The sequence below is a fragment of the Mauremys reevesii genome, linkage group 1, assembly GCF_016161935.1.
Source record: "Mauremys reevesii isolate NIE-2019 linkage group 1, ASM1616193v1, whole genome shotgun sequence".
In the NCBI taxonomy this organism is placed as follows: Eukaryota; Metazoa; Chordata; order Testudines; family Geoemydidae; genus Mauremys; species Mauremys reevesii.
The window spans coordinates 29,982,559-30,270,916 of record NC_052623.1 but is presented as its reverse complement, the minus strand read 5'-3'; the positions used below and the strand labels follow the sequence as shown (position 1 = coordinate 30,270,916).

The 288,358-nt window shown below is 43.4% G+C and overlaps 3 protein-coding genes and 1 long non-coding RNA gene across 11 annotated transcripts; 2 read left to right on the top strand and 2 right to left on the bottom strand.

Annotated features, from left to right (window-relative positions):
* The first annotated feature begins 92,041 nt into the window (after window positions 1-92,041).
* LOC120405196 lies at window positions 92,042-96,066 on the top strand. 2 transcript variants are annotated; one of them, XR_005598430.1, is made up of 3 exons: window positions 92,042-92,152; window positions 92,491-92,579; window positions 95,819-96,066. It is a non-coding gene; the product is annotated as an uncharacterized LOC120405196 (long non-coding RNA). The 2 variants fall into 2 exon arrangements; XR_005598427.1 differs by having other exon boundaries at window positions 92,047-92,277.
* Window positions 96,067-117,018: 20,952 nt separating this feature from the next.
* Window positions 117,019-137,977, top strand: CHORDC1 (cysteine and histidine rich domain containing 1). 2 transcript variants are annotated; one of them, XR_005598416.1, is made up of 12 exons: window positions 117,019-117,368; window positions 121,646-121,695; window positions 124,399-124,455; window positions 125,711-125,871; window positions 128,003-128,106; window positions 129,463-129,521; window positions 131,037-131,107; window positions 131,575-131,680; window positions 134,435-134,554; window positions 135,617-135,679; window positions 136,438-136,690; window positions 136,761-137,977. XR_005598416.1 is itself a non-coding variant. In XM_039538514.1 (11 exons), the coding sequence occupies exons 1-11, from the start codon at window positions 117,305-117,307 to the stop codon at window positions 136,588-136,590; spliced, it is 1,008 nt and encodes a 335-aa protein (XP_039394448.1). In that variant the 5' UTR covers window positions 117,019-117,304; the 3' UTR covers window positions 136,591-137,977. The 2 variants fall into 2 exon arrangements, 1 of the variants encoding a protein (XP_039394448.1); XM_039538514.1 differs by having other exon boundaries at window positions 136,438-137,977.
* Window positions 137,978-166,930: 28,953 nt separating this feature from the next.
* On the bottom strand, window positions 166,931-211,998 carry LOC120383355 (N-acetylated-alpha-linked acidic dipeptidase 2-like). 4 transcript variants are annotated; one of them, XM_039501395.1, is made up of 20 exons: window positions 211,673-211,998; window positions 209,971-210,082; window positions 206,131-206,317; window positions 203,174-203,275; window positions 202,176-202,301; window positions 201,215-201,401; window positions 200,454-200,547; window positions 199,774-199,872; window positions 195,691-195,776; window positions 194,741-194,860; window positions 194,165-194,247; window positions 191,277-191,340; window positions 186,044-186,111; window positions 179,773-179,864; window positions 178,020-178,110; window positions 176,745-177,009; window positions 171,907-171,988; window positions 170,655-170,747; window positions 169,517-169,634; window positions 166,931-167,347 (listed from the first exon to the last, which is right to left on the bottom strand). In XM_039501395.1, the coding sequence occupies exons 1-20, from the start codon at window positions 211,752-211,754 to the stop codon at window positions 167,342-167,344; spliced, it is 2,157 nt and encodes a 718-aa protein (XP_039357329.1). In that variant the 5' UTR covers window positions 211,755-211,998; the 3' UTR covers window positions 166,931-167,341. The 4 variants fall into 4 exon arrangements, with proteins under 4 accessions (XP_039357329.1, XP_039357319.1, XP_039357339.1 ...); XM_039501385.1 differs by lacking the exon at window positions 166,931-167,347 and having other exon boundaries at window positions 169,208-169,634; XM_039501405.1 differs by lacking the exons at window positions 166,931-167,347; window positions 199,774-199,872 and having other exon boundaries at window positions 169,208-169,634.
* Window positions 211,999-217,622: 5,624 nt separating this feature from the next.
* FOLH1B (folate hydrolase 1B) lies at window positions 217,623-275,539 on the bottom strand. Of its 3 annotated transcripts, none has more exons than XM_039511340.1 (19): window positions 275,393-275,538; window positions 272,704-272,812; window positions 267,906-268,092; window positions 266,465-266,566; window positions 247,658-247,783; window positions 245,454-245,640; window positions 244,247-244,340; window positions 239,350-239,448; window positions 237,971-238,056; window positions 236,505-236,624; window positions 234,501-234,583; window positions 232,151-232,214; window positions 231,498-231,565; window positions 225,275-225,366; window positions 223,743-223,833; window positions 222,909-223,173; window positions 221,283-221,364; window positions 219,384-219,476; window positions 217,623-218,276 (listed from the first exon to the last, which is right to left on the bottom strand). In XM_039511340.1, exons 1-19 carry the CDS (start codon window positions 275,508-275,510, stop codon window positions 218,087-218,089), a joined length of 2,256 nt encoding a protein of 751 aa, XP_039367274.1. In that variant the 5' UTR covers window positions 275,511-275,538; the 3' UTR covers window positions 217,623-218,086. The 3 variants fall into 3 exon arrangements, 2 of the variants coding, with proteins under 2 accessions (XP_039367274.1, XP_039367279.1); XM_039511345.1 differs by lacking the exon at window positions 275,393-275,538 and adding an exon at window positions 273,798-274,245; XR_005590771.1 differs by lacking the exon at window positions 222,909-223,173 and having other exon boundaries at window positions 218,143-218,276; window positions 275,393-275,539.
* Window positions 275,540-288,358: the final 12,819 nt, after the last annotated feature.

Genomic DNA, 288,358 nt, shown 5'->3' with positions numbered 1-288,358 from the left:
GTGCTGCCTCCTCAGCAATCCTCAATCTTGTTGGAGCCAGGAGTAAAAGCTTGGGACTGGAGAGTTTAACTGAGAGATCGCTTGCATTAGTGGACAGCACTATCATGAGGCCAATGAGTCTGCTAATGTAGGGCAGCTGTTGGGGAAAATATATGCACAAAGACCTAACTGATAGAGGTGCAGGCAAGGTTTATTATATTACACATGAACAGTCCTAACAGGAATCCACACTGGAAGAAAAATGAACTGAGCTAGAGTCTGAGGCAGTATCAATCTTCCCCATTCCTACTGCATTACTGGAAATTACAAAGAACTCACACTAGAAATCACTTCCAGAGACAGAAATGGATATAAACCTGCTGAAGTGGATGTTTTATCCCAACAGTCTGTTTTAATCATAGTGTAAACTGCTGCCTCTGTGAAATTTTCAGTGTAAACCTTAGGGGTATCCTCATTACTGGCTAATATGAGTTACGGCTCTGCCTGGCCACCTTCTGAGAATAGTGAGTCTGAAAATACAATACCACGGTCCCTTTGAATTTAAGAGCAGGTAACTTTGTTTACTGAAGGAGAATAATGACATGTTATATTTCTCCCTAGGGTTGTATACTTACATATGATTAATCACTTGTAATTTGGCTGATCAAATACTATGGCACAGCCACGCTAATGTATGAAGACTAGAGGGCCACACGCTTTGTGACTTCAGTTGGCTGCGCTGTATGCCCAATGAGAGAACAGCATGTGGAGCTGCTGCCTGAAATATGTGTAGGCAGCAGCAGGGGATGCCAGACCATTTCCTCTCCCTGTAGCAATGGGGGAGGAGGAGGAAATGTGGAGTGAATAGGGAAAGGGTAATGAGAACTCTGTGTAGCAAAAGTGATGGGATCCATCACAGACCTGCCCCAGGCCCTGCACTCACATTTGGACGGGCTTTGGATGAGTCCTGCAAACTACTACCCAACTAAAACCTCTCCAGTGCATCATCAAAGATCTACAACCTATCCTGAAGAACAATCCCTAACTCTCACAGATCTTGGGAGACAGTCCCCCAATCTGAAGCAAATACTCATCAGCAACCACACACTACACAACAAAAACACTAACTCTGGAACCTATCCTTGCAACAAAGCCCGTTGCCAACTCTGTCCACATATCTATTCAAGGGACACTGTCATAGGACCTAATATCAGCCATATCATCAGAGGCTCGTTCACCTGAACATCTACCAATGTGATATATGCCATCATTTGCCAGCAATGCCCTCTGCCATGTACATTGGCTAAACTGGGCAGTCTCTACGCAAAAGAATAAATAGACACAAATCAGACATCTAGAATTATAACATTCAAAAACCAATCGGAGAACACTTCAACCTCCCTGGACACTCAATTACAGACTTAAAGTTGCAATTCTCCAACAAAAAAACTTCAGAAACAGACTCCAACAAGAAATTGCAGGATTGGAATTAATTTGCAAACTGGACATCATTAAATTAGGCTTGAATAAAGACTGGGGGTGGATGGGTCATTATACAAAGTAAAAACTATTTCCCCATGCTAATTTTTCCCCTACTGTTACTCACACCTTCTTGTCAACTGTTGGAACTGGGCCATCCTGATTATCACTACAAATGTTTTTTCCTCCTGCTGATAATAGCCCACCTTAATTGATTAGTCTTGTTATAGTTGGTATGGAAACACCCATTTTTTAAATGTTCTCTGTGTATATATATCTTCCTACTGTATTTTCCACTGCATGCATCCAGTGAAGTGGGTTTTAGCCCATGAAAGCTTATGCCCAAATAAATTTGTTAGTCTCTAAGGTCCCACAAGTACTTCTCGTTCTTTTTGCTGATACAGACTAACACAGCTACCACTCTGAAACCTGTACCCATATGAGGAATCTGTACAAATACAACAATAATAATCACCCCGGGGGTCAGGAAAAAGGGTTTTCTCTCTCCCCTCACCCCAGGTACAGCATTGCAGAATGGGGCAGGTGAATGCCGGAGTTGTTAGCATTCTATGAACATTAGGATGTCCATTTCTAAAGATATGCAGATGTGAGAGCTCAAAGAAAAATAAAACATGGTGTTTGAATCAAACAAAGCATTTTTAACCTCGGTAGGCCAATTTTCCCAAAATGATATTTATTTACAGGGTATGTCTACACTGGAGGGGGGACACACAACAATTGCAGAAGTGAATCTTAGAACTGGGTCCACAGAATTGGTGGTCCCTGGAGGGTCCTTGCAGATCTTGATCCCAGGTGTCCTTCACCACCACCATGCTTTATTATATTCTTTCATCAGGTCACAGCCTGTAATGTTATATACATATCTTTATATTCCATAGCCAGCTTCCCTACCTGCTTCTAGGGAAGGGAGCAGTACTCACAGCCACCGGTGCTGCCTAGCTCCACCTTCCTTCACTCTCTCCACGCAAATCCCAAAGCTTCCTTCCTTTCAATGTATATACTCCCAACGCTGGGGTTGCTTCCCTCCTCAAATTAGCCCCTCAGCTGTAGCTCCACTCTGTTAATTGATCTTCCAGGTAGGTTCCAATTGACCTATATTGGTGGTGATCTGAGTGACAGGGTGCTGAGTCAGCTCCTGACTCAGCATACCAGTTACCCTCAGGCTTGCACTATGGCACTAAAAATAGCAGTGTAGGCATTACCAAGAGGGCTGGGTCTCAGCGTCCAAGCTCCAGCCTGCATGGGAATGTCTCCATTGCTGTTTTTAGTTCTGTACAACAAGCCCTGTGAGCCCCAAGTCTGGAAACCTGGGCTGAGGTTCACTGCTGCAGGATTGTTGTTTTTTTGCAGTGTAGATGTGCTCATAATCTTTCATCATCTGCAAGCCTAGACATGCCTCCCTACTTCACCTTTCTCTGGACCTGTTTTTTGTCAGTAGATAAGAAGAAATTCTGCTATAGAGAGTTCCTATTTAAGTCAATAGGAGCTGCACACACAGAGACTTGACCCAAAATATTTGAGTGGCAAAAACATTCCTGAAAATGTTTCGCAAGATCCCGGAGTTTATCATAAAATATTATTCAACGTCCACTGCTAATGGCAGGCACAGCTGGAGATCGAGGGTCTGACTCTCCTCTCATTTACATCAATTTAACTCTGTTGACTTGAGGGTAGTCACTCCTGATTTAGACCAGCTTAGGTGAGATCAGAATCAGGTCCTGAATGCCTTGATGCCGTGGCTCAAACAACAAAAATATTAAGAGCCAGGTTCTTCTCTTTTACTACCATGAGAAAGTACTGTACTCTACTGATTTCAGTGGGGCTATCTGTGGAGATAGACAATATTTCACATGAATAAAAGTGGCAAGGTTTGTCCCCAAGTGATTTTTCACAATTTTACTAAGCTAGTGCCACTGCCATCAATCGGTCTATTCATAGGAGTAAAGCCTACTCCCATGAGCAGGTAAGGGCCTGGAGTCATCCACTCTAATTGCACTATGAGTGAGAGAACAATCAGCTGTTCACTGAACTTGCAAGGCACCACATGCTCTTGCAAGGCACTGAACCACCCTCAACTCCAGATGAAGCCAGCTGCAGTTGTGGGAGCTCAGTACCCTGCAGAACTGGGCCCCTGGCAAAATAAAATAAAATTATCACAATTAAACATGGTGTAACACCTGAGGAAGAAACTCACCTGTCTAGAAACAGCCAGCAGGGAAACAGTATCATGACAGACAACTGTGGCATTTCTCCTAGCGCCCGTCAAGATGGCAACATCCTAAAAAGAAGATAAACAACAGATCTGAATTATTAAAAAGAGTGCCTATAAAAATGCCTTTTAAAAATATAAGATAAAATAAAAGAATATTTCTATGTATATATTAGTGGGATAAATCATGGCTAACAAGCCAGTCAGAGCTGCAGGGTGCCGGCAAACTGAAATCTATAGACTATCAGAAGCAAACAGCCCAGAACGTTGTGAGAAATAATAGCGTAATACACGTGCTGAACCCAGAGGGGTTTTCTTCGACAGTGAAGATTGCTCTTCTGAGGTCAAATCACAGTTTCTTCAGGTCTCTGGTAGGACGATTTGAGTTTAAATGGTTTACGTCTATGAGCTACCCCTAGCAGGATCCTCTTTAGCATAGTGTGGTGAAGTAGTAGCAGCACCATACTTAAGGTCACATCAGACTTCTCATTTTGAGGGAATAATTCAAAAAGAAACGTTTCCTGAGCTGCAGCCCATGAAGGGTGAACCCTCAGCTGTTACCGGTGATACTCAGGGTTCAAAGTTATTGCCCTGCAAAGGAATGCATAACCCCCACAAATGAGCAGAATATGATACAAAAGGACCCCAGGCACTGACGCTATGTATACTGGTAAGCACCCTACTGACTCTACCTGATTTTAGGCCTAAATCTCACTAGTCCTTTGAATAACCTTTCTTTGAGGGGAATTAACCATTGGAACAGATTGCCAAGGGGTATGGTAAATTCTCTACCTCTTGAGGTCTTTTCATCAAGATTGGGTGTCTTTCTAAAGGGTATGCTTCAGTTCAACCACACATTGTTAGGCTGGTGACATTCTATAGCCTGTGTTATGCATGAGGTCAGACAAGATAATTTGAATGCAGGGCTTGAGGCATGCCAGAGCGCTCTGGAATGCCGTTCAGGAGAGCTAGAAGGGCTTTCTGGGACTTCCAGTAATATCGCTTCTGAGTAGTCAGAAGTAATGGAGATGAAATTAGGGACCTCTGTTTTTAGAACTCACACACTCTTATAATTGTCACTTCTGATCTTAAAATCTCTGCATCTAGAAAGTTCGGTAGCATTGCGCCTCTAGACCTTTTCTTTCCCCTTGAATACAAGGGAGCATTTTTCTTGTTAATTATTTACAGAGTCCTAAAGAGAGGAAAAGGGATAGCTCAGTGGTTTCAGCATTGGCCTGGTAAACCCAGGGTTGTGAGCTCAATCCTTGAGGAGACCACTTAGGAATCTGGGACAAAAAAGTGGTCCTGCTAGTGAAGGCAGGGGGCTGGACTCAATGACCTTTCAAGGTCCCTTCCAGTTCTAGGAGATTGGTATATCTCCAATTATTACCTTTAAGATTACAGTGTTGCACACAATGCTAAGCCCTCCACAATAAAAGTAGGAATGAGGCACAGAAAAAGATGATTTTCTGGTCCCCTAAACACTGGAGAGAAGGAAAAAAGGATCCTACTATTGAATACTTCTGTTTGTGACAGGTCCCACATGAAAATTCTCCTGAATTTCAAAAATCTATACACTTCCTTAAAAATTGCCATAAGAACAGAAAATAAGTACAGAATTTATTTCTTTTTTGAAAATTTTCAATCTCTAGATGAAACTCGGGGCCACTGAGGGTCCAGGTGTAACATTAATTTTATATTTCTTTTGCATACTAATGTAAAAGTTTTAAAAGTTTTTTCTGGATGACATTAGACCAGATTCTGCTCTTAATTATATTTGTGTAATCTCTTCTAAATCAACAGCTTAATAGGGGTATAAATGACAGCAGAACGATCAATAATAATTTGTTATATTGTATGTATCCAACAGAGGTACAACTGGCAAAGGGAAATCAAAACATTCAGATTTCAATACTACAGCCAGTCAGAAAATGGGTTCTTTTTTCCTGCAGAAAATTTTGATGAAAACAAACAACCTGAAAACCAACATTTTTTTTGGTTTTCCAGAACCATCACTGAACATTTTTGGTTAAAAACAAAAATAAATTGGGTTTTCACATTCTGACCAAAAAGTCAAACATTGGCAAGGAAAGCAGACACTTTCCTCAAAAAATTTTCATTTTGTTTTGGCAGAAAAATTTCAACCATCTCGACTCAATACATTGAATGGCTCTCTGGGTTCAGCACAGTGAATGTACCTCTGAAAAAAATCTGGAGATTTCCGTTTTCTCATTGTGGGCATTGCCTTCAACAGGCTTTGGAAGAGAACCCTAATGTGGCATACTATAATGAAGTAAATGCAGGTAGGGGATGTCTGGAGCAATGTGAGAGGTTCATCGATTCTAAGGCCAGAAGGGTCCACTGTGATCATCAAGGCTGAGTTCCTGTACAACACAGGGAATAGGACTTCCCTGATTTAATTCCTGTTTGAACTAGAGAACACCTTTTAGGAAAACATCTAAGCTCAATTTAAAAGGTACCAGTAATGGAGACTCCATTGCAACCCTTGGTAAATTGTTCTAATGCCTAATTCCCCTCATCATTCAAAAATATATGCATTCCAGCCTGAATTTATCTAACTTCAACGTCTAGCCATTAGATCTTGGCCAAGGCAAATACACTCTCCTCTTTCATCCATTCCAGGGGTGGCCAACCTGAGCCTGAGAAGGAGCCAGAATTTACCAATGTACATTGCCAAAGAGCCACAGTAATATGTCACCAGCCCCCCATCAGCTCCCCACCCCACTCCCAGTGCCTCCAACGCACCGGCAGCCCCGCTGATCAGCACCTCCCTTACATCCCCACACCTCCCGATCAGCTGTTTCATGGCATGCAGGAGGCTCTGGGGGGAGTGGGGAGGAGCAAGGGCACAGCAGGCTCAGGGGAGGGGGCGGGAAGGGGTGGAGTGAGGGCAGGACCTGTGGCAGAGCCAGGGGTTGAGCAGCGAGCACCCCCTGACACATTGGAAAGTTGGAGCCTGTAGCTCCAGCCCCGGAGTCGGTGCCTATACAAGGAGAAGCATATTAACTTCTGAAGAGCCGCATGTGGCTCCAGAGCCACAGGTTGGCCACCTCTGATCTATTCTATGCACCAGCCCCAGATCTGGAGCTTCCAGTAAGATCTAAGATCATAGTACCATACTGAAGTTATTCTTGAAAAAATAACTTCCTTTTCAGTCTGATCCAAAGCCATCTTGAGTCAGTGGGATTCTTTCCACTGGTTTCAGTGGGCTTTAGATCAGACTTTGCACATGTGAAAGGTTCTTCTGTATACGCTTGTAACATTGGGCAAAAACAAACAAGCAAGAAAGTACTGATGTACCCCAAAATATTTCCCTTTCTTCAGAAAGGCAACCGTCTTGGCGTAAAGCTCTCCTGTCTGTTTGTTGACAGCCACCTTGGTGACCACAGCTGTGCCTGAGAGAATCAAATAGAAATTCTGTGGGATATGGCCTTGCCTGATGACCACTCTTCCAGGCCCGAAACTGAGCAATTGAAAAAACAAAACAAACAAACAAACAAACAATATATCTGTATCCAAGCAAATGTATTTCTTTTTTTTTGTTTGTTTTTTTTGTTAAGCACTTGGGTTGAGGCCCAAAGGGTGATTGTGGTTATTACTGTTATGGTGGCATTTATGGGGCACCTTGGGATGCCTATCATACCATTACATTATTATTATGACAATAGAAATTCTATTGTTTATACATTAAGTATGGGATTTTCAAAGGAGACTAAGGGAGTTAGGTACCCAAATCTCATTGAAATTCAGTGGGATTTGAGCATCCTAGGATAAAATTTTCAAAATCTTCTAAGTGACTTAGGCCCCTAAGTCCAATTTCCTAAGGAATTGAGGCACCTAGGGCCCAGATCCTCACAGGTGTTTAGGTATCTAATTCCATGGGAGTTAGACACGAAAAGATCTTTGAGGATCTGGACTTAGGATCCTAAGTCTCATTAAACGTCAAGCGGAATTAGGCTCCTAAGTCAGTTGGGACCTTTGAAAATCTTACCCCAAATAACTCCTTTAGATTCCTTTGAAAATTCCAACCTATGCTTGTTAAAGCCTAGAGCATGGAATAAACAGCTAGTTTTCTGTATTAATGTGTTTCTTTTAACTCTTCCTTTACCCCTGATATGCCTCCTGATTTGTTGTATATGAAACATGCAGTGCAAAATACAACTCTAGTTCCTCATCACATTCCATTTTTCTCCAAGTTTGGCAGTTATAAAATTAATATGGTTTAAATGGCAGTCAAACCTTTATGCTTCTTTTTAAAAACAGACCTGTTTGAAATACAAACGGAGCTATTACAGTACTGATCTGCAATACACCTTACACCCCCATAATGGCTCAGAAAAGGCAGAGAGTTGTGATTTTAAGGTCTTCAGCAGAGTTTATTTGTATTTGGTTATAATATACTCATTTATGAATTTTCATCTGGGGTACAGGTGTTCTGCTCTAAATTCATCTTCTCAGTTACAAGGGATCAAAAGCCCATTCTTTGCTGTGAAAGGAAATATTTAGAATGCAGTTAAACGTACAATATGCTGTCAGGTGAGGTGTCTTTGTAAATACTTAATTCTAAATCCTAGATCCATTTGCGTGAGACAGTTCTCACTAGAAGTGGAATTTAGGTCATCTCCATCACACCAGTCAGAGGGTTATTTTCTTTGATCATGAGGAAAAGCTGATAAGAACGACTGTCACATACTGCTTTATCATCCTGGCAAACCTTGCAGGCTCTGTAACAGGTATTGTCACAGTTAAATGCCTTGTTTTATGCTGGTTGAGGATAAATCCATAAAACTGTGTGTGTGTGTATGTGAATATATATATATACTAACATCTGCAAGTTTCTATACATACATAGACTGAATTCAAATGGGAGTTTTGCCATAAACTTAATGGAACCAGGACTTGATTCAGCGGTGAATATACTGGTTAAATGTATCTACAATAAGCAGAGAATTGCAACAACAGAACTTTTTAGTACAAGAATAGACACCAATTCTGAAAAGACTTACCCTCATGCTTAACTTTAAGCACGTGAATAGTCCCATTGATTTAAAACAGGCCCTAGTAAAGGGGACAGGGATTAGAACTTCTGGGTTCTCTAGTCCCTTCTCTGCAGCCAACTAGTCACATGGCAATAAGCAAGTCAAGTGACTTCTCTGGACCTCAGTTTACCCCTTTGTAAAATGGGGATAAAATTACCTACTTTATACTTCACTTGTGGGATTTCATTAAGGTTTGTAGAGCGCCTTGCCTGTAAATTAGTGTATAACAAAATATTAGTATCATGATGGGAGTATTAGAAATTAAATGGCCTGATTTTCAGAGCTGATGAGCACCACAACTGTTGCTGATGTCACTGGGAGCTCATTTCCTCTGAAAATCAGGTCAAAAACTTTTGGGGCTTGATTCTACTCGATAGCATGTGGGCTTGTATTTCCACATACCTAGAAAAATCTATTATGCTTGTTCATGCACACGCTCGAGTGGATTTTCTGAGACTTATGGAGATGTGTCTCTGAATATTGGAGAGCAAAATTGAGTCTTTTGATATCAAACTTGTAGATATAGAGCTTAATTTCCTCCTTTTTTCATTTTTTCTCATCTTCCTTTAAAGGCATTCATCCCCAGCCTTATTGTAGTTATCTCTTGTGGCCAGTTAATGCAAGTCTTTGGTACCAATGGAAGTAAACTTTCCTAGTGTGGGACTCTGTTACTGCAAGTTATAAAGTTATATACTGTACTTGTGTCAGCATCTCCAATCTAACGTTTTCAAAAGCAAGCATACCTAAGTGATTTAGGAGCATAAGTCCCATTTTCAAAAGTGATTTAATACTTCAGGCCAGATTTTTTTAAAGGCATTTAGGTGCCTTAACTCCTATGGGAGTTAGGAGTCTAGGCGCTTTTGAAAATCCCATTAGAGGCTGGATCTTCAAAGGGAACGGGGCCTGCTCAGGGGACAGGGTGGGAGAGGAAGGGCAGGGATGGGGCCTGGGGCAGAGCAGGGGTCGAGCACACCCCAGCACATTGTAAAGTCAGTGCCTCTGTTAGGCATTGTGATGCTGAGCCTAACTTTTAGGCACCCTGCCTCCTAGTGGAATTCATCACCTTGAGTTTGGTGCCCTGGCTCCCTATACAATGCCTGGGGAGAGTCAAGCACCTAAGAAAGAGTTTCACAAAAGCCAGTAAGCTGAGCAGGGAGCCACATAGGCTAGCCAAGAGGAAATGCTGAGAAGAGGGTTGAGGCCTAGGCTCCATTCCTCAGAGGGAGTAAAGCACCTAACTGCACTCGGGATTCACAGCTGTGAACCTTGTCATGAAGTTAGGATGCCTAAGCCAGGTCAATCCTTTCTCACAAAAAGTGTGGAGGAGGATGTGTCCTGCCTTATACTTTATAGCCCCGTAGTCAGAGCACTCACCCAGGAGGTTAGAGAGACAGGCTCAAATACACACTCTCCCTGATTTGGAGCAGGGACTCGAACCAAGGTCTCTCACCTCCTCTGTGAGCACCCCTAGCCACTGGCCTATAGGCTATTCTGGGGTGAGGCTTGGTCTCTCCTGTTGAAGTTGTTACACCACCAAGCTGAAAAAAAATATTGGGTGCTCAGCACCAACTGGCAGCCCTCCTGATCAGCTCCTCCTCCTCCCCCTGGCACCTCCCGCCTGCTGGCAGCCCTACCGATCAGCTCCTCCCACTCCATCCCAGCACCTCCAGCATGCTGTGGATCAGCTGTTCAGCATCGTGCAGGAGGTGCTGGGGTGGGAGGGGGAGGATTGAGGGCAGAATGCGCTTGCAGGAGGAGCGGAATGGGGTGAGTTGGGGGATTTGGAGGAAGGGGTGGAATGGGGACGGGACCCAGGGCAGAGCAGGGGTTGAGCATCCCCCCACAACTGAGAAAGACCGTGCCTCTGGCCCACTGGCATACATTTAGGTGCCCAGGAGGATTTATCAACGGAAATTTAGGAATCTAGGAACTTTAGACACCTACAGAGTTAGGTGACACCTGAACAAGGGTTTTGAGGATCTAAATTTTGGACTTAAGTTCTTGAAGTGGTAACTGGGCACCTACATTCTTTTGTGGCTCTAGACCTAAGTCCCCATCTGCATCTTTAGGCACCTAAAATATCTTTGAAAATGTCACCCTGAATGTCCAATTTTGAGCTTAGCTTTCATCACACTGGATCGAATTCTCCCCTCACTTATACCAGTTTTGTGCTATATTGACTTACATGGTGTTAACCCCTGATTTATACCAGGGTAAGTGAGAGGAGCTTCATACCCAGCTGATGTTTCCTTGGCTACTTGGCAAGATTCTGAATCCAATTTCACTGGTGTAATTCATCACCCTGAGTTAGGTGTAATTCCAGTGTCCTCAGTGGATCTGCCTGGATGGTGGCGCAATTGAGATTAGAACCTGGTTTGCTATATGAAAAATCACAGCTTGAGTTTAATTTTAAAATCTCGATTTAAACAACAGCACCAGGTAGTAAATAGGCAGACTACATATGAATCAAGGAAATGGACTACCAAGCATCTCAGCATCTGTGCAGTCCCTCTATTATTAAAAATACCAAGGCATGTAGTTACGTGTTCATCCATTTGTAAGCTTATAGGAGCTAAGATATATAGATCCAATATTTCACTTTGCAGAAACGGTTTATTTCCAGCAGTAAATATGATGTTTGTGAAATGAGAATAGGCTATTTTGAACTGTTATAAGCCCACTGAATAATTGAATTATTATTCACTGGGGGGGCAGGGTAATTTGTTACCTGTAAGATTCCAGTGCTCTGAATCAAAGCAATTATATTCACAGTGTCATTTTGTGAAATAATAGCGCAAAGCTCTCCAAAAGAGAAAGCAATCACTGAATGGATTTTGTTGAAATAATAGCACCAGCTCAGCACTCCTCTTGCCTCATTCATTGTTACTTTATTATATGGCTAAATAGCTCATTCCACTCTGCTTCACTGGAGTGACAAATAAGAAGGAAAGAAACAATATCGATGGAGGAAAGATGGCACAACATTTAATGACAAAATATTAAGTAGTCACCTTTAGGCCCATAAATGAGCAAATGACAAAGGCCTGACACATTTTATAATGAAATAAATATAATGAAATAAAAAAGAGGATATTCTCCACAGGAGGCGGTTTGTGCTAGGACTATAACAATGTTTAAAAGGGGACTGGATAAATTCATGGTGGCTAAGTCCATAAATGGCTATTAGCCAGGATGGGTAAGAATGGTGTCCCTAGCCTCTGTTCGTCAGAGGATGGAGATGGATGGCAGGAGAGAGATCACTTGATCATTGCCTGTTAGGTTCACTCCCTCTGGGGCACCTGGCATTGGCCACTGTCGGTAGACAGATACTGGGCTAGATGGACCTTTGGTCTGACCCGGTATGGCCGTTCTTATGTTCTTATGTTCTTATGCTGTGGGTCTTTTAGAAAGACAGATACTGACTGGAAGTGGGTTCCAAACTGCAGTATTATTAGTCCTGACTATTCAAAAATCATGAGCCAGGCCCCAGAAAAATCATGAGATTGGCTTGAAAATTGTGAGATCCTAAAAATTAATAATTAGGGACTTATTGCTGATTCTATCCAAGAGACATAGATGCCCCCCCACCCCAATCACCATAGTATGTGAGCACCTCACAAGCTAAAATGTTTTGTACTCACAACGCCCGGGGCCATGCTAACATCCCCATTACAGATGGGAAACTAAGATACAGAGACTCAGTGACTTGCCCAAGGTGACATAGCCAGCCTGTGGTGGTGGAGGAAATTAAACCTGGGTCTCAAGTTCCAGTTTAGCGCTTTAACCACTACACCATCCTGCCTCTCATCCAGCCTTTCCTCCTTCTCAGTCTGTAGGGTGCACTTGAGTCATATTTATAGGCTTAACTCCACAACAATGAGAGCTAGAAACTTTGGGTTCTTTATGAGGCTGTCAATTAATCGCAGTTAACTCAAAAAAATTAATTGTGATTTAAGAAATTAATTGTGATTAATCACAGTTTTAATTGCACTGTGAAACAAGAGACTACCAATTTAAATTTATTAAATATTTTGGATCTTTTTCTACATTTTCATATATATATTGTATTTTGTGTTGCAATTGAAATCAAAGTGTATATTTTGATTACAAATATTTGCACTGTAAAAATCATAAACAGAAGAAATAGTATTTTTCAATTAATCTCATACAAGTACTGTAGTGCAATCTCTTTGTCCTGAGAGTGCAACCTACAAATGTAGATTTTTTTTTGTTACATAACTGTACTCAAAAACAAAATAATGTAAAACTTCAGAGACTACAAGTCTATTCAGTCCTACTTCTTGTTCAGCCAATCGCTAAGACAAACAAGTTTGTTTACATTTACAGGAGATAATGCTGCCCTCTTCTTATTTACAATGTCACCAGAAAGTGAGAACAGGCATTTGCATGGCACTTTTGTAGCCAGCATTGCAAGGTATTTACATGTCAGATATGCTAAACATTCGTATGACCCTTCATGCTTCGGCCACCATTACAGAGGACATGTGTCCATGCTGATGACACTTGTTAAAAAAATAATGCATTAATTAAATTAGTGACTGAACTCCTTGGGGGTGAATTGTATATCCCTTGCTCTGTTTTACCCACATTCTGCCATATTCATGTTATAGCACTCTGGGACGACGTTGTTCATTTTAAGAACATTTCACCTCAGATTTCACAAAATGTTAAGAAGGTACCAATGTGAGATTTCTAAACAGGGCTTTGGAGCTGTGCTCTGGCTCCGCTCCAGCTCCAGGCAAAAACTTTATAATGAAATCTGGGGCCTGAGCTTTAAGAAAATACCAAATAACATGAGACTTGTGACAAAATCATGAAATCATTGAAAAAGAATACACTGAAAGCTAGGGAGAAGGGTTTAAGTTTGAGCTAAATGTTATGGTTTACAACCATCTTCAATCAGTCTTAAGGTTTGGTAGACACATTATTGCTAGATTATTGATGATGATGATGATGATGATGATGGTGGTGTTATTTGTGTTGAGGTAGTGCCCAAAGACCCCAGTCAGAATCAGGATCCAGTTGTTTTGGGTCTCCGTGAACACACAGGAAGACACACAGGAACCCTGGCCTGAAGAGGTTATGATCTTAGGCCCAAATCTTGCAATCGGGTCTGCTTGGGCAACCTGTAGCACCCATTCGGAAACCCGCTGACTGGAAAAAAATGTCCACCTTTGCAGATCCAGTTGCAGAATTGGGGCCTAATTTAAGAGGAGATGTGACAAGACATATCAGATAATAGGAAGGAAAGAACAAAAGTAACAGTAATGAGAGCACATTGTTACATAGTTAGAACTAGCTCATGTGCAGACCTTGAGGGTTCAGAGTCATTCAATTAATTATTTTAACTCGTGTCTACTTCGTTAATTTCACAGCACTTGCCTCCTTTGTTTTAATCTCCATCAATTTTCAATGACTGCCTATTCCTTTATATACTACTGCTCCTTGATTCCTGTTTTCTGCGTCTCTGCCTGTTTTCCCTTAATCTTTGCCTATTCGAGATGAAATTCTGCCATCAATTATGTTTCCTCAGCACCCACTGAAGTCAATGGGAATTGCCATACATTTACCTTCATCTCCATTGGCATCACAGCAAACTTACCATTCATACCAACCCATCTGAGCCAGTTTTTCCTGGATGTGGACTGGGTATTCAGAGAAAGTACTGACTGTTGCCTTCAAAGACAGCATGGCCTACAATTGGGGAAAGAAATAGAGCGAGTGGGATTCAACAAATTGCACTGTTCAGATAAACTAGCCCTGAGGTTGTGGGAGAAGGCAAAGAGCAATGGTGAGCGTGATTGTTCTTCTGGGAGTCAACAAGGAACTGATGTGTGCAAACAGATGCAGTTTTGCCTGTGTGAACCAATATCACCTGAAGGTTTGATCCTGCAAGATGCACTCAGATGGAGTCAAGAGTATTCAGCGCCTCATCGGAGGTGCTCAGCACTTCACAAGATCAGGCCTTAAAGAGGAGAAATTACAAGGCTTTAAGGCACAGAAATTAATCTGGCCAGCACTAGTGCTAGTTCAGGGACCAAGTGGAAGGTGGGTTATAGCTATTTGGGAGTTGTGGGGGCTGGTGCAGCCTTGGTGGAAGCAAGGGCAGCCTATAATCAGTGGGGCATGGGAAAATTCCAGCCTTGCTTCCTCCTGTCTATGATCTAAACTCTCCCTCTTATGCTCCATCCCACCTTCACCCTGCCCAGGAACCCCCCATGCACTGAGGCTGCTTCAAAGTCAGTGCAGAATTGGCCACCCTAACTCTAAACCTGGCATGGAGGCCCCGTGTTCCAGGGTTATAGCTCAGAAGATGCTTCTTTCTGACCTACAGTCCCCTTTCCCCAGCCTAGTTGTTAGAAAGAGGGATACAGGGCAACGATGGTCCTTAAAGCCAGTTCCTACAAGGTGTTGAACAGTTCCTGTGGGGTTCTAGGAAGCTTCATTTCCATGAGAGGGATGAAAAGCCTTCTGCCGATGGTTGTGGATATTACTGGACTCACAATCATATTTACAGTACTTACAACCATTATTAAAACAAAACAAAAACACAGTATTCTATAGTCAGTTGTAAATGCTGACCTTACAGTGACGTTAATACAGGGTTGTGGACCATGACTGTCCAATTCTATAGAATCTTTTATAACGGAAGAAGGCATTAGGTACAATACAGTAGGATACAATACAGTGGGTAACATTAACACAGAAATATAAATGTAACAGGTAGCTAACAATTTCTATGTAAAGGGTGTGTGTTACAGCAGCATATAACACTAACAGTTATGGATAAAATATGTTAAAAGTAAGCAACATCCTAGGTAAAAAAATGTACAGTGGTGTAAAATGAATGAGTGAGGTGTATCAGAGAAAGTAAAAGTAACCAATTTTTATGCTAGACTTTAATACAACAAGGTTTGAGGAAGGAATTAAAAGAGAGAGAGCAGGAGGGAGCAGAGAGCAAAGGCAGAGGTGCTGTGGAGAGAGATACTCTCAGAGAGAGAGAGAGAACAAACAGGCTGTAAAAGTTTAGCAAGCAAGACAGAAACAAGTCAGGGGGGCTGACAGTGAGAAGACAGACTTAATCACAATTATACAGACACAGCAAAAAATTTATCTATGATCTACTTAAACCAAGACTACACAAATGCAAGTAACAAAAAACAACAATGCACAATTTCTGCTAAAACTTTACACAGAGTACAAAACAATTTTTCCTAACTTAACCACACAGCTATGCAAAAATGAAAATTACAATTTATCTAGACTAGACTAAAACTAAAACTAATGGACACACTTATACTAGGGGTAGTTCAGAGGGCAAGAGTGTGTGTGATACAGCGCTGCAGCAGTGGGCGGCTGCAAAAGCAGGCTTTTTTCTAGCAGCAAAGGCGCTGCAGAGCTAGAGACAGAGATTACCAGCCCAAAGCAGCAGCAGGAACAGCAGTTTCAGCAGGGACGCTGATCAGAAAATGTCTGGTTATAAAGGCAACTCAGGCAGCTGAGACTTCAGGTGAGCACAGACATGCCTGGGCAAGTTTCTGAGCCACAGGCATGACTCATATGCTAGCTATTTGGGCCACTTTAGGTCTTGCACAAAACAAACAGAAAGGAGAGGGGGAAAAAGGGAATGCAGCAGGGGGACAGCTGTAACAGACAGGCATGAAAACAAAAAATGACCATTTTAAGTTTTCAGTAACAATAATATAATTTTTTGTTCACAAATTCTGACTTTTCACATTTCATCTCTGGATTTTGATATAGTAGTAAGAGACATAAAACCATGATTGTGGTTTTTAAGAAGCATGGCCAAGCTTTTCAAACATGACTAGTGATTTTGGGTGTGTCAGTCTTCGGATAACCAACTTGAAACACTGAAAATGGGCCTAAATTTTCAGAGGACAGGTGCTCTGAACTTTATGAAAATTCAAGCCTCTCTATTGGATCTCAAGCTAGGCTTCCAAAAATTGAGGCAATTAAAATCATCAGTCATATTTGGAAATCTTGGCCTAGATCAATAGTTCTTAACCTTTTCCATACCAAGATCTTCTTTTCTATACTGGGATAACTACCACCCTTCCTGGGACCCCTGCTACCATCTACTCAGCCTCTCTCTGACACTCCTTCCCATTTAGCAATAAGGGAAGTATAGAGTGGTCATGTCCTCCAGGTTGAGACCCCATGGATGACGCCATGCAAAGTGCTGAAGTCGCTGGAAGTTGAGGATGCCAAATACGTCCTTAATATTGACAAGCGCCTTGGAGGGTGAGGCCCAAAGTGCCCCGCCTGTCAGGAGTTAGTGCTAAGATCCAAAGATATTCTTCACAAGAGTTCAAGTGCTAGCACAGTGTCTTGGCCAAATTCCAACTCGAATGGTTATAGTCTATCATCTTATATCCCCACTGCTGTCAGGCACTGGCTCCTGGTCTGCAGTTCTGACACAGTGGGGAAATACCTGAGCCCTTGGAGGAGGGATAGCTCAGTGGTTTGAGCATTGGCCCACTAAACCCAGAGTTGTAAGTTCATTCCTTGAGGGGGCCATTCAGGGATCTGGAGAGAGAAAAAAAACTGGGGATTGGTCCTGCTTTGAGAAGGGGGTTGGTCTAGCTGACCTTCTGAGGTCCCTTCCAACTCTAATATTCTATGATCTGACCCAGGCTCAGCTCCAGGATAGGCTGCTACCATATGCCTGAAGGCTGAGTCACTGTGGGAAGAGTTAGTTCAACTGGAGTGTTGCTGCATGCCTGAGTGGTGACTCATTGCAGCTCTGTTGGAAGGGCAGCTGAGTGAGCAGCTCTGGTATAGCTGTGGGCTTGCCTCACAACTGCAATTGATCTTACTAGCTATGGTGGGACATGAGGCCATAGATAGCCCAACAGGTGCACTACTACATTATTTAGAGAGTTAAATGCTAGAAATAAAACCTGGATGTGCATTTGCTTGAAAATAAGCAGTCAGTTAAGGAGGAATAAAAAAGAAAAGAACAAGTAGGTTAGAAGGAAATGTGAAGATGGTAGGGCAAAAATTACACCCTTTTGTGTTTCTCTTATTGAGTATAGAAGATCTCTATAGACTATTTAGGAGAAGGAAGGCTCCAAATCTCAGAACAGAACTGCTCTCCTGGAGATTGTATGTGGCAGACATCAGAGTCCATTATGGCAAGTGCAACTCAGAAGTATCCTGTAGTGTAACAGTTACCACACCCCATAGTTTAAAGGCTACCACACACAGTACTGTGGCTTGTTTTCAACTTTTTTCTCTGTGAACACATTTAGGTTCATAAAGGGAGCTGCATTCTGAAAACAACTCCATTTACATCCAGGCATGTCTGCCATCCTGACAGTTCAATAGTGGTGCCTCATGAATATTGTGCTTCATGAATAAAAACTGTGTGAGAATAGCTTTGTTTGAGCACAAATCTCTGATTGCCTCCAAACAAATGGAAAGCTTGAAGTTAAATATACAGTAAAGTGAGTTATTTCCAAACATCCACAGCTCTGTGTTTGATCTGAACGGAATAAGTCTGCCTGAGACAGCTGCTTCTAGTCTGCTCTCTGCCAATGATATTTTCAATCTCCCTCTCTCTCTCTTTTTATTTGCAGGGTTTTCACCAAATCAAAGCCCCTCAGAGCTGAACCACCCCAAAACTGGGGAGAAATTCAAAGCCAGATCAGTGCCTTGAGCCAAGTGGTATAAACTGAAGTAACTCCATGGAAGTCAATGGCGCTATGGCAATTTACAGCATCTGAGGAACCGACTCTTTCTATTTTGGCCTGGATCCAAACAACCCCGGTACTTTGGGAAATCATATCAATAGTTAGAAGCACAGGGTCCCACATCACTTGCATCAACAGCTCAGCTTTCTCAAACCTTACCAGCTTGATGCCTTCAGAGGTTCGGTTTTCTGGTGGCCCTGAGAGGATGGCCTGCGCCTCATGACTGATAGTTGTCTGATAGAAGAGAGGGGGAAGAGCAAACCCTAGTCAATTTGTTATGGATACTAATCACCCTGTGCAATCCATTGTGTCTGGGAGACCAGTGAGGTACATAATTTAAGTTTACATATGTGCGAGCTAGGTCAGAAATCAGCCCTTGTTCTTTAAGGCATGAGCTAGTTGCTTCTTAGGGCTGAGAAGGGAATTTTCTTCTTATGATAAAGCATAGCACCGGTGGCCTGGTGCAGCATATTTACCTGCTAATAGGGTGGGGTGTGGAATGTGCCTTCCTCAGAAGCATCAGGTATTGGTCACTAATCAAAGTTAGGTATCAGTCTAGGTGCTCAGTTCTTCATGGAATTTTAGTGCCTAACGCTCTTAGGTTCTTTGAAATATCTCAACCTCAAAGGGTAGCAATTCTGCCGGGAAGAATGAATCCCATCCCAATGGCTGTTGATGGAACTACTCCATGCTTAAAGTTAAGCATATACTTACATGCTTTGGTGAATCAGGGCCTGCATGAATGGCCACTATCCACCCACTGACAGTGGTTGGTAGAAACATTTGATACATATTAGTGAGGTCAGTGTAATGAATTACTTTTTTCTGCAGGTCACCTTTAATTTTTAGAGGCTTTACACTGAACAGAATAGAGGTTTTTCAGAAACAGAAGTATCATCTAGTCAAGTTGAGGTAGTTTGGAAGACTCTCATTCTACATTTATTCTTCAGTCTCTAGGGTGTTGGGGGTTTATTTTCAGTAAGGAGCACAGACTCGACTAATCTCACAGATTTGGAGAGCTTTCCCAAAGGCTCCTCAAGCCTGGAAATTATAATGCTCACAAAGCTGTGCTTCTAACATCATTGATTTTATTAGTGCATCCCTTAAATGCATTGTTTTAAGACCTGTTTCTCAAGAGACCTCTGCACGTGAATCACTTGAGTAGTTCCTATTGAACTGTCTGCACAGCAGGAACTGCTCAAATAAGCAAAATGACTCACGTGTGCAAGTCTTTGCAGGATCAGGCCTTTCAAATGCAAGCTCCAGTTATCCACCCCTTATTTACACATGGTTGCATACAGTACCTCTACTTTAGCTTTAAAATAAGAACAGTCAAAAAGGAGGTTTTCAGTCTCTGTCCTGGATCCAGTGAACTGTAGCCGAGAGAAGGATAACAGTTCAGCTCTAGATTCTGCATAGTCCCTGCAATTAAAACAACAGCAACATAAACATCCATACAAAATTATCTGCATGAAACATAATGAACATTCTAGTAATCTCAAAACCTTGCTTTAAAACTTATATTCAGCAACATCCAAAGAAAGGGGTAACCTTATTCCCTGCACCCTCCTCTTTACGCAAATAATTGACATTTAGCATAGGATATAGCCTTTCTTTGTCAATTATTGTTAGATTTAATCTATACAGACATGGCTTAGAAAATACTAAATCCCAAAATAGAGACTTCCAGATTTACTGGGGAGAAAAAAAGCAAGAAAGCAAGATTTAACTAAACAAACAGAAGGTTCTGAATGTGTCTGTGAAGTTTTTAATATAGAACTGGTAGTGTTTGCCTGAAAACCACACTGTGATAGCATATGATGATTCTGCTGGGAAGAGTTAAATGGATTTTGATCATTCAGGGGTGCAGCTGGCTTGTCACCCCACTGGGGTAATGAGAGAAATGGGAGTAGCATTGGACAGGGAGAGGCTAGGATTTGGGATAAGGAATCTGAGGAATGAAACTTGGGCCAAATTTTTGAAATTTGAGTGCCTAAAGTTAGGCCCCCCAAGTCCATATTTAATCGGAAGGGTCTAAAATTTCCCATCAAAACATTATTTCAACTGGAAGTTTGGTTTTCAATTAAACAAACATCTTTGTGGAAAGGGTCTGCTTTCCTCAAAAATTCTCGTTTTTTTTCCCACCAGAAAACGAAAGTCTCAAACCAAAAAAAACAAAAACAAAACTTTTTTCAGTGAAAATTTGAAATTTTCAACCAAAGTTTCAACTAAAAATTATTTTTTTCATTTAAATTTTCCATGGAAAACAAAACCCATTTTCCAACCAGCCCTAATATTTAGACAACTACATATAAGTGGACTAATTGTCAGAGGTGCTCTGCAGCCCTTCCTTTTACAAAGCCAATGGGGCCTGCAGGAGCTCAGCATTTTTGTTCAAATATGGACGTAGGTGCCTAATTGTAGGTTCTAAAGTTTGAAAATATTGGCCCGTAAGTGCAGCCAAAATGGATGAAGAAGCCTTAAGTTGGATAGAGTAACCATGGGGCAAGCTAAACCTGATGAAAGGGCTTAGGGTAGAGTTTTATGTCAAATTATTTGAAATTGCCATTTTTTTTGTTAATAATCCATACCTCAGAAGCGGTGATTTTATTTTGTATCTATAAGACCATAGTTTTGTATGGAGTTGGGAAGTCACTGGTTTACATATACAAATAAATGTGGATCCATTGATTTAATTGGAAAGAAAGGCTTGTTGGGTGGGGAGGGGAGGAATAACTCAGTGGTTTGAGCATTGGCCTGCTAAACCCAGGCTTGTGAGTTCAATCCTTGAGGGGGCCACTTAGGGATCTGGGACAAAAAAAAATTGGTCCTGCTCATGTAGGTAGGGGGCTGGACTCAATGACCTTTCAAGGTCCCTTCCAGTTCTAGGAGATTGGTACATCTCCCATTATTACTAAATAGACTGGGGATGACTTTATGTTTCCTTTGGTTTACAACTTTTACAGAAAAGTGCCCAGTTATAGAGAGAGAAGGAAAGTTATAGTTCTTGGGGCCTGATTTGCAGAAGTATTGCACAACCACATCTCCAGCTGAAGTCAATGGAATTTCAGGTTCTTCGCACCTTTGGAAATCAGGCCTCTAAATCCTGCTATTGTTCTGTTGACAGTGATAACTACCTATTCAGTTGATGGTTGAAATGTTCTCTCTGAGCTCTTCTTCCTGCACCTGCTCTTTATTAAAGTGATGAACCTGAGTTTGCTAACACCATTAAGAAAAAAATTTCAGTAGTTGCAGAGGACCTGAGCCTTTGAAAAGTACATTCATTCTGTTTGCTGCTCCATTCCTAGATATTTAAAACTGGGCATTTTTCCAGTCCAATTTTTTTTCATTCCCATTTTGCAAAAATTGGGGCAGGGTCATGGGCCAGCTCAGAGAACAAAGGGAGGAAGCTTATACCTCCCCTATTCAGAAGTTGCAAAGAGGCAGTTCTGCCCTGGGTACAAGCTAGAGCAGCCCTGCTGGCTGGCCTATCCAGCGCCCCCTGCTGGCCATTCTAGGGACTCAGAATCAGCAGAGTGCAAGTCTGCCCAAGCCAGGCTTCCTCCACAAGCCTCTTCCCTCTAGTCCACTATGCTCTGCCCCGTCTCAAATGCCCCCTGCAACCAGAGATGGTGATGAGGTCACTCTGTGCCGGGCACAGATCCTCACACCTGGGAGCCCTCACACCTTCCCTTCAGCCTCTTTGTACCAATGTTGCTGCTCAAAAGAGCCATGGCACAACAATGAATCTGGCCCGTTGTGCTGTGTCTCCCCCCTGCCCTTGAGTAAATGGGGGCGATGGTCACATAGCCATTTTTGGTTAACAACTTTCGAATATTCGCAAATGGGTTTGTTTATTGCAGAAATGTATTTAGTTTGTGCCCTGGGATCACCAATAACATCAGCTCAGCTCAAGAAAGAGGGGGTTGCTGCTGTAGATAGCAGAAGTGTTTCAATACACTGAACTAGGCTCTGGCCCCAGTTCAAGCGGTGTCATCCCAGGGTGACTCACCCGCTGTATTTCTATGAGCCCCATTAATACAAGACTAGGTTCCTCTTTCATCAGGGGAAGTTCTTTTCCCAGTTCCCAGCTCAGGTAACTCAGGCTATGTCTACACTAGAGAGCTTACAGTGGTGCAGCTGCACTCTCGAGCGTAGCTGCTCTAAGCCGACCAGAGAGAGCTCTTCCATCGAGTTAATTAATCCACCCACGACAAGCGGCAATAGCTCCGACATAGCGCTGTCCATGCCGGTGCTTCTGTCAATGTAACTTATGTCACTCGGGGAGGGGAGGGTATTCACACCCCTGAGCAACAGAAGTTATACCGGTGTAAGTGGTAGTGTAGACATAGCCTCAGTTTTACATTCATGCAGGGGTGATCCAGGAAACAATCCTTTCTCCCCACTCTTCCCCTATTCTCCACCTGCCGTGGAGCTGTTACATGGAAGCTTGTCCAGCCTAATCCTTACTTTTGTAAGCCCAGTAACTCAGTCATCCTCTGTAAGATCCAATGCCCAGAGGACCCCTGGTGCACCAGTTCTTAGGGCCCCATCACACTCTCACCACTGCCACACAGGAAATCCCATAGAAATGGGCTACACATCATGCAATGTGTGTGTATGCACGGTGGGGGGTGGGGTCTCACCAAATCCCACCCCCCAACACACTCACACACACATTGTACAGGTCCATATCTGTTCCTATTGTGTCTTTTGCTCCTTACACAACAAAAACAATGGAATGAAACCACATGGGCACAACTGGGTCTCAGATAACTGTATTTACTAAGTATACCCAAATGTGCTAGGCCTAGCTATGTACAAACTGCTGCTCTGACTGATTTCTGGTGGCTTCTAAGCTAAAAACATGATGAGCCCCACTACAGGGTTCACAAACTATTTAAAGTTCCACTGCTAGAATAGCTAGTTCCATTGCTACAAAAGAGGGGTCTAGATCTGTTCTATGAAGGCCCTGATTCAGCAAGGGATTTACGCACAGGTCTAACTTTAAGAACTGGTGTCTAAGCATGCAACACTGTCATCAGTGTGAATGAAGGTCTTTATGGCTATTTTAAAAACTCTGTTGGTGATGGACTGGTACTTTAAAAGATGATACTAGTAATGTAGAAAACTTTCCCCCCATCTGGTTAGATCATTCGTCAGGAAAATCAGATTTTTGAGTCCACTCATCCTGGACTCTGTCTAGTCTTTCAGTGCTTAGAGTCCTTGGAGAGGTTTCATATTTAGGTTTTCCAGTTAGCTTTTTCTTTGGATTAATACCTGGCTCTGACTAGCACAAGATCTCAGTAGAGTTTAGCAGGTAATCTCTCAAGACTCAGTCAAAAAGAACTGAACAGGGTAATCCTAATAAACTTTCTTCTGAACTTTTGTAGGTGATGAGAAGAGATAGAGAGAGAGAGAGAAATAGCTCTATAAATGTGTATGTGTGTGGGTAGATAGATACATGATAGAAAGAGAGAGAGCAAACATGATGATATTGTGTAAAAGTTATTGTGTATAAACTTATTAATAGTGTTTATGATTTGTATTGTCCTAATACCTGGACGTCCTAGTCACGGACTGGGGCCTACCCACACTTAATGAAAAGATGGCCACTGCCCAAAAGAGTAATACAGTTTGACAATTTGTGAGGTACACAGTCATCCCAAACTCACGTCTATAAAACCTATATGTCATGATGTAATAAATACAATTAAAGCTAGAGGCAGCTGGGTGAAAAAAGTATAAACATGTTATTGTTAAAACTGACTGAAATTTGGAATATCCATCCTGTGGGAAATTCCAACATTGCAACATTTGTTTTCATTGCAAATAGAATGAAAAACTGAAATTTCACATTTTTTGCATAACAGAAATTCCAAAAAATTTCTATTCAGCAATGTTAAAAAATTTTATTTCAACATTTGTGATCAAAATGAAACATTTTCACATTCCTGAAATCAAAATGTTTCATTGTGGCTTATTGAGCTGAACTGAAATGCTTTGTTCTGAGTCAGTTCAATATAGGGTGACCAGACAGCAAGTGTGAAAAATTGGGATGGGGGTGGGAGGTAATAGGAGCCTGTATAAGAAAAAGCCCCAAATATTGGGACTGTCTCTATAAAATCGGGACATCTGGTCACCCTAGTTCAATATTAAACTGCATTTTCCCATAACTGCCCAGTGCTTCATGGGAGCTGTAGTTCAGGAACCTGATGCCCCCATTCTCTCCTAAGGGATTGGTTCCCTGGCTGGTCTACGTCTCCCAAAAGGCAATGTGTTGATAGGGAAATGCAGTTTAATGTTTTTTTAACTAATTCAAAACTAAACATTTCAGGTCAGTACAACAAAATACCATATTCAGATTCAGGTCAAACTAGCCAGAAATGAGGTATTTCATGTTGATTTTTCTAAAGGAAAATCAATATTTTTGGAAAAATTCTTTTTTGTGGAAACTTCATTTTCCACCAGAAAATCATTCCAATGGAAAATTCTCAGCCAGCTCTAGTCATTGCAAATTCTGAACCATATATGAATGTAACCTTGTTTAACATCTTTTTATGCTCACTTTTCACAAGCAACCCTGAGAACAATTAATGCATATTGTTGTGATGGATGGTGTTAATGGCTGCATCAATCACAAACCTCATTAAAGCTGATGGGTGTGCTAAGCACCTTTTTTCAGGCTAAACAGAAGGAGTAATTAAGCCTCTTTATGGAGTGAGATAGCTAGAGACAACAGAAACTACTGTCCAAGGTAACTGGCTGCATGGCAAAGTCTGAACAAGTCTAAACTGTTTAGTCTGAGGGTATGGCTACACTGGCGATTTGCAGCGCTGGAAAGCCTCCACCAGCGCTGCAATTAGTAAGTGGCCACACCTGCAGGGCACTTCCAGCGCTGCAACTCCCTGGCTGCAGCTGGCCTCACTCGGCATCGGCGGCAATATGGGGATTCTGGCGCTGCTGCTGCTGCAGCTGGTCAAGTGTGGCCACACACACACACTGATTGATTGGCAAATAGTGTGGTGTATCCCAGCTTGCTTTAATAATTCTTACTGTTTTGTTGTGCAGCTCTTCTCTGTTTTTTGTTTTACGAGCTCAAAGCTCCAATCAGAGATCGAGTCTGTACCTGGCTGTAAATAAAAAATCAGGCAGGCAGGCAGGAGGGGCAGAGCAGAAATGAGAAACGGAGCGAACGTTTGAACTCTATAAAATCAAAAAAAATAAAACTGAACACAGCAAACAGGCAGCAAACAGGAGCTCTCAGCTGAGCTGTGAGAGCAGAGAGGGGGAATTAGGCTTGAGAGCAGGCTGTAGGGGTTTAGCAAACATTTTGTGATTTTCCCTTTTTGTGTCTCCCCACACCCCTCACCCTGTCACAGTACAGTGAGTGAAGTGGGTGAGGCAGGTTGTGGCAGCAGGTTGGAGGCAGGCTATTTTGTTTTAAAATTAAGACCACATTTGCATTTTTTTTCCAGGAGCTAACACCTCAGCTGGCTCTCACACTCTCTCTTCCTATCCACTTCCTCTCCTATCTCCTTCCCCCCACGCCACCACTCCCCTCACCCCACTGCCTGGCACTTGACAGCCAGCATGCAGCCCCATAATGCAGCACTCCCAACAGCGCTGCAAATGCAATGCCAAAAATGGTTGCACACCTCACACACGCGCTGCTGTCAGCAGCTGTGCTGAGAGGTTTCCCTGGGACTTATGACAAACACATGGGCTACAGAATTATTTTGCAAAGGGTGGGTGTGGGAGAGGGAAGGAGGAAAAGGCTGGAAGAATATTACTCTTGCCATCCGCAGAGTATCAGGACGGTTGACCTGAGAGGGAGCAAAGAGACAGAACTCCTTGGACACATGACTCTCTGGAGAGGCAGGCTTGGAAATTGTTAGCAAGGAAATTGCTGTTGTTTGTTCCCACTGTTTCTGGGAAACAGGACTTTGCATACTTTTTTTTGTAAATAAACAGGATTGCACCAAAGAAATATCTGACTAATATAATCAATTTCTCCTCCTAACAAATACAACCCACAAGACCCCAATTATTGGCTGGTCGCTTCTTGGGACAAAGAGGCAATAATATGAATGTTTTCAGAAAGGGAATTTTTGGCTCAGAACACATTTATTTAATCAAAAAGCTAAACCTGCTTCGTGACAAAACAAAAACATTGTTCTGGCAAAAGCTAAATTAGTTCTTGAAGATTACAGCAAGTGATCCAGGTCCTTATTCAGCACATGCTTAAGTCCCGATGATTTATACCAGGGGTCGGCAACCTATGGCATGCGTGCCAAAGATGGCACGGGAGCCAATTTTTAATGGCACGCTGCTGCCTGCCGGAGTCCCGAGAACACACAGCCAGTGAGGGGCAGAGCCCGCACCTCCCCAAGAGAGGAGCCACTTCAGCAGCCTGCATGGGGTGTGTGCAGGGCACTGGGCTCAGGGCACGGGCCTGGGGTGTGTGCAGGGCTCAGGGCAGAGGGCTGGGGGGGGGGTCAGTGCAGAGCCTCCCCCCGACTCCTGCAGCCCCCAGCCGGCTCATCCACTTGGGGCCCCGCGATGTATTGCACCACACGAGCACAACTAGTGCCCCCCGGTGAGAAAGTAGCCACCTCAGCAGCCGCCTGTGGGCTCCTGTGTCCCCTCACCTGGCGAGGAGCCCTGCCCAGGGGCGCGGAAGGGCCTGCTCACCTGGGCCGCCTTTGTATAGCTGCACATGGTGGATTGGTGGCGCGCCGGGGGAGCGGGTTCACTGTGGGACCCGGTCCCAACTCCCAGCGGCAGGAAGTGGAAGTGGGGGCGGCGGCAGCGCTGGCTGCTGAGCATCCCCGGGAGGAGGCGCCCAGCCTTGGCCATGGATCGATACCTGCTGTTCATGAGCTGGAAGGAGCGGAGAGCCCCACGGCCCAGCAGTGCTGAGTACGTAGCAGGTGTGGGCAAGTGGGAATTGGTGGTGGCCAGAGAGCCCTGGGGCAAGGAGCTCGCATATTGCAGGGTCATGTGTTGCCCGGAGCAGCTCCTCCAGACACAGACAGAGGGGACTCTCTCACCGGGGGGCGCTAGTAGTGCTCGTGTGGTGCGGTGCACCGCGGGGCCCCGAGTGGGTGAGCTGGCTGGGGGCCGCAGGAGTGGGAGGGAGGCTCTGCACTGACTCCCCGCCCCCCCCGACAGCCCTCTGCCCTGAGCCCTACACACACCCCAGGCCCATGCCCTGAGCCCAGTGCCCTGCACACACTACATGCCCCTGCCCTGAACACTGTACCCCCTTCATACACACCCAGCCCTCTGCTTGACTCCTTCACTCACACACCCACGACCCCAGCCCTGACACTGGCACCCCCACACATACCCAGCCCCCCCGCCCCGCCCTGACACTTGCACCCCCCTCACATGCCCCCAGCCCTCTGCCCTGACTCTTGCAGCTCCCCACATACCCACCCCCAATGCACCCCTCACATCCTGATTCTTGCACCCCCACATACCCACCCTGAGCACCAAATGGGAGCTCCTGCACCCCCCCCCACACCCATTCCCATCTGCACCCCTCACACCAAATGGGAGCTGCCCAGGTAAGTGCCCCACACCCAAACCTCCTGCCCCAACCCTGAGCCCCCTCCCTCATTCTAGCTCCTGGGCAGACCCTTCACCCCCAGCCCTGTGCTCAGTGCACTCCCACCCTCAGCTCAGTGCAGAGAGAGGAAGAGAATGGGCCAGAACCAGGGAGAAGGTAGGTACTCACTGTATGTGGGCAGGGCTTGGCCCCAGACCAGCAGCGGGCTGACCGGGTCTGGCAGCCAGGATCCCGGCTGACAGGAGCCGGCGGATGGAACCCCTGAGTGGCAGTGGGCTGAGCAGCTCAGTCCACTGCCGGTCTGCCGGCCCTGCACAGCCCGCTGCTGGTCTGGGGTTCTGGCTGCCGGACGCTTGCCAGCCGGGGTACTGGCTGCAGGCCCCGCTCAGCCCACTGCTGGCCTAGGTGAACAGCACCCCAGACCAGCAGTGGGCTGAGCGGGCTGGCGTTGTAAGATCAACATTTTAATTTAATTTTAAATGAAGCTTCTTAAACATTCTGAAAACCTTTTTTATTTTACAATACAACAATAGTTTAGTTATATAATATATAGACTTATAGAGAGAGACCTTCTTAAAAACATTAAAATGTATTACCGGCATGCGAAACCTTAAATTAAAATGAATAAATGAAGACTCGGCACACCAGTTCTGAAAGGTTGCCAACCCCTGATTTATACCCTATTATCTTCAATGGGCCCTATGCAAGTGCTTAAAATTAAGTGCATACTTAAGTGCTTTGCTGAGGACCCACTTAAGAAAACTGAAACATTACCATGTGACTCAGATGACCAGTCATACAGCACAAATGGAGGATACTCACACAAATACTCACTGTGAATAATTCACAAACAATGATAGCTTGAGATTTGTTTACACAAACAATTTATGGAACAATTATAAATAATGGCTACATTTATAAAAAGCAAGGTAATACCCAAACACAAAAAGAAACCAAATTCTCTGCATAAATTACTTTTTGCAAATTGTCAGCCTGGCTCTAAATTATGGATAGAAATATATGAAATATAAAATGTTCTCTGACAGATGTGAATAGGGAACTCTTTATTGTGTGAATGTTAATCACATCATTATTTTGCTTCACCATACTTACACTGCTTTCTGCTCATCTTTTCAGGAGTGGCTAAGTGTAATTCAAATATTTAAAAAACCTGTTCAGTTTGATCTCTGTTAATGTTAACTGCAGGGTTTCATTTCCATCTGCCACAGAGAAAGTCTTACCTGTACATTTTAATGAGATTGCGAATGACCTGGATGACCAAAACTGCTCTGCGGAATTTACGGAGACACTATAACACAAAAGGAAACATGTTTTTGTAAACAACTAATAAGCATGTTTGTTCCTGTGAATGTTCCAGACAGCTTGTAAGTAATGGACTATAATTCAGCAAGGTATGCAAGATCATGTGACCAGACCACGTCTCTGGACTCCATCTTGGGATGTCATTGTTTTTCCACAAACTGGTATGGGAACCAAGTTTTGAAACAAAGGGTTCCCGCAATATGCTAAAGCTATATAAGTCAGTGAGTAACATCATTCATGGATCTTCAGTCCCACACAAGAAGATTCCTGGAAACACCTGAGAAAAAAGACTGAACTGGGGAAACTAAAGGGATTTCTAGCCTGTATATGAAGACCTGAGAAACCCAAGCTGTAAAGCTAAGGCAGCTTGTGCCTTAAGGGTCTGCCTGTACCATCAGTTAGGGTGAGAATCTGCTATTCAAATTCCATCTTTTTAGTATCTTAGACTTAGAGTATGTCTATACTACCCGCCGGATCGGCAGGCAGTGATTGATCCAGCAGGTAATATAGATTGATCTAGTCTAGATGCGATAAATTGACCCCCAAGCGCTCTCCCATCAACTCCTGTACTCCACCAGGCAGAGAGGCGCAGGCAGAATCGATGGGGGAGCGTCAGCTGTCAACTCACCACAGCGAAGACACCGCGGTGAGTAGATCTAAGTACATCGATGTCAGCTATGTTATTCACGTAGCTGAAGTTGCGTAACTTAGATCGATCCCTCCCCCACCCAGTGTAGACCAGGGCTTAGTTTGTGTTTTGTTTATCTGCTAGGCAATCTGCTTTGATCTGTTTGTTATCACTTAAAAGCTATATTTTGTAGTTAATAAACTTTTTGCTTTATCAAGCCACTGAGTTGGAGTGAAGCACTTGGGAATCTTAGCTCAGAGGGGCTGTTGCATATTCCTCTCCACATTGAGCGGGAGGCAAACTGGATAATTAATTCATACTGGCTGAGGTTTGGACCAAGGCAGGGCCAGTAGTGCTCTGGGGTCCTAGGCTGGGAAGCGATTTTGGCTGTAGCCTCTCTATTGTAGCTGGTCAGAGAGCCTGCATGTAACTGCAGCTGGGTGCGTCCCTACCGATCTCATAGAGCTGGAAGGGACCCCAAAAGGTCATCAAGTCCGGCCCCCTGCCTTCACTACCAGGAGCAAGTACTGATTTTGCCCCAGATCCCTAAGTGGCTCCCTCAAGGATTGAATTCATAACCCTGGGTTTAGCAAGCCAATGCTCAAACCACAGAGTTATCCTTCCTGTATGTATGCTAATGGAAGTGTAAGACCAGGAGCAGGTCTGACACTTGTCACAGCAGTGCTGTGTGAGAGGGAGCCCAGGCTGGTGGGTCAGAGGGCTCAATGGAACCCCTGTTCCAGGTGGCACCCCTGGGGGAACCTCTCACATCTGCACTCCCAGCCAGAGCCCTCACACTGTCCCGTATTACAACCCTGTGCCTCAGCCCTGTGAAAATGAGCAAGTGAGCGAGGGTGAGAGAGAGCAAGTGACGGAGGAAGGGGAGATGGAGTGAGCAGGGAAGGTGCTTTGGTGAAGTGGCAGGGCAGGGATAGGGATGGGGATGGGATGGGGCGGGGCAGGGCAGGGTGTTTGGTTTTCTGAAAATAGAAAGTTGGCAACCCTAACAAAGGTATGTAGAAAAAGTAGATTGCAGAATCAAGGCTGAAGTGTAAATGTGTGGTGCTATAAATTATTGTCTTATTAATAATAATTAATGCTGATTAATGATAATTGATTATTATAGTCATTCCAGTGGGAGCTCTGCTGAGGCTGGAAGTCACTCTTACATAATTTACCATCCTGTTTTCCTTTCCTTTGCAGAGGGATACTTGCCCTTGTCAGTAATTTTTTTGCCTGCCAAGTAGTGGCCTAACAGCTAGAGCTGAAATAACTAACAATGGTGCCATGACTGGATTCACAGCATATGTGTGATACATAGGGCCAGTATAATAACGGATAAACAAAATAAAATTCTATAGCAGGTGGTATCCAGTTTTTCTAATGTGAACTGTATCTGCTGCAAAAATATACATGATTTTAATAATTGGTGGTCTGGATTTAAAATGCCTTTCAAAACCATGCCCTCTCCAAACTGAAAAGGGACTTGGTGTGAATTCATAATTATTATGGTAACGAGACTAGGCTTATCCAAGGTGTCAAAGGTAATCGTTGGGCTAATGAGATTTTATATGAGACATTTTTACTGGTAAAAAAACAAGCTGGTCTCAGCTCTTGGAGGTGACCAAGGGACACATTTGAAATGTGCATATCACAATGTGACCTGATGACAGGGAATGTGAGAAAATTGGGCTTTTTATGTAATGGAGACACAAACAGCTTAATCAATCTCTTAATTGTGGGAAGAAGTGATTGCATTTTTCTGGGGTGATTTAATACATTTTGTAACCTGTTGTAGGAGGGTTATTTGAAGAAACCAAAATATATATATATACATATATTTAACTATAAATAAGGGGCTTTTCTGGCATAAATAAATAATGGCAGGCCAGTCACATTCTTATAATAGTATAGAGACACAATCATTTCATTACTCTGCACCTGCTGGTTTAGAGGCAGCCCAAACATCGCTTTTGTAATATTTGTTAAGGCATATGTGAATTGATAGTCCCATCAATTTGTATGCTTGCTTTTTACCTATAATGAGACAACCTGTGCTGAACAAATAGGGAGAAAACAAGACGTGTATGCTTTTTTCTAATTTGCGAATTCTGAAGTGTCGTTTTGTTCAGCCATGTTTTTTAACTTTTTTGTTTACTAGTATTTATGGTCAGGAATTATCTATCAAAATGATTTTTCAGTTGAAAATACAGTTTCCACAGGAAAATTTCCATTTTGCTGATTTTTTTTTTACAGGAAGATTTAAACAACATATTTTGTATCAAGTCAGTTAGACCCAAATTGAAACATTTTGGTTTGCCTAAACTGAACAAAAATATTTTGTGTTGAGTCAATCTGACATTAAACTACATTTGCCTAAAGTGTTGCGGATGGAGCCTTATGGGAGTTGTAGTTTGGGTACATCACTCCCTTATGCTCTCTTACAGTCTTGCCAAGGAGCTCAGATTGTGTCTCCCATCATGCACTTTAGTCTCTCCTCTGACTGAGTCATGTGATGCATCATAGGAGATGTACTTTAGAGAGCCCAGTCCGTGGCAAAGAATGGGGACAAGAGGCACCCAAACTACAACTCCCATGAGGCACTATGGGGCAGATGCAATTTATTGTCAAATTGACAAAAAAAAATCCGATTCAGTTCAACACACTGAAATGAAATGTTTTGATTTGGGAATATTGAGATATTTCATTTTGATCGAAAAAGTGTCAGACTGAAATGTTTTGACATTTCTAAATCAAAATTTTTCTGAACTCTTCCTTCTGTGAAAAATTTTGATATTTTGACATTTTGTGTGATTTGGTATGAAAACAAAAGTTGAAATACTGGAATTTCCTGTGAGATGAAAACTATGATTTTCCACCCAACTCTAATGGGGACATTTCGTTTGTTATTCTCAAACGTATCTTCAAAATGTTTGTGAATTCCAAATGTTTCACAAATCATAGCACAAATTATTGTAGATCTGAACATTCAAACCACAGGTTTGTTCTTCCTTATTCTTTCCTTTTTAAAAAAATGTCACCCAATCATAGAGCGGAAATGATACAACATGACCAATCACATAACATGGATAATAACAAAAATACTAAATAGTCAAAGTGAACTATTTGCAAACAACATATAATCTGAACATTATTCATCATAACTATTTGGCCAATACTTATGTCAAATGAGTGCATTAGCAGAATTCAGCATTAATTCACAAATGATTTGCTAGCTAGAATATTTGCTTGCTAGCAGTTTGACAATCTCTCCTCATCAATGTTCTTTTACATCCAATTCATACCTGACTTATTGTATTTTTGATCATATATTGTTTTTTTCACTCATATTAAACCCTAAATTACTGCTATGCAATCTCATGAGATTTTTAAAACCAATTATTTAAAAGCAAAATAAAATCCAGTCATAGAAAACTTAGGGAGACTAATTATTTTCACTTTCAGACTTTTTCATTTCCATGCATTCTCATTATTGTTATTAACATTAATATTGCTTATAGGGCCCCAATTGCGATTGGGGGAGTTATTGTACTAGGTGCTGTACAAATACTTGAAATATAGCCCCTCGCCTGAACAGTTTATAATCAAACAAACATGACAGACCAAGGGTGAGAGAGATGAAGTGCTCAGTCAAGGTGTGATGGAATGGGAATATTCTGTAATATTTATATGAATATTGTGTGCACCTCAGTTTCTCCTATATGCTGCATTGTTAACTAGGTGGTGGTCGTTTACTCTCTGCAGAGACCCAGAGACCCAGGTGTGACTGATGCCTACCTGTCTGGGGTCTGGGCCCCATGTCTATGGAGAGTCGAAAAAGACAATGGTCACTCCAGTTGCCCAGACATTTGATACCACAGAACTAACAGCCATGGATGGCCACCCCTCTGTAGGAAACCAGCTGTGTTTGCCCGGGAACAAGAAGAAAGGACTGAGGAGGGACCAGGATGGGGGAAAGTTGTTAAGCGTGGGCTGTGGGAAGCTGGAACTCTCCTGAACTGGAACAAAAGAGGGGGCAGAGGGCTCTGGGCTGACCAAGAGGTACCATGCTGTAACTGTCTGTTCTCTATTGTAATCTGTCATGGGATAAGAAGGAAGGTGCTCTCATGGATTGGTAACTGGTTAAAAGATAGGAAACAAAGGGTAGGAATAAATGGTCAGTGTTCAGAATGGAGAGAGATAAATAGTGTTGTCCCCCAGGGGTCTGTACTAGGACCAGTTCTATCAACATATTCATTAATGATCTGGAAAAAGGGTAAACAGTGAAGTGGCAACATTTGCAGATAATACAAAACTACTCAAGATGTTTAAGGCCCAGGCAGATGGTGAAGAGGTAAAAAAGGATCTCTCAAAACTGGGTGACTGGGCAACAAAATGGTGGATGAAATTCAATGTTCATAAATGCAAAGTAATGCACATTAGAAAACATAATCCCAACTATAGATATAAAATGTTGGGATCTAAATTAGCTGTTACCACTCAAGAAAGCGATCTTGGAGTCATTGTGGATAATTATCTGAAAGGGATAGATAATAAGATAGAAAATATCATATTGCCTCTATATAAATCCATGGTATGCCCACATCTTGAATATTTTGAGATAATATATTATCTCAAAAAATATATATTGGAATCAGAAAAGTTTCAGAAAAGGGCAACAAAAATGATTACGGGTATGGAATGGCTTCTGTATGAGGAGAGATTAATAAGACTGGGACTTTTCAGCTTGGAAAAGAGATGACTAATGGGGGGGATATGATAGAGGTCTATAAGGAGGGAGCAGGGGGCCGCAGACCAGGCCTGTGTGGTGTCCTGTTTTCCCTTTCAGAAAATATGGTCACCCTATGAAGGTGGAGTGCATTGCTTTCTTTGGGGATACAAGTCTCTCTCAGGTGTCCAACTCAAGTGGACTCACTGACGGGATCTCACAGAATAAACCAGAGGTGCCACAGGCTCCAAAATTTGGTTCAAGGAGGTGGTGAAGCCAAGTGACTTACCTTTACAGTGTGACCCTAAGGGGGCTGGCACACTGAAGGGGTCCTCCCAGGAATTGTTCAAGAGCATCAGACCTGTGGATCTGTGACCCAAGGTCACAGAGAAGATCAGTGGCAAAACAAGCAACACTACTCAGGCTTCCTGGGTGCCTGTCCAGCATGCTCTTCATTGGACCATGCTTATGTTCTCGTACCCAACTTTTTCATGATAACTTAAATAACTGCTCTTCAAATGCCAGCCTTCCACATCCCCTCCCCAAACCCCCCGACCCCAAGCATAAATTACAGCAAAATAGCATAGCCTCTAATGCCTATAGTCAACTGCAAACTCTGTCCACGCTTGTAGGATATGGTTTACCCAGCCACTTATTAAGGGATTCACATTCCCACATGCAGCTGTTGACTTCTATGCAGTAAGAGAACTCTCCAAAGCAGAATGGCTGATTACCTATGGCAGCTAGATTGTAGGACTACCATATTTGTGGGAATCTCAAGGTCTCAAAAAATTCTGGCCAGAAAATTCAGGATGGGCTGAGACCAATATAAAGTCCACAAGGGATCTCGCTATTGTGACCTAATTAACCAAGGTAGTGCTTACATATTCAAATCAAAGGCATAGAGAAGATCCATAGATTGTACACCAACCAGATTTGCAATCAGCAATTTTTCTGCATAAAGTGAAAAACAAGTCTCCCATTGGATGAGCCAGCAGTGCCCTGGTAAATTCTTTTCATCACCCCAATAAACGTCACAAGTCATACATCTGAATGTTTTCAAACAGTAACTTCAACCTGGGCCCAGTGAGATTATTACTCATAGCAGGAGTGGGTTGGTCCAGGCGTCCCAGAATGCTGTGAACATCTTGCCTTGCCTGTACGTTTGTCTTTATAGCCAACAATAGTATCGACCACTTATCAGCTAGGCCTTGTCTGTGCCCGCCACTTGCTCCACTACCTTGTCCCTCCCTTGGTGACAGCTGTTCTGGTGCCATGAAGGGAAGAAGGAAGGAAACCATACCACAGAGAATCCAGGATGGACTTAGAAAGTAAATTGTGGCAGAAAATGATAGCTCTATTTAGTAGGGGGAAGGATGATCCAGTGATTAGAATATTAACCTGGCATTTAAGAATCCTGGGTTCAGCCCCCTGTCCAGCCACAGACTTCCTGGACAAATCACTTCTGCCAGGCTTCTCAATGGATATTGTTAGGCATCTAAATACTTTTGAAGCTCTGTACCTCATTTCCCCCCTTGTTAAGTGGGGATAATAGCATTTCCCTACATCACAGGGGTGTTGTGAGGATAAATATATTTAAGATTGTGAGATGCTCAGAAGTGGGTACCATATAAATACCCAAGATAAATGGGAAGGAGAGTTTTTTTCTAAGGTGGGAGATACAGTAGCATGCTTGAAGGCAGAGTGAACAGAGCTCTGAGAGAGGTGTTCATGAGGAGCTGATGCACTGCTGAGTCCAATTCATCCCTTGATGCACATCTGTCTTTCACTATAACTGGGGGAGGGGATGGAAGAAACCAGAGGAGGGAATGAATAGGCAAATTTTCTTTTTTGCCTGGGTGCCAAGAAAGTAAAGTGAAAGGACATCAAAGAAACAAGTAAGAAGCTTGTCTGAGGGGAGAGAGTTTCAAGTGGTGAAAGCAATTTAGTTTGACATCTGCATTCTGCATTTTATGGGGCCTTACTGGAGAGAAATGCACAGAGCTTTTACTGGGTTTCATTAAGTATGTACTGTGTAGGCAGTTTAGAATACATAGGCCAATTATGGGAGAACACCTGGTGTATACGTGAAGAACAATTTAGATTGCGACTAGCTGAGTATCAAGTTAGGAAATTGGATAAGGTGGATACACTGTGTTAATCTGTTATTAGAAATGATGACTTCATACAGTCTGTTGCCATTTCAGCATATAGCTTGGAGGGAGACTTTTCCAATCCTTTCCAATGAAGCTGGAGTAAGGATGTTTGGACTGTCAATTTACCAAATGCCACTGCGGATGACATACAGACTCAGATGTGGCCATTCCTATGCTGCAGCAGTAAACACACACCATTGGTTGATGTGACAGGGCCGGCTCCTCTCCCACCCCGGGGTCCTTCACAAACAGTTTTTGACACTTCTTGCTTATCAGTATCTCTGAGTCTTATTAATGTCACAATCCCCATGCAGCACTTTTAACTACACTGTCCTTCAACCCTCAGTCTTTTCTCCAAAAAAGGAGGGAGCAATCTCACCAGTCAGAAACCTCCCTTCCTATGGACTCTACCAACTCCTCCTCTTTCCTTTGCACTTCCTTCTTGTGCTTTTAACTAGCCTCCCCAGCTGGTGAGATAATTAGCTCCTTAGTTCATCACTGCCCCCCCCCCCCCCGCCATCTGCTTAGGCAATTAAGTACTGTCCTCCTCCATCAGGCCTTTCCTGGTGGAGCTAATTAATGTTTAAGTGATGAGCATGCTGGGTCAGCTACTGGCTCTCAGCATTTCTCTCACACTTGGTTCTTCAGACAGGTGGCAAATTTGAGAAAAGCTTGGCTATTGACTTGCAGCATGCACTCAACTGAAAGAGTTCCTGAGGTTCTTCCTCCTTTTCAGTAGGCTCAGCTGTCTCTCCAGTGGCAGCCTTCAGCTCTGTATCAAGGTCTGCTCCAGGCACTGTGGGACTTCTGCTGTATCCAGGCCGACCCTACCAGTGCAGGTCTGGTCCCTTGCACTAGCCTCCCCGGAGCGAGCTGTGCTGCACCCTTTTAAGCTTCACCTCCATTGCTAGTATGCTCAGTAGATGTGGCTACCCAGAGCCTCGTGGGCTCAGAGCTGCTCCTTAACTCTCTGTTCCCTAGTGTGGGGTTTGTATACCCCATCACAGGGGGTTACATCTGGGTCTAAAAACATAAACCTCTATTTGCTTGAAATAAAGGACCAGGTCTATTAGCTTGGAGGCACTAGCAGACTTATAAACCTCTCTATGGTTCAGCCAGCTGTGTGGGTTACACACATTATGAGCTAGCTAAGAATGCTGAATTCTCAGTGGCCAAAAACAACAGAAAACTCCTCCCTTTTAAGCGCACATATGCTGGCCATCTTGGAGACAGTGGAGCCCACTCCTGCCACTGGAAGGGCAGGTGGAGGGAGGGTCAAAGCTGTGATAGGGTGGTGATTTCCCTGGGAACCAGATGGGGAAGGTGTGGAGCCTATTGTAAATCATGAGAGGTGATTATCCAGATCAACTCACACTTCCCATCCCCCTGGCTTGGTTTAGGAACCCTGGTGCTGCTGAGGTGGGAAGATCTGATAAGGGCTGCTTAATCTGATAGCTATCCCTGGGGTCAGCAGCAGGGACTGGGTGTAATGGGATCCCTGGAATGCAACCTGAACTATGACTATGCGACTGCTAAGCCATCTGTCTCACCAGCCTGGGCTCCCTCTCACACTGTGATGCTGTAACAAGCTGCAAACCTCTAGCAGGTACTGCACTTACACAGACATCCACTGGCAGGGACACACTCAACTGATCTCCCAGCCACCCAAGAACTAACAGAGATGCTCCAGCCAATTCCCCCCACCTCCTCAGCCTTGCACCCTTGGACTATATCATCTTGCCCTGGTCAGAAACCTGATCAGTACACGTTTATTACCCGGTCTGTCTCTCCCTCAATGTGGAGAGCCATGCACCAGCCTTGTCAACTGAGCTGAGGTTTCCCAAGCACTTCAAGCTAAATACACTATTTTAAGTAAAGTATAAAACAGATTTATTAACTACAGAAAGAGAGATTTTAAGTGATGATAAGTGGTAGGCATAAAAGGTCAAAGATAGTTACCAAAGAAAATAAAAGATAAATGCACAATCTAAATCTTAAACCTTATTACACTAAGCAGTATTTAGATCACCAATTTTATCACCCCACTGGATGTTACAGTTCATAATACTCAGGTTTCCCTCTTAAACCTGGAACAGTCTTCTTAGATGAAGTTTTCGTCTCCTCAGCGTTCTTGTCACTTCCAGCATAGGTGAGGGAGGAGAAAGGCAAAAACATGATACCAAAGTCTCATATTTTGTATCCTCAGTCCATGTGCCTAGAAGACACTTGCCCAGATACATCCTGGTGTACGTTGCTGAGTCACTGACCTGGGCAATCCCCCTGGTGTGGTCTTGTGCAACTGAGTCATGGAGTTGAGCAGTCCCCATTGTGAGGTGGTAGGGCATGGTCTTTGAATTATAAATCCCTAGATTACAACTCCCCTGCTGATTAAGGGGCATTGAACACCCTCCTGGGTGGGGATCCTTTGTGTGGTCACTCACAAATTTACAGCATATTTCAGTAACAACTATACAGCAAAATCTCATCACTTCATACACACTAATGAGACACATATTTGGACAGAACAACGAGTTTCATCAGATCATGACCTTTCATATGCTATAGTACACGGCATGCTTTGTGTGAAATATCACAACCATATATAAATGATGAATATGGGGAATCCAGAGTGCTGCTTTGAGGCATAGAGTGTCACACTGGGTTTCTTTAGGATAAACTGAGAGTTCTGGCTGAGCCCTCCATTTTCTCCAGAGCTTCTGTCTCATTAGAATGCTGTCTCTCCTCAGCCTTTAACTCCACTCCTTCTCACTTTAGGAAAATGTCCCTGGCTTCTAATACATTCAGAAGTTCTGTGGTGACCTTTTCCAGTCTCCACTGGATACTTTCCTGGAATAGGGTGGCTTTTGTTGCTATGGCAATTGAAGCCAATTTCCAGAAAACTTAAGATGCAATCACTATCGCACATAGGACTGTATGCACGTGAGCCTCCCCTGGCTTAGCAGGGAGATATCAGCACAGTTCATAAGCAAACCTGAGCGGTAAGTTATATCTGTGTGTTCCAGAAAGAGGGAGAAAACATATCAATAATGGAGGACTGGAACTACACCAGTATTATATCTGAACAACAATCCATTGGCAAATGTACACAGAGTCATCACAAACTGAGAAATAAGAGGTACCATTTAGGGCATGTATTTTATTTTATTAAGGTTGCCTGACATTTCCCATTATAAGATCTTCTTTTCAGTTGTTTATAACTTTGCTCAAATTTAACCTTTGAAATGAAATTTCCCATGCTGTGTGTCTGCCTCGGGCTAAATTATTTTTGGAAAATTTCAGCCAAAATGGTTTAGTCATGTCCAAGAATGAGGCTAAGGAAAAATACATTATTTTGCCCATGTTAAAAAATTCTGGTAATCTTTTCTCTGAAATTTTTTAACACTCCACATCCCCTGGAGCAGAGACTAGAAATTTGGCAGGGAAGTGGCTCTTGTGTCAGGGATCTGACTTTTGCCATTCCAATACAAATCTAATCAAATTTGTTCAAGCGTTTGAAAAAGTGGTGTCCGTATATGTGTACAGACTTGCTAAAGCTTCACAAATACATTCCCCAAAGATTCCATCTGCACTGGGCATCCGCCAGCCTGGGGCTGAGCAGGACTTTCCCATCTTTGGGCTGCCGTGGGCTGGAGTGGGGCCAGGCACTGGATCTGAGAACAGGGAAGCTGTTGCTCTTGTTCTCACAATGACCCTCCTGCTGGGCACAGACAGGATGGAAGAAGAATCTGCCTGATTTGACTGCTGAGGGGACAAGAACTGGACTGGGAAGGGGAGGGGAATGCGATGGGGGGGGATAGTTTGGGACAAGCAGCCCGGGTGGAGGAGGGGAGGCTGGTGGGGAAGGACAGTGAGAGGGAAAATGGGACTTGGAGATGGGATAGTGCGGAGACGGGGAGCCAAGGAGCAGAGACTGGAACTGGGAGCCAGGGAGAGACTGTGACTCGCTGGACAAGGAGACTGGATCTGAGAACGAGGGGGAAACTGGGTTCGGCTGGGCAAGCAGACTGGGACTGGGAGCCAAGGGGGCAGAAACTGGCAATAAGAACCAGGGAGAAAAATGGGAGAGGGACTGGAAGCTAGTGGGGTGGGGGGGGGAGACTGAGGTAAGCTGAGGAGCCAGGGAAACTGGTACTAGCTGTGCAAGGAGACTGGGTCTAGGGGGAAAAGAGATGGGGGGAGAACGAGACAGATTTGATGAGGAACTGGGATGTGTAGGGAGGAGAACAGGGACTAGCAGGGACAAAAGATCAGCGACAAGGGAGCTGGCAGGAGGGGAAGAGACACTGAGATTGGACAAGGAGCCCAAGGAGAAAAACTAGGATTGGCAGCAAGTGCGGATGGACAATGTGAGCCGGGGTGGGAGGGCATCACTGGAGGTTGGGGGAGGAAAGAGTCAGATCCGACAAGGAGGGGAAACCACAGATTGGCTGGGGACAAGGAGCAAGAGGAGGGAGGGGAACTGGAAATGACTAGGCAAGGTGACTGGGACTGGCAGGGCTGTCCCTAGGAGGTGCGGGGACAACCCCAACCCCCACTTTGGCCCAGGCCCCGTCCCCACTCCACCCCTCCCCCCAAGCCCCCACCCCACCTCTTTCCGGCTTCCGCCCCCTCCCCCGAGTGATCCCGGGAGCTAGCGGAGTGGGGTGGGCTGGGGCTGGGTCAGTCACTGCTGCCGATGCCAGGCCCCACGGTAACCTCCCAGGCTGCCCTGGACCCCACTTTCCAAAGCATGGGGCCCCCCAAAGTGCGGGTCCTGGGGCAGTTGCACTGGTCCCTCCTGTGAACGGGACAGCTCTGGGGACTGGGATGAGATGCCTCAGGGGTGAACACTGGGCCTGGCTACATGAGGAGAATTATACTGGGACAAGGAGCTGGGCTGGGGAACACACAGGGACAGGTTGAAGTGGTTGGGGCACAAGGGGTCCAAGCTGGGGGGAATGGGCAGAAGTGTCTGTGCCCACAAAAAAAAAATAGTATGTGATTATGTAAGGACTGTATCATAATGATATACAGAAAGGGGGCAAATAAAGGTTGCCCAGGCAACCTTAACCTGTGAATGTGCCTTACAGTATAATGGATGGTCCTGTAGTTAAGACATGGGCCACAAGAGATCTAGGTTCTGCTCCCAGCTCTTCCATAGCCTTCCTGCATGACCTGCAGAAGTCCTTTAGGACCTGGTTTTCAGAGATGCTCTTCACCCCATAGCTCCCACAGACTTGAACTGGAAGTGCTCAGCATTTTTGAAAAATCAGACCCGAGATCTTTTTTGTGTCTTAGCTCCCCTCTATAAAGTAGAGATACTACTACTTCTCTCCCTCCCAGGCGTTTTGTGGATATACCCTTTAATGCGAGGAGACTATGGCCATGTGCATCCCAGAAAAGCCTAAATATACAGAGAATAAAAATTAACTTAAAACTTAGCAAAAAAAAAACCAAACTTTTTATGGGCACTGGTAACAATAAAAAAAAATCATGCCGGCATCCTCCATTAGAATATGCCCCCATGACCTAGCAGCCTCAATTGCTTGGCCCACAGAACCATAAGGCTCTGGGCAGAACTGCAGATCAATGAAATCATTCACTGACTTGTCTCTGGGTATGACAACTGACAAATCAGCTTAAACTCACAAGTGCTTATTTTGGAACAACACTCAGCGGAGAAACCCTAATGCATTTGTGCAATCCCCAATCACGTGGACTGGCCATTCTGCTCACCTGTATCTCCCTTTTTAGATTCTTGTTGACCACTTAATGGCTCAACTCAGGGTTTGAGTAGCTGTTTGTATCCAGAGATCTGAAAACAGGATGGAAAATCCTGCAAGTAAAACTTCTGGGATGGGTCAAGCTGGTGGAGTTTGCAGGTTCACAAAACCCTTGAGTTATTTTTTAGGTTTGAAGAGTTTGCAAAAACTAGTTTTCATTTGTGAACCGCTCTCAACTTTTTCAAGGGTGATTCCTTAAAAAACTGTATTTTCCTAGCTGAAAGGAAGTCTCCAATACATGTGTTGCATTAGGGGTGGAACTCCTTCACCTCTTGTCCTCCACCAGCAAAATTAGGCTGCCGCAAATGGATACCCTATATTTGGTGTCATTCATTAAAACTGTTCTCTTCTCCCACTCTGTTGTTTTATTCACTGTCTCACTAAGAGCAAGAACTCAACAACTTTTAACCTGAGCTTTCAGATTTATAATCTGAGTAAGTTTGATATTGATCCAAATGAGTTTTACTGATCCATAATAATAGAGATTTCTCAAGTCTATAATACCTGTAACAATGGTTCACTGGTATCAAACTCTTTTATAGCACTGGGCTTCTGGAGAGGCAGGAGGTGCAGTAGGAAGTAACCCAGGCAGCAGGGTTGGTGATACCCTTGCCCATGCTGAACCTAATGGAGTGGGAGGGCCTGGGTTCCCTTACCACAGAATTGAGTCACTAAGTGCTTCTGCCAATTGTGGACTTGCACCACTAGGTGCCATTGCCTACCCATAGACTCTGAGCCACTAGGTACTACTGCCAAACCATGGACATGAGCCACAAGGGGATATAGGGAGCAAGTGCTCTAGGGACTTGCATCACATCCCCACAGAAAACCCTGCCAAAGGTATCCATTGGATATGTGTGTGCATGCTCACACACAAACACACACACACACACACACACAAATACATTAGATAGATAGATAGATAGATAGATAGATAGATAGATAGATAGATAGATAGATAGATAGATAGATAGATAGATGTAATATAATCACCAAGACAAAAAGCTTACACTAAAAGGGAGTTAAAATTGAGAGTACACATCAGTAGTTTATGGGTAAAAGATTTTAAGAGGATGTTGTAATTATCCCAAAACTGAGTAGTATTATAAACCCAGGAAACTCATAGTTAAAATGACAAATAAAAGAAATCAGAAGGGTCTGTTAAGCTATGAAAACACCAAAACAATCCTGAATACCCTATGGTAATGTCATAGAATAGCTATTGAGGAATTAAGTCTGTGGTCCCAGATTCAGTTAAGCAGGAAAACAATATGAGTATGCTCCATTCCTGCCCTATTCCCATGCTGTTTGCAGGCACCAAAACCCAGTCCCCATTGGGGATTCGTAGATTCTAAGCCCAGAAGGGATCACTGTGGTCATCTAGTCTGATCTCCTGTATAGCACAGGCTGTAGAACTTCCCCAAATAATTCCTAGAGCATCTCTTTTAGAAAAACATCTAACCTTGATTTGAAAATGGTCAGTGATGGAGAATCCACTATGTCCTGGGTAAATTGTTCCAATGGTTAATTATCCTCACCTAAAAATATGCGCCTTATTTCCAGTCTGAATTTGTCTAACTTCAACTTCCAGCCATTGGATTGTGTTATACCTTTCTCTTCTAGATAGAATTCATTAGGATGCTGGCAGACCAGGTGCCAGCTCATGCCAACGCCCTAGGCGTCACCGAACACTGATGAATGCATAGCTGGAAACCAGTCTGGCTCACCTCTGTGTTCGTATTGTAAAACAGCTGTTAAGTTTATAAGAAGGTGTTTAGTGTTTGGACTTTATGAAGTGCTTGAGAGTTGCTGCATACATTAATCTCACTTACAATATCTGTATCCCAGGTTAAGTGTTTGCTTTGCAACTATAAAAGTGTTTGCTATGCAAATGGAAACCCACCACCACCAATCAGGAGAGAAGCATTACCAAGTATGAAATGCTACTTTACTACAAGAGACGTCATCTCCTGCCCAACAAAAGAAGGCCTATAGACACTAGATGAAATATTGTGGAATGTCAGTAGACAAAAAACTTTGTTGATTTGCTCCCCCCCACCTCCAAAAAGAGGGGATGTGCACAGACCCTCATCCCATCACAGTTTGAACTCTGGGTGAAGGGAATAAAAATCCCCAACCAGAAGGCACTGTAGCACTGTGCGGCTTTGAGTTTGGAGAAGGCAATATTTCTAAGCATAAGCAAGGGATCCCCAAGCTGCCTAACTTGGGGTTAGCCATAAAAGGACAGATAGAGCTTGCACATTACAGCCGTTCCTAGTACCTTTTGAAACCTAAGACTGTAACTCATTTGTGAGAGTGTATTTACCTGCTTTAACTTTGTAAAGAACTCTCTAATTTATTTTTCCTAGTTAATAAATCTTTAGCTGTTTATTACAGAATGGGCTACAAGTGTTGTCTTTGGTGAAAGATCTAAGGTACAATTGACCTGGGGAAAGTGAATGGTTTTTTTAGGACTGTAAGTAACCTGACTATGATTGTGATTTTTGGCGTAAAGGATCGTCTATCACAAAGGCAGGCCTGGCTGGATGGCCAGATAGGCCGGAGTGCCTAAGAGGACTGTCGGTGACTCCATGGCAAGGTCACTGCAGTGCTTGAGGAGTTCACTCTGGATACTTGGTTGGTGGAATCTAATTCTAGAACACACAAACCGTTTGGGGTTTGTACCAGTCTGCCCTGAAGCTGGCACCCACATTGATGAGCCACTCCAGACAGCTTGACACCCATCACCAAATATTTGTTCCCCATGCAGGTACTTGCAGATTGTAATCAAGTTACCACTTAACCTGAATGTAGGCGCTCGATCCCCAGTGGGACCTATCATGTTGTTGTCACCTGTTTGTGGCAGGTGTAGTGTGCATTGGATAGTAGCTTGCTCAAAAGCGATACCGGGGCAGTTCCATTCCTCTGTTATTAAAATGTTGGGGGAGGCAGGCCTCTCTTTTTGGAATCATAGAATCATAGAATCTCAGGGTTGGAAGGGACCTCAGGAGGTCATCTAGTCCAACCCCCTGCTCAAAGCAGGACCAAACCCAACTAAATCATCCCAGCCAGGGCTTTGTCAAGCCTGACCTTAAAAACCTCTAAGGAAGGAGATTCCACTACCTCCCTAGGTAACCCATTCCAGTTCTTCACCACCCTACTAGTGAAAAAGTTTTTCCTAATGTCCAACCTAAACCTCCCCCTCTGCAACTTGAGACCATTACTCCTTGTTCTGTCATCTTCTACCACTGAGAACAGTCTAGATCCATCCTCTTTGGAACCCCCTTTCAGGTAGTTGAAAGCAGCTATCAAATCCCCCCTCATTCTTCTCTTCTGCAGACTAAACAATCCCAGTTCCCTCAGCCTCTCCTCATAAGTCATGTGCTCCAGCCCCCTAATCATTTTTGTTGCCCTCCGCTGGACTCTCTCCAATTTATCCACATCCTTCTTGTAGTGTGGGGCCCAAAACTGGACACAGTACTCCAAATGAGGCCTCACCAGTGCTGAGTAGAGGGGAATGATCACATCCCTCGATCTGCTGGAAATGCCCCTACTTATACAACCCAAAATGCCATTAGCCTTCCCCTAGGTCCTTTTCTGCAGAACTGCTGCCCAGCCATTCAGTCCCTAGTCTGTAACAGTGCATGGGATTCTTCCGTCCTAAGTGCAGGACTCTGCACTTGTCCTTGTTGAACCTCATCATATTTCTTTTGGCCCAATCCTCTAATTTGTCTAGATCCCTCTGTATCCTATCCCTACCCTCCAGCGTATATATAAGTGTAACTCCTATGGGTTTCCTTGTGAGCCCTGCTGGGTTTTCCCTGCAAACCTAGAGGAGGAGCATGCAAATACCTCCTACCTATGCAATAGTGATTCCAGGACATCTTAAGCTTTTTATCTGGAACTCGGGGCTGTAGTGCAATTGCCAGACCCTTGATATGGGCCAAGATGATGATGCTGTCTATCAAACTCCCACAATGTGGGCAGTAAAAAAGTAACAGTGGAGTAACATTACCTGGACTGCATGTCCTGTGTGCTGCATCTTCCACTCCAGCTTTTCTTTGTGAAAAGATAGCTTATACTCGAATGTTTGTGTTGTTAAATGTACCTGGGCACCCATAAAGAAACAGGACAGGCAATGTGGCTGAGTTAGCATTGCACCGAGAACTTTAAGCCTTTCATACTGTAAACGTAACGTTACATGAAAGGGCCTTTTTGTACGGTTTTTAAACTCTTTGTGTGCGGTGCAAGTAATAGGTAGGCATTTGCCCCAGTTTGACAGTCCTGCTCAGAAAGGGCCTAGGATTGAAAAAGTCGGGATGTCAAAGGTCCATAGTAGGTCAGGGAAAGCTTGCATAGTGCTTTGCCTTACCATAGCTAGCTTCTTTGCATAGCTTCTTTGCATTACACTGTTGTGTCTAGAGGCTCCAAGCAAGGTCAGGGCTCCATTATGCTGGACACCATACAAACACATAGTGAGAGATGGTCCCTGCCTTGAACAGTTTACAATCGAACTAGAGAAGACAGAGATTGGGAAGGGAAACTGAGGCCAAGGCCACACAGCAGGTCAATAATAGAACCAGGTCTCCTAACTCCCAGTCCAGTGTCCTATCCACTAGACCACCACAATGCTTCTCTCTTTCACGCACTACGTTCATTACAGCTAGATCAAAAGCTCACTGAAGTTAATGAAAAGACTCCCACTGGCTTCAGTGGTATTTAAATCAGGCCCGTTGTCCCTCTCATCCCATGTCTGAGCACTGAATTCCTGCACCAATATTTATCAAAGAGAATGCAAAACACCTTATTAATTTTATGCCCATTAGTCTGATGTAAGATGCCTGATTAATTCTGGCGTATTTGGATAATTGTATGCCATTAATAAAGCTGTAGCCTTTCCATTCTGAGCACAGTGCTATGGGATTACTGGGGAGCTGACTTGGGAAGGCACGGATGCAGTGGTAGTTTTAATATATACATCATTAACTGCATTGTGAACTACATCTTTAAAAGCAGGAACATATTTTCAGTCTGGTTTTTCATTTCCCCACCAGTTTATTTCAAGAATAAATAAATAAAAATGCAATGTTCATAGGCTGTGGTGCCATTAATTTCAGAGATGGCATAAATCCTCTGGGATCAGCAACTAAGGTGAAGCAATGAAAACAAGCTCAATGATTTCTTCTCAGTTCTTCTAAGCAAGGAACAGTTCATGCCGACAGTTTAGCAGCAAAGAAGCTCAGCAAATTTATTAATGCTCCAGAAACTGGCAATGAATCCCTTCAGGTCAAAGATGAGAGGTACTGGCAGGCATCAGGGCTTAAACAGAAACCCTTCAGTAGGTCACTTGGTATTGGCTTTGGATTATAGGGATTCATCTCCTAAAGCTAAAGGTTCTAGTTTCTCTCTCCTGCTCTTTCCAAGACCCAAACTACCACTTCTTTTTAAAGGGAAAGACTTTATAAAATGAGAAGTGGATTCTCTCCCCATCCCCGCCACCCTTGGATATAACTGACCTGTCTCATTGCAAAAGGAACATCGAATCTATGACACAAAAGAACCTATAAAAGTATCTGTATTGAAACAAAGTACCCTTAAAAGCTCACATCTTGGGAAGGTAAAGAACAACGCAAAACACTCGACACTGTATTCTGTACCTGGTAGCTGCCATTCATTTGATTCCCAGGCAGTCTAACGTGTTCACACTCAGAAGCCTGTAGAACAGGGAATTGCAGAAGAAACATCTCTTGCTTTGTGCTTTCTGTTCTTTCAGAGTTATTGCCATTGCATTCCTTGTCAGTATCAGCTCTGTCATTTCCAGACTCTGTTTTATTCATCAGACAACTAAGAGCAGCCCAAAGAAAAAAATAAAGCTGATTGCAACTTAAAACAGATAACTGTTTCTTATATTTTAGAGGGGGGTGGGTGATCACATAAGAAATCTTTGCTTTCATGCTGGGACCTTCTAGCAGATGCAATTTATTTTCTACACTACCTGCATTCTCTAGTTAACAATTGCTGTAGATTAAAGCCTATTTACAGGCTTGGTATATTTCAGTTGCTAGTGAAAGGAAGGACAGAATAAATTACAGGATGCTAAGAATTCAATGGAAATCAGTATATTGTATTTAAGATCATGATTTCTTTCTGAACAGCCTGGGCAAGTTGGATGGCACAGGTCTAACAATAGACACCTCCTTAATAGGCCTGGAAACATAAGGAAACATGGCACAAGGGAGTCAGACTATACAGGGGATTGCTGCAGGCCACTCTGTGTTGTGCAGTGGAGCTCTGTGCTCCGAAGGTGCATTGAAGGGAAGGGGATTGTGGGCGAACCAGGGCGTGACAGGTGTGTAGCCAGTGGGTCTGCTAATAGCAAGGATCCACTGAATGATAGCCCTTTATATGGCAGTGTGCGGCAGGCCTTGACACTCCTATAGCCCAAGGGTGATACTAATTGCTGAGGACAGCATGAATAGGTTCTCTGTGCCTTCTGATTGACAGGGGGGGATTCTACCCCTGTACCCAAACAGATCCCTCCACACAAAGTGCTTTTACTCAAGCTTTGGGATCCATTATGCAACTCTTACTCAAATGGGTCGTCCTACTGGTGTCTTACACAGGTAGGGTCACCAGACAGCAAGTGTGAAAAATCAGGACTGGGGTGGGGGGTAATAGGAGCCTATATAAGAAAAAGACCCAAAAATCGGGACTGTCCCTATAAAATCAGGACATCTGGTCATCCTACACATAGGTGCTCCCCAGCACGAGTAAAGGCTGCACAGCTCTTTTTGTTTGGGACCAATATTTGGTCCCATGTGAATTACACTGGGACCTGAGGATTTGGGGTTGAAATAAATATGCCTTTCCAACTGAAATGTATTTGATGGTTTTGTCTCACTCCCCCCGGGCAGAACAGCAGCTTCAATTTGAGTGTGTCATTTTGTTTTGTAATTTAGCAAATTCAGTGGAAATGTATGAAGCTCCTTTTGGGAACAGAGGAATGGACATACTGGGTCAGACCAATGGTCCATCTTCCGATGGCAGCCAGTGCCAGATGCTTCAGAGGGAATGAACAGAACAGGGAGATTTATTGAGTGATCCATCCTGTTGTTCAGTCTCAGCTTCTGGCAACTGGAGGATTAGGGTCACAATTTTGCATGGGGTTGCATTCCTGACCATCTTTCCTAATAGCCATCGATGGACTTATCCTCTATGAATTTATCTAATTCTTTTTTGATCCCAGTTATACTTTTGGCCTTCACAACATCCCCTGGCAACAAGTTCTGCAGGCTGACTCTGCACTGGGTGAAGAAGTACTTTCTTTTGGTTGTTTATTATATTCATTGGGTGACCCCCTAGTTCTTGTGTTATGTGAAGGGGTAAATAACACTTCCTTATTCCATTTCTCCACAACATTCATGATTCCATAGTCCTTCATCATATCCCCCCTTAGTAGTCTCTTTTCTAAGCTGAATAGTCCCCGTTTTTAAAATTTGTCCTCATATAGAAGCTGTTCCTTATCCCTAATCGTTTTCATTACTCTTCTCTGTACTTTTTACAATTCTAATATATGTTTTTAGAGATGGGGAAACCAGAACTGCATGGAGTATTCAAGATACGGGTGTACCGTGGATTTATATAGTGGCATTGGATATTTTCTGTTTTATTATTTATCCCTTTCCTAATGGTTCCTAACATTCTGTTAGCATTTTTGACCCCTGCTGCACATTGAACAGATGTTTTCAGAGAACTATCAACCATGATTTCAATATCTCTTTCCAGAGTGGTAACAGCTAATTTACACCCCATCATTTTGTATATACAGTGGGCTTACGATCTCTAATGTGCATTACTTTGCATTTGTCAACATTGAATTTCATCTGCCATTTTCTTGCCCAGTAACAGTCTTCTGACATTCCTTTGTAACTCTTCTCAGTCTGCTTTGGATTGAATTATTTTCAATAATTTACTATCATCTGGAATCTTGGCCACCTCACTGTTTATCGCCTTTTCCAGATTATTAATGAATATATTGAACAGCACAGGTCCCAGTACAGATCCTTGAGAGACCCAGCTATATTCCACTTTCCATTTATTCCTACCCTTTGCTTCCTGTCTTTTAACCAGTTACTGACCCATGAGAGGACCTTCCCTCTTATCCCATGACTGCTTGATTTGCTTAAGTGTCTTTGGTGTGAGAGCCTCTTCATAGGCTTTCTGAAAGTCCAAGTACACTATATCAGCTGGAACACGCTTGTCCACGTGCTTGTTGACACCCTCAAAGAATTCTAAGAGATTGGTGAGCCATGATTACCCTTTACAAAAGCTGTGTTGACTCTTCCCTAACAAATTATGTTCATCTTTGTGCCTGATAATTCTGTTCTTTATACTATAGTTTCAACCAGTTTGCCTGGTACTGAAGTTAGGCTTACCAGCCTGTAATTGCCAGGATTGACTCTGGAGCCTTTTTAAAAAACTGATGTGTTACATTTACTATCCTCCAGTCATGTGATACAGAGGCTGATTTAAGTTATGGGTTACACATCACAGTTAGTAGTTCTGCAGTTTCGTATTTAAGTTTCTTCAGAACTCTTGTGTGAATACCATCTGGTCCTGGGGACTTATTACTACAATTTAATTAATCAATTTGTTCCAAAAACACCTCTATTGTCCCCCCTCAGTCTGGGACAGTTCCTTAGATTTGTTACCTAAAAAGAATGTCTCAGTGTGGGAATCTCCCTCACATCCTCTGCAGTGAAGACCAATGCAAAGAATTCACTTAGCTTCTCTGCCGGGGCCTTGTCTTCCTTGAGTGCTGCTTTAGCACTCAATAGTCCAGTGGCCCCACTGATTTTTTGGCAGAATTCCTGCTTCTGATGTACTTATAAAAATTGCTGTTCATTTTTGTGTCTTCTGCTAGTTACTCTTCAAATTCTCTTTTGGCCTTCCTGATTCTGCTTTACACTTCACTTGCCAGAGCTAACGTTCCTTTCCACTAGGATTTTACTTCCAATTTTTAAAGGATGCCTCTGTGCTTCTAACCACCTCTTTTGCTTTGCCATTTAGCCCTGGTGGACTTTTACTGGTTCTTTTACTGTACAGTTTTTATGTCGTGTGTGTGTGTGTGTGTGTGTGTGTGTGTGTGTGTGTGCGCGTGTGTGTGTGTGAGTAAGTAACATCCTGGTGTGGTAAAGAAAGTAAAACAATTTCAGCAACCTGACATGCTGAGCAAAGGTTAAGCCATTCAATGAAAAAAATACTTTTAACTCCCTAAGCTATCTTGCAGGCCCTGAACTGTAATCAAGCAAGACACAAAGGATCTGATTCTGCTGTCTCTTGTACTAGTGTTACACTGGTGAGATTTCACTGGAGTTACTCCTGATTTACACTGGTGCACACTATAGCAGAAACAGATCCCAAACCTTGCAAGCAAATCAGGACTATTTTACATGAATCAAATAATTTGTTAATGTGATGACTTTTTATTTATTTATTTTTTTAACCTTCTGATATCTGCTCAGGATTCACAATGCACCAGTCAGTCAAGAAACTAATTCGCAGATTAGACAAACAGTATCACTGAGCACATTGCTAATCTCAGTTTACTAGCTAGTATGGTAACCAAATCCCCTATCATCCCTTACAAAAATGATTCAGGCAGATTAAATCTGACAGGACAGCATGGGGTAATTTGTGCTGTGGTTGCATGCAGTAGACTAGTTTTTAGATAAATTCTCATTTCCAGGGCTTTTGAACACTTAGCTTTCAAACTCTGACATATAAAAGGAAAAAAACCATTTGAGAAAAAATGCTTTCTGCCTTTCTTCTTCTTCTTTTTTTTTTCTTTTTTTATTTTTTTTTTTTTTTGTTGATTCCCATCTGAAGCAGGAAAAGGAAATGTAGATGGACTGCCATCTATTGGCATGTACATTAAATTTTCCCTTATAAAAACACTGGGATTTTTTAGTCAGCAGCTTATGGCTAAACATTATTTATACAGATTCAAATGCAGTTAACCCAACATCTGGATTTGTCCATATGCGGTATTATTATTTATATAACCCTGCCAATTTATGTAAATATGAAAAGGAATTCAGTGGCTGGGGACAGTGATAGCTTTGGTATCTAAGGGCCAGGGATTCCACTGGTTTAAATTGTCATAGCTCCATTGAAGTCAATGGACCTTATGTAGTCTTATACGAGCTGAGGATCTGGCCTTTCCACAGAACAGATCTATCACAGGCAGCAAACAATGCAATCTTCCCTAAAAACCTACTTCTTTCTCCAAACTTTCCTCTATTGAACACCTAATCGACTATGTCTCCAAGCCTTCGTGTAATGGAACTGTTGTCCTGCATCATCCCAAAGTATCCAAATTGCCCGAGTTAGACTGTAAACCGTTTAGGGCATGGGCTTCCAAAAAATATTTTTAAAAGCTGAATAGATGGCCCTTAGATTCCAGAGCTCTCATTGTGCCCAGCCACTGAATTCCTTTTCATAACAAACCCAGAAGAAAATACAACATACCTGCTTTCAGGAGAGAAACCTTCCATGACTTACTTCTTCTGGCACTAAAATTGGCAGGTGTTACTACATAAGTAAAGCAGAATACCAGTGAGCAGCAATAAAGCACCTCAAAGCTATTTACCAAGTTGATAGCTTGACGTTAATATCTGTTAGATCAGCATGGTAACAACCTCTAGAGAGTGTGTAATAAACAATATTATCAGAGTTTGAATGCAGGGAGTATCAGATTCCACTGCTGACTGACAAAGGGAGAGAATGGTTTATTTACTATTAGGAAACCAATTTGTAGTGTTGTGGTGTTGCTATGTCTGTGTTTACTTGGAAATAATATATAGCTTTCATACTCATGTGCTGTGTTACATTTCTTTCTTTGTCAATTCCAAACAGGCGGCAAAGCAAATTATTGCATAGCATGGATTATTTTCAAATAGTTTGTAACCTCTTCGTTACTGTGGAATAGAAACCTGACCCAATCCGCATCACAGCTAATAACAATAATAATTACTAATAATACACTTAAAGCCAAATTTGAAAAGTAACAATTCAGCCATAGAAAGATATGCCTATTTTGTTCATCTTCAGATCTCCCCTGTCCAAAGACAAGATTTACTAAAAGCAACATTGTCTGTGCATCCATCTTCTGGGTGGACATGGCTCCATGCATGCTGCTTTGTGCATCCATTATTCCTGCAAGAAACAGAATAATCTTTGTGGAGTGAGGTGCTTTGGGGCATTTAGGAATTACCATCCGGGGATCAGACATGTGGCCCATCTAATCCAGTTTCCTGTCTCTGACAGTGGCTTCAAATGTACCAGGTTGCTTCAAATGAAAATGCAAAAACCTGGCAGCAGGAAGTTATGGAATAATCTGCCCAGAGGGGAAGTGTCTTCCTAATCGCATCAGTCAGAGGCTTTTGTATGGCGTGAGGCTTGATATCCCTTCCTTAACTTATGTTAACCTTCCGTATGTAATTCTAGATGCTCTTGTCATCCATATAAATGCCCAGTCCTTTCTTGGAATCCTGCTAAGCCCTTGGCTTCAGTGCTATCTTGTGACAATGAGTTCCATAGGCTTCACATTGTGGGGGAAAAATTTCCCTTTTATTACTTTTGAATTTGCCACCGTCAGTTTCATTGAATGTCCTGATGTGCTTGTGTAATGAGAGAGGGTATAATAAAGGAACACAAAATAATGAATGGTCTAGGGAATCGATCAGATAATTCTCTTCACTTTATCTTATTCACTCTAAGGAGAACAGTCCCCATCTGTTCAGCTGGATGTTTGTAATCATTCTTGTCATCTGTCTCTCTATCTCCACCCCTGCTATATCCATTTACAGCTGGGGTGACCTATAGTTATACATTAGAACCCTGAAGCTGCATTGAACCCACAGGCCCATGCAGACACCCAATGGATTCAGTGCAAGGGCCTGCCCCCATCAAGCTCATTACAGGATTGGGACCTAGTTTTTAAGCTCTTTTTACGCTCTTCGGTGTAAGGACTGCATTTTTGTTATGTGTTTGTACAGTTTCCCCCTTTCAACTTGCCCCCTCCCTCACCTCTAAAAAATAAAATAATAACCTAAGCAAACAATGACAAAAACCCTAGCAAACAAATCAAACATACAAAAACTTAACCATACCCCAAGTGAGTTTTAATACCCCAAAATACCCAGAGATTCCATGAAGTCCACGAAGGACTTTGATATTGTTAATTGATTTTTATATGAAATGCACTCTGATACTAGGGTGGTGGGTGACAGTATGGTAAAAATACACATGATCATCACTTCTGAAAATCAGGCCTTTAAAGCATGAGGGTTCTGGCAAACACTCCGGGCCTTATTCTCCTCTCACTGACCACAGGATATAGCAAGAATAACTCCATTAACTTCAGTGAGTACATGAGAGCAGAATCAGGCATTGTGACATTGTCTTGGGAGAGTTGTGGAATGAACAGGTTGGCCGACTGTTCGAACATCTGTTTTCTGGAATCCTGTGGAAGTCATGCACTGACCACATCTATGAGAACACTAGCCTTAAACTGACTTCTTTTGTTGTATAATAATTCTGTTTATAATTACCCTATGTCGATGTCAAATAATTTCTCTCCCTTCAGAAAATAACTTAGCATTAGAGTCCTAGATCATAGATTCCAAGGCCAAAGGGATCGTTTTGATTATCGTGTCTGATCTCCTGTGTAACACAGGCCATAGAACTTCCCCAAAATAATTCCGAGAGCAGATCTCTGTTCAGAAGCCTTGGTAATAGCTTTGAATCACTGCCATATCTATCAGTGATAAAAATATATATATATATTCTCAAGAATCTTACAGAATGATTGATCATGTTCAAGCATTTTGAGAAAATCATTTGAAGATACTTAAGGATGTAGTCTTGGGGTTCTTGGAAATATGCAGTGGGTGTGAATAAGAGGTGGGAGAGCAAAGAGGCAGCTAACACTAAATTATAATCAAAAGAATGAAGATAACATTTTCAAGTGACTTAGGAGCCTAAGTCTTGTTTTCAAAAGGTATGTAGGGCCTAATTTACAGAGATATTTAGATGCCTCAAGATGCAGAAGGCACCTAGCAGAATTTACAAAACCACCTAAGCTGAAAGTCAATGGGAGTTAGGAACATAACTCAGGTGCTTTTGTAACATCCAATAGGCACCAATCTACATCTTTAGGCACCTAAATACCTTTGTAAATTTGGCTCTTAGGAGCCTAAGTCTCATTGAAAGTCAGTGGGATTTAGACTCCTAAACAGCTTAGAGACTGAAAAATGAGACCTATGTTACTTAGGCACTTTTGAAAGTTTTACTCTGTATCTGTTAAGCATCCCAATTTCAGAGTTATATGAAACATTTCCAAGTAAGCACTGCACTTCAGTCTTTTGGATTCCTGTCCCTAGTTTTCAATTGTCATCCAGAGGAATATTATGCATGAAGTGCCCCTGTGTCAAATCTGCCTGTCCTTTACAAGAGCTGAGATCAACCTTGACCACTCTGTGCAGCTGGCATTGACAGCATCCGTCTAGACTTCCTTAAAAATCTCAGGCCAAGAGGGCATGACTGGATGGCAGCACTATTCACAGGAAGTCATCACCACCAGCAAAATCCCAACAGCTTGGAGGTGATCAAAGGTCATCACCATTTTAAAACCTGGAAAGCCTCTCGAGGACCCCAAAAGCTACCGCACTATCTCTCTCCTCTGAACAACATACAAATTACTGGATTGGGTGATCCTAGCTAATCCCCCAACCTCCATCCTGGAGACCCCAATCCCCCCAGGATAGGCAGGTTTCAGGACAGAACAAAGCTGCTGTGACCAACTACTTGCATTGACTACACATAGGGCAGGTCTACACTAAGAGCGGGGGTCGAACTAGGGTACGCAAGTTCAGCTACGTGAATAGCGTAGCTGAATTCGAAGTACCCTATTTCGAACTACTCACCCGTCCAGACACCGCAGGTCGACTCCGCCACTGCGCTTCGGAGTTCGAACTATCGTGTCCAGATTAGACGCGATAGTTCACTCCTCTCGAATCGAACTCACCGAAACCGGCTGGTAAGTGTAGACTAGCCCATACTGAGGCTGGCTTCCAGTAGACACTTAAAACAGTCACAGCTTTTATTCACTTGTCATCAGCCTAAAACATCATCTGACGCAAGGGCCTCCTGCTGCAGCTAAGCAACCTCCTTCAACGTGACCAGACATTTCGACTCGTTACATCAGTGCATTCAAACAGAATGTTCTGTGTCCATCTCAGAAGCCAGGTTAGCAAAAAGTGGAGTCTGCACAATAGCCTGCCACACCGATCATGCTAGCACCATCTCTTTCTAGCATATCTAGAAGTGTTTGCCCAAAATGACATGCCTCAAGTTCCCCTATGCTGACGACCTAGCACTAATACCTTTACTGCTGATCTGAAGATGATGAAAAACTACTTTTGGTACTGGCGGCTCACAGCCCATTCATCAAAAATGGCGTTGTCAGCTTTCCGTCTCAGCAACTGTGAAGCTAAAGACGCTGAACGTAAAGTTCTGTGGTGAAGAAATCGCCCAGAATCCTGATTCCAGCTACCTAGGAGTCACTCTTAATTGCAGCCTTGCTAATCAACAACATCCAGGGGTGGCGGGTATAATAGGCCAGGGGACACTCAGGGCCGCCCAGAAAGGGGGGCAAGTGGGGCAATTTGCCCCGGGCTCCGCAGGGGCCCCCAAGAGAACAGCTGAGGCTCCCGCCTCTGCCCCTCTCCTGGAGCCTTAGCACATCAAGCGGAGTTTCTCCGGCGGGGCCCCTGAGCCCCGCCCCGCTCAGAGCCGCATGGTGAGGGGGCGGGGCTGCGAGCTCCGGGCTGAGCTCAGCTCCCTCCGCTCGGCGTGGAGCTCACAGCCCCGCCCCTTTACTACACGGCTCTGAGCGGGGAGGGACTCAGGCCCCCCCGGAGTCATGCTGCAGCTGTTCAGCGACGCACTGAGCCTCCGGGTGAGGAGGGAGCCGGGGGTAAGAGGCTGAGGCCGGGGGGTTGGCTAAGGGGCAGGGAGTCCCGGGGACAGTCAGGGGACGGGTAGGGCGCAGAGGTTGGGGGGGCGGTCAGGGGACAGGGAACAGGGGGGTTGGATTGTGGGCATTCCGGGGGTCTGTCAGGACTCAGCGGGGGGGTGGATGGGGTCGGGGCAGTCAGGGGACAGGGAGCAGGGGAGGGTCCCAGGGTGGTGGTTGGGTGGTTTCTGGGGGACGGTGAGGGGGCAAGGAACAGGATGGGTTGGGGATTCTGAGGGGGGCAGGCAGTCAGGGGGCAGGAAGTGGGTGGAGGTCAGATAGGGGGCAGGGCCAGGCTGTTTGGGAGGCACAGCCTTCCTTACCCTAAAGCTCATTCAGCAGTTTGAGGCTTGCAGAAGAGCCAAGCTGTTAGCTTTTCCATTAGGGCAACCATCCCTTTCACTTCTCAAATGCCAAATTATAGTCTATATGTAATTTCGGTGCCATAGGGAGATTCATGTCAGGGGAGGGTAGCTTCATTTAAAATTAGCCACTGGGGGGAGGGATCACATGAGAAGAGCAATATCCTTCCCAACCCTACCAAGGGAGACCCCCCCTCCCCTGCATTCCCTGAGGCTTCAGAGGGGTTAATTCAGTGGTTCTCAAACTTTTGTCCTGGTGACCCTTTCACATAGCAAACCTCTGAGTGTGACCCCCCTGCCTTATAAATTGAAAACACTTTTTTATATATTTAACACTATTATAAATGCTGGAGGCAAAGCGGGGTTTCAGGTGGAGACTGACAGCTCACGACCCCCAGTAATAACCTCATGACCCCCTGAGGGGTCCTGACCTCCAGTTTGAGAACCCCTGGATTAATTTAATTTTAGCACCCTGTGTCCATTCACATGCATGTGCTATTTTGAGCATTTCAGTTTTCACAACATAGGCTTATCCCAGATACTGGAACAAGCTCAAATGCTCAGTTCGTGGACTATGTACATAAGCTATACTAAAGACAAACCAACAGTAACTGCCTTCAGTTTGTGAGGGACCCCATGGAGCCAGTCTCTAGGAAACAGATAAATGCATGGAGATTAAGTCCATTAGCCAGGATGGGTAAGGAATGGTGTCCCTAGCCTCTGTTTGTCAGAGAGTGGAGATGGATGGCAGGAGAGAGATCACTTGATCATTACCTGTTAGGTTCACTCCCTCTGGGGCACTTGGCATTGGCCATTGTCAGTAGACAGGATACTGGGCTGGATGGCCTTTGGTTTGACCCAGTATGGCTGTTCTTATGTTCTAACCTAAATGAACCCAAAGTTATGGAGACAGATATGAGTCAAGGAAGCCAGCAGAGTATCAGAAACCTGGAAAAATCTCTGACTAGATGGGCTCAGGCGTTTGGTCACAAGCTGAGGTGGTTCAAAAGTTTTGGATTTTTTTTTAAGCAGAATTTTTTTTATTGTTTCTTTAAACAATCAAACACAGCAAGCAGCAAATATTTGGTCACACACTTCTGAAACCTCAAACCATGTTCAGGTTTTGGCAGACTATTTTCAGCTTTTCAATTAAAAAAAACCACAACAAATTTTGAAGGAAAGCAGACATTGTCCGTGATTTTTTTCTGCTTTTTAAAAACCCCTAGTTTCCGATCCAGAAAAAGTTTTGATGGAAAATATTTGTCCAACCCTTTTAATGAGCTTTAGTGCCTTTTAGCACTAGCTGATGCTGAGAACCAGTGATACTTTGTAAAGAAGTTTTCTCAAAACTGGGTTTGTGCCGAGATGCAGAAGGTTTATTTTTCCCAGGGGCACCCGTGGGTGGGAGCAAGTGGGGCAATTTGCCCTGGGCCCCGCAAGGGCCCCCAGGAGAATATAGTATTGCATTTTTTGTATAGAAGGGGCCCCCAAAATTTCTTTGCCCCAGGCCCCCTGAATTCTCTGGGCGGCCCTGGGGATACTAAATGCAGCTATGAGATTTGTAACTGGCACCCTGAGGTCCACTGCCTTCACCTCCAGTCCTTGCAAACCCTCTTCCTCCAGGTGTGACATTAAGAACAGCCCAAGGGCAGAGAGCAAGGGGCACCCTGATATATAGCAGTGAGTTTCAGCTGGCCTGACCAGCCCAGTGTGCCCCAACTCATTGTATAATCTGTATCTAAAAGATGTCACCTCTCTGCAGAGAGTCAGCGCAGGGTTTATGCAGCACTCAGGTCCCACTGAAGGCCTAGTTTGAGCTCCTAAATGGGACTTAAGTGATGCATAAGACTTATGCATAGGACCCTGCACAAGGGTGAATGTCACCCCCGTGCATATTTCCTGCACAACTGACATGGAATATGCATTGCAACAGCATCTAGATACGGATTTTCTTTACACACGTTTCACCAGGACCATGTAAAAATGTGATCAAGACACAGATGCAAAGGCTCATTGTTGATTGCACAGAATCTTCTTATACGCTGTCTGAATATTCAGAGGCAGCTAATTAAAGGAGTGGGGGTGAAGCATAGCCCCTTTGGAAGATGTCTCTAAAAGAAATACCCCTGCCCTTAGAAACAGTTACACGATGCTGCTGTGAATACTGAAATAAATGAGAGCTCCCGATGCACTAATCCATGCTGGAGTAGTAATTCAATACATGTAAAATATGCATTTATTTAAACATTATGCTATTCAAAATGTACGTCACTTTCCTTTAATGCCACAAGGTGCTCTTCAGAGAGGTTATAATTTTGGATAGAATTAATAATACTGGTTTCATTGTCCATACATTTTTCAAAAGTTGTTTCATCCCTAAGGGCCTGATCTTGCAACCAGTATTTCAATGAGCAATACCATTGATTCCACTGGGACTACTTTGTGAGTAAGGAAGACAGGAACTGGCCCTAAATCTTCATTGTCATTGCCTGCATTGAGTGCAATGAGAGGGAACTGCTGCACACCCGTACCATCAGTGAAGAAAAGATTATAAACAGCAGCATTCTCCCAATATGATGCAAGCCCTCTTTGTTTTAACTGAAACTGCGGTATAAGACATTGTCTCTTAGTGACTGCAGACTGATTTGTCTTGACAAAGGTGTTGAGTAGGGGCTCAGGTTAGCACATAAGTAGGATATGCTCAGGGTCAACGTTAACTGCGACCCATTGCAGGGTAGCCTACATGATGGGAGACAAAACTAATCATTTCGGTTCAAAACCAGCCCTCCTGCCCAAATCCTCAGTAGTATTTAGGCACCTAACTCCCATTGATTTCAATTAGAATTAAGAAACTAAATATCTTTGGGGGTTTGGGTCCAAGTTCCTGTGGTCGGGGGGGAAAGAATCCAGGAGGGCTGCTCTGAGCGGGTACATCCAGGGCCTGGTGTGGACATCATGTGCACAGGCACTCCCTGCATGGCAGCATACTGTGGGCATATGGGATGGGACATGCGTGGGGTGGGGCCAACAAGTTATATGCTGCCGTGTTGATCTTCATCCTCCTCTGCAGGAAGAGCCACATACATGCCTATGGAAGCTACTTCAGCCTTGAGGTTTCAGCAGCTTCTGCCAAATGGCTTCGCAGTTCGGTGGCATGCACATCTGCCTGGCAGCCAACTTGGGGACCCAAACTTTGCCGTGAAGTGCCTGCAGTTCATTCACAGACAAAGCTCCTGCTTACTTCACTGCGAACTTTGTCTACCTAGGGCCTGCAGGACTGAGCCCTAATTCAGTGGGTTTACCCTACCAGGGGTTTTAACTTTTCTTATGTATTTCTTTCCTTTTTTAAATTACCTCAATACACCTACTTCTTACACTGTCTGCTTCCAGATCTCACACCTGCTCCATGAGCTATGGCAGGAGATGAGTGGGTGGGCTGGAGGGGAGATGTGGAGAACAGAGTAAAGTCTCAAGAACTAACTGTAAATTTGTGAAGCACTCTGACTTCCACATTGCTGTACAACTGATTATTATTTTGCATCTACTGTTGTAAGCCAGTAAATATTAACGAGCCTTACTGATCATCTGTGTTTTTCAAAAGAACGCTGACTTTCCTGTAGGCAAGTTCTTTGAAGATCACAAATGAATGACTTTCTGTGGTCTTCTGTAGTGGGCAATTAACTTTTTTTTTTAAAAGAAAGAAAGAATCAGGCTTGCTTTGTAATTCATGCACTCTGTTTTTTTTAAAAGAATTGTATAGACCTCTAGGTCATGTTGTGCAGAACTGAACAAAACAGAAGTGTGAAAATGTTCATTTAGTTTTGTGATTTTATTTGTGCCAGTTTGTTATTTTTAGATAGCCTGCTCAAGTGTAAATAATGCTGAATGAGAAACTACTAAAATTATTTTTCAGACAATGGAAAAGGCTTGTGTTTTTCAAGATGAAAACTCATCTACTCATAAATGACTAGTTAATTTCTCAATTATTTTACTGCCGTGTTTGAGCATTCAATCTGAGATGCCTGTGCTACTGACTTCCTTTGTAAAGCACTTTGAGATCTGCCGCTGAAAAGCAGTACATAATAGCTAGGTTTTTTATTAAATAGACTTGATTTTCAGAAAGTGCTGAGCATCCAGGTTCTGAAAATCAAGCCCCTTTAAGGCAACTCAGCTTGAGCATCCAAAGTCACTAGCTGTTTTTGCAATTCTTGATCCTAATGCATAGTTGCATAGTTCTCGCAACTTATCACATATGATGCATCAGAATGACAGGCACAAGTAGACTGGCAGATACAAGGCAAAAGCCAAATTTTTAAACCAGTGCCAGAAATGTTAGTTCATAATTACAATGGACATCATTGAAAAGTGAAACTGCCAACAAATACTACATAGTTATCACATTCTAAATATAACTGTGGAATCTCAGATCATTAGTAATTTCTGGTGAATGCTGATCACCACATGTTCCAGGAGCTAAAAAGGTTATTGATGCAGTCATTGCCAGTAAGAGGTAGGACCAGTATTGAAAATGTTCTCACATGGTGGAGACATCTGATCAGCTTTTAGCAGGAGCTCCAGAACTTCATTGCCCGAATCAACTGAAAGTTTCAGCTTCAGATTTAAATTATCTGCTGGTCTAAGTGGGTGCAGCTTCATTGAAGTCATGGAGATGCACCAGATTACTCCAAAAGGGATTTTGGCTCTTGGTTCCTACACCTGTGGATGAGACACCTCAGTTAAAAATTGCTTACATTCCAGACACATCTCTGGCGCTGATGTCAGTAGATGACCCTGCTATAATGTATGTTTTGCATACACCAGGCCATGATGAAATTTCCGGTAATAATACCCCACAAACTGGACATCATTCTACAAAAATCAGAAGACCCACCAGTCTCTTTAATTTATGGTTTTTAGTGACAATGTCCATCTTTTGTGTCAGAATAATCTCTGGGCTCAATCAGAACCTCTGATCTCTGGAGCTGAACAATTCGCTGATCAGCGGCATGGCCCCTGGAAGCTCCATCAGTGTGTGGAAGAGGCTGCCTTGTTTCAAGAGCGTGCTTTTCAGAAACCATGGAAACACTGAGAGGAAATGACCTCCAAAGAAAGCACTAAATCAGCAAAAGTGAGGAGGAGGAGGGAGCTACCCAGGCCCAGCTGTTGATGGACACACCGGAACCTGATCCCAAGACTTGAAGCACTTGTGAGGCATACTGACAAGCATGATGGCCACTCATCGTCCTCATATGAGGAAAAGTGACCTCGGCTCATTGGAATCACCATCAGAAAAAGTGAAAGGAGAAGACGTTACTCAGATAAATAGACTATAGAAAATAGCAGTCAAGGATGGGGCGTAATGAGGTCAGAACTTCCCTGGAGTTGCGTCAATCTAAAAACAGGAGACTTATAGCTCATTTCTTTTCTGAAAATTTCTCAACAGCTTGACAAAGCCTTTCTAGAGGCCTTTGAGAACCTAAACATTGGTAGCCCTGTGGCATAGAACTAGCTGAGCCAGTGTCACATAGTGAGTATAAAAAAGTTGTGTTTCTGTTTATGTTGTCCTTAATCACTCTTAGGGAGAAGTTTTTTGCAGATCTGTGATGGCTGTGTTATAGATACACCAGGCCAGTGACATCTTGACTATGTGAAATGGACTTCAGAAAGCAGAAATTTCAAGCCCTGTATGATGACCTATGTTTGGAAAGCTTTTTAAACACGGCTATTTCGATAGGTTATGCAATGAAATGTCTGTGCTTAACCCATGAAAATTTAGCAATAGGGGTGACCTTGGTAATGCTGTGTAAAGCACTCGAGACCCCAACAGTGTTTTAAACAAAATTACTAAACTGAAAGATACCCACTTAGTGCATTATTTTGACTGACTGATCCGCACAAGAAGTTACAGAACTCTTAAGGGAAAATCTAAAGGGATTAAGTGAATGGTGAAGGAACAAACGTGACATAAAATATAATAAAACTTGGTACCTTTCAATGAAAATATCTATTTAAAAGGTCTTTGTGACTATCTGTGTTTCTGGGTCTGTGTGGTCCTTAAATAGGATGAAAGTTTTGACGGGGCATTTTGCTTTGTTTACAAGGGCTATATGTCTTTTAAATAAAAATAATTTGTGAGATCTCAGCTATTGTGTATTTAAGAAAAGAGACCCGTTTACAGCAAAAAGCTGAAATGCATATAGTAGAATCCAGGGGAAAATAAAATCTGCATGTGATAAAAATAAAGCAAAAAGCTCCTACAGTTTGTATAAAACATGAATGTGTGAGACGTGCTTGAGAACAATAGTGCTAACTCAACCCCTTTGAACTATATTGTTTTTAGGGTAACCAGACAGCAAGTGTGAAAAATCAGGACAGGGGGTGGGGACCCAATATAAAAAAGACCCAAAAATCGGGACTGTGTCTATAAAATCGGGACATCTGGTCACCCTAATTGGTTTAACCACAACCTACTGAAAAAATCGGGTTGTGTGGCACTGTTGCCTTCAGAAGTAATCAAACACCATGTTTCCTTAATAGGGTTAAAGATATTATGCCCTATTGGGAGTTGGAAAAATTATCAATAATTAGGTTTGATGGGCATTCACCCACAGAAAGGGGAGAGGCAAGCTCTGATTAATATTAAATTAAATCAAACCTTAGGAGTTTGTAGAACGCTGTTGATCAGTTATAGTAAAATCTGAGGAGTCTGTAGACACTATGGGTTAGTCTTTATAGCAACTCAGAATCATTACAAGTTTTAAAATAACATATTTTCAAAAATAAACACCGGTCTAACCTGAAACTGAAATGTTGCAAGGATTCCCAAACCTTCCCCATAGTTATAAAATAAGAATACAATATAAGCACAATCAAATATATAAAGCTGGGGATATTTGTGGGGTGTTTATTACAGTTGTGCTACATCCATTTTTATTTAAAAACAAACTATAACTTTAACCACAAAAGAAACATTTTTAAAATGAAAAAATTAAGACATACATTTACGTCTGCAAGGTCCTCAGTCAGGAGCGGGTACAGTAACATTAAGGATTATTGCTTATGGTGAGTTACTGTTTAGTATTGTAAGAAGGCTCTGTAGTGCTCAATTTTTAAATGAAGCAGAAAAAATACATTTTAACTAAAAATTAGCCCAAAGTAGCCCTGTTGTATAGACAATTTAATTTGCACCCACAGATCACAAAAGAGAATGTTTGGGGAGGGGTGCATATTTCCATACATTTCTTTAAGAGCTGTCCTGGTCAAATCAATCTGCTAACTACAGAAACTGACGTTTGTTTTATTTTTGAAAAAAGAGGTAGTTTGGTCTCAAAACATGAGCATTTTTGGAGACTGTCTTTTTAGAACAGAAACCATCTTGAGCCGAATGGCTGCTACTGGACTGCAAGCCAAGGCATCTTGCTTGTTTTATAACTCTAAAATATATATATTATGTATTCTTACTCTTTGTACACATTGTTCTTACTAATAATTATACATGTGTTTATTGCAGTGTGATCTATTTAGTATGGAAACAGCAACTTCAACCTGTATTTCAGCAGGGCAGGCAAAACCGTAATTTAACTATTGTTGTGTTTAATATTGGGTTGGGTTTTTTCAAAATCTCCTATTAAACAGGTTGTATAGGGGTTTTGTGCATTTGTGGAATAATACTAAATAAAATTTTGCTTGTTCTTTAGGCAAAAGGTCCAAATACATGTGAGGGGAAACAGAATAACCATGTGCCTTCCTGTTACGGAAGGAAAATTTCGGAAACTTGCTTTTAAATGTGTTTTTAAAATGGAGTGGGTTTTTTTAAAGTTAGTTTTGATACTTAAATTGTTGTTTGTGAGTTAGGAGCATGGGCCATGTGTCTTTTTTTTCTATGGGAAAATGCACGTGTCCTCAGGAAAGGAGTGTACATAAGTGTGAGGCTTTCAAAAGTATTTTGTTGCAAACTGGTTTTGGTGCTTAAAATACTGGGTTTTTTACTTGCAAAATGTGGTCTCTGAGTGTGTTTAGACGTTTTTTAAAAAATTGGTTTTAATGTTTAAATTGGTAGTGATTTAGGGGCATAGGCAAGAGCTAGGTGTGTGGGCAGGTTAAAGTATTTTGTTGCAAACTTTGTTTTGGGGTGCATGGGGGAAATGAGGTTGTATTAAAAACATGTGTCTATGTTTTGGAGAAACACTAATGGTAGGAAAAAAACAAAACCTATTGGGGTAGTGTTGTGTGAGGGTGTTTATTTTATGACCTGAAATGGCTTTTGTAAAGCAGTGACTTTTAAATAGAAGAAAAACACCCTAATTAGTATTTTATTTTTAAATTTTACAAGACTGCTTCATGTGTGTTGTAATAAGTCCTCCTCTCCCCTCTGCCACCCCCCGAACAATCAGAACAAGAGAGATCTTTCAACTGTGGTGTAAACAAGCTCAAAAGAAAAAAGAAAGACAGCTGAAAAGGAAAATTCTCGAGTGTCAACAGATGACAGACGGTTGAACCGTAGTAAATATATTTTGCCTATTTGGTTGTTTAAACAGTTTTGTTTTTAAGCAAGTACATACATGTGAATGGATTTTGGTGAGAAAAAGAGATTATAGAGTTAAGGTTCAGTGTGTGGGGGAATTTGGTAAAATGTTTATTTGGTGTTAAATTGGAACATCTCTGTTTTCCTAATCAGGCCTGTGCAACTCTCCTGACGATGCCATAGTCAGAGCTACAGAGACACTGCCAACAGAACCAACAAAGAATCTGCTCTGAGACCTTTGACAACAACCCTAACACGAAACAGCAGAAGAGCACAGACAAAGCATCAGGACAATCCAAAGCTCAGATACGTCAAGGCAAAAGACAAAAGAAAAGACTCTGGTGAAAAGCAACAATGCAAATACACCTGCAGTTCCTCATAGGTCGACATCACACCAAGCCCTGAGAAATCTGCGAGAGAAAACACAAAGATTCACAAACCTGAAGCATGTGCTTTAGAGGTTGTGAATAAAAAAACAAGGACTGAAAGCTCATGTGATGCAGGGGTATCTCTTGTGAAGTATCTGAAAATTGTTATGAACTATTCTCTTACCTCAGGAAGCTAAGCACAGCCCGTCAGCATTCTAAAAGGAATTGGGAAACACATGACACTTTGTTCAGAAAACTAATGGCCAGTGTATCCTCAGGGGTTCTAAAAGAAAGGATGACTGCAAACTACATCAAAAATGCAAAAGCTCTTGTGGATGACTTTGAAAGATACTTCAGTTTTCCACAGTGTGGTTCTGTTTTTTTCAGCCGGCGTGACTAGAGGTGGGAAGGGGCCTGGGTAAAAGAAGCATTCTCAAAGGTACACATCAGCCGAGGGGTAAACAAACTGGGGGTCAGTGTTTGTATCTACAAGGCTTGGGGGACAACCAGACAGTTGCCGAAAAGTTAAGGGTCAGGGTCATGGTAAAACATTTTTAAAAATCTAAAGATGTGATAAAGAGAAAAACAAAAACAAAGAGCTGCCCCCTAGTGGAAGCTCTCAAACTGTCATGTCTGAGAATGAGGGGGCTGCATCTGGCCCCAGGCTGCGTGGGGGCAGTGTTAACTCTCACCGTGTCTGATTTAGAAGATTCTCCAGAAGGCTCTGTGTAGAGGTTCCCATCTACTCCTGACGATCCTTAGAGTGGCCCCTTGGAAGCTGACTCTCAGATAGTTTCTGATGTAGGGCTGTGCAGTGATTAAAGAATTAATCGCGATTAATGGCACTGTTAAACAATAATAGAATACTATTTATTTAAATATTTTGAATGTTTTCTATATTTTGAAATATATTAATTTCAATTACAAGACAGAATACAAAGTGTACAGTGCTCACTTTATATTTATTTTTAATTACAAATGTTTGCACTGTAAAAAACAAAAGAAATAGTATTTTTCAATTCACCTAATACAAGTATTGTAGTGCAATTTCTCTATCATGAAAGTTGAACTACAAATGTACAAGTATATTAAAAAAATTGCATTTAAGAATAAAACAATGTAAAACTTTAGCGCCTACAAGTCTACTCAGTCCTACTTCTTGTTCAGCCAATCGCTCAAACAAGTTTGTTTACATTTTCAGGAGATAGTGCTACCTGCTTCTTGTTCACAATGTCACCTAAAAGTGAGAACAGCATTCACATGGCACTGTTGAGCCGTCGTCGCAAGATATTTACATGCCAGATGCGCTAAAGATTCATATGTCCCTTCATGCTTCATCCACCATTTCAGAGGACATGCGTCCATGCTGATGACTGGTTCTGCTCAATAACAATCCAAAGCAGTGCAGACTGATGCATGTTCATTTCCATAATCTGAGTCAGATGCCACCAGCAGCAGGTTGATTTTCTTTTTTGGTGGCTCAGCTTCTGCAGTTTCCGCATCAGAATGTTGCTCTTTTAAGACTTCTGAAAGCATACTCCCCACCTTGTCCCTCTCAATTTTTGGAAAGCACTTCAGATTCTTAAACCTTGGGTTGAGTGCTATAGCTATCTTTAGAAATCTCACATTGGTGCCTTCTTTGCATTTTGTCAAATCTGCAGCAAAAATGTTCTTAAAATGAACGTGTGCTGAGTCACCATCCAAGACTGCTATAACATGAAATATACGTAGAATGCGGGTAAAACAGAGCCAGAGACATACAGTTCTCCTCCAAGGAGTTCAGTCACAAATTTAATTATTAGTGTCACAAATTTTTTAGGAGTGTCATCAGCATGGAAGCATTTCCTCTGGAATGGTGGCCAAAGCACGAAGGGACACACAAATGTTTAGCTATCTGGCACGTAAATACCTTGCAATGCCAGCTACAAAAAATCCCATGCAAACGCCTGTTCTCACTTTCTGGTGACATTGTAAATAAGAAGTTGGCAGCATTATCTCCCATAAATGTAAATAAACTTGTTTGTCTGAGCAATTGGCTGAACAAGAAGTAGGACTGAGTGGACTTGTAGGATCTAAAGTTTTACATTTATTTTTTAGTGCGGTTATGTAACAAAAATCTATATTTGTAAGTTGCACTGTCATGATAAAGAGATTGCACTATAGAACTTGTATGAGGTGAATTGAAAAATGCTATTTCTTTTGTTTATCTTTTTTACAGTGCAATATTTGTAATAAAAATAATAATATAAAGGGAGCAGTGTACTTTGTATTTGATGTTGTATTTGAAATCAATATATTTGAAATTGTAGAAAAACATCCAAAAATATCTAATAAATATCAATTAGTATTTTATTATTTAACAGTGCAACTAAAACTCCAATTAATCACGATTAATTTTTTTTAATTGTGATAAAAAAAATTTAGTTAATCGCGTGAGTTAACTGCGATTAATTGACAGCCCTAGTCTGATGTAGAAGATACACCTGACAGTTCTGTAGAGGAACCCCCAAACACCCCGTAAATGCAGATGCAGACAGATGTGTATATGGAGCAAGTGAGAAGCTGGCAATGGGAATTATCTGGATTTAGGGCTATGGTGTATTATGAGGAATTTTGTTTTCTCAATCTTGAGTGAATACATTCAAACCGGCAGGTTGTGGAAGTCACACACAGGGGAATACAGCTAGTTCCTGATGATGTTAATGGTAGGCTAGCCTTAGATAATTTTGTTCAGTTTCCATTAGAGAGCCATAATTTAAACAATCCTTTGTTTTCAATAAGTAGAACTAGGGATGACCTGTTTGCTGAAGATTTCTTAAATCAGGCTGCTAAATGGCTACAGAGTAATAGAGAATATAGAGTAATGTTGATGGGACATTAGGCCTTGTTTTGACAACTGTAAAAAACAAGGGTGGGGGTAGCTGTACAGTTTTATCCTATCCTCAATTGTCTAATCATTCATAAATAGAGACAGTATTTAGTAGATCTGACCTACTAAACTGGTACCAATCTGTGTTTTGCGTGAGGCCTCTTGGCCATCATGTCCAACAGTAAACCTACAGCTGCAGAACAGTTAGATGGGGTGAGATAGCTGCTTGAGAAATTGGGGCGGTCAGATTAAATAAAGATTATGCTCAATCACATAGCAGTGTTTGAACAGCATTTACAAGTCAACATACAGGTGGTGCTTTATGCAGAGAGAGGTGTTTTTAAAAAAAAAATAAATACAGGGGATCCTTTGTATTGTACGACTTTTTTCAGCCTGCCTCAAAATGAGCATTAATATGGGGTTCTAGATATGAAAAGGTTATTTGGCGTGAGCAATTATTGTGAGGTTTGCCACACACTGTACAGTCACAAGCACTCTTGCAGGTATCGGTTCTGCCTCTGCTTGAGTGTGCAGACAGTATGGGCATTCAGCTGAGATACCCTAGCAGTAGACTGTATGGCAGGTCCAAAGAGTGGTTAAACAGACACATAGACTTGGCATAAAAAAAAACAAGTCAAATGTCTGCGTAAACCTAATGTACAAGTGTCAGTCTTGTGTGAATAAGGGGCACAAAGGCAAAGGCAGGTGCTGTAAGCAATGACAGGGTTTGATCTCTGGTGATGTAGACAGTCACCTGTGTTTTATGCACAACATTAGAAAGACTGAATCATCAGAAAAATATACTTTTTTATGATTTTGAATGGATGCAGAAACAGGATTGCATGTGCCTAATTACATTTTTGCTATGACCTTATAGCCAGAAAAATCCTGGGAATTTAAGGGTGACGAGTGTCTTTTTACCTTCGTTAAAACCTTTATTGGCAAAAAGTTCCAGGACTACACATTCAGAATGCACAATTCCAAAGGTTGTGAGGTGTACTTCATTGTTAGACAGTTAGTGAAGGAAAAGACATGGATAAAACTGATAATTCAGGGTAGTAAACTAATGTATGTGAAAGTTAAGGCCTTGGGCATTCGTTTTGCAGAGTCTTTAAACTTCTTGCCTATGAAGCTTAGCAAGCTCCCACAGGCAATAGGGTTTGAAGGTTATAAAGGGTATTTCCAACTTTTTTTAACACTTTAAAAAGCCAGATAATGCATGGCCTATGCAGGGGTAGAGCATTATGGCATTGACAGCCTGATGATTGGGAAGAAAGCAGAATTTTGAGACTGATATTGGGGCAACCAATATAAGCCATTTGAATTGCAGAAAAAGCTTGCCTACTGTTGTAAGCAGGATGTCAACATTTGAAATGGCCTGTATTCTGTAAAGAGAAAAGATCATAGAATAATAGAATATTAGGGTTGGAAGAGACCTCAGGAGGTCATCTAGTCCAATCCCCTGCTCAAAGCAGGACCAACACCAACTAAATCATCCCAGCCAGGGCTTTGTCAGCCGGGCCTTAAAAACCTCTAAGGATGGAGATTCCATCATGTTTAAAAGCCCCCAGAATAAATTACAAATTGCTACACTTGCTTGGCAAATTTACTCCAGAAAGGCACAGTTCTTTCCAGAGGCTTTTGAGGATGTTACCAAAAGAACTTATGGGTACCTGGTGGTGGGTTTAAATGCTTCCACACCAGAGGTATATAGAATAAGAACCAGGCCTTTCCCTCCAGATTGGCCAGTGGTTTATACTTTTAAAAGAACAACTAGGTATAAAAAGAGATTAATTATCGGCAGACCCTTTTTTAAAGTGGAGGCTACTGAACAAAACAATCTCCAGCTGTGTGAAAAGAAACTTGGCCCTTTTAGAATTACATAGCAAATCACTCCAGCAGCAAAGGAAAACTATACTGTGTTCGGCGTCTGATGATTTAGTAGTGTCCATCTCAGAAATAGTACTCGGTACCTAAAAATGAAATGTATCTTTGACACAGAATCAAGTGCATGTGCTGAAAAAGAGATGCAAATTTATTAAAACTCTGTGTAATGAAAGGGTCTCAGTTAAAAGAAAGAAGCAGCTGGTGAAGCAGTCGAGGGGGTTTATCAGATCACTGTTAAGTTTTGCTATCCCTCTGATAAAGGGGCTTTTGACTAATCAATAATAGAGTATGCAGAAGAAATGTACCAGATGTTTAGCCATCAGTGGAGCAATTAAGAGTTCCCCATCCAGTGAAGGAAAATATCAGAACCACAGCAACTTGCTTACTGAACATTGAAATTAAGGCTGTTCTTAGCTGGATATGAAAAAAGCTAAACTTTACACCACTGTGCTTCAAAGATACCTGAGGTACATGAGGCACAGCAATGCAGATAAAGGGAAAATAAGTCTGTTTCTACCAGAACAGGAACAAAGTGTGACTACCAAACTCCCAGAAACACCAAAGAATTCTGTTGCTCAGGAGGTTTTGGATAATGTGAATAGCCATTATAAGAAAAATGCAGTAATATTGCTAAATAAGTTGGTCCAGGATAAAAACTTTTCTTCATGGAAGAACAAAGGGGCTTTGTGTACAAAGGCTCAGTTGTCAATGATTCTAGGGCTGTTACCCACACACATTCCATTCCTAACAGATGCACACCTAAAGGTTGGGATGTATTAATGAATGCCATGGGAGAGCTGAATGTACCATCTTCTGTCATGGGCAACACGGCCAACAGAGATCTTTTGGGACACCTGAAGGACTCAACCACAGACACCAAGGTTGATCAAGAAACATCACTACTACCCCTCCTCCGCTTTTTTTTTTTTTTTTGCCTTCTGAAAAGCAAGTTGTCCAACATGTCTTTGTAAAACAGGTGGATGGAAAACTGTGGCAAGGGTTTGTCACTGTAATTGAGCACCACCTCTATAAAGACCCTGTAAGGATAACAGTTGTTGCTTTGGCTTATGAGGCGATCTCCCAATGTGACATCCAGCTGACTGAAAATAGAGGTCTTGGGGTAATTCATCAGGTCCACCTTGGCCCCACCTTGAGTGCGGGTCAGTCTTCTTTTACAATTTTGCAACAAAGGTAAAGTAGCATAATGTTTAAATCCATATAATCTATGCCAGTGGTGGGCAATCTGCAGGCCGCATGTGCAGGGGCGGCTCTAGAAATTAGGCTGCCCCAAGCAGCGCGGTGTGCTGCGCCGCCCTTCCTCGGTCCCGCGGCGGGTCCCCTCTTCCCGCGGCTCCGGTTGAGCTCCCGCGGCAGGTCCACGGGCCCGGAGACAGCGGACCTCCTGGGCTGCGGGCGGTTGCAGTCATGCCTGCGGGAGGTCCCCCGCCGAGCGGCGGGCGCCCCGCCCCTCCGCAGGCATGACTGTGGCAGGTCCACCGCCCAGCCTGCCGCCTCTAGATTTTTGCCCCTCTTACAGCTGTTGCCTAGAGCCGCCCCTGCGCATGTGGCCCATCTGCTTGCAGGCCACGAGACAATTTGCTGACATTGACCGTCCACAAGCACGGCTCCCCGCAGCTCTGAGTGGCTGTGGTTCACCGTTCCTGGCCAATAGGAGCTGCAGGAAGCGTCAGGGGCCGTGCCTGCAGATGGCCAATGTTAGCAAAATGTCTTTTTATACTCCTCCCTGGTCATTTGTCCAATCTTCCACTTCTTGTAAACTTCTTTTTTGTGTTTAAGATCAGCAAGGATTTCACTGTTAAGCCAAGCTGGTCGCCTGCCATATTTACTATTCTTTCTACACATCGGGGTGGTTTGTTCCTGCAACCTCAATAAAGATTATTTAAAATACAGCCAGCTTTCCTGGACTCCTTTCCCCCTCATGTTATTCTCCCAGGGGATCCTGCTCATCAGTTCCCTGAGGGAGTCAAAGTCTGCTTTTCTGAAATCAAGGGTCTATATTCTGCTGCTCTCCTTTCTTCCTTGTGTCAGGATCCTAAACTTGACCATATCATGGTCACTGCCTCCAAGGTTCCCTTCCACTTTTGCTTTCCCTACTAATTCTTCCCTGTTTGTGAGCAGCAGATCAAGAAGAGCTCTGCCCCTAGTTGGTTCCTCCAGCACTTGCACCAGGAAATTGTCCCCTACACTTTCCAAAAACTTCCTGGATTGTCTGTGCACCACTGTATTGCTCTCCCAGCAGATATCGGGGTGATTGAAGTCCCCCAACAAGGGCCTGTGATTTAGTAACTTCTGTTAATTGCCGAAAGAAAGCCTCGTCCACCTCATCCCCCTGGTCTGGTGGTCTGTAGCAGACTCCCACCACGACATCACCCTTGTTGCTCACGCTTCTAAACTTAATCCAGAGACTCTCAGGTTTTTCTGCAGTTTCATACCAGAGCTCAGAGCAGTCATACTGCTCTCTTACATACAATGCAACTCCCCCACCTTTTCTGCCCTGCCTGTCCTTCCTGAACAGTTTATATCCATCCATGACTGTACTCCAGTCATATGAGTTATCCACCAAGTCTCTGTTATTCCAATCACATCATAGTTCCTTGACTGTGCCAGGACTCCCAGTTCTCCCTGCTTCTTGCATTTGTGTATAGGCATTTAAGATAACTCGTTGATCGTCCTGCTTTCTCAGAATGAGACAGGAGTCCTCCTCTCTTGCACTCTCCTGCTCGTGCTTCCTCCTGGTATCCCATTTCCCCTCTTATCTCAGGGCTTTGGTCTCCTTCCCCCGGTGAACCTTGTTTTTCTCAGTGCTGAACTGCATAGGGGCTCTTTGGAACAAGTCTACTTTGGATTTGGTGCACTCTTCAGACCTGCAGTGAACAAAAGCCATGTTGATTAAAATCTCTTTTAACAGGTGGAGAATGCCTCCTCTTTTTCCCAGACTTCCTTTTAGTCTTTTGCTTATGGCTGGTCCTGCGTGTCAAACCCCTTCTTTTAAAGGGTTTTGAGGGATCCCTGTATTGAAGGTAAGATGCATTTCTCTTTCTCTTAAGTCTGCTTCTTTTCATATACATCAGTTCTGACCCATCCTGCATAGCCGTATTACCCACCTTCTCCAGAACAGCTTGGGAGATGTGGCCTACCATGTCTCTTGCTATGTTTTGATGTGCAGTTTAATAATCTCTAGCTCCCTCTTCAAAGTGGCACGACTTTTCTAAAGAGACTATAGAATATTCCACCCATGTCACCCGGTACACCGGGGTGGGGGGAGGAGTGTCATGATATCCAGGAAGGGCATAGGAATAGTTTCTATAGACAAAGGTCCCTGTAATTTTTTAGGGTCACCATAGTGTTTTGCTTTTTTCTAAAATGGCTGTCTCCAGGGGCCTAGGTACAGCTTGTTGATCACCTTCCTGAAATTAAATGAGATGTGTCTGTTCTGGTCTATCTTTATTTCAGTGGTGATGGTGACAAACTTGGTGCTCCTTCCCGGGATGGTGTGATGGGGGGTGCTTCCACACTGGCCCTGCAAGAGCTGAATTGGGTCAGTTGGGCCCAATCAGCTAACAGGGGAGCTTTAGGCTGGAGGCAGCTAACTAGAGAGAGGCCCACCTCTGCGGAAACAGGCGTGGGCTATATAAGCCAGGAGGCTGACAACAGAAGGGGCTGCTGGAAAAGGTTGGGAAGAGGAAGGAGGGTTTGGAGGCTGTAGAGACAAGTTGCCTCAAGTTATTCCCTGGAAGGGAGAGACTGGCAGACTCACTGAGGGGCTGTATATTTTGTCTAAGGAGTCCGCGATAGGTGGTTGTTACCATAGAACAGCGATTTTCATCCTGTTGTTACCATAGAACAGCGATTTTCATCCATAGTGTGGACACCCTTGTAAAATTTGAGCTAGTGTTTTTGAGGAAAACCCTAGAGCTGGCATTGCTGGGCAAAGTGATGTAAAAGCCGCCGTCACTCATTTTTTCTCTCTTTGCAGGAGTAATTGTTTTCTTTCATGTCCTATGTGGAGTACTTTGCATTTGTCCTTACTGACTTTCATCCTATTTACTTCAGACCATTTCTCCAGTTTGTCCAGATCATTTTGAATTTTAATCCTATCCTCCAAAGCACGTGCAATCCCTTCCAGCTTGGTATCATCCACATCAGTGTACTCTCTATGCCAATTGTTTTAGGTCTATTAATTTCAATCGAGAACTGGTTTTTCATCAGCTAAGGATCTAGCCCGTCCTTTACAACATATCTGATTTTGATTATTATGATAGTTCCAATTACTTTTGACCCATTGACCCAATTACCCATGACTGCCTAATTACTTTTATTACTGCCCATGGAAAAAAACCTGCTAACTATATCAAATTAATTATCCAGAGGACAAATAATAAGTCCGTTGAAACCCTGAACAATATTAGATTTGAGAGATACTCTCAGGCTACGTCTACACTACCGTGCCGTGATGTAGGCGATCGTTTTTTTTCAGATCGATCGATCCTCATCGTCTCATCTATATATATCCGATCATCCCGAACGCTGCTCTCGATTCCGCCCCACCCCACGGTGGCGCGGTCGCGGAGGAGAGCGAGAGCGAGAGCGCCGCCGTGGCGAGTAAGTTATCGTAGTTAGGATAATATAGATTCTTCATAGCAGTCGTTATTCCGCGCGTGGCTCCTAGGCGATATCTCCTTAGTCTTCATCTATGAAAGGTGAGCAACTGCATGTCTCAGGCTATCTAACAACTCTGTCCGTCTTTGATTTTTCTAAGGTCTTATCACCAACATATTTAATTGCCAGACTCACTGCCTGAACAGAGGAACTCAGATGGATGCTTTAGAAAGAGCTGGAGATAACTGGGTGGGACTTCCCATGTTAAAGTTAAATATAACTAAAGAGATGGCAATACAGACCATTTAAAAATTCTTTAGAGCTCTTGGCAAGTTAAAAAAAAAATCTCTTTCATCTACATTAAAATACCCTGTGAAAAGAGAATGACAGTAGGTTATGCTTGTAACATAACCTACAGTCTGTCTAAAGCTCTCTGGAAAAAATATTTTAAAGATAGTTTGATTGGATATTTCAAGAAATGTCAGCAAGTTAATCTTAGCAAATGGGCTTGTATTCTCTGTTCAGAATTATGGAATTGTTATTCATGCAACATTCTATGATTCTATTCTTCTTTTGCTCCTGCTTTTGTTTACATATCATTATAATTCCTCCTTAGAAATTGAAAAAACTTATTCCAACTTTGAGGGCTGTGCTCCAATGGGATACATGTTAGTTTTTCTTGATCTGTCAGTGAGTTTATGGTTCAGTCCCTCTTCTTATGCATTCGCCTCACTTCAATATATTAATGTTTGTGAAAACACATTGTACATATTTTTACATGTATGGGAAGCCTTCGACTTCCCATTCTTTGTGGTTGTTAGAAATTCTGCAAACTGTCTCTGCCACATAAAAATAAATAAATAAAGAGATCAACAGCTACCCTGTGGCTTTCTGCGTACTTAAGTAGCCGGATTGAAATTTAAGCACAACCGGTTGGACTGAGAAATGAACCAGAGTGCATTGTAGATGGAAGTGCAAGTCAAAATATAGCTCCTACCCTCAGCTTCCTAATGAAAATGGAAAAATAGTGTGGACACCCTTGCCCTGTGAAGCTAACATGCTGCATAGTATGCAGCATACTCTTTGAGATCTGGAAGTACTCTAGTCTGTCTTCTAACTGAACAGAACATTGTTTACTTGAAATTATATTAAGTTAACCCTGAATATACCAACATTGGTTTTTGTTTCACTTCATCATGGAGTAAAGTAACATTAAACTTCCCTAGTAAAGCAACATTTTGAATTAGCTCACATGGGTCTGTTCCTATAATATCCAGTGCTATGATGGTCTCAGATTTCACATGCCATATAGTCCTGCTGAAGAGTATCTGCATCAGTAAGTGCCTTGTGACACGAGTAACTGTCCCAAATTCAGGCCCTATAGATATTAAGATTGCTATAGAACCCTATAAATTCTAAGTTTAAATGTTGCAGAACCCTATCTGTGTCATCTGTACTAAGTTCTAAAGGACTTTTCCATAAGAGACACATTACTGCTATCCTTCAGATGAGCCAAATCACTGACTCCAATTGACTTTCAATGGGAGTTAGGCACCTAACCTGCTTAAGCAAATATGTAAATCCCACAAGATGCCTATATGCATCTTTAGGCACCTAAATCCCTTTGTAAATCTGGCCCTTAGGCCCTGAACTTGTGATCAATAAGATATCCCATAATACTTTTCATAACAGTGATGTTATTGCATTGCATTTCTGTAGGAAAAAAGTCATCTATTATTGCTTTTTGTTCTACAAGGGTCTACACATTTAAGAATGTGTTAGAAACTATGGAGAAGATCCTCAGCTGGTACAAAGGGGCAAAACTCTATTGACATTAGTGGAGCTATGCCAATTTACACAAGCTAAGGCTCTCCCTCAGACACATGATCATGGCTCCAGAGTTAACGCTGTGACAGGCAGGGGCGGATTAGGGCTTCGTGGGGCCCTGGGCCAGAGCAAGCGGGGGTTGTTCCCCAACCCCTTCCACCTGCAGTCTCCCACTTCCCCTGTGCTCCAGCCGGGAAGTGGGGTCGCGGTGCAAGGGCTTGTCCCACTCTGCCTGCCCGGTGCTCCTGCTGAGCAGGCAGGTGGAGCAAGCACCCCTGCCCCAACCCTGCTCCCTGGCAGGAGCACAGGGGAGAGGCAGAGCGGGGCATAGGAGCACCCATTTTTTCAGTGTCCCCAATTAGCCAGGGCCCCCAGGCATGGGTCCCATTGGTCTACTGGCTAATCTGCCACTGGCAACAGGAGTATTTTATAAGGCCTCCCTTTGGCCTCCCTATGCCATTGGCGTGGTCTGTGAATTGCCAGACTGACTTATTTGAATTATGCCTCTTTATTCCATGCAGAACATAGGGTCTTCACTACTGCCTCTATCTGTGCTGTAAAGAATCATAAACATGGTGCTGGATTTGTTATAGGTAATAACAATTCAGTCTAAGAAGTAATAACAACTCAATCTAATAGTTTTCATGGTTAGGCATTTCCCCCTGATAGTCAACCTTGATTAAGTCTGTACATCTCATTATTTTGTTTTACCTGATAAAGTAATCCCTCTGCCTTTTTGGAGTTTACACCTTTCAAATATTGCTAGACAGCACATAAGTACTATCGAAATAATTGCAAAACTATAACCTAAGATAGACATTTATTATTATTATTATTATTTTACTGTATAAATTTGTTTCATTAGCACCCAATTGAGTTTGGAATCTCAGTGTGCTGGGTGCTCTACAAACACAGAATGAGACAGTCCAGAGAGATATAGACAGATGGATTCTACCTTTTGTTGTCTTTTAACCAACCTATAGGTATTTAATTCTTTACTTTAACTGAATCACTTATTGGGCTTTAAATCAACCACTCCAATCCCTTCATTATTTTTTCCCGCTTCTCTCCATACTGCCACAAATCATGTTATACTTGTTCTGTGGAGAAGGGGGGAAAAAAACCTACAACAAAATAATACTCTGTTGCTGTAGTCTTGGGTGAATGTCAGAACATCAGCAGGAGGAAAATATGAAAGCAGCAGACATTGAGCTGTAAGAAGCTGTCAATTTCAAAATTATAACACTGCCAGGCCTTTCTTTTAGGCTGTTCCCTTCTGTTTTGCCTCCCTCTGCAGCTCTGGCAGCCTTGGTCTGCTTGCCTTATGAGTTGGGTTAGAGAGACTCACTCCCTTGTACTGCCATTTCAATGTAGGGAGAAATAGACAACATGGAACAGTATTTTTTCCTTTCTCTGCTCATTTTATCATTTTGCTCCTTCCTCATGACACATTAAAACTCTTCCCCTGTCCCAAAACTGTCCACTAAGTAAAGAAACATTGCATCGTTACCATAGAAACTACCATCACCGAGATACAGAACAATTTCTTAAAGAAGACACAGTAGGACGGTGCACCATCAGAAGTTGGATGCAATGCTTTCAGGAGGAAATGAGGGCCAGCTGTGCTCAAGAGTCTGAATCTCCCACAATTTTCACTCTGCACCATGGAATTTTACTGCTGACAGAAGAACAGATCTTTGCAGTGAGTTATTGTGTCTCTCACCATTATCAGGAGGGGCAATAAATTAGAATTAATACTTAGCCCTTGACATCTTCAGAGTATTGTTCAAACGTTTGTTAATCATGATAGGCTTGTGCAGTTGGGCCCTGCAACAGCCCAAATCCACCCATGTTTCTGGCTATCTGTGTTTATTGTGTGCACACATACAGATGCATGTGTAAGAGAGCCCCAGAAGATGAAATAATGCAACATCTGATCTCCTGGCATCTCCATTCTCCAAAGGCTGATATGCCAGGAGCAAAACAAATCTTTCATTACTTCAGTCTCATCAATGACTCCCCTTTGGCATAAAAAAAAATCGGTGAGAAAAATAATCACAACCACAAGCAAATAACAGAACCACCACACATTCCCAGTACACATCTCAGGGGCAATTGCAGGCACTTTGCTATTAAATGAGGCTGCCAAAGGGGGGAGAAAAAAAATCAATGGTCTTTGTCTGGGCTACTATGAAGGCTGTTCTCTAAAGAAGTAATTCCATCACGCTGAATATGTCTGCTACAACTGCTGTTTAACGAGAACTCTGCTGCCACCTTCTGGTTGACAGAGGCATTTATAATTTATTTCAGTGGTTCTCAACCTTTCCAGACTACCATATCCCTTTCAGAAGTCTGATTTGTCGTGTGTACCCCAAGTTTCACCTCACTTAAAAACTACTTGCTTGCAAAATCAGACATAAAAATACAAAAGTGTCACAGCACACTGTTACTGGAAAATTGCTTCTTTTCTCATTTTGTCTGTATGAAATTTTAGTTTGTACTGACTTTGCTAGTGCTTTTTATGTCACCTGTTGTAAAACTAGGCAAATATCAAGATGAGTTGATGTATCCCTGGAAGACCTCTGTGTACCCCCAGGGGTACGTATACCCCCGGTTGAGAACCACTGATTTATTTTATCCATTGTCCTCACTAAGCTTGTATCCTATGCTTTAAAGTTTATTTGCTTCTATTTTTTCAAAAATAGAAGCAATCTATACAGTTCATTTTTCAATAAATTATGCAATACTCACTTTCCTAGGTGTATATGTAATTTTGTTCTGCATTGCAAACAGGCATTCTAGATCTTCCTATTAGTCATGAGAATAGTCCGACTGAAGGTAATTACCCACTTAAGCTCCAATTCTACAAAGACTGTACATGTTTAAATCTGCACTGTGTCGGTTATTCCCACCGACTTCATGGTAGCAAGAACACCACAGTTGTTGGGGATTTTTTGGGAGGGGGTGTAATTCAATGGGACTGTTCACAGTGCATAAAGTTAAACAAGTCCACTGCTGGCTCAGGGAATAAACAGTGTTGCCCGCTCTCTTTTTTTTATATGGAATATTTGGGGAGGTTCTTAAAGCCCCAGTTCCTGGAGTCATGTGAGTACATGAAAGTTTCAGATTTGTGAGGGGGGGGGGGTTAAAATAAATTTCTAGCCTTAATGGTTGATGAGAAAAGCCTGAAGATCTGAGCATTCCTAAAAGGTTCAGAAATCAGAAAGCAAAACAGAAGTAACCCCATATTTATTGTTTTTTAAACATAGGATTTGTAAGTCAATCTTATGATTTTGGGGGGCCTGACCCATGATTTTTTAATACTTGGTGTTGAGGAATATTCACATGAATGAAGGGTTGCAAGATCAGGCCGCAGAGAGGTATTTTCCATTTCTAACGTCTATAAGCTGATCCTGATTCCTATTACCACATGTATTCATACCACTCAGTGGCTTCATTTGAAAATGGCTTTGGGTCACAATGTGGATATTTTGTGTCTGTTTAAATATTTTTTAGTCATGTGTTATTTTCTCTTGTGTAGGGGGAGTTATACTTCTTTAAATTATATCCTGGCATACATGTCTGTATTTATTCCCAGATACCATTACACTTCATCACTGTTTTGGCTGGGGAACAGAAAGAAGAGACTGTTATAGCTTATGCATGTCTGCAAGCATATTACAAGGTATTCATTTGCATAATTTTTTTAAATTACAGTTACAGCTTTGCAGCTAGAGGTTTCCAGTCTTTCTTGTTCTGTTTCTGTCCAGTTGTGTGAAAGCAAGAGAGACTTATAAAGGGTTTGCAGGGCAGCACCTTCTGAGCTTTCCCCTTACTAAACAAGGAGTAAGTTCAACTGTTTGTACTTCTTAATGAAAAGTGTCAGATCCTATGGTCAAAAACTATAGTCATTTGACCTTAGGAGGCAGATTGCCAGCCAGTGTAAAGTGTCAATGGAGATACGATGATTTACATCAAATGGGGATCTGCCCATAGGCAACTAATCTGGTCATCTAGCCCTGCCCATCCTTGTAGTATTTTGTGTGCCTATCACAGAGTATGTCTATACTGTAATCATGGGATGAGAGTTCAGCTCATGTTAGCTATAATCTAGTACAAACAGGTACTGGTAGCAGTGAAGGTGTAGCAGCCTGCACTTCAGCACAGATTTTACAAGCCTGCCTGGAATCCTGGATAATATTTGCGTGACTAGCTGACAGTGAAGCATGTGCTGCCACAGTTTCACTGTTCTGGGAGCCAGACTAGCTAGGTTAAGGATAGTTTGGGTATGTCTACGCAAACTGCAGTCACAGCCCATGACTGCAGTGTGGACATAACCACACTAAAGGTTTTAGCCTCAAAATACCCCTATGAAGTAAGGAAGTATTATAGTTCACAATGGTGCTCAGAGGCAGATTAGTCACTGGGCCAAAGGGGCCCATATCCAGGGACCCCAGCCAAATGGGGGGCCCCCAGAAAAATGGGCACCCATGTGCCCCGACCTGCTCCACCTGCCTGGTGCTCCTGCCAGGGAGTGGGGTTGGGGGCACGGTGGCTTGCTCCCCTCCCCAGCAGCAGCACCAGGTGGTTGGAGTGGGGCAAGCCCCGACCCTGCTCCACGGCAGGAGCGTGGGAGGGTGAGGGTGACTACAGGCAGAAGGGGTGGGGAGGGGCCCCCATTTGCTCTGACCCAGGGCTCCACAAACCCCTAATCTGCCTCTGCACAGATGCACAAAGGGATTAGGGGTCACATTTTCAAAAGTACCCAAGTGACCTAAGAGGTTAAATCCCATTTTCAAAAATGATTTAGGGACACAGGTCTTGATTTTTAAAGGTACTGAGGTGACTAACTCTCACTGACATGCCTAAGCCACTTTTGAAAATAGGATCTAAGATCCTGGGCTGTTTTGTAAGTTTTACCCTAAGGACTTGTCTACACTGGCACTTTACAACGCTGCAACTTTCTCACTCAGGGGTGGGAAAAAAACACACTCACCCCCGAGCTCAGCAAGTTTCAGCGCTGTAACATGCCAGTATAGACAGTGCACCAGCTATGCCCCTCATGGAGGTTGGTTTTTAGAGTGCTGAGAGAGCGAGCTGTGCCACAACTACACAAGCAATGTTGCTAGTGTAGACAAGCCCTAAGTGACTTGCTGAAGATCACACAAGACACGTGGAGCAACACCAAAAACTGAACCACCGCTTTTCCTGAGTCACTGCAGAGCAGTTCCTTAACCCCAGCCCAACCTTTCTGCCCAAGGCCAACCTGTGTTTTAGCATCAGGTATTCAGATGGGTCATTTGAAGCAAGGACTCTTTAGCCTCCTCCTCAGAAAAGCTGGCATTTTAGAAAATGGCAATAATAACAAAAAACCCCACGCTCTCTTGAAATGCCAGCTGTTCTCCCTGAGCTGTGACAGCTTCAAACGTTCTGCCTGTCAAGTCTGAGCACATCAGTTGAGCTGGACAGTTTCTCACAAGCTCTACAGACTTTAGACTCTCTTACCTTTTCAAGAATTTGTATTTACATTTAAAACCTCTGGTAAATATAAGCTGACACAGATGCAGAAGGAGAAATTGTTTTCTTAACACTGTAGAAAAATGCTAAATAAAATATTTATCGACCTTAGGTACTTATATTACCATACTATCTGAGCAGCTCCCCAATTACCATACTATCTGAGCAGCTCCTCATAATCTTTAGTGTGTTTATCCTCACAACATGCCAGTGATGAAGAAAACACTCTTATCCCCAGATGGGGAACTGAAGCACAGAGAGACAATGGCCCAGATCCACAAAAGGACTTAGGCACCCAAGTTAACCAATTAGGTGCCACTGAGATCCTCAAAACCCCTGCTCAGTTGTCAGTGCTGCCAATTCCTAGGTGTCTACGTTTACACCGTTAATGTCCCTTGGGCACCTACGTTTTCTGTCTTGTGACATGTGCACGGCCAGCCAAAGTGTGAGCTTGCTTAGCAGCTCTGCACCTAACTCGTGCACAAGGCAGAAACCACAAGGCCTGGGACTGGGAGCAGAAGCCCATGCACCAGGCCGCAATGCACTCAGATTTGCTCTGGCCATCCCTTCATCATGCCAGCAGGGAGGGGCTCTGCCTTTACACCACCCAGTTCTAGTGACTGCCTCTCCACTGGTGGAGGTGTGCCCTGCCCTGGCCCAGTACTGGGTGGGGGACCTGGCCAGAGCCTGACAGAACCTCAGCTCCCAAACCATCAGTGGGGAGGCAGTAACTGGATCTGGGTGGCGTGGGGCAGAGTCGGAGCCTGCGCTGCAGGGGCAGTGGAGCCAGGCGGAGCAGTATGAGACAGCAGCAGCTTTACTAAAACACTGCCCCTCAGTGACCCAGCTCGGTTACCCGCATTTCGGTGCCAAGTTGAGATCTCTGGCCTTGGCGTGACCCTCACACTAGACATTCCTCAGTCTGTCTCACACGTGGGGCTCGATACAGTAGATATTCTCAGACCACACCCAACACCTGCTACCTGCCAGCCCCCACAGCAGCGGGGCCGGATGGTGGACACAAATAGGTGCTCCAGGCATAAAAGACACATGGGGCCACAGGCATGGTACAAGCATGAGAGAGGTACTGAGAGTGAGCAAGAGACAGAGGGAGCAGGTAGAGCTAGACGTAGGTCAGGAACGAGCAGGGGGTTAGTTAGTTAGTGTGGCACTTAGAGGGGCACAGAGTGGAGGTCAGGGACAGCTGGGGTAGCCAGATAGAGTGGGGAAGGGGAACCACAGGAGGGTCTGGAGAGGTCTAAGGAGCAAAGATGGACACTTGGAGTGGGGGGGGAAATACTAACCATGATAAAAAACAGAATCTTCATGCTCCAGCACCACCTGTGACAGCAGCAGGAGGACCACAGGCAGAGGGCAGAAGTAACCTGCCCCGGAGGAGCCCCGAGGGATGCCTCACCTTCCAAGTGCAAACCCTCAGACCTACTCCCTCAGCCCAGTTTCACGGGGCTATCAGAGCATGCCTGCATACAGTGCTACAGGCTCACCCCGGCTGCTCTGCTGAACCTCCAGGACGTCACTGACACAACCCTCAGGAGCCACACACTATCCATGCCCACATGGGTCAGTACCATCCAGGCCATAATGGACTCCAGCTCTTTCCAGGGTTCACTGCCCAGAGAACTGGCATCAGCCAGTCCACTACCTTCAAGGTACTGAACTAGTTCTGAACCAGTTCCTGGCGGCCATCATTAACTATGCCACAGACTGCATACAGTTCCTGACTAACCCAGTCACCTGGAGGAGAACCATGATGGACCATGAGCTCTAGATGGCACATATGTCAACATCAAGTAGCCCACACCAGATGCCCACACCTACATCAACAAGCAGAGAACACATGCCATGAATACAATGGCAGTATTCGATTCCCACATGGAGTTCCTGGACCTCCAGGTGAAATACTCTAGGGTTGTGTCATGACACCTACATGTGGATCCTCTTCCTCCAGGGAGAATTCCCCTATGGCATGGCTGCAACAGGCCCCCTTCTTTACCCTTTGGAGCACCACAAACAGGCTAGATGATTCCAAGTTTACAAGCACCAGTTGTATGTACTGGGTCCCCTTCACCAGTACAGCCTTGTGCAGTAACATAAAATTGGAAGTAAACTTCTCCCTTAGCCTACTCTCTGGGGAGGGAGAGTGTGAGATCTCACCATCCTGAGAACCTGTATCCCCGGGCCCCTGCCAGCTTCCCCCCTGCACTTCCTTTCTGTCCTTTAACTGTTCCCAGCTGATTCGCTGATAGCTTTCATTAGCTCATCAGCCTCCTACCTCATTAAGCCATTGATCACCCACCATCACACACACAATCTGGGGGGAGACTAGCTAGTACCCTAGTGGCCAGAGTGCTGGGTCAGCTCTAGCCTCCTAGCACTCTGTCACAAGAAGACATAGGCAAATTTTCCCCCTTTCAATAATCTTCTTACTTTTTTTCCTTAGGGCCAAATAACAGCACCACATGTGCAGCTCTACAGGCGAGCAAGGGGACATAAGGACTAGCAGTGTGGCGGGAAATGTAGCCTCTGCAGAACCAATTTACCCAGTCTCACCCTGCCAGATATGTGGCAAGAAGTGGTGGGGATTGGCTACCTCCTAGAACTAAAACAATCTGGCCTCTCCATTAGCTCAATGGAGATACACCTGGTGACTATCACTGCCTTTCACCAAAAGATCAATGACACTACAGTCTTTGCCCACTCAATCACCAAACAATTCCCTGGGGGTATTCAAACTCTCTATCTGAATGTTAGACCACCCACACTACCCTGGGATTTGAACTTAGTCTTAACAGCCCTGACTCGGAAACCATTTGAACCTTTAGCAACCAGCTCTTTCTTACATCTGTCCATTAAAGTGTCATCCCTCGTAGCGACCACATCAACGAGACGTGGAAGAAATCGGGGCGCTCATGGCAGATGCACCATATTCAATCTTTTTTAAGGATAAAGTCATGTGACATACGCATCCTAAATTCCTACCCAAAGTACACTCATCTTTCCATGTTAACCTACCTAAACAGCTTCTAACTTTCTTTCCTAAACCACATGAGAACTTGTTTGAAGCTACGATGCACACCTGGGACATTAAAGGAGCACTGGCTTTCTACTTGGACAGAACCAAGCCATTTAGAGTTTCACCAAAACTCTTTGTATCTATCACTGAACACTCCAAGGTTCCTCCGTATCCACACAGAGGCTCCCTAAATGGATATTGAGATGCATTCACCTATGCCATCAATTAAAAAGCACACAACTACCATCAACTATCAGGACGCACTCTACTAGATTTATATCAGCATCCACAGCGTTCCTAAACAATGTTCCTGTTATAGACATATGCAAGGCCGCCATCAGGGCCTCCAAACTAAAGATTATGCAATCATGCAAGGCCCTAAAGCAGACAGCGGTACTAGCCAAGCGGTACTAGCCACAGTTATCTTCCCAATTCTGAAGCCTCTACCATCCTAAGAGGGCACTGCTCTACAGTCACCTGGAGTGAAGCATTCACAGAGACATCTCTCTCTCAAAGAGAAGGTTACTCACTTTGTGCAGTAACTGAGGGTCTTCAAGATATGTATCCCCATGGGTGCTCCACTATCCATCCTCTTCCCCTCTACTTCTGAGTTTGAAGCAAGCTTTGCGGTAGAGAAGGAACTGAGGAGTCCGGGTACCATGTGTGAGGCAGGCACTGTGTATGCACGAACCATATGGGCATTGCTGCAAAACTCTCTGAGTGAAGGCACAGGAACATACCATCACCTGGAGTGGAGCACCCACAGGGGGACACATCTCAAAGAACCTCAGTTACTGCATAAGGTGAGTAACTTTCTTTAGTAGTTCCTCTCCTGAATGCATCATGTGTTTTAAGTCTCTATGAATAATGTATCATAAAGTTCAATGCTTGATGAATTCTCAGCATACCATATATAATTACATTTAAAAACATGTTAAAAGAATTTTAAGTTTCCAAAGTCTAGCACTCAAAAGTTAGGAAATGCCAAAATTAACTCTGTCTGTGCAACCTTAATTTGGCCCCATTGTGTATGTGCATTAAGCTGTAATCTTTAGTTCATTAATCACATCCTACTTTATCCACATGACCTCTGCCTCTTTCAGTGCAGAAGTTGGACCTGGATCTGGGAATTAATCCTGTGATTCTCACACTCTTAGACTAGATCCTAGGCTACAGCATCCTGTGGATCAACCAACCCTGCTTACAACAGCTCAAACTGGGTTTGCGTACTTGTGGCTCTTTCTTTTGAGACATGTGATATACAGTGGTATATACAGTGACTCAGGACTGCACTTTGATACAAAGTATTGTTTTGTCTTAACAGTAGGAACAAAGGATAACATAAGAGAAATGGTATTTTAAACAACAAAAAGTCTGTTTCCATGTGTGTCTTACTTAGGGTTTCCCATCCGCCTGAGCTAGATACCTAAGAAGGCTGAACTGTTTCAGATCCTATTGTTGGTGGGGGTGTGTGTGTGTCAGAGAGAGAGAGAGAGAGAGAGAGAGAGAGAGACCCTGAACAGCTCCCAAACAACCACCTTATAAGCTTTTATTGTCCTTTAGATATTTTGACTCCCAGCACTGTCAAAATAAGTCTTGTTCTGGAGACTTTGGTGGAGACTGGCATCAGAATCAGGGCCTGCAGCACATCCAGTCTGGAAGCATGGCTTGCAGCAGAGCTAATCTCTAGGCCACCTAACGAGCACCTGAAAGGCTATGCTGCCTGATTGGTTGGAAGAGTCAGCAGACTGGCTCTTAAACCCAGCAGCAGCAGTAGTTCAGTGGCTGTTCAAAGTATTTGCCTGTGGCAGTGATGGGTCCTGTGCCTGCTTGTTCCCAGCTCTGCCTCCCTCCAGATAACCCACCTCTGACCCTCAACTTCAATTCCTGACTTCAGCTCTGACCCTTGGTTCTGGAATCTGGCCCCAGTTCTGAGATGTCAAAAGACAACGCAGCGTACACTCAGCAATTCTGAGAGGAGTGGCAGTCTCAGGAGTAATTTTGGAGCTGGCTAAAACCCGTGCAAGGAAACTTGAGCAAGGCCTACTGTAGTTACTGTAAACCGGAACTGTTTGCAAAGGACAGGGACATTAAAAAGCACAGCCTTACCTCAAAGCATGTGCAGAAGGCTCAGCTCTTTACCAGTCCAAAGCAAAATTACATTTACTGCAAGCCTATCAACAAACAAAAGGTAAAGACAAGTCAGCATGTAAAGCGGAAAGCAAACTTCCAATATTGTGGAGCATTGCTCTGTTTTGACATGTGATCATTTGAGCGATGTCTGCAAAAAGCATTTGGTGACTAAAAAGCAGCCTCTGAGTTGACACTGCACAAAATACAGAAATTATAGAGGAAGTACTGGCACCATACGTCAAGCATGCTGTGTTAAGTGACTTAGGCAACCAAAAATACAGCCTTATCCTGGACGGATCTACAGATAGTGCATGGATGCAATCAGGAGTAATTATATGATATTTCAGAGAAGCAGGGCAGAATAGTGTCTACATTTCTGGAGCTTGTCTCACTAAATCTGGCAATGCAAGGGGCTTAGTAATGGCCCTCATCAATGTAATTGAAAAATCAGGACTGATACTGCAAAACCTTGCACGAATCGGAACTGATAAGGCATCAGTGATGACAGGAGTAAACAATGCGCTTTATAAAATACTGAAAGAGGAATACGGATTACCTCATCTAGTTCTCATTCACTGCATATGTCATTCTCTACAGCTTGTGGCATCCCATTCACCTGAAGAAACTCTTCCGAGAAATACAGTGATGAACAGAACCACATGTATTTAATTTACCTGAAGTCTCTTCTAGTGGAGGTGCAGCACGCAGTCAAGACATTTGAGGGTGAGAATACAGACCCCGCTAAACTTCTTGACATATTGATTAATCTCCTAAAGTCTGTTTACGGAAGGGTTCTGACCCTTACAGTACAAACTGACCTTCTGACTACCCTCACTGAAGATCACTTAGATTTGTCACCTTATTTGGGCTTCAGTTTTGAAAACTCAGTCAGCGAGTCCAGGCTGTCACCAGAGGACACAGATGTGCTCAGGAAAAGATGCATTGCCTTTACTGTCCAGCTCAGCAAAGAACTTCAGCACCGGCTTCCACTGAACATGAAAACATTGCAAATGATGTCAATACTGAGCTCTGAAGAAGCACTTTAGACAAATAAAGGCTTACGGGAAATGAGCTAGCCCAGCTCTTTGGATTAAATTTCGAGGCCATTGACAGAATTGTGACCCAGTGGAGAAATATACACTTTACCAGGTGGGAAAACACATCTCAAACCATTGCTTTCTGGGCCAAAGTCAATAAATTTTGTGGCACAGGAAACAAATCCCTTTGCAGACCGCACTCACTGGCAATAGCAGTACTTTCACTGCCTCGTTCTAACGCTGAAGCTGAATGTCTGTTTAGTCTCATGAATGTTGTCACGTGAAAACTGCATAACCATCTGGGCATAAACACAATGAACGCTATGCTGACCAGAAGAACTGGACTGAAACTGTTCGGAGAATCATGCTGCACTTACAACCTTCTTGACTCAGTTCCAAGACTAATAGGAACAACTGCAGCCTACTCTTTTAAAGCAAAACAGCCATCTAGCAGCAGTCAGGAACCTGAGCCACGTACCAGTAATCAAGAGCCATCTATATCCAAAGAAGGGGAATGGGACTGGGACGAGGATACTTTGGAGATTTAGTTATGCCCGTTGTTTAATTTGTGATGAAAGAGGTGCCGGGGGGCTCAGGCTGGCAAGCCCCCACACAAATTAAGCACTACCCAGAGGTGCCAGGGCTATGACCTGTCATATGTTGCTGATTGGTATGAAGGACCTTCTGCTTTGAGGCTAGTGAATATTCCCCCTTTAATTTGAGTTTCGTTTATAAGCGACGCCATGTTATTGCAACAGTGGGTTTTGTTTTGCTTTTAATTACAATTATTTGATCCAGAGGGGAGGTGGAGGAGGATTTACAAACCTCAGCTGTGAGGACTTTGCTGTTTGCCTAATTGAGAATCCAATTTCCAACTGTTTAAGGGGGCCTGGCTGTGATGGCCGAACCTCCCCTGGCCCTGATTAAATGCTCTTGCCTGCTCCGCGGCTGTTCAGCAGAACCAGTTTTCCTCCAATGATTCAGAAAGCTGTTCTCTTTCACTTGAAGCCACACTCTAGCATGGTGTGGAACCTGGTTTTGTATGTTTTTAAACTAAAGAGAAGGATTATCAAGAGGAGCTTGGGGGAGAGAGACTTAGGCTTTGTCTACATTACACAGTTTTATCAACAAAAGAGTGGAGGTGTATGTACAGCTATGCTCCTCCCGCTGATTTAACTCTCCTGATACGCCGACATAGTAAAACCACCTTGACAAGCGGCATAGAGCTTTTTGCAACGAATTTAGAGTGAAGCATTGTCAGTGTAGATAGTGCGCTTGCTTATGTCACCCTAAGTGGCCTCCACAAAGTGTCCCACAATGCCCATCATGACTGCTCTGGAAAGCAATTTCTACCCCACTGCCCTGCAGCCAGGTACACAGGCATGTGCACCTCTCCCTTTAAAGCCCTGGGAATTTTTAAAATTCCATTTCCTGTTTGCTTGGCGTGGACAGCTCACATTGCATCTTCCCACCTGACCATGCTGGCTTTCTACAGCAAACATTGTCCCGCTTGGAGTACACCAGAGTTGCTTGATCTGTTGGGTCTGTGAGGAGAGGAGGCTGTGCGGGGAGAGATTGCTTTAGCCTGGATGAGAAGGGGCACCTCCACCACCAAGAGCCCCATGGATACTTTAGGGGGACTGGAGGCAGCGTCCAGTGGAGTCAACCCCCGAGGATGAAGTGGTGGATGAGGAAGTCGAGTTGGAGGAGTAAGTTGGACAGGCTACAGGGTCATCAGGTGGCTTGGTGAGCCAGGATCTCTTTTTTTACTTCGGAGCTTGGGGGGCAGTTTGAGCCAGTCCCAGGAGTCAAGCTTTGGTACTCCTGAAGCAGGAGAGGGACACTCTGGTAAGTATTCATTTTGCTTTGATGCTGCATGGTGACATAAGGTAGCGGTTTCCTTTATTTTGTTACATGGTGCACATGGGAGAAGGGATAGAAATAACAAGACTAGGTACGTCTGCATCTGCTTCTTATTCCCCTATGCTACTACACAGGGAGGGTCCTGAAGAAAAAATTGTTAATGCACACCGAGATCTCCTGGGAATCCTCCATAGAGGTATCTAGGCAACTTTCCTGCAGACACTCTACAATCGTCTGCTGAAGGTTCTTGGCAGAACTGCTTGGTTCTTCCCCCGTTGTAAGAAAATTTGCTGTGCCAATCAGCAATTACTTCTGGAGGAACCAAAGCAGCACACAGACGAGCAGCATATGAACCCGGTCTGAAACCGTATGCATTCAGAAGATACATCCTTGCCTCTTTGGTTTCCCTTGGTAGTGTGATTTCAGCTTCAATCACACCCTCCTGTGGACAACGGTGCCAGTATTCACTATAGTGTCCCTAGGTGCTTGTTGTGATCCCCTTCTGAAACCACACAAACCCTTTGTCCCATCTTGCACCTTCCCACCCCAGGCCAACCTCACCGTATTTACTGCTCTCACCATGATGCATGCTTGCTAAGGGAAAGTGAGAGAGAGGTGTATGTAACTTTTATGATTCAAGAATGTGAGTGCACACACAATGCTGACTCTATCTATTGTTTCTTTTGCTTCTGTAGATGTGCCCTTGAGGGCCAGCTCCTGCACACCGGTGGAGCACCTCCATCAGATAAGGAGGCGAACAAGAGGGAATAAGGAGCATGGATTGGTAATGTATCCATGGTACAAATTTTGAGGTCCATGATAATTTTTAAAGAAATGTTCATATTACAAGCTCTGTTGAAAAAAATGTACATGATTTATCTATTTACATCTTACAATTACGATGCAAATGGGCCAGATCTGGCATCTACTGCTCTCCATAAAGTGACAGTGAAGCCAAGATTCTACAGTCACCATAGTGACTGTAGAATCTTGATGACACTTAACAAAAGAGGCTTTGTTATCCAGTCAGACAAAGCATTAGTTACGTTCAATGTTGTGTGCATTTTTCCCCTCATTCTAGTGGGGGAAAAAACATGCACAACATGGCGCTGAATTTAAAAAAAAAGATCATTCAACCCAACTTGGTAAAGAGAATATTTTATGTTCAAAAGACCCACAGATGTTTTATGGAGTGCACAAGATGTAGTCAAGTAATGATACAGCTGAAGACAACTGTAGCTTGCAACCATTCTGAGAAATGGTGCAAAAAATGTCCAAAGACTTCAAACATGTTGAGTGTAGGAAAGGACAAATTCATCAAGGAGGCCAAAGCAAATAGAGGAAGCCAGGTAAAGTTAATGACCAACTTTCTTAACTGGGATGTCAAAGATGCACAGAATGATCTTTGTCTTGCCTACAGTTTAGCAAAAGCCAAATTGCCATTTACAGCAGACATCATCTTCAAAGAAATCACCAAAAACATTGACCCAAAATCTGCTCCTTTTCAAAGACTGCACTGCAGTGCCTGAACTGTGGCAAGAAACACGAAGGATTTAGGTGGTTACCTTTACAGTGAAACTGTTAAAGCAGCAGTGAATGCTCCGTTTGTTAATTTAATGTGTGACAAGAGTACAGGCCACAGTGACAAGAGTCAGCTTAATATTTACCATTGCTTTGTGAATATTGACACAAGTGAAATTCGCTCTGAGTTTTTGAGCTTAATTGAAATAGCTAAACACTGTAATGCTGAAAATCTGAATGCAGCCATCGTTGGTTGTTTGGAAAATTACCAGAACAAATACCCTGTGCAGAAAATTGTGGGATTTATAAAAGATACTTTGTTTTGAAAAGATTACTTAGCCTGTGTCAATTACTTTATCAGAAGGTTATATCCGTGTCCTTTGAGTGTTTCCTTAACAACTCCAGGAACTTTTACCTCAGAAAGAACAGATTAAAGGGGCAATAGGTAGACTAGTGTAGCAGTGCCTAAAACTCATTTTTCAGGATAACATAGCAACCCTCACCCCACCCCAAAAAGGGACAAGGCGTGCTTGCCCCGTGACTGTGACCTACACGAGGTGGTTGCAGTAGAAATTCATACACAGTGGCAATCAGCACATTTGCAGACTACAATTAATGCTCAGGCAGGAATCATTACAAGGGTCATTCAAGGTGGCAAGTAAACAATGCCTGGCTGAATGCATTACAGAAAGACACATTACTGGGGCTCATTGTCAAAATGCTGCTTCAAAGACTCCCTTATTTGAATAGCTGTTTGTTGAGCCACTCCAATAGCCCTGGTGTCTGTCTGTTCAAAATCAGCTGCCAGGAGATCCACCTCAATGCTCCACCTCTGGGGAAACTTTACTCTTGGCTTCACAAATGTTATGCATAGCACAGAAGGCTGCTATGACCATGGGATCTAACCTGCCAAAAAGGCAGCACCAGTGCCCCTTTAATCTGCCAAACAAACATTCTACGATCATTTGGCACCTGCTGAGCCTGTTGTTGAAACACTCCTTCTGCTGGCAAGGTTTCCAGCGTAAGGCTTCATGAGTCATGGGAATAAGGAGTAGGCTGGGTCTCTCAGGATCACTATGGGCTTTTCCACATCCCCTACTGGAATCTTCTGGTCTGGAAAGAAAGTCCCTGCATGAAGCTTTCTATGCAGGCCAGTGTTCCAAAAGACGTGTGTGGTCATGCACCATCCCTGACCACCCCGCTTTTATGTTAGTAAAATGATGGTGGTGATCCACCAGCACCTACAATGTCATAGACAGGGAACCCTTTCTGTTGATGTACTCCAACACAAGATGATCTGGGCCAAAATTGGAGTATATGGGCCATCTATCACCCCGCTGCAGTTAGAGAATCCCATTGCCGCAAAGCCATACACTATTTCCCACACATTGCCCAGAGTCACAGTCCTTGGTAGGAGTCAATTAATGGCACTGCACATTTGCATCTTCGCAACCCCATAGTGGACTTCCCAACTCCAAACTGTTTCACAACTGACCAGTAGCAGTCCAGAATTGTCAGCTTCCACATGGTGATCTCCACACTCCATCATTATGGCAGCTCTTATTTTGGTGTCCTTGCACTGCAAGGTGGGAGCAAGCACTGCACAGAGTTCAAGGAAGGTGGCTTTGCACATAAAAAGTTCTGCAGCCACTGCTCATCATCCCATACCTGCATCACAATCCAATCTCCCAACTCAGTGCTTGTTTCCCAAGGCCAATAGTGACAGTTCACCATGTGCAGCTGGCTCCATGAATGACAACACCAATCTTGAATTGTTCCTTTCCATGGCACACAGCAGGGCAGGCACCATGGATTCTTGTTCAGATTTGAAGCTCATGAAATACTGCAGGATCAGCTGTGTTGTGTTCATAATGCTTATCGCAAGACTGGTGAACAGTGCAGGATCCATGCTTTCAGGTAGAGATGGTGAACACAAAGTTTACAGGGGCAGTTGAAAAATGGCATGAAACATTGTCAGAAGCCCTTGCAATTATGGGATGGAGAAAACTGCATCATGCAGCGGTGATCCCATCCCCATGACGCAGTGTGATCCATAACAATTTTTATAGTGGGGGTGCTGAGAGCCATTGAACCAAATTGTAAACCTTTAATATAATGAGGGTGCAGCAGCACCCCTAGTTCCAGCACCTATGTCCCACCTATATAACAAGAGTTATAACCACAAAGGTTGTAAAGTAGAGACAACCTAATGCCAGAAAGTTTTAGGGAGGATACAGAGACTCAACAAAAGATATAAGTTCTGACCAGCAAATTTATGCTGGCCATCTGCACAAACAGGAAAGGTAATAAATAAGCTACAATTTGGGCATGAAAGATAAAATGGAAAAGACTTGGGCAGGGAGAAGGAAATGTAGGTGCCAGTGCATGATTGCTTAAATTTTGTTACCTATGAGGTTGTTTTAGCCCACAAAAGCTTATGCCCAAATAAATTTGTTAGTCTCTAAGGTGCCACAAGTACTCCTATTCTTTTTGCTGATACAGACTAACATGGCTACCACTCTGAAACCTGTCACCATGCAAGCAAGGCACTAGAGTTAAAGAAGGCAGCTAGTTTTACCTATATAATATACATGGAAAACAATGCTCTTTGGGAATCAACTCTGGACTGTAGAACAACAAGAAGCTGCGAAACATCATACCCCACTCCATCACTGTGGCGTCTAAGGGTGCTGGAACCCCCAGACAAGTGGATCTTGACTGGCCATCGGGTGCAATTTGTCTGTATACTGGGAGTGGTACGCATAATAGATTTGCTTGGCATATGTATTCTCTGTGTGTTGCTAATAAATAGATGTTCAGAGCACAGCTGTGTAAGACTCTTTCACTGGGAAAAGGTCCCGCAGATCCATAGAGCTCTGAGCCCTGTGGGTAAGGATGGGTACTTAAATTTACCAGGTTTCTCCCTGAGCCCCATGGGTAAGGGTAGGTGCCGTAAGCCCTGAGCCCTCAGAAGGGAAAGGATGGGGGTTCCTAAATTAACCAGGTCATGCCTTGAGCCTTTGGTAGGGTACAGGCAGGGTGCCCCATATTGTGCAGGTAACAAAACCAGTGACAAATGGTTGAACCATTAGGACACATACATGGCTTCAGATAAATCAAAAATAGAAGATCTTGCCCAACAATATGTTACTAGTGATGAGACAACCTCAAAAGCATTGGTTTGTTTAAGCAGCCAAACAGATGATTATCTAAACCTTATCTGAATTATCCATATTTCTTAACTTTTCAAAACCGGGGTGAAAATCTCATAATAGGCTTTTGGCTTCCTATCAGGCTTGGAAATGGCATATTTGATTCTATAAAATTTTAAATTAGACAATTATTGGTTACCTAGTGGTTTGCAGCGTGTCTTATTAGTATTTTATGTGTGTAGAATATATGTAGTTTCAAAAAGCCATAAATCATAACTCATTTTTTGGTTTGCTTGTAATGTATTCCAAACAAACAAAAAACTCCACTCCACAGGAAGAAAGGCATAGCTCTGAAAAGTAAACTTCAGAGAAGGGATTAGCTGTGGGAAAAGATTCATGACTAACAGAGCTTTTAAATTGCTTTTTCATTTACTTTAATGTGATACGCTATAGCAGGTTCAGCTACAAAACAAAGGCATATTTGACAGATCAGTGTCTGGGGGATCTAAGGGCACATTTGCACATCAGGCATTGAAAAATAAGGTGTGGAATGGCACATGATGCATTTATAAAATTCCAAGGATTCGTCCTCACCTGCAAGCTCTGTTTGCAACTGGTTAAGTCAAATATAGTCACTGTGCTTAGAGACACGCTATTAAATTTCTAATCAAACAAATATCATGCTGGCAAAATAAAGCAAAGCATTTTCAATGGGGTTGTCGATTAATTGCAGTTAACTCACATGATTAACTCAAAAAAATTAATTGTGATTAAAAAAAGTAATGGTGATTAAGCAGTTTTAATTGCAGTTGAACAATAATAGAATACCAATTGAAATTTATTAAATATGTTTAGATGTTTTTCTACATTTTAAAATATATTGATTTCAATTACAACACAGAATACAAAGTGTAGAGTGCTCACTTTATATTATTATTTTTATTACAAATATTTGCACTGTAAAAATGATAAACAAAATAAATAGTATTTTTCAATTCACCTCATACAAGTACTGTAGTGCAATCTCTTTATCGTGAAAATGCAACTTATAAGTGTAGAATTTTTTTTTGTTACATAACTTCACTCAAAAACAAAACACTGTAGAACTTTAAAGCAAGGTGGGCAAACTATGGCCCGTGGTCCGAATCTGGCCCACCAGCCGTTTTAATCCGGCCCTCGAGCTCCCACTAGGGAGAGGAGTCTGGGGATTGCCCTGCTCTGGTGCTCTAGCAGGGAGAAGGGCCAGGGATCGCTCCATATGGCTCCCAGAAGCAGCAGCATGGCCTCCCTCCGGCTCCTACACATAGAGGCAGGCAGGGGGCTCCACTCTGCATGCTGTCCCCACCCCAAGTGCCGCCCCTGCAGCTCCCATTGGCCAGGAACAACAGTCAATGGGAGCTGCAGGGGTGGGGCCTGCGGATGGGGCAGCACACAGAGCTGCCTGGCCACACCTCTGCATAGGAGTTGGAGAAGGGACCTGCCTCTGCTTCTGGGAGCCTCTTGAGGTAAGCACTGCCCGTAGCCTGCACCTCTGAGCCTCCTCCTGTGCCCAAACACCCTCCCCTAGCCCTGATCCCCCTGCCACCCTCCAAACCCCTCAATCCCAGCCTGAGCACCCTCTTGCACTCCAAACCACTCATCCCCAGCCCACCCAACAGCCAGAGCCTGCACCACATCCCATACCCCAACTCCTTGCCCCAGCCCTGATTCCCTTCCTGCCCTCCGAACCCCTCGTTCAAATCCTGGAACACCACCTCATCCCCAGCCCCACCCCAGAGCCCGCACCCCCAGCTGGAGCCATCACCCCCTACCTCCCCACCCTATCCCCCACCCCAGCCCAGAGCCCCCTCCCACACCCTGAACTCCTCATTTCTGGCCCCACCCCAGATCCCACACCCCCAACCAGAGCTCTCATCCCCTCCCACACCCCAGCCCCAATATTGTGAGTATTCATGGCCCGCCATACAATTTCTATTTCCAGATTTGGCCCTCGGTCCAAAAAGTTTGCCCACCCCTGTTTTAAAGCCTACAAGTCCACACAATTCTACTTCTTGTTCAGCCAATCGCTAAGACAAACAAGTTTGTTTCCATTTATAGGAGATAAAGCTGCCTGTTTCTTATTTACAATGTCACCTGAAAGTGAGAACAGGCATTTCCATGGCACTTTTGTACCCAGCATTGCAAGGTATTTACGTGCCAGATATACTAAACATTCATATGCTCCTTCATGCTTCATTCCAGAGGACATGCTTCCATGCTGATGACACTCATTAAAAAAATGCATTAATTAAATTTGTGACTGAACTCTTTGAGGGAGAATTGTATGTCTCCTGCTGTTTTACCCAGATTCTGCCATATATTTCATGTTATAGCAGTCTCAGATGATGACCCAGCACATGTGGTTCATTTTAAGAACACTTTCACTGCAGATCTGATACAAGATCTATTTTATGGATATAAATGAAACTAAAGTGGGGCTTTTGCTGACCCTCTGCAGAGGCTTTAAATTTACTTTTAAAGAATCATTCTTAGTCCTCAGGCAATAAAGCAATATATATATAGTGAGGGAGGGAGTAAATAAATGATTTGTTTCCTTCCTACTTTCTCTTGATAAAGCAAGGCTTTTGAATATTGGAAACCGTTTAAGTGTCATCTTCATTTGAAAAGGAAGCATAAGAATACAGTATTTTTGAAATACAGGCATTGCTTTGTGATTTTAAGTGTATACTATCCTCTGGTTATCAGTAACACAACATATTTAAAGAGGATAATTGCTCTTGACAACTGGCAAAAAAATAAATGTATGTTCTGCACCTGCATGATGCAAAGGAAATTATATTCCTACTTTTACAATAACAATTGGTCTTAATGATCCTTCCCACTGAAGTTAATGGGGCTTTCTCATTGACTTCAATAGGAGCAGGCACAGGTAGATGGCATTCAAGTTTTTAAACTAAGGGCTGGGGAAAAGCCAATAGGTGTGGAGGAGCATATGATTTGTACAGACACACCTCTTTCTGGAGGATTTATTAAAGGGGATAGTATATATCCTTGTAAAGAGGAGAGGATAAAAGTTGATAAATTACAGGTAAGAACTGAAGAGCAACAGTCAAACGCAAAACAGTCCCATTCAATTACATCACATGAAAGCAGACAACTACATATTGATATTTTTTACCAATGCTTGTAGACAAATACAAGAAGTGTAAATACCAAGATGGGTAAACTTGAGTACCTAGTATTAAATGAGGTTATTGACATAACAGGCATTACAGAAACTCAATGGAATGATGATAATCAAAGGCACATGGGAATACCAGGCTACAAAATGTATAGGAATGACAGAGTAGGTTGCTTTGCTGGGGAGGGGCACTGCAGGTGAAAGAAAGCATATAGTAAAAATCTTAAAAGAACAAACAGGGCCATAGAATCTGTATGGATAGAAATTGCATACTTGAATAATGAAAGTGTACCATTAGGAATATACTACCAACCACCTAACAGGGATAGTGACGGTGATTGTGAAATGCTCTGGAGATTAGAGAGCCTATAACAGAAAACCTAATAACAATGGGGGATTTCAACTATCCCCATATTGACATGTCACTTCAGAATGTGATACAGAGATAAAATTTCTAGATAAATAACTGCCCCTTGAACCCACAAGGGGAGAGGCAATTCTTGATTTAGTCCTAAGAAAAGAGGAAAAGAAACAAGTTGCCTTGCAAGGATTCTTGCTTACAGCTACAACTTTAGATATAGAAATGAATAAAGCATTGAAGGAACTAAGAGAACTAAGAAAAGAAAAAGCTAATCTAACAGCAGAAGCTGACACTTTTCACTTCAGATGGTTGTCACAAAAGAAATTAAGTAAAATAAAAGAGGAGTGGGAGAAGCTAACTGTAGAATTTGAAGAACTGAAATAGAAGGCAATCAACAGACAAGCTGCAATGAAACTGGTTGTCTAAGATGTGAAAAGGGAGAGAAAATTAAATCATGAACCAGGTAGAAGGGAAATTCACACATTAGAGGAAGAATTGAAAACCAACAAGGGAGCCATAGCAACAATAAAATCCCTACATGATGAAGAGGAGGAATCAGATGCAGAAGACATGGGTCCTCCTTGTTATAATGAGTATCCCAAAGAACCTATGCCAGAATTTTACAGCTCATCAAGAGAACAGCCAGAAGAATATCAAAGGCCACCTCCCATAGCTCCAATTATTACCTACACAGTAACCAAAAGTACCACACAAGGAAACAGAGGAGGTATAGAAGAGAGGGTAAAAGAAAGACCCTATACCCCTGAGAAAATTAGAGCTCTAGGAAAGTCCATGGGTCCTTTGAACAGAAAGTGAGTGATTGGATGGTTAGCTAAGACAACTGGGATACCTGGATTAACATGAAGTGATCTCTCTGCGTTAATAAAAGAATGCATGAATTCAGATGAATTTGCTGGACTTCCTTATGACATCCAGGGAGGAGGAGAAGGTGATACTGATTTAGTAAGAAGAGACATTTTGAAGTTTTTCTCTCCTGGAGAAGATGCAGTGGTATGTTTTCATTAAGAGAAGCAAAAACCAAAGGAAAGACTTGAACCATATCTAGCCAGAAAGAAATTGTTGTATAAACATGCGGGAATCATTCCATTGAGATATCACCTAATATATGATTCCCCACAGTTTAAAAGAGCATTATTGCTAGGCTTTGATCCAACCATCAGAATGGCAATCCTTGATGATCCTGCACAACCCCCTCTTCATATTATAGAAGATAAAGTAAGAAGACTGTATGAAATACAGAGGGAGCCCATACCACCTTCAAAACCACCTCAGAAAGGAAAACTTGAAAAAGTATCAGTAATAACTTTCTCTAATAATGGTCCCAAAGGACACGGAAACCAACAGAATCAACTAAACAAACAAGGGTTAAAGCCAGAAGAAGATAGGAACAAACTTTTTGTTCTTTATGAAAGGAAAGGGGATTCAGGAAGAAATTGGCTATGGAGAAAACTGCTACAGTATGAACCCTACAAACAAGTTGATGGGTTACTTACAGAAGAACTACTTCGAAGATTAGCAGACCATGAGAATAGTGAATCAATGGCTCCATCACACCCTAGAAATCAGGTACAGGGAGGCCGAGCACCCCTTATTGCCCCAATATTGGTAAAACAAGATCATTTTAATTTAGTGGCACATTTACAAACAGATGAATGGGGGAGATCCACTGTATACCTGGAATTTAATAGGAGAGTGTTTGGACAAAATATGTTGATAGACACGGGTGCGACGTTTTCTTTAGTTAGTACAAAGAATAGGGATTTATTTGGATCTTCTGTGATAGTCAGAAAGTTGCAGGGATTTAATAAAGCAAGCAGTACCATTTAGTGCTCCAATTCATTTTCAATTAGGGAAAAAAACAAAATAAAGAATAGTTTTCGTTTGATTAATTTAGATGGTGATGAAATAATTGGTATTGATGTATTAGGTAAACTTGAGGTGACTGGATTTGGTAAATAAGGTATTATGGGAAATACCTTCTAATAAGATCAGAACAGATGATCGACCAATCGTTATTGAGGAAGGATATAGGTTAGCTGCTATCAAGGCTGCTGAAGAAATAAAATGGCCTGATTGATTAACTGAGGTTCTGGAAATAGCACAAAAGAATAAGGAAATCTGGACAACCAATAAGGCTAAATGTGGAAAAATAGAAGGTGAAGTCTTAATCACTGAACCTGATCCCCCACCTCAAAGACAGTACAAGTACCCCAAGGAAGCAGAATCTAATTTAATGAAAACTACCCAAGGGCTTTTGGATCAAGGAGTAATTGTAGAGCAACAAAGCACAAATAATGCTGCTATTTGGCCAGTTTTAAAAGCAGATGGTAAAACTTGGAGATTAACCATTGATCTTAGGCCACTGAATAAGGTAACTCCAATGACTGCTCCTGTGGTAGCAAAGTATCCTGAAGTAATTGCTCCTATTATGGGAGGAGGAGGATGGTTCATTGTCCTGGATTTAGCAAACCCATTCTTTGCAATCCCTTTGCACCCAGACTCTTGGTACAAATTTGCCTTTACTTTCCAGGGAAGAGAGTTTTGTTTCACCAGAACCCCACAGGATTTCCATAACAGTCCTGCTATCTGCTACATGCACGTGAATAAAATGTGGGATAACATGCCTAATAAGGAGAGCATCATATGATATGTAGATGTCTTCCTTAAAAGCACAAAAATTAAGGAAGAAAATTTAGAAATATTTTATCAAGTGTTACAGAAAACAAAAGAAACCGGGTTTGAGGTAAGCCCAGAAAAGGTTCAAATATGCCAAGAGCAAGTAAACTACCAAGGAGTAATGTTGGGACAAGAAGGACTATCACCAGATAAACAATGGATAGAATTGTTGCAAAAATTACCAGCCCCCACAGATGTATCTACTTAAAGGTCATTTTGGGGTATGACTAATTTTTCCAGAGAATTTATAGAGAATTATGTAGAGAAAGCTAGTTCCCTGTATAAGTTATTTTAAAAGGGTAATAACTGGGAATGGTGAATAGAACAGAAAGAAGCTTTTAGGCAGCTCAAAAAGCATTAGCACAAGCCACACCTTTACCATTTTCAAAAGTAGGACAACGTTTTGTGCTTCAGTCGGCTACTACTAATACTGGAATGAGTGCTGTATTGAGTCAATACCATGGTACAGGTCTTTGACCAGTGGCATATGCCTCCAAGGTTCTGAATGTAGTAAAACAAGGATGTACTCCTTGTGAAAAAGAGGTATTAGCCTTGTTTTGGACTCTGCAACATTGGGAGTATTTAGTAGGACTAACCCCAGTGCTTCTTAAAACATCCCATTCTCCCATGTCTGTGTGTGTATGTATGTCTTAGCAGGAAAAAATAATGATGGACATGTATCTAGTCCTAGATTAGCAAAATGGACACTAGCCTTGCTGAATAAAAATGTAACAGTGGAAAAGGTTCCAAGTTTATCACCAGTTCCTTATGGCCTCATAATTGAAGGGGAACAACAGGAATGTCCCTTACCAGAGATTCCTCCTGAAGGACCTATATTATTCCGGTGTGGAGCAATTCTAAGTGAGATCATGGATAGAGCAGATGTAATTTGGTTTGTGGACGGGTCGAGCTTTTACGAGGAAGGGGTATGCAACTGTAAGGATATTTCATTAAAAGGTCTTCAAGGGACAGTGTTTACCTCATTCAGCACAGGCTGCTGAAACTGTAATTCTAAAAGTAGCATTGGAAAATACGCCAACAGATGAAACTGTCGCTATTTTCACAGATTCTGAATGGGTCTTAATGACTATTGTGGATTGGATGCCTCAGTGGCAAAAGAGGAGCATGAAATCAGCAGATGATAAATACATTGTTCATGCTGAAAAGTTGATATATTTGTGAGAATTGGCACAGCAAAGGACACAACCAGTATCAATGGGAAAAGTGAAAGCTCATAAGAAAAATGTTGAAGAAGCTCAATGGAATAAGAAGGCAGATGAACAAGCAAAAGAAGGAGCCAAGGAAGGGATAGTATGGCAGCCCCAATTCCAATCGATTCCAGGAGCTAAGATAGAAGGGGAAAGAATAGAACAAATTGATTTAGTAGCTTTACAAAGAAAAGACCCTGAGGTACAAAAATTGGTGTCAAAAGAAAGACACCAAGGATGGAAAATCTGGCAACATGAAACCGGATTAGTATTAACAACCAAAACAGAAGAAGATATGTCTGTATGGATAGTTCCAAAAGAAATTAGAACTGAAATGATCTCACTGGTACATGATAATGGGCATATGGGAATAGATAAAACCCTTGATAGACAGCAAATGGTAGGTTGGTGGCCAAATATGAGGGCAGCTGTAGAACAATATGTAAATAATTGTTTACTCTGTGCAGCAAATAATGCAGATACTAAAATAACAAAAGGACCACTAGGATATCAGAGACTAGAGGGTCCATGGGCTAGGTTGAAAATTTATTTTATTGGTCCATGGGCAAAATCTGCAAAAGGAAAGCCACATTGTTTGGAAACAGTGGATCCTTTTACTAAATGGGTGGAAGCAATCACCTCAAGAAATAATAGTGTTAACTACAGCTAGAGTTCTGGTGGATCAATTTATTACAAGATGGGGTATCCCGAAAGAAATAGATTCAGATCACGGACCTCACTTTATAGGAGAAATTACAAAAGGATTGTGCAAGGCTTTTGGCTTTAAACAAAGGTTGCATATAGCTGCACATCCTCAGAGTTCAGGACAGATAGAAATGACCAAGAGAAGAATAAAAACTGCCCTAAGGAAAGTGGTAAATCAACAGGGTAAAGATTGGGGTCAGAAACTTCTGCTAATATTGATGGCCATTAGGGGAACCATAGTGTTACATGGCGTAACGCCGTTTAAAGCTATGACAGGAAGAGATATGAGGTTGCCTGAACAATGGTGGGTAATGGGTACAACCCGCAGATGGATTACAGCCTAGGGTGTTAACAGACCAATGGATGCAAAAATTACTAGACTCTATTGCTGAAATACATAAACAACTAGCAATCGCACTTAAAACAACAATTCAGCAAATGAATAGGAAAATGGAACCAATCCTGCAACCTCAGGAATGGCAGATCGGTGAGAAGGTCATGTATAAACACATAAAAGAGAAAGGCCATGTCCTAAGCTCCATTTGGGAAGGACCAGTTAGAATAGTCAATAAAGCAAACCCTACAGTATATCAATTGGATATTCGACGAGGAAAAAGAAAGGCGTCAAAATGGTTTCACTCATCACAATTGAAAAAGAGGAAGGGAGAACAAAATTAGATATAATATCTCTCATTACAGGATCAGAAAAAGATAAGATAGGAAAAATGCAGAAAGAAGGAGTATTGAACGAGATGTGGGATGAGGAAAATTGGTACCCATCTTCAGCTTCCTCTACCTGAACTGAGCAAGAGTTAGATGAGTTCCTGGAAAAATCTGCCCAATCTTCAACCAACTAGTCAGAGTTCAAGGGTGGACCAAAAAGCTACAGTTTTTCAAACAGAAGGATAACCCTTGAAAGTTGTAACTTCATTAGGAAAGGATCAATGTAGGAGAACAATTGCCCTGATGAAATTAGAGGGAGGAAAAATATGGCAGATAGGCTATCTAGACATGGGATCTTCATATTCTGTGTTGAACAACATAAATAACCCCTCAGATTTCTTACCCTGTATTTCCTCGGATGTAGCTGAAGTGTGAGGAATATTGGGAATAAAAAATTAAGTTACTGTAACTATTCCATTGAAAGTGAATATAGGGAATAAGGAAATACAGAATATACATTTTGGAGTTATGGAGTTGGGACAGAATGTGACTCGGAATAATAGGCATGGATATCCTTAATGCATTACAATGTACAATAGATTTATATAAGAATATTCTGTGGGATAAGTGAAAAGAATATTGTCAATAAAATATATGTAAAAACAAATAAAGTAGAGATTTGTTTTTATTATTTTTATTTGATAGAGAAAGAAAAAGGGAAGAATAGAACAGATAATTAAAATGGCAGCTTGGTTTGAGGAAATCCCGAATATGGAGGAAAATGAAATGGGAGATTTAATGGATGATGAAGAAATAAGAGATTTATTGACTGTAACTTTGCCAATAGATGAATTTATAAGACTAGATGCAGCAGTGGATGAAAGAGATACAGATGAAGAAAGTAGAATTGAGGAAGAAGAAGAAAGAGCTCCCCCTCTAATTGTGTCCCAGATATATTTAGATCAGTACCTGAGACCGATGGCGCCAATCCAAATTACTAAAGTAGAAACTGAAATGCTCTGCTATATGGATACTGGGGCATTGGTTTTGATAATAAATACAGCAGTAGATGTGGATATTATATGATATACATCAGGGGATATGTACACACTTACGTGATTACTGGAAAAACAAATATTTATTCCCTTAAGCATTCCTCTATCTATTGACATAGATATTCAGCAAAAGAATTCTGAAAGAACTCAAATGTGAAATTGCAGAACTATTAACTATGATTTGTAACCTGCCCTTTAAATCAGCTTCTGTACCCAGTGACTGGAAGATAGCTAATATAACGCCAATATTTAAAAAGGGCTCTAGAGGTGGTCCCGGCAATTACAGACCAGTAAGTCTAACATCAGTACCGGACAAATTAATTGAAACAATAGTAAAGAATAAAATTGTCAGACACATAGAAGAACATAAATTGTTGGGCAAAAGTCAACATGGTTTCTGTAAAGGGAAATCATGTCTTACTAATCTATTAGAGGTCTTTGAAGGGGTCAATGAACATGTGGACAAGGGGGATCCAGTGAACACAGTGTACTTAGATTTCCAGAAAGACTGTGACAAGGTCCCTCACCAAACGCTTTTATGTAAATTAAGTTGTCATGGGATAAGAGGGAAGATCCTTTCATGGATTGACAACTGGTTAAAAGACAGGGAACAAAGGGTGGGAACAAAGGGTAGGAATAAATGGTAAATTTTCAGAAGGGAGAGAGGTAACTAGTGGTGTTCCCCAAGGGTCAGTCCTAGGACCAATCCTATTCAACTTATTCCTAAATGATCTGGAGAAAGGAGTAAACAGTGAGGTGGCAGGGTTTGCAGACAATACTAAACTGCTCAAGATAGTCAAAACCAACATAGACTGTGAAGAACTTCAAAAAGATCTCACAAAACTAAGTGATTGGGCAACAAAATGGCAAATGAAATTTAATGTGGATAAAGTAAAGTAAAGTCATGCACATTGGAAAAAATAACCCCAACTATACATACAACATGATGGGGGCTAATTTAGCTGCAACTAATCAGGAAAGAGATCTTGGAGTCATCGTGGATAGTTCTCTGAAGACGTCCACGCAGTGTGCAGTGGCAGTCAAAAAAGCACACAGAATGTTAGGAATCATTAAAAAAGGGATAGAGAATAAGACAGAGAATATCTTATTGCCCTTATATAAATCCATGGTACGCCCACATCTTGAATACAGCGTACAGATGTGGTCTCCTCATCTAAAAAAAGATATACTGGCATTAGAAAAAGTTCAGAGAAGGGCAACTAAAATGATTAGGGGTTTGGAATGGGTCCCATATGAGGACAGATTAAAGAGGCTAGGACTCTTCAGCTTGGAAAAGAGGAGACTAAAGGGGATATCATAGAGGTATATAGAATCGTGAGTGGTGTGGAGAAAGTGAATAAGAAAAAGTTATTCATTTGTTCCCATAATATAAGAACTAGGGGCCACCAAATGAAATTAATGGGCAGCACGTTTAAAACAAATAAAAGGAAGTTCTTCTTCACACAGCGCACAGTCAACTGTGGAACTCCTTGCCTGAGGAGGTTGTGAAGGCTAGGACTATAACAGGGTTTAAAAGAGAACTAGACAAATTCATGGAGTTTAAGTCCATTAATGGCTATTAGCCAGGATGGGTAAGGAATGGTGTCTCTAGCCTCTGTTTGTCAGAGGGTGGAGATGGATGGCAGGAGAGAGATCATTTGATCATTACCTGTTAGGTTCACTTCCTCTGGGGCATCTGGCATTGGCCACTGTTGGCAGACAGGATACTGGGCTGGATGGACCTTTGATCTGACCCAGTATGGCCATTCTTGTTATTATGAATAGATAAGGTACGATTTGGTTTAGCAAATATGGTAATCGGTAATAAAGGACTCATTGGGATAGATATAAAATGGTTACATTTTATGACAGATATAAAAGCAAAAAGGACTATGGAATGTTGAATAGGACAATAAGAAGCAAGAATAAAAAAGTATGATATAGAGCATTGGTTCTCAAAGCCAGTCCGCCGCTTGTTCAGGGAAAGCCCCTGGCGGGCCGGGCCGGCTTGTTTACCTGCCACGTCCGCAGGTTCGGCCAATCACGGCTCCCACTGGCTACGGTTCGCTGCTCCAGGCCAATGGAGGCTGCGGGAAGTGGTCAGGCCGAGAGATGTGCTGGCCACCCTTTCCGCAGCCCTGATAGGCCTGGAGCAGCGAACCGCAACCAGTGGGAGCCACAATCGGCCGAACCTGCGGACACGGCAGGTAAACAACCCAGTCCGGCCCACCAGGGGCTTTCCCTGAACAAGTGGTGGAACGGCTTTGAGAACCACTGATATAGAAGGTACAAATATTAATAGATTTTAGGTATAGTAATAAGAATAGTTATAAGTATAGAGTATAGGATAGAAAATAAGTGTAATAATAAGATTAATAATACTAACAGTAAGTATAGAAATAAGTCATACTAATAGTAAATAAGAATATGTTGAACTAATAGTAAGATAATAAATTAGTGATAGTAAAGTGATAATATTTTTATTTTAAAATGAATAGGGAAATAAAAGAAAGATAGTCAGACAGAAAGGAGAACATCAAGTCAAGAATAGAAAGAGATAAGAAATGGCAGGAGAATGGTTTCATGAGTTACCAGATTTAAATGAAAATGAAATGATGGACTTAGTAAACATGCCTTGTTGGGTCTGGACTGTTGTATTGTTCTCTGGTTCATTACACACGGTTTATTAAATTATGAGTATCAGACCCCATGATTTGTGATTTTAAGGACACTGTGTGCAATCCAAAATGGTGTCTGAAAACTGTCATCTTGTGACTCCATTTTGTGACCTTCTGTACACTGTCAGCCTGGTCTAGATAAAACTGGACTGAACGGGTTTTTCCCGCCACTGGGTGATCCCCAAGGTTCCATCACCTCAGACTGTTTCCCTCCTTTCTACGAATTGTACCATGTTTTCCCATCATAGATTTTATAAAAGAACTAGCCACTAGCCGTCATCTTCAGCCTCCAACTAAAACTTCTCCAGTGCATCATCAAAGATCTACAACCTATCCTGAAAGATGATCCCTCACTCTCACAGATCTTGGGAGACAGGCCAGTCCTCACTTACAGACAGCCTCCCAACCTGAAGCAAATATTCACCAGCAACCGCACACCATACAACATAAACATTAACCCAGGAACCTATCCTTGCAACAAAGCCCTATGCCAGCTCTGTCCACATATCTATTCAAGTGACACCATCATAGGACCTAATCACATCAGCCACGCCATCAGTGGCTCGTTCACCTGCACATCTACCAATGTGATATATGCCATCATGTGCCAGCAATGCCCCTCTGCCATGTACATTGGCCAAACCGGACAGTCTCTACGCAAAAGAATAAATGGACACAAATCTGACATCAGGAATCATAACATTCAAAAACCAGTGGAAGAACACTTCAATCTCTCTAACCATTGAAGGTGGCAATTTTGCAACAAAAAAACTTCAAAAACAGACTCCAAAGAGAGACTGCTGAACTCGAATTAATATGCAAATTAGATACAATTAACTTAGGTTTAAACAGAGACTGGGAATGGTTGGGTCATTACACTAATTGAATCTATTTCCCCATGTTAAGTTCTCCTCACACCTTCTATGGGTCATCTCGATTATCACTTCAAAGGTTTTTTTTTCTCCTGCTGATGATAGCTCATCTCAATTGATTGGACTCTTACAGTTGGTATGTGTACTTCCACCTTTTCATGTTCTTTGTATGTATAAATATCTTCTGTCTGTGTGTTCCATTCTATGCATCCAAAGAAGTGAGCTGTAGCTCACGAAAGCTCATGCTGAAATAAATTTGTTAGTCTCTAAGGTGCCACAAGCACTCCTTTTTGAGGATACAGACTAACACGGCTGCTACTTTGAAACCTATAAAAGAACTGTGATCACAGGCTGATGCGGCAGTCCATCATAGTGACTGTGTATGTGATTTCAGGTCTTTGTGGCACTCGTGCATCAGCAAAGAACACCATTTGTCCCCAGAGTGAAAGAAAAGAAGACGACACATTACCATCTTGCCTGTCCTGCACCTGGAGAACGTCACCATCCAGAGGGTTCCTGGTCCGCTTCGTCTGTCCTGACATCCATTGTAGGACTCTCCAGTGTTCCTCCTCCAAGGGTTTCAATTACCTATGGAGTAAAGGTCCTGGACTTCAGCACCGCCACTGAAGTGCTGGGAATTGAGTGAGAAAGCAATTAGGGTTTCTAAATTGGGGGTCATATTTCTTGAGTGCCAGGGTGGGTTTAGTTTCATTCTTGGGCCTGAGCTTCATGCTTGCAGCGCATAGCTGCTGTGTCACTGGGTTTGTTTTTTATATAGCTATTAGTCATTTACATTTACCCCTTCCCTATTTGTGTAATTCTACCGCCTAATACATTTACCTGTTTGTTTTGAACCTTATCTCTTGTCAGTCTCCCCTTTAACTAGTTCCTTATCCACCTTTCAATTTTCATATTGATCCCCATCTTTTCCATTCTAACTAATAATTCCCCATGTGGAACCATAATTCTAGGCATGCAAGCACAGTTAGCCAAACTACCCTATCCCGAGAGACTGTCTTGGTTACATCATCTGTGGTCTTGTAAGGGTGCGCTTTTTTATGTTACTTTTGCCAGTAATTTAATTTGTCCCTAATTATATAATGAATCACTTTGTGTTGAAAAGGCATGATAAAAAAGGAGAATCAAGTGCAAAATCAAAAAGTACAGAGGAAGAAGTAGAAGCCAAAAAGAGGAAAATCGGTGACGAGGGCAGAATGGTAAAAGAGAGCTGGAAGATGGATTATTTTGTTATTGAACAGAAAGAGAGGCCATTTTGCTTAATTTGCAACGAGGTGATATCAGTTCTAAAAAAATACTACATTAGGAGACATTATGAAACATACCATTCCTCTCACATAGCAAAATTTCTGTTAGGTTCTGCCCGACGTGCTCGACAGCTTTCAAATCTGAAGGAAGCCAGGGAAATGCAGAAGCAGGTACTTAGACGAGCATTAAATGAGAGTGATGCAGTGACCTTGACTATCTTTCATATTGCTTGGTTACTTGAAAAAAATGGAAAGCCATTCTCAGATGGTGAATTAGTGAAACAATGCATCATCAAATCCTCAGATGTTTTATTTCATGGGTTTAAAAACCAAGCAGAAATTATTAAATGTGTTAAATGTCTGCAACTCAGCAGGTGTACTGCGAGTTGCTAAGTGCAAGATATAGCTGCTGATCTGTCAGAGCAGTTTTTCAGAACTGTACATGTAAGTGTGGCTATCAGTGCAGTGCTAGATGAATGCAAAGATTTTAACGACATTGCTCAGCTCTTCATATGGGTTTGTTGTGTTGACAGTGATCTGAACGTGACAGAAGAATTTTTAGATCTCTTGGGAATACACAGCCGAGCACGGGGCTCAGTATTTTTTGAGGCATTTACTGATTTTTTCAAACAGCACAAGTTACCTTTGGAAAAAATTGTATGTACAACAGATGGGTGCCCCTCCTTGACAGGAACACACCATTGATTTGTGGCTTTGTTCAAAGCGTGTGTACCTGACATATTTGGTGTGCATTGCATAATACAACAAGAAGTGCTCGGCGCTAAACTTGACAAGGAAGACAGACTGAAAGCTGTAATGGACAAAGTGGTACAGATTGTTAACTTCATATGCGCTCACCCCCTGCATCACCATCAGTTTGTGGAACTTGTGGACCAAAATGAAACAGAATAGGGAAACCTCATCATGCACACTGAAGTGCGCTGGTTAAGCCGTGGTAAATTACTGGACCGCTTCCTGGCACTTCTACCCGAAATCAAGCAGTTTCTTACTCAGAAATCTCAAATGTACCCAGAGTTAGAAGATGAAAACTGGATTTTAGATGTGGCATTTCTCATCGACATCACTGGTCATCTGAACGCGTTGAATGAGTCGTCGCAGGGGAAAAATCACCTCTTGCCCACACTAATTGCTAGTGTCAGAAAATTCATGCTACACCTGCCATTAATGTCAACTCAGTTACCTTCATGTGACTACACTCACTTCCCACATTTAAAAAAAATGCTAGACAAACACTCTGATCAAGTGTGATCCATCAGTTCACATACAAGTGCTGTCTACGCTGGCAGAGCATTTTGAGAACCACTTTTCTTCTCTGAGAGATCTGAAGCCCTTCCTCTTGTTGCTCTCAAATCCACTTGAATTTGATCTGAACAAATGTGTATGTCAAAGGCTTGGGGTTGATAAAAGGAAGTTTGAGAAGGAATTAATCCATGTACATGCCCTGGATGAAGACGAAATTAACCAACTAACGAGGAAAGGTATACGAGAACATTGGTTGAATACCCCTGGTTTAGTTCTCCAGCATTGCATTGCAAAGCTGATATCAATCTTTGGATCAACATACACATGCGAGCAGACTTTTTCTGCTATAGGACACATCAAATGCAAGAAGTGCAGCAGACTAACGGATGGAAACCTCAGTGCTGAATTGCGAAGCGTCTGCACGTCCCTTACTCCTAATCTAAGAAAGCTTGTGGAGGACAGATCCAACCAGAAATAGCACTGAGTATGATGTAGTATGTGTAAATATATATATATATATATATTTTTTTTTACTATTTGAAGTTGTGACAGTTCTATTAACATATGAATGATGGAGCATTGTTATGAAATATTCAGCATGTATTAAATCTTATTCATGGGGTCATGGTTAGTGCACATGCCTGATTTCAACCTTGCGGCCCACTGAGATGAAGGAGGGCCACTCATGCGGCTCTCTCACTAGCTTAGGTTGTCCATCACTGCCTTAAGACATCTGAAGAACTGGAATGTCCCACTTGGACCCCAGAAGTTTTAGCAATTGCAGAAATACACTGGGAGGTGTGGGCCAACAATTAAATAGAATGTCCTAAAATTGATGCAGAAACCCTAGTCACAGGCCCTGATCCCCCACATCAGAAACAGTACAGGTATCCCAAGGAAGCAGGAACTAGTCTAAAAGAAACAATTGACAGATTTTTAAGTCAAGGAGTTTTAGTGGCACAGACAAGCCCCAATAACACTGCTCTATGGCTGGTCCTTAAGCGTGGCGGCAACACCTGGAGACTCGTGGTAGACTTTCAAACCCTTGGTTACCCTGCCAACAGCCCCCCGGTGGTTGAGTATCAGGTGGTGATGGCTTCCACTGCAGGAATGGCCTAGTGTTTTTGGTATTAGAGTTGACCAACACTCTCTTTGCTATCTCTTTACACTGGGACAGCTACTATAAATTTGCTTTCACCTTTCAGGATAAACAGCTATGTTTTGCCAGGGTTCCCATGGCCCGTAGTAATGCCTCAATTATTTGCCATGCCCACGTAATCAAGATGTGAGAGGGGATGCCTGTGATTTCTTATGTGGATGATATCCTGGTCTTCACTCAGACCAGAAAAAGAGAATTTGGAAGTACTGGACAAAGTATTGCAAAAGATTTAGGATCTGGGTTTAAGTTAAGCCCGAAGAAGGTCCAGTTGTGCTCCCAGCAGGTAAATTTCCTAGGACAAGAAGGGCACTCCCCTGACCAACAGAGGGTTGAGCTGATACTTAAACTCCCAGCCCACACAGACGTAACTGCTGGTAGACGCTTGCTTTATAACCTGTCTCTCCAGGAGGAAGTGCGGGGAAACAGTTTATATCTGTTTTGTGGCTTGATAACCTTGTTGGCAATGTGGTGCTGTCGGTGGTTCTAGTCATGTCTGCTGCTGTCTGCAGGCCGACTCCAGACACCAGCTCAGCAAGCAGGTGTTTGGGGCGGCCAAAGGGAAGGGGCGGCACATTGGGCTCTTTGGCGGCAATTCAGCGGCAGGTCCTTCCCTCGGAGAGGGACTGCAGGACCCACTGCCAAATTGCCGCCAAAGAAGAAAGCGACGTGGTGGAGCTGCTGCTGATCGCAATCGCGGCTTTTTTATTTATTTTCCCCGCTGCTTGGGGCAGCAAAAACCCTGGAGCTGGCCCTGACTGTCTGAGGTCTTGCAAGTCTATTCTACTGGGATGGGTGTGCCAGATGCTGTCATAATCAAGACCTGGGAGAACTGCATGGAAGACTGTGTAAAGTGAACGATATCCTCGACATTGCTCCAAACACTAGCTTTATTTTTGGAGAAAGGCTCACTCTTTTAGGCCCTTTGAATGGATATTACCCCACTTAAGGTTAAAAGGCCTGGATAGAATAAACATCAGAGTGGGACCTCAGAGTGCATTATAATTTGGACTGTGAATGGTAATGTACTGTGGCGGCTACAGAATCCTAGAATGATGGGCAGAAACATCACCATCCTCATGCATTCACTGATACCCCCTAAACTGGGAGAGGAGATTTGGTGGTGGGGTAATTGGAGTTTATTCATGAAGCCCAAATAGGAGATTAGGTTGTCGCTGGGTGGGAACAGACTGGCTGTTATACAATTGCAGCCAGACTAAGCCAAAGTGTGCTCGGCTGTGGACTGACCTGCCTAAGAAAACAGCCCCTGGAAACAAAACAGTCCAATTTAAATTAGAATATTCCACCACTGTACTTGACAAGCAGACAAATTTGGAAAAGACAGACTTGCAAATAGTCACACCTGGAGGGTAATGGCAGATCCTCTTGCCCTTTTCCACCAAGACCTAGTGGCCTCCTTAGGAGGACCTCCTGTTTCCACAGTGTGGTGTGCTTGTAAGGATGTTATTAATATGTGGCCTAACTTGATGGGGAAATGGCTTCTACAGTGGCCCATAGGGTAAGAAGTTGCAACTTTTGGGTCATAGATTCCCCAGTCACCAACTTAATTGGGACCTGTGTTGTCCAAACCAACATCAAAAACAACTGGTAATCAATCCCACCCACTCCCTCAAAAAGGTCATTCTAGACCTGAGCTTAACAAATACCTCAGTAATAAAAACACTGGTTTGAGCAATTTGTCTCACCCTTATTTGAAGGTGGGAAAAACTGAGTGGAATTTACATGATCTCCCCAAACTGAAAATCTCGGGTGGGGGATGTAGGAGGGTAAAGAGGGACGTATGGGGAGCACTTGGAATGGGAGGGGCAGTCCTTAAAAGTACTGATGAGGAAGTGCTGGCAAATAAAATGAATGTAATGGGAGCTAATATAAAAGATTTAGCTACTACACCTACCAAGGTACCATTTGACCAATTATGCTCTCTACAATAGAAGGTGGCATGTATCCTAGAGGAGTGAGAGCAATCCCAAGAAAAAGATCACCGTCACCTTTTGCTGGCTGTCATCACCCTTCAAGCTAATGTTTCTTTGGCTATGGCATGTATGCAAATGCAAGTGTAGATAATCGATGTGGTAAAATATATGATCCGTGATGGCATGAATGGGGGTATTCTTAACAGAAATAAGAAGCATTAGTTGGGAAAATTCTATCCAAACTGAAAGGGAGTTACAGTCCTGGTGGAAAAAGGTAAATTTCACCTATTGCAAGGAGTCAGAAGAAATCAGTCTTTGTTTTGCTCATGTCAGAGGCAGAAATAACATGGGTCTCCCTCATTACAGCTTTAGGCCTCAATATTAATCAGACTATGATGGAACCCATAAATCATAGAATGTGAGTAGTTAAAGATAATCAGAAATGGAAAACTGCAGAATTAGAATTGTTTAGAGGAATCTAGAATTGGATATAAATGTAACTGAAATGCCCTCCAGTCATAGGATGTGTGTTTGGAAACAACGAAAGGGAAATACCACTATCTATTAACCCATTTGCAAATAATGACTCTATGCTTGTGTATATAAGCGATCACTGCATGTGTCTTAGAAGCTGGTGTCCTAAGCTTCCTGCAAACTACATGAAAAAGTAGCTCATGATCCTCTTGAGAATAAGTGTTTTTGTTCTGTTGTAGCAATTCTGGGATGTGACTTTGTATTTAAAGTACCTGAACTTAAAATATAATAAGTTAAAAATGAAACCGACTTTGTACTCTAAACCCGGTACCCCTTGGAATGGATTTAAAAGTTCTACAAATGTTGCTTTGTACATTTAGAGATTTTTTTTAATTTTGGCACACAGCAACTGGTTGCCCAGGGTCCCATAATCTTTAAAAGCCTAGAGAAAAAGCTAATGGACGGGGCTGTACTTTATTACAGAATCTGGCCCGCTAGGTTCAGCCATCTATGAGTTAGTCTCTCTCTAATATGAGCCGTCTCCTCCTACAGTACCTAGATCTTATTTCGAGCTTGTAGGAGATTCCCCACGCTGCTTTCCTTCTCCCGCTCTGCTCCTCCCTTTGCTGCTTCCCTTCTCCCCTTTACTTCCTCCACTCCCCGTCCCCCTACCAGGGGGAGCCCGCCAAGGGTACTGTCCCAAGCCGGGGTGAGGGGCTCCCCAGGGCTGTTAGCAGGCGAGGGGGCTGCATTCGTTACCCCCTCAGTGCCTTAATTACCCCCATGCCGTGCCCTGCCCGCCCCTCACAAATCTGTTGCGGTCGGCCTTCCTATCCCCAGCGTTCCTCACTGCGCATGCGCTCTTAGTCCCACTCGGTCTAGCGAGTTCTCCTCCTTTCTGCCAGTTCTAGCCCCTCCCTTTAGAAGCTCCGCCTCCTTCCTTCGGAAACAATGCCTGTTCCGTTCCCCCTGATTCTACACATCGCGCCTGCGCACTTGTCTTCGCCGGAAACTCCTCCTTCCCAGCTCCCCCTCCCCCCCCGCAACTCTGCCCCACCCCTTAGCTTCAATGCAATACGCCTGCTGCGCCTGCGCTCCGCTCCCGGAGCCGGCCCTTCGCCCCGTCCCGGAGCTACTACGCGTGCGCTAAACCCCGCTGCTTCTCGTTTTGTCCCGAAATTCCGCGAAGGTTCCCGAAGGCTCCGTTCGGCTTTTTCCGGAGAGACTCGAGAGCGAGGCGGAGGCCTCGCCGCTTCCTGTCTCCCGGCTCGCTGCTGTTGCCGGCTCCGGTGCTGCTGTAACCGTCTCTTCAGCTCCGCCCGCCATGTCCCAGCTCTGCTACAACCGGGGCTGCGGCCAGCGCTTCGACCCCAGCGCCAACACGGAGGGTACGAGCCGGGCGGAGGGGGCTGCGAGGCGGCCCCCGCCCCCTGCCGCTGCTTACCTGGGGGCGCCTGGCTTAGGGTCTAAAGGGCTGGGGGGGACGGGTCCCGTTGGGTTACGCGAGGGGGGCTGGCCAGGGGGGCCTGAGGGGCTGCGCTGTTTTTTTTTGGGGGGGGGAGCCTGAGGGGAAGCAGAGGCTGGGCTGTTTGGGGGGGGAGCCTGAGGGGAAGCAGAGGCTGGGCTGTTTGGGGGGGGAGCCTAGAGGGGAGGAGGGGCTGTGCTGTTTGGGGGGGTGAGTCTGGGGGAGCCTGTTAAGTGCCGGGCTGTGTTTATTGGGGGGAGCCTGGTAGGCAGGGGGGAGGGATGTGCTGATATTGGGAACCTGGGGGGGGGGGACACAGGCAAATAACACAAGTATGTAGGGACAAAGTTAGAAAGGCTAAGGCACAAACCAAGATTAAACTAGCTAGTGACATAAAGAGTAACAAGAACACAATTGACAAATACATTAAGAGCAAGAGGAAGACCAAAGACAGGGTAGGTCCATTATTTAATAACTGGGGGGGGGGGGGAACAATAACATAAAATATGGAAATGGCAGAAGTTATAAATGACCTTTTTGTTAGCGATTGGCTGTCTAAAATAGTGAATTCCAGTGAAAATGAGGTAGAATAGGAGGCTAAAATAGGGAAAGAACAAGTTAAAAATTACTTAAATTAATGTATTCAAGTCACCAGGGCTTGATTAAATGCATCCTAGAATACTCAAGGAGCCGACTGAGGAGGTATTTGAGCCGTTAGCGATTATCTTAAAAAAAGTTAGGGACAACAGGCGAGATTCCAGAAGACTGGAAAGGGGTAAATATAGTGCCCAGCTATAAAAAGGGAAATAAAGACAACCCAGGGAATTACAGGCCAGTCGGCTTAACTTTAGTAACCAGAAAGAGACTGTAGCAAATAATTAAGCAATCAAACACCTAGACACACAGATGGTGATAAGTAATAGCATGCATTTGTCAAGAATAAATCATGTCAAACCAACCTAGTAGCCTTTGACATTTTAACAAGCCTTGTGGATGAGGAAGGAAGTGGTGGATACTGTCTCTCGTGACCATCTCCTAAACAAACTAGGGAAATACAGACTAGATGGTGCTACTATTAGGTGGGTATATAACTGGTTGGAAAACCATTCCCAGAGAGTAATCATCAATGATTCACAGTCAAGCTGGAAAGGCATTAAGTGGGGTACCACAGAGATCAGTCCTGGGTCCAGTTCTGGGCTGGTGTCATTCAGACATGTGAAAAAGACATCCCCCTGAGTGAGGTGGGTTACATCGATCTAAGCGCTGTCCACACCAGCGCTATGTTGGCATAAGACGCTGTCCCAACAACATAGTTTCCGCCTCTCGTGGAGGCAGAGTAATTAATCCAATTGGAGAGTGCTCTCCTGTTGGCATAGCATGACTTTACCAGACGTGCTACAGCGGCGCAGCTGCGTCAGTGCAGCTGTGCTGATGTAGCGCTGTGGTGTAGACTTGCCATTAGATAATGGCATAGAAAGTATACTTTAAAGTTTGTGGACACTACCAAGCCGGGAGGGGTTGCAAGTGCTTTGGAGGATAGGATTATAATTCAAAATGATGGACAAACTGGAGAAATGGTCTGAAGAAAATAGGATGAAATTCAATGAGAATAAATGCAAAGTACTCCACTTAGGAAGGAACAATCAGTTGCACATATACAAAATGGGAAATTACTGCGTGGGAAGGAGTACTGTAGAAAGGGATCTTGGGGTCACAGTGGATCACAAGCTAAGTATCAGTGAAGAGTGTAACACGGCTGCAAAAAAAAAAAAAAAAAGCAAACATCATTCTAGGATGTATTAGCAGGAGTAGTGTAAGACACGAGAAAGAATTCTTCCCGTCTACTCCGTGCTGATTAGGCCTCAATTGGAGTATTGTGTCCAGTTCTGGGCTATGCATTTCAGGAAAGATGTGGACAAATTGGAGAAAGTCCAGAGGAGAGCAACAAAAATGATCAAAGGTCTAGAAAACATGGCCTGTGAGGAAAGATTGAAAAAATTGGGTTTGTTTAGTCTGGAGAAGAGAAGACTGAGGGGGACATAAGTTTTCAAGTACAGTAACTCCTCACTTAACATTGTAGTTATGTTCCTGAAAAATGCAACTTTAAGTGAAACGATGTTAAACGAATCCAATTTTCCCATAAGATTTAATGTAAATGCAGGGGGTTAGGTTCCAAGGAAATTATTTTGGGGCAGACAAAAGGCATTATATACTGTACAGTACTGTACTGTGGTTTGGAAGTGCGTCTTACCCCACGCAGGCACAGCCCACTGAAGGCAAGGACCGTAGGAAGCACCTTCACAGCGGCGGTGGCTTCCCCAGAGAAGAACAGGTGCCGACTTTGCTGGGGGATGCTCCAAGCCCTCCTCTTCCTGTTCCCGCTCCACTCCAGGCCCACATCTTCCCACCCCCACTCCACCTCCTCTCTGGAGCAGCCACATCCCATTCCTTCCCGTCTCCCCCCTCAAAGACCTAAGCTGTTTGGCAGTGGGGGGAAGCGCTGGGAGAGAGAGGGAGGAGGCGGAGAAGAAGAACTTGTGCAATGCTCCCATGTAAAGTTGCTGCTCTTCCACAGAATCTTACAAACAATGGACAGAGCAGGCAGCCAAACGATGTTATGAGGGACCATTGCACAACTTTAAATGAGCATGTTCCCTAACTGAGACTTATCTTTGAAACAATATTAAGCGGGAGGACCTTAAGTGAGGAGTTACTGTACATAAAGGTTGTTACAAGAAGCTGGGAGAAAAATTGTGTTCCTTAACTTCTGGGGATAGGACAAGGAGCAATGGCAGGTTTAGGTTGGACATTAGGAAAAACTTCCTAACTGTCAGGGTGGTTAAACACTGGAATGAATTGTCCAGAGAGGTGGTGTAATCTCCATCATTGGGGAGATTTTTAAGAGCAGGTTAGACAAGCACTTGTCAGGGATGGTGTAGATAATACTTAGCCCTGCCATGAGTGTAGGGGACTGGAGTGGATGACTTCTCAAGGTCCCCTCCAGTCCTATAATTCTAACGCAGGGGCTCACCCATCTTGTTTCTCTAATATAACTAGGACCGACTGGGCTACAACAACAGTGCATAATTGCAGTGTAGACATACCCACAGGTAACAAGTGGTAAGCCTGTTCTGCACATGGCCTGATTATATTCTTGTGTCTCTTTCATCAGTGATGTCCTGAGTTGGAACAAAGCAAAGGATACATGCTGGCTGTAGCTAGTTCATGGGATATGGAGCCTTTGGCTTCTAGGGCACAGACTCAGATCTGGTTCTGTTCGTCCATTTTAGAGTTGGGGCAGTGAGAGAACCTGATGCTTTAGCCTATGATTTAAGGTTAAGATTTTGTCATTTTTAGAAAAAGCCATGAACAGTCGCAGGCAATAAACAAAAATTTACGGAAGCTGTGGCTTTTACTAAAAATAACAGGAGGGCTGACTGCTGGGCAGGACTGACAGCCTGAACCCTGTCACCGGGGGAGAGAAGGGGAATCCAGCCCCCAGCAGTTGACCACTGTGGGGGCCCTGGCTTATAGATTGTGATTATGCCACCTCTTAACTTTCTCTTTATTAAGCTAAACAGATGGAGTTCATTGAGTCTTTGGCTATAAGGCATGCTTTGCAATCCTTTAATCAAGTTTGTGAACACCAGATAAGGTTCCACGCTGCCTTAAATCTTAGGTGCCTTTGGCTTAGGAGGCTTGAATCCATCTCCCAAACAACTGTACATAGTCGTGTTGAGTGTTGCAAAATTGAGTTGAGAATCAGTGCCCTTCAAATGGACCAGGCTGACATTTGTCTCCCTTTCTACTGGGATACCAGTTAAGGTTGACTCTATATGAGTGCTCATCATGGTCCCCAAAAGATCCCCTGATAAATGTAGTAAAGGTTATTTTATTTATGCGCTTGTGGTGTATATGGCCCAAAAAAAAATTTTCTACCTTAAGGAACTTAGTCTAAATAGGCTCTATATGGTTCCATATATACTGTCTGAATGCTTGTTCTGTCAAGTCTGTATTTGCTCTCCTGGGGAGTTTTCTTCAGTTTAAAAGAGTAATGGGAAAGGGGTGGACGGTGGAGCTCATGTGCGATTCAAATGTGTGGAGTTCTGGCTGTAATTGTGTTTAGACTAATAGTTGCAGGGTTTTTTGGTTCACTTAATTTGCATTTTCATTTACAATGGCATTTTTCTTTTCTTTCAGATTCATGCACATATCATCCAGGTGTACCAGTCTTTCATGATGCTCTAAAGGTGGGTATGCCAGGATATAGGTAGTGAAAGGTTCTTTAAATCCTTAGATAGTGTGTCGTTGTATCAGTAGTGCTGTGCTCCAACTCAGTCAATGATGTAGAAAATGTCCTTTCTCTGGAATTCAACCAAACCCCCCAGAAATGGCATTTATCCAAAATTGAAAAAGAAAACGACTATTGGCTAGACTCAAGCAATAAGTAACAGGTACATTGTTTGACCACTCATTGCAGCAGGTGATTATTATTTTTCTATTATTAATCTCAAATTGAGCATGTTGTTTAAGCATTACATATCCTATATCATTTTGTGACAAATGTATTGCCTTACCACAGCCATGTAAAAAGCACTGCATGTAGAACTGTTTTCAATTATAGACATTTTAGAATTTCAGTACACACAATTTAAAATTTGTTATTCTTTGTATTCTTTTTGCATTTTAAAGAAAATTATCTCTCTCAAAAACTGACTAATACACTTTGGAAAGGTTAGACCTTTTTCTCAGTAGTCTCTTGTTTATATCAGCAGTGCTTAAACTGTGATCTGTGGATCATTGGTGGTCCAGGAAGCATTTGTTGATGGCCTTCAGGGACCAGGCTGGTCATATGTTGTTGATTCTCCACAATTTTGGAAGTTGTTTCATTAAGACAGCAAAAATATATTAAATACTTTTATTTGTCCAGGTAAGCCATTAGGGTAGTCACCATGGAGATATTGTATGGAAAAATCTGAGAATTCTTGGCTTGTATAAAGGACAAAGGCAGAATTCCTTAATGAAGACCATCTGACTCTAAATGAAGTTAATGTGAAGTTTGGAAGAGGCAAAATGATAGCTTTAAAATATTGACTGCAAGAAATAAGGAATGGAAAAAAAAATCATAAGACCATCTCAAACCTGTAAGGTTCATGAATTTGCGAATGATTATACAGTGTGGGAGAGGACTTGAAAAGAGACTGTCTGGAATCAGCTTGCTATAAGAAAGAGATGAGAAGCAGTAGTTAGTCCCATGAGGAAAAGCCAGAAGGTGGAGGAGTGGAATTTCCTCAAAACCTTCCTCTTTTCCAATTTTGTGCTGAGGCACCATCAGAAATGGCCATGATTGAGAGGAGAGATGTGCCCAAGATATTCCTTGGTAATGATAGGAGTGAGCAGCACAGCTTACTAGCTGGCTATGAATAGCTATTGAAAAATTGATTGGCTGAAGCTGAATACCAGAATTTTAGACAGAAATAATATCCAGAGTATTTACTAATGGACAACCTATCCTAATTTCTCAATTAGTGCGGGTCAGTCTACACTCATTGCTATATTTGCTTTCCACAAGCTACTCTTAGTATAACTTTTTACAAGTGATGTACCCAAATATTTGGATGCTAATATATTAACTGTATTGCTAAATGTATTAACCTCTATTTGGGATATTGCAGATTATGTACTATATATATGTTATGATTTTTAAACCAAACTTTGTACTTTTGAATAATTTAGGCATTATAGATCTATAGACACTCTTTCTTTAACCTGTGTATTAGATAATTTTAACATTAGTTTTAATAAAAAAAATTAAATCCGCATTTGTTACAAAAAAAAAATACACATTCTACCTCCCTTTTTTCTCCTCCCGTCATTTCCTGGTCTCACTGAAAATTTATAGTGAGCCCCATTGGGTATAATTTTCCTTCTAATATGTGTCTTAAATAACCTAAACAATAAATGCGGTCTTACTGTTCACAATATATTGCCTGTGTAAAGGATGAATGTTTAGAGGAAACAGGGGGCATTATTTTGCAGTAGTTCAAAGAAAAAGTGTCTCCCATTGTCATGTCTCTTAGTCTGCTGCAGAAATACATTGTTAGTCAAAGTATCTTTTGTAATACCAAATTAAAGGTTCTTTGAGTTTCCAGATAAGTTGTTTTGTGTGCAGTAAGATATGTTTCTCTAGCATCAGGACTGTCTTGTCTGGTATGATAAATGTTGGTTTTGAGTTGACCTAATTTGAGCAGATGACTGTCTAAGTCAAAGATGACACTAGAGAAGAGGGAATGAAGGAGGCTGACATAAAATAGGTCTATGACTCTCCAAAGTTAAGGAAGACATTTCTGTCCATGCTACATTGCTCTTGAAAATACGGACTATGTCCATAGCATTAGCAGGTGAACTCAACCTCAGAGAGATTTATTTTAGTTGCCTATTTTTTCATATTGAATCAGACCCTTGCACAGCATAGAAGTATTGGTTCAGTAAGTTTTGATGGTGCTTTATGATGAAGTCAGCAAATGTTGACTAGTGATAGCAGCTGTAGAAGTCTTTACATTTTCAAAAATAGAGATGATCAGCAGTGTCCAAGGGAGAAGAGAGTGTTAAGACAGGGGTTCTCAAACTGGGGGTTGGGACCCCTCTGGGAGTCATGAGGTTATTAAATGGGGGGTCGCGAACTGTCAGCCTCCTCCCTAAACTCCGCTTCACCTCCAGCTTTATAATGCTGTTAAATATATAAAAATGTGTTTTTAATTTATAAGGGGGGTTCGCACTCAGAGGCTTGCTATATGAAAGGGTCACCAGTACGAAAGTTTGAGAACCACTGTATTTAAGACTATAAAGCAGCATATGCTGGAAAGAATTATCACTAACCTTTTGCTTCTAATGAACTGTTACTGATAAACTGTGTTTGCATTTCTCTCATTATTTTATTCCAAATTTTATAGGGCTGGTCATGTTGTAAGAGAAGAACAACAGACTTCTCTGACTTCTTAAGCATTGCGGTATGTATTGGTGATTTTAAAAAATATATATATTATTGCAGTTTATCTAACGTATCTGTTAAGCTATCAAAAATGTTTAGTCTAAAAAAAATCATAGAATTAGATGGTACATTTAGCAAATTTTAAATGGATACATCTTGTTAAACCAAAATAATTTTGAATCAAACAGAGTGAAGCAAGGCACTCTTTCTCCTTGTGGACTACTTAGATGTTAAGTTTCAATTTCTAAATTTCAGCAATTTATTTATTGGTTGTGTCAAAATGTGTTTATAATATTATAAAAATATGAGGCCAGGAGAAGAAAGGATGGTGTTTTTACATTCTTTGTTTAAGTCAGAGGTTCTAAAATTGTGGTTCACGAGCTCCATTTAGGTGGTCTGTGGATAGTTCCCTCTAAGGTGCGCACCTGGGTGGCCCCGCACAAGAAAATGAAGGGCCACCCACCTAATTAGTGGAGCTGCGCAGGGTGAGACGAAGTGGGGTGAATTTGGGATGTTCCGGGCTGCGTTGGCCAGAGAAAAAGGTGACTTTCCCTAGCTCCAGGGCTGCGGTTCCTGGGGAGAGACGGCCCTCCTTCTCAGCCCTAGCTCGGGGGCTGCCGCAGCGGGGGGGAGAGGGAGAGACCCCCCTTCTTCCTAGCCCCAGCTTGGGGGCTGCCGTGGTGGGGGAGAGAGGGCACATCAGTTACATTAGAAAGGTAAGACTACTGATATTAAAATATGAGTTGTGTGCTTTTATCTGTAGAACAAAAAAAGTTTTGGAGGTTTTTTTTTTGGTTGTTTGTTTAATATAGCACTTTTATAATGCGCTTTACAATAGTTAGCTAACGGTGCAAACAACATTTGGAAAGATCATTAAGTGGTCCGCCAAGACACTCAGCAATTTTCAAGTGGTCTGCGGAAAAAAAGTTTGAAAGCCACTGGTCTAAATCATAAACAACTAAAGAGATTTTGCTCAAATTTTAAAAAACAAAAAACAAAAAAAAAAACCTCTTAACAAGCGTAGAACACTTCATATAAGTGTTCCAGAAAGTTTGTTTATATATCTGAAAACCAGGAGATGCAGATGTTAATTAAACCATTTTTCAACTATAGTTATATAATTTGTTGCAAAGCAGCCACTAGAACTGAGTGAAGGATGAGGGTGAAAAATCAAACTGCATTAGTTCATTTAAACTTGGATAATAGTTTGTTTTTGGACTTTGCACATGAAGTTTTTTTTTTCCCCACATATGTTTCTATGTCATCTACAACAGGGCTGTACAAAGGGTCTCCATAATAGTGAGAAACCCCCTGAGCCTGTGAAACCTGAAGTCAAAACTACCTCTGAGCGAAAGGAGCTAACTGAATTGAAACCTAAATTTCAGGAGCATATAATTCGGGCACCAAAGCCAGTGGAAACCATTAATAGGCCAAGGTACAGTATATTGAACTGGCATTTGTGCCAAATTTGTTTCCAGGGCTAACTTAGAACTTGTTTTGGTTATTGCCATTGATTTTATTTGGAAGGTACTATGGTGACAAGCAGCAGCATTAAATCTTAAAATAGATATCCTAACCCTTCATTATATATTACATAATTTTCAAGTGGACATTAATGTATTAAGTCAGACATTTTTTCAAACCTAGCAATGACAATATTTAAATTACAGCTTTTGGTTTTATATGGCATCTTATATGAATTTAATTCAAAATATTTTAGTTACATGCTGTGGAAGTATAGGCAAATGAAATGACCATTGTGTACTTGAGAATAGCATGTACACTGTTTTTAGATGTCTTGGTAGGATAATTGGCAACAGTATTTAAGTTATTTCTAATTTTGCCGTTGGTTAACATCTCTTCTGAAGGACAGAAACATAGTACAGAACCCCTCAGTGTTGTCATTGTATAGGAGCCAAAGTTCTAGTGTGGAACTTTGTGGGCAAGAGTACTGATAACTGAGCTATATAGACATAGTGATATTCTTACTGGAATATACAATTTTTATTTATTTCTTAACTTTGTAATCAGACCTTAAAACACACAATGAGAAATTAAACACATACGTTAGTTATATTTGTCAATTTAGCATTCTGCCACAAGAAGTAAAGCCACTCTACCAAATCAAATAATGTGACTTTTATCTAAATCACTCTTAACTTTCACCTCAGGTTCTTTAATGCTTGTGATTAAAATATGGGCTGCATTTACTCTTGGGTTTCAACTGTTCTGTTCTAAGATACCTTCTTGTAGATAAGGTGACAGATAATACAAATAATAATAAATAATAAATGTTGTCTTAGTGCCTAGGAGCCATAGAGAAGGAACAAAACCCCGTGGTGCTAGGCGCTGTACAAACACAGAACAAAAAGACAGACCCTGCTCCAAAGATCTTACAATCTAAGTGTAAAACAAGACAATATAGGAATACAGCCAGATAGGGAAGTACAAGGAAACAGTGAGATAATGTGTTAGCGTAAGCAATGGTCTCAGCACACTAGTGGCTTAACTGTTGTCAAGTTTTTGTAGGCATTCTGGCAAAGGAGAGTTTTAAGGAGTCTAATGAAGTAGCTCTGCAGATGTTTACAGGGAATTGCTCAAGCATGAGGGACAGCATAGGAGAAAGCATGAAGGTTTTTGTTTGCTAATGGGGGCTGGCCTCATGCGCCTATTGGAGGCAGGAGTCAACGTCTCATTATTGAATGAGAGATTGGGGAGAGGTCATGAAGGGCCTTGAAAATGAAGACCTGCAGTTTTTGTTTGATACAGTAAAGAAGGGGAAGCCAGTGGAGACAGGGCCGGTTCTACTGGTTTCGCCACCCCAAGCAGTGCGCCGAATTGCCGCTGCAGACAGCGAGGGCAGTCCATGTGCCGTTAGGACAGCAGGCGCGTTTCCGTGGCGGCAATTGCGGAAATGCACTTGCCACCCTAATAGCACACAGACTGCCTCCGCCGTCTGCGGCGGCAATTCGGAGTCCTGCTTGGGGGCAAAAACACACGGACTGCTGCTCCTTGCAGATTGCCACCCCAAGCACCTGCTTGGAATGCTGGGGCCTGGAGCCAGCCCTGAGTGGAGAGAGCCAAAGAGGGACTGACATGGCCAAAGCGATGGGCTAGGTAAATGATCTTTGTAGCAGTGTTCTGAAAACATCTTTTAGGGTACAGCTGCTGTGTGATTTTCTGAGTGTAGCCCTGGCTCTAATAAAACACCATGACAGGGAATCTGAGTCACATGTAACAGCTGAAGTCTCTCAACCTAGAGTACAGATATTGTCTTTGACAACTCTTCTAGTTGATTTTCCCAACCCACTAACATCAATTTGAGCTTGACTGAATTAAGACTCAGCCAGTTTGCCATCATCAATTGTATAATTTCATAACGAGACTTCATTCTCTTGGTATTTTGTAGTGGCTGATTGAGATGGCTTTTTTTTTTTCCTATGTCATGTCAGAGTGATGGTGAAGAGTATTCTAATCTTGTCACAGCAGAGGTTTGAAAGGTATCCCTTGTCATATTACATAATTTATTTTGACCAAGATAACATGAATACATTTAAATATTTTAGCCCAGATGAGCCAATGACAAGCTTACAGCTGAAAGTATCAGCTTCCCTGAAACAAGCACTAGATAAACTGAAACTATCATCAGAGAATGAACGAGAAAAAAAAGGTAAGAATCTGTAACAACAAAATGAGATGCCAAAGACACACTTGTTGCCATATCCTTAGATAAATGGTAGAATGTCTCAGGTACCAGTGTTTCAGAATTAATGACTTTACAAAGATATTCAAGAACCACATATTCCAGCAAATTAGTTCCACAGAAGGCAGTAATTAAATTGAAACTGATACAAGGAGAGAAACATGTTTCGTTAAGCAGTTTATTCAAACCGTCAATGGTGTGTATTGTATACATCTTACTTCAGGAAGTTAGGTATTTGTTATCCCTGGCATATTTTTCCAAACAGTTTCAATGGAAAAACTGTTTTCACTTGGAACAATAGACATTCCAGGTAATTGAAAATAGATAGACCCAGATAATCAAGATTGAATGTCTTTCTAAATGATATTTTCTAGGAGTTGTTTTGGGAGAATTCTATGGCCTATGGCTCTATGTTATAGAGGAGTTCAGATTAGCTGGTCACAATGCTCACTTTTGGCCTTGGGATCTAGGAATTACATTTGTATGGTCTCTTTGTAGATGTTCCCATATTGTTTACACCAGAACTAAAGCCCTCTTTCCAAGGGAAATGGCCCTGGCTTTCCAAAAAAAAATATTTGTAGAGGTTCTAGTTGTCGAGATAATGTCTCCTAGGACTGCTATCTTGGCTGTTTTAAAAATCTATCACAATTAATTCATTGCATAATAACTCCAAAGTGGATGTATGCAATATATAATGTAAAGAAGAAAGTCCTTTAATTTATCAACAAAAACTATTAATTTAAAAACTGGAGAGTTTTAAACTCTGGGATAGCCCTGTATGAAGTAATTGTATTTCTAATATGGTAGTACTCTATACAACATAGTAACAGTTTTCAGAAAGAGGGGTTCATATTAAGGCACCTGCCTGTGGGAGTTTTTTGTTTGTTTTTTTTCCCCGCACCTAAAGTACTGAGCAGTCATCAGCTCCCAATAACTTCCAGAACTGCTTGTGTAATTCCTCCCTGAACAATCCAGCATGCAAGGCAAGTGCATCCTCTTCTGTGCTCCCTTATGTGGTGCACAATGCTTCCCTCAGCACACCAGCTCAGTGTGCAGATATAGAAGTGTATTGGGGTCATGGTCCTGTCTGATCTCTGATCGCATTAGGGAACATATAGGAAGTAGTTTCTGTATGTATTTCTGACAGGCCTTTATGTAGGGTGCAAAAAATGAGGGCTGCTCCTTGTACTCTTTCACCTACCACCTATGGACGTATGGAAGGGTCTGTCAGAATCTAGACTTTAAGTAAATTAAATATTTGATATTTATAAAATGGCATTTTTATATTTATAGTAAGGATATCTATATGCCTTAATTTTACAGAAGAGGACAGTGATGAGATCAAAATTGGGACGTCATGTAAAAATGGAGGCTGTTTGAAGGTAAATAACTGTTTTATTCCTTCTGCTTACAGTATACCTATAGAATCCTAGGAACATGAACAAGTCAGTATTTTAAAACACATTACAAAGTAATTCAGAGTCCAAACAAGGTCCACAAGTCGTAATAAATAGATACACCTTTCAACGTATTCAAAAGATCAAAATGTAGGTTCTTTGGGACCAATGAGTTAGTAATCTCAAGAGTTGAGGCCCATCACTGAGATTTCTGGGCCCCAAATTAAAAACGTAGGAGTTTGTCAGTCTGAGCGTCTCTGATACTTTAGTCCAGCGGTTAAAAATTAGGTTGAGTGAGGTGGTACCAAACTATGAAAGGCTTTATTGATAAATATTTTGAATTTCTCCTGGCAACTAGTGAAGTTCTCCTGCAGTCTATGCAGTACCTACTAATCAAACAATCTTTGCTACCTACCTCAGAACACTGAGTAAGGAAGCAACCACATTTTACACTTCAACCATTCTTCCAGTACCACCTAAATTGTCTCAGGACGTATCTACACTGCAATTAAAAACCTGCACCTGGCCTATGCCAACTGACTTGGGCTCAGGCGTAGGAGCAGTTTAACTACAATAAAGACATTTGGGCTTGGGCTGGAACCCAGCCTCTAGGACTCTGTGAGGTCCCAGCGTTCAGGATGCAGTCTGAGAAAGAATGTCTACACCGTAATTAAACAGCCCCTTCGCCTGAATTCCATGAGCCCAATTCAGCTGGCGTGGGCCAGCTGAAGGTGTCTTTAATTGCAGTGTAGACATACCCTCACTTTTTCCCCGGACAACCTTCCATTGAACAGGAGGGATGCAAACTAAAAATCTGTAACAACCACAAGGTCTGAAGGATTCTTTGTTCTTTATCATTGAGGCTCTCCTGGTGAGGGTGGTGTTTGCACTGAGGTTGTGACCTTCTTCACTGGACTGCAGTAGTCCTGTCAATTGGATTATGAGGGACTCGTATTACAATTAATAGATCCTTGTGTTGCTAAACACCTAGCAGTACATTGGGCCGCTTCCTTTTATGATGCTTCATTTTGGTGACATTTTTACTGGGTGAATGACCTCATTTTAAGCTTGCAGTTTTTTAATAATACGCCAGATATATTACTACTTCACCTGTGTGTGTATGTGTACATGTGCACACTTGGTTCACATGTGAAAACAGAGTTGAATAGTTCTGGATTTCTCTTTAAGAAGAGGTTAAACTAGTCTTTGAGTACTAATACCGATAGTATCCCAGTATCTCACAGAGTCAATATAAAGGATACTTTTAAAGCAAATGGGGGGAGGCACTTTTTATGAAGATTGAATGAATGTCTCTATTTGAGTTTATTTTGCAGCATAGAGGAAGAAAGAGCCCTTTTTTGGTTTGTTTCAAATGTATTACTACATATTGGTCAGTGTTTGCAATCTGTTTTGCTAATTGTTCTGTTCTAATAGTTTTATTATTTTTTACTTCCTGAAAAGAGAGAAATCATTTTTTAAAAAAATGTTGTGTTTCATCAGACATTTGAAGGACCACAGAGCACAGAAGAAATATGTATATACCATTCTGGAGTACCTATATTCCACGAAGGGTTAGTATTATGCAATTAATAGAATTTGCTTCCATAAGTTCTCTATAATCACTCTTTCTAAATACATATGCAGTTGGTTATTTTTAAAAGGAAAGGTGTTTACACTGTTAAAATTCTTAATAGTGCTCAATGTTTCTAAATATTTGACTTGTGTATGTATTATGGCTAAAGTTAAGATTTTTGTTGTGGTTATTTTTAGTGAAAGTCAGGGACAGGTCACAGGCAATAAAGAAAAATTAATGGAAGCCCATTACTTTTACTAAAAAAAATCCTGACAAAATGGGGATCTCTGGGGTCCACCTGCTGCCCATAAGCTCCAGGGTTCTTCTGTGATGGCTGGGAGCTGAAGCAGAAAATGTCAGAGGTCTCTGGAAATCATGTATTCTGTGACTTCCATGACCTCTGTGACATAATTTTAGCCTCAATTATGGCTTGTTAAATTATTGTCTTTTGAAATTCCTTCAAAGGATGAAGTACTGGAGCTGTTGTAAGAGAAAAACTTCTGATTTTAATACATTCTTATCTCAAGAAGGCTGTACAACGGGAACACATGTGTGGACTAAAAAGGATGCTGTAAGTAGTACTAACTTTGCGATTGGCAATTGGTTACTTAACTTCCCAGTAAGTATGGTGCTGGGCTGAATTCCAAGTTTAGTTAAACAAAGACTAATAATAATTCTCCAACCTCCAGAATTATACAATTTCTCTAATATGTGTTGATGAGTGTTGAGAGCATTTAATGAGATTAATAATGGAGCCAAAACTAATCTGAGTAAAATACTTGTCTGTATACAACCACACCTTTTATTGAAGAATATATTGTGAAATAACATAAAATAAAATAAACCCACTGTTTGTATGCATTGTCATATTTCTAAACAATTCTGTAAGGCTTTTTTAGGTGATAGACTTTCCAACCCAGCACTTATAAATGTTACGCATATGCTAACAAAGAGCCCCAAAAATTTTCACAGAAAAACATCTTCCTAAAACTAGGACTAGAATACATTTAAATAGACTAAAATAATCTTGCTTGCCAAAATCTCATTCACACTGGAGAAGACACAGAAATAGTGAGTGTTCTAGAGCTGAGACTGGTGAGACTATTACTTTTCTATCCTCTCCAAACTCCATTCTTACACTGGGTTTTTCTTTGTTCTAAAGCATAGTGCATTGCTTGGTTTGATTATTTGTATGATAGGACACAGAATGTGCTTTTTGCTTATAGCTGTTCCATAGCAGAGCTGGGAATAAACCAGACAGGTTAATATAGACTTGTATTTTCCTTTGTTTTACTTATGGTAATATATGAAGAGGTTGTGTGAGGATGCTACAAGACTAGAGTGGTGTTACACTGAAACAATGTAGCTGAGCACTTTCAAATTTAGAAATACTATCCGGTCATGTTCTGCTCTTAGATGTTTATACCCAACTCCATTGTCAATATCTTCTCTGCTCCTGACCTACAAAATAAGATCCATACTGGAAATGTAGCATTGTTAAAAGGAAGAAAAGAGGTGTACCTAGGTGCTATCCCTTCCCCTAGTCACATGTTTCCCCCCAAGCCCGCTTAATCTCTTGAAAACACAGAATTTTTCAGTTCTCTGTCACTTCCTGATTGTAACTGTATTCCTCAGTTTTTCTTGAAGTAGAAAAATGAGGATAAAAGGACTTGAGTGCATGTGCAAGGAGGGTGGAGAAATTCCTTTAAAAGGAAAAAGTTAAACCTCATTTTTTAGTTCTAGCAACTTCAGTAAAATAGCTGGCTCCTAGCCCGGTGGGGATAGTAGCAAAATCATGTGTTTCGTGGTAGTCTGTATTCCCAGCTGGCTGGTCTCTGCTGTGGGAAGGTGGCTGAAATGCTGTCACTAATGCTTTCATACAGCCTAGCAGCTGCCTCACTGGGCCAACCACAGTATATTAGCTGTACTAGATGCTCTAGTTCAAGGTAGCTATGTTGCGATCCAGTGGTCTGCAGTAATATGCTCAAACTTCTATCCCCTTTCTTCCAGCAAAGTGTAAGTACCATTACCTGGGAGTCTAGCATCCTCTTTCTCTTCTTTAACTTCACTCTCCCACAAAACAAGAAAGATGGGCCCCTGGGAAAATCTTGGTTTGTTTCCCACGTGGTACCTCTTTCCACATTCCATCTCTCCCTGGGTAACTCTGTTTTTATTTCTTTAGCAAAGGAGTTGGGAGTCTTGTTTCCTTTTGTCTAGAACAGAAAGTACCAAATTCAGGGAGCCCAGAGATTTTTTTGTTTTGTTTTTTCTGTCATACCATTGAATGGATTTAGTCTTTCCTCCTTCCTGGATACTCCTTTATTAGTGTGTGGCTTTCCTCCTTCCTTCCTTCCCTTGTCCCATTCTCTGTACTCTTCCCACCAGAGGCCACTGTGGAGTGTTCTGTGACGTATTTGTTGCAGCAGTAATATGAAGCCCTCTCTCCAGTGCCCTTTTACTGCCCGGTTCAAGTTTAGACAACAGGCTGTCCAGTCAATTACTGTGAGATTTTTCTCATTCGCACTAATACTTCCTTCAAGCATTAGAAAGGGTATGAATCTGAGCATCTGATCTTGCACAATTGGTACTTCATAGATGGTATGAAAAATTCCTCTTCAGCTAGATTCCCAATCTAGGAGATATGCCAATAGTATAGCTTGAACTGGTGGAGCGTTCTAGTAGTAGTGCCCATTGGAATGCTCTTGTATCTCTTTTCCCTGACTGTATGGCCCTGACCTAGAGGGTGGGGCTATAAAAGGGATGGGGGTTGTAGGCTATTAGAAAGTTTTAATTAATGTCACTTCTGTTTTGCTGGATGGGATGCCTCCCTAATGTTATAGGATGGAGATACTTGACAAGGAAAAACTATATACTAGGATAGTTTTCCTTCACCTGTCATACCTTCTGCCCCTATTCTATTATCCTTTCTTTTGTATATACATCTTTATATCTCTAATATTATTAAGTTTTGGATCCGCTTGTCAAATGATAGAGTTAAGAAGTGGCTCCTTGCTAAAGAGAGAGATTTCTCCACTGAGATTTTTTACTTTTGCCTAGAAGGTAGATCTATAATCCTTTCTGTGTGGAATCTTGATTTGTAGGATGGGAGAGGGCCCTCAAACACTTACCATTATGTAATTTTTCCTTAACATTAGTAGGGTTCCTGCACACACATCTAAATGCAGAATTTAATCCTGTACTAGTTATATTATTCTTCATTAAAATGTTGTCCTACATGACAATTTTCAGAGCAATTTTTTAAAAATGTATCCTGAATGTATAGTTCCAATACTGTATTTTTCCAAAATACACCTTTGTTTTGTAGGGGAAAAAAGTAGTTCCATGTAGGCATGATTGGCATCAAACTGGAGGTGAAGTGACTATTTCAATATATGCGAAAAATTCACTTCCTGAACTTAGCCATGTAGAAGCAAATAGCACAATGGTAAGTATGTTTATTTTATTTTAAATAAATAAATATTTCCTTTTTTTCTAAACTTGATGTTTAAATATAGCAAAATATAAATTGCTTGGATGTACTCTTGTGCATAAATATTAAACACAATCTTTTTGCTCTTTTGAGGAAACACAAGTAAAATGCTGTAACAATCTTCTTCTGTGAGAGACAATTCTTTTTAACAGTTTCAGTTATCAAAGTTAGACTCAGGACTCAGTTTGTCAGACCACTCTGTTTTATTAGCACAGCGCTCTGCTAACAACACCCAGATAATGTGAGCCCCATGCAAGACACAAACTATCTTATTTATACAGATAAAAGGGCAAGAACAAGGTAACAAAGGAAGCAGAATCTGATAAGTTTACCGGGGCTAGATATGCATAGCTTATTTCCTTACTAACAATTACCGATCTTCTGTTAATGTTTCGCCATTAGCACCATTGTTTATGCCTAATGTTTCTTTTCCTGGCACCTGTATTTCAACATTTCTTATTTCTGCGTAAAGGTACATACAACATTTCTTTAATCCATTCTTATTTTTACAATATAATTCATTCTACTTTCACACAGTCTTGGTAGACTTGCAGGTTCCTAAGCATTTTGTGCCTTTTTGTTCCTTTAGACAAACTTCTTAAATTTAAATCTTTACAAAACTTTTTAAAGTTTACATAATTTTTATTACGAAATATTTTCTAAATTTTTATTCTAGGTGTTTAAAAATAAGCAGACTCTCTCTTATGATATGCAGCTTCACAGATACTGCGCTATGGCACAGATTTTTACAATGAAATATTCTAATTTGTGATTCTGTAAATACACATTTTGGAAAATTGTATTGCCTAATACCGGTATCATTGATACCTTCTTCTACAGGTACATGTTGCCACCCATGGCCCTGATCCTTCATCAGGATCCATTTGCACAGACCTCTGTTTGTGTGGAGTCCTGGTGACTTCAGTGATGTAGGATTAGGGTCCTAATCTCATAGTTTTTATTTTAAATTTAGTCACATGACATTAATAAATCTCTTCTGTATTTTTTCTCATTTAGCTAAATATCCATATTATTTTTGAAGGAGATAAAGAATTTGATCGCAATGTGAAATTGTGGGGAGTAAGTATAATAACCTTGAATGTTTTGTTAAGACTTTTACTCAGTTTCACCCTCAGCCAAAGCTTTTTTCAGAATAGAGTAGTTTTGTTTTTTCTAAAACTATCACACTTCTACAGGTCTAGATTAACAAAAGAAGTTCATTTGTTAAGGATTTACCAGTCTAAGTATAGTTGCATATAATTGCATATGCCAAACTTGTGTATGCATACAGTAGCATGCATATTCTACATACATATGCATGCCAGTTTCTCTCTTCACGGCTCAGAGGAGGGGTACTTAATAGATGGACCATGGGTCAAATCTGGACTTCCAGATGCTTTTGGGGGGGGGGAAAAACACCCAGAGAAAATATAATCATTATTAGAGTTTGAACTTTGGCTATACCTTCACCAAGAAATCTGGACCTTGAGAAAACATAATTGATTACCGTGGCTTAGTATAGGAAAGGGCTGAGGCTGCACAACTTTCCCCAGAACCCAGAGGCAATGCACTTTAAAAGCTGATCTTTCCCTCCAGTGGACTGCTTCCTGGGGGCATCGGGGGCAACTGTGTTTTATAGATTTACTCCATTTTTTTAAATTTTGCAAATATTTGGGGATGGATCAGTCCTAGGTAAATTCCATCCTATACTGTTGCCAGAGCCAAACATTTGGAGACTACAAAATTCCGATAATGCGTGCTGAGCATATAGTAATTGTTTACATATTTCCAACAGTCTTATTCCTAAATTTAACTGAAACATACTTGTTCTGTTCCAGGTAATTGATGTGAAGAGGAGTTATGTAAACATGACAGCTACGAAGATTGAGCTCACTATGAGGAAAGCAGAGCCCATGTTATGGGCAAGCCTTGAATTACCAATACCTAAAACACAGCAAAAACAAAATGAAGATATTACAGATCAAGAATGAATCCTAAAGATATACAGACTGCTTCCTGATTGTGAAAGTGGTGACTTGCTACTGTAATGCATTTCCTTTTAAGACTATTTTATATAAGATCACTTTTTACAATACACCTTGCATTCCAGATCAGGGGAAGCGCTCCATTATGTAAAAACCTAGTGCTTCCCCTGATCTGGAATGCAAGGTGTATTGTAAGTTTATTGGAGCTTAGTCCACACTGTGCATTAACATTTCAAGCATCGTATTTGGACTGGCGCTACCGGAGTAATCGATGTTAGACTGCATACAGTTTGCTATATATCTTACTGAAATAAGGATACAAGATATGAGTCTATGGAATGATTAGCAAGATTTCCGTGGTCTAGAATAAACAAATTTGATATTCAAACATCAGTAACAAATCCAGAAAGAAAGTAGATGCTACTCAGATTCTTTCCTTTTGTCTTGTGAAAGTGACAATGATGGCTGCATATTCCACTTCTGCAGTGGTGAGGTCACTAGTTTTTGAAGAGCTCAGGTAGTTACTAGCTTTTTCACCATCTTGTCGTCTGAACCTGCTCTGAGCAGTTTTAGATTACACTTGGTAAAAGCACTGGTGCACTATCAACACTAGTACTGTTACCAGTAAAAGTGCAACATTAGAAAACTTGCTGAAAAATTCTGTTATAACTGGAGCCAAGGAGGGGAGGAGTTCATGAAAATTTTCCCCACTACCACCCCCGTTTTGATTTCTAAATTTTAAATAATCCTAAAACAAAAGGAAATGGAGCAAGATACTGATTTGATAGCTTAGCCTCCCAGCTCTGGAAACCTACACATTAGAGACGATCTCAAAACCACTAAGCCAGTTAATGTAAGGGATTTTGCAAGGTCTCTAACATTTGTTAGCTACCACCCAAAAATGCTCACAGTTGTTCATCTGTCTCAGAGGGTAAATATTGAAGCAGGAGAGGATAATGCGGACAGTATTTGATGTGTTGACTGATCTATGTAAGGAAGATTAATGTTTCCATGCAGTATGCCTAAATCTAGCTATTGAGGGTTATTGTCTTTCTCTGAGTATTAAATTAACTAAAGGAAAAGTTTGAAAAGAAAAACTAAAAAGTAACAAGCCTCATAATGATATACCAGTTTCAGGTAAACACAACTGGATTATCCTTATTTAAAAAAAAAAAATAATAAAGATCGTTATTTAAATGTTTTTATTTTAAATTCTTTTGGTTAGTACTTCCAGAAGAAAACTAACAGCATATTTTTGTTTTCAGTTCAAGGGTAGAGGCCTTGCTGCCAAAATCCAGGGATATTGTGAAAATCTGTGACTGAGCTCTAGGCCATAGCTGATGCTGAAATTGCATCTATAAAAATAAGTTTAGAGCTGTAATTTAAAAAAAAACCAAAAACCTCTATAGCTATGTAGATCACTGTGTGTGTAGGTCAACTTCTATCTAATTAAAACTTGCCATAGAAAACTTTAAAGCCCCAATCCACTTTACAGACTCAGGCTGTACACTGGAGTTGGAAGGTGTAATGTACCAAGGGTCTTGGACAGGATTGTACTTGGTGTGGCTAGCCTCTCCTGATCCCACAGCTACACTTCATGTGGGTGTGTCAACTCAAGCTAGAAACTACACCTTCCAGCTCCAGGATAGACATACCCTCTCTTATGCAGGGACATAAGCAATTAACAATGCTTGTGATATCTTGATGCATAGTCATTTTTCCATCCTGACAGACATGGAATGGGGAGCAAAAAGAATTTTTACAGTTGGCAAGATAGGAGTGCGTAGTGGGTTTATGTATATAACAGTGGATATGAGAAACATCTTTGAAAGCTTAAGAAGAAAGGTAGTTTTAACTAATCTTTAGGGTCTTTTACCTGTGTAGACTTGAGTTCAGGGTTCTGTCTACAGCAAAGACATAACTAATGCTGAAAAACGGGTAGGAAATATAGAATAATGCATATATATTTACAGAGAAACTGATTTAGTGTTTGAGGTTGGGACTTTCAAAGGGGCTGAGGAAGTTAGTTGCTCAACTTTGAAAACCCCATCTCTAGGTGCTACACAAAACTATACAGTTAAAACAAGGCATAGATAAAATGTTAATGTAATACCATGTAAAATGCCTTAAAGTAGTAAGGTCCAGGCTTTCAAAAGTATATACATGAAAATACATCTGTATTCTTTGCATGTGGAAACTTGTAAGAGCTCATCAGGCATTGTGTGTACACACAAGTGCATGCTTTTCTAAGTCTAATATTGTGGCATTACTTACTTCACTGGAGGGAGTATTCCAGAGACCCAAACAGTAGAGGCAAGTATACAAATGATGCTAGCCATTCCTCTACAACTCTACCATCTTCATTGCTTTATGTGTTAGGAATAGCAGTTGCTGCAAGACACAATCAGAACTCTGAACTTGGATACAACAGGGACGAGCACTGTGTAACTACCAAAATAAAATTCTGGTTTTGGGTTGCAAGTCAATGTGTGTGTATCTGTAATGTAGTCTTACACACATTCTGTACATTTTCTAAATCTTGAACTGAATACCTGGGATTTTTTTTTTTTTTAAATCTTTGCAGCTCACTGCAGTATTGTTAGTTGATACATCATGTAAAATCCATTTTAGGGAGCTTGTGTCAGCTAATAAAAGACAGACTTGAGCCAAACTTCCACTGATTGGAGTGCAGAATTTGGGTCTAAGCAATTATTCTCTTCACCCCAACCATGTTTATACTATGCTCTGGTAATACGCGGAATAAGTTGGTGATAGCTAATGGCTTGAGGGAAATGCTAGTAAATATTCCACCTCTGCTCCCCTTTTGCACTCAGCCTGATAATTAGACTCTGAAACACAACTAAGAGGAAAGTCGGGCATTACTTCTTGTGTTCCATGTCTTTAATAGAAAATTGTAGATACTTCAGAGCTCGATAATGACAAAATCAAAACTTTCCCATCACTGTAATAGAAATAAATTTGTTTTTTTAATATTTCTGTTTAAGAAAGTTCAAACAGTTTCTTCTCTTAAAATTAAGACTTTATATATATATATATATATATATATATATATATATATATATATATATATATAATCATAGCTTTGCACTGGCCATAATATGGTTTTAAGAATAAATGGGCCAAAGTTTCAGCTGGTGTAAATTGGCATAAATCCATTGAATTCCATGGAATTACACCAATTTACAACATCTGAAAATATAGCTTTTTTTTTTCTATTCCTCTGCATGTTCACCTAGCAGCATACTATTGAGCTATATCATCTTTGATTGAGAATTAGAAAATTTTGAACAAACCTTGCCAGTGCCCAGAAACTATCTTTACAACACCGCAGATAGGTTGTGTCTTCAAGAAATAAAAAGATTTTGATCTGATGGTTACCTTTTTTTAGTGGAACTCTCTTAGTATAACACTGAACTCTTGTCAGCAAATGGGAAGGGAAGGTGAATTGAGGTTATAATTACTACGCTAAACTATTAGATACTTCAGAAATCTGTATTTAGAAGGGGGGGGAGCTTTTAAAAGAGGTTGAAGAGGAATTTTCTAATAGAGATATTTTTATCATTAAATTATAATGAAATTGTAAATATTTGCATGAAGTAAACTATAATCAGCTTGGTCTGAATGATTCCTGGCAGTCAAGATTGCCATATCTCATAGCTTCATTGTGCTACCTTTAACAGGTTGGTTTGCCTGCTGCAATCTGTGGAAATTAGTTTTATATTTTTATATTACACAGAACTCTTACAAAACTATACTGTATTTATTGTATTGTCTTAAACATGGCATGAGAATTGATAAATACTGTAGCTGTTAAATTCATTGTTTATTTTCCATATTACTACCACAAATTGCACTTATCCATATTCAGAAAAATTATTTTACCTTAATGAAGTACTCTAGGTATCTGGAACACTGTTTTAGGGTGGTAAATATTTTGCCATTACAAAAAACATGTGCATTACTGTTTTGTCCATGTTTTCTTCTGCATGGGTGTCTGATTTGTCCTATTCATGTAACTTGGTTATGTGAACCTTTTCTTGGCATGCTCATGTCATCATGCTCTAGTTTTGAATAAATTCTTACTATTGGCTGGTTATACTTTTCTGTTTCTGGTTATTTCTGTATTGAGAGAGAACTTTCTTTGGCTCTGCTGTACAGTGACACAATACAGCATTTCTTAGGTACTCAGAAATTCTGTTTCTACAGCGTGTTTAAGTATGAAGACTAACTCCTGTGTTGGAGTGTTTTTTCTACCTGAATTTTTTTTTTTAAACCACCAAAGTAAGCAGTATTTTTCAAATTAAGACTGCTGCTACCAGCTTTTCAGTATGGGGAGTTTAGATGGGACTTGAGGAAAGTGATCTCTCAGCCCAGCACCAACTTTTTGGAGTTGCAGACAATGAGGAATCAATATATGGGCTCTTTCCAAACATACTGGAAGTACCCTTGCTATGATGCCAGCTCTGAATGGAACACTATCAATACAAGGTTCTGCCGTTTGGCCTTTTGACAGCACCTCAGGTGTTTTTTCAAAATGCTCTCAGTAGTGGTGACACACCTCCACAAACAGGGAATGACAATGTTTCCCTATGTGGATGATTGCCTGTTAAAAAAACACCCACCCAGGCAGATGTCATGGACACTACACACACAATCACCCTCTTCTCACGGTTGCAACTACAACTCAAAGTACAAAAATCAACAATGACATTGTGCAGAAACTGGACTTCATCAGAGTGCATCTCACTGCCACCGACCAGATTCCTCACCCTAGTCAATCTGACCTCCACCATACTGAACAGCCCACATAGCAGCATGGGCCTGCCTCCAACTATTAGGCCACTAGGCGGCAATCACATTTGTGGTGCGACATGCATTTTCACATGTGCAGCCTTCAGGGCTGGTTAAGAATTGTCTACATACCACACAAACACAGCCTAAACCAGGGGTCGGCAACCTTTGCACACAGCTCAACAGGGTAAGCACCCTGGTGGGCCGGGCCAGTTTGTTTACCTGCTGCATCCGCAGGTTCGGCTGATCGCGGCTCCAACTGGCCGTAGTTCACTGTTCCAGGCCAATGGGGGCTGTGGGAAGCGGCATCCAGCACATCCCTTGGCCCGCGCTGCTTCCCGCAGTCCCCGTTGGCCTGTAGCAGCGAACCGCAGCCAGTTAGAGCCGCGATTGGTCAAACCTGCGGATGCAGGCTGGTACCCTGGGGAGCTGTGTGCCTAAACAAATGCCTTGCAATGCTGCTAAAGTCAAAGACTCACAATGCTGCCTGAAGCAACCGAACAATGTGTGCATGGGAGTCCCTTTTACACAAACTCCACCTTCAATGATTTGCACAACCAATGCCTCCTTCATAGGCTGGAGGGCTCACCTGCATCATCACACAATTCAGGGCAGGCAGTCTCCTGCCAAGAACTGTTACACACAAGTCTCCTGGAACTGCATGCAGTTAGGAACGTGTGCTTGCACTTTCTTGCATTGAACAGGAACAAGACTGTATGGGTAATGACAGACAACATTGCCTGCATGTTTTATATAAACTGACAGGAGGGATCAGGTTGCACTTCCTATGCACTGAAACCATTAAACTATGGAACTGTTGTATCCAGCACAATGTCAGCATCTCAGCCTTTTACCTTCCATGATGTCAAAACACCCCAGTGGATATGGTGAGCAGGGAATACTTCCATGACCACTAGTGGGAGCTAAACAACACGGTCCTGCAGAACATATTCAAACATTGGGGTCGCCCATGCATAGACCTCTTCACGACCCCTCAGAACTGCAAATGCCCACAGTTCTGGTCAAGAGCAGGATTGGGCTCCCGTTCCTTAGGCAATGCCTTTCTCCTCAAATGGGATGTGGCTCTGCTATATGCATTTCCCCCTACCCCCTGCTATTGAAGGTGATACACAAAATAAGAGCCGACAAGACCAAAGTCATCCTGATACCCTTACCTGGCTCAGACAAACTTGGTGCTTGTACCTGCTGAGGATGGTGGTAGGTGCACAGTGTACTCTTCCACTCTTGCCGAACCTTCTCTCACAAGATGCCAGAGGGGTTTACCATCCAAACCTAGAGAGACTTCACCTGAGAGCCTGGCTCCTAAATGCCTCCAGCACGACAAACTGACCTGCTTGGAACAAGTGAAAAAACATATTAGTAAACAGTAGGAGGACAACCACATGAAATACTTACTGCATAAATGGAAGAGATTCACAATCTGGTGCCAAAACAAATTAGCCTGACCTGTTATCTCCTCCTTATCAATAGAATACATGCTAGAACTAAACTCCGGCCTATCCCTTAGCTCACTTAGGGTACGTCCAGGCTACCCGCTGTATCGGTGGGTAGCGATCGATTTTTCGGGGATCGATATATCGCGTCTCATCTAGACGCGATACATCGATCCCCGAATGCGCTCCCGTCGACTCCAGAACTCCACCAGAGCGAGCGGCGGTAGCAGAGTCAACACGGGGAGCTGCGGATGTCGATCCCGCGCGGTGAGGACGGGAGGTAAGTCGGAGTAAGATACTTCGACTTCAGCTACGGTATTCCCGTAGTTACCCCCCCCCCCTCCAGTGCAGACCAGGCCTTAGAATACACCTCACCACTGTTACTGCTTTTCACCACAAGGTGGATGGGATATTGATATTTGCCCATCCTACCACCAAATGCTTTCTTAGGAGCATCAGAAATGTCTAGTCTGAAGTATGAGTACCTACCCCACCTTGGGACTTGAACTTGGCACTATGCTGCCTTATCAGGGCCATATTTGAACCATTAGCAACATGCTTTCTAATACATCTGTTAGTGAAGGTGGCATTCTTAGTCGCTATCCTGTCCACCTGATGAGTAGGAGAGTTAGGCTCTCTCATGGTGCATCCACCATACCTGTGACGGGTTGAATCACAGAAACCCTCTTGGGAGCTGCCACCTGATGTGCCAAGACTACTTCTGCCCCTGCTTTCCTTGACCATGGCAGAGGCAATATACCTAAAATTCGGTTTTGGGCTCCCCTATGGGGCAGACACTCCTGTGTCCCCCAAAAGGGAAAGAGACCCTGATCCAGCTGTAGGCTTACAGCTCCTCGGGGTCTGTTCCCACTTCAGCAGTCACCAGGACCCCAACTTCCAGCTCCAGGATACACGTCTCTGTGCACCTCTTTCACTCCATTACAGCCGGTCTTAATTGCTCTGTTTTTTAAGTCCAGGGTTTGCTGGTGGGTAGCCTTTTCTTTTTCCAGGGCAGCCTTTTCCCGGGCAAATTGCACATCAATTTCAATTTGTCTTCCCTTCAGACCGTCACTTGATGAGCTGGGATACCACAGAGACGCCCCTCCTGCCAGAACAGGCACCCCTCCACTCCAGTCAGCTTCAGCACAGACACAGAGGTTGGGCCACACCCATCTGCAGTTCACTGAAACTGAGCTGCACTCAGCTCAGGGGCTTCTTAGTTAACAGAGATTTTCCCAGTGCCCAGTGTTCAGCCTTTCTGGGCAATTTGCAACCTGTGCAGTTTTAGCTTCTTCCCTCTTACTTATTTTGCTTCCTTTTCTGTCCCTACTTCCCTTACCTGAAATAAGCAAACATGAAAATAAACCAGTAACCACTTTGTCTGTTCTCCAGCCAGCACACTTAAAATCACTACTAGTACCTCAAAGCAATCGGCTGTGCACAGATCCTGCTTGACTATGCCACTGTGACGGGTTAGATCACAGAACCCCCCCTTGGGAGCTGCCACCTGATGTGCCAAGACTACCTCTGCTCCTGCTTTCCCTGCCAGCTCGGGACCCCAGCACCCCATCTCGCTGAGCCAGGACACACCCGTTTGCTCCAACAAAGACCCAGGGTCTGAATTACTTGCCCCACAGCTGCTGACTTAACTGAAAGCAGCTTACAGAGTGTTCTTATCTTTAACACTCAGATGCCCAACTCCCAATGGGGTCTAAAACCCAAATAAATACGTTTTACCCTGTATAAAGTTTATACAGGGTAAACTCATGAATTGTTAGCCCTCTATAATACTGACAGAGAGATATGCACAGCTGTTCTCCCCCTCCCCAGTATTAATACATAATTCAAAGATAAGGTTACTCTAAGACCTCACCCTAAATTTTTACCTAAAGGATCCTCTTTCCACCTGAACCAACCAATCCATCTTCCCTCTTCCACAAACCTCATGGGAGCAAACATGACGGAAGTATCAGCAGTCTATTCATTGGTTTGTTATCTCTCTCTTTTAGCATTTCAGTAGTTTAGTTAATCACTTTTCTCTTAGTTGTAGATCTTTATTTTCTTTTCCCTGCCCCCTCAGAAAACCCTTTTTATTTTTGCCTTTGTCTTGGTTTTTTTTCCAGAGAAGTGCCTCTTGTGAAAGGAGGTCATCTCTGTAGTGGATAAGCATTCTTGCTGTATCTGCTGCCTCAGGGAAAGCCACATTCCTGAAAAGTGTGGTTTCTGCCAAAAGTGTGGATTCATGCCCAGATAGCGGAAGGACAGAGAACTGAGACAAAAATTCATCCTTACGGAGATAGCTCTTCAGCCTTTCCTGTACCCGTGCCAGGAGTCACCCAGATGGTGTGAATCTTCCCCATATCCCTCAACATCTAGGGACCATGGATCGAAGAAAACAGCTGCAGACTTCCAGAGGTGAAAGTAAGCCGGTGCGGTCCGGTACGGCGTACCGGCAAGAGCCAGTACATCGTGCTGGACCGCATCAACTTCCACGGCGGGGACTGAAAGGGCTCTGGGCTGCCTGCGGCTGTGGGCAGCCCAGAGCCCTTTAAATCCTGGCCGCGGTTCCGGCAGCTGGGCTGGTGCGGGGATTTAAAGGGCTCAAAGCTCCCCGCAGCTGCGGGCAGCCCAGAGCTCTTTGAATCCCGGCCACGTCTCTGGTGGCCGGGCTGGGGCCAGGATTTAAAGGGCTCCGTGCTTCTCTCAGTGGCAGGAGCTCTGGGCCCTTTAAATCCCTGCCTCAGCCCCGCAAAGCTCGGGGTTCCCCCCGGCAGCCAGATCCCCGGGCCCTTTAATTTGCCGCTGAGCCCCAGGGGGCTCCCAGCCACCTCTGCAGCTGGGAGCCCCTGGTTGATTTAAAGGCTCTGGGTCTCCCAGCCACAGCTGGTTCCCCAGGGCCTTTAAATCTTGAGAGGCCCCGCCTCTTCTGGATGAGGCCACCCCCCCTCAGGACTCCGGCAATACCGGTAAGTCTTGTAAGTTACTTTCACCCCTGCAGACGCCTCACATAAGGCTTCAAAAAAGAGAGTTGTTAGTCCCCAGAATGAGCCCAGAGCTAGCCAAAAAAGATCACCGGCACATTCAGTATTGTCGATACTGAGACAGTCCAAACATGGTACCCATACCTTAATGAGGGTCTGGAGTGGCAGGTACCATTGATGCACTTAAAGACCTGTTGGGAATAAGCACCAAAACAATGGTACCGGCTGATAAAAAGAAGGACAAAGGTCAAACCACCGATAAGATGCTGCAGTACCATAGGCACTGTCAAACGTGAGCGCCCAGCCTTGGAGTGCTCGGTATGGCCAAGATCTCCGATCCCCTCTTTGCCAACCCACTGACAATCACCATCCGCACCGGTTCAGTCGGTACTTCAGGAATTCAGACATTCAAGAGAACTTATGGTATCTGACATACCGGAGTCTCCCTTGCTCCCTTTACCAAGTCTCCTTCGGACATGGGAATCTTTACAGGCACTGTGTCATGCACCTCCGTTCTCCAGTGGGGAATCAGAAAGTGAGCTGGAGCAGGTCCTCTCTCACCACTCTTCCCACGCTCGTTATGGTGCCCACTATCAACTTGGGACCTCTCAGTCTGTTCTTCAACTACCATGGTACGGCCAACCATGGGCGCTGTCACTGTATCTATCCCACCACCCCTGTGGCCCTACTGGTATCCCTGGGTAGCATACAGTTTCTCTGCCTCCCAAGAATCCAGCAAGACCCACCATGAGCCCTTGAGGCATTCTCCCTCAGCCCAGGGCCGTGCAAACATTTAGGTGACCTAGGCGGTCGCCTAGGGCGCTAGGATTTGGGGGGCGGCATTTTATTCGGCAGCGACCGTGACAGCCGGATCTTGGGCCACCCCAGTCGCTGCCGGCATTTAGGCAGAGGGAGCTGGGGCAGGGGAGTGCGGGGAGGGCCGCCTGCAGCAAGTAAGGGGTGGGGTGTGGCACACAGGGGAACTCCCCGCCCCAGCTCCCCCCTGCTCCGCCTCCTCCCCGAGCATGCCCTGGATGCTTCATTTCTCTCACCTTCCAGGCTTGCAGCGCCAATCAGCTTAGGTGCTGCAAGCCTGGGAGGCAGGAGAAGTGAAGCAGCGACGGCGTGCTTGGGGTGCTCGTGCGCGGAGCAGGGGTGAGCTGGGGTGGGGAAGTGCCTCAGGGTGGAGGGTGGGAGATGGGGAGCTGCCGCGGGGGGGTGCGCCTCAGGGTGGAGCAGGGGAGCTGTCACGGGGGGGGTGCCTCAGGGCGGGGGTTCGGGGACGGGGGAGGGCGCAAGGTGGAAGTTTTGCCTAGGGCGCGAAACATCCTTGCACCGGCCCTGCCTCAGCCATGGCATCTACAGCCTCCGAACCTCCAGAGGAGATCATGGAGGAACAGGAGGACAGATTTGAAGAGGAAGTCACACCAAAGACCATCTTTTCCTTCTCTCCAGATGAGGCAGTGCGGCCCCCTCCCAACATAAGCTCTTGGACACCTTGCACTCCTCTTCCTGCAGAATAGCCCTCCCCATCAAGGAGGTTCTTCTGGACACAGCCAAGCTTATGTGGCAAACCTCGGCATCAGTCATGCCTACCTGCAAACGGGATGATAAGACATATTACATCCCAGATAGGGATATGGAATTTTTTCCCCATTTCCCCCCTCCTAATTCTATTGTTGTGGATGCCATAAACTCCCATGCCAACACCAAATGAGATCCACTCCCTATGAGAGGGATTGGAAAATCCTCAACCTACTCAGGAGAAATGCCTCTTCCTCTGCCACACTGCAATTAGGAATTGCAAACTATCAAGCTCTAATAGCAAAGTATGAAATAGACCTCCTCCATCTAGGAGCCATAGAACTGGTACTCAGCATCTATGAGGCAAAGGTTTCTACTCTCATTATTTCTGGTAGACAATAAAAAGGGAGGCTGCAGACCCATACTGGACCTCAGAGCACTGAAGAAGTTTGTCAAAGCTCAAAAATCCAGGATGGTCACACTACCAGTGATCATTTCATCTTTGGATCCAGGAGATTGGGTTTTGGCCCTTTACCTCCAGGATGCCTGTTTCCACATATCAATCAGACCTTCCCATAGACAATTTCTCAGATTTATCCTGGGCCATGACCATTACCAATACAGAGTACTCCCCTTTGGCCACTCAGCGATACAGAGAGTATTTTCTAAGGTCCTCTCCATAGTGACGGCTCACCTACGTTCCCAGGGGATCATAATCAACCCCATCTGGATGATTGTCTCCTCAGTGCCCGCTCCTTCAGCGAGGCCCACCGGGTTACCCAATCCTCTGTAGACTTGTTCATAGAACTGGGTCTATAGATCAACATTCAAAAATCAACGTTCACCCTGTACGGCGCTTAGAGTTCATAGAGGCCAGCCTCAATTTGTTACAGGCAAAGGTGCTCTTTCCACAACACAGATTCCACACCCTGGCCATGCTCGTAAAGGCAGTACAAATCAGCCCTCAAATATCAGCCAGACACTGCCTCCAACTTCTGAGGCATATGATGGTGGGTACATCCGTGAAACTTCATGCCAGACTTCACAGAAGTATGGATTGGATGAATGGACTATCAGGTGGATAGAAAGCTGGCCAGATTGTCAGGCTCAATGGGTAGTGATCAACGGCTCGATGTCTAGTTGGCAGCCGGTAATAAGCAGAGTGCCCCAGGGGTCGGTCTTGGGGCCAGTTTTGTTCAACATCTTTATTAATGATCTGGATGATGGTATTAATTGCACCCTCAGCAAGTTTGCAGATGACACTAAACTGGGGGGAGAGGTAGATATGCTGGAGGGTAGAGATAGGGTACAGAGTGACCTAGACAAATTGGAGGATTGGGCCAAAAGAAATCTGATGAGGTTCAACAAGGACAAGTGCAGAGTCCTGCACTTAGGAAGGAAGAATCCCATGCACTGCTACAGGCTGGGGACCGACTAAGCAGCAGTTCTGCAGAAAAGGACCTGGGGATTAGGGATGAGAAGCTGGATCTGAGTCAGCAGTGTGCCCTTGTTGCCAAGAAGGCTAATGGCATATTGTGCTGTATTAGTAGGAGCATTGCCAGCAGATCGTGGGAAGTGATTATTCCCCTCTATTCAGCACTAGTGAGGCCACACCTGGAGTATTGCATCCAGTTTTGGTCCCCCCACTACAGAAGGGATGTGGACAAATTGGACAGAGTCCAGTGGAGGGCAACGACAGTGATTAGAGGGCTGGGGCACATGACTTATGAAGAGATGCTGAGGGAACTGGGCTTATTTAGTCTTCAGAAGAGAAGAGTGAGGGGGGATTTGATAGCAGCCTTCAACTCCTGAAGGGGGGTTCCAAAGAGGATGGAGCTCGGCTGTTCTCAGTGGTGCCAGATGACAGAACAAGCAGCAATGATCTCCAGTTGTGGTGGGGGAGGTCTAGGTTGGTTATTAGGAAACACTATTTCACTAGGAGGGTGTTGAAGCACTGGAACGGGTTACCGAGGGAGGTGGTGGAATCTCCATCCTTAGAGGTTTTGAAGGCCCAGAGCCTGCACCCCTTCCTGTCCCAAAACTCCCTCCCAGAGCCTGCACCCCCTCCCTGAGCCTGCACTCCCACTCTCTCCCCACATACCCTCTCCCATCCCTGCCTGCAACCCCTCCATCCGCACCGCCTCCTGTCCCCAAACTTCCTCCCAGAGCCTGCATGCCCAGCCCCTCTCCCAGCCTGTAGCCTGCATCCAGCACCCAAACTCCGTCCCAGAGCCTGCACCTCCACCCCCTTCCCACGCACCCCCTCCTGCCATCAAACTCCCTCCCAGAGAGTACACCCAAACTCATTCCCAGAGCCTGCACCCTTCATCCCCTCCTATACCCCATCCCTTCCCCAGCCCAGAGCCTACACCCAAACTCTGTTCCACAGCCTGCACCCTCTCCCTCCACACCCCCTCCCATCTCCAAACTTCCTCCCAGAACCTGCACCCCTCACCCTCTCCTGTACCCCCACCCCCTGCCCCAACCTGCACCCAAACTCCATCCCAGAGCCTACACCCCAGACTCCCTCCCAGAGCCCAACTTCTCACCCATCCTGCATCCCAATCCCCTGCCCCAGCCCAGGACATACACGCCAGACCTCCTCCCCCGACCCAAACTCCCTCCCAGAGCCTTAGGCAGGTCGGGGGGGTAGAGTTGGGGGGGGGAGTTTGGGGGTGGGGGCGGGCTGGCTGGCTCTGGGCATTCTGGGCACCATGAAATTTTCTACAAACCTGCCGCTCCTGTCCATGGGACAGGGACCTTTTCCCCCCTACTATCAAAAGTCCTATTGAAAATGAAAAGAGAGAGCAAATGTCAAACTGATTGCTCCCACCTGGCCGAGACAGACTTTGTATCCTTACCTGTCACAGCTGGCAATGTGCCCGCCAATCTCTCTCCCACCCACTCCATACCTCCTATCACAGAACAAAGGACACATTCTCCATTCCAATTTGCAGATATTCCAACTCAGGGCCTGGCTCCTTCGTGGTTCCAGCACATAGAAAGATTCTGCCCTGAGGAGGTACAAAAAGTGTTACTACACCGTAGAAAACAGACTACCCATCGTACTTACCTGCAAAAGTGGGACCAAGTTTGGTGTAATTCCAAACAAATTTCCCTGACATCTGCTACTCTCCCAATAGTCCTAGATTATATACTGACTCTCAAAAGATAAGGACTATCTGTTCACTCAGAGTTCACCTAGCAGTTGTAGCAGCCTGCCTTCAACAAATAGAGGGATACACAATGTCTCACACCCAACCACAAAGCGATTCTTCCGGGGGTATAGTAAACCATTTTCCCCCAATCCAGACACCCTACCCCACATGGAACCTGAACCTAGTACTGAAAAGCCTGACTAGACTGATCTCTGAACCCAGGGCTACTTGTTTGCTCACATAGCTATCGATGAAGACAGCCTTCCTAATGGTGATCATCACAGTGAGAATGGAGGAAATAGAGGCACTGATGGCATATCCCCACTATACAATATTCATCTTTTCACATAAACAAACTGATTCACCTCCCAACCTTTTACTCCAAGGCTCATTGTGATAACAGGGAGGCAATACTACACAGGTTAGATGTTAGGAGAGCCCTGGCCTTTTACCTGGATAGGATGAAGGCTTTAAGGAAGTCTCCTAAGCTTTTCCTTTCCATTGCAGAGAGGTCTAAGAGCGCAATGTATCAGTGCAGAGACTCTCCAAAGGGGTCTCAAACTGTATCAAACACTCCTATCAGGCTTGCAACATAGCACCTCCATCCAGAATACACACACTCTCCATGAGGTCGGTTTCCTGCTCTGTCACTTTCCTCAAGAATGTCCCTATCTCATAAATCTATAGAGCAGCTAGCTGGGCATCTGCACGTACCTCCGCAGAACATTATGCAATTACCATTGGAAATGGAGTCCCCAGTATCTTCATCTCCATGGTATTGTCATCCATAACAGATTTGACTCCAAAGCCCCAGCCTCCCACTGGGGATGCTGCTTGGGAGTCACTTACAGTGGAGCACCCATAGGGACACTACTTGAAGAAGAGGTAGTTTCTCACCTTGTGCAGTAATGATGGTTCTTCGAGATGTGTTCCCCATGGGTGCTCTATGCCCCCACTCTCCTCTACTGCAGAGTCTTTGACAAGAAGGAACTGAAGGGGGTTCGCCCGTGTGCTGGTTAGCCTCATGGCAGGGCACGGGGGTGGGACAGCACATGTGTGGGCAGAACGGACACTGCTACCAAAGTTCTCTGCTCAGCAGTGCAGGTATGCAAGCACACCTACAATAGAGCACCCATAGGGGGACACATCTCAAAGAACCATCATTACTGCACAAGGTGAGTAACTTCCTCTTCCAGGGGTCAGGTTGTCCAATGTAATTCTCATCCAGTCAACTTTAAAGGTATTGAGTCTGGTGATCAACTCAAAGTCTATTCTCTCACCAGTTCAGAAGGTAGAATTTATAGGGGCAGTACTGGACTGCACCCAATCCAGAGCATTCCTTCCAAAGGCAGGATTTTAGACAATTTGATCTGTCATTTGAGATCTCAAGACTTATCCAGTCACAACTGCATGGAATTGCATGAGGCCTCTTGCACATACTCCTCCTCCACGCTTCTGTCCCTTTGGTGGCCATCACTTGTGCTAGGAGGTTAGGTGATCTGCAGGCCATGATGTCTGGCACTTTTAATGCTGTTTTCTTTAAAGACAAAGTTTACCTGCATTCTCATCTGAAGTTTTGTCTCAAAAGTGGTGTGTAGATTCAATATTAACCTAACTTCATTCTTTCCCAAATCACACTTGAATAAAAATGAGGAAAGGCTATACTCTGGTTGTCAAGAGAATGCTGGTGTTCTACCTCAACAGGTACAACCAATTCTTTCCTAGCTCTTTGTAGCAATCACAGAGAGGATGAAGAGGCTCCCAGTTTCTGTACAGTGGATATCATCTTGGATAGCCTCATGTATTTGCCTGTGCTACAATTTGGCTAATGTTACCCTGCCACACAGAGCAACAGCACATGCAGCAAGATTGCAAGTGGCTTCTGCAGCCTTTCTGGATAAGGCTTCTATCCTAGACACTTGTAAGGTGGCAATTTGGTCTTCGGTGCACACATGTGCTCCCATTATGTCATTAGTTGGCAAGCTAGAGATTATGCCAGATTTGGACGAGTTGTCCATCAGTTTTTGTTTAGATAGACTCCGATCCCACCACCTGTTTTCATGGCTTGTGAGCAGGGTGGCCCACAACATTTTGGCACCTGAGGCGGGGAGCTCAAATGACGCTCCCATTCCCCCTCGCTTAAGCCAAAACTTTGAAAGGTCTCAATTCTGCCGTCTTCCTTTTCTACTCCTCTCATGGTACGGCTCTGCTACCTACCCCAGTAAAGGAGAACTAACAACTTAAAATGCCTTGTTCAAAAATTTTAAGTAACACTTAACTTTCAAATGCCTAAACAGCAAATGTAACTTTTCTTGTCTGCATAGTAAACACTGGCATTTTTATCTGTTTGAATAGTCAAAGTGGTGCTTTCCGTGCCTTCTTGGTTGCAAAGATTTGAACTGCTTCCTACTGAAGGTCCACAGTCTGGCCCAGCTCATGCTCTATTGAGATGGTTGCAAGGCCGACCAGCCTCTCCTATGTCATTGTGGAGCATAGATGTATTTCTACATTCTCCACTGTCTGCGTTCTCCACTGGCAACTGTTACAGGAAGTGTTAGAAGTATGCACAGAGCAACAAAAGCATTTGGAAAGAGGGTGGTCATCTTCTTTGTGCACATATATTCCAGAACAGCCTTTGGAGTTGATCCTGTTGAAATGTATCTTGAAAGGGCTTTCAGTTCATCACCTAAATCACTCGCATCAATATCACGCATGTCATCATGTGTCAACACTGTCTCTGGTGCCCTGCATTGCTGGTGTAGGTCTTCTTCAGGTATAGTGAAGAGTTTTGGAATATCATACAAGATCCCAAATATACTGCTGTGTTAATTGAGCTGCATGAAACATTCTTCAGCTGACTGTATTGCACAATCTAGCACCTGGTTAAAGAATTCAATTTTGAATTGTTGTTTGGGGTCTCTTATGGGATTATCCCGTGTCTCGTAATCAAAATGTCTTCTTCTTCAGTGGCTCTTGTATTCTTGAATGGGTGGGAAAATAGCTTCAGTGTGAAGTTCCTCTGCCAACTTCTGTGCATTCTTCAGAATGTTTTGAAATCCCTCATCTGACCGGTAAGACTATAGGTATGACTTTTCTTTGTCCGGTTGTTCCATTGCTCCAGATATATCAAGGTCAACACCTTGGAGTCTCTTGCTTACAACATTTATTTCATGTCATGCCACAACACTAAGCCTCACAGAAATTTGAAGTTATGTATGTTTCTGGTGATTCCATTTCCCTCTGCCACTGCTCTCCCACGAACAGTTCCTGTCATAGCATTATCCTCCAAAATGGCAACTATAGCATCATCTATCTTTCCAATTTGATGTTTGATAGGCTTTATCACATCCTCTTGACTTTCCCATCATGTGGCAGTCAGTGGTTTCAGTGTCGGAGAGGATGTTCCCAGATGTTGCTTCAAAATCTGTCATCGATGAGTTCATGCAGAGAAAAATACATAGATACTTTGAATTTCATTAAAAAATTCAGCAGCCTCACTAGAAGCTGATGCTGCATCACTGCTCAACAAGTTCAATGAACAAGAACTGCATGGGACAAAAAAAGCTTGAGGGTTTAACTCTCGGATCCGTGTCTGCACTCCTCTATTCTTTCCTCTCATGTTGGCACCATTATTGTAGCCCTGACCTATCATGTCAGCTATTGCAATTCCCATATCTTCCAGCTTTTTAAGAAGCACATTTGTCATACCAGCTCCTGTAGTATCATCAGTGTCAATAAATTCTAGAAAATGCTCTCTGGCAGTCACCATTGCAGGGACATTTTCACTAGGTTCTGTTGTTGTTACAAAACGCACCATTAAAGTCATTTGTTCCGTATGGCTGATGTCAGGTGTGCAGTCCAGAATAATAGAGTAATATCTTGCTGACTTCAGATCTGCCACAATCTTCTGTTTGAGTTTTGTTGCCAGTAACTCTATGATCTCATTTTGAATAGTTTTTCCAAGGTAGTGGTGTGTGTACATTTCTTGGTTGGCGACTCTTCTTAGATGCTCCTGGAGTACAGCATCAAACTCAGCCATCAGCTCCACAATTTTAAGGAAGTTTCCATTGTTTAGCACATACAGCTGATCTGAAGTGCCATGCAGTGCTAGGTTTTGGGTAGCAAGTGTTCTCACAATGGCAATGAGCCTTTTCAGAACATTTTGCCAGTAAAGAGACTTTGATGCAATCGTCTCTTGATGCTGATCATTTATAGTGGCCTTTAACCTTAGTCTCATCTCAAGCTCTTTCCACCTATGGAATGCTCTCTGGTGATTTGCTGCCTTCTCATGGCATGCCAGGTTTCTAGCCAGATTTTTCCAGTCCTTTGTTCCTATAGAACCCAATGTGGCTGTAACATTAGACTGGAAGAGTCTGCAACAAAAACAGTATGCAGCATTCTGGGGTTTTGAGTACATAAGCCATGGCCTCTCCACTTTGTCACCATTGGGGATTTCACGCCAGTAATGTGTTGGATGGAAACTTCTATTTTCATTGTCTTTGGGGACCATGAAGTTTTTCCTTGCTGTGGCCCATGCAGTACAAGGAAGTACCTCAGACTACTGCTTAAGTGGGTCCACAGTCCTGGATCATCTACACTTAAGGAACTAAACTCAGCAGCAGCTGTTTCTTGCACCTCCACCACACTCTTATCTGATCTACACTTTTCTTCAGGAATGTGCATGGTTACATCCCTTTGAGATGGAGATATGGATGCTGCAGTAGCTGCCAGGTCACCTGCACTCTGACTAACTGGAAGATCAGGCATCTCCTCACCACTCACATCCTCACTGGCGCCAGAAGGCTCAACGTGAAAGGCTCACCATGAACATTTGTCTATATATCTCAGAGAGCTCCTTCCTGCTTAGATAGAAAAGCTTCCTTTGCTTTCTTTCTTTTTCTGAATGCTGCCCCAGAGGAGTGTTTTCTTCTTTCACTCATGACTGCTGTTCTGTGCCAGCTATAGTGGCTCTCAACACTCAACAGAAGGGGACAAGTAAGCAGGCTGGTAGTAGGCCCTGAGTGAGGGAAGATATCAGTGTCTTAAGGGTCTAACTGGCTCCTATTACATCAGTTGACTGCCTGTTCTCCTCAAGTGGGTTCAGGGAAGTAGCAGGAAACAGGAAGCTCCCTGAGAAGCTGGTGTTAATCAGTCCAGGCTCCTGGGGGTGCCAGACAGGTACATAAGAGGCTCCTCTTCCTCTCTCTCCCTGCAGCTCCTGCTGCTTTCTGTTATTCCCTCTCACCTTTTCTCCTGCCTTCCTGTTATGTCTCTTGTGCCTTCCTTCCTCTAGCACAGCATTCCACCATCTCTGTGCATCTAGAATAGAGAGACTACATATGCACCAGCAGCAGACATGAGGAATGCTGAAATACAGCATTGTACTGTATTGTGTGTGGTATGTTGTCACAGAATTATATTCTCTGTATCTTTTACTTACATAAATTTAGGCTAAAAATATTTTAATTATTTTAGGACAGCTTTTGGCTTTGATATACACATTGTAAAGCATCAAAGTTATGGTGACTTTATTGCAAATATCATTTTGGTATAAAATGTTCCATAACCTAACAGCCTATATTTTTTTTTCTAGAGAAACTGCAGTCATGTATTTGTTCAAAAACAAAATGAGCCTTTCTGCTTTCAGGAGTTTCCTGTGTATAGACTTTTTTTATAGCATCTAATGCTTTTTAAATAAATGGAATGGTTTTTAATCAAATGATATTGTGCTTAATGGAGAAAACATTTTAACCAAAACTCTACATGTCCTTCATTAAATTTTCTTTATGCTCACTTTTGTGACGTTAATTAACATTAAGGGCACCCACTAATGAAAATTACCTATAGTAAAAGCACTTGGTTCAGAATTATTCTTTAATGATAATGGCACAAATTAATAGGATGTCAGCACTTGCATTATGAACTGCTGGGTCCAAAGAGTTTATAAATTGCAATGAAACACTCATTCCAGCCTGATATCTGCAGTATTAACCATTTAGGGAGGAGTGATATTAATATGCTGTGCAAACAAAAAAAGCTATAACCATTGGAATAATTTGCCCAGAGTTGTGGTGGATTCTCCATCACTGACAGTTTTAAAATGAAGATTGAATGGCTTTCTAAAAGCTATGCTGTAGGAATTATTTGAGGGAAGTTCTATGGTCTGTGTTAGGAGGTTGGACTAGATGATCACAGTGGTCCCTTCTGGCCTTGGAATCCATGAATCTATTTCCAAGCCTTAAGTGGCAAGGATGTTCAAACATAATTACAGAAAGATACAATGGAGTCTGAGATAATGTGCCAGTGTTCAAGGTTAATACAGTAGAATGTAACTGCCCCAGAAGGGAATGATCTAAAGTTCAAAACAAAAACAAAGACTTCAATCATATATTGTCAGGTTTACAAAACTATTAATAAAACTAAAACTCTTCTCTATCTTGCTTTATGTAGCTATATATCACTGCCACACTTAAATGTATTGCACATGCACCTTCTAATGTAATGATGCTACATTTTTTATGTATGACCATAGGAGCACTGAAGTGGGGATGGGAAGGAGTCTGACATCCCACTCGAAGCAAGGTAATCCTGTCCAAATTTAAGCCTGCTCCATTGTGCTTAGGAATTGAAAATATTTCCAGACAGTATATATATATAAAAAAATCTGACCTACCTTAAATTTAATTAAAGTGACCACATAATTGATGGCCTTTCCTTTGTTATCATTTCCTCCTCTTTTAGTCTTGTTATATTTTAGATTGTGAGCTCTTTGGGCAGGAAATCCAGCTATTGTGTATTTTACGTATCATGCATACTTAATACTATATTTTATTAGTCAACATTTATATTGCGAGCATGCCTGAAGGCCTCACCCAGGAAGGGCCCATTGTGCTAGGTAGAGTACAAACATACAGTTCACTGCTCAAAAACTTCATTAACACAAAGTGAAGGTTGGAGTCAGTACCTCATACCCTTGCAGAACACTCAGGGTATCTATTGGAAAACACAGAATAAAGGAACACAACAGCAACTTTCACTTTGCCACCTGGAGTTGGCAAGAGCCACTCAAAATGTACTAAAGGATTATTCGGTCAGGGGCAGGAAGAATAAAGTGTTGTTACCCTGATTATGTGAATCAAGGACAATGAAACTGTTTTATGCCAGAGGGACTTGCCATCAACTAAGTAGCACTCACTAGACAAGGGACATGGGTTCCAAAACCCAGTGCATAGAGAGAGGCTGAGGACAAGTATTTGGACTTGATGGTATGGGGCCCTTTGAGGGTCTGAAATGCTAATTACACCTTCTCTCTTTACTGTGGAATATCAGAGCTAATTTTAATTCTATTAGGAGTCAAGTTACAGGCTGCTGAGCTGAATTCATATTAGGCCAATGGTGTACCAGCACTGAGGCTTCTCTACCACAAGCTGAAATCAGTGAGTGCTGGGGGGGGGCGGGTCTGAAACTATGTTGCTGAGCAGATGGTGGAGTGGAGCAGTTTGCAGGATGACTGGAGCAGCTCATGGGACAGCTGGTGGAGTGGAGCGGCTGGTGGAGCAGAGCAGTTTGTGGAACGGCTGGAGCAGCTCATGGTAAAGGCTACTGCAAAACCCCATGGAGAGGTGGGGCAGTCAGCTTCGGACCATGTAAGGTGCCCCTTAACACAGCTGTGCGCCGCCCCCTCCTCCCCCAGGCTGGGAGATAAAACTCCGCAGATAAACTTTTGAACTCTGGGGCTGTACTGACCAGGGACAGAGACTTTTTGGGTGTTGGACTTTTGGGTGATTTTTGGGTTGCTGGACCCAAGAGACTTTTGGGGTGTTGGACTTTTGGGACTTTGGGTGATATTTTGGGTTGCTGGACTTAAGACCCTGAGGGGAAAAGGATACTGCCAAACTTACTTGGGGGTGGGTCTTTTGCTCATGGTTTGTGTTATGAATCCTGTTTGTGATGTTTTCCCAACATAATGCCGCATTGTTTCCCTCCTTTATTAAACGGATTTTGCTACACTCAGACTCTGTGCTTGCGAGAGGGGAAGTATTGCCTCTTAGCGGTGCCCAAAGGGGTGGTATGTAATTGTCCCAGGTCACTGGGTGGGGGCTCGAGCCGGTTTTGCATTGTGTTATGGAAACAGAACCCCTAGATACTGAACCCGGCCTTTGTTGCTGCCAACTCAAACGGGGAGAAGGGTTACACCAACATAAGATAGTAGTGAAGACTAAGCCTCAGGCAGTTTGTGTAAAGTACATCAAGTGGTTGAGTACAGACCAGGCATAGCCAGCTGCTGTTCACTACGCATGCTTCAAGGACAACTTCTGAATTAATGAGCACAAAATCTGCCAGTTCCTCCAACCATACCCATCTGCTGTTACATTGCAGTACACTATCTCATCTGGAATGACAGAGTTCTGTGATGTCTGTTGGAGTGGGTTGGGGAGTGACTCAAAGTGCCTGTCTACACTGCAAGTGAAGGTATTATAGTAGCACGGATAGGTGTACCTGTACTAGCTTTTATCTAGCTAGCATGTGTGACAGCAATGAAGATGGGGCAGCACAGGGTAGCAACCTGAGTACAATCATGTCAAGGAGCCTGGATAGGTACGTGGGTTACTAGCCCCTGCCATGTATTCACTACTATGGTGAGCTATGCCAGCTAGATTAAAGCTAGAAAAGTAAGTTTACACATGCTACAATCACACCTTTTGTTTGCAGTGTAGACATACCCAAAGAGGCTGGAGTTAAAGTTGAGGGTCAGGACTAATGTGTTCATTAACATTATAAAAATCACAATTTTTTATGTCAATTTGATGGGATCTGTATACCCAGAACCTTTGCAGATTTTAGACTACTAACCCTACCCAGCTCCCCACGAGGCACAGCAATATCCAAGACAATCTGAGTCGGCATATGGATTTTAGAACAATTAAAAAAATATGAAAATCAGCTGTTAAGGTTGAAATTAGTTCACTATTTAACGACAGTGATGTTACCCAATAATAAAGGACAGTCCCTGCTCCTATGAGCTGATGGGCTAAAAGACAAGATAGATTTTTATCCAGGCCGTAGTTATCACAGGAGCCCATTTGCCTAGCCGGTATCAGGACGTGGTTTATTGGATGCATTAGGGAAGAGTGGAGATGTGGGCAGCAAATTGAAGACAAGGTTGGTGGCTTACAGATTTTGATCTGGAGTGTTTCCAACTCATAATGGGTGGCATAGGAGAAAGCACTTGTCAGAGAAGTAGGCAGTGGAGGTTGTATATATAATAACTGGATGAGTGGGTAATTTGAATGTTCTCACTTGTGGGTCTTCTCAAAGTTGCAATAGATTGTGTGGGTGGGAGAACATAAGTGATCTCTCTCCTGCCATCCATCTTCACCCTCTGACAAACAGAGGCTAGGGACACCATTCTTACCCATCCTGGCTAATAGCCATTTATGGACTTAACCACCATGAATTTATCCAGTTCTCTTTTAAACGCTGTTATAGTCCTAGCCTTCACAACCTCCTCAGATAAGGAGTTCCACAAGTTGACTGTGCACTGCGTGAAGAACTTCCTTTTATTTGTTTTAAACCTGCTGCCTATTAATTTCATTTGATGACCCCTAGTTCTTGTATTATGGGAATAAGTAAATAACTTTTCCTTATCCACTTTCTCCACATCACTCATGATTTTATATACCTCTATCATATCCCCCCTTAGTCTCCTCTTTTCCAAGCTGAAGAGTCCTAGCCTCTTTAATCTTTCCTCATATGGGACCCTCTCCAAACCCCTAATCAGTTTAGTTGCCCTTTTCTGAACCTTTTCTAGTGCCAGTATAGCACCCAGAACAACAGGGCATAGGTGCTGTGCTGCAGTCACACCAAATATACCGAAGGCAGAGCTCTGAAGAAGCCTTGTCCTTCACAGAAACATGCTGGGCCCAGGACATCCACCCAAACAGGATAAAAAATCAGAATTAAAAAAAAAATGTTTGACCAGCAGCCTGATTGTGGCCTGGAAAGGCCTGGCAGCATGGCCTGGCACCCCCAGTTCAGGAGAATGAACAGTCAGGGGACTGAGTCCCAGCGTGAAGGGCTCTCACCCAAGAGCGCACTGCTGCCCACTCCAGGATTGCAAGACTCCAGACGCTAAAGCCTCAGCTCTCGCAGCAGATCACACACCATGAATTGCATTTGGCTAAAAACTCTCCCAGCTGAACTTCTTTGTCTCTTTCCCCAGGGAAGAGCTGGTATCCAGAGCCCAACCACACAGGAACTCCTCAGCTGCACGCTATCAACAGCTCTCTGCCCGGTACTGGATGCTGAGGAGTGGGGGAAGGGAAAGGTGGATGAGGGAGAAGGGGGAGCTAGGAGCAGTGCAGGAGGGAAATTGCTTAGAGTGGCACAACAGGGTTATAGGGACACCTGAAGAGAAGGGATATTTAGACTGGAAGCCAAGAAAAAATTCCTGAGATTGAGATCTGCTAGGCTGTGGATCCCACCTTTGTCTGTCTTGTTTATTTAGCCTGGGAGCTCTCCAGGGCAGGGACTGTCTCCTACTAGATATGTGCACAGAGTGTAGCACACTGGGCCCTGCTTTTAGCCTTTCCGTACTATACTAATGAATGGGTGGCAGGCTCAGCGCTGGGGAGCTCTAACACTAGAGTAGAGGGATCATTGAGGAAAGGGGACAATCCAGCACGGACCAGGGATGGAGTAGACAGCACAACTGGATTCCATCTTGAAGGGCCCTGTCACACTCCCGTGATAGTCAGCGGCAAAGTGCCCAGGTGTCTTTATGGATGCAGAGTCAAGAATAGTACCCCAAATGTCTGCCTGTGGAAAAAGCAGGGGGAGAAGTGAAGAGGAACAGCAAGTGTTTCCAGATGGAGAGTCCCTTCCATCCCTAATTCCTATGGGCCAGAATTTGAAGTCCCTAATCTGGGCCTGACCCCATCTCCCATTAAAGTCAATGGCAAAACTCCCATTCACTTCAGGATCAGTCCCTCTTTTTTCGCTCAGTCCTTACTCCCCTGGCCCAGATGCTGAGAGGTGCTGAGCATCTGCAGTTCTCAACAGAAGTCAGAGATCCTGGCATGACAGGTTCCCAGAGCTTAGCCCCTGTCAGGGGTTGGCCCATTGGTGTCTCTGGGTGGATTGGAGGCTATAGCTGTGTGATCCTATGAGGTACAGGCATTTCGCTTTAAAGTGTGTCACTGCTGCTCAATCAGTTGGCAAGTGGAGTATTGCTGAAGTATAACTTTGGGTGATCCCACAGCCCCCACTATTAGCCTGAGGAGCAAGGGACTGAGATCTGGACATGAACTCTTTTGCCACACACACAGACAGCCCCCATGTCAATCTTCAACATTATTTGAAAGTTTCCCAGTAGAGTTATATTGCTCATCAGGACTGGTCACTCTGAACCTTGTAAGTGACAGGAAGCTGACATTGTACAAATTGTGATGAGCACTACACCTAAGTATGATTATGTACAAGTGAAATAGGTCTGATGGTTTTATCTATGGTGAACATGTCTCTGCTTCTGTTTGGGGCAACTAGTAGAGCATCCATGAATGTTGTCCCAGTCTTTGAAAAGCAGAGTGTTAACAGCCGCAAGCTGAGAAATATGCACAGAGCAAAGTAGCAAACCAAAAACTCCCCCCCTGAAGTTGCTACACCATTATTATTTGTGCTAGTGCCCAGGATGTGCTAGAAATGTTCCACGAGTATAACGGACAGTAAATGTGGGCAAATTAAGTTTTCATCTGCTTCTCATATGAGGGAATAGGAAGTTGTTTAGGTTAGTTTACCCACTTTTTTTTTTAACCACTACACTACTGTACTCTTCAGCTGTACCAGAAGGAATGTTCCTGCCCTGAGGAGCTCACAATCTAACAATGGACAAATAGGTGGACAGAAGTCAAGGAAGGAGAGCAACAAAAATTGCTTATTATACAATCAAGACTGTATAAGAAAGCTGTAAGGGGGTTTGCACCCACCTCTCACGAGTGCCCCCTTCTGATTGGGCGTGCCCCTGTTCTTTAGATCTGGAGACCCCTTTCTGTGGTTCTCAGGCAGGTTTTCAGTGACTCAGCCCTCTGGCCAAGTCACACTGTTTGCACATTAGCCAGCACAAACCCCTTCCAGGATATACAGGCCACATAGGACTATCTCAGTACCTCTCTGGTGGTGTCTCTCTCTAGCCCTCCCTTGGGCTTTAGTCTTTAAGTAGTCTAGCCCTAATATGGTGCTGTATCCCCAGGGCTTCCTCTCTAGCAACACTATCTTTACATAGCCCTCTCCAAGCTCATTCCTTACTCAGTCCCTAGCAGCCAGCCAGGAGCCTCTCACTTTCCCAGTCCCTGCCAGCAGACTTAGCTGTCCATAGCCCTGCTGCTCTTCCAGGCAGCCAGGTCTGCAGTCCATTCTTCTCCTACTCCATGCAGCAATTAACTAGTACACTGTTCTGCAGCTCCGTTTATATGGCCCTCCTGGGCCCTGATTGGCTGAGTCCCCTGCAGCCACTCTAGCCTGCTTGGAGGACCTCTCCACTGCTCCTGGGATGGGTGTGGCAGAACCCTGAGACCTCCAGCAGGGGGCCTTTGGGCCCAGTCCATCCATTCACACAAGCACATATGAAATGGATTTTTGAGGACCTAAAAGTGAAAAGTTCAGGGTCCATGTCTATTCTCAGTGTCTTGTTTATAATAATAAGACTCACTCTCTCCTTTCTTCTTCTCCACTCAGCCCTGGTCTACACTACGAGTTTAGGTTGAATTTAGCAGTGTTAGATCGATTTAACCCTGCACCCATCCACATGATGAAGCCATTTTTGTTGACTTAAAGGGCTCTTAAAATTGATTTCTGTACTCCTCCCCGACAAGGGGATTATTGCTGAAATCAACCCTGCTGGGTCGAATTTGGGGTAGTGTGGATGCAATTCAATGATACTGGCCTCCGGGAGCTATCCCAGAGTGCTCCATTGTGACTATTCTGGACAACTCAGATGCACTGGCCAGGTAGACAGGAAAAGCCCTGCGAACTTTTGAATTTCATTTCCTGTTTGGCCAGCGTCCGAGCTGATCAGCACAGGTGACCATGCAGAGCTCATCAGCACAGGTGACCATGGAGTCCCAGAATCGCAAAAGAGCTCCAGCATGGACCAAATGGGAGGTACTGCATCTGATCGCTGTATGGGGAGACGAATCCGTGCTATCCGAACTCCGTTCCAAAAGACGAAATACCAGAATATTTGAAAAAATCTCCAAGGGCATGAAGGACAGAGGTTATAACAGGGACCCGCAACAGTGCTGCGTGAAACTTAAGGAGCTCAGGCAAGCCTACCAAAGAACCAGAGAGGCAAACGGCTGCTCCGAGCCCCAGACGAGCCGCTTCTATGATGAGCTGCATGCCATTCTAGGGGGTGCCGCTACAACTACCCCACCCCTGTGATTCCCTCCTCCCCCACCCCTCCCGGGCCACCTTAGCAGTTATCCCCCCATTTGTGTGACGAATTAAGAAAGAATTCATGAATTTGAAACAGCAATGACCAGTACTGGATTTACCATGGCGCCACTGGTGCCATGGCGCTGGGCCCATGGTCCAAAGGGGCCTCGGCCCAGCCCACTCTTCTCTGCCCCCCCTTGCAGGCTCTGCCGGCAGCCAAGCTCCTCCCCCGCCTCTTTCCCCAGTGTGCTATTCCTCCCCGCTGCTGCAGATCTCCTGGATCAACTGCTTGCGGAAGGAGGGAGGAGGAGGAGCGGAGCCTCAGCACGCTCGCTGCTCCGGGGAGGAGGAGGAGGAGGAGAAGCGGGGGTGGCGCCTTGGGGAAGGGGCTGGAATCGGGGCATACCCCCTCCAGTCCCCTGCTGTGAGCACCCCCAGCCCACACCCACAGCCCTCTGCCCACCTGACCCTTGCACCCCCCCCCCACACCCCAAGCCACCTGCCCACCCTGACCCCTGACCCCCCCATGCCCCCAGCCCTGACTCCTGCACTCCCCCACACCCCATCCCCCTGCCCACCCTGACCCCTGTACCCCCTCACACACCCCCTGCCCTGACTCATGCACTCCCCCCACACTCACCCAGGCCCCTTCACTCCCCACACCCCCCAGCCCCCTGCCCTGACTCCTGCACCCCCCTCACACACACCCAGCCCCCTGCCCTGACTCCTGAACCCCCCCACATCCCCACTCCCATCCTGAGCACCAAATGGGGGCTCCTGCCCCCTCATTCCCACCTGCACCCCTCGCACCAAAAAGTTAATCCGGCCCTGAAATGACTTTATTGCCTCTGCAAGCAGAGATCAAAGGGAGGAGGGGAGGGCAGTTGGCTTACAGGGAAGTAGAGTGAACGAAGGGGGTGGGTTTTCATCAAGGAGAAACAAACAGAACTCTCACACTGTAGCCTGGCCAGTCATGAAACTGGTTTTCAAAGCTTCTCTGATGCACAGCGCACTCTGCTGTTTTCTTCTAACTGCCCTGGTGTCTGGCTGCGCGCAATCAGCGGCCAAGCGATTTGCCTCAACCTCCCACCCTGCCATAAACGTCTCCCCCTTACTCTCACAGATATTGTGGAATACACAGCAAGCAGTAATAACGATGGGAATATTGGTTTAGCTGAGGTCTAACCAACTCAGTAAACTATGCCAGTGAGCTTTTAAACGTCCAAAGGCACATTCTACCACCATTCTGCACTTGCTCAGCCTATAGTTGAACTGCTCCTTACTACTGTCCAGGCTTCATGAGCCATGGGAGCAAGGGGTAGCCTGGGGTAGGTGCGACCATGCGGTGCTGCCAACTGGGAGAGCAGCCTGAGGCAGAAGCCTCCAGCTGGCATGATATTCCAGATTCCAATGAATCTCCATTAGATGAAACTTAAAGAAGAGAATGACCTGGAGTCATTCCCATTTTTGGCCAAGCGCCCCTGACTGACCTCACCGAGGCCGGCCAGGAGCACCCATGTCTGCCCAGGTGCCCCCGACCAACCTAACTGAGCTCAGCCACGAGCACCCACGGGACGATGACAACGGTTAGCAGTTGTATTGCACCATCTGCCATAGGCAAGGCAAGGCAAGGGGATGTTGCTGTGTAGCACTGCAGTACCGCATCTGCCAGGAGCACCCAGGAGACATACGGTGACAGTGAGCTGAGCGGGTTCCATGCTTGCTGTGGTATGTTGTCTGCATGGGTAACCCAGGAAAAAAGGCGAGAAATTATTTTTTGCCGTTGCTTTCACGGAGGGAGGGATGGGGGCCTGACGATATGTACCCAGAACCACCCGTGACAATGTTTTTGCCCCATCAGGCATTGGGAGCTCAACCCAGAATTCCAATGGGCGGCCGAGACTGTGGGAACTGTGGTAGCTATCGCTCTGAAAGTCGATGCTAGCCTCGGTACTGTGGACGCACACTGCCGACTTAACGCACTTAGTGGGGACACACACAATCGACTGTATCAAATCAATTTCTAAAAAACTGACCTAATTTCATAGTGTAGACATACCCTCAGTGAAAAGCATTCTGATTTAAATATTAGAAAACCAAATTAATTAGAGTGGGTTTTAACATCAAGAATGAATGAGACAAAATCATCAGTGTTGTAATCCACTGAAGTGAATGGAATTACACCAGGATCAGTTTGAACTATTATTGTTTCTTCCAAAGCCACTCAAAATCATTGACTGACATCCATTCATCCATCCCTGCGTTAGAAATATGCTAGTTTTGTCTGTCACCTACTCTCAGATAACACACAAGCTTCAACATCAGACTTTTTTCCTTGGGGCATTAGTAGCTGGTGGCAGTTTCTTTCCTACCCTGACACTCTGCTGCCTACGGATTAAGGAAAGGGGTGTTATATCAGTTCACAGTTCAAGGGCTGTGGCTCAGGTTTCACTCTAAAAATATGGCCTAGTTTAGAGATGATGTTTAGAGTGTCATTGGCCACTGTCGGTAGACAGGATACTGGGCTAGATGGATTTTTGGTCTGACCCAGTATGGAAGTTCTTATGTTAAAAACTGCATCAAACCCTTGTGTGAACACACTCATTCAAGATAGCTCAGTCTCTAACCTGGTTCAAGCTATGGTCTCTCTCATTAGGCTGAGAATACAGATGACAATTAAAAGTTAGTTTTGCTAGAATTTTTTCTTATGTTGACACCTGTCCCCTAAGATGCGGACAAAAGCCACTAAAATAGCCACTAAATGGTTGGTCACTGTCAACCTAGGCTGGATTTGAACCTGCCTTTTAGCATCCCCACCCACTCCATTATTAGCAAGGCTTTTTTCCTCCTGGTTTCCAGTGAAAATGAATTAAAAACTGACTGATCATTTTAAACGGCAGAGCTAAACTATTTGGCAGGGTTTCCCTTAAGTTATTTTTCTGAGCGACATCTAGCAAACCAAACATCAAGTTTCATCCAAATTTAATTTTGTCAAACTGCTTTATTATCCCATGTTAGGCTTTAAACGCTGAGGATTGGATGCTTTCCAGTTACATGACCCACAGACTGCTTCAGACAGGTTGAATACATGAATCAAAACATAGGCACTCTGCAAATGGAGTTGTGGAGGGCAGTGTAAGTGATTTTTAATATTATCCATTTATATCGACAGCCTGAAAAACCTCATAATCCTTATATGCAGCCAGAGCCACAGAAATGCAGCCACCTTGGGAACTGAAGGTAAACTGCCATATTGCACACCCAGGGGAAGACAGGGAATGTTGGCCAAATCACTGAAATCCCCACTCTTAGAATATTTTCTTCTTTTTATATCCGGCGTCTGGTTTCTGGAAAGCGTTTCAGTTCCCTTTTTGTCGGGTCATTTTACTTTCTTCCTTCATCCCTGGAATTTAAAATAACTAAGTTTCACATTGAAGTTTTAACTGGTAACGTTAGAAGACAATAATTGTGTGTCGTTTAGTTCTGTAGACGTTGAAGGAGAAATGCTGAGCGTTCCATCCCTTCTGCTCAGAACAGTAATTAATAGCATTCTGGGAAAACACTTTCCACCTCTGTCATCAGACATCAGCTGGTGGGTGAGAGCATGGTATAAAATAGCTTTCCCAATTAAAGAGGGCGTGATGAATAACAGCTGATGAGAGGAAAGTGATGGCATGTTACAAATGGAGCAGATAGTTCATCACTAGGGTGACCAGACATCCCGATAAAATCGGGACCGTCCTGATATTTAGGTGTTTGTCCTGCGTCCCGACTGATCTTTGGTTGGGACGCAATTTATCCCGATATTTCGCTTCGCCAGCAGCACTCGCTTTTTTTTTTTTTTCAAAGCTGGCAGGATCCCCCCCCCCCCCATGTGTCCCGATATTTTCTCCCTCTCATCTGGTCACCCTATTCATCATAGAAGGGATGGTGATTCTCTACTGACTCTTTTTCCTCTTAAAAACACGTAGGTAGTAATAATGCATAAGTCTGGTATTTTCAAAAGGAAAATTTAGAATCATAGAATCACAGAATATCAGGGTTGGAAGAGACCTCAGGAGGTCCTCTAGTCCAACCCCCTGCTCAGAGAAGGACCAATTCCAGACTAAATCATCCCAGCCAGGGCTTTGTCAAGCCTGACTTTAAAAACCTCTAAGGAAGGAGATTCCACCACCTCCTTAGGTAACCCATTCCAGTTCTTCACTACCCTACTAGAGAAAAAGTTTTTCCTAATAACCAACCTAAATCTCCCCCAATGCAACTTGAGACCATTACTCCTTGTTCTGCCATCAGGTACCACTGAGAACAGTCTAGATCCATCCTCTTTGGAACCCCCTTTCAGGTAGTTGAAAGCAGTTATCAAATCAAATCCCCCCTCATTCTTCTCTTCTGCAGACTAAACAATCCTAATTCCCAATTTCAAAAAGGGATTTTGATGCCTAACTCCCGCAACATCCCCTTTGTAAATCTCAGCCTGAGGGTTTTCAAAACTTCTGCATATAAATAGTTTTTTTTAGTACTTCATATGATTATTAAAAATGGCATAAAAAGCATCTGGACCTACATTGTCAACTGTTCACTGATTATGGGTACGCAGCATGGGACACCTAGAGCTGGAGTTTTCAGAGGAGAACACCTAATACCATTGAAGTAAATTGGGATTGTAGGTGCTCACCATCTTTTATAATCGCACCCACAATCAAAGACAATGGATAGGGAGATAAAGCCTGATGATGCACAGTATATCAATCTCTATGAGGGGACAGCTGTGAGTTTCTTGTACCTTCCTCTGAAGCATGTGGTGCTGACCACTGTCAGAGACATGATACTGGACTAGATGAACCATGGGTCTGACCCAGTACTGCAATTCCTATGCCCTAAATCACTGTCCACACTAGGAAAATTAGGTCATAGGCGTAGATATAGTGGAGCAGATCCAATGCAAAAGCTGCCTCAGTGATGGAAGCGCTAGTGTGGACAGAGTTCAGGCATTCTTACCATGTTGTTTAATCCTGCTCAGAACACCATTAAGACACATGGTGTTAAACCCCTGAGCTCTGTCTGCATTAAGGCTTCCGCCTGCTACTGCTAACAAAACTGCACCAGTGGCAGGTTCTAGGTTCTCTAGTGCAGATGCAGCTTGGGAGCTTGATTTTCAGAAGTGCTCAGAACCCAAAAAGGGAGGTCCCAAAATTAATGGATCTTTTGGAAAATGTAAGCTTTGTAACCGACATTTTTCCAAAAAAAGGCAAAGGAAAAAGTCTTTTTTTTTAAATGCAGCAGTTATGCCAATTTCAGAGAACCAACATTGGTTCCTTAACCAACAGTCCCATAACACCAACAGCTCTCACTAACTCCCATGGGACTTCTGTATGCAAAAGGCTGGTTATATTGCAACCCTAGTAAATACTATGCACAAAGTGGAATGGCATCACTCTAGTACATTAACTGCCATTTTTTAAGAGTTAGCCATGTGTTCAAGCTTGCTGGTGCCTTGTTCCTATGCTACGTCCTTCAGAGTCCCTGCTGCAGCCTGCACGGTGAAGGCTGCAATGGAGATCTGCCTCTTTACTTCTTCCCAGGCTTTGCGCTGATCCGCTTTATTTTCAATATCAAACATGGCATCGTAGATCCCTGGGAATGACTCTCCAGCGTACTTGTTGTGGCTGCTCGGAGCAAAAACAATGTGTCTGTGGGGAAAGAGAAAAAAGGCTTAGGTGGGAAGGAGGGATACGAGGGACAACAAGGGGAGCTACTGAGACACGGCTGGGGGGAATCCCTGAAAGAAAGAGCAAAAATTGTGCTAGAACTAGAGCTGTTTTTTTTAAAAAGCAATTTTCAGTGAATTTAACATCATTTGAAGTTTCGATGGATTTAGATTTCTTTTTTTGGCAAAATGAAAAATTTCTGGCTCCCCCTTTTCATGGGAAAATGAAAAATGTTTGCTCCAAGTTGAATTTCTCTGCTTAGCTGAAATAGCAGGACACTTTGAATGATGCAAAAACCTGAGCTGTCCAAAAAGTCACACTATGTGGGGGGAAAAAAATGTGAGCAGCTCCAGCTGAAACCCTTGCAAGCACGAGGAAGGATTTAGTAGTGGGAGGGCGAGCGGTTGCTTCCTGGAAGGCTGTTGCACCTGAGGACTCCTGAACACTATTTAGCTTAGAAAAAGCTAAAGATTGGCTTTGGATTTTTGTGTGCCCTGGGACTGGAGGACTTCTGATTTGGCCAGAGGGCCACACCACTGGCGTCCCTTCTCTCAGATAACTGGGTACTTCAATGAAACTGAGGCATTGGGGCAAAATGAGGTATAGCCATATACTTGACACCAAAGAGGGAAACTTCTCTCTCCAACAGGAGAAGCTCAATAGCCCAAATGTGTTGTTGAGCTACATAAAGGATGTAGATCACAACCTCATGTCTTTCGGCACCCTCTCCGTCTCCCAAATCTACTCCACCGTCAGGAGGGATGGAATCAGCAGAGGGGTGTCCTCACACTGCTGTAACCAGCACAGTTATTTTCATCTTATTTTTTTAGCAGTGTCCTAGTTACTGTTCCTTGGAACCAAGCACTCTCGATGCCACGGTGAAGGTGCAGGAGGTGTTTACAAGAGAATTTCTATTTTAGGAAGCTGTTCACAATATGAAAAAATTGAAGAGTCATAGCACAATCGATGCTTTTTAGTAGTCTGCATAACTTGTTGCCTTACCTGTAAAATTTCCTGCCTGGTAAACCAAGAGGATCGATGAAAGCTCTTTCCACAAACATCAGCTGATCATTCATGATTCGCACTGCAATTGGACTGTGGGGGATGAAGACAGAAGCATTTCACACAACAATACATGAAAATGTATGAACTACATGGTTTTCTAATAGAGCTGGTTGGGAATTTTCCAACATTTTTTAGTCAGAAAAGCTGATTAGGTGAAACCAAAACTGCTCCTGGGAACATACTGGCTTTGATGAAACTTTCACGAAGAAAGGTTTCTCAGGCGAAGTTTTGGTCAAAACCAGAGAGAGAAGAAGACACCTCCAAACCCCAGAATAGGCAATGGCCTTGTGGTCAGGGCACTCACCTAGGATGTGGGAGACCTGGATTCAAGTTCCTGCTCCAAATTAGGCAAAGCAGGGACCTGCACCCAGTTCTCTCATCTCCCAGGTGAGTGCTCTAACTACCACACTATAGGCTTTTCACTGAAAAACTTCAAAAAGTCTCAGTTTCATTCTGAGGCAGAACAATAAAAATTTCCAAACTCTTAAAAATATTTCTGGGATTGGAAAACCATTGCCAGCCCTGTTCTAATTTACAAAGCACTAAACAAATATTAGCTAGTTACTCCTTCCTATGCACCTGATTAGGCTGACAAGTATCATGATATAAATGAGGAAAATGAAACACAGGCATTACATGCGTTGCCCAGTGCTACAGAAGAGGATGGGCTCTAAACTGTGATTAGAATCACATAGTCTTTCAAACTAGGACTGTTGATTCCAGAAGATGCTGCTTCAGACTGATTGCTCTTCACACAAACTTGAAGGGAAAAACTGCATGTTAGACTGGGGGAACTTCCCATTATATAAGCAACAAAATGGGAGGCCGCCCTTTTAAGAACAATGGAAACCTGTGTTTTATTAAACAGTACTAGAAAGAACCCACCAAAGAAAAAAGACACTAACTTTTCATTGATAGCTGCTGCTTTATGTGAAAAATATGTTCATTACATTATATAAGATTTTCACTAAAATGATCACAAAGCTCATCCTGTTCATTGGTGAGTGCGCCCAGGAAACAGAATGTGTTGAGGTCCAAATCCTATAGTCCGCCCTCAGACAAAACTCTGATTTCAAAGTCAGTTTTTGCTGACCAAGGCCTGATTCAGGATTGCAGGACTCGGCCCTCAGCAAACAAAGTCGAGGAGCATGGAGGCGAATTTGTCAAGACTGTTTTTTTTTAAACTTACTTATTCACATCAACCTCTTTAAGTCTTCTGTGAAAATCAGCGGCAGCTTCTGTGAAATTCGTCACAGCAGAAAAAAGGGGACCTATAAATAGAAAGCCCTTTTTTACTTCAGCATCACACAAAGAGCCTTGAACAATAAACATTTCACTTACTGAGGATAACCATGTATTTATTTTATTTCCTGACTTGACAAGGAATCCTTGGCTTCCCCATTTCTTCTGGATCTGACTTTTAAAGGGCTGCAGTGCCTTCTCGTAACATGGAAAACCTATTTTAACCATGGGAGCAGCGCTGAGGAACAATGTCTAATAAAACTTCTACAAAGAGGCATTAAAATAATATTTAATTTAAATATGCTGAGAACAATTCTTGGGGAACCTCTGGCACAGAGAAAGTTCTGAGATTGGGGAGGAGGAAATCCCTGGATCTGCAATTTTAATTTTACTGCAGACTTTACATGAAGAAACTCGACATGTATCAACATTTCCAGCACTTCTGCCTGCCTGTGCAAGGATTGCACCATTTTCACCTTAGGAGATTTCCACCCTACCCTTTGCTTGTTTTATGTCAGCTCTTTCCCCATCCATACCAAGCCAGACTTGGTGTAGCGAGATCCCGTTGGGGAGGAATCCTCTTGGCCAAGGCATAGGATGGTGGTAGAGCCATTCTACAGCTGCTACTCAATACCTGGATTGTCTCCCATAATGTGGGAGTGCAGGCCCATTGGATCATTGTAGTTGCAAACCCCTCCCCCCCCCAGCTCGTCCCCACTTTCCCTGGCAACATGCCCAAGCCCTCTTAACGGCTACTGGCAAAAGGCCCTGTGGAACTGAGCTCTGTGGCATACAGGGCAGCCACAGCCCTTGGGGCAGACTCTTCCTACGTGGACACAGAGCTGTACTGGTTCCACTGCATCCAGAGTGGACAGGACTTGGATAACAGTGTCTATTTCATTTCTACAGCTAATTCTCCTACCTCCCTCTCCCCTGCCAAAAAATAAATAAAATAAAATAAAATAGGTTCTGGTTCATTGAGCAACAGGGGCAAACTTGCAAACAGGGGAGACTTTAGAACCTTGCCAAACATACAAGTTCTGTAGGCAAAAGGGAAGCTTCAGACTCTTTCAAATTTAACCACGAGTTTCAGAAAGCCCTGGCTAATCTAAAGTAGCTCCCTCCATAAAGCCATCTCCCCTCTGATTGTTTATATCAAGAGAGTTGAATCATCCCCCTCAGGTCAAGTTTCTGTGCTTGGCTGCCTCTGTGCACTGAATGGGAGTTGTGTGTACGTGCAAGGACAGCGTTTAGCCATTGTTGACATTCTAGCCACCCTTTCGCAAGAGCTCATGTTTCGCAAGCAGAAGGAGAGGGCTGACCAGGGAAAAGGTCTCCTGAAAACATACAAGTGTACTTATCCCAAACAATGCCAGGGTTGCTCACTCTACTTTTTTTTAAATCACAATACTTACAAAATTTGTGTTTCTTTAAGCTCCACTTTCTGGAATCACGTGATTATGAGAGAAATTTGTATTTAAAAAAAAAAGTTTCTAGCCCTCATTGTTGCAGAGGAAAACTTGAAAACCTGAACCCGAAAGGCAAATAAGCTCAATTTATTTATTTTTTAAAATAATGATTTTAAGCCAGTCCCATGAGTTCACTGGGCCTGAGTTACGATTTTTGAATGTCTGGCGTTGGCAATATCACAATGTTATGACAAAGGGTAACAAAGTCATATAAATGCATCATCCCTGAATACTATTGTGAGGCTGAATCAGTGAGGGTTAAGCAACACAGCAGGCTGAGTGACCTAAAAAGCAACTCTTAAGGACATATTAGAAGAGTATTGAAATGGTAAACAGGGCCATTCCTTGTAGATAGACCCTTGCTATGTAGGCTTATATTGTTAGAGAATCAAGAATAAATACTACAGTAGAACCTCAGAGTTACGAACACCTCGGGAATGGAGGTTGTTCATAACTCTGAACAAAACATTATGGTTGTTTTTTCAAAAGTTTACAGCTTTGACTTAATTAATACACTTTGAAACTTTACTATACAGAAGAAAAATGCTGCTTCTAACAATCTTAATTTAAATGAAACCAACACTGAAACAGTTTCCTTACCTTGTATATCTTTTTTGAAACTTTCCCTTTATTTTTTAGTAGTTTACATTTAATGCAGTAACACAGTACTGTACTGTATTTGCATCTCTCTTTTTTTTCTTGTCTCTGCCAGTACTGTACTGTATTTGCTTCTCTCTCTCCATTTTTTGTTTTGTTTTGTTTTGTTTCTGCTGCTGCCTGATTGCATACTTCTGGTTCCAAATGAGGTGTGTGGTTGATCAGTCAGTTCATAACTCTGGTGTTCATTACTCTGGTGTTCGTAACTCTGAGGTTCTACTGTCATATTGTCTGTGTTTATCTATATCTTGTTAGAAGTTTAACAATGTGATCTAATTAGCTTGTAGATGCTAAAATTTTGTTCCTGTCTCTAATGATATCATTAATGTGGTCTATTGATTCAGAGATCAAAAGGGGATATTATCATTTAGATGGGACTTGTGGTATAATAATATTATTGTCCTCATTTTGCTTTGAAACTTGTAAATTCCACATAGTAAACTACCTGTGAACTGTTTGTATGATTAATTGCCTCATGGTAATGAATGTATCTAGTTATGGGTATATGCCTAGGAAACAGAGGTTAGCTTCAAAAACAACAATATGCATTTCTTACTGTTCAGCCAAGGAAGGCCTGCTATGACCACAACTGGCTTCCAGCTATAAAGAAAGCGTGGGGCCTGATCCTTGCTATCTCAGATCTGCTTAAACTTTGACAGGAAAAGTCTAAGGTCTCCCAGTCCACTCTGAATTAACCCTACAATTCTCGTGGAAGAATCTGAACAAACACTGCACATGGATGGCCTTTTAAATTGACTCCAGAAGGATTTTTACAAATCAGCAGTCTCACCATCTCTGCCATGAAACTGACCTGAGAACTTTATTCATATCTCTATGTATAATGATCTTTAACGGTAGCAACTCTCTCTCTTTTCTTTTTATTAATAAATCTTAGATGTCTAGTTAATTATAACTGGCTGTAACCGTGTATTTAGGTAAGATCTGAAATATTCATTGACCTGCTGGGCAATGTGTCCAGTCTCTTCTTGGGAGGGGTAGAACTTTATATATGGTGAATAAGGTCTTTAGTAACCCTGGCTCTAGTAGACTTGGCTGTCTGGGTGGGAGCCAAAGGCTGGACTGCTTAAAGGGAACTTATTTTGGCTTCTTGGTAACGAGTAATGTATTACAGAAGCTGTTTGGTTACTGGTTTGGTGAAAATAAACCACCAGCTTTGGGGATCGTCTCCCCTATTCTTTCCAGTTTGCCCTGATTGAGCAATCTCAGCGTGACCCCTTCAGCAACCACGGTCACAACTGTGCATGAATTTTATTGCATAATATTGTGAAAACGATCTGTAAATTAGGACTGTTAGGAACAGTAAATAACCTTCAGTGGATTGCTAAAGCTGATCACAATTGTTTTTGCTGCAGGTTCAGAGAAGAATCACAAGAATGATTAAAGGACTGGAAAACCTGCCTCACAGTATCAGACTCAAAGAACTCCATCTGTTTAGCTTATCAAAAAGAAGTGTAAGGGGTGACTTCATCTGTAAGAGTCTACATTAGGAATAGAAATTTGGTAGTAGAAGGCTCTTCAGTCTAGCAAACAAAAGTAAAACAAGATGTAGTGATTGGAAGCTAAAGCTGGACAGGTTTACACTCGAAAGAAGGCACACATTTTAAACAATGAGAGTAATTTACCATTGGAACGGGGCTGTGGTGGATTTTCCATCACTGGAAACTTTTAAATCGAGACTGGATGTTTTTCTAAAAGGTATAATCTTGTTTGAGCAGGAATTAATTCAGGAAAGTGCCTTTTACAATATATTTTGGAAACTTTATTTTTTATAATTAATGTTTTAGATTAACTTTTGAAATAAAAATTCAAATAAGCAAACTGGCTCCATTTTTTATTTTTCAGCTACCTGAAGCTATTTCCATATGCACTCATTCACTAGCTAAAACCCAGTTCCTGCTCCTCATCTTTGGACACCTAGGGTCTCAAAGGCATAGGACCAGTAGTTACAGAGTAAAAGGCCACTGGTGCTTTTTGGCCTGTGAGGAGGATTCCTTCTTTTCTAAACCTGCAGAGAACTCCTGCCCAAGCTTGCTTTAATTATTTTACCTAGGGTATTACCATAGTATCTGAGCATCTCACAATCCTTCATGTATTTATCCTCATGAGGTAGGGAAATACTATTATCCCCATTTTACTGATGGACAGAGAGGCCAAGGCCCAGATATTTAAAGGTATTTAGGCACCTTGGCACAGATCCTCAGAGATGTCTAAATTCCATTGATTTCAATAGAAGTTAAGCACCAAAATACCTTTAAAAAGTAGACCCTAAGTGATTGTCCAAGGTTAAGCACGGCAGAGTCTACAGTAGAGCAGGGATTTGAACCCATATGCTAGGATAGTGCCCAACCTCTAGACCACCCTTTCACTACTCAAGAGTGTCTGCCCTCAATAAAGAATGAGGTAATATACAGTGTGACTATGTTATAACAGGCATTTTGACAGTAACTTTTTAAACCTTCATTATATTGAGAAACTTCTTAGGGAGTTCTTAAAATGAGTTGTTTTATTCTGCTACAAGGCACACTGAAACTCAAAGTCCAGCTTCATGGATACAACAATCATATTTCTTCCTTTGTGTACTTCTAATTGATGCACTCAGGGCATATACATGTTTAATGTCTGCACGGTCATTACTCACCAAATGACACTCCGTACGTCTCTACCTGTTCTTCATGTTTCTTGCTCAAATTATAGATTCTATTTGTGTATTTTCTTAAGGCTTCTCCATAATCTTGGCAGTTGAAAGGAATGAGCTGGGAATCTGCCAATTCATACACCAGTCCTCCTCGTAACTGGGCAACAGTGAGCTGTTTCGTGAACGTAGGGTCATAAAATCGTTCTACTAACTCAAAAGTCTCATAGACGGTGTGGTAAACCGGGTAATTGCTGAACTTGTCTGCTCTCTGAAACAGAATAAACAAAGTCTCAGATGGTCTAACTGAAGCCAGTTTGAGGGATGAAACTGGTCAGAAATGGCCAAAAATAGATCACCACAACTTCTGTATCAAGATAGCTTTTTTCCAGACACAGTCCTTACTGCTGTTTGTGTGAGGCTCCTATAGGGAAAAAAGCAATCCAAATTCATGGGGTACTATGGCAAAACAAACGTGTGTAGCAATCCTTACTTTTGGTCTATGGTGGCCTCTTTCTGGCCCCATCCTGAACTCCAATACCCACTGACTCATTCCCAACAAGCAAAACAATCTGGTTATTTGAGTAGCACAAGTGCAAAACAGTAGTCCCGTCCCAATGGATCTTGTGCAATTCAGCCACCACCTACATTTCTTCCCTCATTTCCTCATCATCATCTTTCCCCAGACTATAATCTTTTCATTCTCTATTCTTGTTTTCTTTCCTTATACACTCCACTGTGTGCTTTCTTTCATCCAGCCTTCTATCCTTAGAATTATCTTCCACTTCTTATGTGCTGAGCTGCCTTCCTCCTTGAAATGCATGCTTCCTCCCCACTGAAAAAACTGGTTTAAACAGAAAGCTGTAGTTTAAAGGAAAAATTGGACAATCCTTTATGGCAGTGGGTTACAAGTGTGGTTTTTTCACTTCTGAGGCAATGTGTCACTAGAACGAAGGAAAATACTACATGTAAGGGGACAATGTGATGTGTGTGGGAATGACAGCACATCCTGAAGCTGAGTCCATCTATACTTCTTCATCGAGGGCCCTATTTGTGTAACTAGAGGGTTTAGAATGCACACATCACCATCATGGGTGAATTGTCCTTCCAGGGTTTGTTTCTTCACAAATTCCAAAATTGCTTTTCTGTGAGCACAGGACCAACACTTTGAAACAGGTTTTTGTTTTTTTAAATTGTTGACTATCCCACTGTAGAGTAACTGTTCTCAAAATAAAGCCAAACCTCGGTACCAGTTGTTTTCCGGAAATCTGGATGCCTTACCCTGTTCTTTGTATAACGGGCTCTGCCCGATGTGATTCCCAGTCGCTGATAATAAGCTTCAAAATCACTGCCTGATCCCAGTTTGTTTATTCTACATGCAGGAAATAAAAGGTATCAAAATGAGGCTACAGCCAGACCCAGTACGAATGATTATGCAAAGTGTTGCTAGCAGAGTTTCCAAGGTACTGTGGACAAGGCTTCTGACAAGCAAGGTCAGAACAGTGAGGTAAGGCTATTAAGATGAAGACTGCATTGGAGAAGGATACACATTGAGCCTGATGTGAGAGTGCTGTAGGATGGGACCTGGGGCATCTTGGTGATCTCAAACATTAATAATCTACTGTCGACTGAAATCAGTTGGGAGACTATATAAAGATATGTTTATATGTGGCAGACCACTGTACAATCAAAGCCTCGCAAATAGTTTCCATTGCAAAAGAGGCTGTTGCTGGTGTTAATTTCAAGTGGAGAATGCCATCTGCTGGGCAGAGGCGGCAACACAGAGGAAAGGAAAAAGAACAACACACAGAAGTATATGGAGGAGGGGAAAAGCATGTCATTCTGGATTGGATTTGTTTATTGACGTGTGCATGCTTCTAGGAAATTAAATCTAGTAAAGGCCAGCTCCTAAAATTGTTGTAGCTCCACTGAAGCCAATAAAACTATGTGTATCAGCCGAGGATCTGCTCAGGGAGTCTGATCCTAGCACTTACTTAGGTGAGAAACCGCACTGAATTCATGTGATCAGGGGCTACAAGATTGGCGCAACGGACTTGGGACACTTGAATCAAGTAACATTAGGAGCTAAATTCCATTTACCTTACTGATATGATTAGTCCCATCTTATGAGTAAGGATTTAGCCTTGGCAGGCAGGAGCATGTAAACAACTGTATAGTTTCCATGGGGATGTTTTAATTTAGATAAAAGCGGCAAAGATAACATGCCACAGAACTCTTTGCCACTTTTACAGATCCAGACTAACACGGCTACCCCTCTGATTAATTTAGATAGCAACATTTACTGTAGATCATCTTGCATATTTAAAGTACACATTTGTATATATAGTAGGTCATGGCCTTTTATAGTCAACTGCATCAAAAGAACAACCTTCCTTCTTAACCAGGGCCGGCCCCAGGGTTTTTGCTGCCCCAAGCGATCGGCGGCACTTCGGTGGCAGCTCCACCATGCCGCTTTCTTCTTCGGCGGCACTTCAGCGGCAGCTCCACCGTGCCGCTTTCTTCTTCAGCGGCACTTCGGTGGCACTTCGGCGGCAGCTCCACCGTGCCGCTTTCTTCTTCAGCGGCACTTCAGCGGCAGGGCCTTCGACTGAGGGACCTGCCGCCGAAATGCCGCCGAAGATCCAGACATGCCACCCCTTCCCCTTGGCCACCCCAAGCACCTGCTTGCTGCACTGGTGCCTGGAGCCGGCCCTGTTCTTAACTACTATTATAGTTTCTTTTAACAAAACATTTGTTTATCCTAACTAGAATGCAGCACTAGATTGTCTTCCAAAGTGTTATTAACAGGACATTTAAACTTTTGTTTAGCAATTGGCACAGGTACCACCAATGTGGGTTTATAAAAACATTTCCTAAAGTCATCGATACTGCTAGCTACTCCCCTGCTACCAGACAGTTTTGTATCATCACTATCAATGGCAACGATGCTTTTAAAAACAACACACAGTGATGCATTTGAAACACTGATGAGGGGGAAGGGGGAAAAAAACCCCATATAGTTTCATGAACTTGCCTGGGATGACTTTTACTTTCTGTTGAGGGGTCCTTTTCAAGCCAGCTCTCATAGAGAGACTTGCCTTCGTAACCCTCATCAGGGCTTGCAATCTGGGGAGGCAAAGCACATGCTCGTAATGAAAATGTCTCTGCTTCCAGTTGAACTTTATCAAGAGGAGATGCGTGCCGTTAATCTGCATTATTCTTGATCTCAAATGTTAATACATATGTGGCTTTACGCATCTTATTTATAATCTGTGGGTCCCAGTCCTGAGCCGTGTACATTATGCACTTGGAACAACTCGAAGGAATGGGGCTTCTTGACATCAGCCCAATGCTGGGGCTGGCCAGAGCACTGGTGTAAATTAAAGCAGTGCTGAGGGTTGCTCTGACTTATGCCCATTGGACTATGGCACTTAGGGATGCTCTGAGTGGCAGCCTGGGATGCCCCAACCACACTCCTTTCCCCTTGGGAATGCCCCCTATGCTAGGAGCTGGGAGACAACAGCCCTGCCACACTCCAGTTCTCCCTAGCCAGGGGCAATATGCTCCACACACAGGTTGAGTCTACATTATAGCTGCTTTTGTGCTACTGAAAGAGGGAGGAGGGATAGCTCAGTGGTTTGAGCATTGGCCTACTAAACCCAGGGTTGTGAGTTCAATCCATGAGGAGGCCATTTAGGAATCAGCGCAAAAATCTGTTTGGGGATTGGTCCTGTTTTGAGCAGGGGGTTGGACTAGATGACCTCCTGAGGTCCCTTCCAACCCTGATAGTCTATGATCAAAGTGAAAAGCAGATGCACTGGAAGGCAGGATCTGGACCATAATAATAATTTATAGAAGGGAAGAATAGGCACTGACTCCGTAGATGCTCCAAGGCTGGAGCACCCATGGGGAAAAATTAGTGGGTGCTCTGCACCCACCGGCAGCCAAGCTCCACTCCTCCCCCATCTCCCTTCCTCCTCCCCTCCTGAGTGCGCTGCGTCCTGACTCCTCCACCTACCTCCCAGCGTTTCCTGCCCAGCCACCGCCAAACAGCTGTTTGGTAGGAACGTGGTACACTCAGGGGAGGAGGCGGGGAAGAGGCAGGGATTTGGGGAAGGAGTTGGAATATTGGCAGGGAGGGGGTGGAGTTGGGGCGGGGACTTTGGGGAAGGGGTTAGAATCGGGGTGGGAAGAGGTGGGGCCTCATGGAAGTAGTGGAGGGGGGGCAGAGGGTGGGGTCAAGCACCCACGGGAAAGAGGGGAAGTCGGCACCTATGAAGGGAAGTGCCTTGAAGTCCTGACTGAGATCAGGGCTCCATTGTGCATAGTAAGAGACAATCCCTACCTCAAAGTATTTGGAATCTAAATAGACAAAGTCAGCGTTATTATCCCCATTACACAGAGGGGGAGAGGAGAGGTTTTATTCGATGACTTGCCCAAGGTCAAACAGGGTATCTGTGGCAGAGCTGCGAACTGAACCCAGGTCCCCAACCACCAGACTGTCCTTCAAGAGTGAGGACTGAAGATAATCTTGTCCATTTCAATACCGATCTCAAACCAAAGTGATTTGACAAGCAAAGCTTGCAAAAGCAGCCTGAACTACTTTACCTGGAAAGCCGGAGATTTCACAAACACAAGCACTACAAAGCTGGGAGTGAACCGTTTCAGAATACTGGAGGGGGCCACTTTCTGCACTGAATAGCTGTAGATATATATAGCTAGAGAGATACACGCCAAACTGAAAATCTTTAGGGTTCCGACCTCTGAGATTATGCCTGCAGCTAGCAGGAAAACAACCAGCTTGTGAAATTACTGCCTGGCTGCTATCATTTCCCAAACACTTTGGTCAGGTTTGGGGGCTAAACTCAAAATGAGACCTCAGCAGGAGCAAGCTGAACGCTACAGTGAAGTGCTCCATGCTCCAGTACAGACTTTATCCTGACATTATCGGCCAAATCATTATCAGGTCATGTAAAAACCATTTTTTCTCTTTTGCAATTCTTAATTTCTAAGCATAACTAGGAGGTAGGTTGTCTGTGCTTGTTCTCTGAATTTCATAGAATCATAAAAATGTAGGGCTGGAAGGGACCTCGAGAAATCAGCAAATCCAGCTGCCTGAGCTGATGTAGGGCCAAGTAAACCTAGCCCCTCTCTGACAGATCCTTGTCCAACCTGTTCGTAAAAACCTCCAATAAAGAGCATTCCATATTCTCCCTTGGAAGCCTATTCCAAAGTTTAATTAACCTGATAGATAGAAAGTCATTCCTAATACGTAACCTAAATCTCCCTCGCTGAAGATTAAGCCCATTACTTCTTGTCCTACTTTCACTGGACATGGAGAACAACTGAAGAACGTATCTGAAGACTGTTATCAGATCCCCCGCCCTCTCAGTCTTCTTTTCTCAAGACTAAGCATCAGGGCCGGCTCCAGGCACCAGCCCAGCAAGCAGTTGCTTGGGGCGGCCAACGGTGAGGGGCAGCACGTCTGGGTCTTCAGCGGCAATTCGGCAGCAGGTCCCTCTCTCCCTCTCGGAGCGAAGGACCTGGTGCCGAATTGCCACCGAAGACTGAAGCGGCGGCAGTAGAGCTGCAGATCGCGATCGCGGGTTTTTTTTCTTTTTTCTTTTTGCTGCTTGGGGCGGCAGAAACCCTGGAGCCGGCTCTGCTAAGCATGCCCGGTATTTTTAATCTTTTCTGACAGGCCAGGCTTTCTAAATCTCATCACTTTTGTTGCTCTCCTCTGGACTGTCTCCAGTTTGTCCACATCTTCCCTAAAGTGTGATGCAAGGGCTGCAGAGCCTGCCCAAAAGTGGGGGAGGGCAGAGCCCCCCACCCCGCCCCTCCTCTTTTGTCTGAGGCCTCACCCCCAGCCAAGCCAGAAGCCAGAGCAGGCCCAGGGAGCTGCGGACCCAAAGCAGGAGGATCTCCGGATCCCCACAGCTGCCTGCGCCCCATGCATGACTCTTACCTGGACCCAGCCCAGTCATGGTAAGAGCCACATGGGCAGCTGTGGGGAGCCACGCTGCGGACCCTCCACCTGCCCGGGGTAAGTGGTTCAAGAGCAGCCCCTGGCCCGTATCCCTTCCCCGTGCCCCCCAGGGCAGAAGGGTCTATGGTGCAGCTCCCCACAGCTACTCATGAGGCTCTTACCATGGCTGGGCTGCTGTGGGAATCTGTGGATCCTCCTGCCCTGAGGGTGGGGGGGACAGGGCAGGGTGGGGACATGGGCTGGGGACTGTTCTCGACCCTCCCACCCCAGGCAGGTGGAGGGTCTGCAGCGCAGCGCCCCACAGCTCTCCGGGCTCCACAGCCGGGCTCCAGCTGCCAGCCTGGCTGGGAGGGGCGGGGCCCCAGCTGAAAAGTGGGAGGGCTATGGCCCCCTGGTCACCCCTATTCCGGTGCCCCGGGTGTGACGCCTGGAATTGGACACAATACTCCAGCTGAGGCCTCACCAGTGCTGAGTAGAGTGGGACAATTAAGAACATAAGAACATAAGAACATAAGAAAGGCCGTACCAGGTCAGACCAAAGGTCCATCTAGCCCAGTATCTGTCTACCGACAGTGGCCAATGCCAGGTGCCCCTGAGGGAGTGAATCTAACAGGCAATGATCAAGTGATCTCTCTCCTGCCATCCATCTCCATCCTCTGACGAACAGAGGCTAGGGAGCTGTCGTACATCCCAGGTCGTACGTATGACACACCTGTTAAAACTTCCCAGAGTAATATTACCCTTTTTCACAACTGCATCACTCTGTTGGCTTATATTCAATTTGTGATTCATGATGACCCCCCCAGATACTTTTCAGTAGTACTACTGCCTAGTCAGTTATTCCACCCCATTCTTGCTGCCTCCATGCCTTCCTGCCTTCAGAGCTCTTCAGGACAGAGATGCTGAGCCCTCAACTGTGAACTTTATCCTTTAATGCTAGCAAAGCAACGCAGAGCCCAAAATTGCCAGTGAACTGAAAAATCCATTATTCACACAGCTCTGCCTCTGGCCACTGCTGGACATTAATGAGCCTCTACTGCTTTAAATACATCTGGAGGAAGAGGAGAAGTTCTAAATGAGCATGCAGGGGAAAGTGCCTCTGTGCATCTGGGTTTGGGTAAAGGACTACGTATGGCTCTTTGACCTGTATAGCTGTAATGGGCTCAAGCCCCATTCTTTGTTGATTTTCACCAGCCCTGCACTTAGAAGGATGAAGAAGTGAAAATGTGGCTCTTCACTCCACAAGCTACACAAGTTTTTGGCCAGTAACTCCCTACAGAATTTAGGAAGGCGAATAACTGCATTAGAAAATAAACAGTCACTTCCAGGACATAAAAAGACAACTGCTCTCTTTAGGGTTCGATGAGCAGCTTTAGCTGCACCGGAGGAATAAATACATCAAGCATCATAATCTTCCGAATCCTCGAGAACGATGAGGACGTTCTCCAGTTGACTTAGACAAAGCAAGAAGAAACAGAGAGAAATAGGAGATGAGCCATTAGATTACCTCAGGGATGGAGACAGCAGAACAGAACAAAAACTGGGGAAACTGTTCTTTGAATGAAGACAAAAAGCAGAGAAAGGAAAAGAATCAGAATAATGTTGTGTCTTTCATCTACAAACGAATAAAAAAACAACAACCCAGATTATTCCAAGACTGACTTCAAACAGCTCAGAGAATAGACAAGGCTTTTCAATGACAATAAATGAATCCCTATGATAAATGAAGTAGTGGAAAACATGAATGAATATAACACAGTACTGGGAATTCCCTGATACTGAGAGAGCATTCAATTACTGAGCGCTCCTGAGGCCCTTCGTTGTTCTATGCTACACTAATGTATTATTCAAGCTCTTAACAGAGGCATGGGAGCTTTTTCCAAAAGAAGAAGTGTCTCATGTCTCTCAAGCATCTGATGGTATTTAGATGGAAGTTATCTGGCTAAACACAGATGCCTAATTTAAGGTCTGATGTAAAATGGTGGAGGCAGGCACCACTAACAACGTTTTTCACCCAAAGCGTTTTTAGTCTGTTTCCCTTTGCAGATGGCTCCCTGGGTGAATGAGGAAAGGAAGCAATCCTGATCTGTTTCTTTCAGCAGTAGGAGTGTTTGCAAGTGAAACAGCCTTTCCTTCATTGTGTGAAGTGTTACTGCTGTGCTGATGAGTTCACAAACACTTACTGGTTTTTTTTTTTCTCTTGAGGAGGAAAGGGAAGAGTTGAAAAGGGAGGGGAATGCACAAGAAGAAAATACAAAGTTGAAACAGTTGAAGACAAAGAAGCACACAGCCTGGAAACCTTGTGCATTACTTTGTGCATAAAGAAGTATGATTTACGCTTGAGAACAACCCAGACTAGGAAGAATCTTTCATAGCTGGGGACACTAGATATCTCAGTGGGGCTCAACTTTTTGTGTCTGTGCCAATAATTGACATCCACTGCAGGGACCAATGAGTGCGTGATCTCAGTCCAGTTCCAAGTGAACAGATATTCAGCAGAAATGTCAAAGATTGGAGATGGAAAGTGAATTAAGCTATTTGCCTCTGGAGGTGGCTCAAGATGAGGCACTTTGGTGACTAAACTCCACTATTCACAAGCCCAGAATTCATACAAAAGACACTTGTGTGGCAAGATGAAGCTTGCTCTATATATTTGAAAACTGTCAATTCTCATTTTTAAATGAGTAGAATGAATTCACCTGAAGAGCAACATTTTATATGCATTCAAGGAGAAGCAGCATCCTTTAATGTGCCTGCCATCTACAGTAACAGAAGATCTAATGAGCAATACTAAGAAAGAAAGAGAAAAGGATACGTATCTGGGACACCATTTGTACAAATTGGGTATATCTGACCCATTGGAAGAATAATTTAATTGTTTGATAAATACTGAGGCATTTTGGAGGGGGTGTGAGAAGAGATTTAGGGGGATAAGATGAAGAGTAAGGAGGGCACCAAGCCAATTTATCTTAAATCTTTTCCATTTTCAGGATTTCTTTTTAAATCCCATTTTTAATTCCTTCCAGCTTCCTGTCCACTTGTCCAATAACTTAGCTTTTAGTGGGTTAATTATCTTCTTGGTGTTTTAAAAATATACACTGTAATACAGTTTTGTTTGCTTTAGTAATACTCTTCATCCTTCATAGACCACTGAAGAGCAACTGTGGGCCTGGACCATGTCCTAATGAATGGAAATTTTGCAATTGACGTCAATGGGAGCAGGATCAGTGCCTCTGCAGGCTACAAACTAATCTGCAGTAAGTTTGTGACTTCAGTTATCAGAAAGTCATGTGCAGCAAACACTTCGCTTTTGTACCTCTTCTGTCAGATTATACACCAATTTGTAGAGAAGGGGGCTGCAGTCAACTCTTAAAGTGTAGTTGCCTGAAAACCAAACACAGACAGGGAAATCTTTTTTTTAAGTGGCTTTGACTCCCTGCTAACGGACCAAACCCTGCTGTTCTCACCTGGGCAAAGCTCTCATTGACTCCAAGAGGAGTTTTAGCTAAGTCAGGACTGCAGGTCTTGGCGCAAAGCACTAACAAATACAGACTGTCTAGTTAAATTTACAATATATAAAGCACGTCTCCTAAACTCATCTTTGTCACAGATTCCTAATACAATCATAAAAATTAGACCTGCCGTTGAGCCTCAAGATCAACCCCACCCCCCCCCCCGCTCCCCCTTCAAATTATACACACTCTCAGCCCACATACCAACCCCATTTGGTTCTTTCCTGTGTGAACAGATGCACCTTACAATGTGCCCTAAAAATCAGCAAATCTGTGCTATTTTGGATTGGGAGGAGGGAAAGCAAGTTCCAGGGTGGAAGTCCCCTCACAGAAGAAATCCTGCCAGCAGCTGCTTTTCTCCTATAATGAGGGATTTAGCTTCTGTCTTATAATGAATGCCTTGGCTGGCCGCAACTATAGCAGTGAGACACTAGGAGAGAGACCAGCTCTTAAGTAAGCGACCCCCAGGCCATTTAGAGCTTTATATGTAAAAATTAAGAAACCAGCAGTGCTCTGCAATCTGCACTGGCTGCCTGTCATTTGCTCTCCACAAAATGCAGGTGTCTGCTCCTGCATTCTGCACCACCGTTAGTTTGCAAGTTGATTTAAGTCGAGATAGAACACACTACAGCAAGCCAGTGTTCAGGTGACAAAGGCATAGATTATTGCAACAATGTCCACAGCCAAAAGAAACTGTCACTATCTTCTAACCAGACAAAAGTGCAAAACGGCCTTCCTAGAAAATGTTGGATGATCATCTAACATCAGCTGATAGAGACTCCAATAATACCCACAGACTGTAAATTCTAGCAACAAATGGTGGGTACACAGGGATATATAAGAACTCTGCCACATCTGATAGTTTTTGTTAGAACTGTTAGCAGGTTTTGATAATATTTTAGAGCAGTGTATTGTTTCTGGCTAAACAAACGAATGAAATTTACATTAAAACTAGTCAGACAATGACAGTAATGTAATAATGGAAAAGAACACTGGGTTACATTAGGTAGCATAGCCAAGGAGTTTGTATATTTAGCAATTGGAAATTAGATGCAAAGTAACATTCTCAAAGGACACCAACCATTTTCTGTGCGAAAGGACAATGAATAAGATAAATGCGCTGTACTGTACTTGGCACAGTGCAGAACGTACTGTGATGTACTAACTGATTCCTCCAAGGAATAGAGATGCTATCACACCATTGGGGATTCAAATGCCTGGAGTCAGGGGAAAGATGACTAATGTACTTAAAACAGTGCACTGAAGCGTGGCACCAGTTTTGTTTATTATAGGTTTCACAATGCTTTACTTTCAGATTTTGCTTTGATACGTAAACAAAGGCATCACTGCATAATCAAGATTTGGAAGCAAATTGGCACTGCAACAGCATGCTGGCTCCAAATCGACTCCAATAGCTGTGTTACAATACACACTGCGAATATGAAGTAGGGATAAAGCTACTATTTCAGCAGCAAGATCTTCTGTAGGCATGAAATATAGGCTAAAAGTCTGATCTACTTTTTACACAGCATGCAGGCTGTGTAATTGAAGGAACAGCTCTGATTTCCGCCCCTGTCCCCAATTCTTACTAAGCATTTAGAAAGCAGGTTTTGTTTTTGTTTTTTTGTTTCCAATCATTGTGTGATGAAGAGAATTCTCTGCTGACCAAAACAAAACTGAACTATTAAACATTCATGGTGAAACCTACTTCACTCATGCAAAGAAACCAGAGTAATTGGGTTTTACTTGGACAAAGTGTAGATAGAATGTGGCACCCTCTAACAAATTGAGGCCGCGGTGCCGCACAGCACCCACTCTCCCTGGCTGCTACCCCGGGGATGGAATGGTAGCTGCAGCCCCAACAATAATCACTGGTGTCGCTGAACACTGGGATGTGATGGGGTATTGATGTCATCACCCTGACTTAGATCACGTGGCTGGGAGCCTGCAAATAAAGTCCAGCTTCTTAGCAGCATTCCTGTGTGTCAGACCCTTAATACTCCCTCTGCAGGACCTGAGTGGTGTGGCATGGCCAGCTGAACCATGCAGCTGTGGATCATTTCCCCTCTGGGCCACTCTCAACCTCCCCTTGTTGCCGGCATGGAGACCGCACCCTGACGCACACAGCGTAGAGGCTGCCTATGCAACATCTCTGCACAGACAGAACACTGAGCATAGTTCATTGCAGGGTCTGTGGCAGCAGGTTATACGGGCTCAGAGTGCCCGAGCACCAGGAATATTCAAGGCTGGGGGCTGTGCTCCACCAATATTTGGAGCTGGGTTTCTTCCCCCTCCCCCCCCCCCCTCGGAGCTTTCCTGCCTGAAAAAAAATCCAGCCCATGCCTCTCTCCCTTGCTTGTGCTGCGGGCTGCCTGCCACTGCTTCTGCCTAAGGCTATAGAGAGCAGCGGCCGGCAGACCGTTGGAGCACCTCAGGAAGGGGGGAGGAGGCATGAACGTGCTTGGGATGGGAGCCCTCACTGCCGTCCCCGGCACCCAGCGGGAGGAGACGCCAAGGGGAGTTCCAGCCAGGAGATGGACATCTGGAGTGGACCTCACTCCCCTGAGCAGCTGCTGGGGCTTCGGTGAGGTTTGATCCTGTGATCCACCCCCTCCCCCCCGCAGCCCCCACTCCTGCCCAACGCTGGGCAAGGGGCAGCCCCATCGCCAGTGAGGCTAGGGAGAGGGGCAGCAGGATGCAGCGGGGGAGGAAGGAAGCCACACGTGATGGCAGTCCCCCTACCCCAGCACCCACCCACCCCAGGGGAGATGGGGAAAGGGGGCTTCCTAGACCTGAGCAGCTGGGGCTTGGGTGAATTTTGTGACACCCTCCCCCCTCCCCCAGCCACCACCTTGCAGTTCCCACTCCTGCCGCACACTGGGCAAGGGGCAGCCCCATCACCCATCCCCAGTGAGGCTATGGCGGGGGGCAGCAGCAGGGGAGGCCACATGTGATGGCAACCCCCTCCCCCTGGTACCCACCATAGGGGAGGCGAGTGGGCTTTCTGGACCTGAGAGAGGCCCTAGGAGCATGGGCAGTGACTGTGGTGCAGAGTGAGTGTGCTGCCGGGGGGCGGGGGGGGGGGGGGAAGAGGAGAGGTCCCTCCCCTGGAGCTTGCTGCTGCCAGTGGCAGGGGGGGAGTCCTCTCTGGCCCTAGCCCTGGGGCAGCCTGTCTGCACCCCAAGTTCCTTATCCTCAGCCCTGCCCCACCCCAGAGCCTGCGCCCCCAGCACCCCAACCCTGAGCACCCTCCCGCACTGGGAACCCCTCATCTCCAGCCCCACCCCAGAGCCCTCACCTGAGGGGAAAAATGTGCAACTTAAATTTGGTGGTCAGTTTGGAGCATCGTGTTTAGCACAATACTTGATTATTTTACACCCTTTAAAGTATATAACTAGTCGTATACAGGTGTTACGAAGTGGGAATGTTCTTAATGGTTTCTCTGTGGGTGCCTCAGTTTCCCCTATGCATTTCTCAAGGACCTAGATGCTGGGATAAGGGGCTGTGATTGTTGTAGAGCCCTAGAGGGCTGTCTGCACAGAGAATGGCCGAAACCCTGTCTCCGGGCAACTGATGGCCAGGGCCGCTCTCCTGCAAGCTGCCAACTGAAGGTGTTGGAGAACAAAGAGATCAGGTGGCCTCCTAATGCCTGGAAAAGAGACAAAGGCCAGAGGAGGGAGTGTCAGTGCCTGTGCGGACTTCCGGGAAGCGCATGGTGTGGAAGGGGATGCTGGGATGCTTTGGAACAACTCCATACAAAGCCAATCAGGACTCTGGGGGAGCCTCCTCTCTGAGCATACTGTCTCCAGGGCAAGAAGCTTACACCTTCCTGGGTCTGACCTCGGAGCATTCAGTATGCCCTTCCACACCGTGCGCTTTCCGCAGCGAGTGTGCCCAGGCAGGTCTTGGGGCAACCAGAGGTCCCTGCACCCCAACTCTGCAGTCAGACGCGACTCTCAGCCAGCCAGTAAAACAGAAGGTTTATTAGATGACAGAAACACAGTCTAAAACAGAGCTTGTAGGTACAGAAAACAGGACCCCTCAGTCAGGTCCATCTTGGGGGGTGGGGAGCCCAGACCCAAGTTCTGGGCCTCTCCCCATTTCCCCAGCCAGCTCCAAACTGACACTCCCTCCTCTGGCCTTTGTCTCTCTTCTGGACAAGGAGGCCACCTGATCTCTTTGTCCCCAACAGGCCTTTGTCTTCAGTTGGCACCTTGCAGGGGAAACTGAGGCACCCACACAGTATTCAGGGAAAACATTAAGAACATTCCCACTTTGTCACAACAGGTGCAACAAAATATAATACCGTATAATGAAGCAGGCAAGTGCTGCTTCTGACTTTCCACTTTTAATTGACCCTTGTAATCTTGTGGTGCCGAAGTGTTGTAGCTTAATTTTATATCGGCTTACAGGGTGGGAGCGGGGGGGGGGGGGGGAGGGCACCACCATTTTGGGCACCACCAAAAATTATACAAACTTGCTGCCTCTGGCACAGCAGGGTGAACTACATTCCCAGTGAACTCAAAGCTTAAAGTGATAATGTGAGTTGTCTTGTGATACTACAATACACTGTACCATGAGACGTTACACCATAACTCCACTGAGTAAAAGGAGTCAGTCTGGTACAGTGAACATTGTCTTCCATAAACTACATAGCAAACTGGATATCAAAGCAAACGTAGCAATTAAATAGATTAAAATCCAAGTTAAACTGCTGAACTCATTAAAATATCAGTATTAAATGCTGAACTTTTCAGGAGACATATTTAAGGTATATTTATACATCACCTGCCTTTGGCGTAAAGATCTCTCCCCAAGTACATAGCTCATGATGGTGCTATTTGCCAGGGGAAAATAGTATGAGAACCGAGTTGGATTCTCTCTCCTCTCTACTCTAAACTTGCCTCTGCCCTGTGCATTCTCAATATCCTGTTATGTACCTTGCATCACAAATCTTTGAGGCAGTGACAAATATGCAGTAAAATGTTAACCTACATCTAGGAAGCCAATAGACTTAAAACAAATTTTTAGACACACCTTCTATAGAAGAATCTGTGTTGATGTAAGCAACGGCCCGTTCCTGAAGAACTTTAGCATTCTCCTGTAGTTGTGAAAAGGGAAACATGTTTACTTTACTGATAATACGTGATCATGTAATGTTGCAATATTAATATTATAAAAAACAAAGAGGTTCTGGACCAGTCAAGGTGAGAGGTACTATATAAATGCCTAACTATATTAATGAATAAGATTGGCCAGTGGTCAGGGAGCATGAAATTCAGCTGTGCTAGCTGTGGTGTTTTTAAAGTTGATCTTCAAGCCATTCATGAAATATTAGAGGTACCAGCTGCAGCTCCATCAGAAGGAAGATGGGGTGCTGAGGTGGTATTATAATAATTGCATGGTGTCACTACAGGCCAGAATTAAGCCTGTATGGGTGCCTTTATTGTGCATTTCCATGGCTTGACTTGTCTGGATTTCTTTCAAGATTAAGATTAATTCTGAATTTTGTGGGTTTGCAACACTTGGTTTTGGGATAATTACAATATCCCTCTTCTGTGTCTTACCCTGAATTACTGATATGGGCTCTCAGGCTTAACTCCATTTTAACTAGAGCTGTTGAAATTTAGAATTTCTGTTCCACAGGAAACTCTTACATTAAAAAAAAAAATCTGAATTGGAATGAAAAGACAAAATGTTGAAGTTTCACCAGAAAAAATGTGTTTCAAGTAAATCAAAATGTTTCATTCTGATTTTGACTATTTACATGTCACTATTTTTATTTTACAAATTGGTAATTAGTTTTGAAATTGGTATTCTGATTGTAAGCGGTGATTTGGTACTCAATATTCTAATCGGTTTTATAATCGGTACTTGGCTTTGTCAACTGATATTCTAACTGGTTTCTTTTGGTAATCATTCTATTTGGTAATTTTCTATTGTAAAGTAGTATGATATACAAATTATATAAGAATCAAATGTAAAAATAAATATGATAAAATAAATGCTCTGATGGAGGATTTCCCCAACGTTGTGTGTGTGCATGTGAGAAAGAGAGAGAGGGATGGAGGGAGAGACAAAGTGTCTGTGTAAAAAGAGAAATAAAGGGAAGGACTGAGCATGTGTGTATATATACACACACATGCACACATACACATACATATATATATATATATATATATATTCACTAGCCTCTTGATCTGAATGAATCACTTCATTTATGAACAGATGTTTCCATAACTAGGGGGTACGGATACATTTTCAGATATTGTGTTCACAACCCTCACACAAAGGGTTAATTTTCCTCACGACTTAGTGGATGAAAGATTGTCCAGGTAAGTAACTGCAGAGGACCTTTAATGTGAGCATTGACTAGCATCTCTAGAGTCAGAGTCTAATCCAGGATTCAGAGGGAAGGAATAGATGGCACCAAAATGAAGCTAAAAGGCAATGAACTAGAGACACTGGGGCTAAAGTCTGAGAGGTTGTTAGGGTCCAGAGATTCAGTATGACTCTGCCATTGGGTGAACAATGGATAACTGGGTATTAAATTATCAAACCAAAAGTACCTTAGGACAATGATTCACAAAAAGAAATTCCATTATACTCCCGTAGAAACAGACATGCTTGATGAGAATTGGTGTTTTTTAAATGTTTTACATTCACTGGAGCTCAGTCCTGTTAGCTATGAGTTTTTATGCTTCTTACTACTGGAGTTTAGTTAGGATGAATATTTTTAGTTTTCCTCAAGTCAAGGCAGGCAAGGCTATTTCAGCTGTATATTGGAGGATGTACTTGTGAAAGAACTTCAAGAGCAGTGGAAACCTCAAATTTGCCATCAAGTGGGAAAACAGGATTCCTTTGGACATTAGGAATAAATATTTTCCATCTTCATTTGTCACAGTATTTTGTAGTTTTTGGTTTTGTTCCAATGTCAGTGCAGGGGGATGGACTAGAAGATAACCTCTGGAGGTCCCTGCCAGCCGTACGTTTCTATGATTCTATGCATGTAGACACATGAATCTAAATGCTATACAGCAGCATAAAATATAATATAGTTTTTTTAATGAAGTTATTTTGAAACAAAAAAATCAAAATGTCTCTAAACAAATTGTTTCAAAATGAAATTTCATCAAAATCAACATTTTCCCTGCCCACCATTTTTTATTTCAACAAACCAACATTTTCCAATGGAGAAAATTTTCCACTCTAATTTTAACCTCGGTTTGTCAGTGAGTTAAGATAAATTTTGATTAAGTCCTATATTTCTTAGTAGGGGTGACCAATCCACTTGCAGCATAAGAACTGAGGCCCAGATTACCTCACTCATAGTGAATCCCCATGAAGAGAGAAGTGGGAGGAAAACTCCATAGATTCCCCACTCTGATGGAGAGATACGGGGAAACTCAGAGTCAGGCAGTCAGGGCTCCCACAACTGAATTAGCCCTGGGTCCAGCACCCAAACCTCTGGGACCCACAGGAGGCAAAAGCCATCCACAATAAGATGTCTGACTCCTCTGACTCTCAATTTGTGGAGGCCATTTTGTTTGTTGATGAAACAGATTTTTAAGCAGGACAGCAACTTACCATACTCTTCCTTAGTGTATTTGATAAAAGCTGACAGTCCTGTAGCTTTTAAATCTTATGATGAGCTAGTGCACGCAGACCAGCATTAGTTAGTTAGCATTTACATTAGGGTAGTGGATAGTGTCCAGGAGCTCCCATTAGAACCCTGTTGTGCTACAAACAACTGCACCCTGATCCTACAATGGGCTCTGTATAGACAGACCCCCCTGAATATGCATGGAGCTCCATTAATTTAAATGGGGTCTGTCCACATAGACTCCATAGCAGCATTAGGGCCATAGGCAGACACAGGCCCACACATCTTCATCAGTCATGCTTTTGTACTGTTCTTTATTTACCTCAGCCCATTCTGTGGATCCTAATAGTCCAAATTCTTCTGCGTCCCAGCTAGCAAAAATAATAGTTCTTTTAGGTCTCCAACCTGTAATCACACAGTTAAATTTGACTTAAAGAGAAAAATTCTATTAGAGAAAGATGGCCACAGTTGACTGAGTTACTTAAATAAAAATTAGTACATCATGGAAAAAGATGTGTAATATGTATCAGTGAAAATTTGTCACCCCAAATTCTGCAGATCAGCACATCCACTGCAATATTTTTATTGTAAAGGCAAAACTCTCAGAGCACATAATGTTACACAGGCAAGGAGAGCAGAAATTCAACCAACTCACATCATATGTGATGTTAAGCTCATTGCAGATGTATATGTTTAGGAGCTCCCCCAGTTCCTCACTCACATGCATGTGCACACAGATATAAGAAGTTGCAATACCTATTATGTGAAATTCAACCCTATGCAGAGGGCAAACAAAGTCTATGCATCTGCTTATTGGTAAATTCCACTTAATTTCTCAAAATAGTGTTTTTCCATAGACCTTGTGTTTCACCTTCTCCATTTACAATGAATAAGTTACCTTCCATCACCATTTTGCCAAAACTCCGAGCAACTTCTTGAAGAACAGCTGCACCAGTGGTTGGATCAATCCCGCCAAATACCCAGGAGTCTCTATGTCCTCCCAGAATAATATATCTGTCTGGAAACAAAGATACAGAATCAGTCTTTAATTCAGAATACACTTGGGGTACCTATAATTCAGTCTTTCCCTTTAACCTCATTCCCGACCTTCCCAAACCACAATGAAAACTAATTTCAGTGTTTTTAAAAAGCCCAGCTTATCAGCCCTACTAATCTTGTTGCAGTTTACAATCTGTCACAAAAATGCTTTTTAATTTTTTTTTCCAGTTTACAACCTTTGTATCTACATAGCTTTGTTTTAAGAATCTTTTCATCCCTTATCTTGGAACCACTGTTAAAATAAAATTACCCAGCTCTGTCTGCTCAATGATGATTTGACTAATTTTAGACGCTGTGCTCTTGAGATGGAACCCAGATGCAGAATTCAAATCAGAACACAAAATCAAATACCAACCACCCCAAAGTTTGTGTCGAAGGTTTCAGTTTAAGCCACTATAAATATACAAGCAGCTGAGAAATGTGGATCTAGACCTTGGTTCATATCATGAATCTCCAAAGTTCAGGATGTTGTGGGATCCAGCACTTTGTTCAGCTCATCACTAGTCCATTATACTTTGTGTTGCACTAGAATATGCTGGTGTAAGACTGTATGAAGGATGTGCTAGAGACCCTATAGAAAATGAGATGTCTTGCGCCAGGCTGTCCCAGTGAGCTGTTTATTGTAGCATTCTCATCTATGTACCACTTACAGATCTCTTGGGGGAACACTGATGGGAGGGACAAGATGATCTAGTAAGTCTTTTCCAGTTCCAAATTTTATCTGATTATCTCTGAAAAGTTAAACCTCGTGCCACCGAAGAACATCTTCCCCAAATGCAAAAAGCTCACCTGGTTCCTCCGCGCCACTGATAGTGCCAATAACATTGTAAATTCGTGTTATTTTGCTGTGAGTGTGGACATGCATTCTGACCTTTCTGAAACAAAAGCAAAATGAAGTAGTTATCCATGACTTGAGAAGGCATTTACTAGGGTTGGAACAGTGATAGATGAACCAATTTTAAACATGTTTTACAAACACATTTAGAACAAGCCTGTGTACCTCTACAATAGCCATTTAAACACCATAGTGGAATGAGGTTGGATCAGCACCCACAAAAGGGTTGGGTTGTAGCCTATCTCCATGTAGAGGGGATAAATTGTATTTCAGTCCCCCATTTAGTTCCCCAAAATAAACAGAATTTTTGCAGAAAGTAATGAATAAGGCCCAGGTAAGAAAAAATGTGTTTAGATATTTACGATTCTCTTGATGGCGAAATTTAAGAAAGTTAATTAAAGGACTAGTTACCATTGTCAAACTATCAAGAAAACACTGATTGAAATTTAAGATATAAAAGTTGAGAATACAGTCCATGTGTACAATTTTATCTTTAAAGCTTTAAGATTATAATCCAGCAACACCGGTCAACCAATTCCCAGTGACTTGCTATTTGACCTTGGCTAACATCTCAACTTCCCCATCTGTATAATAGGAATAATGAAACCTTATCTCTGTAATAAACTGTTTTACAATCTATGAATGAATTTACTTATACAAGGCAAATGATTATCATTTTACAGGATCTATACCAGGGCTGTGCTAGTTCCTTATTTTTATTTGAAACTGAAGGATGACAAGAAAAATTCCACCAAACACACGAATTCCTAGACTTTCAAAGGTCTTTATGAAATTTGTCACAATGGTTTCAAAGGGAGTCATGCCAATAATATTTCCTTGCAATACTTTTAAAACGGGGTAGATTAACAGCAGGCCCACAGATCACACTAAAACCAAAAAGTAATAACTGAAAGTGTATTAAATTTTGACCCTAATGATTGGACAATATTTAATTAAGGGAATATGTTTTAAAAAATCTCATAAGAACATGCTTCTTTCCTTTATAGAAATACGATGTGCAAGTCTGATTAAATGTTAACAGTCATTAAAATTGCATGAAACAACTGAACGGTGAAAATATTTGAATAAATTGAGTATTTCTCCAAGAACATTAAGATAGCAGATCAAAGTGATCAAGCTTTGCCAGACCATTAAAAAAACATTCATTTATGAGGAACTCTGTAAAAGACACGGAATGTTCAGTCCTCTCTCTCTCTTTGTGGAACAAAACACATAAAATCCAACGGGGTCTCATTTGAAGTTATTTTCTCAGTGGCAAAGCCCTCTAGCTGTCAAAACCAATACCTTATTCAGCACAACTGATGGAGTTTTGCCCAGAAGGGAAGCTAAGCCCAAGGCCTTGAGGCTGCAAAGGGTTAAACATGTAATAATCCCACTGGATGCAACAGGACAATCCCCATCCATAAAGTTTACTCTGGTGCACAAGTGCTAGCAGGATCACTGCCCTGAGCTTGTAGTAGAGTGAAACCATGGGAGCTTCTCCAAGACCTGACTAAAAAAGGACACTGTCAAGTAGATTAGGATGTCAAAAATCCTATGAATAAGTAAGTCCTCAAGAAATGTGATTAGCAACCGAATACATGTTCTGTTCATTTTAATATTGTTTTTCATCTCATTATACACTTTATTGCTCTCCTGTGTGCTCAAAACATTTTGGATCAGATCCTCAAAGGTATTTAGGTGCCTAACTCCCACTGATTTCAATGGGAGGTAAGTGCCTAAATATCTTATGGATCTAGGCCTTTGTACCTCTAGCAGGGGTACTACTCCCTTAAGAAATAGTCTGGCGCTTATAGCTGAAGCAAGTCTGGGTACATTCAAGGATCTCTCTGCCTGAACCTGGGCTATTTAAACAGGAAGAGGAAACCGAAAGCTGCATGCAGCTTCAGAGAGCAGAAATGATATAGCTAATGAAATATTACTGTTAACTGATTTGACACAGTTGGGTGTAAGCATAGTAATAGCATAGACCCAGTGCATGTAGGGATATTAGGCACCGAGCTAGCAGACAAAGTGGCAAAAAATGCTGTCAAACACCAGTAAGTTGATTGGGCGATCCCTTTAAGAAAACTGGAATTTAAAAATCTAATTAAAAATGAGTTTAAGAGAGGAATGGCAGGAAATACAGGAAAAGAAATGGAGGAGAAAAGATTCCATGAAATATTCCCAAGAGTTGAAAATGCCGATATACTCCACGGCCCTGAGAGAAAGAGCGAAGTGGCTCTATTTAGAATTTTAACTGGCCATTGTGGCTTAGATAGTAATTTGTTTCTAACAAACATAAAGATGGATTATGTAGGATATGCAAGATCCAGAAAACAACTGATTATCTCCTTCGGGAGTGTGAAGAGTGCATCATCAAAAGGGGGTATTTATATGAAAAACTTAGAGGCCTTAAAGTATCAAAATTCTCACTGCAATGCCTAGTAAGAGCATCAGGAAAATGAGGCCCTATTACAAAATAAAGCAATATTGCAACTCCTTAAAGCATTCTGGAAAAGGTGAAAGACTGATTCTTGAATTAGCTGTGGTGTCCAGTGCTTGGCAGTCATAGACTCAACAAGTGAGCCTGCTTTGTCATAAAACATAAGGGGAAGGAGGCGGGGGAGGCATGCAGATTACAATGGTGGTGGTCTTTCTCTCAGGATCTTGGGGACTAGCATGACCAGGCCCAGAGACTTTATTTGCTGACTCAGTTCAGGAGCTCTGAACCAGGGCCTGCAGTGAGGGCTTTATGAACTTTGTTAAGACTGCTCCTTCCCTGAGACTTTCTTAAAGCAGACTTCTGTTTTATTCGTTTGTTTTGGTTTCCCCTTGCCTGGATCCTTTACAGTCCCCTTAATCTCAAGTGTCAAATTTGTTCTGTCGACATTTTTGTTTGTATGTTTTCTAAATCTTCAGTAACACACGAATGAAAAAAATCCAATTAAGACTTCAATTTTTTAAATTTGAACATGTCCTTGCGGTGTTGGAAAAAACACATCATTACGCCCTCCTGTTCATGATCTTTCAAACCAGCTCCTGTCCCACTGGCAATGGAGTACTGTCCCCTTGTCAGTCAACGACAGCTACTGCTTACATGGCACATTCCCATAGTAATGCATTTTTTAGCTTCATTTAATGCAGTTTTGTGGCTGGAAGCTAGGAGGAGGAAGCATCGCCATGTGACCACACAGCTCTCTGCAGACTATCAGCTCCACATCCATAGTTTGTGACCCTCTCTGCTAGTGCCAGAGAGCCAAAAAATGAAATTGACCAGTTTTGTTTCACTATACAAGCTGAGTGAAGTATAAAGAGCCAACGCAGTATTACAAACCCCAAGCATTCAAAAATCATGAGTCACAGCCCCAAAAATATGAGTAGATTTTTAAAATTAGTATGCTTTGGGTTCTTTTAATTTCCCTTCTTGAGTTCACATTTCCAAGCCTTTTTTTGCAACCAGGAAGGCTAGAAACTTTGGAGAGCAGCTGATCTCTGGGCCAGCCACATCCATACTCCATAGCTCTAACTCCAAGGAATTCTCATAGAAGGCTTCCATGGGACTAGGGAAAAGGTGACAGCAAGAAGTTGTGCTCCGCTCTTCCACCACCATGGATTACCAATTTCTTGTCACCTTGGTCTTCAGAAACAGAAGAGAAGAAAAGGGCCCAGAAAGAGAAAGGTTTTAAACATTTGCTTTTCATTTGACAGTGGAAAAAAAATTAATATAAAGGTTAGTTACTGTTGACCAATGCTAAATTTTGAAAGTGTCAAGAAAATGTAATACAAGAGCTGAGAAGAGGGATATACATGGCCTCCTTTGAATGCCTGTTGAAGTCAATGGCAGTGTTCCCATTGTCACTGAGTAGGGCCGTTGTTTTAACATTTTATCTTTAAACCCTAAAGATTTTCATCCAATCATACTGCCCATTTCAGAGGGAAGTTAGTTTCTCCTGTAAGCGCCTCAGAATCCTACTCTGAAAGGTTTTGTTTGGTTTTGCAGTGTTCAATTAATAGGCAAAAGTGCTCAAACAAACCTTATAGAATAGCTGCCTGCAAATCCAGGCCCAATGTTGTAAGACACATTGAGGCTCCCCCTCCAGCTACTGTCTGGTGCTGTAGGTCCTCTCAGGATGCTGTTAAGTGAAAACCAAGACAAACACAGTTCACCAATTTGCTAAAAGTAGAAGTCTCCCCAGTGGAACAGCACACCTGAAAATAAGTGTGAGGAAGGATTACAAAGCTCTAAAAGATTGTGTTGCACAAACTGTATGTGCAACCATTTACTGTTTGTTAAGAGGGCCTGTAAATTAGCATAAACTCTATTAAAATGCTAAAATGAGCATTGAGTTAAAGCAGAGAAACTAATAAAATAAACTCCTGGTCTTATATCTCTTCTGTGGCAAATCTACAGAATACACCTGTGTTCTACTTTGTCTTTCAGGAAAAGACTAAGAAGTGGGTTCAATCCCATGAAAGTTTATGCCCAAATACATTTGTTAGTCTCTAAGGTGCCATAAAGACTCCTCGTTGTTTTCACAGCCAACAGTGGTTTGTATTTCAGTAGCATATGTTGCTATTATTATATGTGTCTATGTATAACACACAAAAGCAATAAAAAAGGGCATCGGTTTTACTACCTTTTAATGCAAAAAAGGCTTTTTGCAGTGTGCACATGAATACCGAAGCCAAGTACAAAGGATTGAAGTTTACCTACCGTAATAATATTTCTGCATCATGATATCCAATGGGATGAACTGGGATTTTGGGAATTCCCACTCCCTCACCAACTTCAGACCTGAAGGTATATTCTGAGAAACCAAGAATATATTGGAATATCAAATTTTACTGTCCTCCTCAGCTTGCCTTTTAATTTGAGTTGTTCTCGTAACAATGAAGAGTCCCACATTCACATCTAGGATCAATGTATACTGATCCCTCCTGTCATCCAGCATCTTGTCACACATCAGGGATTAGTCCCACTGACTCCAGTGGTTACTGCTAGTTTTAATGCAGAAATTTCACTCCATATAAACAGAAGTTTGCAGTGTTTTTCTACCTGGCATTTATGATCAGTGAAGAAATATATATCCAAGCAAGGTTATTACTCCTCTTTGATGGTAGGCTATAATCCAGTTTCAACTAGTCCTCTTGAGAAACATAGTTCCTTGCAAATCTCAATAAATCCTAACCCATATCTACTTCATGGCCCATCCACATCTTGATTTACAAGTGCTGTAAAGCTTAGATCATATGCAGCGAGATATTTGCTAGAAACTGTTTTTGCTTGAGGTAGGCCAGTTGGAATGATATGCAGATAGAATCTGCTCCACACTAGGAAAATAAACTCTTGCTGGAAATTCTCTTAAACAGCAAGTCTTTTTGCATGGGTAGGAAAAACAGTTTAATTGCTAGTGACAAGACCCTTTTCGATACCAGCAAGTGTCAGATGTTTAGAGCTACAAATCTTTCACTCACCTTTTGCTGGATAACCTGGCGTGAGAGGATCCCCTGCCCCATTCAGATTTAACACATTCCCGCGCTGGGCTCCACCTCCAGGAAGGTTCCAGCCACCTGGATAAGGATCTACTCCAGGGGCGCAATAGTCAGCAGGGTCTGAATACAGTATAATCCCTTTGGCTCCAGCTAATATGGCATTTTTAACCTGCAAAATTATTTGTTTTAAGAAATGTCAAAATGTTTGTATTTGGCTAAGACATTCCCGGGCTCTGCAACACGCCACCAATGGGGAGACACTTCAGAACGCTCATGTGGCAGAGCTGGAATCATTGACCCAAGGGAAGTGTGTGTCAAAGTGCAGCATGACCTCAAAGCATTGGGCATAAGGCTGAATGAGGAGAACCAGGTTCTGTTCTCAGCATAGCCAGATTTGCTGTATGACCTTAGACAAGTTATTTAACCTCTGTGACTCAGTTTCTCCAGCTGTCAAAATGGGATAATGATGCCTACCTCTTGAAAATGCTTTGAGATCTATGGCTGAAAGAGGCAGTAGTGTTTACTGGTTCTATGGGCTATTAAATCCCCTAAGGTAAACTCTTGCAAGCCCCTTCTGAGAAGTTTCCATTCATCTCAGTCAAAGTTTCAGTACTCCAATACAGCCATCTCACTTTACTGTTTTGCAACTCCCTGTTAATACACATGATGAGCATACATGATTTTTGGATCAGAACTGGCTCCCGTCACTCACATGTTCTGGTTTACAGTAAAATAAAGAATAAAATCTCTCTCTGGAAGGAACTTCTGGCTTCTGAAGCAAGGGTTTAATGCTTAATCTGGCTCCAACTGACATCAGTAGCATCACTCCTATTGATGCCAATGTAAGGAGCCTCAGACCTTTTATTTACTAATCTAATTATGATTTGAGAGAGAGAGAGAGAGAGAGAGAGAGAGAGAGACAAACAAATGACACAACGCTCACTTTGTTTCCTCTGAAAATTTTCCCATATCTGGCAATGACAATCTTTCCAGTACAATTAATTCCCATCTCTCGCTCTAGTTTGAAAAAATCTTCTGTGCGGCCATAGTTCACGTACACCAGATCTGCCTATCCAGGGAAGAAAGAAGGCCAGAAACTAAAAATTATACTGTCATAACTGTTATAAAATATCTGTTTTTAGAACCATGAAACTTTATTTATTGAACATTTGTTATATAGTACCCAATATTTGCAGTTCTACAGGCTCCCAGTGAAATTAATGGCAAAACTCTCCCAAATTATTTTTTAGAAAGGCTTGCTTCATTGATGAACTCTCTATATAATCCCATGTTTAGAAGCATCCTCATTATCTGATGTTGAAAACTACAACACTAGATTGTTCTTCTGGCAAAGCATGTGCAAGCTGTTTATGGCATGAGTAAAGAAAAGAGGGTTATTCCTAACGTGCTGCTGCACAATAGGTAGACTTCCTATTTTACTTATTTTTGCCCACTTGTGTGATGTGACATGTGTGGTGAATGTTGTCTGGAATTATCCATCATAGAAGAATCAGAGTAACTTTAGAGACTGTGATCTTTCAGAACGTGAGTGTGCTTCAGATTTATAACAAACAAGAGGGTTTACTCTTGATAACTAAAGCAGATAAACTTCAGACTATATCCTCCCACCCCATCTCTTAGGTTTCCCCATTAAAAGGAACCATATAAGCCTTAACCTCACCCTGAAGTATCTTTCTAACTAGAAATAGTAATATCTGATTTGAACAATTTTAGAGCATTTTTGTTAAATGGGTAACTTCTAGCCTTTACTCTGTCCAGTACATACTGTCGCTGTCCCTTAGGCTATAGCAAAATGAACTTCAGTACTGTCACCTGAGATCACTGCAAAAATATTTTAAGAAGTCAGAACAATACAGCAAAGGTAACTCTTTCCCAAAATATGATTTCAACCATCAGGCCTCATAAGAATTGTTCTCTTACCTCTGGCACTCCTTGAGCTGAAAAAGCATTATATGGTGGCAGCACACCAGTAATGTTTTCATATCCCTGAGGGGGCGGCTCAAACAACGATGTATTGAAAATCTACCGAAAGAGCCAAGAAGAACAAACAGTACTTTAGTAAAAGCTTTGGGTCGGATTCTTCCTCTGGGCAAGCTCAGTGAAGTCTTGGCACAATTTTGTGCACTAAATTTAGTTATTAAGAACAGTGTGCCATTTTATATCCAAAAAAATTATCAAAAAAAGAAATCATGTATAACAAAGTGAGAGAGAGATACATTGTTAGAACTTCATAATGGAACAAGAGTAGGAAGACAGACAGATATTTTTGTGGGTGTAAGGTTTTATGAATCACTGCCTGAATCAAAACAGAGGAATGACTGAAGAGTGCTGAAAAGGGGTGATAATTATAGACACCTAGTTTGTCCCTATTATTTAGTGGTTACTCCCACTTAAGACTATTGCTCCTTTCCTACTACTTTGGTAGATGATCTACTCTCTGATTAGGTACAGTACCTTTTGTTACTACCCAAAATAGTCTCATATCTTTAGTGCTCATGCCACTCTTACTCAGACAGTGAGATATTACTCAATGTGAGTAATGGTGGGAGGATGGGCTTTTACTTTGGATCTGATCATTATTATGTAAAAGAAAATCAATAAACACATAAATAATAACTAATTTGCAAGGGGTTATGCAAAGATTTTATTTATTTGTTTGTTTTATTTAAACAAAAAAAAAGTACAGGAATTTTTCAGGATGGATTTTTTGGGACTGGTTGTCCACTTGGCAGAACAGTGGGGATTGCATGTGCACATATAAGGTTGCAGAGTCAAGCACTGAAAAGTTAGGAAATGCTAGATAACATGTGATCATGTAATTAAAGTCTGTATCATGATACATATGCATTATGGGGCTGAATTAAGGATACACAGGCAATCTTAATTCTGGCATTTCCTAACTTTTTAGTGCTTGACTCTCCAACCATAATAATGTTCTTTTAATGTATTTGTGTGTGTGTAATTTCATAGCTTGGAGGGGATGGTGCTCCAGTGGGCATACACTGTCCTGCCCATTCACCACAAACTTCAACCCTTCTGCCCCTCGCCCTCCAGCCTATACCTGTCCTAGTCCTGCCTCCTCCCCATCCAGGCACCTCATCCCAGTCCCATTCTCCTCACCCAGTCAGTCCCAGTTTCCACTCTGTAGGTTTCTCATTTCAATCCCCATTTCCATGCCAGCCCCTTCTAGACTCCCCCCCCATTTGGACTTTTCATCCCAGTCTCCCTACACTCCCAGTCTTCCCTTCCCTAATTATCCCAGTCTCCTTTCCCAGTGCTTCTCCCACACCCTGGTTCCTTGTTTATGCTGTCTTAGAATCATAGACTATCCGGGTTGGAAGGGACCTCAGGAGATCATCTAGTCCAACCCCCTGCTCAAAGCGAGACCAATCCCCAGTTTTTCCCCCAGAACCCTAAATGGCCCCTTCAAGGACTAAATGCCCAACCTTGGGTTTAGCAGGCCAATGTGCAAACACTGAGTGATCCCTCCCCCCTCCACTTCACTTGTTGCCAGTCCCAGTCTTCCTCACCACCAACTCCTCATCTCAGTCACCCCCACCTTAGCTCCCAGTTCATTTTCTCCACCCCCACAGGCTCCTTTTCCCAATCTCCTCTCCCTGCCCTAGTCTGGCTCTTGTCCTCTCTGCATTCCATTCAAGTGGCTTTCTTTTTCCCACTGTCGGGATATCAGCCGAGGGATCCCTGTGAGCACAGGGGAGACAACTGCCCTACTCTCAGGCCCGGCGCCCAGCCTGCAACAGCCCAGAGTCATGGAAACTCCTGCTCAGCCCTAGGCTGGAGCATGCTCAGTGCATACAGAATCTTCAGGGAATTAGCTCTATCAAGTAGCTACTGATCATGTGCAAATCCCAATTCTTCAGAGGTTTACAACTTGACCAAATTTGGATAGATTTTTCACAGGGATAACAAAAGGCACATCCCTGACACAAAGGCAACCTCCCTGCCAAATTCCAAGTCTCTGCTCCAAAGCACAGGGGCTACAGAGCTTCTTAGATAAAAGGTCAGCAGAATTTAACATGGGCAAAATAATATATTTTCCCCTAACCTCATTCTCAGAAACAGCTGTACTTGTTTGGCTGAAATGTAAAAAAAAAAAAAAAAATTCAGCATGAGGCAGACACCCAGCATGGCAAATTTCAAATGGTTACAGTTTGGTAATGGTGTAAGGGACTGAAAAGAGGATCCTAGAATGGGAAGCGTTGGGCAACCTTAATGATGGCAGTACTACCTGCCCCTCCTATAACAAATAAATTGGATAAACTAAGTTTTCACTTCATTTGCACGATTACTTGATATTTCATATTCTTTCCAAAATCTTAATTCTAGATGACTGATGTAGCCCCTGCATTGTACTATTGCATTCTGCAGAGAAGGTAGGCATGTAACGCTTTCATGCATCATTACGTCTACTTCAGTGCATTAGGCACTTTGAGGGGGGAATCCAGAAGGAAAAAAAACCCACAAACATATGGAGTTGTCAAAACGATACCTGAAAAGCAGTGAAATATTGGTATTCGATCTTGGGGTGGGGATGGCTTCACCATACACAAAACTTGCCTTGTGCTTGGTTTGCTGCACAGCGAAACAAGGAGGGCGCAATGAACCAGTAGATTCCTTTTGTGTGTTTGCAAGATGTAAGCAATCCCCACTGATCTGTCCTGGCAGAAACCATTTCTAAATATTAGTCCAAGAGATTGGGTTACATAACCCAGCAGCAGTGGATTTTCCTTTTTAATATAGAGGCTTTTCATCAGATTATAAAACACAATGAAGATGCACAGGTGTGAGTGAGGGCAGAACCTGACCCCATTTCTTTCAAGAGCTCTTCTACATACAGTTGACTAAAATAAAATCACCTCATTCCCTTGATCATCAATAATTGAGACATAGTTGGGCTGAGTTTCATTTGGGTAGGAAAGGAGGACATCATAATGAACGAGCTCCGCTGAATCCAATCCAAATTCCTTCCACTGGGCTTGAATTTGCTTAGCAAGGTGAAGGTTCTGTTCCGTTCCTGCCACGTGAGGAAACTTTGTAAACGAACTAAAATAAAACAAAGTCATGGGTAAGGAGAGAGTTCAGAAAAGCATTTGACAGAAGAGTCCAAGTAGGCTAATCTTCATAGCACGTGCAAGAAGTAAGTTGTTATGGTTAAGTCCCTTAGATGAAATGTTGAATGGTACAACATACTTACCAGAGCCTGAAGCAGGATAACATGCAAAGAGATCCCTTCTGAGGCCCTAAGATAAATCAGCTCAGCTTTTCACTCTGAGTAACTGCCACAGGGGTTAGAGCAGGGGTAGGCAACCTATGGCACATGTGCCGAAGCCGGCATGCGAGCTGATTTTCAGTGGCACTCACACTGCCTGGTCCTGGCCACCGGTCTGGGGGGCTCTGCATTTTAATTTCATTTTAAATGAAGCTTCTTAAACATTTTAAAAACTTTCTTTAGTTTACATACAACAATAGTTTAGTTAGAAATTATAGACTTATAGAAAGAGACCTTCTAAAAACATTAAAATGTATGACTGGCACGCGAAACCTTAAATTAGAGTGAATAAATGAAGACTCGGCACACCACTTCTGAAAGGTTGCCGACCCCTGGGTTAGAGCACTCTCCTGAAAAGGGAGAGACAACCTTTCTCCCCTTCTGGCAGAGAGGGGGAAATTGAACCTGGGTCTCCCATATCCCAGGCAAGTGCCCTAATCACTGGGATAAAAGTTATAAGGTGGGACACACCATCACCTGCCAGATTTTGAATGGGGAGGCAGCCATTAATCACACCAACCAGATTAGGCTCTGCATGCAAATTAGGTAGACAAATGCATGTGTTTCCCCCATTTGTGAATTGCTCTAAGGCTTAGGTGGGAGACAGCTGGCCGAACGCCTAGAGGGAGGCAACAGCATGCATGCCTGGAGGCAGAAATGTAGGCACAGAGTGAATTTAGATGTCCACAGGTTTAGGTAGCAGGTCTGTGGATCATTGTGGAGACAAAACTGGGATTTAGGCACCTAAATCCAACATATAGGTACCTAAATCTGGGGTTTTGGTGCCTAAATACCTTTATGGATCTGGGGTTATAATTCCCAAACAATGGAACATGACCATATATTGGAATGGGTGGTACCAGGGGAGGGGCACAACAAGTATAATTACGTTTGCCAAGAAAAGGGGGGAGGAGAGGGAGCTCCATGGGCGTGTGAACCTAGGGGCTAGGAGAAGAACGGGGTTTCTATCAGCGTATAAAACTGTAGTTGGGGGAGGGAAAAACGAAAACTCTATTGGCATATAAATATAGCCCGACTGATGTGAAGGGTTTTGGAATATGTTTGCTTGTTTAGCCCCAATAAACCCACCAAATTGTCTGCAAACTGGACTCTGAACTGTTATTTTCCAGCAAACTGTGTTTGGGAACTGAGAGGGAGGAGGGAGCTGGACCCTCGCCAATACTCCCCCCCCCTCCAAAAAATAAAAGCCCGAAACTTGGAAGTTAAAGTTAAACTTAAAAGAAATCCAAATATGTTAAGGTATAGAAATGCGCCTAAACAGCCTTAACTTAGCCCCTTAATGGCTCCATGCAATAACCGTACAATTATGCTTTTGGTCCCATATTAAAGTGATTTTTAAAGATATGTTAGGGTTCACTTCATATGTTTTTTCTTGTGGTCTCACTCTCCTCCTTAGAGCAGTGATCAAATGGATGCACAATTAAGGTTATGTGATGTGGGAGGTATTACTTGTACCTCTCTATTTCCTGGTTTTTTGATGTTGAAGTTTTGCTTTTCCCATCCTCTGGGGAGAGATTGAATAGCCTGAGGGAATGAGTGTGAGATGTGGAAGCCTTAATTTTGTATTTCTTTTACAACACCATTAACATAGTCTTTGGATAGTGAATTAATGGAAAAATTTCTGCAGTTTCTGCTTTATAGTTTAGCAAAAATGTACAGAAGGTGTTCTGGCATCATGAAAACAAGCAGACTAGATACTGATAATTTTTTTCTCCTGCTGACGATAGCTCATCTCAATTGATTGGACTCTTCCAGTTGGTATGCATACTTCCACCTTTTCATGTGTTCTGTGTGTATAAATATCTCCTGTCTGTGTGTTCCATTCTATGCATCTGAAGAAGTGAGCTGTAACCCACGAAAGCTTATGCTGAAATAAATTTGTTAGTCTCTAAGGTGCCACAAGTACTCTTTTTTTTTTTTTAATAATTCCCTGTGGCCCGGAGACTTCAGCATAATTACTGAGAAATTTCACAGTTTTCAGTGCATACATTTCCTAGACTTTTGTATGCTCTCTCTCTCCTCTCTAATTTATTGTGAGCAACAAAAAACAAAACAAGGTCTATGTACTTTATGGGCTCTAATTCATGTTTGAAGAGAAAGCACATAGGTTTAAAATAAATAAAATAAAACAGAAATCAAATTAGTCATGAGTTGTTTGCTGTCCTAGATGCATCCTCACACTCTCAAATGCTGAGTATTAACATACGTTACTAACTAGCATTGATTTCTGTTGGCTTTTGGGGATATTTTTGATTACATAATCCAAAAGTAAACATGTGCAAGAGTCATTGTTTTCATTTCAGTGAAATACATGACAGAAGTAAAGGCTCCTGATGTGCTTTTTACTTTTCATACAACAAATTTAGGATGAAGGAACCACATAGCACAGTGGGGCCCAGATAATCCGGTTTACTAACTATGCACAATATACAAGACCTGGTTACACATGCCCCAGCAAGGGTGCTGTGTTCTGGTTGGCTTCTGAAACATGGAAGACACTGATGGCCACTAGAGGGTTCCCACACCATTTAAAGGGATACTATCCAATTCCTGTACACTAAAGAGTACTTGTATAGGCAATTCAACTGCATTCTCTCTCCCTCCCTCCCTCGCCCCCTCCGGTTAATATATTCCTACAGGATGAATTGCTTTCTACTTTACCTCAGCTAATTGGGTCACCGGGTGCTGAAATACACAGATTAATGAATCACTAGCTATATTATTTATCATGTAATAGCTGTCCATCTGCAACACATAAAACATTTTCCTTTTCTAAGGTCTCTTTTTTAGACTAAAGCAAAGTTCTTTATTGATGTTAGGACTTAAATAATGTAAGATGCAGGGGGAAAATGTTATACTAGCTGGAGCTCAGATAATGGAAAGGCTTTTGTATAAAAAACAGAGAGCTTTACAGAACTGCATAGATAACCTTAATAAAAGCAACATAACAGCATGAATTTTTTAATGAGAAAATCATATTGTTCAAACCATAGATTTTTCAGTGGTCTGGATGTAGATAAGTTTTGTCTACACAGTCTTGCAACTCTATGTATACCTTTAACATCTACATGTATATAGCAAGTATATTACAAAAAACTAACTTGTGTAAATATCTATCTATCTATCTCACATCCTCTTCTTCTCAAGCTTTATCTGTCTATTTTGGGGAAAGGACACTTTGGAGTACAATAATTTCTAAAAAGTCAACTTGGAAAAAACATTAAAATGAGAGCATGTGCTTTAATACTTTTCTCAACATTGTGCACAAACCCAAGTAATTCCAAAATATAAAAGATATCATAAAAGCACAGCCAACAAATGCTCTTCCATGGGGCTAATGAATGTTATAACTTATGACTTTTGTGGCTGATAGAATTATTTGAAAACCAAAAAGGATAAAGCTTACCGAAGAAACTGCTTGATGTTTTCTGCTTTCATTTCAGCCACAAGTTTCTGTCTCACGTTTTGATAGGCATCTGCTGAGCTGGTTGTTTTTTTAGTGGGTTTCATTAACCAGCCTGAAAAATATCATTAAAGCCTGATACTTACCAACCCCTACAGTGCTCAAGTATTTATGCATATGGTTAACTTTAAACACAGGTAATCCCATTAAATTCAATGGAACTATTCACATGCTTACATTTTAGCAGATGCCTAAGTGTTTGCTGGACTGTGGCCCAAAACATAAAAGGAACTACAAAGTAAAATGTTTATTGTTACTGGATCATGATGAAGTGACAGGTCACTCCTGCATTTATATAAGCACACATGATAAATATAGAATACCATTTAACCAGATTCTTCTGTCAGCCGTTTTAGACCTGTAACTTGAATGGAGTACTACCAGTTCACAATGAGAGGAGAATCAGACCCATCATATTCATAGTGAACATTCACTGAACAGTGCGAGGGACTCACTGGCCCCTACCTGAATGAATCTGCTCAGGTATTTAATGTGAAGCATGTGCATGAGCATTTTCAGGATGAAAGCCTAGGATTCCATGACCTCCAGCCAGCCCCGTAATAGTTATTAGGTGTTCAGGGGAGGAGAGGGGGAAAGTTAAACGTATTTTCAAATACTGCATTGTCAAATACTGTCATTCCTTGCAAATGTTTGTGGTGTTGCTCTTCTGTAGCAGAAAACACACAGAAACAGGGGAAATGACATCAATGAAACTGACAATCCACAGCAGTGATGTCAAGTGCACAATGGAAAACTGAAAGAGACTCTTTCTCTCTAGCATCTTTCAGTAATAGTGGTCTTAAGTGTGTTCTGTAAAAAAGTTTCTTTTGAAAAAGGGCAGAACTGTTGGGTTTGTTTGAGACTGACCACATCCTTTTAATGTTTAGCCTGATTAGTTTTAAGCATTTTTAAGCTGACTGTACAGTCAGCCCTCTGCAGCCACGCAAAGCCCCATTGGAGTAAATGGGGCTCCCATAGGAGTGCAGCAAACCACCTGTGAGCTGTCAATTGACAGTCCCTTATTTCCAAACCTAAAGGTCCTGAGTTACTCTGCCCTTAAACTCTATGATGGCAGCTAATGGAAGCCACATCCCCACCTTTTACAATAAAACAAGGAGGAAAAGCACAACCCTCTGTAATTTCCAAACTGTTTTTTCTTGAATCATCCTTGCTAAGAAGCTGCCAGTTCACTCAGCCCAATTTGGGATAAACACCCCCCTCCCCATGCAAATGGCTGGGAATGGAAGTAAAGGGCAACCTTTTCTGAAGCCCTCTAAGGAAGGCGAGTATTTAGGAAGCCTCTGGCAAGCAGTAAAATCCCCCTGGTTGGGTGCTCTTCTTAACCTTCAGGCACACACAGGGTAGGGAGGTTTAAAGTGCAGAGCTGGTAGATGGAAACAATCCAGGGGGCTGTGTCTGGTGGAGGATGGTGTGCGGAAGTGGGGGTCTGTCCATAGAATAGTACCTGGGAGGAGGGAAGAAGGGGGTGCATGTATCTGAGGAGGGAGAGGTAAAGGAGCCCATGCACTGGCGGGGAAGGAGTGCGAGTAAAGCCCCGGTTCAATCCCCGCCTGAGCTCTGGGCGGCCCCCCGGGCTCTGTCTCCCCGGCCGGGGGGAGCCCTGCGCGGGGCGTTCCGTACTCACCCGCCAGGAAGCCCAGCAGGAAGAGGGCCAGCGGCAGGGCGCAGCCCAGCCCCGTGCGCAGCGCGCCCTGCCTCCCGCCCATGGCTCCAGTCCCGGCCGGCACAGCGCGGGGCCAGGGCCCCTCTCCGCCTCCGCCGGGGCTCCCTTCTCCCCGCGCGTGGCGCCCTGGCGGAGCCCACGGGGGATGTGTCACGCTGGGGGCCGCTGCCCGCTGGGCCCTTCCCCTTTGGCAGGGAGCAGCGCGGGCCCCTCCTCGTTCCCGCTGGCCTGAGCCAAGTGGCAGGGAGCTGCGGCTCCACCAGAGGAGGCACTAGGAGGAAAATCGTGTGTTTGCTTTGGGGGCTGTTGCTGTTATAAGGCTTAGCAGCGCCTTTTATCCGAGACCCTCAAGCTGCTCCCCACCAGCGGGGATGTAATCGCCCCCATTTTACAGGTGGGGAAACTGAGGCACAGCGAGATGAAATGATGCCCAAGGTTAGACTGTCGTTAGTGGCGATGCAACCTGGGTCCCCTAAATCTCTGCCCCTGGTTCCTTGTAAGACTTTGGAGCAAATTTTATCCCTGTAAGGACATTTAAGATAAAACAAGTGTTTTTCTTTTACACCCACAGACCAGAAAATAGTAGCAAGAAAATATCTATTTAAAATGTACCCGGAGTGACACAAAGAATATTGGCAAAAAGAACTTGTGGCACCTTAGAGACTAATTTATTTGAGCATAAGCTTTCATGGGCTGCAGCCTACTTCATCGGCTGCATGCAGTGGGAAATACAGTAGGAAGATTTTATATTTTTACACACATACACACACACACACAGAGAGAGAACATGAAACAATGTTAGTCTCTAAGGTGCAACAAGCACTCCTGTTCTTTTTGCGGATACAGACTAACAAGGCTGCTACTCTGAAACAAAGGATATCCGTTATTCTGAAGGACAACTTGCAAAAACTCTCTCTCCTGCTTTTATTTAAAAGTTACTCTTTCTATAGTAATTTACCATTTGTTATGGTAGAATGGGCTGTAATAGATTAGGTTGATGGAGTGTATGTTGGAAGGGAAGAAAAGGCTGGAAAAGCATGAAGGACTGTTGCTGATTCTTTATTGTTATTTATCGTCAGGTTGATAACAGGCGCAGTGATGAATAGTTGGACCAATACAATTGAGTTCCACTGTCTCTGGGAATTTTTACAAAACTCATCCAGTTAAGCTGACTGTGAAACCAAAAGTTGCATAATCAGCAGCCTTGTATGCCTTACCTGACTGATTCCAAAGGCTCTTACAGCCAAATCTTGCGGTTCTTACTTAACCAATTAAGTACTCCTAAGTACAACATGCTGTGAGACAGACCCAGGGATTCAGACATCTTACCTAAGGTAAGTGGACAAGTTGCTAATCAATCACACATTTTCCCTTTAAAGCTTATTAGGACCCTGATCCTGAAGGTGGACTCCTACTTCCACGCAGAGCCTCACTGAAGCCAAGGGGCACAAAGACCTGTCCATGTTGGATCCAATTATAGGATTAGGTTATAGATTAAGGTTGAAGGTGTGAAAGCTTCCTGGGGAACCCTGGACATGACCTCAGCTCTCCTTTAACCACCACCAGAAAGGATGATCCCAGCAAGGAACGCTAAAATAAATGCTTGTGCTGCGCGTATCACTCCTTTCTCAAACACAGGCAGCTGAGCTGAAGACATTCAAAAACAAATGGAAGATCTGGTTAATGTTTAGATCACTTCCCAAGGACTTGGCAGTGGCTTTTCAGAACAGACACTGATTACAGTATAATTCTGTCACTTGGGGATTCTTCTCTCACTCACATCTATGGCTTTAGCCCCTTAGTCAGATTGTGCCTGGTTTTCTTGGACAAGTGAGAAGCATGTCCAGTTTTGTGATTACTATCATTGTTTTTAACCACTTGATGACAGCTTGCAAAGCTCTCACTGGAATTCAGAACAGAGAAACCTTCCACTCCAATAGCTCATTTGAGATGCCAGATGGAATTCCACCTACAGAAATGATAGCTGGGAACACATGGCATATTATTAGCGTTTATGTAGCACCACAGGTGCATGTGTGGCATTTAACAGACAGCAAACTGACAGATTTCTGCTTTTAGTCATTAACAGATGAAGTTAGACATAATACTGCATGTGATGATGAACGGGGGAGTGGGAGAGGAGGATGAGAAGGAGAGCAGCAACAGTCAGAAAGTCTGATATGATTTTATTGCTATGTATGGGTCTGTTCAGTGTCACAACCAGTACTAGGGTCAACAGTGGGGACTAAACTTAGGACCCCCAAGTGTAAAAGTAGCTCTACCACTTCAGCTACATCCTTAATTCCTCTAGCTGAGGCCTATAGAATCTGATCTGTGGACATCAGACAGAATCTGATCTGTATGACCACTAGGCGGCCATATGCACTTTAGCCATTTATTAGTGTAATATGTTAAAATATTGTCCTGTGTCTAGAATAAAAGGGTGAGGTGGAAGTCTGTGTAAGGAGAGTCACACACCAAGCACATATCTTTGTTCTTCCCAGTGGATCATTCTAGAAAACACACACACACAGTTTATGAATGCCATTAAGGAACCTTGTGTTGAAACAACACCATTAAGTCGTTATCCCACTTATCTGCCTCCTGGGAAAACAACAGAATCAACATATACAGGCTCAGGAAAATCCATTCTCCCAGGGGCAGAGAAATTTTAGCTTGGTGAGAGGGGCTGGAGATGCTTCTATTTCTCTGGAAGGGAGGAGGGAGAACAGCCACCAAAAACCAATCATTTCTTTAACCGGAGGGGGAGCAGAGCAGTTGGAGCTGCAGCATTTTCCCCCAAGGATGGGGGGGAATGGATCTAGCTTTCCCCGCTCGTAAACTGGGGAGGTGCTCCTCCCTTGTTCTGTCCCTCCCTAATACACTCCTCTTCTCTCTCTGTCTCTTTCTTATTCTTTCCCCCTCTCTCATTTTCTTCCCTACAAATATGCTGCTCCCCTCTCAGAAAGAGTTTCTCTTCTGCTGTATGTTGGAGGTCTGTGTCATTTTATTGATCTCATGCACGGTTGTGTTTCCTGTCTGCTTTAAGATGGTGCATATGCATGATGGATAGTCTTCTGGGAAGACAGGAGTTCTTGGTAACACTTGACAGCATCCCATCTCTTGATCATATTTTGTAAATTAATCCATTCAGTAAAAGAAATTGGTTTAATTCATGATTTAACTCAGCTGTCCATCTTTGTTAATCAATCTGAGATGAACTTCTGCACTTTGACAACCAAAACTGTTACTCTGGTAAATACTCTCAGACATTGTCAGGCTCTAAAATTTAGCCTCAGTGCAGAAGCCCAACAAAAGGCCTTTAGGTTGTTTAAGTGAAAGGTAATTAGTACATAAGACTTGCACTGGACCGCTGTACCAGGGTGAATTTCACCCATGGGCCTACATTCTGCAAATGGATCCAAGTGGGTGCATTCCTGTTTCCACACAGATCCATTTTCAGGAAGCAGCCCTTAGTAAACTGCCAGGAAAATCCATTTATTACCCAGGATCCCCACCTGGGTAATAAATCTCCTTGTTTGGCTTTCCGTTTTTACAATCAAGGGATCAGAAATGTTACCGCTGATGTAGAGAAACTCACAAATATTAACAGACAAGTTTTGGTAAGTGTTTGCTAATTATTTATCTCCCTGGCATGGCCTGCTCCAACTAGATGGTTCCTTTAACTAATACAAGTCAAACATTGAGCCTTGCACTTTCTCTTGGTTTATAAATGTCAAATGTTATCCTCATTCTTTCCATTTAGATAGGAGTGCTGGAAAAGGAGGCACATTGTAGAAAGTTACTCAGTGCACTCACCACTAATTCCTCCACTTTTCTGGCTGTTCCTAAGCCTCACACATCATCACCACCACAACAGCACGTGTAAAGGAGCTTCCAAACAAAGGATGATTAAGACAGCTAAGCACAAGCTGGCTGTAAAGGAAAGAGAAACCATAGCTCGGCCCTTGTGTCCAATAATGCCACTGCCCACACTAGCCTGGAGCTATCACTTACAGAAAGCAAGGACTGTGCTGTTGTTGTCTGGACTTTGTACAGTGGTAGAAGCAAGAAGTGGTTTAGAGAGGTGGGACAGCTCTTTGTATACTCCTCCCCATCTTTACCTGGGAAACTTTGCAGGACTAGCCATAATCTGACCCTTTACTTTAAAAAAAAAATTATTCAAGAATATCAGACAGATTAAGGAGAAAGTGTCATTTTCTGGTGCTAGCCATGCTGAGAGCAGTATAGAGAGCTGGGGGAGCGGGAAAACCCAGAATAGAGAAAAACAATGCTCAATAAATCACAGCTTTAGATAAAAATCAGACGTAGAAAAATCTGAAAACTAACTGAATGATGTAATGTGCCAGACCACTTCCATTATTTTTTTTTAGCTGCAGTCCCTGAGGGACTAATTTATGAGAAAAGACTAAGAGCTAAATATGCACAGCTGGTCTGAATGATGACCACAGGGCACTGATGGGCAACCTGCGGCCATTAGAGTAATCTGCTGGTGGGCTGCAAGACAGTTTGATTACATTGACCGTCCACAGGCATGGCCACCTGCAGCTCCAAGTGGCTGCGGTTCACTGTTCCTGGCTAATAGGAGCTGTGGGAAGCGGCGGCCAGCACGTCCCTGTGGCCTATACCACTTCCTGCAGCTCCCATTGGCCGGGAACGGCAAACCGCAGACACTGGGAGCTGTGGGCGGCCATACATGCGGATGGTCAATGTAAACAAACTGTCTTGCAGCCTGCCAGGGGCTTACCCTGACAGGCCGTAGGTTGCCCATCACTGCTATTGGGGACAATAACCATGTAACTGAAGGGTGCAAACATGAAGGAGGGAGAGGAATAGTTTATGGTGCAATAAAAAGTTTGAGGTCGGGGGGGAATGTCATCATGACAGTGAGAACCACTAGAACATGGAGGAATCTTCCAAGAAAACTGCTGGAAGCCTCATTTCTTGGGTCATTTAAAATTGGCAGGTCAAAGCACAAGGAACTACACCATAGGGAAAAATCCAAGAGGCAGGGGATTGGAGAGGTGACCTAACTTTGAAAGTCTTTTCTCTCTCTGATTTGAGTTGGCTTGTGTGCTCATTAGAGCAGCCACTGCTGATCATCTGAGTAAATTGCATGCCAGACTCATACATGCTGAAACCTGTACCTTGTCCCCACATCTTTCTCTCTTTACAAATGTTACGGCTGGCTGGTGTGCTGAGCTTATAGCAAAACTTGAAAGGAGGGTCTAAGGAAGACAGTAATAGTTTGTCTTCCTTGCTTCTCACTCCTTGCACATTAGAAATACCTTGAAAACAGACAGACAAATAGATTTAGTTAGGAATACACCTGTACCTCGATATAACGCTGTCCTTGGGAGCCAAAAAATCTTACCGCGTTATAGGGAAACTGTGTTATATTGAACTTGCTTTGATCCACTGGAGTGCGCAACCCCCTCCCCGCCCCCATCGAATGCTGCTTTACCGCGTGATATCCAAATTCGTGTTATATCAGGTGGCGTTATATTGAGGTAGCGGTGTACCTTTTGCACAGGATCATCATCCTCAGACTGAAAGCCCATTTGTGCTAAGTCATTTCATGGCTGACATTTATTGTTCCCATCCACCTTTTTATTAATAGTGACTGGGAGGTTTCTTGTTTCATCCTGTTTTTAAATGGCTTCAAGATGCTAAGAGAAAAGTAACAAAGATGAGTCACCTGAGCGCTCGGCCCAGAACTCTCCATGATCACTACCTTTCCCCCATGCCATCTGTGACACCATTTTAAGCAGATATTCTCATCTCATTGCATGACTCCTTGTGCAATGGGGAGCTGTAGGGGCATCACCTAGAGTATAGTTATGCAACGCTGTAGAAAATACTAGAAAATTAACTAATATGTTAGAAAGTGTTGGAAATAAGGATGACTGTTCTGTTTTACTGATAAAAGTACTACAAGATAATCATCAAAACAATCAGGCCAATAGATTAGATTAAATACACTGCACAACTGTGAGACTACAAACATTGTGATTTCTGCAACTGAACATGTTACATGAAAAGGAAATCAGGGTTTTTTGTGTGTGCGTGTGTGGGGGTGTTTTTAAACATGAGGTGGCAATTTGAAATGAACATTGTTTAATTTAGTATCTCGCTTGAGCAATGATCTCAACTCCACTCTCTCCAAATAGAATTTCAGAGGTATCATACCTTATTAATGTTGTTAAATATAATGGAAGTGAGTGAGGGAGACTGACTGTTTGCAAAGAACAAGGGTTTTAAAATAATCCTACTCATGTCTGTAAATGCTCTGGTTTTGAGGGCTCCCCAGCTATCAACTCCAGTCTTTCACTTTTGAGTATGATGCTGATATGTTTATGCGAGGTCCTTCAGCGTCCCTGCTGCAGCCTGCATGGTGAAGGCTGCAATGGAGATCTGCCTCTTTACTTCTTCCCAGGCTTTGCGCTGATCTGCTTTGTTTTCTATATCAAACATGGCATCGTAGATCCCTGGAAATGACTCTCCAGCGTACTTGTTGTGGCTGCTCGGAGCAAAAATAATGTGCCTGTGGGGAAAGAGAAAAATTACTGCACATTATGAAAATAGAACAAATGTTTATTTTCTGAATAAATCCTCATCCAATGAATATATCAGCTGTCAAAGCAAATCCTTGGTATTGGGAATGCAAATAAATAGGATTCTTTTAGCAATAATGCCTGCACTATATAAAGCAAAAAACCAAAAATCTAAAATTCCCATTTCTCCCCCAGATATCTTCTAAGCACACCTACGATCACACTAAATTAGTCCATGTGAATACCAGTGTCCTGGAGGAGTGGAGACACAGATTATAAATGTTTTTTTCTTCCCCAGTGTTTTTGATTAAAGGAAAAAAACAAATAACCACAGTTTCTGGCAGCTGAAGAGTACTTTGAGTTAGGAAGGCTTAAAGCATCAGTAAACTGGCCTTGACAGATATTTATTCAGGAGTTGTTAAAAGTACGAGGATTGTAAATCTTAATGTCTGTTTTCTCTTGCTAGACTGCTTTTTTCAGGAAAGGTGAATGTTCTGCATTATGCTGGAGTGGGAGAAGGATGTAGAAGGTTCAGCTAGTCTGCCCACAAAACAAGATTGAATGGTCCAGTTAAAATGTTAGAGACCAGCAAATCTATTTTACTACTACTGCAGCGCTGCTCTTTCGCTATATTTCGTACCACTATGAACAGTCTAAGGTTAACTGTTCCATGTGTTAGGACACCCCCCCCCCCCTTTTGTTTTTGTTTTTTTGTTTTGTTTTTTAAAGGAGCATGTTAGGGATGGATTCTACACTGCTTTGAAGTTTTGGATTGGACTTTAATGGGAACAGGATCAAATGCTCATGACCTGATCCAAAGCCCACTGAAATCAGTGAAAATACTCCTGTTAACTTTAACGGCCTTTGGATCAGGCCCTTATATGATATCACTGAATTTTATCCTAATATTCAGACTAATTTTTCCCTTTCTTTTTCTTATCCTATTATACTTATTTATGCCCCTTTTCCCATGTTAAATAATAATTTTCCATTTTTGTTCACACTCTGCAGATACCTGTAAATCACAAGTGGTTGACATTTCTTAGAGTTCTTAGGCAAAAAACAAGTAAAGTTTGTTGTAGATAATGTTTGCCTACCTGTAGAATGGCCTGCCAGGTAAACCAAGAGGATCAATAAAAGCCCTTTCTAAAAACATGAGCTGATCATTCAATGCTCTTACAGCGATTGGGCTGAAAAGAAAGCAACAGAGGTCTGTCTTAGCCTCAGAGTACTTTGAACATGTGCATCCTGTACTAAAACTTTCACAGCTTCAATACATGTCTAAACACAGCTTGTAGAATTTAATGAGTACAACACCTGTGAAGCCAATCACAGTTAAGTCAACAGATCAATGTCGAGCTACCCTGAGGATCTGGCACATAATGTGGAGGTTCTGTAAGGCTGTTCTTAGGTGCTAAGGAATGTACTGTAAGAAGGAAAGGATAATTAAATACTTTCTCCCAAGCTGTCCCTTATACCTGAAACTCTCTCCCACTGTCATGTTCAAGACAATCACTCCCTCTCCATACAATTCTTTTTTAACACTCATTTCTTTCATGAAGCCTATCAAAGTCAAGCAACTTCAGTAAAAATGCATTTTTTTAATATAAAAACCTCTCAATTTAAAAATAAAAAAAGGAACTTCGTTAGAACAATTTTTGGGCTGGTCTGTGAATTGTGTTGCCTGAATTGTTTGGTGTGTTTGTTTCAATAAAAGTTTCTTGGAGCACAGATTGTGTGTATCTGTGTGTTTTGTACAGCACCAAGCACTGTACTGATGCTTAACAAATAAATAATATATTTACCAGTGGGACTGGAAACCTGTGTGCAACGTGACATACTGCTGAGCTTTGCAGTCGAATCACTAGGGCAAAATCTCAGCTACATCAGTATAAATCTGGAGTAACTCAACTGTAGTCAGTTCCAAATTTACACCAGTATAAACAAAAGCAGAATTTGGTCATTGCTTAAGTTCAACTCAAATTATGTTAATATAATTGTTCTTGAACTGAGGTATCCCATTTGATACCTCATGTAGCAACATTCAATAACACATAGCAAAAATTCCATCTTTGCCATATGGAATGATTAAGGTTAATAATTAGTGTTCTGATCTTAAAAAAAAAAAATGACACCAAGCATTTTTTTTAAAATACTGAAACAAAGTTTAGTTAGAGTCCATTTGTTTCTATGGATATATTTCAGTGGTTCTGAAAAAAACCCAAAAAACAACCAACCAGCTAAACAAAAACAATCCAGCTATTTACAAATGGTGAATCTTGAAGTGTAAGCCTTATAATTGATAACTAACAGAAATTCATGTTCCTAGAGTTAGGGAGAGGTGCTGCAAAAATCAAACTAAGTAAGAAAGGAGAGAACTAAGAAAGCAGCAACATTTTTATGTGTAAATGGGATGTAAGAGAAACAGCTGACCGACTACACACAGCTTTAATGTAAGGACCAGATCCTCAGCGGGCATACAGCCGCACGCTGCATTGAAATCTGCAGCCTTTTAGAGTTAATATGTTGCATCTTTAGCACTGTAAGCAATCCTGGTACTAGAGACATGATCATCACACAAATTCCTATAAATAAGTCAAATGCTGTTAATTTATTTAAATTCAGAATGGCCACCATTAAAAAGCCAACAACTATCTATCCTGGATCTGCTTCTCATTTGCAATAAGGCTCTGTTTCACCACTCTGGCTGTTGGTCAGAAAATGAGAACGTGAGTGGCAGAAAGGGACATTAGTGTAAATGAGAGTCAGGCACTCTAAGTATTAAACAGAAGACTGGATAAACATTTGTGCTTTAATGGCGACCTGATTATTATAACCCTTAAAGGGACCCAACTGGTACAACCCTCACTCCCGTTAGTGGGCACTTGTTAATGAGATAGTTTATATAAGAGCTCACAGCATGAGTGAGGGCTGCCCCATTAGGCCTGAAGAATTTAATTATTTGGTTTGATGGCTAAGGAATCTGTAGAACTTACTTATTGATGTCAACTTGCTGCAGTCTCCTGTGAAAATCAGTGGCAGCTTCTGTAAAATTATTTGCAGCAGAGAAGAGAGCATCTGCAGAGATGGGAAAGGAAGAGCTTAACTTTGAGTTCTGTTTAGCTTTTGCCAATGAACCAACATGATCATGTTAATTCTCATAGCACAAAGAGCAAAATGAAGTGTGTGTGTGTGTGTGTACAGTTTAGACACTCAAACAGCAGAAATGCCCTCACTATCACATGATTGCACATGCACACTGAGAGCTGACAGAGCTCGCATGAAGATGCGGGAGTTGGTTAGTGTGGTTTTGTTTTTAAGTGTTGGGTTATTTGAAAAATTATTTTAAAAAAATAAATAAGGCCTGGTCCACACATGGATTTTGTACCAGTATAACTATACCAGAACCAGTCCGAGTGTGGACACAGTTATACCAGTATAAAGGTGCCTTATGCCAGTATAGCTTATTTCCCTTCTTGTACAGGTAAGTCATTTTGGCACTATAAATGTCGATGGTATTCCTTGTATTTTTACCAGCAAGAGTTTAATTGGTGCAAAGCACTGCACTAGCTCCTATTACCTGCACTCATTTGGCTTTAGGCATTATGGGCCACACAGTAGCTTGGGTAGCGTATATTTGTATCTCCAAACATTGCAGCCAGGAGTGGCACTGGGGTATGGAAACTGCCTGTCCAGGTGATGACTCCTTTTCCATCCCACAGAAATGCCAATCTATGAGTCTTCAGGGTGAAATTCTGGCTCCACTGAAGATAGGCAAAGGGCCATGCAGGGCAGGATTTAAGATTCCTTGGGCATGGTGCTCAGTTTAAGCAGGAGAAGGTTGCTGGCAGTGTGTTTTTTTTTCCTGTGAGGGACCCTCAGTATTTCCAACCCCAAGAGTTCAAAAATCTTGAGTCAGCCCCCAAAATCATGAAATTTCAAAACCAATCACGAGGGTCTTTTCTGATCGATCAATTTTGTAATCACTTTGTCTTCTGGTGTTCGAGCTTTTAGGAGTAGCTTTTTCAAGCTTTTCTCAGCAACCATCAGGGCTAGAGATTTTCATTTAAAACAAAAAGTAAGTTGAGATTTCCCCCATTGTCATGTGACTATGGCAAATGGAGCTTTGAGAAAAGCGCCAAATCTGATGAGACCCGTGATAAAAATCATAAGAGTTGGCAACTCAGCTTTGTAATTCATTCCCCCCTGATTTGTTGAGATTAGCGCACCATTGTTGAACTTCAGGGCCACAATGCAAAGCCCATTTATTTCTCTGGACATCTGGCTACGGGTGGTGACCTGGAGAGAATGGGGGTTTGTTTATTCATTCGCTCTGATTGTATGGTTGCTGGGCCTTTTGTATTATAAGAGGTTTATTTTAAGTGATATTCAAAAGGCTCTTGTGCAATTAGGCATGTGGTTTCTTTTTTTTAAAAAAATCAAAATAAAATCATTATTTTAATTAGATTGTAATCTTCTTAGGGGCAGGGACTAGTTTTGTTCTGTTTGTGCAGCACCCAGCACAATGGGGCCTCGGTTCATGACTGGGGATCCTACATGCTATCACAATACAAATAATGAACAATAGAAAGAGGAAGGTTCTGGTGGAGGGCGGTACGTACCAAATGACACGCTGTACGTTGTCAGTTCCATTTGATGATTCTTTGACAAATTATAGATGACTTGAACATAGTTCCTTAAAGCCTCTGCATAATCTCTGCAGTCAAAGGGAAGGACCACAGAGTCGGCCAGTTCAAATACCAGCCCTCCTCGTACCTGTGCCACTGTCAGGTGATTCTTAAAAGTCGGATCATAAAATCTCTCCACAATCTCATAGGTCTCATAGACACTGTGGTAAACTGGGTAGCTACTGTATTTTTCCACTCTCTGGAAAAAAAAATGAATTTAAAAATGTGTTATTTATAAAGCCGGTTTGGACAGCTTGACTATCCTGCAAAGCATTCCCTCTTGTGTGCCTGCATCACAGCAATCCTCTTTGTTCATATTTTCAATACTCCTCTTCATAGGGGAAGACCTTGCATAATAGACTGTGACTTGTTATCTTATTGTAATTGTACATGTCTCTCAATGCGGACACAGAAAGAATCAAAGCAGTCATCGTTGTAAAAAAAAAATCACTTCAGCATTCAAAGCTTTCTTAGAGCTACTGGCTGTAAGCAATTCTGTGTCACTATCCTGTCATTTACTTTGAACTAAATGCCTTTATGATTTGGTTGGTTCATGCCAAGTTCACAGTTATTATCATCACTATGTATGAATTATTGCGGTAATAGCCAGGCACCCAGTCCTGGAGCAGGATCCTATTGTGCTAGGCTCTGTACAAACAGAATAAAAAGGCAGTCCTAGCCCCAAAGAGCTTACAATCGTTGAATCGCAGCTGATGGTATCAGTGGGTTATGAGGGACAGTGATGAGATGGTGTGATGACAGACTTACCCAGTTTTTGCTGTAACGTGCTCTGCCTGAAGCAATGCCAAGCCGCTGAAAAAAGACTTCAAAGTCATTGCCAGAACCCAGCTTATTTATTCTTTTGACAAGAAAAGGGAACAGATCTTGAGTAAAGTATCTAAGTACAATGTTTAGTATGTTTCAAAATATTGTATTAATAAACTCCCCATTCCTGTCTATCGCATATTTCATCCCTTCCACCCCATTCCAGGGCATTCCCCACCACACTCTTTCTCCAAACATCTCCTTAACATAATCTCTATCATTCCTGAGTTGTCTATCACCCACCATGTGCATCTCCTAGCAACTCTGCTGTTCACAGTGGGCCAGACTCATCACATGGAACTCAGTGGAGTTAGTGCAGGGAAGAATTTGGCTCCAAATCCACTTCCTTATTCTTGCTCATTTAAGGGCCTCTCTGACATGGAGTCTCTACTGAACCCTGGTCAATCCCTGCATCTCATCTGAGGGGGAATACAACAGCACAGAGCAGGAATCTACACAAGAGATGCGGACAGGTCTAAGGGAATAGACCCATTGCCCAGCATCTCCTAGTCATGACTTAACAGGATCAACTTTATGTTATGAGGGGCAATCCCTGTAGATCTGAAGGGGGATAGTGCGATGAAAAGCAGCCCTGAGCCCTTCTCACCCAGACAAAGCGTCTTCTTTAGGCTACAGAATCTAAGGCTTTCCATGTGGTTGGTGGTAAGGGTTAGGAGATGATGCTGTATTGGCCCAATCCACCTCCCTCTAACTTCTGCTTTTTCCATTTGAGAAAATATTTCTATCCCTACCCAGCTAGCTGCAGAGACCTTTACTGAGAAGATTATGGGGGGCTATAGGGCTTGAGCCTTGCCTTTCAGAGAGGCACAGAAAATGATGAAGTAAGAAAGATGAAAAATTGTTGATGTGACCAGACTGAAGAAAACTGTACAAAACAAAACACCAGCTCCAAAAAATTCTGGCTAGTTTTACTTCCTCCAGGCACTGAATAAAATGCAGACTCCAAGGGCTGCTTACCCTATAGCATTAAGGGTCACTGTTTCTTTTCACACACTAGTTATGCTTTCTCAGAAACAAGGCTAAAATGACAATAAAACGCTGCTTCCTACTTCTAACCATAGAACAATTACACTTAGGTCTGACTTCAACCCCAGACGGGCTATGTTGTAATTGACACCCTGCCCACAAATGTTCTGGAAGCAGATAATCCCATTTTAGCTGTGGTTTCCTAGGGAGTTAGACACATCCTGGAACCTATAAGGAATCATGTGGCTAAAGCCCGGCTATACTGACAATTTACTCTGTCATATGTAATTCCTCCAATTCTGAGTACAGGGACAGATACACAGCTGGTGTAAATTGTCACAAGTCCATGAACCTTTGACAATTACACCACTTCTGAGGGTCTGCCCCACTATTTCTTTTAAGAGTTCAGCTTTCCATGTGGCTAGAAATACAAAGAAAACCTATTTTTCAACTTGCAGTAACTTCTGCACATATCCTTTGTCACTTACCTGGGGACATCTTTATATTCTGTAGATGGGTTTTTTTCATGCCAGCTCTCATAAAGTGATTTGCCTTTAAACCCCTCATCTGGGCTTGGTATCTAGAGAAATATATGTTAAAAAAAAAAAAAGACGGCAGGATACAATTTTAAGTGTTATTAAGCAACAAATTCACAACCAGATATGACATAAAGTCGATTAGTTATAACAAAAACTAAGCCACTGACTCAGGTACCATGGGCAAATCACCCAGCCTTTCTGTGCTACATTCTACTAATTTGAAAAAAGGGTGTAATGATAGTTACCTATCTCACAACAGTGCAGTGAGTCTTAATTATTGTTTGTGCTGTGGTTTGTGGTGCTCAGATGAAAGGTGCTACAGACACACATAAATAATAATAAAGCTCATGTTATGCCTCTATTTTTAGTGTCCTCTGATTTACTCGGCAGTTTCAAAAGCTATAGGTATATTTTTTTTGAAAGGTTGCTATGTTTTTATTTCTTTGTTTAAGGAATTACTCAACAATAATAACCCAGCACAGAAAAGGTATTTGCATTTACCTCTTTAGGTCAGGATCAAGATTCTTAAAGAAGTAATGTTGTGAAAGCATTTTGTCATGTACTGGCCCAGGATAGGGATGGTGTAAGTCTAGTATTGCTCAGACATTAGCAACCAATAGGTTGTGGTATCACTAGGCCTAATCCTATGTAATTTGCAAGTGGTGCTCAGTTTGAGTATGGGTTGTGGAATCAGGTTCATTGTTAGGTAATTGGGCCAACAGTTTCAAAAATGTTCTGGGTGCTCAATCTGAGATGCCTTTGGTCTGATTTGTAGAGGTGCTGAATGTGCCACAAGTACTCCTGTTCTTTTTACGGATACAGACTAACACGGCTGCTACTCTGAAACCTGAATGCGTACAGTTTCCACTGGCTTTAGTGGAAGCTGTGGGTGACCCAAATCAATGAAAATTTAGACCAGAACTATCTCAAGTTGAGCACCCGAAAACTGTGGCACCCAGTGTAAGCAGACTCTTTTGAAAATTTGGTCCACTGGCTTTCAGTTGTCAGCAGTGACTATGTTGATTTGTGTGATGACATATACAAACCCCACACTGGCCTGGAAAGGGTTAATGAACTGCTGAAGGCTCAGTCAGCCTTGCCCCGCTACACCTTGGAGGGAAAGGCTAAAAGGGGAGAACCCAACCTAGTTGGGAACTGGATGGGAGGGAGAGCAGACTTCCTGCTCCCACTCTGTGAGAGAGGCATGGCTGGGACCAGGGACTGGGCAGAGTGGTAAATACCCTGGAGGGTAGGGATAGGATACAGAGGGACCTAGACAAATTAGAGGATTGGGCCAAAAGAAATCTGATGAGGTTCAACAAGGACAAGTGCAGAGTCCTGCACTTAGGACGGAAGAATCCCATGCACTGCTACAGACTAGGGACCGAATAGGTAGGTAGCAGTTCTACAGAAAAGGACCTATGCTGGACAAGCAGCTGGATATGAGTCAACAGTGTGCCCTTGTTGCCAGGAAGGCTAACGGCATTTGGAGCTGTATAAGTAGGGGCATTGCCAGCAGATCGAGGGATGTGATCATTCCCCTCTATTCAGCACTGGTGAGGCCTCATCTGGAGTACTGTGTCCAGTCTAGGGCCCCACACTACACGAAGGATGTGGAAAAATTGGGAAGAGTCCAGCGGAGGGCAATAAAAATGATTAGGGGGCTGGAGCACGTGACTTATGAGGAGAGGCTAAGGGAACTGGGATTATTTAGTCTACATTAGAGAAGAATGAGAGGGGATTTGATAGCTGCTTTCAACCACCTGAAAGGGGGTTCCAAAGCAGATGGATCTAGACGGTTCTCAGTGGTAGCAGATGACAGAACAAGGAGTAATGGTCTCATGTTGCAGTGAGGGAGGTTTAGGTTGGATATTAGGAAAAACGTTTCCGCTAGGAGGGGTGGTGGAATCTCCTTCCTCAGAGGTTTTTAAGGTCAGGCTTGATCAAGCCCTGGCTGGGATGATTTAGTTGGGGATAGGTCCTGCTTTGAGCTAGAGGGCCTCCTGAGGTCCCTTCCAACCCTGATATGCTATGATTCTGTGACTGACCAGAGACTGTGCCTGCATGAAGGAAAGTAGCTCTGATATGAGACTATTATTTTGATTTACTACCAGTGACTTGTTGAGTAAGACTGCTGCAGGGGGCGTCCTTCATGAGGGGATGACAACCAAATAAAACCCTTGATCTTTGCATCAAACTGGAGACATAGCCATAAATTGTTGCGAAACCAGGAGCAACCTGGTCACAAGCTGATTTTCACCTTGCACTACCTGCCAAGATGTGGCATATTAAATTAGAGATTCTTGGTCTAAAAGGGCAGATGGATATTTTACATGTAGAATTCCAACCAAGTATTCCTAAACGGACATCTTGAGTTACAGATTAATAGAAAATACCAGATTAAGAATCAACGTGGACCAGACTGTAATAGCCTTACTTGTGATGAGCAGCATCTTACATTACAAGTCATTGAGACTACTAAGGGAATAAAGTCACCTTTCTTATTTTTGTACAAATCTAAATAAATATATGTAAGAACATAAACATAAGAATGACCATACTGGGTCAGACTAAGGATCCATCTAGCCTAGTACCTGTCTTCTGAGATGCCAGTGCGAGATGCTTCAGAGGGAATGAACAGAACAGGGCAATTTTGAGTGATCCATCCCCTGTTGTCCAGTCCCAGCTTCTGCCAATGAGAAGTTTAAGGACACCTGGAGCATGGGGTTGCGTCCCTGACCATCTTGGCTAATAGCCACTGATGGACCCATCCTCCATAAACTTACCTAATTCTTTTTTTGAACCCAGTTATACTTTTGGCCTTCACAATATCCCCAGGCAATGAATTCTACAAGATGACTCTGTGATGTACGAAGAAATTCTTCCTTTTGTCTGTTTTAAGCCAGCTGCCTATTAATTTCTTGTGTTATGTGAAGGGATAAATAACACTTCCCTATTCACTTTCTCCACACCATTCATGATTTTATAGACCTCTATCATATCCCCCCTTTGTTGTCTATTTTCCAGTCTGAATAGTGCCAGTCTTTTTACTCTCTCCTTGTTTGGAAGTTATTCCATACCCTTGATCATTTCTGTTGTCTTTCTTTATATCTTTTCCAATTCTACTGTCTCTTTTTTAAGGTGTGGCAACAGAACTGTACACAGTATTCAAGATGTGGGCATACGATGGACTAATATAGTGGCATTATGATATTTTCTGTTTTATTATCTATTCTTTTCCTAATGTTTCCTAACACTGTTAGCTTTTTTGACTTCCGCTGCACAAAGAGAGATGTTTTCAGAGAAGTATCCACAATGACTCCTAGATCTCTTTCTTGAGGGGTAATAATTAATTTAGACCCCATATAGTTGGGATTGTTTTTTCCCATGTGCATTACTTTGCACTTATCAACATTGGATTTTATCTGCCATTTTGTTGCTCCTTCACCCAGTTTAGTGAGATCTCTTTATAAGTCTTTGCAGTCAACTTTGGACTTAACTATCTTGAGTACTTTGTATCACCTGCAAACTTTGCCCCCTCACTGTTCACCCCCTTTTCCAGATCATTTATGAATATGTTGTACAGCACTGGTTCCAGTACAGATCTTGGAGGGACCCATTATTTATGTCTCTCCATTGTGAAAATTGACAATTTACTCCTATCCTTTGTTTCCTATCTTTTAACCAGATAGGACCTGCTGAATTTGCTTAAGAGCCTTTGGTGAGGAGCCATATCAAAGGCATATTGACACACATGAAAAATTCTAAGAGATTGGTGAGGCATGATTTCTCTAAAAAGCCATATTGAATTTTCCCCAACATATTTTGTTTATCTATGTGTCTAATAATTCTGTTCTTTATTATAGTTTTAACCAATTTTCCTGGTACTGAAGTTAGGCTTACCAGCCTGTAATTGCCAAGATTGCCCCTGGAGCCTTTTTGAAAAATTGGCATTACATTAGTAACAGTCATCAGGTCCAGAGGCTGATTTAAATGATAGGTTACATACTGCAGTTAGTAGTTCTGCAATTTTATATTTGAATTTCTTCAGAACTCTTGGGAGAATACCACTTGGTCTTGATGAATTATTATTGTTTAATTTATCAATTTGTTCTTATACCTTCTCTACTGACACCTCAATCTGGGACAGAATAAGAGGATCACAGCCTGGCCCTATGAATACATGCTAGGTGAAATTAAAATTGATATGTGAGAATCATAGATGTGTAGGACTGGAAAGGACCTCAATAGGTCATCTAGTTCAGTCCCTTGCACTCAAGACAGGACCATGTAATAACTATACCATTCCTGACAGGTGTTTGTTTAAACTGTCTTCAGAACCTCCAATGATGTAGATTCCATAGTCTCCCTAGGCAATTTGTTCCAGTACTTAACTACCTTGACAGTGAGGAAAAAAAATGTTTGGACTGTGCACCCTAAACCTCCCTATTAGCAATTTAAGCCCATTGCTTCTTGTCCTATTTTCAGAGGTTAATGAGAACAATTTGTCACCCTCCTCCTTGTAACAATCTTTTCTGTACTTGAAAACTGTTATCATGTCCCCTCTCAGTCTTCTCCAGATTAAACAAACCCAATTTTTTCAATCTTTCCTCATGAGTCTTGTTTTCGACATTCAGCTTTAATGTTGGCCATATCTGTCACACTGTGTTTAACGTAGCCGGCTGCCATGCTGTGAATGTCTTGAAAACTCTTAGTGCTTAGGGAAAGTACCAGAATAGACAGATTTCACAGCAGGCATGGCTGTAAAAGAATTGCAACTTATCTGGCATGGCTATTGGGGAGGGAAGAGGGGAATGTTTAATATATATATTGATCTAAGGTATATATAAAACCCTGATTTACTCATTAGAAGTGAAATGTCATTATACTGTAGCATGCCACTGAAACTTGAAGTTAAGCAGAATTACTTTGCAGAAGGGAAAACCTGTTCATATTAGCTGTTACTGCTGTAAATCATTCTTACAACTAGATAAGTCATGATCTATGGATTGAAACTCTTCACACAAAATACTGTTAACTTGGAATTAAGGTTGCACAAGTGCATTTTTGTTTAATACAGTCACTAAAGTAAAGGAAATCTCCAGTTCAGCCAACTCTAACAACCACACCAAGCTCAGTTCAAAGGTTTTACCCGCCAAACATCGTAACAGTCAAACACACCCACCTCCACAACAAACTCCCTTTCGCTTTCAACAAATGACCACCCAAATAGTACACACCCAATTCCTCACCAGTCACACTCAAGCTGCATTCAACCAGTAAACCGTGGGATTTGAATCACATTGTGATAGTGTCTTCCAGGCGGCCTAGTGGCTAGACTACTGGCCTTTCAGTTTGTAAGGTAAGGGGGTAAGGGGACCGGGTCCCAGTCCAGAGCCCTGTGCAGATCAACCTCTAAACAGGGGAGATGGGGTCTCCTTCCCAGCAGGGAGTCAAGACCCACTTCCCTGGGCTACTTCCTACAAGTCTCTTCAGTTTGGGGCATGGCCCTGCTAGTCCGGTTGCCTCTCCTTGGCAGGGGAGACCTTACTTGGCACAAGTGGCTGTGCTGGCTGGCAGGTCACTGATCCATCCCTTCAGGCAGGCAGGCAGGCAGAGCGCTCCTGCCTCCTAGCCAGTCATCCCCCTGTTGAGCCAGGCTCCCTTCTTTTCTCCCCACTCCAGGCATGCATTGGCTGTAGGTGTAGTGAGGTTTGGCTCGCTGAACCCAAAAGTTTTATTTAACCCCTGCTGTGCCAAACACCAGTTTCTCTGCCCCCTCACACACATTTTAAGGAAAAAACTCAATATAGCCTTAACTATGGAGCCACTACTGACCCTTCCCCAGAGTACCAGTATATAAGAAATGTGAATGGGTGACATTATTAAATTGAATTCTTGATGGCCAAATTCTACTCTCATTACATCTGGTCAACCACACTGGTGTCCGTGGTGGCACTGAGGTAAACGAGAGTGGAATTTGATCACTGAGGCCTAACTATCTGATGATGCCCATGACAGATTTTACTACAATCAGCAGGAGCCCTGACAACCGTGCAGAATTTTGGCCTGAGTCTCTTAGTAATAAAAACAGTTTCACATCCAGTACAATAACCAGCTCCTATGGGTAGTTACTGTTGCTACCTTAGTTGATATTTTAGTGTATCTTTACCTCTTTGGTCAAGCTGTACACCAGGCTGTACATCAGCGGAGTACAATCAATTCTCAGAGTGTAGTTTCCTGAAAGACAAGGTAAATGTTTACAATAGAAAACCAAGTCTGCTCTGTGTCTTTGTGGAGGGGGGAAGGCATGTCTGTAATAAGAGGAGACACCAGGAGGAAAAAGCAGGATCTTCAAAGTAGTTAGGGCTGCCAGCTGTAGGCTACTTAGTACATTCACACTGGCTTAGGATTTGGGCTGAATTATGCTTCAGCTAGCACAGGAGCTCAGGGGTCCTGCCTTAGGCCCCTGTGCTGGCTACCCGTATCACGGAGAGCCGCACGGGAGGGGAAGCTGACTCTACAGAGCTACAGGGAGGGGTGGATAGTGGGCAGGTCCTTGGTTCTACCCCTGTCTTCTCTTCCTCCCTCCAACACCATGTGTCAGATAGTGTAGTTATATGCCCAGCATAGTGTAGTCCCTCCCTGAAGCAGGGGGACAATTTTAACTATGGGTCACCATCTCCCTCCCAAGCAGCTCCTGGGCCAACACAACAATGTGCTTTTCTTAGGGCTCATGGCAAACACAGCACGGAGCCTCAATTGAAGTTGTCTCAATTTCATCTACCTCCCATCTGCCACTGCCATAGAAACAGAAGTATAAACCTTCAATTGAGGAATCGGCATTGATATAGGCCACCCCACGTGCTTGTAACAGTTTGGCATTTTCCTGCGGTGGAGGGAAAAAAAAGAAGTTAGTTACCTTTTCCCTTCAAAGTAACACTGCACATTTTAACTAGAATCTTGCAGCTTTCCAAACTACCACGATCCAGCCCATATGGTACTGTTGGGCCCACGTGTCAGTCTTGACTCCCAAAGCAAGTGGACTGACTGACACACGAAGCAGTTCTTTCAGAGCAAGGTGAACTGCATACAGGAGTTTTTGGATAAGCATTTAAAGGTGAGATTTGGGGCCCATTCCAACCAAACACAGGGTTTCATTTAGTTAAATGGAGCAGATGCTCTGAACTACTATAGATGGCACCTCATGCCTTCTTTAAGGTTAGGGACATACGAATGGCCATACTGGATCAAACCACCTAGTTCAATATCTCATCATCTACACCAGCCAGGAACAGCTGCTTCAGGGAAAGTGCAAGAAACACTGAAATAGACAGTTACGGGATAATCTGTCACCAAGGGAAATATCCTCCTAATCCCATTAGTCAGAGCTTTGCTTATGCCATAAATCTTGCAGGTATTGATATGCCTTCCAAAATCCTTGCTGCTTTAATATTTACTATTACAGCTCTGCATCTGATTCTGCTAAACTTCTGGCCTCAACAGCTTCATGTCACAATGAGTTCCATAGGCTAACTGTGTGCTAAATGAAAATAAATTATTCTATCCGTTCTGAATTTCCAACCTTTAAATTTCATTGAATGTCCCCTTGTTCTTGTATTATGAGACAGGGAGAACAGAAGTTACCAATCTCCCTTTTCTAGATCATTCATTATTTTGTGAACTTCTGTTATTTATAATGGCCATGTCATCTAAGAGAAAACAAGAAGATTTTGCAGTAAGTAAAATAGTGGATGATAGAACAGCAAGCCAGTCATACTTCACATGCTGAAAAGGAGCCTCAATGCAAGATTTATGGGCCTTCTTTGGAATGATTTGAGTTAGAACAGCCTTTAGCTTGACCTTGTGGGTGCTTTTAAAGTCAATGAAGTCTAAGTGGTAGACATGGTACCCTTGATTCTGAATATTTTTAACGCAGATGTATTAATGATACTGGCTATTCACCACCTCAGTACAAATCAGAAAGTACCTAGGGCAGAAGTCACTCCTAATAGGGCAGCAACCAAAACAACAGACCTGATTCTGATCTCGTTTCCTTCAGTGTAAATCTCAAGCAGCTCCACGGGAGTTAATGGAATGACACCTATTTAAAACTGGTTTGAAAGGAGAATCAAGCCCAATATCTCCAATTGGCAGGGTCCCTACCTGTAAGTATAGGTTGGTATATTCTCAGACACACTTTGTTTTGGGATGTAGCATTGTTACTTTGGTTATACTGTAGGTAGCACATGTGGCCTCTTCAGATGCAATTCACACTGAGGTTGCTCATTGCTAAAGCCGAGAATAATTTACTGTATTCCTGGGAAAGGGTTACTACTAGGGCCCTACCAAATTCCATGAAAAATGTGTCATGAACCATAAAATCTGGTTCCCCTCCCTCCCCCTGGTGAAATCTGGTCTTTTGTGTGCTTTTACCCTATACTATAGGGATTTCATGGGGGAGACCAGCATTTATCAAATTGGGGGTCCTGACCCGAAAAGGAGTTGCAGGGACATCACAAGGTTATTTTAGAGGGTTGCAGTATTGCCACGCTTACTTCTGTGCTGCCTTCAGAGCTGGGTGTCTGGAGAGCAGCGGCTGCTGGCCAGCTCAGCTCTGAAGCTCTGCCCACCAGCAGCAGCGCAGAAGTAAGGGTGGCAATGCCATACAATACCACCCTTACTTCTGCGCTGCTTCTGGTGGCCGCTCTGCCTTCAGAGCTAGGCTCCAGGCCAGCAGCCGTCGCTCTCACGCTGCCCAGCTCTGAAGGCAGCGCCGCCGCCAACAGCCGCGCAGAAGTAAGGGTAGCAGTACCACAACCCGCCCATAATAACCTTGCAGCCTCCCCAACCCCCCCACACCTCCTTTTTGGGTCAGGACCCCTACAATTACAACACTGTGACATTTCAGATTTCAATAGCTGAAATCATGAAATTTATGATTTTTTAAATCCTATGATCGTGAAATTGACCAAAATGGACTGTGAATTTGGTATGGCCCTAGTTATCACTTGAATGTTGCGGGACTGTTTCTTGGTATTTAGCAATACAACCTTGGACACTCTCTCACGTGTTGAGTGTATATGAACATGCTTCATTGGAAGAGGTTCCAAAAAGTGGGGGAAAAGATCTACCATTGTACAGAACTCTCTTAGATCACTTATTCTTGATTTACCTCAGCCCACTCTGTAGATCCTAGCAAGCCAAATTCCTCCGCATCCCAGCTTGCAAATATTATTGTTCTTCTGGGCCTCCATCCTACAATAACAAAAGATTTAAAGCACCAGGAGAATTACTCCAGAGAAATACATTGTGAGTGAATATCAAATGGAAACTAAATCATACCATGAGTAACAACAGTTTGGGTCTCAGCTGCAAGAATGATGTGTGGCGCAAAAGGCACGCTTGGGGAATCTACCCCCAAAATGTTTTGTAATGTTACTCATAGTTTGCAGTATTATGCCTGATACAGACCTTTGTCTTTCCTCAGTACCTGAGGTGATTGACATTTTCCTAAATTCAACATTTTGGCAAATAACTGGGGAAGAATTTTTGCAAAAGTGTTTTGATTTTTTACAACCAGCTCTACTCAATACAGATATTAAATTACTGTCCTTTTTAATTTAAATATAAATCTTAATACTTGTTCCATGTCTAGTGCCATAAAGGCTTTCCCTGACCCTCTTCCCAAACATCAACTCTCAAATATCGAGGAATCCCCTGTGTGGTTTTGATAGATCCACCTCTAAACAATGTTCTTTCACTCTAAAAAGCTTTGCATGTGATTTGAAGCCACGGTAATCTGCAGCACGGTATATTGCAATGTGTTTTTATCTGTATGTACTTTATCCAAGCTCTCCTTCACGCCACTGCTATTACTCCTGTTCCTGGTTGGCTTCACTAAACATTGTTTCCTATTATGTTCGGTAACTAGGCAGTGAAGGAAACAAAATTAACCTCTAACAGGTTTTAAATGTTGTGGTTGGGCAAAGAAAGCTACTGTAGCAGTGTTCCAGTTATGTCAGGACCTCTGTCTCCAGGATTTCAGACTCCATAAAAGGAGACTCTATTTGTTCTGGCAGCTGACTTTCAATAGTGTTGATGTTCCTCACCACCCTTGAGTATAACTAGGAACCTTGTATTTTTAAACTTGTTCTCCCACTAATTTTCCACAGTGTAGCCTGTACGTATTCCGAGTCCCATTCACTCTGGTTTAACACTTATGTACACTTAACAGATTTGGAAGCTATAAAAGTTGTCTTCTCAGATTCATGCTTACTAGCTTATGGCATAGTTCCATAGATTTTTAAGGCCAGATGGTATTACTGCATGATCTAGTCTGACCTCTTGTGTATCACAGACTGTAGAATTTTAAACAGTTACCCCGTATGTCATATTTACTTCCCCATCTTCCGCACACTGCCTGATTTTCTTCCCCAGATGAAACTTCCCATACCCATCACCATCTTGGAACCCAAGGATGTCATAACATCATAACATTTTTTGATTAATTAATTAAAGTTAAGATAACAGTGATTAGCAGCTGAAAAGCACTGTAAAGATGAAAACTGCTATACAAGAGTTCAGTAATTTCTATAATTAGATACTTTAATTCCTTGCCAAAGCAAATTTACCACACTATGAATGAGAGAGGCACGTAGGCCAAGATCCACCAAGGGACTTAGACATTGCAACGTAGAGCTTGTTTACCAGCTCAGACTCCAGCACACAACTTAGGCTGCTGAATGCCTAACATCCGTGGTTTGTGAATCATTCTGGGGCTTAGGCATGAGAAACAGATCCGGGCACCTAAAGTGTGGCTGCAATGTGCATGCTCATAAGCAAAAACATAGGCCCTGAGCTAATTTAGACACCTACAGGGTTAGATGGAAGCCAACCAGCAGTTGTGGATTACAATGGTGCCTAAAAATGGGACTTAGATGCCTATATATCTTCATGGATCGCATCTTTTGGGTACCATAATTATAGGTATTTTGAAATATCTACAATAGATAACTGAAGAGTTGACAGCAAATTCCAAATATGAAGGACTAAGGCCTTGATTTAGCAGAGCACTTAAGCACGTACTTAACTTAATTCAACTGAGAGCAGAAATTTGACCCTTAGTTTAAGAAAAATCTGTAAATGGTTTTGTTTGCTTTATTCTTTAGTCACATACCTTCCTTCTTCAATTTCCCATAACTTCTCACAATCTCATGAACCACAGCTGCCCCGCTCTGAGGATCAATTCCACCAAAGACCCAGGAGTCACGGTGGCCTCCCAGGATGACGTATCTGTCTAGAGAAATTAATGATAGGGGTTTATTTGGAGGATGTCTTTCCTGCAGTAACAGTGTCAATGGAAAGTCACTATGTATTCTGTGTAGGTTTGCAGGCAACAAATACATCACTTTAACAGTTTACTTCACATGTGGCAGAATGGCAGGAGCCACTGTAAATCTCTTTAGGGAAAAAAATTACAGGAAAGTTTATTGCTGAACTGCAGCTGGTTTGTGGCTTATTTATATTAGCATCTGTAGAAGTACTTTAACCCCAAAGGATGTTTATAACAGACACCATAACAATAACTAGCTCCAACTGCAGTCTAAATTTTTAAAGTTGTTGCAATTTCTGACAAGCATCATTTTCCAAAATATTCATCCTTTGGGCTTTTCGTTTTCTATGCTGTGTCTTTGCCTGAAGTTTAATCAAGTCACATGAACAAGCAAACCAAAAACTGTACGAACCACCAAATCTAAAATAAAACTGCACAAATTTAAAAACTGTATCAAAACCAATAACCTTCTGGGGTTCTATTTATCCTCATTATTCTGTTTCAAATCCCTCCTTAAAACTTTCCTTTGCTATGACAGACACTCCATCATACATCTTATTGTTGTGCATTTGATGATCAAAATTGGCCCAGTATTACATTTTTACATCATGAGTGTTCTTAACTCAACAAGTTTTAAGGACGCTGAAGTAGTATTTTCTTGCCCTAGGTGAGAGGTACATTACAATGAGGGTTAACCAAGTCACAATGGAAGATGAGTTGACATGATATAGTATCAAAGAAAGAATAAATCCTACTGTCTTCCTTGATGTTGTTACAACTGTGATTCAGCCCAGAAATGGCTGTATTGTGGTTGCAGATGACGTGATCTTACCACCCTATAAACATCTGAAAATGAATTCCAGGGCTTTCAGATCACATTGGATAAAAGATGCCATAATATAGTACACATAAGCCATTAAGGGGTAAAGCCATTTCATTGGCAAGAACATGAATGTCTTTTCAAACTCGTAAAGATCTAAACTTCCATTTATTATTAAATCCCCACAACTCTCTTATTAAAAAAAATCCATTAGAGAATGTACCTGCAATATTGCTTGCCTGGACACCAATGTTTATGTCTAGGTTACGTTCCCCTTTGAAAACCAGTTTTTATAGTGAAAGTGCTGACGTAACCTAAACTGTATGAGTGCTGCTGCAGGAAATCCCCAATGTGTACGAACAGACGTGCTCACCAAGTAGAATATAGAGAAAACCCTCTTCCATGTCCTCTCTTTTTAATTATTGTGTTTAATTAGGTGTATCTACAGTTCACTGCACCCACTGATCATTTATAAGACAAACAGCTTTACCTGGTTCTGTTGCTCCTCTGATGGTACCGATCACGTTGTAAATTCTTGTCACTTTATTACTACTGTGAATGTGCATTTTGACCTTTCTAATGCATTGGAAAGCAAATTTAAAGAGAGAACTCATCAAATTACTTAATAAAACATTATATGCTTTAAAAATGTATAATATATATATTGTTCATATTATGTCATAGTGAGAGCCTAAGGGCAGAATTTTGCTCTCACTTAAACAAATGTAAATCTGGAAAAAGTCCACTGAAATTGCTCCAGCTTTATATTACTGAAATTGAGGACACAATTTAGCATTGAAAAGTTACCTAATCACATTGTTGGTGCATGATTTATACTGGTTGGTGCTATGATTTATGCTGGTAACATGCTATTTATACTGGTTGCTGCTATGATTTATGCTGGCAACAGACTAAAAGCTCTGAATTCAGAATAATGTTCTGTTAGCAGCTGTTTCTAAAGTTGGAAGGGAGAAAGGAGAAACAACGTATTTTATAAATATTTTATTAAAAAAATCTAGAGGTTGGTTCCTCTGTCACTTAGCCAGTGTAACTCCAGGGTAACTCCACTGCAGAGAATGGAATCACAGGGCTGGGAGTCAGTGAGGCATCAGGCCCCAGAACATCAGGAGACATTCTAAGTTGTATCACAAAAGTGACTTTTGTTCACTTATGTACCAGCCAACCTAAGGGGCAGCATCTGACACTCAGTGCAGTCCTGTATTTCTTTAATCTCATTTTCCTGATGATTTGACTATAGGAGGAGGAAGAGGCCAAGTGGTTCATCTGAGGTCATTACAATAGTTCAGCCTGAATGAGAACTCCAGGATTCATGTGGCTTCTAGCCGTTGGCTGTAATTCAGTAGATCATGTGGCCTCAGTCATAGCCACCTGAAGCAAAAATGAGGCCTTGCAATTTAAGGAATGATGCATTACATTCGAATTGTCAGAACAATGTAAATTTGAGATTAATATTGTCCTTATTTTATATGATGCAACAAATAGTCCCAAAGCTGAAGACAGATTAGTTCAAAATAGACGAGAGGAACTTTTATTGCGAGGCCTTCAACTCAGCCCTGATTGATCAGAGAGTTTGCTAAGATCTGGAAACCTTTCAATTGAATTTGGGTCACAGATTGCTTGAACCTTGAACAATGTATGAACTTGCATCAAAACCAGGAGACACTCAGCTGATGTTTTGCTTTGAGCTCACTTTAGCCCAGAAACAACGCCATATGCCCTGACACCAAGGAAAAACTTGCAATGACCCCCAAATGTCAAAACTTGCAAAGCTCTAGTTCAGATATTTCACTAACTCTTGTTATATTTCCCTTATCTATTAAAATTTGCTTTGTGTAATGCAAAACTGACCTTGTGGAGTAATGGCTCATGAAACCAGGACCAATGTTGTAAGACACATTCAGGCTTCCTTTCCAACTGCTGTCTGGTGGGGCAGGTCCTCCCATGTCACTGTTATATAAATAATAAAAAACAGATTTTTTTATAACTGTAGGGCCTAGGAATTCCAGTCATGCACCAAGCCTCTACTGTGCTAAGCACTGTACAAACACTGAATGAAACTCCCCAGACCTTACCTCAAGAAGCTTACCATCTAAGCTGTATAACAAAAAATGTATTGAATAGGCTTCTAAAATGGAAGGGAATTGGATTGGATGATTCAAGTGATCTTTTCTTGCACCACTGCCTATGGGCTAGATCCTGGTCTCAGTTACACCCTTGTAAATCCAGATTAACTCCATGTATTTGCATCAGTGGAATGACATCAGAATTGGATACACTAAGCTGACGCTTTGGCTATTCAATTGAAATTATATTTCAGTGATACAAAACGTGCCAGGGTCTTGAAAAAACATAGACTAAGACCACTCCTTATTCTAAATAGTGAACAATCTAAAGCCCCAAACTAAGTCAATAAAAATCAGTGCCTGCTTAGCTGTCTGTGTGAATAGCTGTCTGTGTGAATAGGTGCCCTTTTAAATATTTATATATTTTGCTAAGTGCTTATAAGAATTGGGGTAATCTTCAGGGTCTATGAATGTCAGAAGGTGGCCCTGATTCTGGCATTCTGGCCCCAAATCAGCATAACACTTAAGTGTGTACTTTATTTTAAACATCTGTATAAATTAATCCACATTCAGCAAAGCTATTAAGCATATACTTTATGCCCAGGAGCCTCTAGGATGAGATAATCTATGGAAAATGCATTTGTTTTATAAATAGGAAGAACTAAGCATTCTGATCTTTATATAATAAATAAGAACCAAATGTCTATTGAGGATGTATGTTTCATATATGTTTTAAAACCAACTCTCTAGATATTTACAACTCAATTAAAGGCAAAATTACTAGTTATGCTACATTGCCAACTATTGACTGGCTCATCCGATCATAAAAAGACAGTTTCAAACTCACATCACTTTTTTATGAACTAAGCATGACATTTTGTGGGGAAGTGATTTGGGAATACCGTATTCCTTAGCAGGTTGGCCTGAAATATGTGCTTACACTAGGACCATATCAGTGAAAGCTAGGCATAGACTGATTTTTAAACCTCATCCAAAGAGGGCCTAATTGTGCCCTCTTATGCAGGTAGACAGCTCCTATTTGCTTCAGGGAAGGTCATGCACATACAGCTAGGGGAATAATTCAGCACAGGAAGAATGCCTAAAATAAATGCAAAGACCAGTTATAAGCAAGTTATATGTAAACCCGAAATTGGCAATATCATGCACATTGTCTGGAATTGCCAAAAGTTTTGGATTTGTGTAGCTTTTAACATTGTATCTCAGATGACTTAAACAGATGTAAAATCAAATATGTTGGACTTTCCCCGTCAGAAGCTAGGAATTATATTATGCGTTACTAGAGAAAATAAACTATTATATCAACAGATTAACGCCGAGCCGATGTACAAAGCAGAAAAGCAAAAAAGATAAATGTGTGGGATTTTCAAAAGCAGTTATGTGACATTGAGGCCCACGTCCCATTGAAAGTCAATGGACACTAAGTCACTTAGACACCTCTGACGTGTTTCAAAAGAGAAGGAAGTAAAAAAAGTTTATGTTGCTGATTCAAAACTTTTTTTTTTTAAATGTCTTTCCATGCTTCCAATATGATACACCAAATACCCAAGAGTTACTACAACTGGATGTGGGGGGAAGAAGGAGGGGGAAGGGAGCACACAACTTTACAGCGGCTCCAGGATTTTCTTGTCAGCCTTGCCCATAATGACCGTAATGTTCTAATTTTTCAAATACTCTTGCCGAGGTATTTGTGAATGTGATCTTTGACCTTTTTGTTCTCAACACTGAAGACTAGCTTATTTCTGGCTCAGATGAAGATTTCTGCAAGAGGGGGAGAGGGAGGCGAGAGAGAGAAAATAACTTTTGCAGAGCAGGGAAATAGAAGAAAGAAAAAGACTGAAGAACTTGTACCAGAACACAGTGTCCCCTTCGTCACTGCTCACTAGAATGATCTCTGATGCACAACCAAGTTGCAAGCTATTGTTTTAAGGTTACTTAGGCTTAAATTTCACAGATTAATTTTCATAAAGCTTGTGAGACAGCCAGGTCCACAGACTTTTTATACATACACTGTAAGCTGTTTGGGGCATGGACATTGTTCACCTTTATTGTCCTGATCCTAAATGTGCTTATGCACATGAGTCATTTTATGTGAATAGATCCAGTGAGTTCAACAGGGTTATTTATGTACATAAAGTTACTGTGTGTTTTTGCAGGATTGGGGCTTGTTAACACAATACACAGCACCATCAGACTCTGAGCACTATCATCAATATTAAATAATTAGGGCTGTCAAGCGATTAAAAATAGTGATTAATCGCACGATTAAAAAATTTATCACAACTAATTGTGCAATTAATCATACTGTTAAACAATAATAGAATACCATTTATTTAAGAATTTTTGGATATTTTCTACATTTTCAAATATATTGATTTCAATTAAACAGAATACAGTGTACAGTGCTCACTTTATATTTATTTTTATTACAGATATTTGCACTGTAAAAAACAAAAGAAATAGTATATTTTTCCATTCACCTAATACAAGTACTGTAGTGCAATCTGTTTATAATGAAAGTTGAACTTACAAATGTAGAGTTATGTACAAAAAATAACTGCATTCAAAAATAAAACAATGTAAAACTTTAGAACCTACAAGTCCACTCAGTCCTACTTCAGACAAACAAGTTTGGTTACAATTTGCAGGAGATAATGCTGCCCACATCTTGTTTACAATGTCACCTGAAAGTGAGAACAGGCATTCGCATGGCACTGTTGTAGCCGGTATCGCAAGATATTTATGTGCCAGATGCGCTAAAGATTCATATGCCCCTTCATGCTTCAACCACCATTCCAGAGGACATGCGTCCATGCTGATGACGGGTTCTGCTTGATAACTATCCAAAGCAGTGCAGACTGGCATATGTTCATTTTCATCATCATGAGTCAGATGCCACCAGCAGAAGGTTGATTTTCTTTTTTGATGACTCGGGTTCTGTAGTTTCCGCATTGCAGTGTTGCTCTTTTAAGACAACTGAAAGCATGCTCCATACCTAGTCCCTCTCAGATTTTGGGAGGCACTTCAGATTCTTAAACCTTGGGTCGAGTGCTGTATCAATCCTTAGAAATCTCATTGGTACCTTCTTTGCATTTTGTCAAATCTACTGTGAAAGTGTTCTGGGTCATCCTCCGAGACTACTATAACATGAAATATATGGCAGAATGCAGGTAAAAACAGAACAGGGGACATACAATTCTCCCCCAAGGAGTTCAGTCACAAATTTCATTAACACATGCATGAAAGCATGTCCTCTGGAATGGTGGCCGAAGCATGAAGGGGCATATGAATGTTTAGCATATCTGGCACGTTAATACCTTGCAACACCGGCTACAAAAGTGCCATGCGAACGCTTGTTCTCCCTTTCAGGTGACATTGTAAATAAGAAGCAGTCACCAGTATCTCCTGTAAATGTAAACAAACTTGTTTGTTTTAGCAATTGCTTGAACAAGAAGTAGGACTGAGTGGGCTCTAAATTTTTACACTGTTTTGTTTTTGAGTGCAGTTATGTAACAAAAAACCCCCTACATTTGTAAGTTACACTTTCACAATAAAGAGATTGCACTACAGTACTTGTCTGAGGTGAATTGAAAAATACTATTTCTTTTGTTTATCATTTTTACAGTGCAAATATTTGTAATAAAAAATAATATAAAGTGAGCACTCTACACTTTGTATTCTGTGTTGTAATAAGAACAGGAGAACTTTAATAGAAAACAATATATTTGAAAATGTAGAAAAACATCCAAAAATATTTAATACGTTTCAATTGGTATTCTATTGTTTAACAGTGTGATGAATCATGATTATTTTTTTTAATCGCCGTTAATTTTTTTTTTAGTTAATCACATGAGTTAACTGCGATTAATCGACAGCCCTATAAATAATGTAATATTAAATAGTAATAATACCACACATCCTACCAAAATCTAAAAGCAAAAGCTGATCGTTAAACTCACCCCAGCACCTGGCCTGAGGGCAAATGAATGAATGTCCTACAGAATTATTTGACTAAACAAGGAATCTGATGGTCACTAGCTTTGTGTAATTGCAAATAGAGTACAACTAACATGAAAGGTTTAGTCTGGAAGCTAACAACAAATGAGTCTTGCCTTACAAGAAGGTAAGAAATTTGCTGAATGAATGAGAAATGCTAGATGAACACTGGCTCCAAGTTTTGGCTTGTTGGCATCATTTCACATTCAGCTGATTTAATACACTGTAAGAGTGTGCCTGTATCTAGTAAAGTGGGGATGGCACACAGCTCCTTACCCATCCTCCAGACATGAGAGAGAAATGTTTCACAGGTGAATGGTTGATTCATTTGGGGGTGTCACCTCCCAAAAGTAGGTTACTTGACAGCCCTGCTAAATTATTACACTTTGATTACTTATTCAAATTAAGGTACATTTTATAGCTTCAGTAAAACATTTATTTGTTTTGATTTATTTAAAATGCTCTGGGCACATACCCAACATACACTAACAATCTAATAAAATGGTTCCTTAAGTTTTTACCCTGGAGGTCCCCATAATAGCAAACAAGCTACTTTGGTAAATGTGCCAGAGGAACAGTATAAATTATTTTCTCTCCTTCTTTCACATACCTCCGTGGATTTCACAAGACATTCTTATGAAGCTTCCCCTTGTCTTCCATTTACTTACCGTAATAACTTTTCAGCATCATTGTAACCAATGGGATGGACTGGAAGTTTCGGAAGACCTACAGCCCTGGCTTCTTCATATCGATAGGTGTACTCTGGAGGTATAAGGCTGGTATTTATTTTAGCTGACTTTTAAGGGTGAGTCATACAACATGTAGCCCAGCACTACATAGAAGTGAGGAATAATTACTCTCCTGTGCTAAAAATGAGGCCGAGATTTCTACAAGAACGCTGTCCTCTACATGACATAAATACAGTTTCAGAGAGACCTCAACTCATTCTCCTTGGGCGTCCACAACCCTGCATCCCATTCCCCAGTCTGTTGTGTGTGCAAAATTCCCATGTTTGGAAACCATTTCTGAATACAGTTCCTTTGTAGGATGGCTGAGAGAAGGATTTCCTTAACATGGGTGTGGGAGGAACCCTGGCTGGGGGGTAAAGGGCATACGGGGCTTTCATGCAGAGAATATCATTGGATCTAGTGCAGGGATGGTGGCTCATCTCCTGCTTTCTCCCCAGTATCTTTTCCTGCTGCACTGAGAGGAACCACAGTAGGGCTGGGAGGAGAGATGGCCACCAACAGCTCTACAGGGAAGTGCAGCCCCATCAAAGGGCCAAGTGGCTGAAAGGGAAACAGACCCAGTCTTTTAGAGCTGCAGAGCTAATGATACCTCCGCTTCATGGGGATTATGCAAGTGGGCTTGGGCCACCCATAGTGTGCAGAAATGAAGGGGAAGAGACAGAAGGTTTAATACATATATCTGTATAAACACACACATATATATATATAACTCTAACAAAACATGTGCATGTTGCCCTGTGACAGCTGGCTCCAGTGAGCTAGTTGTTGTACCAGCACAGAGGGTCTCCCCTCCCCGTCCAGTATTGGGCTGTTAAACATAGAGTCATAACCTCAGTGTTGTTCCCCCATTCAGACTCTTCTCTCCAATGCAGCCCACTCTGAATCCTCTGACAGCATCCTGCTCCCTCTTGTGGGTCCCACGCAGCAGCACCCTGTGAAGGAGGAGCCCAAAGCTGCCCCCTCCATGCAATGGCAATTACAGATGGGTTTATATACGTCTGCTCCAAAGGAATGAGGAATGTCCTGTCACCCTCTCCCACTCTTCCTGAGACCAGACCCCTTTGGGACCACCTGGCTCTCACCAGAGCTTGGGCCATGGCAATGGCTTCTTCTCAACGCCACTCACCTTTTGCTGGATAACCTGGCGTGAGAGGATCCCCTGCCCCGTTCAGATTTAACACATTCCCGCGCTGGGCTCCACCTCCAGGAAGGTTCCAGCCATTTGGAAAGGTATCTACTCCAGGGGCGCAGTAGTCAGCAGGGTCTGAATACAGAATAACTCCCTTGGCACCAACCAGCTCAGCATTCTTCACCTAAAAAGCATATCCCGTTTCCTTATTCAGTCCTTGACAGCTTGACACCAATGCATGAATTCTCCAGGCCATGGTCCCAAAGCAAGAGGAGGGTACCTGGCATTTCACAGAATAGACTCTTTGATTCTTTGCATTGAGGGAACTGATTAAAGCAGCATCCCCTTTTAGATTCCTCAAAGGAGGGCTGAAAATGATGACAAGTCTTAGGACAGGAATCTCATTTATTACCATTCTGGCATTGTAAAGGGCTATAAATTATATTAACACCTACTTTAAGGCCCCTTGACACTACCCGAGTGGCTTAAAGGGATTTTAGTGTAAATAAGTAACCGGCCCATAATTATTCTCATGTCATGCAATTTCCTGGCAGCCAGTAGGTTTGGTATCCTGCTGAGAAACCTGATACAGCATGTGCATAAGGGACTTGGTGCTACTTAGAATCCTCGGCAGGAAATATGTGCAATAACATGGAAACACCACTCACAGCGTACTACTGTACCAAGCGTAATTCTAGTTTGTTTCCTGTCCCCCAGACAAAAACAAGCAGCTGTTTACTGAAATATTCAGTGCAGAATATAAAAATCTGACAAGTGTTAATACAACCTGAAATCTTAGTTGCTAAGTGAATGCTTTACACTGAATGCCTCCGGGGATGGGGGGTGTTTCAGAATCGTAAACCATACAAGACAGAAAAATGTACTGCTCCAGGATTTGAATCTGCCATTTGCTTGAACATGTACATAAAGCCAAAGACTAACTGATTATCTTTAGGCTTACAGGGGCATTAGATCAGCTCTGTCCTGTTTTGACAAAGGGAAGGGTTTTCATATCGGTGTTTCTGGCAAACAAAATCAGTGTTTAACTCTGGCCCACAGATAGTGCTTTGAGATGCTACAGATCTCATTTTGGCTTCTTAATCTATTTTGCTGCAGGCAACACAGATCAACATAGTAACGGAGTGGCAAATAATCTTCAACTGAGATTGTAAGGTCCAGATATTTTAGTTAAAACTTATCATAGCCATGCTCAGGACATACAATATTTGCCTTCATCTTATATCCTATGGGACTGTATAAGCAAACTTAATATAATCAACCAATGGAATTCACTTGACCAGATATATATTGTCTAATTATTCAGTAGGAATGCAGCGTTTCCAACAAGTACAAGAATGAATTTGTGTTGCTCCTTTTAGCGACAATAAGTCCATGGCATTCTCAAGCCTCAGGGGTGCTTCATGCCACAGAGGAATACTACAAAACATGGGAATCTGCTCACTTTTCATGAGCCTTTCCCATTCAGCTGGATTCTTGGCCACTTGGTGTTCTAGAAACAATTCAGCAATATAGACTATTACTTATATTATCTTTCACTTATGACAATAACACATGTCAGTTGTTCCTTCAATGGGCAGAAAATATTCCTCAAGAGAATATCACAAATCTAGGTATCCCTATTAAAAGATTCAGCATTTGGATTGCTTGGTTAACTGAAAACTGTGTAAAACTACATATAAGGTCTAATCCTATTCAAATTGAAGTCAATTGGATTTTTAAGAGAAATATGATCACAGACATATACAGGCTTTCTATTGACTATGAGCCTGATTGAGGAAAGCATTCCTATTCAAGAAAGCTCTTAAACATGTGCTAAATCAGGGCCCAAAGTATTTGAGGAAATCTATAGGTGGGTTTTTTTAAACTAAAAAACCCTCTCTTGGGCTAATCCCTGCCCAATTTGGGGAAATCTTGCAACCGAAACATGTTAGATACATTTTAAAGAACAGCTGAATCTGTAAAAATGAGTAATTTTAAACAAACGTATTTAATTATTTATACTGTCATAGATGTGCGTATATATATCTCCTACTCAGGAAGCATCTTTTGAGCATAGTTTGATAAACACCTCAACTATGCTAAGATCGCCAAAAGATTCTAAATATGGCCATCAGTTCCGGAGAAGGCCTATCTTAAGCACAACCTGAGAACAGAGATCAATGATAGAGTAGATACATTACCTTATTTCCTCTGAAGATTTTCCCATATCTGGCAATGACAATCTTTCCAGTACAGTTAATTCCCATCTCTCTCTCCAGTTTGAAAAAGTCTTCAATACGGCCATAGTTGACGTACACCAACTCACCCTAGTAGAAGAGAGGCACAGTGAGAATGGAGATATCAGTGAGCATAAGAAAAGAGATGTGCTCTAATAAGGAGGCAATCGGGGAGCAAGGAACTCAATTTATAACCCTGGGTCTGATGTGGGATTAAAGAACCTGAGTCTGCAAGCTGCTTGAGCACCTTTATCTCCCATTGGCTTAAATGGGAGTTGAGGGTGCTCAGAACCTCACAATGGGAGATAAAGGTGCTCAAGCAGCTTGAAGACTCAGGCTCTTTATCTTCCTGATCCTGTGCCCACTGAAGTCAATAACAAAGCTTCCATTAACTGCAGCGGTACAGAATTGAAACCCCATCAGTTTCCCCATCTGTAAAGCGGAGACAGTAATACCTAGCTACGTCAAAGGGATGTTGGGCGTATTAATTAATTAATACTTGAAGATGAAAAGTACAGCATAAGCATTTCTAGGTATTATTTTTACTAAGGCAATGCTTTCGGCTTTGCTTTAGTAATTAAAGCACACTCTCACAACGATGTTAGAAGACATTAGTTCTGTGGGTGGGTTGATAAAATGCTTGAAATCTTTGTCCCAAAGCTATTGGAACATTGCACCAACTCCTTCTTTTCAATGAACTCAAGAATAACATAGATCTGCTACGACTCTGTTAATAGCAGATCCATTGTATTCTTGCGCTTACAGAAAATGAGGAGTCGGTGCAATTCTCCAGCAGCTTTGAGGCCATTTGTAAGTCGGGTTGTGGCAAAATGGATACAGTATATTTATTCTGGATGTGCTGTAAATCTTTGTCGTCATTAGGGCTTGGGCTACACTGAAAAGTTATATAGGCATAACTGCATTGGTCAGGGGTGTGAAAAAAACCTACCCCTCTAACTGACATAATTATGCCAACAAAACCCACAGTGTAGAAGCAGCTGTGTTAGTGGAAGAGTGCTTCTGTCGACATAGCTAATATGATTTGGGAGGTGGTGTTCCTATTGAAAAACTCCTTCTGTTGGCGTAGGCTGCATTGATGCTAGGAGGCTGTGCCAGTACAGACTCCACAGTGTAGACACAGATTGTGTCAATATGAGTTCTCTTACATATCTTTTGAAAGACCGAATTGCATGTTAGTTTACTACTACAGTTGAACCCTGTTATGTCGCTGGCCTAGGGGTTTGCCAAACAGCGTCGAGATAACCAATGATCGAGATAAACCCCTATCCACCCCCCACCCCCTCCCTGCCCCCTTACCGCGCTGCCTGCACGTGGCTGGATCCGGCGAAGCAGGAGGGGGAAGCGGGGCCGGGGGGCCGTGGACGGGACCCGGAGCCGGGCAGCCAAAGAAGCGGGACCCGGTAAGCGGGGCCGGGCGGCAGGCGAAGCGGGGACCGGGTAAGCGGAGTCGGGCGGGCGGGCGGCAGGCGAAGCGGGGACCAGGTATGCGGGGCCGGGCGGGCAGGGAGCGGGGATGCGGGCCGGGCGGGCGGCGGGCGAGCCGGGCGGGCGGGCGGCAGGCGAAGCGGGGACCAGGTATGCGGGGCCGGGCGGGCGGGGACGGGCAGGGACCGGGTATGCGGGCCGGGCGGCGGCGGGCCGGGCGGCCGGGCGGGCGCGGCGGGACCGGGTAAGCGGGCCGGGCGGGCGGGCGGCAGGCGGCGGGACCGGGTATGCGGGCCGGGCGGGCGGGACGGGCAGGGACCGGGTATGCGGGCCGGGCGGGCGGGACGGCAGGGACCGGGTATGCGGGGCCGGCGGCCGGGCGCGGCGGGCCGGGCGGACGGGTGGGCGGCGGGACCGCGGCGGAGCCGGGCGGGCGGGCGGCAGGCGGCGGGACTAGGTATGCGGGGCCGGGCGGGCGGGGACGGGCAGGGACCGGGTATGCGGGGCCGGGCGGGCGGGCGGCGAAGCGGAGCCGGGCGGGGACCAGGTATGCGGGGCCGGGCGGGCGGGGCCGGGCAGGGTCCGGGTATGCGGGGCCGGGCGGGCGGGCGGCGAAGCAGAGCCGGGCGGACGGGCGGGCGGGACCGCGGCGGAGCCGGGCGGGTGGGCGGCAGGCGAAGCGGGGACCAGGTATGCGGGGCCGGGCGGGCGGGCGGCGAAGCGGGGACCGGCGAACCGGAGCCGGGCGGGTGGGCGGCAGGCGACGCGGGGACCAGGTATGCGGGGCGGGTACGCGGGGAACCGCGGGGCTGGGGAGCCGGGGAGCGGGCGGCCGGGGACGCAGGGAGCCGGGCGGCCAGGGACGGGGGGAGCCGGGCGTCTGGGGAACCGCGCGGCTGGGGAGCCAGGGAGCGGGCGGCTGGGGACACGGTGGGTCGGGGACGCGGGGAGCCGGGCGGCTGGGGACGCGGGGAGCGGGCGGCTGGGGAACCGCGCGGCTGGGGAGCCGGGGAGCGGGCAGCTGGGGACACGGTGGGTCGGGGACGCAGGGAGCCGGGCTCGAGATATTAGGGTTCGGCGAATCGACATAACGGATGAGAAACCCATAAGACAAAGAGGGAGTTTGGCGGTTCCACTTCTAAAACGTCGACTTAATAGGATTGGCAAGTTAACCGAGGTCGAGATAAATGGGTTCGACTGTACTATGCTCCAACGCCCCAGTTGGGCACAGGATACTAGGTGCTGTACAAATACTGCCCCAAACTGATTACAATCCAATGAGTCACCAAAGTAGGTGTGACAAACAACAGGATGGAAGGGATTAGAGAGGACTCGGGTGACCATCTTATATTATTTCTGGTTTCAGAGTAGCAGCCGTGTTAGTCTGTATCCGCAAAAAGAACAGGAGTACTTGTGGCACCTGTCATAAATAAACAGATCAGGGTTAAGGTCTCTTTTACCTGTAAAGGGTTAACATGCAGTACCTGATGACCACCTGACCAAAGGACCAATCAGAGACGAGATTATTTCAAATCTCTGTGGAGGGAAGCCTTTGTCTGTGTTCTTTGTGAGAGTGCTTTTTTGGATCTAAGAAAGAACAGTCATGTCTCCAAGTTCTCCTGGAGTAGTTTCTACTAATTAATAGTGAGTATTAATTAGAAAGGCGAATTAGTCTTTTGAGTTGTTTTCTATATTTGCAATTGTGTGTTTTGCTAAAGGAAATTCTTTATTCCTGTTTGCTGATATTGCTTTTACTGAGAAAGGGGGAGGGGGAATTCTCTCCAGAGATTGATAAGCTTAGACCCTGTATTGTTCTATCTTGAATTACAGAGACAAGTTACTTTCTTTTTATTCTTTAATAAATTCTTTTCTATTAAGGACTTGTTTGGTCTTTCCTTGGGTGAATTCTCAGGGAAAGAGAAGGGGGAGGTATCCCTCTGTAGTTAGATCCCGGTGTCTCTCCTAGGAAAAGGGAGGGGGGAGGAAGCAGGGGGAATGGTTTGTTTCTCCTGGGTGTAAGAACTCCATGGATTTGGGGCTCTTGGAATCCCCTAGGATTTTGGGGAAGGACTGTGTCTCAATCCACATTTCCTGATTGAGTGGTGGCAGCTTACTAGATCTAAACTAGGATTTTAGTTTAGAGGGAAACCAAGTCAGGTCCCCACATTGGAACCCAACAGCTCCAAGTGGGGGTGAGATCTATGAAATGGTGGCAGAATACATGCGGGTCCGCATCTTTGAACCCACAAGCTCAAAGTGGGGGTGAGACCCTATGACAGCACCTTAGAGACTAACAAATTTATTTTAGCTGTAGCTCATGAAAGCTCATGCTAAAATAAATTTGTTAGTCTCTAAGGTGCCACAAGCACTCCTGTTCTTTTTATATTATTTTTGTAATTTTAGCAGTGTGACGGCATATTTCAGACAAGTATAAAAACACTAGGCCAGAACTTTGGCTGGTGTACATGGGCATAACTCCAATGAAGTCAATGGAGCTATAACTCTCACCAGCTGAGGACCTGGTCCTTGGTTACTGCCTGAAAATCATTGTCCAGATAGATGTCACACAAATGTAGCAACAAAGGAAGGAAGATACCACAATGATGGAACACAGGACTGGATGGGACCTCCTGGGTCATCGAGTTGAATCCCCTGCTGTTACAAGCAACCCCATCATATAATCCCATTCACAAATGAATCTAGTTCCATCTTTAAAACCAGGTAAGTTTCTTGCCCCCACTACTCCTTTTGGAGGCTATTCTAGAACCCTACTCCTGATTAGAAATCTACTAATTTACAGACTAAATTTACTCCTGGTGAGTTTATATTCATATGTTCTTGTGCCAACAGGGTCCTTCCCTCCCTCATTTTATCTTCCATGATCTACCTATAGCAGTGTTTCTCAAAACAGGGGTCGCCGCTTGTGTAGGGAAAGCCCCTGGCAGGCTGGGCCGGTTTGTTTACTTGCCCCGTCTGCAGGTCCGGCCGATCGTGGCTCCCACTGGCTGCGGTTCGCTGCTCCAGGCCAATGGGAGCTGCTGGAAGCGGCGCGGGCCAAGGGACATACTGGCCATTGCTTCCAGCAGCTCCCATTGGCTTGCAGCGGCAAACCACGGCCAGTGGGAGACGCAATCGGCCAGACCTACAGATGCGGCGGGTAAACAACCCGGCCTGGCCCACCAGGGGCTTTCCCTACACAAGCGGCGACCCCAGTTTGAGAAACACTGACATATAGCAAACAATTATATACCCACTGATTTTTTTGTTTTGCTAGGTTAAACAGTGGGCTTTTTTTTTTAAATTATTGGGCTTATGAATACTTCACTGAGGAGAGGACCAGGGTTTGCAAGCCTCTTGGAAGTAGCACATACATTGGGAGGCACTGAGGACCACTCGAGGAGGTTCCTTGAATAGGAGGCAGCTTGGAGGCAAGAGTGGGCGAAGAACATGAAGGGGATGCCAAGTTGGGCATCTTGGTTGGAATGAAATGGGTGAGTAGGGGAATCAGAGAAGGACAGAGTGGAGAGGAAATGGGAACCTGGTTATGCAGAGCCTTGAAGGCAAGGACATGCTGTTTGAGTTCTAGGTGGAGGGTGAGGGGAAACCAATCAAGGGTCTCGATGTGGTCAGAGAAGTAACTGAGTTGAGGTATAGCCAAGGTCTATCGGCACAAGAGTTTTGTTGACAGGAATGGAGAGGAACAGGTGGATTTGGAGGATTTTGCACTCTTTCCCCAGCCCCTTTTTCACCCATGAAAGGGCCATTAGACAGGAGAAGAGAAACTCTGAATGAAGCAACTGTAGCAGCTGCAAGCAGAGTTGGCTGAAATGTTACCAGAGTTTATGTGATGAAAACACTGAACAACCCTACATCTTGACAAAAAAATTGGGAGGGTGCTGAACTAGCAAGAGAACTAGTTGGAATTCTTTGATTTTTCTACAAATTTTAATACTATTTTAACAAAATATTCATGAATATTTTTACCATCTTTTCAAGCAACATTTATAGCTGCATCCTGCCAATTCAGCCACTCACAGGCTGGTTTCCTACACTTTCACATAAAAATAATCCTTTGTATTTACATTTCTTCCAATAGTTAAATCAGAATCATGTGGTGGCGTGGTTGAACCTGAAAGTTTGGGAATATGGTCTCCTATTTGCTACTCTATATACAAGTGTTTGTGAACAATGGAACAATGGTATCTATTTTGAAGCAGTTGCCATCCTAGCAGCATAAATAAATACACCTGAACACAGAATGGCAGATTTTTCCAGTCTTTCACATTCAAAAATACCCTTGGAGCTTGGGTTTTAATGGAGCTATTTAGTTACTGTAAGAACATATATAATGAATTATCTGTATGCATTACTGGGCATATGAACAATTATTTTCTCCTTTAATTCCAAAAAGGTACTACAGTGCAATCTCTCAACTTGAGCACTGTATAATGTAGCATGTATTAAATGTATTGGTATATGATTTAACCATATCCCGCCACCACCCTTTTTAAATAGCAGAAAGAAATGGCCCAATGGGCCATTGGTAGAGAGGCATCAGCCAGAATCTGTGTCTGGGCTGATTTCAAGGCAGTAACAGACCTTTTAGGGTCAGCACTTTGTTGTAGGTTTAGCATTTTAAAATAAATAAAAGAATTAACAACTCTAAAATAAAACAGGCACCTATCAATGGGGACAAAATAGCTGCAATCAAAACCAGCCTAGGGTAACTCCCTACAAAACTTAATAAAAAAAAACAAAATATAAAATAAAAAGAACAATTTTAAAAAAACAAGCACTCATCAAACAATTAATTACAGCATGATGGTGCAAAACTCATTGGTTCCAATAAAAAAAAAATCACTATATAAATAAGGTGCTTTGCCATGAAACTTTGGGTTCGTCCTGCCAAGACTTCTCCAGAGCATCATGTCGTGACCAACAAAACCCGGCTCCTACCTACCTGTGATCAACATAGCTGGCCACTAGATTGATCCGGACTCTGGATTGGTAACTATAACATCGACCGGCGGGACAGTATGTGCGTGTGTGTGATTAAATTCATACGTTAATTGCTGTATCTTCAATAAACGCAGTGTATTGCCTTTTCCCCTGAAAAAGATCCCATGTGCTTCTTATAAGCATAACAGCCTGTCTTTAAAGCCCTGCATGGATTCAAAAATGTGGATCCACATCCGTCAGGATCAACCCGCAATCTGCTAGCCATCTTTTACCTGCATCCGCATCCACACCCGCAGTAGCGAGCCATCTCACAAAGGCTAGCGACAGGGGGTGGAAGGGAAGCAAGGAGGGGCAGGTCTTGCAGGGATGAGGCAGCATGAGGGTGGAGACTACTCCATACAAAGAGTGAACTATACTTTAGCCAAATACAATGGGCCAGATCTTCAGCTGGTGTAAACCGGTGATGCTCTGTTGAAGTGAGTGGAGCTGATTTACACCTGCTTGAGGCTGTGGCCTGGTTTGTTCAGACCAAACGATATGTCCATACGAAGATGATTTTTTGTAACAGCTTTCTGAAACCCAACCAGGGGCTTGAGCTTCCACATGCTTTCACCAGTGTAAGTCATCGGGAACGCCACTGAAGTCAGAGTAACACTGGAGTCAAACCACTATAAGTGAGATGAGAATCTGGCCCATTCTCTCATTATTTCTATAGAATGTCTAGTACAGAATCCCCAATTTTATACATCCTCATATTTGTCAGCCAATACAAAAATGTTGATTTGTGTGCGTTCATAACTGGAGAGCTGTAATTATACCAATTAACGGCAGCCTACTAGGTTTCCACAATCAGGGAAATTGTTTTACAGTGAAAGGATAAGCCAAGTCACCATATGAGTTAAAATGTGTTGTTAAAACCTTTTCATACAATTCTATAGCTTTTCATTTTTATGAATTCCTTGATTAAGCAAAGGTAATCACTGCAACATGCAGACACAATCCCACTTTTTAAGAAATACGATCAGGAAAATTAAGTGCAATAAAGAGTCACTTATTTGAACGCTCTGACATTACTCAAAAATACATTATAGGATGGTATTTCTTTATGAAAAAATCCCTGTTTTACCTTTCAGTAACCCCACTGGGAGTCACATAGCTACTGTAGATCCCTGCAGAACACTGTGATAATTTACACCAGAACTTGCTAGTAACAGAATGAAATTGCCAGTGTTTATAGCGGTCACTTCAAAAACGCACACAATTATGCAAATGGTAAGAATTCGGTGTGGACTCTGTAGTAAAATCCTGAAAGACTCTTTCAATTTAATTGCAGGGCTCGTGGGTTTGGCAGATGCCCTCTACGCTACCTGCTTGCCTATTCAGTGTCTGATTCCTCCCCGCCTTTCCTGACTGGGACTACTTGTGTAGTAAAATATTATTCATGGTGAGTAAAGGTGGCAGAACTGGATCAATGATGCTGATGGAAGTACTCCAGATTTACATCAGTGTACACAAATGCAGAATTTGGCTCAATGTGTCCTCACATCACTGCTTTGCCTGTTTTCCATTAAAGATTTCTATTTGATATCCAAAAAAATTTAGAACACTCTTCTTATTTAGTAAGAACACAGATGGATACCATAACAACAAAAATGAAGGAGGCCATCCACAGGTCCTGATATCTGTTCTTAAAATCAAGGAGAGCAGAGCAGGATTAAGGCATAGGTATAATTGACAACTCCTGGAGTCACTTGGTGGTGTCAGAATCTTAGTTTTCATTTAAAAATGAAATAAGGTCCCAATATCAGAAGATTAAATTACATACCTCCACTGAAGACAACAGTGGGATTTACCCCCAGCTGCACATCTGGCCTTATGTTTTCATCCCTCATTATTACAAAGATTTGTTGAAAATGTGAGCCCAGAATAGCCAACCCAGTGGTGTCCACCTGAGTCTTCAGAGAACCCGAAACAATAGCTCAAAGAGTTGTAAACTAGCCTATTCATCTGAATGAGTTCCAAACTCTGAAACCTGCTGCTCTTGGAGCACTCCCTCCAATACTATCCTCACAGAGGACTCTAGGTGTGTTTAGGCCCTCACTGGTCTCATTCCATCATAGTACTTTGGCGGGGGTGTGAGGGGGTTGTTTGCAAGTGCCCCCCACGCAGAATCCCCTGCTTGGGTGGGTGGGAGCTGTGTTCAGTGGGTTTTAGATTAGGTCTTTCAATTCCAGTTTTCTCTGTGTGCTTTCAGACAGGCTACAGTGGAGCCTTTATTAGGTTTCCTGCTGGTCAGCATCTGCACTGTTAGGGGGTTTAATATTTTTCTCTTATCCTTCCTACTGTGATTCCATTAAATACACCAAGTAAAAAGTAAACAGGCTAATTTTCAGTACTATTTACATCTGGGATTATGCAAATTTCAGGGACAAACGGCTTTCTGATGTAAATATAGAACTACTTAATTTAAATTAATGGACGTACACTGGTGTAAATACACATGTATTTTGGACCTATAGCCTTGAATTCATTTAAATGGCTGATTTCTCTCTTCCCCACTTCTTTTTTTTAAAGTTTCTGCTGTGAAGTACCTTAGGGTTTCTTTGGAGGGGGAGGTTTGTAATGGTCTCTGTTAAATTTATGATGCCACATGCTGTAATGAGCATTCCCCCACATTCCTAATGATGCTAACTGTGGATTTGAAGCAAACACTTTTTACAGAAACAAAGAAAATCACTTTGGAACATTATACAATCAAACAGTTTCCTTGTGATAACCAGGAGTCAAGTTGAGTCTAACTGTGGTATGTTGCTTCCTGGTCATATGGGTGGGGGGCTCAAATTGTTACGGGTGCAGCATATTTTTCAAATGGTTTGTGCTTTTTAAAAACACCCCATTGCTTTTGTCCAACAGGAGTCTTGTTAAAGACAGTTCTCATGTTGAATGTTTGGGAGCATGCAGGGTGCAAAGAAAAAAATCCACATGCAATTTTACCTTAGTAAGACCCGTGTCTACTTGGACTCCTGGCTCCTTCAAAAGTTTGTTATCTTTTCTATAAAATGAACTTCCATATGTAACAAAACTAGGGCTTTCAGTAATACCACTGGGAATCGCACAGCGAGTGTAGATCCCTTCAGAACACTGTGATGATTTCATAGTATTACAAGCAAGTTCCAGTGTAAATGATAGAAATGGCACTTCAAAAATGGGCAAAATGATGCAAATAGTAGGAACTCATTGTGGACTCTGTTCTAAAGTCTTGCAAGACTCTTTAAATGTAATGGCAGAGCTCATGGGTTTGGCAGGTACTCTCTACCCTACCTGTTTGCAAATTCAGGGTTTGATTCTGCCAGCCTTTCCTGACTTGATTTTTTGTCTGAATAACTACATCTACATTAGGGCTTTTGCCAGCACAACTATTTCTCTAAGAGGTGCAATCCCTTTCCACCGCTGTCCCCACTCCTAACTGACATAGCTATGCTGGAATACTCAGGTAGGCCCAATTCTGCTGTCCTACTGAGGTAGGACATAGCCTCTCTAATGACCCAAAGATGAAAATGGCCTATTAGGTCATCTAACCCTCACATGACTAGTATACTTACATTTTTCAATCTTTTGTCCAGTTCAGTTTTAAATATCCACAATCCTAACTAGATCATGCTGTTAGGAATTTTTTTTCCTGATGTTCAGCCTCAAGTTATTTTTCTTAATTGATGAAATTACTCTTAGTTGTAGTAAGAATAAGTCCTCAAACATAAGCCCTTATTAGAGGCCTGGTATGAGGCCTAAGGCCTGAACTAAAGAATTGGCAGGGCTGGCTGAAGTGTTTTTGCCACCCCAAGCAGCCAGGGCGGGGAGGGGGAGAAAAAAAAAAAAAAGCCGTGATCAGCACTTCTACCACCGCCACTTCATTCTTCAGAGGCAATTTGGCGGCAAGTCCCTCAGTCCCTCTCGGAGGGAAGGACCTGTCGCCAAATTGCCGCCGAAGAGCTGGACGTGCCACCCCTTCCCATTGGCCGCCCCAAGCACCTGCTTGCTGCGCTGGTGCCTGGAGCCAGCCCTGAGTATTGGTCAAGACTTTGCTAACATAAAGCAAAGTTAAGCTGTGAGGCAGAGGCAGGCCCTGCTCACAGAAGCTGGCAAGGAAAGGGCCTAAAAAATACATACCTAAAAAATACTGGACACTAGAGATATAAACATATGCCCTGATGGTACCAGAACACTCCAACACTTGCACATTCCACACAGATAACAAAGGACAGGGTCAAAAGGGTAATATGACGGATAGAGTTGTTTTGTTCGAACCAACCTGTACTAGCTGCGAGGCAGCACCTTACTGCGTAGAAGGGTTGTACCTTACTATGTAGGGGGGGTGCACCTCAATACATCAGGAGTGATATGTAACTTGTTTGCACCTGTGTATAAGAGTGCACCCCTGAGTGGATGTCTTTGTCTGGCCTAGGGGCAGTGGAGAGTCCTGCCACTGACTGAGCCGGTCCATTGTCTGGGGGCCACATATTCATAGTATGTCCTGTAGATTCTGCAGGAAACTATTACTGTGCTTCCTTTGACAATAAACCTGGCCGGGTGCCTTTGTACCTTATCAGAGTCCATGGTCATTGGGGGTTCTCTCACGGTCTGCTGTGTCAGCGATCTGCAGAGCCGGGGCAGCACACGGAGGGAACACACGCATGCAGCCAACTCTTATCAAGATTGAACAGAGCAGAGCACCACACTGGTAGTGTCTGACAACATTAGTTGTACCCTTTTGTAGCACCTCTCTCAAGGTCAGTTTTACACCCTTTCAAATGTTTGTAGACAATTATCACCTAACAGATCTTTATAGGTTTTTCTATGGTGTCCATCACTGTGAAACATAAGAAACATAAGAAAGGCCGTACCGGGTCAGACCAAAGGTCCATCTAGCCCAGTATCCTGTCTACTGACAGTGGCCAATGCCAGGTGCCCCAGAAGGAGTAAACCTAACAGGCAATGATCAAGTGTCTCTCTCCTGTCATCCATCTCCATCCTCTGATAAACAGAGTCTAGGGACACCATTCTTTACCCATCCTGGCTAATAACCATTAACAGACTTAACCTCCTTGAATTTATCCAGTTCTCTTTTAAACTCTGTTATAGTCCTGTTAAATCTAAGCCCTAGCAATTAGAGACAACATGATGTGTTTGCAAACAAAAGCTTTGCCTATGCTGGAAAAGTATCTATTGGGTTTCCGGGAAACTGGTAAAGGATCCCCCACCCCAGCCTAAGGGGAGGATCTACAGGACCTCAGAAACCCACTAATTTCGGGGGACAACTAATAAAAGAACAGGGACAGGAGTACGGTCAAAGGGTCATAAGAAGGGAGCCTGACGGGGACACCGAGCAGAGAACCCTGGACAGCGCCCACTGCTCCTTGAAGGTGTCAAGGGAGCCAGTGGACGCCGCCCAGAGGAACTCCGCTCGGATACATGAACGGACTAAGGACTGGAAACAAGCCCCACAGTCGCAGGAGTCTCCTTTAGCCAACCACCTCTCCCTGGTCGTGTAGATGGCCATTTTAGCCAGGGCGAGGAGGAGGTTGACCAGGAGGTCCCGCGACTTTGTGGGGCCACGGATAGGGAGTGCATTGAGAAGGAGGTGAGGGGAAAAGTGCAGCCAGAAACGTAACAGCATATTGGTGAGGAGCCGGTATAGGGGCTGCAACCTGGTGCACTCTAAGTAAATGTGCGCCAGGGTCTCCCTCACGCCGCAGAAGGGGCAAGTGTCTGGGACAGGGGTAAAATGTGCTAACTAATATATTTATAGAGTTATTCATTTCAAGGCCAGAAGAGGGCCAGTGCATCATCTAGTCTGAACTCCTGCACAATACAGCCATAGGACTTCACCAAGTGGTTCCAGCATCAAACTCATATATTTAACTGATGTTGCCAGCTCTTGTGATTTTACCTTGGTTCTTGGGATAGTTGGTGTTACTTAATGCACCACCTCCCAGATAAGTGATTATGTAAAAAATAATAATAATAATAAAAAATCAGCTTTCATTTAAAAAAAATAATAAGTTGTTTCTGGCCCTCATGATTATGGAGAAAAGCTGAAGAATGTGACCTGAGTGCATTCAAAAGGCTGAAAACCAGAAGCCAAATAAAAATAATCCCAATTTAAAAAAAAAAATCTTATGATTTTTAAACCAATCTGATATTTTCTTTTGCCACCTGACTCCTTTGCTGTTGGTAATTAGAGCTGAGTGAATAATTAATTTGTTTGATTTGAACCAAAATTATTTTTCTTCATTTTCATAAAATTGAAACATTTTGAAATGAAAAAACAAAACAAAATGAAACGTTTTAAAATATTTAAAATACTTCATTTCCACTTTAGATTTTTTTCCCAGAAGCTATTTGTTGAATTGACTCAAACTCACTAAGAATTTCAGACTCCAAAATGGATTTTTCAGCAGAATTTCTATTCCTCCAAAATCTTCACCCAGGTTTATTGGCCACCCTATTAACACCACTCAGAACCTAGTGCAGACAAAGACAGTCATGTTTAAAAATGTGACTGGTCATGGTGCTAAGTGATGCTTAGAAATGTAACACATTTAAAAACACTATTCATTTCCAAGAACAAATAACAGCAATTCTCACCCCTTCCCTATGCCTATTCTATATACTTCAGTATTTTCTTTTCTTGTCTAGTATTTCTTCTCTTCAAACCTCATAAGATGTAGGATGCTGTTATTGAAGGCAAGTCTACACTACAAAATTAAGTCGACCTAAATTATGTTGATGTTCAGACACCGCAGTAAAACCTATTCAATTATATGATCAAAGGTCTGGAAAAAGTCTCCTCTGAAGACAGGGAACAGATTGCAATTATTTACCTTAGAAAGGAGACAAATAAGGGAGAACCATGATAAAAGTAAAAATAATGAATGGCCTGGAGAAGAGAGACTGGGAACTTCTGTCCTTGTCTTGGAACACAAGAACAAAGGGACAGTCAATGAAATTAAAAGGTGGGAACCTCAGGAAATATTTTTTTACACAAAATGTGTGATTCAACTGTGGAATGCATTGCTACAGGAAGTCATTGAGATAAAGCATTTATCAAGATTTAAATAGGGAATTGGATATTTATATGGGTAACAAGAATATCCAGAGTTAAGATTAATAACAAAAATTTTGGAAAGGCTATTAAACCTCATGCTTTCGAGTTTAAGCAAATCTCTAACTATTCAAAAGCAGGATGAGATTTACATGGGGGCAGATTACCCCACATCTGCCTACTGAAGGGTTCTTGCACCTTCCTCAGAAGGATCTAGCACTGGCTACTGTCAGAGACAGGACACATAGGTCTGATCCCATATGGCAATTCCTACGATCTCCTCTGTTCCATAGCTGCAGTCTTGATACTGAACTCCGCTTTGTCTGCACACAAGAGCCTTATTGTGTGCCAATCTAGTTGTAGTGTCCCTGTAAAGCACAGCTGTCTTAAAGGTCATGAATGGTGGTCTTTGAGGCAGCTTGCACTCAGCCTGTTAAGTGCCTTGTGGACCAGAATTTTAGTCACTCCCGCAAAAGATAGGCTGGCAGTGGAGCTCTCAGCACAGTGCTAGGATTAGGGCCCTACCAAATTCACCACTATGAAAAACGTGTCACGGACTGAGAACTCTGGTCTTCTGTGTGCATTTACCCTGTACTATACAGATTTCACGGGGGAGATCAGCCTTTCTCAAATTGTGGGTCCTGACCCAATAGAGAGTTGCAGGGTGGGGCCGCAAGGTTATTTTAGGGCGGTCGTGGTATTGCCATCCTTACTTCCATGCTGCCCTCAGAGCTGGGGGTGGGAGAGTGGCAACTCTTGGCCAGGCACCCAGCTCTGAAGGCAGCACCCCCACAGCAGCAGCAGAGAAGGAAGGGTGGCAATACCACACCATACCACCCTTACTTCTTCGCTGCTGCTGGCGCTGCCTTCACAGCTGGGCTCACAGCCAGCAGCCGCCACTCTCACGCTGCCCAGCAGCAGTGCAGAAGTAAGGGTAGTAGAACCACAACCTCCCCTGCAATAACCTTGCGACCCCACAAAAATCTCCTTTTTGGGTCAGGACCCCTAGAGTTACACCACCATGACATTTCAGATTTAAATAGCTGAAATCATGAAATTTACGATTTTTAAAACCCTATGACTGTGAAATTAACCAAAAAGGACCATGAATTTGGTAGGGCTCTAGCTATGTGTTCTTGCCTGTGTTTGTTGGCTAGAGGGAGTGCTGCTCCAAGCTGCATGAGCTTTTGCTTCCTGATGGAGGTCCCATTTATATCTACAAAGAGCAAGTTGCCATCTTCTTCTTCAGCTGTGTGCATGAGGCCAAATTCACAGGTAGCATAAATTTGCTCAAAAATATTTGTATGTACCGTAGGTATGTATCAGTCCTGATGGGGTGGTCGTACTGTATCCAAGGAAGGGAGAATTCTATCAGAAGCAAGGCAGTCACCCCAAGTGTGCCTTCAGTCCAATAACATTATTTGAATACGCTCCCAAGAGCATGCCAGGGAAGTACAGCAAGCAGGATTTGGCCCATAAATATAATGAGCTGATAATGGAGTGGGCATCCCTGGCTAAAACATAACTCACAAGTGAAAAGGGGCTCTGTATCTTGTGCAGTTGAACCAATCATATCGTATGTTGCCCCTCCTAAAGGAGCCCATGTAATGTTCCATGATTGATACAGAAACTATTAGCAATAGTATTCAGACTAATGGGAAGGCCACTGTGCCTAGGCAAGGATGGTCTTGTGGCTGGAGCACTGGACTAGGACTCACCAAACCTGGGTTTTAATTCTTGACAGTGACAAACTTCTTGTGGGCCCTCAGGCAAGTCTCTCCCCTCTGTGTATCAGTTCCCCACCTATGAATGGGGATAATACCTCCTTTCTCCCACCCTCTGTTTGCCTTGTTTGCTTAGGTTGTAAGGTCATTGGGACAGGGAATGTCTCTTACTATGTGTCTGTGTCACAGGGTTCGCACAGGTTTCTGTCTTCTTGCTCTGTGCCCAGGCTGGTAAAATAAGAGTCCTCACGCCTTCTTCTGGTGTTTCACCCTTGTGCTTTATTTTACACTGCCACCATGCAGTCCCCTTTATCTCCCAAAAGTTATCCCCTTTCCAACCCGTTCCAGGGTCTCCTGGCCCTTGAGGCTCCCTTCCTGTGGTGAAGAGACAGAGCTGTAGCCTCCTGTCCCCTCCCAGGCTAGCCTCTTGACTGAGTTTGGTTCAGGGCTTTTATAGCCCTCCCAGCCTTCAGCCCAGCTGTCACTGCTTAGCTCAGTCTATTGCAGTGAGCCAGCCCTCGTTAGGGCCCACAGCTGGGCTCCCTGCTGGCTGCTTTGAGCCTCAGCCCCTCACCTCTCTGCCTGAAAGCAGGGCTTAGCCAGCATTTTAGCAGGGCAGTCAAGGGGTTTTATCCCTGCCCGGCCACAGCCTGGCACAATGGAGCCCTGATAGTGTTTGGGGTCCCTACATCATACAATTATACAAATAATAAATAACAGGAAGGCAGCTGGCACTGATGTAGACCGTACTGTTGTATGGAGAAACTAAAGACTTCAAGCTTCCAGGTCTGCTGACTTGGAACTTCTCACAAGCACTAAAACTAACTGTCTGGGGAGGTAGGGGTAAAAGCACATAGTTAGTTTAAAAAGAAAACCCATCATCTAGAATTTTCTGATAGGTAATGGAGCAGCCCATTGGAATACTTTATTGTTGATAGCACTAGCTAGATGTATGAAAATTTTTCCAACTCTGTGACCACAAGTAAGGAACAATTAGCATCCAATTCTTTGAAGAGAAAGCCTGGTGTCTCTCAGGCATCATTTTTTTCTCTCAGATAACATTCATGTATTTAATTTTAATTAGTTTTTTGAAAAGGCAGCTTCAGCCTTTCAGATCTATTGGTATTGTTCCCCTCACCAGAGACCAAATAAAGTGACACAGTCATAGTGTTTTTCTCAGGATACTATTTTATGACAGGAGGTCATAATCCATGAGTGTTCCCATACACCATGCTCCAAATGTCCTGCTGCAGTTCTACAAAATCTCATTAACTGAAAATTCCCTGGTGAATAGAGTTTATCTGGTCTGATTTTCCAGCTACCTCTGAATATTAAACCTAACTGTGAGCAGGATACCTTTAGTTTTCTGGACTTGAGCAGCCTATTACTAAACCACAATAAAAAAAATAGTAATTAACAGCCTGAATTAAATAGTCAAGAAAGGTATTGTGCACAAATAAATCTTTTCTAATCTTACAAATTGCTGACTAAATCCACTAGTGAGCAGCAAGGACATAACACAGGAAAGCTCCTGCTCTACACACTAGTTTTGCAAGGAAGCCTCTGTCCTTTGGAATGCTCTGCAAAACAGAAGGTACCAAAAATAATACTCTATGGAATGTTCTAAAGTGCAAATGTCCGTTAACACAAGAGCATTGGGATTTAACAAGAGCCAGATTGTGCCGATTCTTGCCCATGTGTGCAGGGGGGAGGGAGGGGGGAACACAAAAAGCTTTCCCTAACTCCTCTTTTGCAACTGACTGGATACAGAGGGCAGCATGACACAGTCTCCTAAGAGGTGGTGCTGTATGCACATTCCCCCCATACACAATTACTTCCAGATCCATTTGGTATAGTCAGTGCCCTCAAGGAACCACTCACCCTAAGACAAGGATAGCTTGCCTAGAATTTTTTGTAATCAAAACTTCCCACACCACATGGGGGGTCTGATCCTGCATTCCTTATACTCCAGCCACCATCAATGGGAGTTCTGGGTGCACAGGAAATGAAGGATCCAGCCCATGATGAGTGCCATATGATTTCTCATCATTCCTGGAAAAGTGGTGCTTTCTAAGCATGACACGGCAGTGCCAGTGGCACAAGATATTTCCAGGTTGGCACTGTGGCAGCATTCACAGAAACACTGGTACTTTTAGAAGCAACACAGTAATAAGGCACCCACCATTACTCCATAGATTGTGTGGCTGATTAAAGTATAACCACGCAGACACCCATGAGTACCGAGCATTTCATCACCAGCTGATGTTTCATACAAGTGTCTTTTGAAGGACTTGGGGTACAGGTTAAATACTCGTTGCTCATAATAGGGCTTGTCTATACTGGTAAAATGCACCATGTTAGAAAAGTTATTAAGCTCATATTGTTTAGCTAACATGATGGTAAAAAAGAATTTGCCCTGAGAGGCCGTAGGGTAGATTTTTAGAGGCATAAAGGACACTTAAGCACTTAACTCTTATTGGTGTCAAGTATCAGAGGGGTAGCTGTGTTAGTCTGGATCTGTAAAAGCAGCAAAGAGTCCTGTGGCACCTTATAGACGTCTGTTAGTCTATAAGGTGCCACAGGACTCTTTGCTGCTTTAACTCTTATTGAATTGCAATGGGAGTTAAGCACCTCTGTGATTTGACCTTCTGAATATCTACCTCCATGTCTACCTTAGGAGAAATATGTATTTTAACATGTGCTAGCTAGCACATGGTATTTTAATACATATTAGTCAGCTGTGTTTGCTGGTTAAAATAGCTTGTTTTGAAATATGGCTGTCCTTGTCTACACTAAGGACAAAGTAGCGTTTAACACTGTGCTAACTAAAACATGTCAATTAACACAATTTCTAACATGACATATTGTCCCAAAATAGACAAGCCCATAAGTTACAAAGTTTCTTCCTGGACAAAATCCTGTCCCCACTGAAGTCAATGGGAACTTGCCTTTGGTTTCAATGGGGCTAGGATCCCTTATGTTTAATATGGCACATTTATATGGCCATCTTCTGAGATACTGAAGCTCAGAATTTCTATTGATGTCAATGGAAGCTGTGGGTGCACAACACCTTTGAAAACAATGTTGTTTATTTAGATACCTAAATATGGATTTAGGATCCTGACTTGTTACCCAAGATTGAAAAACATTAAACTAAGTTTACAGTGGTCACTGGGGTGGAATATAGCAGCCAACAACACTAAACATCTTTTTTTTTTTTTTTTTTTAGGAAGAGAGTCAAAAAAGGAACATCACCAACTGAAGCTAGAGGGCAAAATTTAAGCAGGCAAATATAATTCCCTAATTCAAAATTTTCCCAATACACAAGGGCTAACACTTTCTAGGGATGATGTAGTCTCATGGTATGAGTGTAGGGTAGGGTTGCCAAACCTCTAGAATTGTCCAGGAGTCTTCAAGAATTAAAGATTAATCTTTTAAGACTATGTCATGTGATGAAACCTCCAGGAATACGTCCAACCAAAACTGGCAACCCTAACATAGGGCAGGGAGCCTGGAATTTGAGAGTTCTAACCTCTTTACCTCTGGTACCCCTTGGGCTGAGAAGGCACTGTATGGTGGCACAACATCTGTAACAGTCTCATATCCTGGAGGGGGAGGCTCAAATAATGATGTATTGAAGATCTAGTTTGAAAGAAGAAAAAGACATCATATTAGAACGAGGCACAGTCAGGGCTGGCTCCAGGCAACAGCTCTGCAAGCAGGTGCTTGGGGCGGCCAACGGTGAGGCTCTTTGGCGGCGGGTCCCTCGGTCCCTCTCCAAGGGAAGGACCAGCAGCCGAATTGCCACCGAAGAAGGAAGTGGCATGGTGGAGCAGGCGCTGATCGTGGTTTGGTTTTTTTTGGCGCCGCTTGGGAAGGCAGAAACCCTGGAGCCAGCCCTGGGCACAGTCCAAATGGGCATATTTCTCAGATAGTTATGGTTTAGATTAATCTAGTTCTGCTGTCTAACCCAGGGTTCCTCCTGCCCAGCTATTGGGCATGCGTTTCAGGTTGCAGGCTTAAGCCCTGATCTTGCAACGAGAACTAAGTAGGGAGAAATCTGCACCAGCATGGAGCCCCAATAAAATATGCATGGGCACAGTGACCCACCCGTGTGGCTCTCTCTACACAATATGCAACCCCAGGTTAGACAACACAGGGGTAAAAGGTCTAAGTTTTGTACACACCACAGCTCCTACCAGCAAAGGAGCTGCACTGGTGGTGAACCACACATCCAGTTTTCGCTTGTGTATATACAGCCTTAGTCCCATGCTCTAACCCTAGACACACACTGCCACCCTTAAAACTGCTAAGTTTGAACACAGCACAATTACCTCCACTGTAAGTATGTGACTAATGAAGGTGAACACAATTTTTTTTTCTCCTTGTATTTGGAGTGGCAGTTTAAAAATAAAACAGTAATAAGCAGCCTTCATGTAGTACTTCTTCCATCCATAGACCTCAATACGTTCTACAAATATGGGCAAGCATTGTCATCGCCAATATACAGTAGGGAAAATTAAGGTACAAAAAGATTAAGGTCTCTGTCTTGGTCCAAAGCCTGTCAGTGACAGTCTCTTACCACTGACTTCAATGATCTTTGGATTGGGCCTAACGTGATTTTCATACAGTAAAATATTAGCAGAGCGGAGGATAGATATCCCCTCCCACAGTTTCTTATCCCAAGGTCTATGAAAGTGAGTTTTTCCTCTGAGGGCTTGTCTACATGGGGAGCTAATCCTGATTAATTATCTATGTGGACACTCTTATTCTGAATTATCTTAATTTTATCTTAATCCATTTAATCCTTCAATAGACTAAAATAATTCAAAATAAAGCACTCCTAATCCAGAATAAGAGCCTCCACAGAGTGAGTTAATAAGTATTAACTATTCCACTTTAAATTCACATCCCACTCTAATCCAAATTAACTTCCCTGTGTAGACAAACCCTGAGATGGAAAACCTGATGTCTTCTTTACCTCATTTCCATGCTCATCAATAATTGAGATGTAGTTGGGATTTGTTTCATTAGGGTAGGACAACAGGACGTCATAGTAAGCCAGCTCAACCGAATCCAATCCAAATTCCTTCCACTGGGCTTGGATTTGCTGTGCAAGGCGCAGGTTCTCAGCTGTGCCTGCGAGGTGAGGACGCTGTGTAAAATTACTAGGGAAAAGGAATGGGCATGTATTAGCAGTCAATACTAGGAACTGGACTTTGTAATTAGAAGTGAGCTTCTTGATTTAATGGGAAACAAGTACATTTTAAAACATATAAAAAGCCATCAGAACTGCCTAGATTAAACCAGCTACCCTGTCATCCCTGTACTTATGGTTTTAAGTCAGTTTTATAAACGTAGAAATCAAAGACTTCAGTTTCCCCTCAATTATTACTACTTTCCCCTTCTGGAAAGCAGTGTTGCCTTGTGCATAGATCACTGCATTGAAATTCAGGAGACCTGGGTTCTATTCCCAGCTCTACCATTGGACTATTGGATGAGGCCTTCACTGTTCTGTGCAGGGGCAGCTCCAGGCCCCAGCACGCCAAGCGCGTGCTTGGGGCGGCAAGCCACAGGGGGCGCTCTGCCGGCGCAGGCAGGCTGCCCTTGGCGGCTTGCCTGCGGAGGGTCCGCTGGTCCCGCGGCTATCTTGTGACAAGGGCAGCCTGCCTGCCGTGCTTGGGGTGGCAAAATGCCTAGAGCCGCCCCTGGCTCTGTGACTCAGTTTCTCCATCTCTAAAACAAGGATAATGATACTGATCTCCTTGGTAAAACACTGAGCTCTACGGATAAAAACTAGATATTATTATTATTATTCCCCTGTACTACAGCCGAACAAACACTGAAGAACCTGATTTACAAATTTATTGAAAATCTGATCTCTAAATTTGATTTGCTACTGTTCATGGAGCCATATGATATGCAATACTCATGATGGTCTTCCCAAGTCTTCATGAATTTTGGCACAAATGATTATTTGTCCAAAAAACCTTCCCCACTGATAGGACCCACAGTCCAGGTCACCTCCTCTTGTCTCAAATAGGGAGTTGAGGGGATGGGGGGAACCCGGGCCCACCCTCTACTCCAGGTTCCAGCCCAGGGCCCTGTGGATTGCAACTGTCTACAGTGTCTCTTGTAACTGCTGTGTGATGGCTACAACTCCCTGGACTACTTCCCCATGGCCTCCTCCAAACACCTTCTTTATCCTCACTACAGGACCTTCCTCCCGATGTCTGGTAACGGGTGTACTTTGCAGTCTTCCAGCAGTACACCTACTCACTCTCAGATCCCTTACGCATTTCTTGCTCCCAGCTCCTCACATGCGCCTCACTAACTGAAGTGAGGTCCTTTTTAAAACCAGGTGCCCCGATTAGCCTGCCAGTCCTAATTGATTCTGGTAGCTTCTTAATTGGCTCCAGATGTCTTAATTAGCCTGCCTTAATTGGTTCCAGCAACTTCCTGATTGTTCTGGAACAGCCCATTATCTTACTCAGGGAAAAAGGACTTGCTTAATCTGAGACTAATATATCTACCTTCGATCACTCTCCTGTAGCCATCTGGCCTGACTCTGTCACAGTATCTAGTGCAGGGATCAGCAACCTTCAGCCCGCGGCCCGCCAGGGTAAGCCCCCGGTGGGCCGGGCCGGTTTGTTTACCTGCTGCGTCCGCAGGTTCAGCCGATTGCAGCTCCCACTGGCTGCGGTTCACCATTCCAAGCCAATGGGGGCTGCAGGAAGCAGTGCAGGCCGAGGAATGTGCTGGCCATGGCTTTTCGCAGCCTCCATTGGCCTGGAACAGTGAACTGCGGCCAGTGGGAGCCGCAACCGGCCAAACCTGTGGACACAGCAGGTAAACAAACCGGCCCGGCCTGACAGGAGGCTTACCTTGGCGGGCCGCAGGCTGAAGGTTGCCGATCCCTGATCTAGTGCTTCCTTTGTTTTATACCACTTAATTAAATACTTACTTTTTTTTATTACACTGATATTGCTTTTTGAAAATACTAGATTATGTACTTTTAAATACATGTCATCTGCCACATTTAGGATACCCTTGTGTACAGTGGCATCTGAGCCCTAACCTGGGGAGAATTCCTGATACTCTAGCACTCTGGTGAAGATCAGGAAATGCAATTTTTACAGAGAGCAGTTACTAGCCAAGCCCTAGAGTCACTATATTAGTCAGTAATGCAATATTATGTGAACTACAGAGATATGATTGAGAACAACTTTGACCCTTGCTCCCTACATCAATGAGAACAGAGTTGGCAAACTGAGCACTCTGGAAGACCCGTGTTCCTCTACTTTTACAAAGAATGTTTGTGGATAACCCAACATTCCCTGAGTTAATATTAAGCCCATATTCTAACATGGTGTTGTGGCTACTGTTCTGGTGGAAATGTCAACTCCTGGGTGACATGTAGAACTGAGGCCCTGACCATTTGTGGTCATTTAAGAGCCAGTGACATTTTTCATTAGAGTTGGGAACGTTTAACTCCCAGGATCTTGGCTAAGGTCCATTTCAAGTAATTGAATTCTCCATCTTTATATTTCCTTTGCTGTTTTAATTGGATGTTGTGTTCATTTCCTGCACCAATCTGCTGTTCAGCATTACTGTTGTGTAACTGCCACATTCTACCTCAGAACTGCCTGTGTTTTGAAAGCTGAGGCAGCAATGTTTGCTGTGGGCATAGAGATAGGGAGTTCTGATGGCATAAAGCAATCCTACCACAAGAATGTTTAGCAACCATCTTACTTTGGTAATAACCAAATCCTGGGTTAAAATTTTATTTCCTATACAATCCTGGGCCTTTAGCCTGATCTTATTTAGTCTAGGGTAATTTAATAATTGCAATGTGTTTGTGGCAAATGCATTTAACATTAAATCAGTGGAATTGCCATGATATCATCAAGTGAGATTGGTTTTCTAAGAATATTTCCACCTAGGCCCAACCATGTGTTTAAAAGGTTGGGAGTTATATGTAAGGCAGAATCCCTAAATCACTGATACTTCTTACACTGAAAGTTAATTATTAGTAATAAACAGAAGTCTCTGGTCTGTCCCTGACTGGAATTAATAATAACTTCTAACAAATGCTGGACTCCATTAAGAGACTACTAATACATTTACCCAACCACATATTATAAATTACTAAACGTGTGTCAACTTTTCCCTAATTAAAAATTCTAGAATAAATTATGGAAATGAAGGACTATTATGGGGTGTTTTTTTTTAATCTATGATCCCCACCACCACCCTTGTACCATTGTCTGAATTTTCAGGAGATGCTAGGCTTCCAGCTAGGCTTAAACACAAGGACAAGATTATTTAAAACATTATGGACCAGATCCTCAAATCCAAAATCAGTGGGAGCTAGGTGCCTAAATACCACAGACGATCTGGGCCTACCCTCCTAGTTAACATGCTTTGGGATGGGTGAGTGGAATAAGCCTTTTGGATTAAATGTATCCTTAAGAAGGAACTTGAAGGTGTGAGAACCACAGATTTATTTTGTGGTAATTGGTCAGATTTTAAATTGACCAGCTGGTATCTACCCCATCTCCAGATGCCCATATCAATTATTTTCATCACAAAGGAGTAGAACTTACAGGCATGTCAGAGAGGAGATTCCAGACATAGGGTCCACATGGAAGGAATCGCCAGAGTAAGAGTGGCAGACGAAAATGAAAAGGACATGTGATTTGGACATAGCAAATGTGAGTAGGAGACGCTAACCTGCAAATAGTCTGGAAGGCAAGAACCTGCTGCCTGGTTCTCCTGGTGTAACTCCACTAACTTCAGTGGAGACACTCCTGATTTAGGTCCCCAATCCACCTGTATATCTCCCTTTGAAGTCAGAGTATTGCCTGAAAATTGATGCAGGGTAAACACTCCCCCTGCAAATGGAATCTGGCTGCAGTGGGGAAGGCTGGGCTGTGATGGGGTGGCAGCCTTGACCTCTGAGTCCTCTTATACTGTTCACCACCCCAGAGAAGCACAGAGTGAGGGTTTGACCACACTGAAATCATTGGACCTTGCTCTCTATAGAGGGACCACTGTTTTCCACAAAAGTTAAGAAGCAACAGGAGGAACTGTGATTGGCTCCACTGTCAAACATGACTCACATGGGTATTATACAGCTGCTATAACCAGGGCCGGCTCTGGCTTTTTTGCCGCCCAAAGCAAAAAAAAAAAAAAAAAAAAAAAAAACCTGCGGGGCGGCCGGAACCAGGGTGCAAACTTTCGGCTAGCGGGACTCCCTGCACTGCAGACATGCCCCAGGCACTGGAGTGCGCGCCCTGGCTAGCAGGGGGGTGGGGGAGGGAGCGGGGGGGGGAGAGAGAGAGAAGAGGGGCAGCCAGAGCTTCCTTCAGCCAGGGCGCTTACCACTCAGCCCCTCCCGCCACGCGGCCTGCCGGGAGGGCTCCGCGCCGCTCCGGTGGGCGGGGAGGGAAGGACGCGGGCTGCCGAGCTTGCTGCAGACCTGGCACTGGCTGGGGCAGACGGAGCGCGCAGCCGGCTCCCAGCAGGGCGCTCCCCTCCTCCGCGCCGCTGCCCCCTACAGGGTGGCCAGAACAGCGAACAAAGGAAAAAAAAGGGCGGCCATGCCGCCCTAGGATTGGATGGAATGCCGCCCCTTAGAATCTGCCACCCCAAGCACAAGCTTGCTTGGCTGGTGCTTGGAGCCGGCCCTGGCCGTAACCCAAAGTCTGTTCCCAAACCTAGTCATTGTACCAGTTGATCACAGATGAATGTCATGGATAAGTACAGACTTCACTTACTATAGAAACTGCTTGATGTTTTCAGCTTTCATTTCAGCCATAAATGCCTTCTTCACCTTTTCATGGGAACTAGTGGCTGTTACCTCATCAGTAGGTTTTGTAAACCACCCTGCAAAATACAATGATTAGAGCACTAGGAAAACATTATTTCTATGGCCCATGACAATATCCTTCAGTATCAGTTCAAGATTTTATCATGCCTTTTATTATTGGTTTTATTACACTAGTGTTTAGAGGACCCAACCAAGATCAAAGTCTGATGTGCGAGACATTGAAGCAACACAAAGTAAGAGCGCTTATAGCCTGGATAGATAAGACAGATGGAATGGGAAAAAAGGAAATATTATCCCTATTCATCAGTGCAACCCTACTTGACTGTGGATTTTGAAGAGTTCCATCTACTGTTCCATAAGCACCAGGCCACCAAATGACTAATCATCTCAGGGCATGTTGGTTCAATTCATCTCAGCAGAAAGATAGCATCTTTAGAAAGATGCACAGAAACAAAGAAGGACGTGGGTTGCAAGTTCATGGAGTGACATGCAAATCTCTGTGACTTTGGGCTCTGCATACTTCGGACTTTTCTCCTATGAAACATTAGTTATTATAACGTCTCCTTAAACAAAAGTTAACTGTTGTAATGATTGTTTTGTTTGATATTTACAGGGCAAGGATTTGTAATCTTATTCAAACTTCCTAAATAATTATTTTAAAAAAAAATCAGTTAGAACAGTAAAGACAGAGGATGTGCTCCACCAGGGACATCTGGTTATAGAAACTAGAATTCCAGTAGTTCTCAGTTCCATTTTTTAAAGGACACCCCCCCCCCCCCCGCACACACACACACACACACACAGTTTTCTGCATGAATACGGCAGAGATTACATCGGTAACTTCAAAATGTAGAAAGGGGAATATACAACAGGGAAAACCCCTGCAGTGACAGAGAGGGGGACTAGCACAACCTAATACATATGTCCATCTCTCTGAGCAGAAAATAATTCAGTTAAGGCTTTCTAGCGATACAAACCATGAATACATGGCAAAGAAACCCCCAAGATTAAAGGTAGGACTTTTGGGTCCTTTTCTTATACCTTTTTCCATTACTGCTCCCTTTTAACCTGTGGAATTGGGGGGAAATGGAAGTCTCCTATGGAAAATGCTCAGTTCAGTGGTGGGGAAGATGAGGAGTTAAAAGAAAAACCTCCCTCCAAAGGAAAAAGCACATGCTCTCTACCAGCTGGTCTGTGGCTATTCATCTGGGGCTCTTTGTTTCAGTGTGTTTGTTTCATTCTTTCAGTGTGTGTCTCTCTTCTGCCTTTTGTTCTGGCCATCTCTGCTATTCCTCGTGTGAAACAATCACACTAAAACACCAATTCCCCCCTCCCCCACGCGCCTGCTTGTGAGCTCAGTTGCTGCAACTCATGGGCTGATCTGGCTGCCATGGTCTGAGGTGTTGCATGGGGCGCTTTACCCTGCAGTGAGTGACTGCAAAGTGAAGTGGGCTTGATCTCCTGGAGCAGTGGTTTTCAAACTGCGGGTCAAGACCCAGTACTAGGCACTGGGTTGCGGCGGCTCTAGTCAGCACTCCCAACCGTTACGTTAAAAGTCCCAATGGGGGTGCTACCCAGCTAAGGCAGGCTAGTCCCAGCCTGTTCTGACACTGCGCTGCACCCCAGAAACGGTCGGCAGCAGGTACAGCTCCTAGGCAGGAGGGCCATGGGGCTCTGCACACTGCCCCCACCCTGAGCACCGGCTCCACACTCCCATTGGCCAGGAATCAGTCAATGGCAGCTGTGGGGGCAGTGCTTGTGGGTGAGAACTGTGCAGAGCCGTTTGTGCGCCTCCATCTGAGAGCTGGACCTGCTGCTGGCCACTTCCGGGGCGCAGCGTGGTCCGCAGTGCCAGGACAGGCGGGAAGCCTGCCTCTGCTCCCAGGCTGCGCCACTGACCGGGAGCCACTGGAGGTAAGCACGTGCTCCAACCCTGTGCCCCATTCCCCTGTCCCAGCCATAAGCCCCCCTCAAACCTGGAGCCCCCTCCTGCATCACAAACCCCTCATCCCCAACCCCAGCCCAGAACCTGCACCCACAACCCAGAGCCCTGCCCCCCAATCCCTAGCCCTGAGTCCCCCCAAACCCAGAGCTCCCTCCTGCACCCAACCCCCTGGCCCCACCCCAGAACCTGCACCCACAGCCCAGAGCCCTGCCCCCCAATCCCTAGCCCTGAGTCCCCAAACCCAGAGCTCCCTCCTGCACCCCCTGGCCCCACCCCAGAACCTGCACCCCGAGCCCTGCCCCCAATCCCTAGCCCTGAGTCCCCCAAACCCAGAGCTCCCTCCTGCACCCCAAACCCCTGGCCCCACCCCAGAACCTGCACCCCACCCCAGAGCCCTGCCCCCTCCCGCACCCCAACCCCTGCCCAGCCAAGCCCTCTCCCACACCCTGAATCCCTCATTCCCGGCCCCACCCCTCAGCCCTCACCCCGACCCCTTCCACACCCCAGACCCCTCAGCCCCAGCGGGCATCAAACATTTTCTTCAACTGGGTCGTCAGAAAAAAAGTTTGCAAACCCCCCTGGCCTGGAGAAGCAGGAACAAACCTCCCCTGAGCTAAAGGGGCTCAGTCCCTGCGCGGGCCCGTGAGGAAGCCCCCGCCCCGAGCCCGCCCCCGAGCTGGCTGCACGGTACCGAGGAGGAAGCCGAGCAGGAGCAGCGCGGCCGCTACCGCCAGGCTCAGCGCACAAACGCGACCCCTGCTGCCCCGCGGCGAGCTCGACTCGGCGCCGCTCCGGAGCGCGGTCCACATGCTGGCCCGGTCGGGCTGCGCTGCCCGGCGATCCGGGCCTCAGCTGGGCGCTGCTCCGCGCCGGGCGAAGTCCGCTTCGCTCCCGCAGGCAGGGACGGGAGAGTCCGGGCTACGGCGCCTCCCTGCGCCCAGCCCGGGCCCCGCCAACTCGCGCTGCGTGGCAGAGGCGCCTGCCCTGGGAGGCAGCTCCGCCCGTCTCCGGCCTCTTAGCGGAGCAGGAGTTAAAGCCGGGCTCAGATCAGCCCCTCCCCGGTTCAAAGGCCCCGGGAAGATCCGGATCCTGAGCCCGACTTTGCAGCTTCTGCCTCTTGCGAATTGAAAAGAAGCCGGGAGACAGACATGCGGGAGAGGGAGAAGAGCTGAATGGGGTTTGGGGATGTCACTGGGTGAAGCTAGCGTGGCCGAGGGGCTCTTTCTCCAGATCCCTCTGTTTACATGCTCCACTGTCCCTCCTTCTACCTGTTTGCTCACATCCCACTTATTTATGTCTGTCCGTCCACTCAGACAGGCTTAATTTCTGTCTCTAGATAAATTCATGGCAGATAGGTCCATCAATGGCTACTAGCCAGGATGGGCAGGGATGGTGTCCCTAGCCCAGGGGTAGGCAAACTTTTTGGGTATTTGGGTATAGAAATTGTATGGTGGGCCACAAATGCTCACAAAATTAGGGGTTGGGTGCTCTGGGGTGGAGATGAGGGGTTTGGAGTGGAGGAGGCTGCTCTGGGCTGGGACCAAGGGGTTCAGAGGATGGGAGGGGGATCAGGGCTGGGGCAGGGGGTTGGGGCGCAGGTTCCAAGCAATGCTTACTTCAAGCTGCTCCTGGAAGCAGTGGCATGTCCCCCCTCCCTCCAGCAAGGTGGCTCTACGTGCTACCCTGTCCACAGGCACCACCGCTGCAGCTCTCTGAGGCAGCAGCATGCCCCTCCCCGGGCTCCTACGCGGATGCATACTTGCGGCCAGAGGCTCCGCACACTGCCCGCCCCCCACAGCTTCCATTGTCCAGGAACCACAGCCAATGGGAGCTGTGGGGGGCGGCGCTTGGGAGAGGGGCAGTGTGCAGAGCCCTCTGGCTGCTCCTATGCGTAGGAGCTAGAGCCAGGACAGGCCACTGCTTCTGGGAGCCGCATGGAAAGCCCCCAACCCCACTCCCCAGTGGGAGCTCGAGGCCCGGATTAAAAGTTCTGAGAGGCTGGATGCGGACTGTGGGCTGTAGTTTGCCCACCCCTGACCTAGCCTCTGTTTGCCAGAAGCTGGGAATGGGTGACAGGGGATGGATCACTTGATGATTACCTGTTCTGTTCATTCCCGCTGGGGCACCTGGCATTGGCCACCGTCAGAAGACAGGATACTGAGCTAGATGGACCTTTGGTCTGACCCACTATGGCCACTCTCATGTTCTCTTTGTTTTCTCATTGTAATAAATTTACTTGCAGTATATTAATTGGCTGTTATATGCAGAGCCGTCCCTTGGGTATGGCAAATCGGGGCAACTGCCCTAGGCACTGCGCTTTGGCCCCCCCCCCCCCATGCTTCGATAAAATCATGAGGAGGTGAGCAGGGAGGCTATCAGCAGGCAGGCCAGGGGGCAAGGAGGAGACCCCTACCAGAACCTCCCCCCAGCCCCTCCTGCCCACTGGTGGGCCCCACCAATTAGCGCCTCCCCCTCCCTCTTAGGGCCTGCCACCGATCAGCTGTTTCACTGCATCAGGAGGCTGGGGGGCGGGAAGAGAAGAGGAGGAGTGAGGGCGCAGCACACTCAGGGAGGGGGCGCAGAACAAGGCAGGCAGGAACAGGTAGGAGGGGGTGGGGCCTTGGGGGAAGGAGTGGCTTGGAGGTGAGGTCCGGGGGGAGCCAGGGGAGAGCACCCCAGGCAGATTAAAAATTCAAGGCCTATGTCCCAGGCTCCACACCCCTAGGGACGGCCCTAGTTATGTGTCTCTATGTGCAGTGTGCACTTCCATACAGGATATAGACCCTGGTAAACAAAGGGGAATAAGCTGGGACTCAAGCTGTGTGGAAATCTGGGTAGTTGCAGCTGTGTTCCTTACTCAGCACCTGATGTTTGGGGACTGATTTCAGATATCATGACATTCTCACCCTCATAGCGCCATTCTGTTTTAGAAGTATCCTCCACTGTCTCGCTTACTGAGCTCCAACCCTCAAGAGGAAAACTGTTTTACACTGGAACAGCTGCAGCCAGCAGGACTGAGGACAGACCTGAGAGACAGCACTGCTGTGTTCTCGTCACAGCTCTTAAAATCCCATATTAATTGTTTTGAAATCTTGCAGTTGACTCCAATGATAGCCACAATGAACTGGCCCCATAGATGTGTTCTTGCAAATAGCTTCAAAGACCCTTTCAACAGCTTCAGACCCCCAGCTCCTCTCCTTTTTAACTCTTACTTGCATTTGGTATCACTACCCCCTGTTTAGTGGGTGATGTTCAAGTTAGGGTGACGCCCTGAATTAGGATTGGGTAAGTACAGTTGCTGCCCTTTACTCATACAATAAGGATAACAACATTTCATTACCCTTCCATTCAATACATTTAAAACTTTTATTGAAACTAATGTTAAAAAAATTATATAATACATAGATTGAGAAAACAGTGTCTGTACATCTGGGTATAGTGCTTAGATTATCCACAAATACAGAGTTTGTTTTTAAAAGTTATATGATACATATAGTACATAATCAGTAATAACCCATATTTAGGGAAATACATTTAAGAATATAGTTTAGATATTAGCATCCAAGTATTCGGGTACATCACGCATGAAAAGTTGTACAGAGATTTGGTTGTGGAAAGCAAAATATATCAATGAGTAAAGATTGTCCCTCAGTAATTGAGAATTTAGGGTAGGTCATCCATTTAGAAAATACAGTCCATGAGGAAAGTATTTCAGTTACTTTCCTGACTGCGCTTCTCATATTAAAATGAGTCTTAATTTAAAACAGCCAAAATGGATCACTTTGGCAATGCAGGTCTACCTACTGATCCCCAAGCAGAGCTAGTCTACACTTACCAGCCGGGTCGACGCGGTGAGTTCGACTTCTCGGAGTTCAAACTATCGCGTCTAATGTGGACGCGATAGTTCGAACTCCGGAAGTGCCGCGGTCGACTCCGGTACTCCACCACTGCAAACGGCGGTGGCAGAGTTGACCTTGGAGCCGTGGACTTCGATTCCGCGGCGTCTGGACGGGTGAGTAGTTCGAACTAGGGTACTTCGAATTCAGCTACACTATTCACATAGCTGAATTTGCGTACCCTAATTCGACCCCGCTTCTTAGTGTGGACCAGCCCTAAGTGTGTCTATGAAAATACAATCAACTCCTGAGGTCTTTTCCCCCAGTTCATCACTAGATGTCAGGGGAGAGCTCATTCAGATGCTGCTTACATATATATTAGCTAGGATGGTACCTGCATGATTAGTACCTTCATGTGTGTTTGAACAAGTTCATCTGATAGCAAACATTTACTCACTTAAATCTTCCACTCAGAGTATCCACATCTCGAGCAGCTTTGGTGCATTAACTCAGAAGCACAGATCCATTTCTGTTGTATGGGAGAACAAGGCATCATGACCTTAAAATTGAAAACAAGTTAAAAATGTATGAAACTTTAAACTTTCATTTTATTTTGCTGTGTGATCGCAATGCAATGTGAAATAGAATTTTTTTTATCACACCCTCTTCAATATTTCAAAGCAAAGATGTCACATCTCAGTGGAATTATATATGGTCAGCATGGTAAACATGTTCAGAATGAATATTTGTTCCTTCTGTCTCACTCTTTCCTGAATTCAGGAACAAATTATAGATTGAGACTCTCAGGGCTGGTCCACACTAAGAAGCGGGGTCGAACTAGGGTACACAAATTCAGCTACGTGAATAGCGTAGCTGAATTCGAAGTACCCTAGTTCGAACTACTCACCCGTCCAGACGCCGCGGAATTGAAGTCCGCGGCTCCAAGGTCGACTCCGCCACCGCCTTTTGCAGTGGTGGAGTACCGGAGTCGACCGCGGCGCTTCCGGAGTTCGAACTATCGCGTCCACATTAGACGCGATAGTTCGAACTCCGAGAAGTCGAACTCACCGCGTCGACCCGGCTGGTAAGTGTAGACTAGCCCTCAGTGTGGCTGTAGTCTAAAAAGTGACTATAAATAATTATATTCAGTTCTCACTGTAGCACTCTTCAGCCATCTATCTTGAAACAGTATATCAAGGAGGGCAACTCTCTTATTCTTTATTGAGTCTGAGGCTTTGGCTACTCTTGCATTTCAAAGCGCTGCCGCGGCAGCGCTTTGAAGTGCTAAGTGTAGTCAAAGCGCCAGCGCTGGGAGAAAACTCTCCCAGCGCTGTCCGTACTCCACCTCCCTGTGGGGAATAACGGACAGCGCTGGGAGCGCGGCTCCCAGCGCCGGGGCTTTGACTACACTGGCGCTTTGTAGCGCCGCAATTTGCAGCGCTGCAGAGGGTGTGTTTTCACACCCTGCTGCAGCGCTGCAAATTTGTAAGTGTAGCCAAGCCCTGAGGTACAGAGAATTGTCAAAGGTTTCAGAGAAAGCCATTGGCAGAGAGAGGACTAGAACTCAGGATTCTGATTTCCAGACCTGTGTCTGGTCCACAGGATCACCGTGACTCCTTCCTTATTCTAGCTGTCTGCTCCCCATATTTGCTGAATTGACTGAGAAACTTGTTTTTATGACTGTTGTCATAGAGACAGGACAGCTCTGGAAAAGCGAGTTGAGTTCTGCTTGTCCTCATGCACTGACAACAATATTGCCAGAAAAGTTCCAACTGCTGGATTTTCATTTCTGGAAGAAAGAAGCAACAGGGAGAAAGCTCAACTTTCAGATCTTAGGATGAGTTTGCAGTAGTAGGAGTTACAGGAAGAAAACATTCTTTTCCCTAAAAACTGAACACATTTGATAAGTAACTGAGGAAGAACAAGCATATAGAGCCCCCTGATGTTACTGTATAGTTAGGTCTCAGACCACCACAAACTTCAAACGATATAGGCACATAATGGTACCTAACTAGCATCCTGATTCCACACCCATTGAAACAAGTGACAAATTTACATGGACTTAAGACCAAATAGTATTGGTTACATATGTTTGTTAAGGATGGGTCTGGAATGGGAGATCCAAATCATCCTCCCAGATTCGGAGAAGTTCTAGTCTGGATCCAAACTTCATGATTCAGAAACCAATCTAGAATGGACTGAACCTTCAGCAGGAATCCGAATGCTTTAGGAAAATTCATATCTGGATCCAGATCTGTGCATTGGGGCCTGATCCACTGCTGCACTATTCCAATTTTATCCTGGTGTCAAGGGAGTTGCAGCCATGTGAAACTGGAGCAATGCAACGTCAAATCAGGGTCTTGGACTTGGTGGCTTTATGTAATAAGTATGCTAGGTACAACCAGACGAACTTGCAGCCTCCTGGGTTAAAAAAAAATGCAACTGAGAGACTGATCAAAGAAAATGTAAAGGTAGAGCAGAATAAAAGAAGATCGAGTGCAGGTTAAGAAGGAAAACAAAGGGAAGGGAAGGATTAAATTTAAATCCTTTTTAAATAACTGTCACAAAATGTATGTGGTAGAAGAAAAACAACTTGCTCCTTCTGCCTTTGGGAAAGGCTAGGAGTTGGAGCCAGGGGTTCCTTCTGGACAGTATCTGAAAGGCGAGCTCTGTAAATATCTGACAATAATGCTGCTACACAGGTAGAATCAGTGTATTAGACAAGAGGGAACAGAAATCCTCAGCTGCACAATCACACAGACTTCTCTGTCCAGGAGTGGAAGGAAATACTCTCTACTGATCCTTGAAAGGCACATTGCTAAACCTACAGCAGAGGTGAATCGAGCAATGAAATAGATTAATTGAAATGAGGCTCTGAGAGTTTGCAGGGTGACTGGAAATCGGTTCTTCTTCTGGGTCCACTACTTCCCTTAATCACTGCCAGATTAATCACTTCAGATGTAGATAGTTCCCTCCCTCTTCCTGCTAGAGAGGAGGCTGTTGACAGAATGGGGCGGCAGGGAGCGGAGATTATGTTTTCATCTCTTCTGTGGTTCAGTAAGGGTATGTCTACACTACAAGAGTAGTTCGATTCAACTTAATTCGAATTTGTGGAATCGACCTTACGAAGTCGAATTTATGTATCCACACTAAGGACAGTAATTCGACTTTGTGATTCCACACTAACGGGGCCAGCATCGACTTTGGAAGCGGTGCACTGTGGGAAGCTATCCCACAGTCCCCGCACTCCCCGTTGCCCATTGGAATGCTGGGTAGAGCCCCCAATGCCTGCTGGGGGAAAAAATGTGTGGAGGGTGGTTTTGGGTAACTGTCATCATTGAACCGTCAATCACGCCCTCCCTCCCTCCCCGGAAGCGCCTGCGGGCAATCTGTTCGTGCACTTTTCTGCTCAGTGACAGCACGGACGCCACAGCACTGCGAGCATGGAGCCCGCTGCAGTTATGGCCGTTTTCACCTCCTCGCACCTTATCGTCCACCTCTTCCACAGTCAGCTGCTGAGAAATCGGGCTACTTTTCAATGGTGCTGCAAGCACTGGTGGACCATAGGGGACATTTTACCAACATCAACGTCGGGTGGCCAGGCAAGGTTCATGACACGCGTGTTTTCAGGAACTGTGGTCTGTTTAGACACCTGCAGGAAGGTAGTTTCTTCCCGGACCACAAAATAACTGTTGGGGATGTGCAGATGCCTATAGTGATCCTCGGGGACCCAGCCTACCTGCTAATGCCCTGGCTCATGAAGCCCTATACAGGCCCTTGGACAGCGACAAGGAACTCTTCAAGTACCAGCGAGCAGCGAGCAGCGTGACCTGTGACTGTTCAGTTTCTTTACAGAGAAGCTGAACCTGCCCCTGTTTCTTTACCCAGTTACTGTTGACTATCCTCTGCAGTTACATACCCCGTTCACCCCGTTTCCCCCACTTCCAACACATGTGTAAAAATAAAATACATGTTCCATTGTTACTTAAGAAAGGTTTCTTTATTAATGACTTTGTGTTAAAGGGTTGAAACTGGGACGCAGACTGTGCTGGGTAGGGTGTGCGGTGATGTAAATACCGCCTCTGAACTCGAGGAATGACAGGCTCCTGCTCCTAGAGTGGTCCGCAGTGCTGGACTGGTTGTTTCAACGGAGCCTGCCATCCCTCCTTTTTGGGATTCTGTGTGCGGGGGCTATGTGACCTTGTGGCGGAGGAGGACGGATACAGATTCCTCTGCTGCGTGACTCAGCGGTCCAGGACAAGGACCGCTGCATAAGATCTGTAACCGCCCTCCCCCGCTACAAAGTCACATCCCCCCCACCCACACAGAACCTGGAAACCACCTCCCATACCGACCAGGGTGCCTACTGACTGCACTGTGTGTGTGACCTGCTGCTGATCCTGCCCCCGTGTCTGTACCCTGGTAAAGGTGACTGTCCTGTCCAATTACCAACCCCCTTCCCCCACTTCAAACACAGTCTCCTCTAAAAGAACATGACAGAAACAGTAATTAACAGAAAAGTATTTTTTATTATCAACTAGCCAGTTAGGGGATGAAACTGGGACGGGGGCTTGGGTGAGGCGGGAAGGAAAGGACTTCTCAAAATTTAGGGTATGAGAGCTTTTGGGTACTTGAGCACTCTGCTGGGGTGCAGTGACAGTTTTAACGCCCCCTGGCGCCCCTCCTTTTGGTTATTTTGGGTGAGGGGGGTATGGGACTTTGTGGCGGGGGAGGGTGGTTGCAGATACACTGCAGGGGGGCTCTGTCCTCCTGCCTGCGGTCCTGCAGAACATGCACAAGGTGCCGGAGCGTGTCCGTTTGCTCCCTCATTCGTCCAAGCAGTGTTTGAGTCGCCTGCTTGTCTTCCTCACGCCACCTCTCCTCCCATTCGCTGTGTGAGCGCTGGTACAGAGAGAGGTTCTCCCTCCACTGGCTCTGCTGGTCCGCCTCGTCTCGGGAGCAGCCCATAAGTTCAGCGAACATCTCGTCCCGTGTCTTTTTCTTTCGCTGCCTAATCTTTGCCAGCCTCTGTGAGGGGGATGCTGGGGCAGGTCTGGAGACAGTCGAAGCTGTGTGATGGGAAAAAGGGAGTGAATTCCTTGCAAAGATACATTTTTGCGAACAATGAACACAGTCTAGTCTGTGTCTGTGAACAAGAGCATGCACAGCACCTCTCTCGTGCGCACTCCTGCTGCAGGCAATCCGGAAAGCATAAACTCTGCCCCTGTTCCACCCCATTGCAGTGTCCCCTGACCCTTGGAATTCCGGGTTGAGATCCCAGTGCCTGATGGTGCAAATTTCATTGTTGCGGGTGGTTCTGGGTACATGTAGTCACTCATTCCTTCCTCCGGGAAAGCAACGGCAGACAATCATTTTGAGCCCGTTTTCCCTGGATTACCCTGGCAGACGCCATAGCGTGGCAACCATGGAGCATGTTTTGCCTTTTGTCACTGTCACCGTATGTGTACTAGATGCCACGGACAGAGGCGATTCAGCAGCGCTACACAGCAGCATTCATTTGCTTTTGCATGACAGCAGAGATGGTTATCAGCCATACTGTACCATCTACCATGCCATTGTAAATTGGCAAGGTGATGACGGTTACCAGCCGTATTGCATTATACCTTCTGCTGCTGTCATAGGTGCCCCTGGCCGAGATCAGCCGGGGGCGCAAAAGACAAAACTGGGAATGACTCCCCGAGTCAATCCCTCCTTTATGGTATCTAAAAATAGAATAATTCCTGCATAGAATATGGGGCTAGTGTAGTAGAGATCCAGTGTTTCAGAGAACCAGAGAGCACAGCCGCTCCGTGTCAGATTATGCAGGAATGATGAGCTGCATGGTATTCACAGGGGGTGCTCCTGCAAGAACCCCACCTGTTGCTTCCCTCCTCCCCCAGCCTTCCCGGGCTACCGTTGCAGTGTCCCCTGATTTGTGTGCTGAAGTAATACAGAATGCAGGAATAAGAAACAGTGACTTGTTACTGAAATGAAATGAGGGGAAGGCAGCCTCCAGCTGCTATGATTGTCCAGACAGGACATTAAGCAGTGTGGGGGAGAGGAAAACAGCATCCTGCTGCTATGACAGTCCAGGCAGTACAGAATCTTTTCTTTACACATGAAGGGCGGGGGCTGATGGAGCTCAGCCCCCTGTTGCTATGATGAAGACGGTTAGCAGGCCGTCTACTTATGGGCTGATGACGAGGACGGGTACCAGTCGTATTGCACTACACCATCTACAGCAGGGCTGATGATGATGACAACGGATATCAGTCATACTGCACCATCAGCCACCCATGAGGTGGGGGGGGGGAGAGGATGCTACAGTACAGTGCCACAACATCGCGTCTACCAGCAGCATTCAGTACACATAGGGTGACATTTAAAAGAGTCAAGAGACGATTTTTTTTCCTTTTCCTTCTGGGGGTGGGGGAGGGGGGTACATTGATGAGCTATGCCCTGAACCGCCGCGGACAATGTGTTTGACCATACAGGTATTGGGAGCTCAGCCAAGAATGCAAATGCTTTTCGGAGACTGCAGGAACTGTGGGATACCTTGCGTCCTCAGTCTCCCCTCCCTCCATGAGCGTCCATTTGATTCTTTGGCTTTCCGTTACGCTTGTCACGCAGCAGCGTGCTGAGTCTCTGCTACGCCGTCTGTCCGGAGATTTTTTTAAAATACTTTGGACCAGGTGTAACATTACAGTAATTCCCCTAATTAGATGCAGGAGTCTCCGAGCGAGATCACCCTGAGGATGGTCACTGAAGGAGATAGAGAGCACATGCTGCGTGAAAGCCGGCACAAACCAGGGGCCTATGCAGCCGTGCTCGGGGAGGCAATGCTCCCTGAGTACCTCATGAAAGCCTGGCGTGGAAAGGTGTGCTACCACGGAGCACCCAATAAGGCAGCTCTCCCCAGGAACCTCCTGCGGAGGCTTTTCAATTACCTCCAGGAGAGCTTCGTGGAGATCTCCCAGGAGGATTTCTGTTCTATCCCCATATATATAGACCTCCTTTTCACATAGTTCAGATTCCTGTTCCATTAATAATAAAAGTTTACATGTTTTAAGCACTTACCGACTGATCCTTCCCCTGATTCAGGGTCCGGGTTAATGGCCGGGAAGGGTTGGTAGGGGCTCTCCATGAGGGTGATGAAAAGATCCTGGCTGTCGGGGAAACCAACGTTGTAAGCGCTGTCGCCTGCCTCGTCCTCCACAAACCCTTCCTCATCTTCCCCGTCCGCGAACATCGCCGAGGCACTGGCCGTCGACACTATCCCATCATCAGAGTCCATGGTCACTGGTGGGGCAGTGGTGGCAGGCTCCGGAGCGTCCGTTTGCCGCTTTGGTCTTCTGGTAGCCTTGTCTCAGGTCTTGATTTTCAGGCGGCACTGCGTTGCATCCCAGCTGGATCCTCTGTCTGTCATGGCTTTGGAGACCTTCTCGTAGGTCTTTGCATTCCGTTTTTTGGAGCGCAGCTCCTAAAGCACAGACTCCTCGCCCCACACACCAAGCAGATCCAAGACTTCCCGGTCAGTCTATGCTGGGGCCCTCTTTCTATTCAGAGATTGCCTGGACTCCTCTGCTGGAGAGCTCTGCATCGTTGCCAGTGCTGCTGAGCTCGCCCCGATGTCCAACCAGGAAATGAGATTCAAACTGGCCAGACAGGAAAAGGAATTCAAATTTTCCCGGGGCTTTTCCTATGTGGCTGATCAGAACATCCAAGCTCGGACTGCTGTCCAGAGCGTCAACAGAGTGGTGCAGTGTGGGATAGCTCCCGGAGCTACTAAGGTCAATTTCCGTCCACACCTAGCCTAATTCGACATGGCCATGTCGAATTTAGCGCTACTCCCTCGTCGGGGAGGAGTACAGAATTCGAACTAAAGAGCCCTCTATGTCAAATTAAATGGCTTCCTGGTGTGGACGGGTGCACGGTTAATTCGAATTAACACTGCTAAATTCGAATTAAAGTCCTAGTGTGGACCAGGCCTAAGACAGCTGAAGTTACTGCTATCCATCCCTCTGCCTCCAATGCAAACTAGTGACTATGCAGAGTCAAACTTTCCTGCTTTCCTTCTACTATCCTATTTCACTTTCAAGTAGGAAATCACTGCCATAGGAGTCCTTTCCAGGTGGTGGAAGAGACATAAGACTTGATCCCGCTCCCATTGAAGTCAACGGCTGAACGGATACTATGTTCAGTGATTGAGCCCAAGTGACAAGCATACATGGACAGCAGAAGGGGAGTCAGTGGGAATGGACATATTGAGGGATCATTACAATGAAACAATTAGGAAGCTCTTTAGAGAAACAAAATGACTGTTGGCAGCCTGAGAAAGGGACATGGCATCTAGACAAGTCTCTCAAAAAAGACCATGCAGGCTCCTCTGAAACAGCCATGTCCTAGCTGGAGAGGTGCAGAAGAGTCTGACTAATATAGCAGCTGAAACAAACTTCAGTGGCTGGTTTGAGTGCTTGGAAGAGTACCCCAGTGTTGGCCTTACTACATATCCCCAAAAAACCCAATGAAACATTTCTCAACATCTCTGAAGGCAAAAGTAAATCCGGTCTGCAGCTTGATGGAATTTCTTCTTGTGGCAGTTCCAAGGCAAACCATTTTAAGGTATTAGAGATATCTTTGTTGCTATTGTTTAAAGGTGGCCATCCACATTTTATCAAGGATTATATCTGTTTTAAAATTTAAAGAGAAGTTCATTGTTGGGAATATTTTGCTAGCTCGGCAGATGGTAGTGTGGGAAGCTTGAGATGTTTAGGTTTTTAGGTTGGGTTAATTAGGCTGTGAGTTTTGTTATGAGAAGTTGGCCTTGGCTAACTTCTCTCTAGCAGGCTATAATAGGATAATAAATTAGAAAGCTGTCTAGGATGATGTTACCCTATGAAGTTATAGTTGTGCCTGTGTGTATTTTATTAACCAATTAGCAATTGCTTGATTGCTTGGTCTTAATTGTATATAAGAGCATGCTGGAGAGAAATAAATGACTTTTGCTGCCAATCAAACTGACTGAAGAGCTTTGTTCATATACGCCTGCAACGCAACAGTTCATATTGTCTATACCATCTACTTCCTCTTGCCTATTATTAATTTGTATTATAATGACACCCTAGAGGCCCCAGCTGAGATTAAGACCCTGTTGTGCTTGGTGCTGTAAATACATATACTAAACATCCCTCCCTGCCCCAAGGATCTTACTGTTCAGCCATGAAGAGAAGTCATTTAACATACTAGAATCTACTCCAAGTAGTGAGTGTGCTGAGACACCACCCAGATGCCTTTTGAAGGGTCCATTAGAACAATTTGCCTAGAGGTGTGTTCAATGCTCCATTGCTGGCAGTCCAGGTCAGGACTGGATATGTGTTTCACAAAGATGCTCTAACTCAAACAGAAGTTATGAGCTGGATACAGAAAATACTGGATTAGGTTCTTTCACTTCTACTATGCCGGTGGAGGGGGTTAGATTAAATAAACATAATTGTCCTTTCTGGGATTAAAATCTATAAGGGTTAACAATGCCTAGTAAAGTAGCAACTGCTTTTTATGCATGAAGTTATGAAAACTTCTTAAAGGGCTCCATCTAGCCAGGGTAAAGAAGTATGTTGGAAAAGACCAATAGTCTTTGACAGTCCCACATACCAATTAGGGAGAAAATGAAAAACTTGTATATTGGGACTTGAAATAATGACTGTAAATGAAACAGTTTATAACTACCCCTCTAAAAAGCCCTTATAATTTAATAGCAAATGATAGCTTTTGAACCATCCCATAGATTACAGGATTATATCGTTGTTATAGAATTCAGTGCA

Coding starts and splice junctions, on each gene's coding strand:
- LOC120383355 (XM_039501385.1), bottom strand. CDS start 211,754: ATGGGCGGGAGGCAGGGCGCGCTGCGCACGGGGCTGGGCTGCGCCCTG. Junction 200,548..201,214: donor GCCAGGTTATCCAGCAAAAG/GTGAGTGAAAGA, acceptor TTGGTTTCTCAG/AATATACCTTCAGGTCTGAA. Junction 186,112..191,276: donor CACAGATTCTTCTATAGAAG/GTGTGTCTAAAA, acceptor TTTGGTTTTCAG/GCAACTACACTTTAAGAGTT.
- CHORDC1 (XM_039538514.1), top strand. CDS start 117,305: ATGTCCCAGCTCTGCTACAACCGGGGCTGCGGCCAGCGCTTCGACCCC. Junction 117,369..121,645: donor CCCCAGCGCCAACACGGAGG/GTACGAGCCGGG, acceptor CTTTTCTTTCAG/ATTCATGCACATATCATCCA. Junction 134,555..135,616: donor TAGAAGCAAATAGCACAATG/GTAAGTATGTTT, acceptor TTTCTCATTTAG/CTAAATATCCATATTATTTT.
- FOLH1B (XM_039511340.1), bottom strand. CDS start 275,510: ATGTGGACCGCGCTCCGGAGCGGCGCCGAGTCGAGCTCGCCGCGGGGC. Junction 238,057..239,349: donor ATGAGCCATTACTCCACAAG/GTCAGTTTTGCA, acceptor CCAATGCATTAG/AAAGGTCAAAATGCACATTC. Junction 225,367..231,497: donor TGTACAGCTTGACCAAAGAG/GTAAAGATACAC, acceptor ATATTTCTCTAG/ATACCAAGCCCAGATGAGGG.